Source organism: Balaenoptera ricei, chromosome 3 (genome assembly GCF_028023285.1).
Source record: "Balaenoptera ricei isolate mBalRic1 chromosome 3, mBalRic1.hap2, whole genome shotgun sequence".
Classification (NCBI taxonomy): Eukaryota; Metazoa; Chordata; class Mammalia; order Artiodactyla; family Balaenopteridae; genus Balaenoptera; species Balaenoptera ricei.
In genome coordinates this window covers 177,583,868-177,833,514 of record NC_082641.1, presented here as the reverse complement: position 1 = coordinate 177,833,514, position 249,647 = coordinate 177,583,868, and the positions used below count along the sequence as shown (strand labels likewise).

The 249,647-nt window shown below is 49.2% G+C and overlaps 13 protein-coding genes, 1 non-coding gene and 1 pseudogene across 21 annotated transcripts; 4 read left to right on the top strand and 11 right to left on the bottom strand.

The window, feature by feature from the left end:
- Positions 1 to 10,446: 10,446 nt before the first annotated feature.
- ACER1 (alkaline ceramidase 1) lies at positions 10,447 to 66,302 on the bottom strand. 2 transcript variants are annotated; one of them, XM_059918637.1, is made up of 6 exons: positions 28,799 to 28,891; positions 15,357 to 15,471; positions 15,132 to 15,273; positions 14,142 to 14,279; positions 11,245 to 11,382; positions 10,447 to 10,986 (listed from the first exon to the last, which is right to left on the bottom strand). In XM_059918637.1, exons 1-6 carry the CDS (start codon positions 28,889 to 28,891, stop codon positions 10,818 to 10,820), a joined length of 795 nt encoding a protein of 264 aa, XP_059774620.1. In that variant the 3' UTR covers positions 10,447 to 10,817. The 2 variants fall into 2 exon arrangements, with proteins under 2 accessions (XP_059774620.1, XP_059774621.1); XM_059918638.1 differs by lacking the exons at positions 14,142 to 14,279; positions 28,799 to 28,891 and adding an exon at positions 65,571 to 66,302.
- On the bottom strand, positions 42,683 to 42,755 carry TRNAK-CUU (transfer RNA lysine (anticodon CUU)). The gene has a single exon. It is a non-coding gene; the product is annotated as a tRNA-Lys (tRNA).
- On the top strand, positions 55,641 to 61,149 carry CLPP (caseinolytic mitochondrial matrix peptidase proteolytic subunit). The gene is made up of 6 exons (XM_059918636.1): positions 55,641 to 55,906; positions 55,996 to 56,067; positions 56,628 to 56,724; positions 58,022 to 58,209; positions 59,113 to 59,218; positions 60,802 to 61,149. Exons 1-6 carry the CDS (start codon positions 55,721 to 55,723, stop codon positions 60,975 to 60,977), a joined length of 825 nt encoding a protein of 274 aa, XP_059774619.1. The 5' UTR covers positions 55,641 to 55,720; the 3' UTR covers positions 60,978 to 61,149.
- Positions 66,303 to 66,503: 201 nt separating the features above from the next.
- ALKBH7 (alkB homolog 7) lies at positions 66,504 to 68,483 on the top strand. The gene is made up of 4 exons (XM_059919871.1): positions 66,504 to 66,806; positions 67,687 to 67,860; positions 67,948 to 68,072; positions 68,252 to 68,483. The coding sequence occupies exons 1-4, from the start codon at positions 66,603 to 66,605 to the stop codon at positions 68,412 to 68,414; spliced, it is 666 nt and encodes a 221-aa protein (XP_059775854.1). The 5' UTR covers positions 66,504 to 66,602; the 3' UTR covers positions 68,415 to 68,483.
- Positions 68,484 to 68,624: 141 nt separating this feature from the next.
- Positions 68,625 to 69,428, bottom strand: PSPN (persephin). Its single transcript, XM_059919872.1, has 2 exons — positions 69,125 to 69,428; positions 68,625 to 69,040 (listed from the first exon to the last, which is right to left on the bottom strand). The coding sequence occupies exons 1-2, from the start codon at positions 69,276 to 69,278 to the stop codon at positions 68,733 to 68,735; spliced, it is 462 nt and encodes a 153-aa protein (XP_059775855.1). The 5' UTR covers positions 69,279 to 69,428; the 3' UTR covers positions 68,625 to 68,732.
- Positions 69,429 to 71,899: 2,471 nt separating this feature from the next.
- On the bottom strand, positions 71,900 to 82,560 carry GTF2F1 (general transcription factor IIF subunit 1). Its single transcript, XM_059918635.1, has 13 exons — positions 82,494 to 82,560; positions 82,087 to 82,260; positions 81,955 to 82,001; positions 81,303 to 81,375; positions 79,734 to 79,927; positions 78,712 to 78,882; positions 73,930 to 74,114; positions 73,213 to 73,366; positions 72,942 to 73,123; positions 72,763 to 72,836; positions 72,549 to 72,687; positions 72,248 to 72,365; positions 71,900 to 72,139 (listed from the first exon to the last, which is right to left on the bottom strand). The coding sequence occupies exons 2-13, from the start codon at positions 82,096 to 82,098 to the stop codon at positions 71,935 to 71,937; spliced, it is 1,554 nt and encodes a 517-aa protein (XP_059774618.1). The 5' UTR covers positions 82,099 to 82,260; positions 82,494 to 82,560; the 3' UTR covers positions 71,900 to 71,934.
- Positions 82,561 to 93,415: 10,855 nt separating this feature from the next.
- KHSRP (KH-type splicing regulatory protein) lies at positions 93,416 to 111,889 on the bottom strand. 3 transcript variants are annotated; one of them, XM_059918631.1, is made up of 20 exons: positions 111,512 to 111,889; positions 109,698 to 109,794; positions 109,025 to 109,063; positions 108,639 to 108,678; positions 107,639 to 107,688; positions 107,278 to 107,349; positions 106,439 to 106,496; positions 105,952 to 106,126; positions 105,673 to 105,771; positions 105,240 to 105,338; positions 105,001 to 105,103; positions 104,194 to 104,294; positions 103,954 to 104,098; positions 103,716 to 103,876; positions 103,525 to 103,634; positions 103,007 to 103,095; positions 102,721 to 102,921; positions 102,537 to 102,614; positions 102,295 to 102,455; positions 93,416 to 93,997 (listed from the first exon to the last, which is right to left on the bottom strand). In XM_059918631.1, the coding sequence occupies exons 1-20, from the start codon at positions 111,767 to 111,769 to the stop codon at positions 93,917 to 93,919; spliced, it is 2,217 nt and encodes a 738-aa protein (XP_059774614.1). In that variant the 5' UTR covers positions 111,770 to 111,889; the 3' UTR covers positions 93,416 to 93,916. The 3 variants fall into 3 exon arrangements, with proteins under 3 accessions (XP_059774614.1, XP_059774615.1, XP_059774613.1); XM_059918632.1 differs by lacking the exon at positions 93,416 to 93,997 and adding an exon at positions 100,006 to 101,116 and having other exon boundaries at positions 111,512 to 111,887; XM_059918630.1 differs by lacking the exon at positions 93,416 to 93,997 and having other exon boundaries at positions 100,006 to 102,455; positions 111,512 to 111,886.
- Positions 111,890 to 114,014: 2,125 nt separating this feature from the next.
- Positions 114,015 to 119,605, bottom strand: SLC25A41 (solute carrier family 25 member 41). Its single transcript, XM_059918633.1, is given in 8 exon segments — positions 114,015 to 114,187; positions 114,986 to 115,133; positions 115,346 to 115,513; positions 118,436 to 118,514; positions 118,516 to 118,583; positions 119,033 to 119,205; positions 119,421 to 119,503; positions 119,505 to 119,605. Coding segments are annotated over 8 exon segments (993 nt in total).
- Positions 119,606 to 123,716: 4,111 nt separating this feature from the next.
- On the bottom strand, positions 123,717 to 137,664 carry SLC25A23 (solute carrier family 25 member 23). Of its 4 annotated transcripts, XM_059918627.1 has the most exons (12): positions 137,037 to 137,664; positions 135,827 to 135,953; positions 135,171 to 135,258; positions 134,783 to 134,894; positions 133,252 to 133,410; positions 133,014 to 133,166; positions 132,703 to 132,810; positions 131,472 to 131,639; positions 131,148 to 131,234; positions 126,646 to 126,796; positions 125,463 to 125,643; positions 124,762 to 125,146 (listed from the first exon to the last, which is right to left on the bottom strand). In XM_059918627.1, exons 1-12 carry the CDS (start codon positions 137,190 to 137,192, stop codon positions 125,092 to 125,094), a joined length of 1,545 nt encoding a protein of 514 aa, XP_059774610.1. In that variant the 5' UTR covers positions 137,193 to 137,664; the 3' UTR covers positions 124,762 to 125,091. The 4 variants fall into 4 exon arrangements, with proteins under 4 accessions (XP_059774607.1, XP_059774606.1, XP_059774610.1 ...); XM_059918624.1 differs by lacking the exon at positions 131,148 to 131,234 and having other exon boundaries at positions 123,717 to 124,852; positions 135,827 to 135,881; positions 137,037 to 137,632; XM_059918623.1 differs by lacking the exon at positions 131,148 to 131,234 and having other exon boundaries at positions 123,717 to 124,852; positions 137,037 to 137,631.
- A 345-nt stretch (positions 137,665 to 138,009) lies between these two features.
- Positions 138,010 to 144,690, top strand: CRB3 (crumbs cell polarity complex component 3). Its single transcript, XM_059918628.1, has 8 exons — positions 138,010 to 138,326; positions 138,742 to 138,869; positions 139,083 to 139,190; positions 139,301 to 139,744; positions 139,966 to 140,150; positions 140,910 to 140,983; positions 141,602 to 141,745; positions 142,092 to 144,690. The coding sequence occupies exons 5-8, from the start codon at positions 140,069 to 140,071 to the stop codon at positions 142,161 to 142,163; spliced, it is 372 nt and encodes a 123-aa protein (XP_059774611.1). The 5' UTR covers positions 138,010 to 138,326; positions 138,742 to 138,869; positions 139,083 to 139,190; positions 139,301 to 139,744; positions 139,966 to 140,068; the 3' UTR covers positions 142,164 to 144,690.
- Positions 142,608 to 151,323, bottom strand: DENND1C (DENN domain containing 1C). Its single transcript, XM_059918629.1, has 23 exons — positions 151,234 to 151,323; positions 150,233 to 150,297; positions 150,104 to 150,147; positions 149,913 to 149,962; positions 149,427 to 149,546; positions 149,277 to 149,346; positions 149,010 to 149,090; positions 148,853 to 148,918; positions 148,711 to 148,764; positions 148,488 to 148,598; positions 147,635 to 147,735; positions 147,484 to 147,529; positions 147,258 to 147,359; positions 147,044 to 147,169; positions 146,057 to 146,161; positions 145,212 to 145,302; positions 145,073 to 145,113; positions 144,793 to 144,864; positions 144,132 to 144,176; positions 143,955 to 144,062; positions 143,716 to 143,783; positions 143,370 to 143,577; positions 142,608 to 143,269 (listed from the first exon to the last, which is right to left on the bottom strand). Exons 1-23 carry the CDS (start codon positions 151,248 to 151,250, stop codon positions 142,655 to 142,657), a joined length of 2,406 nt encoding a protein of 801 aa, XP_059774612.1. The 5' UTR covers positions 151,251 to 151,323; the 3' UTR covers positions 142,608 to 142,654.
- A 7,067-nt stretch (positions 151,324 to 158,390) lies between these two features.
- TUBB4A (tubulin beta 4A class IVa) lies at positions 158,391 to 163,406 on the bottom strand. 2 transcript variants are annotated; one of them, XM_059918622.1, is made up of 5 exons: positions 163,286 to 163,406; positions 162,846 to 162,889; positions 162,643 to 162,751; positions 162,424 to 162,534; positions 158,391 to 160,046 (listed from the first exon to the last, which is right to left on the bottom strand). In XM_059918622.1, the coding sequence occupies exons 4-5, from the start codon at positions 162,482 to 162,484 to the stop codon at positions 158,989 to 158,991; spliced, it is 1,119 nt and encodes a 372-aa protein (XP_059774605.1). In that variant the 5' UTR covers positions 162,485 to 162,534; positions 162,643 to 162,751; positions 162,846 to 162,889; positions 163,286 to 163,406; the 3' UTR covers positions 158,391 to 158,988. The 2 variants fall into 2 exon arrangements, with proteins under 2 accessions (XP_059774605.1, XP_059774604.1); XM_059918621.1 differs by lacking the exon at positions 162,846 to 162,889.
- Positions 163,407 to 180,675: 17,269 nt separating this feature from the next.
- Positions 180,676 to 183,754, top strand: TNFSF9 (TNF superfamily member 9). Its single transcript, XM_059919869.1, has 3 exons — positions 180,676 to 180,939; positions 181,551 to 181,584; positions 182,762 to 183,754. The coding sequence occupies exons 1-3, from the start codon at positions 180,676 to 180,678 to the stop codon at positions 183,193 to 183,195; spliced, it is 732 nt and encodes a 243-aa protein (XP_059775852.1). The 3' UTR covers positions 183,196 to 183,754.
- Positions 183,755 to 219,797: 36,043 nt separating this feature from the next.
- Positions 219,798 to 220,016, bottom strand: LOC132364103 (protein kish-A-like; annotated as a pseudogene).
- Positions 220,017 to 232,437: 12,421 nt separating this feature from the next.
- Positions 232,438 to 236,567, bottom strand: CD70 (CD70 molecule). The gene is given in 5 exon segments (XM_059919868.1): positions 232,438 to 232,826; positions 235,050 to 235,083; positions 236,087 to 236,296; positions 236,299 to 236,349; positions 236,352 to 236,567. Coding segments are annotated over 5 exon segments (900 nt in total).
- Positions 236,568 to 249,647: the final 13,080 nt, after the last annotated feature.

Sequence of the window (249,647 nt, the reverse complement as noted above, 5' to 3'; positions counted from 1 at the left end):
GCGCCGCACGTGGAGGGGGGCGGGGGCGGAGGCGGGACGGGAGCGCCGCGCCTGCGCACTGTGGCCCGCAGGGGGCGCTGCCCAGTGACCGGAGCCTCCCGGGGCTGAGCCTCCCCTGGGCCCGAACCTCCCCGGTAGGGAGGAATCCCCAGGGACACTTTTGTTTCCTGGCCACGTGTTGCTGCTGTGTGATGGAATGAGACCTGGGCTCTGGAACTGCAGATTAATTTTCCAATCCTGGATCTGTATCATGGTCAACTCCCTTCTTACCCTGAATCTCAGTTTGCGTCTATAGAATGGGGACCATCACGGTGTGATGCTAGTACGTGGTAATCTAAACGATACAAATCTAAAATCTGCTGCATTGACCTAACAGAGAAGTTCTCATTTTATCCACGAGATTTATCATGCTAATCCCTCCAAAAACCGTTTTTTAATTTACCCATGATAATATACCGCGACTTGTAAACTGTTTATATCGAACGTAAACATATCGCCCCATCTTTTTCAGGATCCTGTAAGCCACTTGTCTCTTGGACCTTAGGACTTTTACCTACGATTTGGGGTCCCTTGTGCAGTTATTTTAAATCCCTTCTTATAAATAGAAATCAGGGTTTTTTGTTTGTTTGGCTTTTTTCCCCCCTCCACTTCTCATTTGTGTCAGGCAAGTAAGTATTCATTAGGTGGTGTGGCCCGTGCTTTGCGCTGAAGAACAGCGCCAGAAAATCAGTTATTTTGGGATAGAAGTAAGTCCAGACAAAAACTCTGAAGCGGGCCAGATCACTGTCATAATACATAGTAACACCGTACTTTTTAATCTAGGGCGGGGCAAGCTGGTTCGTGGGGGGAGAGGGGAGGGTGGAGGTCATGCTGAGAAAATAACAACTTTTTTTTTAGATACTCTTCATAATTATACCCAATCACCATCTATATTTTGTTTATTTATTTGTTTTTGTTTTGTTTTGTTTTGTTTTTCTGTGGCCGCGCCGTGGCATGTGGGATCTTAGTTCTCCTAGCCCGTGCTGCCGGCAGTGGAAGCGTGGAGTCTTAACCACTGCTCTACCAGGGAAGTCCCAGCAGCAACTTTAATGTGAGTACAACTTTAATTTTTTTTTTTTTTTTAATCCTGTAACTCGATGTAAGTGGATCAGTGGTTCTAAGTGGTCCTTGAACCAGGAGGTTCAGCATCTCCGGGAACTTTGTTAGAAATGCAATTTCTGGTTTCTCTTGATTTATGGAATCAGAAACTGGGTGTGTGGCCAGCTGGGGGTGGGGTGGTGCAGCAATTTGTCTCTGAAGGAAGCATGCAGTGAAGAACCTTTAAGCTACAGTTGTTGCAAAGAAAAGCTTCAGGAACTCAGCCTCCTCCCTCTTACTCATCTATCTGGAAATTATCCTTAGATTAGATTCTGAATTGTTGGGGGTTTTCAAAACTACCTCCCTGGAGCTCCGACTAGATCAGGTGTTAACTTTTTGAGCATTAGAAAGGATAATGGGGAAACAACCCAAGTGCCCATCAATGAATGAACAAACAAAATGTGGTCTATCCATACAATGGAATATTATTCAGCCTCAAAAAGTAAGGAGGGGCTTCCCTGCTGGCGCAGTGGTTGAGAATCTGCCTGCCAATGCAGGGGACACGGGTTCGAGCCCTGGTCTGGGAAGATCCCACATGCCGCGGAGCAACTAAGCCCGTGAGCCACAACTACTGAGCCTGCGCGTCTGGAGCCTGTGCTCCGCAACAAGAGAGGCCGCGATGAGGCCCGCGCACCGCGATGAAGAGTGGCCCCTGCTCGCCGCAACTAGAGAAAGCCCTCGCACAGAAACGAAGACCCAACACAGCCATAAATAAATAAATTAATTAATTAATTTTATTTAAAAAAAAAAAGTAAGGAAATTCTGGCATGTGCTACAACATGGATGATCCTTGAGATCATCAGTGAAATAAGCCAGACACAAAAGGACGAATACTGTCTGATTCCACTCACATGAGGCCCCTAGAGGAGTCAAATTCATAGAGACAGAAAGTAGACGGTGGGGGCCAGGGGCTGGGGGAGGGGGATGGGGAGTCAGTGTTTCATGGGGACAGAGTTTCAGTTTGCGAAGATGAGAAAGTTCTGGAGATGATGGTGAGGACGGTTGCCAAACAGTGTGAATGTACTTAATACCACAAAACTGTGCACTTAAAAACGGTTAAAATGGCAAATGTTATGTTGTATATGTTTTTACCACAATAAAAAAAGGACCATTTAACTCTGTGAACATACAAATATACATGAGTCCATAGTGATATTAAAACAACAAAGCACATTTGTCACCTTCGAAGGTGACAATTGTATGAACTCCTCACTTACCAAGCCTTTACAGCATGAAATCAGCTCCAGCTGATGAGGGAAGAAAGCCCTTTTTGCAGAAAAATGCCAACAAATAATGTTAAAGGGATGACAGAAAAATCACTGTTTTGAAACCCCTAATGAACTAATCATCGCAGACGAGTCATCAATGGATGCTAAAACGATTAACTGAAAGGTTCATGGGAGACTGGATAGTATCATGTCCACCAATGATCTCCTCATAGATTGCCTGCTAGATGCAAAGAGGGAAAAAATAACTTTCCAATGGAAGCATCATACCGTTGCCACCTTTGTTCAGTGACTTTTAGCAGCAGGGCAGTGGGACAAGCAGATGACAAGTTCCTACTAGGTGCAATGGGAAATACACAGCACCAAAAAAGTGTTCATGCCCCAAAAGTTTAACTTGAATCACACCTCTAGTTCCAGTTTACCGAAGAAACACAAAGGATAGAGGCACATGGCAGATGACACTATGAGAAGCAATCAGACAAATCCAGAAGGCGGAACTCTCAACAGCCTGGCTTTCTGGAGTCAACAGGATGGGAGGAAAGAAATGAGGACCACCCAGAGTTCAAAGAGATGGTGTCACAACCAAATGCAATGTTGGGTACTTCATTGGATCTTGGCTTTGAACAAACCAGCTGTGTCAACTGGGGACATTTGAACTTGAATTATATTGGATTATGTTTAAACTCGTATTTTGTTAGGTGTGATCATGGAATTATGGTTGTGTAGGAAAATGGCCTTATTTTTTAAAGCTGCATAGGGGTGAAATGCCACCAGGCTAATCGCCTTTAAAATACATTAATTTAAAAACTAGACAATGCAAATATGGCAAATGTTAAGAATTGTTCAATCTAAGTGATGGGCATATGGGATTTCATTAAACTGGTCTCTATACTTTTCTGCATGTGGGACATTTCTATAATAAAAAGTAAAAATGTTAAAAATGCATCCTTTGCCTAAAATTGAACCACTCTTTTCCTTCCTCTGGAGGTAAACAGAAGGCTGCTTCATTTTGTCATTAGTTTGGCCATGTCCTAGCCAACACCTGCTGTACACAAGCTCCAGAGGATGAATTTTAAACTCATTTCATCCTGACAATTGTAAGAGGTAAGTGTCGTTGCCCCCATTTCACAGGTGAGGAAACTGAGGCTCAGAGGAGGTGAGTTACCCAAAGTCCCATGCTGAGTATATGGCAGAGCCAGGGACCCACCGAGAGTCCAGAGCTACATATCTGCCACCCTGTGTCTTAACTTAGTGCCTACTAGCAGCCTCCCCCACAAGAGCATCTGTACACGTTTGCTGAATAAGGATATCAGGGAAGACTTCCTGGTGGTGGTGGGGGGGTGTGGCGGGGAGGAGATTGAAACTGAGACTTGAATTGCATGGAAGGTGAATTCTGATTTCTTCCGGAGGAATGAAGAATGTTTAGATAGTAAGTTAGAAGGTGGCATTGTGCACAATATTGCTCTGGTTGTCATTTGCTATATAACAAATCACCCTAAACTGAGTGACTTAGAACAACACTAATCATTTATTGTTGGGACCCAGTTGTTGGACCTTCAGAGATTCTGGTTTCATTAGTCTGGAGTAAGACAGGGCCCCCTCCCCCTCCCCCCTTTTTTTAAGTTCAGCTGGGGATTCTCATGTGCAGACTGGGTTGAGAATCACCGAGCTGAAGTTAATAACACTTTTTGTTGTTACTGTATCTAGTTTTGTGGTTATTTTTGATCTATGGCAAATGACTTCTGGAAGTGACACAATGTTTCCTATTTACTGCAGTATGAGCAAAGGGAGTAGATTTAAAGTAGAACATAAAGCAAATGGTAGTTTGAGCATTTGGCAGAATGCATGATTGATACACGTTATCCCGATGTTACAAGCATCTGCAATTCAGGCAGGACTTGGCAGAAACGGCTTCTCTGTGCCCCTCATGATGTGAACTTACTGAGGCCGAAGAATCTCTCCCACACAGCTCACTCACCACACCAGCAAGTTGGTGCCAGCTGTTGGTTCTTCTCCATGTGGGCTCCTCCACAGGGTGGCTTGGGCTTCCTCACAGCATGGTGGCTGGCTTCCAAGCGTCAGTGTCCCAAGGAAATCAGGAGATAGCTGCATTGCCTTGGATGAACTAGCTTCAGAAGTCACATGGAGTCACTTCCACCATAGACTAAGCCCACCCACATTCAAGGGCTCCTTCACAGAGGAGCATAAAGGTCACATTGTAAGAAGAACATGTGGAATGGGAGATGTGGTTGCAGCCATTCTGGAAAATATACCATCTTCCACAGTTATTAACTCCAATATCTGAAGTAATTATAGATGATAGTGATAAACTTTATTTAATTTGCCGTTAAATAAAGTAAAGCCCAAAGTCTGTATAAATATCTACAAGGTCATGGATGAGGGGGACAGGGAGGCACAGACCTCCCCTATCTCCCCGTTGCTCACTCTGCTCCCTACCCTGAACACACTGCCTGGTACATAGTAGCTGCTCAAAAAATATGTCTGTTGCATGACATGAAATAATAGCGAATCACATCGTGAGAAGGTTAGTTCCTGATGATTTCTCTTCTCGTCTTTCTAATTCCTTCAAGAAGAAAGTCTTGGCTTGGTGTTCACATCTCTTAAATTCCTCTCTGCCACCCTCTTATCTTCCTAATGACAAGAGAACAGACCAAGAGTTCAGACCCTGGGACAGGTGACTTACCTGGTACAGGGCCCTGCCTGCCTGTTCATTGATGTCTCTCAAGGAGCTTCAAAAAATACCAGTGCCCGAGGCCCAACTTCAGAGATTCTGGTTTCATCAGTCTGGAGTATAGACTTTAAATTGGGGTATAGTTGACTTACAATATTATATTAGTTTCAGATGTACAACATAGTGATTCAATATTTTTATAGATTATACTTCGTATAAGGTTATGACAAAATATTGGCTATATTCTCTGTGCTATACGTTACATCCTTGTAACTTTTTTTTTATACCTAGTAGTTGGTACCTCTTTATCCCCTTCACCTGTTTTGGCCCTCCCACCACCCCTCTTCCCTCTGGTAACCACTAGTTTGTTATCTGTATCTCCACCCTGCCCCTGACATTTCTTTAAAATCAGCTGGGTAAACAACATGGTCCTACTATATGGCACAGGGGACTATATTCAGTATCCTGTTATAAACCATGGTGGAAAAGAACTTCTAAAAGAATGTATATATATGTATAACTGAATCACTTTGCTGTACAGCAGAAATTAACACAACATTGCAAATCAACTATAATTCAATAAAAATTTTTTAAAAATCAGCTGGGGATTCTCATGTGCAGACTGGGTTAAGAATCACTGAGCTGCAGTTAATGGGACTTCCCTGGTGGTGCAGTGGTTAAGAATCCACCTGCCAATGCAGGGGACACAGGTTTGATCCCTGGTCCAGGAAGATCCCACATGCCGTGGAGCAACTAAGCCCATGTACCACAACTACTGAAGCCCACGCACTCTAGGGCCCAAGTGCCACAACTACTGAGCCCACGTGCTGCAACTACTGAAGCCCGCGTGCCTAGAGCCTGTGCTCGGCGACAAGAGAAGCCACCGCAATGAGAAGCCCGGGCACCGCAAGGAAGAGTAGCCCCCGCTGGCCGCAACTAGAGAAAAAGCCCACGCGCAGCAAGGAAGACCCAACGCAGCCAAAAAAAAAAAAAAAAATTACTGAGCTGCAGTTACTGCAGCTTTTTGTTGTTACTGTATCTAGTTTTATGGTTATTTTTGATCTATGACAAATGACTTCTGGAAGTGACCCAATGTTTCCTGTTTAAATACATCAGTGTGAGCAAAGGGAGTAGATCTTAACAAACAAAAAGCAAATAGTAATTTGAGCATTTGGCAGAATGCATGATTGATACATGTTATCCTGATGTTACAAACAGTGAAATCCAGGCACAAGTCCCACAGCTAAAAAGTAACACTTTGGACCTGGGGAGTCTAGCTTCCGGTCTGTAACTGAACTGCTATATTAGGTTTCTATCGCCCTCTAGTGGTCCAGTTTATTTGCACCCAAAGGGAGGACTTGGTATTAATTCCCCTACCTTTCACCTTGTAGATGGTTCAGCCCTCGGAGACTTTTTTTGGAACCCTCTTTCTGACCTTCAGCACGTTTCCTGTACCTTCCCGTTTCCTGCCAGCCACAAATGTACACACAGCCACTCATAGCAGTATCGAATAAGACCAAGCTGGAGCAGAGCCTAGTGGGGTGTTGGAAACCTACCCCAGATTAACTTCAACTCAGAGCAGAGCTTGAATGTCACACTGAGGCACTTGTCTCTTATCCCATAGGCAGTGGGGAGCCATGCATGGTTTTGGAGCAGACCAAAACTATGTGCAACAAGGCATTTCCCCAGAAAAGGGCACTACACTGGACATTTGCGTTCTCCCTCCTAGTATCATTCTCCCTTTTTTATTTTCTGGCAACAGTCCCTGATCTGAGGGCTCCCTCCAGTATGAGCCTGTAAGTCACCTTTGTGTGAATTTTTAAATGGCAGCCCTTCTGGGAGGATGCCAACTCATGACAAGCTTAAGAGAGGACTTCGACCCCCACTTGCTCCCTCGTCCCCCCAATCAGACTCACAGAGTGAGGCTCTCCACCCTCCACAGAGGAAGCACATGCCCAAGTCTGGCCATTCAAGGGGCTGCATCCTTCTCGCTACTGGGATCGGTGGAGGCGGGTGCGAGAGGGCATGACCTAACACCAGCCAAGAGTGACTCTGGGAGCTTTCTTAAATTTTAATTGAGGTAAAATTCACATAACGTAAAACTAACCATGAACCATATTTCAGCGTATGATTCAGGGGCATCTAGAACCTTCCCAGTGTTGTGTAACCATCACTTCTATCTAGTTTTCCAAGACATATTCTTCACCCCAAAAGGAAACCCTATACCCATTAGTAGTCACTCCCCATTCCCTCCTCTCAGCCCCTAGCAACCACTAATCTGCTTTTGCCCTTATGTGGATTTGCCTGTTCTAGACATTTCATATAAGTGAAATCATAGAATATGTGCCTTTACTGTCTGGATTTTCACTGAGTGTAATATTTTCAAGCTTCATACATATTGTATCATGTGTCAGAGCGTCATTCCTTTTTAAGGAGGAATAATATTCCATTGTATGGATGCACCACTTTTGTTTATCCATCGATGGACATTTAGGTTGTTTCCACCTTTTGGTTCTTATCAATAGTGCTGCTATGAACATTTCTGTACGCATATTTGTTTGAATACCTGTTTTCAATTCTTTGGGGTATATGTCTAGGAGTGGAACTGATGGATCACATGGTGATCCTATGTTTAACTTGTTAAGGAACCAGTAAACTCTTTTCCACCACAGCGGTACCATTTTACGTTCCTACCAGCAAATCACAAGGGTTCCAATTTCTCCGTGTTCTCATCAGCACTTATCTACTGCCTTTTAAAAATATTATGGCCAACTTAGTGGGTGTGAAATGATATTTGTGGTTTTGATTTGCATTTCCCTAATGATTAATGATGTTGAGCATCTTTTCATGTGCTCTTGGAGCTTTAGTGTATACTTTTCTACTTGGAAGGCTAGAAGCCTAATGCTGCTGGCAGCCACCTCCTACCCATGAGGCAGACCAGAGGGATGGAGGTAACCTGGCCCTGGTGACATCATTTGAAGCCTAGATCCAGCCATACCTGCATCAGGCTAACTTCAAAGGTATATATGCTGATTATCCTTTTGTCATTCCAACCAGCTAGAGTTGAACATTTTGTCCTTTGCCACCCACAGTCCTCCATGATGGAGACTGGGACTTGCCAAGGTCCCATGGTTAGTTAGAATTACACACTGGATGAGTACCTAGACCTCTTTCCTACCTACCCACTGCCTCCATGCCCCAAGAGGAGGCTGTAAGGAGGGGTCAGCAGGGGCCAGGAGACAGAAGCTGGGGACAAATCATGGCCATGCATTTAGGGATAGAGGCAAGAGGAGTAGGAAGCAGATGCTTTTCTATCTGCCTGCCCCCAGAAGATTCTGAATTGAGATTCTTAACTATCAGAGTGTCAGATGCCCTTTAGAGAATATCATGGAAGCACAGCTGCTCTCCCCACCAGAAACACCAGGACACAACATTTTGCAGACAATTCATAAGTCTGTAGAAATTCCCACCGTCTCCACCCCCTCCTCCCACCACAATCCATCCTGAGGCCATAGGTGAAGAACTTCTGGTTTCTAGAACAAGAAAGTCAGAAAGACCCAGAAGCAGGAGACCTGAGATCCAAATAGAGTCTTTCTTCTGACTCACTGTGGAGCAAGGAATTTGGGGGAAGGACAGTCCTGGTTCAAGTCCAGGCTGTGGGGGCCTGGGCAAGTTGCTTGCCCTCTCTGAGCCACATCTATAAAATGAGACTATTCTTGTCTATCTGGACGGGGGTCGAGGGTTATTAGGTTCAATGCTGTGTGTCATGGACATGTAAATATGAGGGGCCCCTCTCCTTCCAATGTCCCCATCTCTCCAGCAGGCCAGATGGTCTTGCTTCTTCTCCTTTTGGAGCAATGCAATCCAGGGGCTTAGATAACATGCCCAGAAACCCATCTTCTGCAGAGAACGTCAAGTGGTTCATGGATACGAAATCCATCCCAGCCCCCCAGGTTAAGAACCTCTTACTCTGAACTCTCTCTCATTTACTAAGCTCCAACAACAGCTTCTTTTCTGTTGTTCCACTTCATTCCCACCCCAAGAGTTTCACACTTGCCATTTCCTCTGCCCAGAATGGTCTTGCCCAGCTCTTGGAATGGCTGGCTTCCTTGTTATTGAGGGCTCAGCTGGAAAGTGCACTCCCCGCTGATCATCCATTTGAAATGGCTACCCCCCCACCCCATGGTCTTGAGAACATCACCGTGCTTTATCTTTTTTGCAGCACCCATCAGTGCCTTGGTTATGTGTCTTTTTATTTATCTAATGTATGTCTCCTCATTAGGGGAGGGACTTTGCATGTCTTTGTTGTCATATATCCCCAAGGACTAGTGTCAAACATATCGTAGGAACTCAGTATATATTTGTTGAAGAGATGAATGACTGACTGAATGAATGAATGAACAGGTGGGAAAATAGATGAATGGAGGGATGATTGAATGATTTGGATGGATAAATGAATAAGTAGATGTTTAAATATGGATGGATGGATGAATGGATGGATAAATAAACAAATGGTTAGACAGAAGGATAAATGAATATAAATGGATGGCTAAATATAGATGGATGGATGGTTAACAGTTGGATACATGGATGGGTGGAAGGATAATGAGTAATGGATGATGGAAGGATGAATAATAAATATATGGATGGATGGATAAGTGGATGAGTACAGGGACGCATGGATGGTTCAATGAATGGATGATACATTAATGAATAAGCGGTAGATAAAAAAGATAGATAACAGATAAAAGGATGGACAAATGAAGGAATAAATTAGTGGATGAGTAAAAGGATAGCTAGATGGATAGTTCAATGGACAGTTCAAAAGATGGATGGAGGGATGAATGGATGGCTAAATTAAAGAATGAGTAGATGGATGGATGTTTGCAGACTCCATGCTAAGCACTTTATATGTTATCTTGTTTTATCTACACAGAAATCCCAGGAAGGAAGGCATGTTTTACAGACAATGTCCTTGAACTTCAGAGGCAGGAAAAAATCGCTTACCCCGGATAATACGAGTAGGAGATGGTGGAGCAGGATTCAGACTTACATCCGCCTGACTCCAAGCCCTGGGCTCTTAACCACCATGGAAATCACCCTCCCCTTCCCCCCTCACTTTGAGGGCCTGTACCAGCCACTGCAGCTCCCGTACTGAGGCCCGTGCCCCAACAGCACCCAGATCACGCAGTGCCGGCCTCCAGGTTGCTCTGCTGTCAACCCCACAAGTCCCCGGGAGCCCGTGTGAGCCTGTGTGAGGATCTGTGAGGTCTCTGCACGCATGTGTGAGTGTAGAATGAGGCGACTGGAAAACGTGTCCGTTCTCTGGGGATGCCCCCCCCAAGTACCAGTGGACATTGCACAGCCAAAGACAGGTCCAAAGAGTCTCATAGGGACCGCCACTCTTTATAAGGTGCCCGGGGACCAAGCCCCAGCCTGAGGTCATTCCCAGTGGCTGCCACAGAATCACAGCACCAGGTCATCCGGCCTGGCCCTGTGACGACAGTGAACCCGGAAGAGGAAGTGAAAGAGAACGGGGGCAGGTTGTGGAGGGGAGCTCTGCCAGGCAGCTGCCCGGGGTCATCAGACTACAGCACAGAGAGGCTGTGAAGTCCATCCCCTGCCTCGGGATGGGGCCACGGAGGGCCAGGAGGATGGGGAAATGGAGCTGGGGGGTGGAACTGCGGGCGTCTCTCAGTCTCCCCATTCAGGTTTCTGTCTTCAAGACGCAGGTGGCTGGGGGGCCAAGAAGCGGGCGGACCTCAGCAGCTCTTGTTGTCATCACTCATCTCCACGTAGGGCAGCCCCATGGGCCAAGTGTCCCGAGGCCAGTAGCAGACTTTGAGAGTTTTGTCCGGCATCTCATACGTGGCATCCGCCATGGCCATGGTGACAATGCCGTAGGGGAAGGTGATGCTGATGAGTACATGCCTATGTGACAGGGTGATGAGGGGACAAGCTTGACACCCCCATCCGCACCTCTCCCTGCCTCTCATGGATCCTGACCATCCCAAAGGACCTCCTGGACCTGATCTCCTGACTACACCGTCCCCCAACACACACAGACACACATACACACACACATCCCAGTATCTGTGCCTCCCCACTCTGCCCCCGGGCTCCTGTTCCAAGCTCTGGCATCTGAGATTTTCTGCTTCTAGGGCCCAAGACCACAGGGCAAATGCTTACCAGATGCTATGCAGGTAGGAGAAATTAATCCACTGCCAGAAACTGCAAAGCAAGCGGTCACTGATCCAGCTAGTAAATGCAAAAGCCCATAAAACCATGGTGACCTCAATTAGATGCCGAAGCTCCTTATTACTGGTCCTAGGGAGGGAAGGAGGGAGATCAGAGCCTGACTCGGCTAGCAGGGCCCAAAGGAGCTGATGGGAAACTCCTCCATCCAAGGAGATGAGGCTGGGAGGAGGGAAGGATCAAGGAGGCAAGGGGGGAGAGGGCCAGATCTGCGCTAACACTTGCTGAGCACTTACAAGATGCCGGGTCCTCACCACAATGCTATTATTCCCATTTTGTAGATGAGAAAACTGAGGCACGCGAGATTAAGTATGTCCCAGCCCCACCCCAAGGTTACACAGCTAGTAAGCGGGGTCTGATTGAGGTTTATCAGAATGCAGAACCCATAACCAACAAGGCTTTCCGTGTTTGTGTTTTGGGGTGTAAGTGTGTGTGCCCCTGTGGGTCGCTGCATGAGAATTTATGTCTATGTGGCTATGAGAATATGTGTCTGTGTGTGGGAGGTTGTATTCTCTGAGGCCATGTCTCAGGACAACTCAAGATTAGAATCTGTGTTTCCCAAACAGCAGAGCTAACCCACTGTCCCTTAGGAAACAGCTTATCAGGGATCAATGAGGCAGTAACTCCTTTCTGGGTAAAAGCACAAGCCCTGCCCACTAGCCTAAAATGGGACAGTTTGAACACCAAAAAAAAAAAAAAAATCATAAGAATTGGTGAAATCTAAGGAATTCCCCGGCGGCCCAGTGGTTAGGACTCTGCACTTCCACTGCCGGGGGCACAGGTTCGATCCTTGGTCAGGGAACTAAGATCCCGCATGCTGGGTAGTGTGACCAAAAAAAAACAAAAGAAAAAAAAAAATTAAAATCAGTGAACTCTAAATAAAGTCTGTGGTCTAGTTAACAGTATTGTCCCATTGTCAATTTCCTCCTTTCTGAGGCTAGACTGTGGTTACGTACGATGCTGCCGTTGGGGGAGCCGGGGGGGAATCTGGGTAAAGGGTACACAGGACTCTGTACTATTTTTGCAACTTGCTCTGAGCCTGTAATTATTTCAAAATAAAAAGTTAAAAATATAGGATAGTGACTGCAATGGATTGAAACACTTCAGAGATATAAACACCCATGAGTTCATAATAATACTTAAAGAAAAAAACCACTTCATTGGTCCTTACTAGAGATGGCTAAGGCACCAACTCATTGCTCTGGAAATTGATTTTTAAAAGGGAAAGAATCAGTGCCCTATCCTTTCTTTCCTGTTCAAACTGTATTTCAAGGTTGATGAGCAAAAGTCCTTCTATCTGGATGGATGAACTCCAGATAATCAATGCAGAAGGAATAATAGAATCTGAAAATCACCCTTTTGCACCCTCTAATGAGATCACGGATGGAGACGGCATGAAACAGCTGCTGGAATCATTAGGGGAAAGGTCAGTAGAAAACTTTATAATGAAGGGTCTGGATGACAACATCCGAATCTACTGATCAATCTTAATGGCACTAAATGTGGGCCAACCATTCATCATGGGGCCTTAATTGGCTGGAACAAGCAGCACTCAGTGCCACATATGAAATGAAAAAAAAAATTTAAACTTAAATCTAGATCTATTAATTTTCAGAAAATACAAAAATTTAAAAAAGAAAGAAGAAAGAAAGAAAAGAAAGGAAGAAACCACAGGAATCAGTCGGCCAAATCCATAATGCAGGATGTTCTACAGGACAAACGATCAAGTTTCTGTTATCAAATCAGAGGCGTGAAGAAAGGGGGAGGGAGGGAGGGACTGCTATGGAATAAAGAAGGTCTGAGAGACTGTGTTTGCCTTCTGATTTAAACAAGACCAGGTGTACGAAGATATCTTTGGGAAACTGAGGAAAGTTCAGTGCAAAATGGGTATTAGATGCTATTTTAAGGAAGGATCTTCTATTCGTCCCTCTAGATCCTTCCCTACCTTTCTCCACTCTGCCCTGTGCCTCAGGGGGCAGCAGGGGCAGGGGAGCTAAGCTATGTGGACCTCGAAATAAATATTCCAACAGTATCCTCCACCCACCCTTTGGTTCCTTACTGGGGGTCCCCATTGGCCAACCCAACTGGAAACCCAAGGACAAGGGAGCCCCTGGATTTGGTCCACACAACCTCCCTGTGGGATTGGCTCAGGCTGGCTGCAACCAACAACTGGAGGCCACAGCTCTTGCCAAGGAGACCCCCCTCTGCTAGCTCTCTCCTTCCAGATTCTTGCAATCACTCCCTCCCATCAATCCCCATCCCAGGTCTCCCGATGGTCATAGAATCCCACCGTTGTTAACACAGAGCTTCTAAATGATCCCTAGTGATTTTCCTACAGTCTGCCCTCTCCTTTGTAAAGAAACGTTTTATTCAACTCTCCTCAAATGGCCCCATTTGAGAGTCCCCTCTCTAGCCTGCTAAGACATAGTATGGGTTAAAAATAATAATTCTTTATCAGGTGAGTGAAACCCTGAACAATGAATGGGTGACGTTATATGAAATCTGGGGGGGAATATAGAACGCAGGTCGGCAAAATGCTAATGTTTGTTGGGGCTGGTTAGTGGGCACATGGAGGTTTGTGATACAATGCTCTCCACTTGTATGTGTGTTTGGGGGTTTTCAGAATAAAAAGGACAAACTCTGCAGTCAGAGACAGCCTTAGGTTCAAATCCCGGTCCTGCCCCTATTTGGTGAATGATCTTGGGGAAGGGACATCGCCTCTTTAACACGGTGAGGTGTTTTTTTTTTTTTTTTGGTGGGTGGGGGGCGGGGCGCAGTTCTTGGAAGGGAAAGGGGAGCCCTCTCCCCGGGCACCTGCAGCCACCACCCACTTTTTATATTCCTGGGCCACGATGTAGACGATGTGCAGGGCAATGGTGTTGAGGGCGTACACGTTGATTGTGGGCCTCAGGAAGGACAGGAAGGTACTGACCACGGTGGCGATGACGACCAGGCAGATGTACTGGGGCCTGGGGAGAGAAGGGCTCAGCCGTGGGGGGTGGTTGGGGGGTGTTCCTGTGGGGTTTAGGCAGAGCCATAGGGCGCTCTTGTGGCAAAGATGGATGAGAAAAGGGAAGCTCAGAAAATGGTCTTAAGACTCCCAGGTGGGCTCAGTAAAAGGTCTCAGGGGTCCCAGGAGGATCACATGAAATTTCCCAGGGAACCCAGGTGGGCACAGGCAGGGTCCAAAGGGGGTCCCGGGGTAGGGGATGGGTAGGATGACAAGGGGGTCTCAGGGAGGCTCAAGAGGGCTTAGTCAGGTCAGAAGAGGGTTCCAGAGCCCAGGTGAGTTCAGGCGAGGGATTCAGGTGAGCTGGGTGAGATTAAGGAAGGAACTACAGGGGTCCCAGTGGCTATTAGGAGAGCGGTCCTGGAAGGCTCAAGTGGGTCACACAGGGTCAGGAGAGAGATTCAGATGGGTCTTGAAGTCAAGAAAAGGGGCCCTGGAGGATCCAATGAAAGATTCCAGGGAACCCAGGTGACAGGCTCAGGGAAGAGGTCTCTGGGCCCCAGGTAAGCTTAGGCATGGGGTTCTGGGACCCCATAGTGGGTTCACAAAGGGTCTGGAGAAGGTCCCAGCTATCCAGGTGGGATCAGAGGAAGAATTCCAAATAAGCAGTAGGATAAGGGGAGGACTTCCAGGGGTCGCAAGTGCACTCAGAAGAGGGGTCCCTGGAAGTCCAGTTAGATCAGGCAGGGTCAGGAAAAAGTCCTGGGGTGTTGAGGGGAAGGATTCCAAACACCCCAAGAGGGCCTGGGCAGGGGACCCAGAGGATAGGTGGGCTCCACCAAGATCGACAGAGGACCGGCCCTCGCCCCACCTGTTGTCCCCTAGGAAGGCAGGAAAGTAGCAGCGGGGCATCCATATGCTGTAGCCACTGGCCAGCAGCCACAGAATAGCGATCTCATCCAGCATCTGGCCCAGGAAGCTGAGTGTCATGTGAAAGTACACAGAGAACAGACCTGGAGCAAAAGACAAAGGCAGGTGGTCAAGGGAGTTGTCCCTTCCTGCCCCCACTACCCCACTGTCCCAGCCCCCCACCTACCTACGACTGTGAAGAGGAAGAAGATGACATAAATGTAGCGGGAACGTTTCTGGACATATGGGTGCATCAGAAACATCATGAGAGGCCCAAAGATGAAGAAGGTGACATTGCTGAACTGGAGAAGGAAGGGGGAAATATGGGGAGGGGGTTGTCAGACAGAGGAGGAGGAGGAGGGGGGCTGCCCTTAGTCATTACCCAGTCAGTCACCTACCACCTTTCAGGCAGTTAATCAACCCAGGGTCTATCCATCTTTCAGCTGACCTTAACAGCCAACCAGTCATCAGTAGATCCATAACTCCATCCATTATTCTATGGGTTCATTCATTCATTCAATGCATGTGGCAAAGTCTGTCTACTAACTTTCCACATTTTCCTTTCGGCAGTAGTGTTCCCCAAGTTTGAGCTGGGCGTCCAACTACTCAACAAAAAGACTACATATCCCAGCCTTCCTTGCAGCTCACTGTGGCCTTGAGACCTGGTCTAGCCAATGGGATAGGAATGTAAATGAATCTATTGCTTCCAGGTCTGTCCTTAAGAAGCAGCTTAAGGCTTGCACTCTACGTCTTGTGGACTGAAATGCAAACTTGGTGGTCATGAGTTGGCCTTGGCCTTGTAAACAAGGAAAGACAATGCAATACCCTGGTGACTCGCTTCTAAAAAACAGCATGAAGCAGAAGTGATGGGGCATGACTTCTGAGGTTGGGTCAAAAAAAGTACTGTGGCTTCCACCTGATGGTCACTATCTCAGAGCACGAGACATTGGAGTTCTAGCCACCATGCAAGAAGATGGGGTACCCTTAAATCTGCCATGCTGGAGAGACCATGTGGAGAGACCACAGAGAGATCGAGAGAGATGCTGGAGGAGCCCCAGCTGTTCCAGTCCCCAGAAGTTTGACTCTTCCCAGCCCAGCTACCACACACAGAAGTGAATGAACCTTCAGATGATTCCGGTCCCCTTCCCCCCTTCAAGTCACACCAACAGTTGCCAAGTGGAACATACATGAGCTGTCCCTGCCAAACCCTACCCAGATTACTGATTCATGAGCAAAAATAAATAAATAAATAAGTGGTCATTGTTTCAAGCCACTAAACTTTAGGGTGATTTGTTATGCAGCATTAGCTAGCTGAGACAAAGAGGAAATATTACTGTGGGCTGGAGTAGGAGAGAAGAAAGGTGCATGGAGGCCAGCTGGTACAGCTATGCCTTGTCCAGAACCCCATGACTGCACAGCTATGTTGTCTGTGGATTAGTGATTTGCATCCTTATAATTAGACATTCACAATGTTCTGGGGCCCAGGCAAGGTTTATAATTCCCAGAATCTTTTCTCATCCTCAAAACAATCCTGCCAGGTAGGTTGTGCATCACCACACCATAGAAGAAGATACTGATTCTCAGAGTGGTCAAATGGTCCAGCCCAGGTCACCCAGCCAGTAAGTGGAGAATCCAGGATTTGAAGCGAGATCCTACGTGAGTTTCTTGAGAGAAGAATCAGAGTGCTGTTTATCACAGAAGCAGAAATTGCTTCATAGACCTCAATCGATGTTTGATAATAACACATGATTCAAATAATTAACAATGACCACTAAGAATATGGCAGTTATGGCAGACAGTGGGAATTGAGCACTCAACAACCATCCTCCCTTCTTCCTCCTTAACCAAACTGATTTGGTTCATTATTAGGAAGACACATCCTTCTTGGGAGGCAAAGGGGAATAACAATGGGCACAAGCTAATCTGATTCTCTCCTTCTTCTATGTAACAAGGCCACCGAGCTAAAGACTACATTTCCCAGATTCCCTTGCAGTTACACACAGCCGTGTGACTGAGTTCTGGCCAGTAAGACATGGGCACAAGACATAAGTACAGCTTCTAGGTTGTCTTCTTAAAGGGAAGGGGTGTGCCTTCCCCTTAATCCCTTTCTACTGGGATGCAGATGTGGTGGGATAGCTTCTTCAGCCACACAGATGACAGCAATGGCCTAGAGATGGGAAAACAACCATATAGAAGGAGCCTGGACCTCTGGTACCCCAAAGCTCTCACACCAGCCCTGGGGAGCTTATGATTGGATGTTATGTAAGAGAGAAACAAATTTCTATCTTCATTAAACCATTATTATTTTGGGTCTCTGCTACAGCAGCTGGACTTATGTCTTAACTTATAGATACCCCCTTTCTTTCTTGCTAAATAAACCAGAATTTTGTTCAGGCATCAGGAAGGCATGGCTTTTAGGGAGGCAGGATTTAGCCCCAGGGCATAGATCATCCCTGTTGCTAAGGATTGGTTAAGGAATGAATGTGTGATATAATTCTGGCCAATGAAACATGATGGAAGATCTGATGAGGGGCTTCTGGGAAAGTTCTCTTTACTGAAATCAGACTGAGTGAAAAGGCCTTTGGAGATTCTTGTGATGTTTCAGATGCGGCAGCCATTTTGCAACCATGAGGAAACAAGGTTGACAGCAAAAACAAATACTTGAGGACAGTGGTCTCAAACTTTTTGGTTTCAAGAACTTCTTATATTCTTAAATATTATTGAGGACCCTGAAGAGCTTTTGCTTGTGTGAGTTACATCTATCAAGATTTACCTTATTAGAAACTAAAACCCCAAAACTTTCAAGACACGTGACTACACAAGCCCACATTCGTTTGGCCATCAGATAGATGATGTCATCACATGTCATGCAGCCTCTGGAAGATTCCATTGTACCCTCGTGAGAGAATCAGAGTGGGAAAAGGCAAATAATACCTTCATATTATTATGAAAATAATTTTGACCTTGAGGAACCCCTGAAAGGGTCTCAAGGACACCAAGCAGGGTGGTGCTTGGACAATATTTTGAGGACCACTTCTCCAGGGATAGCAGAGAAGAAAGATGGGAAGAACCAAGTAGCTTGATGATGTTGGGCTCTGAGTTAACCTATTCTGGAACCATCTACCTCCAACTTCCATTAAAAAAAAAAAAAAAAGATACTGTCCTTTCTATTTAAGCTGTTTTAGTTGGGTGTTTTATTTGAAACCAAAGCATTCCAATGAACGAGCTTTGGGATCCAAGTGGTATGGGATTGGATACATGTTCCCTTGCTCATTAACTGTGGAGCCTTGAGAAGGTAACTTCAATCCCTTAACCTGCCATCTCTGCATCTCTGACATATGCATAACGCCACCTGCCTCTTCATGCTGTTGACCCAAAGGTCCCCAAACCTCATTGGACTCATAAATACAATGAAGGTCACAAGAACATTTGCACCAGAATTTCAATGGCTCAAAGTCCCCAACTGCTGATGCAGGACTTCGATGCCCCTCAAAATCTCCCCCAGATATGTTGGGGTCACAGTGAGTATCTCACATGGGCTCAGAAACAGGTGTTCTCATGGCCTCAATCCACCTGCCACTTTGAGGTCAACCAGCTTGCTCACTCAATGACACCCTTCCCTCCCCCCCAAAATTTTCCCCTTGTAAAGGTCTCCTAAATTGTCTGCATTCCATCTTAGAAAGTTAAGAAATAGCACCCTCTTAACTAGGATGCTCTGTTATTTTTCAGAACCCCAGTATTAACCATGCTGACTCAAAAATACAGGGCACAGTGGTGGGTGAGGGGAAAATCATTCACCTGATACAAGGTCAGCATCTACTAGCCTAGGTCCTGGGCACCTGTACAGGTTCCCAAGACAGGAGGCCTCCTGATTCCAGGAAAGTCCACAGCTCTCCTGGGGCAATGGTAGAACCAGCTCAAAGGTCACAGTTTGAGAACCCAGCCTTGGCAAACTGGTTTCCCAGCCCATGGTCCCACCTAGGTCCTTGTTTTCCATGCCAAGTTCTCTGGTGTTTGTCAATGGACAGGGTCAAACGCATCTCCAGGAGGGTCACCCAGTTCACAGTGGCTACCCCAGAACACAGAACACCCCCAAACCTGCCCTGTCTGTGTCATGAGACCCTACCCCACTGGAATAGACACCTATCCCAAAGCAGGATATCAGACTTTTCTTTGGGGAATTTGAAACTTGGAGCAGACACAAAGCCTGGGAGTCACCATAATTGTGTTGCACCATTGGCAACTCTCTAAAGAGGCCCTGGGATATTGTCATGATGTTTAAAATATGGCAACCATCTTGCCACCCACGAGAAGACAAGGGTGAGAAAAAAAAAGCAAATACTCGAGGGTAGTATTTGCCCTTCTGCTGAATCCTGCACACCTACCCTGGGTCCCAGCCTTCCCAAAACAACTCACCTTTCCATTTTCTAAGATATCCCACAATCTTTCCAATGCTTTCTTTCTCTCCCTCCCCACCCTCTTTGGTTTCTTTGTTTTGGTTTTTGCTTAAGCTACCTTTCTATTGCCTGAATCCAACAAACCCATCAGCATTGGTAATACTAGCTAGGATTCTTTGGTAGCAAGCAACAGAAAATGATTCTGGTGAACTTGCACTATAAATATAAATGTGTGTGTGTGTGTGTGTGTGTGTGTGGTTACTTATTTAATTAACCAAATCATTCATTCGTTCGTTCGTTCATTCATTCACTCATTCATTTATTACGGGGAGCTCATTAATCAAAGGAATTGCAGAGGACAAGGAAAACCAGAAACCAGAACAGCTTTGACCCTCTAACGGACAATCTCTTCAGGGGGCAATTTTGGGTATGAATGAAAACAGCTGTGTCCAGTCCTTCTGTCCAAGCCCAAGCTTCAAATTCTGGAGAGTGTAGCCTGGACCACATCCCATCCTTGGCCAGAGGAGGGGGACCACCTTGATTGACCATCCCACCGAGACCATAACCAGGTGGTTGATGAAGGGAAAATGGGGCCATGGATACTGAATGGGCAAAGCCCCAAACAAATCTGATGTTCCCTCTGCCTTCAACCAAACGGCAGCCCTTGGGCAAATCAGGCATGCCTGAAGATGCCAAGCCATCCAGCCTCCCAAACTGTTAAGCCTCCACTTAAAACACATCCGTGACTCTCATCTATAAAATCCATATTCTTAAGCTTGGCTTATAAACTCCCTCCATAACTCACCTTTCCCCACCTTCAACTTGATAATCTGGGTGGAAGGAATAACTCAGGTCTGAATGAGCCATACTTACTCTAACCTCCAGGAGTTCACACATACTGTTCCCACTGCCTGGAACACTCTCATTCCCACTTACCCCTCTTCTCCAGGCCAACTACTACGCCTTTAACCTGGGCATCACTTTCTCCCTAAAGCCTTCCTAATCCCCCAAGGCAGGGTCAGGTGGCCTTCCTTTGTGCCCCTGTGCCATCCCACTTTCCTGACACTTGTCTGGCTGTTCTGGAACTGTCTGACTCTCCCTCTAAACCTGGCTTTGAGAATGGGGACTGTGGCTTCCCCCTTCTCCATTATAACCTCAGGAACCAGAATATAGTAGGTGCTCAATAAATCCTGTCGGCTGGATCTCAAAATAATTCAGGTGGATCACCTGTCACACACATGAAAACACTTGGCAGAGGGTCTTGCATCTAGAAAGTTCTGAATAGAAGGCGCTACAACTGTCACTTTCCAACCTCTTGACAGCCTGACTTTACCGATTGTTCTTAATCCTCACACACCCCCTCAAGGTCCGACTTTCTAGTTCTTGTTTGGCAATGGGGAGCTTGAGTCTCAGAGAGGTGGAGTGATTTCTCTGAGGTTGCACAGCTCTGGGGGACTCCGAAGTTTGCTTTGACCCCCTGCTTTGAAAGATTGGAGGACTAGATAGGTGGTGAAGATGAAGATGGTGCTCCCCTGCTTCCTGGCTGTGTGATCTGGTGTCTCTGGGTCCCCCTTTCCTGCACCAGTGAAATAGGAGAGGATCATCAATGCTACCATGAAGGTTGTTGGGGGCGGGGGATGCATGAGGCCAGGCATTGAAAAGCTACTTCTCCAGGGACGTGGTTTTGGCTCAAGAAATAGCAAAGGCTGGTGCTTCTCTTGTTACTGTTGAAGGAGATAATAATAACAGGCTTGTGGTTGGTATCAATGCTCCATGCTAAGTGGCCTGCAGAATGAAGACAGGCGTTCTCAATAACGTCCCTGAGTGTGTAGAATGAGGACAGAGCAACGGGCGACGCCTATGTCTAATGGGCTCCGAGTGGCGCCGGGGTTTCTGATAGAATCAGAGACCACCCTGACACCAGCGTCTCCCTCTCTGCCCTCTGGGGCTGGGCCCCCGCGTTTCCCAACCACCGGCCCCACCCAGACTCAGAGAGGCAGGCAAGGTACCCGCCCAAGATCGTGGCCAGTCCTGAGCTCTGGACACAGGTGAGCTGGATTCCTTGGGTCCCAGCCCCAGCAGGTGCCTTCACTTTCATTCATTCATTCATTCATTCATTCATTTGCTCAGCAATCATTCCTTCAGTACCTACTATGTGCTCAAGGACCTTACCAGTGCCTGAAAACAAAGTCACCGCCTTTACGGTGCATCCAGTCAGAGTTTGGGGGATGCTCTATGCTTCATTTTCCTCCTCTATAAAACGGAGGCCCTATCTCCAAGCGCCACGGTGAGGATTCGAGAACTGAGTGCCACGGGACCAGGGGGGTTGGCAGTTTTGTTCACTGCTGCAAACCCCAGGTGTCTAGGACAGTGCCTGGCACACAGTAGGTGCTCAGTGAATTTTTGTAGCGAATAATGCACACAAAGAATACGTGTCAATAGTGCACATATGTGTCTGGTGCATGTGCTGTGTACCACGGGGTGACTATTATTCTAGAATGCTTTGATGTTTTGATCACCTGTACCCAGCAGGACGTCTGGTAAGTGGATGTGGCTGGATTCCTTAGGACTGGAAGGAGGAAAAGGGGGCGAGATGGAGGGAAGGTGGGGAGAAGGAAGAAGGAAGGAAGGAGGGAGGGAAGGAAGGAAGGAAGGAAGGAAAGGAGGGAGGGAGGGAGGGTGGAAGAAGGAAGGGGATTGACCTGAGTAGACTCCGCACCTCAGCCTTTTTCTCATTTACCCCAAACACCCTGGGCTAAAACCACAGCCCGGGGCTTGCCTGGTGGCGCAGTGGTTGAGAATCTGCCTGCCAATGCAGGGGACACGGGTTCGAGCCCTGGTCTGGGAAGATCCCACATGCCACGGAGCAACTAGGCCTGTGAGCCACAACTACTGAGCCTGCGCGTCTGGAGCCTGTGCTCCGCAACAAGAGAAGCCGCGATAGTGAGAGGCCTGCGCACCGCGATGAAGAGTGGCCCCCGCTTGCCGCAGCTAGAGAAAGCCCTCGCACAGAAACGAAGACCCAACACAGCCAAAAATAAATAGTAAAATAAATAAATTTAAAAAACAAAACAAAACAAAAAAAAACCCCACAGCTCGCACCACCCACTCCACACACAGCTTCTCTCCTGAGGCACCGCTTCACTTAAGGATTCCACTGATTTCATTGTTTACTGCTTTATCATCTCTGCCCTCCCCACCGTACTGTGACTTCCATAAGGACAGGAAACACCTGTTTTATCCCCAGCTGTGTCCCCGACGCCTATCACGCTGGGCACCCAGTAGGCTGGCATGCACTCAAGAAAAATCTGTTGACTCAGTCAAATCAAGAAACGTGGCCGGGGGAGGGAGGGATAAATTACGGTTTGAGATGAACAGATGCACACTACTGAATATAAAATAGATAAACAACAGGGTCCTACTGTACAGCACAGGGAATTATACTCAATATCCTATAATAAACCATAATGGAAAAGAACATGAAAAAGGGAATTCCCTGGTGGTCCAGTGGTTAGGACTCCACACTCTCACTGCCGGGGCCCCGGGTTCAATCCATGGTCGGGGAACTAAGATCCCGCAAGCTGCATGGAGCAGCCAAAAAAAAAAAAAAAAGAAAAGAAAAAGAGTATATATTCTTTTTATATATATGTATATATCGAAGTATATATATATCTGAATCACTTTGCTGTACACCAGAAACGAACACAACATTGTAAATCAACTACAGCAAAAAAAAAAAAAAAAAAAAAAAAAAACAACCCATGGCCAAAGGCCAAACCTCCCCTTTTTCTTTCTCCCCAGTGCCAAAGCTCAAACTCCCACCACCCACCCCTGGCCCTGTCACCTGCCGAGGATCCCCGTATTCATCCGTTCCACTCATGCACGTGAGTGTCAGTGCTGGGCTGGGGGCGTGGAGCACCAGCCACAGGGCCTCTCCACATGGGACTTACTTGCATGAATTAAGATGCACACGACATTGTTAATCACTCAGTAACTGAGTGGCCTCACAGCACTGTGGATAAGTGAGAGACTCTGAGACTAGGTGGCCGGGGTTTAACTCTGGCACTCCCAGCATTCACAAGCTTGCAATTCACATGCTGTGCAACCCTGGGAAGGAAATGTACCCTCTCTGAGCCTTTATTTCCCCCATCTGTAAAATGCGGAGAGTAAGAATTTTATGAGGATTACAGTAAGTGCTATTTGTTAAACAAAATTAATGTCAAATAAAATGAATGTATTAAAACTTTCTCATTTCTCTGTGCTATATTTACTTCTGACAACAACAATAATAATAGCTTCAACTTATTCAATGCTTAGGATGTGCCAGGAGCTGTGAGTTTTTTTAAATACCTCTATTTTTTAAATTACAATATAACTCACAGACTATCAAATTCATTCTTTTCAAGTGTACATAATCTATTCAAATGTTGTGCAACCATCATTGCTAATTCCAGAACATTTTCATCACCCCAAAAGGAAACCCTGTACCCATTAGCAATCACTCTCCCTTCCCTTCCCCCAGAGCTTGGAAACCACGAATCCACTCTCGCTCTCTGTGGATTTGCCTGTTCTGGATGTTTCATATCAACAGAATCGCATGCTGTGTGGTCTTTTGGGTCTGGTTTCTCTCACTGAGCATCATGTTTTCAAAGTTCATCCATGTTGTAGCGTGTGTCAGTGCTTCACTCCTTTTTAAGGCTGAATCATATTCCATTGTGTGGATGGAGGACACTGTGTTTATCCATTCATCCACTGATGGACATTAGGGATGTCCAGTAGCTGTATCATCCTCTCCATGGTCCTATGAGTCAAAAATTACTAGCACCTCACAGAAATCCCCTTTTTGCATAGGTACTCAGTAAATATTTGCTGGATAAAAGGAATGAATGGGGACTTCCCTGGTGGTGCAGTGGTTAAGAATCTGCCTGCCAATGCAGGGGACACGGGTTCGAGCCCTAGTCTGGGAAGATCCCACATGCCGCGGAGCGACTAAGCCCGTGCGTCACAACTACTGAGCCTGCGCTCTAGAGCCCGCGAGCCACAACTACTGAAGCCCGCGCGCCGAGAGCCCGTGCTCCGCAACAAGAGAAGCCACTGCAATGAGAAGCCCGTGCACTGCAACGAAGAGTAGCCCCCGCTCACCACAACTAGAGAAAGCCTGCACGCAGCAACGAAGACACAACACAGCCAAAAATAAATAAAATAAAGAAATAAATTTTTTAAAAAAAGGAATGAATGAATGAGTTTTTCTTCCCTAGCGTGTACCACCCCCTGGCATCCTATACTCTTGACTCCTGTTTATTGCCTCTCTCCTCCATCCCCCAGGACACCAGCCCCACGAGAGCAGGCATTTTTGTCTGCTTTGATCACCACTGCGTCCCCAGAGCTGAAACGGTGACTGGCTGCACCAATTCCCAGTGAATGAAGAGTGAAATAAAGGGGTCATTTCAATCTGACCCCTGCGTCAGCCCCGGGAGGCCAGCAGGTTGCGGATCAGCGATGCCTGTTTTTCCGAAGGAGAAGAGAGGTCCAGAGGGACCTATCGAGTCTGGGTCTGGGATGTATCATGAGCATGATCACCAGTTTCATGCGTGCAATTATTCAATTAATTGCATCTCTCCTCCCTGAGGGCGGGAACCATGCCCTCCTCGGTTCTGCGGGACCTGGCATACGAGAGGTGCCCTGTAATTAATTGCTGTTGCTGTGAGTTTTGAGGAGGAGAAAGGCAGAAGAGGGAGGTGTGGTTTAGAGCTCGTGGGACCTGCTGGTCACAGCCAGGCGCTCAGAGAGGGGCGGGCCTCCCGCCTGGGTCACACAGCATCCAGGGAAGAGAGAGACTGGAGTTACTAGCACACTGCAGAGGCCAACAGTGCCAAGGCTGTCGGAAAAGAAGGTGGGGACGCTGTCGGAGGTGTGCACTGCAGCCTACAGCCCCCCACACACCCTCCCCGCTCTTATCTCCCTGTCTCTTTGATACCCACCCACCCCCAGACTCCCCCTACTCATCCCCACCTCTGTGCCTTTCCTATGCAGTTCCCCACGCCAGGCACACCATCCCTTTGTTCTGAATCTGAGCATCTGAGAGGGAGTTTTCTAGAGAGGATGAGATGCGGAGCTTCTGAAGCTTTGGCAGGATCCCAGGGAAGAAATTCAGCAGCACAGCTGCCTCTGGGAGCCGGAGTCGGGGTGGGGGCGGGGGGGCCTTGAAACATCTCCCCACACCACTTGAAACTCTCCTAAGTTGTCAGCAGCCCAGAAGGAGGCCACACCTGGAGGCCACCAGGCCAAAGCAAACAGGTGCCAACTAGAGCGGCCCACCCCTTGACTTCTGCCCCTGCCCCACCTGCCCCAGCCCCTCCCACACCCCCGACCTCTGCTCCTGTTGGATCGCCCTTCCTGGCTCTGAAAGGCGGCCAGGTGTTCCAGCCGCCCCAGATCATCAACTCCCCCACGCTCCGAAGTCAGCCATGGCTCCCGCGTGCCCTCACGATGCAGCACGCACTCTTTTGCCCTGCTTTCCTGATTTAGCCCCTGGAAACCTTATCAGCCCTTTTTCTCTCCTCCGTTCCCTCCCCCTCAGGCAGGCAGCCTGGGCGCTGGCTTGAAGCTACCAGTTCTTTTCTCTCACCTCAAGACCTTTGCATATGCTGTTGCCTTTGCCCCATACACCTTCGAGAACATTTACTCATTCCTTAAGCATCAAGGTTCCCTCCCCATTCAACAAACAGAGGCCTGACGCTCCACCCCGTGGTGCCTCACCATCCCGCATCTGCCCCCTGTTTTTCTCCCTTTGCCACGAGCTGACTATGGGGGTGTCCGTTTCTAATTCTGAACCACCAGCCCAGCAACCTGGGGGCACTGAGCCTCTCTGGGACCCCGGCATCACCCAACACAGGTTGGTTTACAGCACTTTTGTTGAATGAATGAGTCCGTCAGTGAATACAGGAGAAATTTCAAACCCTCCAACTCAGCACTGAAAACTTCATCTTTATCTCTCCCCATATTTTAGCCACAGAGACATACTTTCCCAGACTGGTGGTCCCTCTTTTACTTCCAGGACTTGGCACATCCTTTTCTTCTCTTTTGCTCTCTTTCCCAGACTCCTGCCCTACTTGGCGAGGTCCTAGTCATCCTTCAAAAGCCAACGCCTGGGGGCTTCCCTGGTGGCGCAGTGGCTGAGAATCTGCCTGCCAATGCAGGAGACACGGGTTCGAGCCCTGGTCTGGGAGGATCCCATGTGCCGCGGAGCAACTAGGCCCGTGAGCCACAACTACTGAGCCTGCGCTCTGGAGCCCGTGAGCCACAACTACTGAAGCCCATGCACCACAACTACTGAAGCCCGCGAGCCTAGAGCCCATGCTCTGCAACAAGAGAAGCCACTGCAGTGAGAAGCCCAAGCACCGCAATGAAGAGGAGCCCCTGTTCGCTGCAACTAGGGAAAGCCTGCGCATAGCAACAAAGACCCAATGCAGCCAGAAATAAATAAATAAAATAAATTTAAAAAATTAAAACTAAAAAATTAAAAGCTGCCTAGTAGTTTGACATCTGTTCAAGCCCTACAAAGATTAGTGAAAATGTTATGGCTTTTGTGTGGTCCATGTGCTAAGGATGATGTTTCCAATTTTAAAAGGGAATTCCCTGGCGGTCCAGCGGTTAGGACTCGGCGCTTTCACTGCCAGGGCCCGGGTTCGATCCCTGGTGGGGAAACTAAGATCCCACAATCCCCAAGGCACAGGGAAAAAAAAAAAAAAAAAAGGCTGAAGGAGGATGTCGTGGAGGGGAATTTTGCATGAGGGCGCATGCATGCGGAAGCAGCCCACATCTGAGCCAGCCCTCTCTCCGTGCCTTCTGTGGGGTGGGCTGGACAGGGAACTTTCTGGACTGCAGGGACTGCTAGGGAACGCAGAGAGGAGGAGTCCAGAACCCCACACCCTGTCCTCAGCCTCCAGGCACCAGCACATTCAGCCCTCTCCCATTTTATAGGGAAGGCCACCGAGGACCAGAAAGGGTCGGTATCTCTGGCTCAGGAGAAGCAAAAGCTGGGGCGACCTCAGGGACTCCTTGAATCTCAAACTCTTGCCTCCCAGCTCTGGGAAGTGGTGAGGTCAAAGGTAACAGAGTCAGAGCAACCTGGGCAACCTGGCACTGAGCTCCCCTCCCCCCAAAAAACACCTCTCCCGGATATGCCAAGTTCAAATCCCACCTCTAAGTACCACGGTTACCCTGGGCATATCCTTCAATCTCCCTGAATGCCTGTCTCTTAATCTGGAAAATGGGATTAACTAACTCTATATACTATACATGCTGCCTAATTCCCAATGTCATGGAGAAGATTAAATGAGGTTTTTTCAGGCAAAATGTTTTGGGCAATGCCTGGCACACAGTAAGTGCTCAATAAAGGCCATTATTTGCGTGAATTCATGCTCACCATTTATTGAGCACGTACTATGTGCAGGGCACAGAGCAAAGGACATTGCCTCATTATTCACCAATCCGGGAGCTCCAGGAAGGCAAGCCCACTGCCTTATTCACCACAGTGTCCCCAGCACCCCGCACAGGATAACTGTACGTGTCTTCGGTCGCTTGCATCTTTCAAGCTTCATTTAAATGCCATTGCCGTTGAGGCATCCAAGAGTTTTGAGCCCTTCCAATGTGGTCCTGGTAGCAGGGGCTGGGTGAAGGATGACCAGCCATCCTATTTTGCCTGGAACTGAAGGGTCTCCTGGGACACAGGACTTATGGTGCTAAAACCAGGACAGTCCCAGCATACTGGGATGAGTTGGTCACCCTGGGCTGGGGATACAGCTGAGAACAAGGCAGACACAGCCATCTCCTCCAGGAAGCCCTCCCTGATCCACTCCTCCACCAATGGCTCAGGAGCTACCTCTAGGCTTCCAAGAAGCTGCCTGTGCGCCTCCCATTACAGCACCATCATCCTGGGTTGTGAACACCTGGAGTCGCACCTGTATCCTCTGCTCTGGGAGGGCAGAGGCAGCTCTTTTCCAGGTTACTGCTGCGTTTCCAAAACCTACCACAGAGCCTCACGCCTAATAAAGACAGTCTAATGAATGAAAGCCAGAAGGCAGCAGGCCTTGCCTAACAGATGAGCAAACTGAGGCTCAGAGAGGCGGGCTGCTCGAGCAGGATTTCCCAGCGGGGAGGTGGAGGAGCTGGGGTTTGAACCCCTGTTTGCTGAGACTCTGTCCCATCAGTCCTCCCGCCCGGCCCTCACCGTGTTGTAGAACTCGGCCACCAGCTCCAAGTGCTGGAAGTTGCTCTCACACCAGTCCACCTCCGAGCTCTGGTAGGCGAAGATTCTGGGCATCCTGACGCAGTGCCTGCCATCCCCTGGCTGTGTCTGGCAGAGAGATGCACGAGAGCCTAGAGAGGGCCGGGCCCAGCCAAGGCGGGGGAGAGACGGTGGGGTGCCCCGCAGCAGGCAGAGAGGAAAAACCTGCTGGACGGCTCCCTGGTGGCACCAGGACAGCCTGCCCGCTGTGGTGGCAGCCGGCCGGGCATAAGCAGAGGGGGTGGCACTGTCCAGGCGGGGCAGGGGTGAGTGGGGAGGGGGCCTCCTTTCCCTGCTCCCCCTAGGAGTGGGAGTTAGGGGGACTGTTTTTTGGAACAGTAATTTAAAATAATGGTGATGGGGACCTCCCTGGTGGTCCAGTGGTTAAGACTCTGCTCTCCCAATGCAGGGGGCCCGGGTTCCATCCCTGGTCAGGGAACTAGATCCCGCATGCTACAACTAAGACCCAGAGCAGCCAAATAAATAAATAAATATTAAAAAAAAAATAAAGTGATGATGATGATGATCCCACTGGGATGAGTACTTTGCCATTCCCACTTTGCAGATGGGCAAACTGAGGCAGAGAGCAAAGTCATTTGCACAGAGCATGCAAGGTGATGACACCAAGATGTGAAAACAGGCAGGCTCCAGACTCTGAGCTTCTTTTTTTTTTTTTAATTTATTTTTTCTTTTCTTTTTCTTTTTTTTGGCCGCCCTGTGTGGCTTGCAGGATCTTATTTCCCTGACCAGGGATTGAACCTGGGCCACCGCAGTGAAAGCGCCAAGTCCTAACCACTGGACTGCCAGGGAATTCCCCAGACTCCAAGCTTCTAACCATTAGGTTTTACTATCTTGACATCGCCAAAGCTCCATGCTGCTGCTTCCCAGATTAGGGCCAACAGCTGCACACCTGCCCCAACGGACTCCGGTCAGCTCCCTTGGAATCCTTGGTGATAGACCCTCCTCTGGGGGCCTCAGTCTTCCTGTCTGTGCTATGGAAGGCTAGGCTGGATTGAAGCCATTTCTCTTGGGTAGACAAGACCTCATACACCTAGAGTGTCCCAGCTTCCACCAAAGCATCCCTGAGGGGAGGAATCTGTGGAGTTCTAGGCCTGGGGTCCCCAGTCCTGGCTTCCCAGGGCTGTGGAAAGCTCTGGTTTGAGAGTCAGACAGGCCTGAGTTTGAATTCTGAGTTCCTCCTGTTCCTAAGCTGTGTGGCCTTGGGCAAGTGAATGCACCTCTCTGAGCCTCTGCTTTCTTACCTGTAAGATGGGAATAATAATAGTACCTCCCTCTTAGGGCTACTGTGAAGATTTAATGAGCTGATACAGCATTTCCCTAGGAAGAAAATTTTTGGTGATGATGGCCCTGCATTTAGAATCACTGAACTGTGTGTGTGGCGAGAAATCTACTTACTTCCTTTTCAGTTCTCAATAGTTCCAGGAGAGGGGCTCAGTTGGTGCTAATACATGTTTATGCCTCAACATTTAATCCCTTTGTTTGTTAAAAAGCCCTTCAGCAGGCAACAGTATCCACCTAGACTGTCTTGATATTATTTACATGGTATTTGTTTATTTCATTTTTTAAAATAAATTTATTTATTTATTTTTGGCTGTGTTGGGTCTTCGTTGCTGCACGCGGGCTTTAAGAATTAAAAATGGTTAAGGTGGGGCTTCCCTGGTGGCGCAGTGGTTGAGGGTCTGCCTGCTAATGCAGGGGACGCAGGTTCGAGACCTGGTCTGGGAGGATCCCACATGCCGCGGAGCAGCTGGGCCCGTGAGCCACAACTACTGAGCCTGCGCGTCTGGAGCCTGTGCTCCGCAACGAGAGGCCGCGATAGTGAGAGGCCCGCACACCGCGATGAAGAGTGGCCCCCGCTTGCCCCAACTAGAGAAAGCCCTCGCACAGAAACGAAGACCCGACACAGCCAAAAATAAATTAATTAATTAAAAAAAAAAAGGTTAAGATGGTACATTTCATGTTATGTATATTTTACCACATTTTTTAAAAGTAATTGATTTAGGTTTTTAAAGGGGGTGCTATTTGACAAAATATCTTAAGTAAATAAGAGTTTCGGTCGGGGGTGGATATAGGAAAACCCCGAGGGTCGTCTGTAAATTCGAAACTTGGGAACTATTGAGGTTGTGTAGCCTGAGGCCTCAGCCCAGAGCTGGCACTGAATAAAAAGAGGCTATTAAACCATCATCATCGCCATCATCATCTACAACAGCGGTCCCCAACCTTTTTGGCACCAGGAACCAGTTTCGTGGACCAGTTCCTAACAGGCCGTGGACCACGGCCTGGGGGTTGGGGATCCCTGATCTACAAGGTGTAAAATGCTTCCATGTTCACACTCTTCCAAGTACGCAGAGAGCCGCCTTCGAGATCCTCTGGAGGGATGAGAAAGACGTCACGTTTAGAGGTGACAGAAGTTTCCAGAGCCTTAATTAAAAGCTCGACCTGGCTCTCTACACCCCTAGATCAGCAAAAAACCCACCTGTAGCCATAGCCCTGGCCCCAAATTCCTTCCCCAGGTGGACCAGGAGAGCAAACACACACCACTGGGACTTCCCTGGTGGTCCAGTGGCTAAGACTCCGGGCTCCCAATGCAGGGGGCCCGGGTTCGATCCCTGGTCAGGGAACTAGATCTCACACGCCGCAAGGCAGCTAAAGATCCCATGTGCTGCAACTAAGACCCGGAACGGCCAAATAAAAAAATAAATATTAAAACACACACCCACACCGCCACCGCTGCCACCCCAGCCTCTCCCGGCCCAGCTGGAAGCAAAGGCCTCCTGTGTCCCTCCCTAGTCAAATGTGGGCGAGGACACAGCCATCAGGATCTGGCTCTCCTGGATCTTGCTTAAGGGTTTAGCAGCCGGAAGCAAGGGGTAACAGGTGCCCACGCCCAGCCCAGCCTGGAGTTTGGGGAATCACCCTGTACTGCCCACGCGCACAGGGGCAACAGGATGGTGAGACAGATGTGTGGGTGCTGACGGGGTGGTACTCGCCCTCTATCAGCGAGCAGGTATGAAGGGCCAGAGCTTGGGTGGAGGGGTGACGCGTCTCCATGGCCGCTGCAATAAATTAGCACAAACAGTGGCTTGAGACAACACGCATGTACTATCGTACGGTTCTGGAGATCAGGAGTTTGGAAGGCGTCCTATGGGGCAAAAACCCAGGTGTGGGCAGGGCTGGCTCCTTCTGGAGGCTCCAGGGAAGAATCCACATCCTGGCTTTCTCTAGCTTCTAGGGGCTGCCTGCATTCCTTGGCTCATGGCCCCTTCCTCCATCTTCAAAGTGCATCATCCGGGACTTCCCTGGTGGCGCAGTGGTTAAGAACCCACCTGCCAATGCAGGGGACGCGGGTTCGAGCCCTGGTCGGGAAGATGCCACATGCCCCGGAGTAACTAAGCCCGTGCACCACAACTACTGAGCCTGCGCTCTAGAGCCCGCGAGCCACAACTACTGAGCCCGTGTGCCACAACTACTGAAGCCTGTGCGCCTAGAGCCCGTGCTCCGCAACAAGAGAAGCTACCGCAATGAGAAGCCCAAGTGCAGCAACGAAGACCCATCGCAGACCAAAAAAAAAAAAGAAAAGAAAACCAAACTGCATCATCCGTCCTTTTGATGCCATCATCTTACCCCTTTTCTCTGATCTGGACCTTCTTATAAAGACCCTTGTGATGAGGACTTCCCTGGTGGTCCAGTGGCTAAGACTCCGTGCTCCCAATGCAGGGGGGCTGGCTTCGATCCCTGGTTAGGGAACTAGATCCTGCATGCCGCAATTAAGACCTGGTGCAGCCAGATAAATAAATAAATACATATTAAAATTTTAAAAAAGACCCTTGTGATGACACTGGGTCCATGAGGACAATGCGAGACAATCTCCTCCTCTCAAGATCCTCAATTCAATGACACCTTTGCCGTGGAAGGTGACATATTCCCAGGTTTTGGTAACGAGGATGTGGACATTTGGAGGGAACCAATCATCTACTCACGGAAGAGGGTTAGCGGGCTGGGGGCTGGGGCTGAACTAAATTGAGGTTGAGATAGACACGAGGATGGAACTGGGGATAAGAATGGATACAGGGTTGGGAACTGGCCTGGAGATCAGGCTGGGTTGGAGGGTGGAGGCTGAGTTGGGATTGGAGATGAGACTAAAGGCAGCATTGGAAATGGAAGGCATTGGGGATGGAAGTGGGGACGGGGACGGGGACATCGTTGGGGGTGAGTTGGAGAACAACGTTGGGATGCGTTTGGGGATGAGGATGGACTTGACAGCACGGTGGGGGATGGGAATGGGGACCTCACCTCATCGGAGGTGAAGCAGTGGATGGGACTTTGTCCATGATGGACATGGGCATCTCACCCCAGATCAGCTCCCATGGGGCTTGAAAGGGTGGGACGTAGATGCCAGTGGGGCGGTGAGGAGGCTGACAAAGAGCTGACAAGAGAAAAATGAAATTCACTGATAATCTTACAGTCCAGAGATAACTGCTGTTAATATTGGGTTAGGGTTAGGGTTTTCGGCTTAAACAATCATTCGTATTATTATTATTTTTTATTTACAAAGATTTGGGTGCCGTTGTATGTCGTTCCTAATTTTTTCACTTAAAATGCCATTAACAGGGCTTCCCTGGTGGCACAGTGGTTGAGAGTCTGCCTGCCAATGAGGGGACACGGGTTCGAGCCCTGGTCTGGGAAGATCCCACATGCCGCGGAGCAACTAGGCCCGTGAGCCACAACTGCTGAGCCTGCGCATCTGGAGCCTGTGCTCCGCAACAAGAGAGGCCATGATAGTGAGAGGCCCGCGCACCGCGATGAAGAGTGGCCCCCGCTTGCCGCAACTAGAGAAAGCCCTCGCACAGAAACGAAGACCCAACACAGCCAAAAATAAATTAATTAATTAATTTAAAAAAAAAAAAGAAAACTTAAAAAAAAAAATGCCATTAACAGCCTACCATATTTTGAAGCCTTCTTCACTGTAATTCTAAGTTTTATTCCTACTTTTAACCATGGGAAAATACACAGAACATAACACTTGCCATCTTAACCGTTTATAAGTGTACAGTTCAGTGGCATTAAGTACATTCACGTTGTTGGACAACCATCCCCACCATCCACCTCCAGGACTCTCCATCTTGTAAAAATGAACCTCTGTCCCCCTCCCCCAGCCCCCGGCCCCCACCATCTACTTCCTGTGTGCATGAATTGGACTCCTCTAGGACCTCCTATAAGTGGAATCATTTAGTACTTGTCTTTTTTTGGTGTCTGGCTTATTTCACTGAGCATCATGTCGTCATTAGAATTCATGTTAGCTGTTCCTCTTTACTTTCCAAGATGTGGCTACTAGAAAATTTTAAGTTGCACATGTAGGTCACATAAGATTTCCACCAGCCAGTGCTGGGCTAATGTTTATTAGCAGTTCTAATCACTGTGCTAAGCATTATCTCATTTCATTGTCTCAGATACCCCAGGAGCTCCAGGGTGTGGAACTAAACCTGGGTCTCCAAAGTAACTGTTCTGGGACTTCCCTGGTGGCACAGTGGTTAAGACTCCGAGCTCCCAACGCAGGGGGCCCAGGTTCGATACCTGGCCAGGGAACTAGATTCCACATGCATGCCACAACTAAGAGTTCACATGCCACAACTAAGGAGCCCGAGAGCCACAACTAAGACCCAGCACAACCAAATTAAAGAAAAAACACAAAAAAGTAACTGTTCTTAGGGAATTCCCTGGTGGTCCAGTGGTTAGGACTTGGTGTTTCCACTGCCAGGATCCAGGTTTGATCCCTGGTCAGGGAACTAAGATCCAGCAAGCTTCATGGTGTGGTGAAAAAACAAAACAAAGTAACTGTTCTTAATCACCAAGGTCCCTGCCCCTCAAATGGGTGATGTGCCTTCCCACTTCACAGAGGAGAGAACGGAGGCTCTCAAAGGTTGAAGTGACCTGCCCCAGAGTCACACACAAGAAGGAGACAATGTTCCCCAAAGTGTGGGACATGCACCCCTTTATGGCCTTAAAGAACATTGGATCCCATTATGAGAAAGTTAGTATTTTATTTTTGGCCTCACCATGTGGCATGCGGTATCTTAGTTCCCTGACAAGGGATCAAACCCGTGCCCCCTGAAATGGAAGCGTGCAGTCTTAACCACTGGACCACCAGGGAAGTCCCAAGACAGTATCTTTTGATGTCTCTTTCTGGCTGATTCAGCCAATGAGAAAATCTCAGTTGGATGCTAGTGTATCTTTAGAGCCTCTCTAACAATTCTTGGTCTCCCCTTCTGGGCTAGAAATTTAATATCACCTTTTGGCTTCTCCGTATTGATTTTTTAAAACAGCGTGATTGACAGCCACTATGGAGAACAGTATGGAGGCTCCTTAAAAACTTAAAATAGAACTACCATATGATCCTGCAATCCACTCCTGGGCATATATCTGGAGGGAACTCCAATTCCAAAAGATGCATGCACCCCAATGTTCATTGCAGCACTGTTTACAATAGCCAGGATATGGAATCAACCTAAATGTCCATCAACAGAGGAATGGACAAAGAAGATGTGGTATATAGATATACAATGGAATATTACTCAGCCATAAAAAAGAATGAGGGACTTCCCTGGTGGTCCAGTGGTAAAGAATCTACCTTCCAATGCAGGGGACGTGGATTCAATCCCTGGTCGGGGAACTAAGATCCCACTTGCCACGGGGCAACTAAGCCCACGTGCCACAACTACTGAGCTTGTGCGTCTCAACTAGAGAGCCCTAGTGCTGCAAACTATAGAGCCCATGCACTCTGGAGCCCATGCACCACGACTAGAGAAGAGAAAACCTGCACGCCACAACTAGAGAGAAGCCCGAATGCCACAACAAAGAGCCCATGTGCCACAACGAAAAGATCCCGTGTGCCTCAATGAAGATCCCGTGTGCTTGCAACTAAGACCAGACACAACCAAAATAAATAAATAAATAAATAAAGTATTTTTCAAAAGTATGAAATAATGCCATTTACAGCAACAGGGATGGACCTAGAGATTATCACAAGTGAAGTAAGCCAGACAAAGACAAATACTATATGATATTGCTTATATGTGGAATCTAGAAAACATACTTATGGTTACCAAAGGGGAAAGGGGAGAGGGATAAACTAGGAGTTTAGGATTAACAGATACACACTACTGTATATAAAAGTTAAACAACAAGACCTACTGTATAGCACAGGGAACTATACTCAATATTTCGTAATAACCTATAAGGGAAAAGAATATACATATATATACATATATCTGAATCACTGTGCTGTACATCTGAAACTAACACATTTTATTTTATTTTATTTTATTTGTTATTTTTTATTTTTAAAAATAAATTATTTATTTATTTATTTTTGGCTGCATTGGGTCTTCGTTGCTGCGCGTGGGCTTTCCCTAGTTGCAGTGAGTGGGGGCTACTCTTCGTTGCAGTGCATGGGCTTCTCATTGTGCTGGCTTCTCTTGTTGCAGAGCACAGGCTCTAGGCACTCGGGCTTTCAGTAGTTGTGGCACACGGGCTCAGTAGTTGTGGCTCGCGGGCTCTAGAGTGCAGGCTCAGTAGTTGTGGCGCACTGGCTTAGTTGCTCCGGGGCACCTGGGATCTTCCCGGACCAGGGCTCGAACCTGTGTCCCCTGCATTGGCAGGCAGATTCTTAATCACTGTGCCACCAGGGAAGTCCCAAGCATTTATTTTTGTTTTGTTTTGTTTTGGGGTTCTTCATTTAATAATTAGGTTTTTAAAAAATATATATATGGCACATACAAAGCTTGACCAAGAGCTCACAATCATGAAAATTGAAATCAGTGCAATTTAAATTTCTAAGACATATTTTAACAGTAGAGTTTTTTAAAAAAGAAAAGCAACTTACTATCAAAAATTTAAAAATACAAGAAAATATGAGGACCCTAACTACCCAGATATATCCTCAGTATTATTAGCATTTTGGCCTTTAACTTCCCTTTCTTGAGATGTGTGTGTGTGTGTGTGTGTGTGTGTGTGTGCATATACACTAGTATAAGCTTTTAGAGTTGCTTTCTACTTGCTTACTTTTCTAGCTTTCCATTTAGGGGAGCAATGTAAAATTGCCTCCTGAAATAAATGTATGTAATTACGTTTTTGAAAAGTGAGTTCATTTAAAGATGATGTTTAAATAAATCGTGGTTACAGGTGCAGAGGGGCAAAAATTTAAAGTCTGAAAATGCCCAAGGCCCTGAAGGACATGACTGGGCAATTGGTGAACTTTGAATACGGACGTTTATTAGATAACACTATTATGTCTGTGGAAATTTTCTGAATTTGGTAAATGAATCGTGGTTACGTAAGAGAGTGGTCTAGTTCTTAGGAGATACATGCTTAAATATTTAGGGGTGAAGGGACACGATGCTCACAAGCTGCTTTGAAATAGTTCTTCAAAAACGGGGGGGGGGGGGGGTTGGGCTTCCCTGGTGGCGCGGTGGTTGAGAATCTGCCTGCCAATGCAGGGGACACGGGTTCGAGCCCTGGTCTGGGAAGATCCCACATGCCGCGGAGCAACTGGGCCCGTGAGCCACGATTACTGAGCCTGCGCGTCTGCAGCCTGTGCTCCGCAACAAGAGAGGCCGCCACAGTGAGAGGCCCGCGCACCGCGATGAAGAGTGGCCCCCGCTTGCCACAACAAGAGAAAGCCCTCGCACAGAAACGAAGACCCAACACAGCCAAAAATAAAAATAAATTAAAAACAAAATAGAGAGGGGGGAGGGGAAAATGGCAAAATGTTAGTGATTGGTAAATTTGGGTGAAAGGTACTCCGCAGTTCATTGAACTCTTCTTGCAACTTTTCTGTTGCAACAGAAATGTTTCAAGATAAAAAGTTTTTCTTTTTAAGTTGGCAAATTAAGGGAATTCCCTGGTGGTTCAGTGGTTAGGACTCCATGGTCTCACTGCCGAGGGCCTGGGTTCAATCCCTGGTCGGGGAACTAAGATCCTGCAAACTGTGCGGCGTGGCCAGAAAAGAAAAAAAAATTAAAAATAAAGTTGGCAAATTAAAAGCATTGGTGAGAATGAGAAGCAAGGAAACGCTCATCCCTCACTGAGAGAAATGTGAGGTGGGCAACCATTTCGGAAAACAATTTAACATGATCTAATATATTACTGGGCAGGGTCAGTCAATTGCTGGAATAAGAAAATACAGCAGATCTCGGTATCTTAAGAGTGAAAGCTTATTTCTTACATAAACTAAGTCCACTGAGTGTGTGCTTCTACCCTGGAAGGCAGTCTGTCAAGTGGTCCAGGCTCCTTCCGTCTGTGATGCCTCCATTCCCAACATGTGGCTTCCACCCGCCCGGCATGAAGCTTTCAGAGCAGCCCTAGCAGGAAAGGACAGCATAAGGAAGACACACTGCATCCTTAACCATCTCAGTCCCAGAACACACGTCACTTTGGCGTACTTTCTATTGGTCAAAACAAGTCATATGACCTCAACTAGCTGCAAGGGAAGCTGGGAAATGTAGTCTCTGGCACAGCAGCTGCTCCCCAGGAACAACCTTGCCCGGTGGAAAGGGAGCTTGAATCTTTGTGACACGTCCAGTAAAGCTGAAAATGAATGGATCCTACGATTGGGAACTCCCTTCCCAGATTTACGTCCCCCTGAGAAACTCTGACACGTGGATCCAGATTTCATGTACAAGATTATTCAGAGCAGCCCTGCTAGCCATAGCAAAACCCTGGAATATTCCTGAACTGCAGACTAGATGAATAAATGGTGGGGTAGTCATTCAATGGATGACACATAAAGTCATGAACAGCAGGGACATGCATTAATGAGAATGACTCCCAACAAGATCGTGCTGGGCCAAAACAAAAACAAAAGAAAGAAATTAAACCATGTCATAAAACAGTATATCTGTTTATAGAATGATTTAAAAAAAAAAAGTAAGGCTACATTCAACAAATAGTATTTAGGGCAGGGCTGCTACCCAGCAGGCACACCCTTGTATGAATGTGCCAGTTGATAAAATATGGCAAAACTGGTTGGTAGGTAGCCGCTGCTCCCAGCCTCCCTCACTCCAGCACGTTCCTGAGCACCCTGGCTTTGCCCCTGTGACCCTACGGACTTCTTCACGACCCAGCAGCCAAAGGGTTAAGATCTGGCCAATATTTTTACTATTGCCTTAGGTTTAGGGGGACATGCATATGTGATAAAATGCTTTAAAAAAAGAAAAAAAAAAAAGCAAAGGAATGGTGAACACCAAATCCAGAGAAGTGGTCACCTCAGAGGGGGGAAGGGGGGGTTGCACCTTGTAAGAGTCGCACTGGGTTTTCATTGGGGTCAGTGTGTGTTGTGAACCGTTTCTGCTTCACCCACACCCTGAAGTGGCCTCAAAGTTTCAAAAACTCCATCACAATAGCTTTCTAACGTGGCTTAACTCCATTATTCGTTTGGAAAAGGGTTGCCAGATAAAATGCGGGATGCCCAATTAAATTTGAATTTCAGATAAACAGTGAATAATTTTTAGCATGAGTGTGTCCTCTATATCGCATGGGATGGACTTACACTAAAACATGATTCCTTGTGTATCTGAAATTCACATCGAAATGGGCATTCTGCATTTTTCTTTGCTCAATTTGACAACTAACTTGGAAGTATCTCCTTAACCAAACCTCTGTCCTGTTCCTCCCTCAAATGAGAAAGTTCTGTGAAATGTATCTTTCAGTGCCTTCTCTTCCAAAATCCATTAACCCCCAATGGTTATTCTGAGATTAACCTTTTTCGCACACCTTCTGTTATTCATCTGCAGGGGAATGGTGACAAAACTGGGAGACATATTGCCAACTGGGATTTCTGCCAGATTTTAAGGTTCAAAAGATTCAGACTTGTAAATCTAGCCCCAAAGGCCAACGTTTCTCTTCAACATCAAAGCTGAGATCACTGTGGTCCACAGGGAGAGACTCTGCCTGTCCTTTCCCAGCCCCCTCTCAAAGGCTGGGTTACGGGTTAAATTGTGCCCCTCCCCCCAGAATGTAAGTTGGTTCAGCCACTATGGAGAACAGTATGGAGGTTCCTCAGAAAACTAAAAATAGAGCTACCGTATGATCCAGCGATCCCACTCCCAGGCATATATCCAGACAAAACTCTAATTCAAAAAGATACATGCACCCCAGTGTTCACGGCAGCACTATTCACAATAGCCAAGATGTGGAAGCAACCTAAGTGCCCATCGACAGAGGAGTGGATAGAGAAGATGTGAGATATATATATATATATCTCACAGAAATTATCACATGTCTATAAGCTAATGGCAATAATGGAGGAGAGAGGGGACATCTGCTGTTATGAGAGAAAGCAGAGACTTGTTAAGAGCGATGGCCTTGAGTGGAATGGAATCCAGGGCGTAGGTGGAAAGTTGACCTTGGCCGGGAGCACGGACAGTTCCGTCACAATAACAAAGAAGAAGGTAATGCTGACAGCCCGGATGAAGGGACGTGGGTAGGTGTTCTGGGATGCCGTGGAAGTTCTCTTCTGTGGCTTTGTTTTCGCAGAAGGTAGGAGGTGAGGTCCAGAGCTGAGAGTCAGGAGGAAGGGGGAGGCTTGAGGGGAGATGGAAGGGTAGGACATTAGCCTATGAGAGAGTTGGTGAGTGAAGGGACTGGGGGATGTGGTAGTGCTGAGCAGCGGATTAGAGGTCTAGAGTCTCAAGGGAGACCAGTCGGCACGGCTGTGTGCGAGACTGCCCAGGTACAGGTGAGGAGTGGATGGAGGGTTGGCTTTAACTAAGTCCGGTCGGATCAATGGGATGAAGGAAGAGATAGAGGAGGGGGTTGAGGGTATATGTCAAGGAGGGATTGTAATGACAGACCATGGCTCTAAAGTGGGTGAGGGCACAGGAGAATGGGGCAATGATCCATGGATGACAGGTTCTAGCAGAGCTAAAGGATTGCTTGAACAGGAACACCAAAAGGAGTGAGATGGAAAGAAAAGAAGTGTGGGTCAATGAGTGGAGTGTTTGAGAATACGGAAAGGGATGCAATTTCTGTACACGTCAAGGTCTAAAATAAGACCATGAGAGCTGGAGGCTGAGGTAGAGGGGAGGACGAGGTCACTGGGAGAGAAGAGTTAAAGGATTTGAAAGTCACACACCCGGAAGGATCATCAAGCTCCGTGGTTCTCCATCAAGGGCGAGTCTGCCCCCCGGGGGACACTTGATCACATCTAGAGACATTTTTGGTTGTCACACTTAGGGGTGGTGGGTTTTCTACTGGCATTGGGTGGGTAGGGGTCAGGGACGTTGTTCAAAATCCCACGATGCACAGGGCAGACCCCACAAGCAAGAATGACGTGGCTCCAAATGTCAACAGTGCCAAAGTTGGGAAACCCTGGCCCACGTGGATCCTGAAGTCACTAAGAATTATGCCCAGAGGAGTTTTCAAGAAAAGAACCAGGGGCTTCCCTGGTGGCACAGTGGTTGAGAATCTGCCTGCCAATGCAGGGGACATGGGTTCGAGCCCTGGTCTGGGAAGATCCCACATGCCGCGGAGCAACTGGGCCCGTGAGCCACAACTACTGAGCCTGCGCGTCTGGAGCCTGTGCTCCGCAGCGAGAGAGGCCGCGATAGTGAGAGGCCCGCGCACCGCAATGAAGAATGGCCCCCGCTCGCCACAACTAGAGAAAGCCCTCGCACAGAAACGAAGACCCAACACAGCCATAAATAAATAAATAAATAAATAAATTTTTTAAAAAAGAAAAGAACCAGAAGGGAAAATAGTAAAGGAGGGGGTGACCTGAGGGTTGATGGACAAAGCAGCAAGGACAGGTAGTAGAGAGAATTGTTTGATGGCCTGAGATTCGAAGCTGCAGAGTTTGAGGGGAGAGTTAGGAGCAATGATGGGGCAAAGACACCCACTTCATCACAAGAGGCACAAAAGTGCAAAGAGTTGGAGAAAAAATAGCCACGACTTAAGAGCTTCCGGTCCTTGGGAAAGAGCCAGGCATCTGTTAGGGCGAGCAGGTAAAGAGAATGATCTCTGAAGACATTGAGAATACAGGGAATTTTGCTTATGAAGGACCATGACTTCTGGCACAACTGAAGCATCTCAAGATTTGAGAAGGACCATTTAAGAAATGAAAAGGCATGCCATTAACTGGAAGAAGGTATTTGGAATACATATATCTGACAAAGGGCTTATTGCCAGAACACATAAAGAACCCTTACAACTCAATAAGAAGAAGACAAGGGAATTCCCTGGCGGTCCAGTGGTTAGGACTCCATGCTTCCACCGCAGGGGGCATGGGTTTGATCCCTGGTCAGGGAACTAAGATCCCACAAGCCACCTGGAGCGGCCAAAAAAAAAAAAGACAAACAAAATGGCAAAGGGTTTGGAACAGATACTTTGCAAAAGAAGACATAGAGATGGCCACAAGGCACATGAAAAGATGCTCAAAAGCATTAGTCATTGGGAAAATGAACAGGAAAACCACCATGAGATATCACTATACCACCTGCTCGAAGAACTAAGATTTTAAAACAGTAACTCGTCCATACAAAACGATATTGAGGACGTGGAGCAACTGGAATTCTCAGACGTTGCTGTTAGGCATGTAAAATGGTGCAGCTGCTTTGGAAAATGATGTGGCAGTTTCTTCCCAAGTTAAATACACACTTCCCATATGATCTAGCCATTCCACGTTTGGTATTTACCCATGAGAAGCAAAAATGTATGCTCATACAAAATCTTTTTTTTTTTTTTTTCCTTTGGTAAAGTTCAGTTCTCTTTTCTTTTTCTTTTTTGGCCACGCCATGGCTTGTGGGATCTTAGTTCCCCGACCAGGGATTGAACCTGGGCCCTTGGCAGTAAGAGTGCAGAGTCCTAACCACTGGACTGCCAGGGAGTTCCCTCTTTTCTTTTTTTTCCCCACACAGTCTTATACACCAATGTTCAGAGCAGCTTTATTTGTAATAGCCCCAAACTGGAAACAACCCAGATGTCCAGAACAGATCAACTCTGGTACATCCATACAATGGAATATTATTCAGCCATGAAGAGGAATGAATGAATCAATGAATATACACAAAGGCACGAGTGAATCTCAGAAACATCATGCTGAATGAAAGAAGCCAGCCACAAAAGACTACATACTATATGGTTCCATTTATATGAAATTCTAGTGAAGAGAAATCTAATCTAGAGTGACAGAAAAATGGATCAATGGTTGTTTGGGGATGAGGATGGGATGGGGGTTGACTGCAAGGGGACCCAGGGGATTCTTTTGGGGGTGATGGAGATATTCTCTGTATTGATTGGGGTAATGGTGACACCATGGATTTGTCAAAACCCATCAAACTGTACACTTAAAATGGATACATTTTATTAAATGGACATTATACTTCAATAGAGTTGACTTTAAACCAACTTGGACAGGGAAGGGAGAATGTAAAAAATAGGAATGTACAGAGTTGTGGTCTTTGGGTGATGGAGTTGTGGCCTCATTGAGAAACTGGCAGAAATGGGTCAGGGGTCTGATGGGCTTAGTTGATGGTTCTGGCATTTTGAGGCAGTCAGCTGTGAATATCTAGGGCAGCTTACCAGGAGCATATGGAGAAGTGGGGCTCCTCTCCCCCCACTTAAAAACAGTGTTTTGCTTTCACTGTACTTTTTAATTCAATTTCTGGTATGTCATTCCATTTTTCCATGTATGGCAGTCATTTAAATTTTCTATTTTAAAATAAATGTATGTAAATGTTTTAAATGAGGGGATTTAGAATAAAATTATTCATGATTGTATAGCTAGCACACATTTGAATGACTTAAGTTTAGAAACCCTCATGGTTTCCCACCATTTTTTATTGTGTTCCTGTCATGAATACCGAATTTTAAAGGCTTGGTCTACCAGATGGACTGCATTTTTTGAGCGTGTGTGTGTGTGTGTGTGTGTGTGTGTGTGTGTGTGTGTGTAGGGGGTAAAGTAACAGAGAGAGACTTTTATGATGTACCTAATCACTTGACCAGAAGAGGATTCTCCCTATTTGTCGGGTGAGGAGAATGCAGTTATGAAACGTTCAGATCCTCACCCAAGGCCCCAGGAAATAAGTAGTGGGGTAGAGATTGAACCCAGGACTCTCTCCCCTTACTCCACCACCCCTTAACTATTTTTTATTAATTAATTAATTAACTAATTTTATTTTTGGCTGCTCTGGGTCTTCGTTGCTGCGCATGGGCTTTCTCTAGTTGCGGTGAGCGGGGGCTATTCTTCCTTGCGGTGCGCAGGCTTCTCATTGCAGTGGCTTCTCTTGTTGCGGAGCACGGGCTCTAGGCGTGCGGGCTTCAGTAGTTGTGGCTCACGGGCTCTGGAGCACAGGCTCAGTAGTTGTGGTGCACGGGCTTAGTTGCTCCGCAGCATGTGGGATCTTCCCAGACCAGGGCTCGAACCCGAGTCCCCTGCATTGGCAGGAGGATTCTTAACCACTGCGCCACCAGGGAAGTCCTTCACCTCAATTTTTAAAAAAGCACCACATGCTCATGATATGACCCACAAATGAATAAAAAGAAGAAAATAAAAATTACCTGAACCCCTCCACTCACAGACTCTTAGCATCTAGTCTAGGGGTGTGTGGTCCCACCCACATACATTTGCAACAATGAGACTGTGGTGTCAGCATTGTCTTATTACCTGCTTGTTTTCCCCCTTACAAATTACATCAAGGGAATCAAATGGTGCTATCTTGGGATGTCCAGGATGTATTGATTGAGAAGGGACACGGAGGAACTTTCTAGATCTTGGACGGGGTGATGGTTACTCGGGTGTACACCCATCTAAAACACAAATTCACTGGGCTGTACAGTTAAGATGTTTGCACTTTACTGAGTGTATGTTTCACTCCAATAATTTTAAAAAATACACCATGGGACTCTTTCCATGTCAATAAAAATGAATGCACAACATCATTTTCATTGCTGACACCCCATTTAAATGCCCCTCCCCCTCACAATGGCTTCCCAAAGCAGCTGATGCTTCTAAAACTGATGGCTGGGAATTCCCTGGTGGTCCAGTGGTTAGGACTCTTCGCTCTCACTGCCGAGGGCCCAGGTTCGATCCCTGGTCGGGGAACTAAGATCCCGAAAGCCAGCCAAAAAAAAAAAAAAAAAGGAACTGATGGCTGATCTCAACAGCTTGTGCGCCTGCCAGATTCGTTCTTCCGCTTGATCCATTCTCTTCCTTGGACCTGTGACTGCCCCCACCCCCAGCCCTGGCTCCGTCTTCTCACTCCAACCTGTTCCTGGGGCAGGGTGGAGGAGGGGAGATCTCACCTGCTCCCATGCTGCCTGAGTGCCAGAATTACAGAACCATCGGCTTCCTGGAAATCTCCGCTTGGATATCCACAGGCTGCCCTAACTCACCAGATCCTAACCCAGTGTTTCTCAACCGGGGATATTGGGCAATGTCTAGAGACCTTTACGGTCGACGTGATTGGGGGGATGTTACTGACACCTAGTGGAAGGAGGCCAGGTGCATGGGATGACCGGCCCCGACAGCAAAGAACTATTCAACCCCAAATGTCAGTGGTGCCAAGGTTGACAGACCCTGACCTAAACTAACTCACCATCTTCCCCCAAACCTACATCCCCGTCTCAGTAAAATGCACCTCCGTGCGCCCAATGGCCCCAGCCAGAAAGATCTGAACCTTCCCTCCCCTCCCCCACCATATTCAATCCACTCCTGAATTAATACAGCTTCCACTGTGCTCTTTTGGATCGATTGCTCTAGGGGGAAGCTGGCCACCATGTTGTGAGGACACTCAGTTAACCAAGAGGTCTACATGGGGAAGAACTGAAGCCTCCTGACAGTAGCTACCCATCCAACTTGTCTGGCATCCAACTTGCTAGCCATGTGAGTGAGCCATCTTGGAAGTAAATCCTTCAACTGGTTGACACTTTATTTATTTATTTATTTGTGGTCGTGCCTCGAGGCTTGCGGGATCTTAGTTCCCTGACCAGGGATTGAACCTGGACCACCGCGGTGATAGTGTCAAGTCTTAACCACTGGACCGCCAGGGAATTCACAAGTTGAGCCTTTAGATCTGACTACAGCCCTGGCTGATAGTTTGACCCCAACTTTAGGAAAGACCCCAAGTCAGAACACCTAGCTAAGCTGCCTGTAGGTTCCTGACCGACAGAAATTATGTGAGATAATGTTTATTTTTAATGATAATGTTTAATGTATCGTTATTATTTTAAGCCACTAAATTATGGGGTAATATGTTACACAGCAATAGATAACTGCTAAAGGAGAAGTATGACTTTTGGAGAATAATTGATCCCACGATCTGCAAGCCCTGTCTGTTCTTCCTAAACATTTCACAAATCCATCGCCCCTCCCGTATAGATTGTACCTCCACCATATTTCTCTTTTGAATGGCTACACCTGCCCTGTCACTGATCTCCCTTTGTAGAAGATGTCTGTCATGTCTTTTTATTTTTTGTGGGTTTTTTTTTTTCTTTTTTGGCTTTCCAACATCCAATTATTTCTTTTGGGAGGGGGGACTTCATTCCTTGTAGCAGTGTCCACCAAGGTGGCTGTGACCTCCTAGCCAAATTGCCCCTGATGCTCAGCCTCTGGAAACTTCTGCCTATTTTTTTCCAAGGTGGAGATTCCAGACTGACACAGATGCTGGGAAACCTCTGGTGTCTACAAGATTCCCCCCCCCTTTTTTTTTTTTTTGTCAGACACTTTGCACATATGATATCTTTTAATTAAAAAAACCAACCCAAGCAGAGAAGGTAAGAGAAAGCGGGGCTCAAAAGTGAGGGGTGTAAGCTAGATAAGTACATGAACACCCACAGAGGCCTTTGTAGCAACTAGGTCATAATAATAACAACAGCTAGCCCTTAACAATTTAAAAGGGTTTTCACCTATAATTCTCACAGCAACTCTGGGAAGGGCATGATTATCCCAGTTTTGCTGTGAGAACTCTCCAAATACAGGTCCATTTCCACAAAGTCAGCCATGCTTCTCCGGTCCTGCTTTAAGTATCTCCTATTTTCCCACCTCTTTAAATTTACACGGCTCCAAGTGTTACTGCCTTGATATCTGTGTAGTTTAGGACAGAAAAAAAAGATGTCTCTGCTTCAGAGCATTAACTTGCAGTGTTTTAGTAGATACGTCTTTGGTAGGATTGAAAGGGCCCTTGCAAAGATTTCCCCCTTTCCCTTGTAATCGACGTTAGATTATGAGGGTGTTTCTCATCATCATTTGCTATCCTGCGTATTGTATTACCCGGTGATGCCGTCTGTACTCCTCACGTCCACTTCCTTAGCGGTTAGCTCCCCTTTGTCAGCTGCCTTCTTTCTGGGGCATATTTGCCTCTTCTCTGAACAAGATTCCCTTTTTGCTTAAGACAGTTTCTGTTGCTTTCAACCAACAACCCTGGCTGGTACATCTGCCTCCGCCATTGCCTCACATAACCCACTGGCCATTCCTTCACTGACTTAATAAATGTTTACTGAGTGCCTACTATGTGCCGAACACTGTTCTAGAAGCTGAAGTATAGCTGTGAAAAAAAGTAGAGAAAAACCCTTGTGAAATGGAGCAGGACCTTCCCCCCACCCCATGTCCTCCGCCTGCCTTTTGTCTGTGGAAAAACTTTAGCCAAAGAATAAGCCTAATCAGAGAAGTGAGAAAAATGCAGAAGCAAAGGAAAACAGTCCAACAAGACCAAATAATAATAGTTTAGTCGTTAAAGTCAAATAATAGTTTAGTCCTTCCTAAAGGAGGAACCTTTAGTTCCTTCTCAAGGGCTATAGATAATATTCTGAGCCATGTCCTTTGAGCGAGCTGTTTTGCAGATACTGAAACCACCAGGTGAAAGAAGTGAACTACCTGACGACCAGATTGTGGCCATGACATAAGCTGCCACGATTCTGAGAACTGGCCTCAAGGAAATGGGAACAAACCCACCGTGGAACTGAAGACGAACTGGACGTAAAACAATCAAGATGACACTGTTCAGACCACTGCAGGACCAATTTCAAGATGACTGTCAGAGCTGCCTGTGCTGTTTCTGCATGTAGCTTTCTCCTTCTGCCTATATCCTCCCCCCCCCGAAACTCCCCTTAAAAAGCTCTTGCCCACTGATTGTCAGTGGGGAGTTGGCCTTTGGACACGAGTCTGCCCTCTCCCCCGGGATGCCAGCCTCCAAAACTTTCCTTTCCACCAACCTTGGCTTTCGAGTGCTGAGCAGCCGGACCCCACTTTCGGTCACACTTGCTCTGGTGAGCTTATGTTTTTATCAGGAGAGACAGACAGTAAACAAAATAAGCAGTCAATGTATCAAATGGGAGTGCTTCTCAAAGTTCAGTGTGCCTGTGGATGGACTGGGGATCTTGTTCAAACGCAAGCTCTGAGTCAGTAGGTCTGGGTGGAACCTAACAGTCTGTTATTAACAAGAGCCCAGGTGATACTGATGCTGCTGGTCGGTGAAGCACACTTGGAGTAGGGAAGGATGAGGCTCACAAGTTCTGTAAAGAAAAGTAAAGCAGGGGAAGGGGGTGCAGTGTGCTGGGAGATGATGGTGGGGCTTGTGGTCACAAGTCAGGGTGTCAGAAGGGGACAGTGAGTGTGGGCTCATTGGAGGTGAGGGGGGTGCCATGGGGATGTCTGAGGGAAGGGCATTCCAGCCAGCAGGAACAGCCAGTGCAAAGGTCCTGAGGCTGATGTGTGCCTGACTGGTTAGAGGACTAGCAAGGAGGCCAGTGTGGCCACGGTGGAGTGAGCGAGGGGGACAGAGGGAGGAGGGAAGTCATGGGGCAGGAGGGGGCATCTATGACTGTGTAGAGAGTTGCAGACTATTCTTCGGACTAGGAGTTGAGCCATAGGAGGGTTCTAAGAATGACATGAGCTCAGTTAAGTTTTAAAAGGATTCCTCTGGTCCCTGTGGGGAGAACAGGTTGCAAGGGAACAGGAATGGAAGCTGAGAAAAATGGGAGGAGTAGGTGACTGCAATTGTCCAGGTAGGAGATGATGGTAGCTTGGATCAGGGAAGCAGCATGGACTGGTGAGAGGGGGCTGGGTTCTGGGTAAACTTGGGAAGTTGAACCAACTGGATTAGCCAACAGATTTGGGGAGAGAAATCAAGGATGACTCTGGGTTTTTTAGTATGAGTGTAAGGCTGAAGGAGCAATGCACAGGGGCGGGGAGTAAGATTAGTAACCCATCTCAAACATTTTGAGGGGCCTTATTAGACCTCCCTGGTAGATGCAAGGAGGAAGGTCTGGGAGAGAGAGTTATCTGGGCAGGACAGAGAAACACAGGATGCATCTGGTACACAGGTATTTAAAGCCAGGAGACTAGATGAGATTACAGAGCAGATTGGATGGAGATAAAGAAGACCAAGCCCAGGGGCTCTCTTCAAAAGACAAATCTGATAAGGGAAAAGAATCTGAAAAAGAATATATATATATATACACACACAGACACACATATATACATAGAAAATATGTATAACTGAATCACTGTGTTGTACACCTGAAACTAACACAACATTGTAAATCAACTATACTTCAATTATTTTAAATCTCAAAAAAAAAAAAAAGACAAATCTAGGAGTTCCCGGGCGGGCCAGTGGTTATGATTCAGTGCTTTCACTGTCGGGGCCCGGGTTCAGTCCCTGGTCGAGGAACTAAGATCCCGCAAGCCACGCAACATGGCCAAAGAAATAAGACAAATCTGATGATTGGTAAGATTAAAAAAAAATCACCACAAGAAGATACCCACCAACAAAGGACTGATTCAATAAATTAAAGGTCTTCTTCATACAGATGGCCAACAAACACATGAAAATCTGCTCAACATCACTAATTATTAGAGAAATGCTAATCAAAACTGCAATGAGGTATCACCTCACACTGATCAGAATGGCCATCATCAAAAAATTTACAAACAATAAATGCTGGAGAGGGTGTGGAGAAAAGGGAACCCTCATACACTGTTGGTAGGAATGTAAATTGATACAGCCACTATGGGGAACAGTGTGGAGGTTCCTTAAAAAACTAAAAATAGAACTACCATATGACCCAGCAATCCCACTACTGGGCATATACCCTGAGAAAACCATAATTCAAAAAGACACCCCCCCCCAATGTTCACAGCAGCACTATTTACAATAGCCAGGACATGGAAGCAACCTAAATGCCCATCAGCAGAGGAATGGATAAAGAAGATGTGTTACACATATACAATGGAATATTACTCAGCCATAAAAAGGAACGAAATTGAGCCATTTGTAGAGACGTGGATGGACCTAGAGACTGCCATACAGAGTGAAGGCAGACAGAGAAAAACAAATACCGTATATTAACGCATATATGTGGAATCTAGACAAATGGTATAGATGATCTTATTTGCAAAGCAGAAATAGAGACACAGACATAGAGGACAAATGTATGGATACCAAGGGTGGAAGGGGGAGGGTGGGAGGAACTGGGAGATTGGAATTGACACATATACACTGTTGATGCTATGTAAAAAATAGTTAACTAATGAGAACATACTGGATAGCCCAGGGATCTCTACTCAGGCTCTGTGGTGACCTAACTGGGAAGGAAATCCAAAAAAGAGGGGAGATATATATATATATATATATATATATATATATATATATATATATATATATATATATATATATATGTATAGCTAATTCATTTTACTGTGCAGTAGAAACTAACACAACATTGTAAAGCAACTATACTCCAATAAAAATTAATTTTTAAAAATAAATAAATTAATTAATTAAGGGTCTTCTATGGAATGGAATGCTATGCAACCCCCAAAAAGTGGAGGGGTGACGGACAGCCTTCCTTCAAGATTGGCTGGCATGCATCCTTGCCTGTTCTTTCCTCCCTTGCTCCATCCAGCTTCTCGGAATGGGAATTCAGTGCCAGCTGAAGCTGTGCTTTGGATCTTGAACACAGGAGGGCCCCAGCCCAGGGATGGCTGAGGTGTGAGCTGGAAGGAGGAGGTCTCTGGAGACTTCCTGGTCCGCAACCCCGCTACCCACCCTGCAGGCCAACCTCCAGACTGTCAGGGAGACTGGATGGTCGTCTGGGTACAGAATGGCTGTAAGTGTGTGGTTGTCTAGCCTCACGATCACGCGGCTGGCTGGAAGCTGTGGCTCCCTGCTGCCGCTCAGCATCAAGAGACAGTATCGGGGGAATGCCCTGGTGGTCCAGTGGTTAGTTCTCGGCGCTTTCACTGTGGTGGCCCAGGTTCAATCCCTGGTCGGGGAACTAAGATCCCACAAGCCGTGTGGGGCACAGCCAAAAAAAAAAAAAAAAAAAGAGAGAGAGAGAGATAGTATCGGACCTACTTCTAGCCTGGGAAAAGATCAAAATTCAAAATTCGAAGTGCTGAATGCATGTCACTTTGGTACCATTGTAAAGTCAAAAACTTGTAAGTTGAACTATCGTAAATCAGGGACCATCTGTATTCAATAAATTACTTGAGATATTCGACACTTTATTATGAAATAGTCTGTGTTAGATGATTTTGCCCAACTACAGGCTAATACAGGTGCTCTGAGCACATTTAAGGTAGGCTGGGCTAAGCTACGATGTTTGTAATGCATTGGGCAGGGGGGTGGGCTGCGAGGCTTGTGGGATCTCAGTTCCCCGACCAAGGATGGAACCCGGGCCCCGGCAGTGAAAGCGCCGAGTCCTAACCACTGGACTGCCAGGGAGTTCCCCATAATGCACTTTCGACTTACCATGTTTTCAACCTACAATGGGTTTATCAGATGTAACGCCATCATTAGTCAAGGAAGATCTGTTCTGCCGTAAACAGCCCTGTGGCTAAATCTTACCTTTGATCATTTCTTAAAAATGAGTCATTAGAAGTAGATTATGAGAATTTGAAATTTGGTGTCAACTTTGTTTCCAGAGAAGTTGTAGCAATGTCTCAGTGAGCCTTTGAATGGGAGAATCCATTTACCCACAGCCTCTTCAGCCCTCAGGGTTTCTGTTTCTTTTTTAAATTCTCAATTCCTATCAATTCAACAGGCCTGTTTTGCGTTCACCCCAGAAAAGGTAGCAGTGATCGGAGTTTCTGATCACGGAGTGATAACCAAATCCGGATTGGCTGATTTGCAGCCAAGAGTCAGAATCAATCTTTCCTTCCCCCGCCCCCATTCATTCATTCACTGGGAATATTCAGAGCAAACAAAGTTTGGAGAAATAAGGCACTCATTAAATATTTGGGTGCCTACGCGACAGTGAGAGGCCCGCGCACCGCGATGAAGAGTGGCCCCCGCTCGCCGCAACTAGAGAAAGCCCTCGCACAGAAACGAAGACCCAACACGGCCAAAAATAAATAAATAAATTAATTAATTAATTAAAAAAAATTTTTTGGGTGCCTATAATGTGCCAGGTACTGTTCAAAAGTTGCTTTTTCTTCATTTCAGGTCACCACCTACTTTAATTAATTAATTATTTGGTTGTGCCGGGTCTTAGTTGTGGTAGGCGGGCTCCTTAGTTGTGGCATGTGAACTCTTAGTTGCGGCACGCATGTGGGACTTAGTTCCCTGACCAGGGATCAAACACGGGCCCCCTGCATTGGGAGCACGGAGTCTTATCCACTGTGCCACCAGGGAAGTCCCCACCCACTTTAATTTAAATCAGTGATTTTCAACTGGAAGCAATTTTGTCCCGGGGGCGGGGTGGGGGGGCAGTGACTTGGCAATGTCGGAGACGGTTTCGGTTGTTATGATGGGGACGGTGTCACTGGCATCTAATGGGTGGAGGCCAGGGACGCTGCCCCACATCCTACAGTGCCCAGGACGGCCCCCCTCCAACAAAGAACCATGCAACCCAGAATGTCAATAGTCTCGAGGTTGAGAAACCCCAGTTTAAAAGAAATGGAATAGTAGAGGATAAAATAGAATACATCAGAAGGCGTTGCCCAAAGTACGGATAAGTATCATCTCATAAGGCTTCTCCAAGGAGGTGGCGTTTGAGTGGAGACTCTTGGGAACGAGCAAGATCCAGGCAGAGGACACGAGCAGAGGTCAGGTGGCTGGACGGCAGAAAGCTGGCCAGCGTGGTCCCTGGAGCCAAGCGGGGAAGGGAGGGTGGAAGGAAAGGCGGGTAGAACTCAGCAGGGGTGATGGGGAGCCAAGGGGAGGGTTTTAGGTAAGGGAGGGATATGGTTTAATTAGCTTTTTTTTTTTTTTTTTTTTAAAAAAAATTATTTTATTTTATTATTTTATGGCTGTGTTGGGTCTTCGTTTCTGTGCGAGGGCCTTCTCTAGTTGTGGCAAGCGGGGGCCACTCTTCATCGCGGTGCGCGGGCCTCTCACTATCGCGGCCTCTCTTGTTGCAGAGCACAGGCTCCAGATGCGCAGGCTCAGTAATTGTGGCTCACGGGCCTAGTTGCTCCGCGGCATGTGGGATCTTCCCAGACCAGGGCTCGAACCCGTGTGCCCTGCATTAGCAGGCAGACTCTCAACCACTGTGCCACCAGGGAAGCCCTTAATTAGCTTCTGGGGAGTTCCCTGGTGGTCTAATGGTTAGGACTCGGCGCTTTCACTGCTGAGGGCGTGGGTTCAATCCCTGGTCAGGGAACTGAGATCCTGCAAGCTGTGTGGCGAGGATCACTCAGGCTGCTGAATGAAACGACAGCAAGGCCGGGGCAGGGGTGAAGCTGCGGCACTTACGAAGGCCTTATTGAGGGTAGTTACGAGGACAGGGATAACGGATACGAAACGTGTAATAGTTGAACTGTGCCTAGATAGAGCAGGTGAAACCACGGCAGTGAGGGTGGAGGTGTGGAGCAGTGTCAGGGCAGGGTGACTGTTGGGGCTGCAGCAACTGACGGCACAGCCCTTCTCCCCGGAGGCACGGCGGGAGCTCGGGCCTCAGGGGAACTGGCTGGGCAGGGCCCCCACCTGACTCAACAGCAGAAACTGGGACGGCCCATGCTGCCCACCCAACTCTTCAGTCACTGCTGAGGAAACACCACTCCCAGCACCAGGGGTGCCTCCAAGGCCTCCTTCAAACTTTTCCACTTCCATATCCTTCCCTCTATCCTGCCCCTGATTCCATAAGGCGGGGAGTGTCTTTGTCCTGCTCTATCCCCCCATCAGGATGGGATCCGCTGTGGGCACGGAGGGCACAAAACTACCCTTATTTAGTGCACCCAGCATCAAGTTTGGAGTCCAGCAATCAGGAATGGTCTGCCTGTGAACTCCTACATATGCATTAAAACCCACCTCAAATGGACCTTCATTTGGGAGGACTTCTTGGATGCCCATGGTTGCTGATCTAACACAGTAATACACATCAGTAGCTAATACAAATCGAGCACTTGCTGCATTCCAGGTCCCATTCTGAGGACCTTACGCTCAACGACCCTAGGATGTAGGTTATTATCATTATGTCTACTTCATAGAGGGGAAACTAAGGCTCAGGGACACACAACTAGTAAGTAGTGGAGCCAAGATTTAAACTCAGGGCATGTCAGTATGCTGCCTCAGCAGCAGGTATCCTTAAATCCTTCCTTGTGAGATTGGTTTGACCATCACCATCTTCCAAATGAGAAACTTCAGGCTCAGAGGGGTTAAGCAATGCACCTAAGATCACACAGCAAGTCAGTGGTTGAGCCAGGCTTGCCATGTGGGGCAGCTGCCTCCAAAGCCCTAAGCTTTTTTTTTAAGTTTTGAAATATTTAATTTACCCCCAAAAGTTACCTTAAGTGGAATAACTTTTTATTTTTTTAATTTATTTTTTATTGAAGTATAGTTGAATTCAAAGCCCTCAGCTCCTAACCTTCCTCCTTTATCACTGCTTCATCTCTGGGTTCAAAGTGTAGTTTATGAGCACCTACTGTGTGCCAGGCAAGGTTCTAGGCTCTGGGGACAAAATAAGGGACAATTCTGAGGCAACTTTTGAACTGAAAGATGAAAAAGAATCCACCTTGAGAAGATGTGGAGCCAAAGAGAGGTCCCAAACGTTACCAGGAGCCTTCTTTCTCCCCCACACCTTTGTCCATTGTCTTCTCTCTGCCAGGAATGCCTTTCCCTACCTAACGAACTCCTATACATCCTTCAAAGCCCAGCTCCAATGCCTGCTCCTCCTAGGAAGCCTTCCCAGACCGACCTTCCAGGCCAATTTCGCAACTCCCTCCCTTGGGCTTCCGCATCCTGGGGTCCCTCCCTCTATCCCACGCATAACCAGAGACGGATGGGAAGGTCTCAGGAGTCAGCCCCACCAGGCTAGAAGATCATTGCTGAGGCCCAGGCCCAGTGAGCGCACACAGTTGATTTTTTTTTTTTTTTTGGCTGCATTGGGTCTTTGTTGCAGCGTGCGGGCTTTCTCTAGTTGAGGCGAGCAGGGGCTACTCTTCGTTGCGGTGCACGGGCTTCTCACTGCAGTGGCTTCTCTTACTGTGGTTCACGGGCTCTAGAGCGCTGGCTCAGTAGGTGTGGCGCACTGGATTAGTTGCTCCGCGTCATGTGGGGGTCTTCCCGGACCAGGGCTCGAACCCGTGTCCCCTGCACTGTCAGGCGGATTCTTAACCACTGCGCCACCAGGGAAGTCCCGGAATTGATTTTTGAAATAAGCAAGGAAGAGCAGAAAACTATGACGATTCTTTGGGAAAGAGGCTCAAACTGGCGGTTTTAAAGTAGCTCCCGACTCCGCTCCAGCGCCCCTTCTCTGGCCACACCCTTTCAGGTTCCGCCCCGCCCTCGCCCCACCCTTAAACGTGCCCCCACGCTTCCCGGAAGTGGGCGGCCTCCTGAGCAAGCGCCGTGGGCGCGGAGCACGCCGAGAGTTGTAGTTCCGGCGTCTTGCAGAGGAACTTGCGCTGCGATGTGGCCCCAAATATTGGTGGGGGCGGTCCGGGTTGCAGCAGGTCTGTGCCCCGTGCTGGGGTCTCGCCTCGCCGCCCGCTTTCCCCCGCAGCGGACACCCGAGAACAGCCTGGCCCTGCAGCGGAGCCTGCACGCGACGGCGGCCCGGGCTCTCCCGCTCGTTCCCATCGTGGTGGAGCAGACGGTACAGTGGCCAGGCGGGGACACGGCCCGGGGGTGGGAGGGCTGGGGCACGGAGGGCCCCTGACCCTCACCCCCATCTTTCTCCTCCAGGGTCGCGGCGAGCGCGCCTATGACATCTACTCTCGGCTGCTGCGGGAGCGCATCGTGTGCGTCATGGGCCCGGTGAGTGCCCCGCGCGCGGATCCTCCCCTGCGCCTGCCCAGACCCCCTGCTCCCCACCCCCTCACACGTCCTTGATCCCCGGACTTCCCCCCCTTGACGTTCCTCCCTAGGCTCCGCCTTTGTCCCAACCTGACACTCCCCCCCGTTCCTGGGCACATAAACTCTCTGATCCTCCTTCCTGGCCCTTAGTACCCCTTCTACGCCTTCCTTAAATCCTCTGCTTCTCCCTTTCTAATCTCTGACTCGCTCCCTCACCAATGACACCTCCTCCCCAATCCTGGGCTCCAGTCACTCTCCCCAGTCTCCTTACCCCTTCCCTTCCTGGGCCCAGTGTGTACTGACCCCACCCTTCCTGTAAGCCAAACCACCTGGGTCCGGATCCCCCCGCCCCCGCACCACATCACCTCCTGGGTCCTGAACTCTTCCTGATCCATCTTCCTTGGGCTCTGACCCCCATTCTGGTGCCCTGACTCATCCTCAGCCGACCCATAACTGCCTCCCTTAAGCCTTCACCCTTATCTGGGGACACCCCTCCCCGCCCCTGCCCGCCCCACTTGCAGATCGACGACAGTGTCGCCAGTCTGGTCATCGCGCAGCTGCTGTTCCTACAGTCGGAGAGCAACAAGAAGCCCATCCACATGTATATCAACAGCCCCGGTGAGCAGGGCCTTCCCCCGGTGCCAGGGCCCTCCTGGGGACTGAGACCCCAATCAGGGATGTTCTCTCTCTGGAGCAAGAAAGGGTGCAGAGCTTCCTTCAGAATCCCCCCAAAATGCCTTGAAACCTCCAAAAGCTGCCTCTTCCCGTGCTTTTAAACAGGCACCTGAAACTGCCTGTTTGATCTCACAAGTAACGTGGTTTTTTTGTTTTGTTTTGTTTTTAATAAATTTATTTATTTATTTTTGGCTGCGTTGGGTTTTCGTTGCTGCGCGCGGACGTTCTCTAGCTGCGGCGAGCCGGGGCTACTCTTCGTTGCGGTGCGCGGGCTTCTCATTGCAGTAGCTTCTCTCTGTTGTGAAGCATGGGCTCTAGGCGCGCGGGCTTCACTAGTTGTGGCACACAGGCTCAGTAGTTGTGGCTCGCGGGCTCTAGAGCGCAGGCTCATGGCCCATGGGCTTAGTTGCTCCGTGGCATGTGGGATCTTCCCGGACCAGGGCTCGAACCCGTGTCCCCTGCATTGGCAGGCAGATTCTTAACCACTGCGCCACCAGGGAAGTCCACAAATAACGTTTTTACCGACCTGACTTGGTTGTCGAGATTTTTAAATTGGTAGCTTCCACCCTGCCCCCACAAGAAAAGGGAGAATAGCCAATCTTTTTGTTTTGTTTTGTTTTGTTTTGTTTGGCCGTGCCCTGCAACTTGTGGGATCTTAGTTCCCTGACCAGGGTTCAGACCCAGGCCCATGGCAGTGAAAGTGCCGAATCCTAACCACTGGACCTCCAGGGAATTCCCTGAATAGCCAATCCTGATTGATCGTTTATTGTGCCAGACACTTTTCTAAGCACTTTATAGGCATTTAACTCATTTTATCTTTACGTGATCGGTACTATTTAATTATTTCCAATCTACAAGGAGGCACTGTAGCTCCGAAAGGCTGAGTAACTTGCCCAAGGTCACACATGAGAAACTGCCCAACTACCCAGGCAGGCTGGCTCCAGAGCCTTCGCTCTTAGCCACTACGCTCCCAATTTCTAGTTTCTCTTGAAAATTTGGCAGATCTGGCCCCCGCCCTGGGCCCACACGCACATGTGGCAACTGTCAGCTCACTCTGGAGCAAGTCCTCATTTTTTGCTCCCACCTGGCCTGTGTCACCTGCTTCTGTCACCTTCCAATCCCTGGTAGTACTTGTGTTTGGGACCCTAGCTTTAAAGGGCCTCACCAGCCCTCCCCAGGGCCAGAGGCTGCCCTAGGGAAAGGAGGGAACAGCCCCTCACTTGCCCCCCTCCACCCACAGGTGGCGTGGTGACCTCGGGCCTGGCCATCTACGACACGATGCAGTACATCCTGAACCCTATCTGCACGTGGTGCGTGGGCCAGGCAGCCAGCATGGGCTCCCTGCTTCTGGCCGCTGGCACCCCGGGCATGCGCCACTCGCTCCCCAACTCCCGCATCATGATCCATCAGCCCTCCGGGGGCGCCCGGGTGAGTGCTGGGCCCCGTGAGCTGCTTTGGGCATGGGGGTGGGGGTCTAGACAGAAGGACCAGCCGGACAGACGGAAGTCACGTGGGGGTGTGAATGTTTTAAAATGTAGGTTTTGGGGACTTCCCTGGCAGTCCAGTGGTTAGGACTCCACGCTTTCACTGCCGAGGGCGCGGGTTCAATCCCTGGTCGGGGAACTAAGATGCCGCAAGCCACGTGGCTTGGCCAACAACAACAAAAAAAGTAGGTTTTATTAATATGCAGGTATAGTGAGGCCAAAAGGTCAGGAGAGGGCTGCCATTGAAAAGACAGTTTGTTACAGATCCCAAGAGGAGGGAGCGTGCCAGGCCACGGGGACCAGGCAGAGAGAGAGGCACCAGGGTTGGTCAGGAGGAGAATGCAGGCAACAGCCTTCATTGTGGTTTCTGCGGGCAGGAATGAGCAAGGCTTAAGACTGGCTAGTGTGAATAGTTGCAGTGGGCTCTGGGGTGTAGGGACTGTCCCTAGTTGTCTGGTACCCTGGGGCGATGGGGCAGGGGGATGGTGACCCAGGGTGTGAGAATAGAGGAGGTGTTGGGGATGTGGGCTTGGATTGGCTGCTTTGCACGTGAAAAGTGTACTCTGGGCAGCGGTTCAAAATCTAGGAATTAGCTGCCCTGGGAGGGGCCGTTCCTCCTGGTCAGGGAGGCCCCAGCTGCAGAAAATAAGAACATAGAGTTAATACCGGAAGCCTTCCTGGAGGCGGTGAGGATGAAGCAGGCTGTGGAGGGACTCACAAAGCCCTGTCCCACCTGCTTGAAAACTGGCAGCCAACGCCCAGGGCAGGCTCCCGAGTCCCATCTCCAGTCTCCCCGTGAGTGGCAGATGCTGATCCCAACCTTCTCCCTCTTGGGACATCCCCCCAGGGCCAAGCCACAGACATCGCCATCCAGGCGGAGGAAATCATTAAACTCAAGAAGCAGCTCTACAGCATCTACGCCAAGCACACCAAACAGAGCCTGCAGGTGATCGGTGAGCACCCTCCTGCCCCACACAGGCCCCCAGCTGCTCCCTTTTACTGTAACCAACACATATGTGCGGGTCAGGCCTCTGGACCTCTGTGCTGCTGACACCAGGGCTGGATCATTCTGTGATGGAGGCCTTCCTGGGCACTGTAGGAGGTGTGGCACATCCCCGGGCGCTGCCCACTAGATGCCAGCAGCATCTCCAGTTGTGACGGCCAAAACTGTCTCCAGACATCGCCCAGCATCCCTTGGGGATCAGAACCCACCCCCGTTGAGAACCCCTGTTCTGAGCACTTTAAAAAGACCCATTTACAGGAGCCTCCCAAAAACTTCATTGAACTACGTCCAGGGGGATTCCCTGGCTTTCCAGCAGTTGGGACTCCGTGCTTTCATGGCCGAGGGCTCGGGTTCAATCCCTGGTCGGGAAACTTAAGATTCCGCAAGCCATGCGGCGTGGCCAAAACAAAAAAAAAGAAATAGGTCCAAAGGTTTTGAACAGGGTCACCCACAAAGAATATTCCAAATGGTCAAGAAACAGAAGTCAAGAGGCTCATGACTTCTAGTGATGATGTTTAATAATGACGTCATCAGGAAAGGCAAATCAAGGCCGCGATGAGATACCATTTCAATCCACTGGAACGGCTCAGATAGAAAATACTGACACCCCCAAGTGCTGAGGGGAGCGTGGAGCCAGTGGAACGTTTATCCACCGCAGGCGGCAGTGAAAACCGTACGGCCACTTCCGAAAGCTGTCAGGCACTGAGGCTGAACACACAGAAGGATGCGTGGTTCTTCTGCTTGGCGTATAACCGAGGGAATTGAGTGCTTCTGTCCAAAGGTGTAGTCAGGATTGCAGTCCCATTCCTACACCCCCAAACCGGAAAATACCGAAATGCCTGACAGCAGGGGAATGAGTGGTCAGTGGTGGTGTTTATTCACGACGTGGGATGCTGTACGGCCATGAGGACTGGTCCACAGCCTGGATGAATCTCAGAAACACAGTGCTGAGTGGAAAAAGGAGTAAATGCTCCTTGGTTATGTGTTTATTTATTTACTTTTAAAATTAATTAAGTTTTTTGGCCGCGGCACGCGGGGATCTTAGTTCCCCGACCAGGGATCGAACCCGCACCCCCTGCAGTAGAAGCACAGAGTCTTAACCACTGGACCGCCAGGGAAGTCCCTGTGATTATGTGTTTAAAGGGCAAAAACTGGCATAACGGATCTATGCCATTAGGCCACTGTTAGGGTAGTGGGTGGGGAGAGTTAGTGACTAGACATGGCCCCGACGGGGTTTCGGGGGGCTCTGATCTAGGTGCTGGCCACATGGGTGGGTTCAGTCTGAAATCACCACACTGTCCACTTCCACGATCCACACCCTTTCCTGGATGTGCATTTACACATCAGTAAGTTAAAAAAACACACACACACACACACAAAAACTGAAACAGGTATTTTACCGATGGGGAAACTGAGGCACAGAGACAGGGAGGCCAAGGTCACACAGGGAGGACTTGGGCGGATCGGGGACCCGAACGTGGCCCCGGGTCTCCACTCTTAACCACCCTCGTCCCACCTCCGCTTCCCCCGCAGAGTCAGCCATGGAGAGGGACCGCTACATGAGCCCCATGGAGGCCCAGGAGTTTGGCATCTTGGACAAGGTTCTGGTCCACCCTCCCCAGGACGGTGAGGACGAGCCTGAGCTGGTGCAGAAGGAGCCGGTGGCGGCGGTGGCAGCAGTGGCAGAACCTGCCCCAGCGAATGCCTGAGAGCTGCCCCTCACCCTCGCCCTCCGGAGGAAAGTGGAGGCGCCAGGCCTGCCCACCCCTCGACACTGAGCCTAGAGGGGACCCTTGAGGAACTCTGGATTTGGGGGTGCCCCTCCGGGTGGGTATCCCAGCTGAGACACTGTGATTTTAAATTAAATCTTTGTAGACTTTGCTCCCAGCTGTGGTGCCTTCCCTCCATCCTCCACCACGGCACACGTGTGCCTTCACCCTGACCTTCAGCTTCCTAACTTCAGCAAAGCTACTGAGCCTACATTCCAGGCACTGCTCCAGAGGCCGCAACTTACTGTGAAGAAAACACAGAAATCCCTGTCTGGAAGAAACTTACATTCCTGTGGGAGTAGACAGTTTTTTTAAAAATCAGGGCAAGAGGTATGCAATGTGCGGGGTGGGGGTGGGGGGTGTGGGGGTGTGTGTGTGTGACAGTTTTAGATGGCGTGGCCTGCAAAGGCCTTGCTGAGAGGGTGACATTTGAGCAAAGACCTGAAGGAGGTGAGGGTGGGGGGAGAAAGCTTGCTATCTTGGGAGACAGCAGTCTAGGCAGAGGGCATGGCAAGTGCAAAGGCCCTGTGGCAGGACTGTGGCTGGCACATGGGCAGAAGCACGAGAAGGCTGGGGTGGCTGGAGAGAGTGAGGGGGAGAGAGGAGAAGATGAGAGCAGGAAGGGGAGGAATACAGGTCATAAAAGGCCTGGTAGGTCTGAGCAAGGAGGGAGATGCCCCACAGAGGGTTTCAAGAAGAAGAACAAAAAGGAACCACAGAGTGGTGGGTGGAGACCGGCAAGCACAGAAACCAGGAGACCAGTGAGGAAACTTGTAATCACCCAGAGGAAGGCTGACAGCTCTGGACACGTGGTGAGAGAGGTCAGATTCTAGCCAGGTTTTAAAGGCAGGGCTGGGACTTCCCTGGTGGCGCAGCAGTTTAGAATCCTTCTGCCAATGCGGGGGACACAGGTTCCATCCCTGGTCTGGGAAGATCGCACATGCTGAGGAGCAAATAAGCCTGTGTGCCACAACTACTGAGCCCACGCGCCTAGAGCCTGTGCTCTCTAACGAGAGAAGCCACCGCAATGCGAAGCCCGCACACAGCAACGAAGACCCAACGCAGTCAAAAATAATAATAATAATAATAAATTTTTTAAATAAATAAATAAAAAATAAAGGCATGGCTGTCAGCTGGGATGTGAAATTTGAGAGAGAAAGTCATCTCCCAAAACTCCAAGGCGTTGGCCCAAAGCAGCTAGAAAGACGGAAGGAAAGATAAGATGTTCCTGGGAAAGTTAGGGAGGAGCAGGATTGGGGGCCAGGATCAGGAGCTGATTTTGGATGTTTGATGTCCAAGTGCCCCAGACATCCCAGGGGATGGGTAAGTCTGGGGTCAGGGTTGGAAATAAAAATGTAGGAGACTTCAGCATGTCTATGAGTTAGTGGTCAGGCAGAGAACTGACTGGCATTTGGACCTCGGAAATCACGAGTGGCCTTAGATAAATAACACTTCCGGTGCTTTGGGGGCCAAAAACCAGATTGGAGTGGACCCAGAGAGAAGGGGCCGGAAAATACTGGAGCTAAACAAGTCTTTTAAGGAATTTGCTGTCAAGGAGAGCAGAGAACCTGGGGCTGTCGCTGGAGGGTGTGTTGAGGTCAATTTCTTTTTGTTTTTTTAATTCAGAGGGCTTTTAAAAAAAAAATTATTTTATTTATTTATTTTTGGCTGCGTTGGGTCTTGGTTGCTACACGTGGGCTTTTCTCTAGTTGTGGTGAGCGGGGGCTGCTCTGCGTTGTGGTGCGCGGGCTTCTCACTGCAGTGGCTTCTCTTGTTGCGGAGCACGGGCTCTAGGCGTGCGGGATTCAGTAGTTGTGGCACACGGGCTCAGTAGTTGTGGCTCACAGGCTTAGTTGCTCCGCAACATGTGGGATCTTCCTGGACCAGGGCTCGAACCCGTGTCCCCTGCATTGGCAGGCAGATTCTTAACCACTGCGCCACCAGGGAAGCCCCAGAGGACTTTTTAATTTGGCTTCATTCATCAGTTACATTTAGCTGAACTTTTCACTGTGCACAACTTAAAATGTATACAAAAGTAGAGACACTAGGATAATGAGGTCTCACGTACCCATCACACCAACTCAAGAATTTCCAATTCACGGCCAATTGTGATTCGTCCCTCCCCACCACCCCCCACGGCACTGTATTACTTTGAAGAAAATCCCAGCTTTTCATTTCATCTGTAAATATTTCGGTATGTATTTCTAAAAGGATAAGGAATCTTTATGTCTCAAAAAACTAAAAATAGAACTACCACATGACCCAGCAATTCCACTCCTGGGTATATATCCGAAAAAAACAAAAACACTAATTAGAAAAGGTACACGCACCCCAATGTTCATAGCGTTATTTACAATAGCCAAGATATGGAAGCAACCACAGTGTCCATCAACAGAGGAATGGATAAAGAAGATGTGGTGTATATATATACAGTGGAATACTACTCGGCCATGAAAAAGAATGAGGTTTTGCCATTTGCAGCACCATGGATGAACTTGGAGGGTATTAAGCTAAGTGAATTAAGTCAGACAGAAAGACAAATTCTGTATGGTATCACTAATACGTGGAATCTAAAGAAGTACAACAAACTAGTCCGTTGTGGAAGACAATTTTTCCAAGGACATTGGGGGTGGGGGGGATGGTTCAGGCGGTAACGCGAGCGATGGGGAGCAATGGAGAGCAGCAGATGAAGCTTTGCTTGCTCGCCTGCCACTCACCTCCTGCTGTGCAGCCTGATTCCTAAAAGGCCAGTCCGCGGCCCAGGGGTTGAGGACCCCTGATACAGAGAACAAGCTAGTGGTTACCAGTGGGAAGAGGGAAAGGGAGAGGGGCAATATAGGCGTAGGGGATTTAAAAAAAGGTTATTATGGGATTATATGAAATTGTGTGTGTGAAACTTCTGAAAATTATAAAGCACTACAGAATTTAAAGAATCTTTCATTCAAAAAAAAAAGTTAATGAAAAATAAATGGGGGGGGGGACTTCCCTGGTGGCACAGTAGTTAAGAATCTGCCTGCCAATGCAGGGAACACGGGTTCAAGCCCTGGTCCGGGAAGATCCCACATGCGGCAGAGCAACGAAGCCTGTGCGCCACAACTACTGAGCCTGCGAGCCACAACTACTGAAGCCTGCGCCCCTAGAGCCTGTGCTCTGCAACGAGAAGCCACCGCAATGAGAAGCCTGCGCACCACACGAAGAGTAGCCCCTGCTTGCCACAGCTAGAGAAAGCCCACACGCAGCAACGAAGACGTAAAGCAGCCAAAAACAAATTAGAAAACTTTTAAAAATTAAAATAAAAATAAATACGAGGGGCTTCCCTGGTGGCTCAGTGGTTAAGAATCTGCCTGCCAATGCCGGGGACACGGGTTTCCGAGCCCTGGTCTGGGAAGATCCCACATGCCGTGGAGCAACTGAGCCCATGCGCCACAACTACTGAGCCTGCGCTCTAGAGCCCGTGAGCCACAACTACTGAGCCCACATGCCACAACTACTGAAGCCCAAGTGCCTAGAGCCCGTGCTCCGCAACAAGAGAAGCCACCACAATGAGAAGCCTGTGCACGGCAATGAAGGGTAGCTCCCGCTCGCCAAAACTGGAGAAAGCCAGCCCCAGCAACGAAGACCCAATGCAGGGGACACGGGTTCGAGCCCTGGTACGGGAAGATCCCATGTGCCGCGGAGCAACTAAGACCGTGTGCCACAACTACTGAGCCTGCGCTCGAGAGCCCGCGAGCCACAACTACTGAGCCCGTGTGCCACAACTACTGAAGCCCGCGTGCCTAGAGCCCATGCTCCGCAACAAGAGAAGCCATTGCAATGAGAAGCCAGCGCACCGCAACCAAGAGTAACCCCTGCTCGCTGAAACTAGAGAAAGCCCGCGTGCAGCAACGAAGACCCAACGCAGACAAAAATAAATAAATAAATAAATAAATTTATAAATACATAAATAAATAAATAAATAGGGGGACTTCCCTGGTGGCGCAGTGGTTAAGAAAATGCCTGCCAATGCCGGGGACACGGGTTTCTGAGCCCTGGTCTGGGAAGATCCCAGATGCCGCGGAGCAACTGAGCCCATGCGCCACAACTACTGAGCCTGCGCTCTAGAGCCCGTGAGCCACAACTAGTGAGCCCACATACCACAACTACTGAAGCCCAAGTGCCTAGAGCCCGTGCTCCGCAGCAAGAGAAGCCACCACAATGAGAAGCCTGTGCACGGCAATGAAGGGTAGCTCCCGCTCGCCAAAACTGAAGAAAGCCGGCCCCAGCAACGAAGACCCAACGCAGCTAAAAATAAATAAATAAATAAATAAGTAAATAGGGACTGCCCTGGTGGTCCCGTGGTTAAGAATCCACGCTTCCACTGCAGGGGGTACAGGTTCAATCCCTGGTCAGGGAACTAAGATCCTACATGCCAAGCAGTGCCGCAAAAAAAAAAACCCGTAAAAATTAAACAAATAAATAGACAAAAGGATAAAGAATCTTTAAAAAGACAACCACAATATAATTTTCAAACTTTAAAAAAATAACAACACTTACCATGGTCGAATATTCAACCCATGTCAAAATTTCCCCGGTTGTAGCTATTTCCTTTTTTTTTAGTTTGTTCCAATCAGGATCCCAATAAGGTGCAGGCATTGCCGCTGGTTGATAAATCTCTAAGTGTCTTATTTCTGCAGGTTTCCCCTTAATCTCTCAATCTCTCCCTCTTTTTCTTCTCTTTCCTTGAAATTCACTTGTTGGAGAAACATGGTTGTTTGTCTTGTGGACTTTCCCTCTGTCTGAATTTTGATGATGCGATTCTGTCCTTGGTATTTCCGGTAACCTGGTGTATGAATCTAGACAAGTCTGATCGGATTCAGGTTCCGCTTTTTGGCAAATGACCTCTCAGTTGAGGGTGCCTTCTAGCAGGAGGCACATTAAATCCGGTTGTCCCTCTCATGACGTTAGTAGGGAATGAGAGTCCTTGTCTAGAACCACCAATATTCCAATAAGGGCTGCAAAATGGTGACATGACAATTCTACCATTAAAGGAAGAGGATTTTTTTGTTTATGTCCTGTTTTTAAGCTGGGAGCCAGCCTGTTTGTATGGGGGTGGGAATGACCCAGTAAAGAGAGGGGGAATGGGAGGAGCCTCGCTTTGACCTTTGACTGAATCCCCTAACTCCACAAACCTGGCCCCAGCCCATAATCACAGCCTTGACGTCACTCCCCTGACCCCTAGATCTCGGCCTAGCTGTACTCTGCCCTTAACCTCTAGCCTTGGCCCAATCCTTCTGACCCCTGACCTCTGACCCACCCGCCCCGCCCTCTGGAAGACGGACTTTAGGCACAGCCAGTAGTCTGAGTCACTGCGGTCGATGGCGCCCAATAGCGCGGGAGAGGAGGCGGGTTCTGGGGAGAGCCAATAGCTCGAGAGGGCGAGCCGAGTAACAACCAGTAACCTTGAGCGAGAGGCGGGACTCTGAGAAACGTCAATCGCTGGAGGGACTCGGCGTAACCACAGCCAATGGCTCTGGGGCGGGGGCGTGCTCCTGACCCCGGCTGCTTCCACGACCCGGCTCCGGGGCTATGGCCGGGAGTGGGCGGCTGGCGCTGTGGACCGTTCCCGGGCAGAGCTGGGTGCGGGGCTCGGGGCCGGCCGTGCTAAGCCGCCTACGGGACGCGGCCGTGGTACGGCCCGGCTTCCTGAGCGCGGCCGAGGAGGAGACACTGAGCGGCGAGCTGGAACCCGAGCTGCGCCGCCGTCGATACGAATACGATCACTGGGACGCGGTGAGGCTGCTGGCGCTGGGGGCGGAGCCACAGAGGGGCGGGGTCTGGGACGTTAGGGGCGGGACGGGGATTGGAGCCCTGGGGTGGGCGGGGCTACATCTGGGGGCGGGACGTGAGAATGGGGGCAGTGTCTTGAAGCTGAGGGACCTTGAGGGCAGGGAGAGCGCTTTGGACATGAGGGCAGGGTCGTAACCGGAGGCAGAACCTGGAACTGAGGGGTGTTTGGGGAACAGGACCAAAGTTAGGGGCGGAAACGGTGTGGAGGGAGTGAGGGAGGGTCACGGGTTGGGGGTGGACCTGGTGTTGGGTGGGATCACGTTGTGAATATTGAAGCCGGGCCAGCATTAGGGACGGCATCTGGGACTGAATTGCAGCCTGAGGGTGGGTAGAAAGGACTGAGGCCAGAGGTTCGATCCCTGGTCCGGGAAGATCCCACACGCCACGGAGCAACTAAGCCCGTGTGCCACAACTCCTGAGCCCAGACGCCACAGCTACTGAAGCCCGTGCTCCGCAATGAGAAGCCACCGCAATGAGAAGCCCGCACACCGCAACGAAGAGTAGGCCCCGCTCGCCGCAACTAGAGAAAGCCCGCGCGCAGCAACGGAGACCCAACACAGCCAAAAATAAATAAAATTTTTTAAAAAAGGACTAAGGCCAGACCCAGATGGGTCAGGGGTTGGGGTTTGAGACCCAGCATCATGGGGTAGATAGGACCAAGGTTGTGAGTTGAGGGTGAGGTCAAGGGTCATGCTGGAAAAACCAGGCCTTTGCTTTGCACTTCCACCACCCTCTCCCCCAACCCACCCCAGCCCTACAATGTGCTTCAGTTTCCCTTTTCCCCCCTGGGAGCTTCCAGGCTTGACTTGAGCTCTCTGGGCAGGCCATCCACGGCTTCCGAGAGACAGAGAAGTCGCACTGGTCAGAGGCAAGCCGGTCCATCCTGCAGCGTGTGCAGGCAGCCGCCTTTGGCCCCGGCCAGACCCTGCTCTCCTCGGTGCACGTGCTGGACCTGGAACCTCGGGGCTACATCAAGCCACACGTGGACAGCATCAAGGTGGGCAGAGGCCAGTGCCTTGGAGTTCCCGGCTGGGGGTGAGCCGGCCAGGCCAAAGCCCACCTGCCAGTGTGTCCTCTCTTCCAGTTCTGTGGCTCCACGATCGCTGGCCTGTCCCTGCTGTCTCCCAGCGTCATGCGGCTGGTGCACACCCAGGAGCCAGGGGAGTGGCTGGAACTCTTGCTGGAGCCGAGCTCCCTCTACATCCTTAGGTACTGGCAGCCAGGGAGCCCCCACCCCACCAGTAACTCCTGAGATGCCCACCCAGCACTTTGAGCACCTTCTCTCATTCAGCCCTGACGGCAGACTCTACCCCCCCACTGCAGGCGCTCTGCCTGGAACAGGGGCTGCCCTCACCCCACCCGGCCACAGCCTCTATTTTCTCTTGCAGGGGTTCGGCCCGTTATGACTTCTCCCACGAGATCCTTCGGGATGAAGAGTCCTTTTTTGGGGAGCGTCGGGTTCCCCGGGGCCGACGCATCTCCGTGATCTGCCGCTCCCTCCCTGAGGGGATAGGGCCTGGGGAGCCCGGGCCGGTGCCCCCACCCTGCTGACCCCGGGGCCCTCCCCCTCAGCTGCTCAAGACACCGTGTTTGTGAATAAAGTTGTTGGAGAGTGGACAAGCTGGCCTTCCTGGCACCGGCTGTTTTCGGGGGCTGGAATGTGCAGGGGAAGCCCGGGACCCCACCTGCCCACCCATCGGGAGCACCCCCGGCAGGACACACACTCACGAAGCTGGAGGAGCAGTTTCCTTTATTGCGCCCCTTGCTGGCGGCCCAAACCACCTCCCCTTCTCTTCGCCTCAGCATCCAAGCCTCCAATAAATAAGTCAGCTGAGCTCCTCCAGCGGCTGCAGGGCCCCAGGCCGGGCATTAGCCGCCGCAGCCACAGGCTGCCGCCGAGAGCTGGGGCAGCCGCTGCCAGCGGTGGCGGTCGTCGAGGAAGGCCACATCGGCGTAGCGGGTGGGGCGGCAGCAGGGCCCACCGTGGGCTCGGCCCTGGCCCCGCAGCCGGGCCAGCGTCAGGCCGTGCTGGGTGCGGGCGCCGCGGGGACAGCTGCCGGCACAGTAGCGGAAGATGACCGTCTCCTCCGACGTGTAGCCCAAGCCCAGCTCGGCCACGGGCAAGGGTAGGCTCCACAGCTGGCACGGGCCGGCCAGGGCTCGGCGCGGGCGGGCGCCTGCGGGGACAAGGGGCAGCTGAGAGCGGGCAGGGTCTGGGCGGGCAGGAGTCGGGGAGCGCACGGGGTTCTGGGGGTCCTTACCCAGCTGTGGCCTCCGGGTCCCTCTGTCCACCACTGGCTCAGACAAGAGCTCCTCCTCCGCCACCGAAGCCCCCCAGGCCCCAGGGCCCCCGCGGAGGTCCAAGTGCAGGATCAGGAGCAGCAGAGAGCCTAGCAGGACTCGTCCTGTGGCCATGGTGACGGGCAGGTCCTGAGGGTGGAGATGCCCTGCGCCCTCAATTTATCCCCCCGCCTGAGCTGGGGAGATAACCTCTTCACTGCCGGCCGCTGCCCTGTCACAAAGGCCTCTGCGTCCCACACCTGGCGCCCAGGCAGTCCCGCTCCTCCTGCCCCACACCCCACATCCTTCTAAGAGTTAAGGGCGCACAACCCCGCACACCCCATCCAGACATTCCACAGACCTATTTCCGACACCCCCTCCGCCCCCTGATTTACGAGTGTCGTGGCGGCAGCCAGGGCCGAGCCCAGGGCGGGCAACCAGGGTCCCCACCCGACCTGCCGTCTGGAGGGAGAGGTGGGGGGCCCCGTGGGTCCCCCACTGGGGGCTCTCCCCACTTGGGCACGGTGCTGGGGCTCAGTAGCCCCTGTGTCGTGCACCAGGTAGAGCGGATGTGGGTAGGGGGAAGAGATGGGTTGGCAGGTGGGTGAGCTGACGGGGAATCCATCATGGCTCCTGCCTGGAGGATTAAGACATCATGCCCCTGTCTCCGGGCCTGGCCGAGCCAGCATCAAAACAGGAAAGGGGAGAGGCCCGGGGACAGCCAAGAGCTGGGACACCAGGGGCAGGAAGCTCACCCCGCAGGGACTCCTGTCTCTAGAAGGCCAACCTGAGCCCCCTGGGACCTCAGTCCTGCCCTAGGGTCAGAGGGCATCAGAGCAGGAGGGGCGGTTAAGCCCCACCCTGGTCCCGGTGACCTCCCTGCCCTTCCCATCACCCCAGGGAAGTAAGCCCCCATCCCCAGCCGTGAAAGGGGGCTAAACCAGAGTCCCTCCCACATGGGGAGGACAAACAGAAGACGCATTTAGTGTGTAACGTGGTGCCTGGCACCGTGCAGTTGCGAGAGCTTCTGAGGCAAGGGAAATACAAACAGCTTGCGGAGGTTTGACGAGGTGCTCAATCTCACGCAGGTGAGACTGGGTTAAAACTCAGATGAGACTGTGCACCCAAGATTGGCAGACATCAAAGTCTGCTTACACTCGGCTGGGTGTGTGTGTCTGTGACACGGGCACACCTGTTGGTAGCACTGTAAATCGGTAGCAGCTGAGCATTTTCTACAGAAACCACAAATCACATCCCTCTGATCCAGGACACCTGCTCAGGAACTCATCCTCCTCAGGTGAGCCAAGATGCAAGCTCAGGGGTATTTGCTGCCTTTTGTATCAGCAAGAGACTGGAGAGGACAACTCCACCCACAGGAGACCGCCTCAAAGATTTTGGTGTGGTTGTTCTTCTTGCACTGTTTACTGAGACTACTTTCAGATGGCGGGGCGGCGGGGGGGGGGGAATGTCACTTATCCAAAGTCACCCAGAATTAAGAAACACCGGTGGGATTTGGACCCAAGTCAAGCGGAATGCAAGACCCCTGCTCTGAACCACCGGGGCACATGGCCAGGCCTGGTGGGGAGGCCTTAGACCTCGGTCCACGTGGCAGGCAGAGCAGGGGTGAAATTGCCAGGGCAAGGGGCCATCGCTTCTCTCCCAAAAGGCCTGGCGGAAGGATGGGGAGGGAGGGTGGAATGACCTGGGACATTCCTAGGAATTAACCTGGCGTCTCAGGCATTCCCGCTCGGCAGCCAAAGGCCTGTGGAACTGGGTGGGAAAGTTTTCCACCCGCAGTCTCCAGCTTGGGCAAGACGGAAGGCCGGCATCCTGCCCCCAGCTGGATCACTCCAACGGGGGTTCAAAAGTACTCCTGCTGCCAAATTCCGTTTCCAGCAACGTGACTGTCCACGAACTCAAAAAGCCCTCCTGCTACAGCACTCCTAGCAATGCTAGATAAAATAAGTGCCTAACCAACTTGTAAGAATCTAAGGGAAGCCCCAGAAACATCACTGGGAAGTTGAAAAATAGGGGGCCAGGTGCCAAGATCAGCAAGAAGGGGGTTTGGGATTTTGTGGCCATGTAGGGACAGAGCCGCAAGCTGAGAACCACACCTAAAACGGGCTCAGGACGGACGGCTGGGGCACCTGCTGGGAGCATATGCCAAAACCATCTGGAAGGACTTGCCTGCAAAGCAGACCATGCAGGAGTCTCACAGATAGAGCCCCGAGCTGGCCATGAGTCCGCCATCCCAGATCCCAAAACTCGAGAACAGATCATGAAAAGGAGTCAGGATACAACAGGATGCCCGTGAGCTTCAACTCCTAGATGAGTGTGATGGAGGCTGTAAGTCAAGGATGCTTAAAACTAAAAATGCGAAAGAAGGGATCAAAAACAGAAGGGGCCAGACACTCAAAACAGACCTGCTGATCTGAAAAAGAAACAAAGATAACTTGGAGAATTGGAAAACAGACAGTGAAACTGAGTACTGAATGGGTTTTAGGTGGTGGGTAAGCCACAGCTAAAGAGAGAACTGGTCAAATGGAAGACCTGAAAGAAATCACCCAGCAGAAGCTCAGTGGAGGAGGTTGAGGGGTAAGGAGAGGATTAAGTCCTAGAGGTTTCAGAAGCAGGGGACTGGAGACTGAGAGAAGTAAACTGTGGAGAAAACACTGGGGTCCTCAGACTCAGAGGGTGGGGTGGCAGACGGGCAGTGGGACAGGAAGTGGTGAGTGTGGGAATCAAGAGCCCGAGGATTCTAGAAAACAGAGCACGTTTATTGGGGGGAGCCTCACTCCTTGAGGGAGAAGTGCATCTTGTCATTGATCATCTTGTGCTCGGGGTTCAGGCGCTTGAGGATCTGGGCCAGCACGTTCACCGTCTGCTCGCTGCTCAGCCCTGTCTTCTTGGTCTGGAACTTTTTCAGCAGGTCCTTGGTGGTCATGGGCTTCCGTGTCAGGTAGCGGCGCACGGCATCCTCGGTCACCTGCACGTCGCTGGAGGTGGGCAGGTGGGTGTCAGCAGGCGGCCCTCCGTCCCCAAGGCCCCCTCCGGGGCCCCCCCCCCAAGCCCCCTCCCTGCTCCTGCCATCCTCGCCAACTTACCCGCTGCTGGGGGTAGACTTCCCGGACTGGGGCTGAGGGGTGGACTTCCCTGACAGGCTCTGGGGCCCGGTGTCCAGCCGCAGCCGCTTGGCTGCCGGCGTCTCGCTGGTCCGCTTCCCTGTGGGAGCAGAGGCGGGGCTGAACCTTGCGGCAGGGAGGCTGGACCCCTGGGGGGACCCCGGGCCAGCGGTGCCAGGATTACATGTGGAAGGGGCTCAGGGGCAGGCAGACAGGATGCTAAAAGGGAGGGCAAGGACGGGGTCAAGAGGTGAGGCGGGCAGGGTGGGATGGGGCGACTCACCCTGCTCCAGCTTGTTGGCGGCTGCCCGCAGGGTGGAGGACGTGCTGCCCGTCTCTGTGCTGGGTGTGCCCGGCCGGCTGTTGCCCCGGGAGCTGCCGCCCGACTGCTTCCGCTCCCTCTTGGGGGGCGTCTTCTTCTTCTGCGGAGACCGGGGTTGGGGATGTGAGTCTGGAGAGGGCCACCCCGTCCCCCGCCGCCCCGGGCTGGGCCTTACCGCCATGAAGAGCGCCGAGGAGGCCTCGCTGTCGATGTCGCTCTCCTCCGAGCTGTCCGACTCCTCGCTGCTGTCTGTGTGGGGCCAGCGGAGGGGCGTCAGGAGCGGAGGCCCCGCCCTCCCGCTCAGCCCCATCCCAGATCAGGGGCCTGGGGCGCGGTCGGGGGCGGCGAACCCACCTTTCTTGCGCTTCTTCTCCTGCGGCGTGGGCGCCTTCTTCTCCTCCTCCTCCTCCTTGTCCTCCTCGGGCGGCTTCTCCTCCTCGCTCTCCTCGCTGCTCTCGCTCTGCTCGTCCACGCCCTTGGGGCCCTCCTCCTGCTGGGTGACCTTGGGCTTGCCCTCCAGCTCCTCCTGGGAGCTGCTGTAAGACAGAGAGCGAGCAGGCAGAGGGTGAGGGAGCGCGTCTGCGGGCCGGCCCAGGGTCTCGCGCCCGCCTCCCGCCTGCCTCACCTGGAGCCGTCGGACATGTAGTCCACCTCCTGGCCCTCAAAGTCCCCGTCGTCACTGTCCTCAAAGGCCTCGTCATCTGACCCCTTCTTCTTCTTCTTCTTCCTGCCCCCCTTGCTGGGCGGCGCTTTCTTCTTGGCTTTGAGGGCTCGGCCGCCTGGGGAAGGGGAGACAAGGGGAGGGGCCCGGATGGGCACGCTTCACGCTTTGCGTATTCGATGACACCTGATGTCTCTGGGGCCTTTGCCCCCCGGGGAGAGACACCAGGACCGGCCCCAATTCCTCCAAGAGGCAAAGAGCTGGCCCAGGGGGGCACCTCTCACCCACAGGCCAACCCGACTCCACACCCCCACCGCCCCCTTCTCTCTCACACGCAGGGCCGCCATCCCTGCCCTGTATCACCTGGGCAGCCAGAGACCATGCCTTGGCCCAGAGCCCACTGGCATGACTCAAACTGGCCAGTCCTAAGCCGTTTCCTTGGAAACCCCAGTTGAGGCCGTGGCCGAGGCCTTCCTGTGGCTCCCTGCTGCCTCCTACCAACCCTGGCACTTCCCCAAGCGGCCGAGCTCCCGGGCCCAGGGGGCCATGAGTAACCAAGTTTTCCTTTCAGGGGCATTAACCTCTCTGAGTCATCACACAGCCACCTTGATAAATTATGACAGGGCACTAATCAGGCAGCTGTGCCGATCACCCCAGCCATGGGGGCTCCGCCAGCCTCACCCTCCTCGCCACTGGCCTCGCTGTCATCAGAGGACATCTCCAGGTCATCCTCCAGGTCGTGGATGCGCAGCTCACTGGCCTTCTTGCGCCCACGCTTCTCCTTCTCCTCGTCCTCCTCGTCCTGGTCCTGGTCCTTGAGCCGCCGCTGCTGCATGATGCTGAAGTGGTTCAGCACTTTGTTTCTCCTGTGGGCGGGGGGCACAGCAGGGGCTGACAGGGGGCCTGGCTCCAAAGCCCGCCTCCAGGAGCTGGGCCTTGTGCCGGGTGCCACCCTGCACTTCCACCGGGCGTGCCCCAGAGGGGAGCCACAGACACATGTAGGTGATGAGAGGGACGATCTGACCCCACACATGGGGACGCACATGTATGACAGCAACAGCCTGAGATCACACAGGGAGGGCTGGCCCTCCTTCAGTTCCCGCTCTGCCCGGAGTCCCTCAGGAGAAGGCCTCACGCGATGCTGATGCCCCAGCACCTTGCTTGGGCTCAGGGCCTCTCTCGGGCAACAGAATCAGGCCACATGATATAGTCACGTCCGTCGCTTTTGTTGTAGTTCGTGGGTGCCTTCTTTTTAATGACAGGGGGTACTGGTGTTTCCATTTACAGTGGTGATGAAAGTTTTTAAAAATGTGATTGCATTTAAAGACAGTCTTAGGGGACTTCCCTGGTGGTGCAGTGGTTAAGAATCTGCCTGCCAATGCTGGGGACATGGGTTCGAGCCCTGGTCCGGGAAGATCCCACATGCCATGGAGCAACTAAGCCCATGCGCCACAACTACTGAGCCTGTGCTCTAGAGCCCACAAGCCACAACTACTGAGCCCGTGTGCCATAACTACTGAAGCCGTGTGCCTAGAGCCCGTGCTCTGCAACAGAAGAAGCCACTGCAGTGGGAAGCCCATGCACCACAACAAAGAGCAGCCCCCGCTTGCCACAACTAGAGAAAGCCTGTGTGCAGCAACGAAGACCCAACGCAGCCAAAAATAAATACATAAATTTATAAAAAATTTAAAAAATAATAAAAATAAAGAGAGTCTTAGGATTGTATCTAACAACAGGAGCAGAATTCATGGGTAGTATATAAAAAAGAATGAGGGCTTCCCTGGTGGCGCAGTGGTTGAGAATCTGCCTGCTAATGCAGGGGACACAGGTTCGAGCCCTGGTCTGGGAAGATCCCACATGCCGTGGAGCAACTAGGCCCGTGAGCCACAACTACTGAGCCTGCGCATCTGGAGCCTGTGCTCCGCAACAAGAGAAGCCACAATAGTGAGAGGCCCGTGCACCGCGATGAAGAGTGGCCCCCACTTGCCGCAACTAGAGAAAGCCCTTGCACAGAAACGAAGACCCAACACAGTCAAAAATAAATAAATAAATAATAAAAAATAAATTAAAAAAAAAGAATGAAGCTGTATTCAACATGGTACTGGAAGTCCTAGCCACAGCCATCAGATAAGAAAAAATAAATAAATACAAGGAATCCAAATTGGAATGGAAGAAGTAAAACTGTCTGCAGATGACATGATACTATATACAGAAAATCCTAAACACACCACCAAAAAAACAATTAGAACTAATAAATGATACTGCAGGATATAAAACTAATATATACAAATCTGTTGTGTTTCTACACACTAACAACAAACTATCAAAAAGAGAAATTAAGAAAACAATCCCATTTACAATCACAGCCAAAAGAATAAAAGTAAATAAGTACTAAATAAGTACTAGGTATAAATCTAACCAAGGAGGTGAAAGACCTGTACTCAGAAAACTATAAGAAAGAAATTGAAGATGACACGAACAAATGGAAAGATACACCGTGCTCATGGATTGGGAGAATGAATACTGTTAAAGCAACCATACTACCCAAGGCAATCTAGAGAGTCAATGCAATCTCTATCAAAACACCAATGGCATTTTTCACAGAACCAAAAAAATAATTCTGAAATTTCTATGAAAACACGAAAGACCCCAAGTAGCCAAAACAACTTTGAGAAAGAACAACAAAGCTGGAGGTATCATGCTCCCTGCTTTCAAACTCTACTACAAACCTACAGTCACCGAAACAGTATGGTACTGGCACAAAAACACATAGACCAATGGAACAGAATAGACAGTTTAGAAATGAACGCACATTATGTAGTCAATAAATCTATGACAAAGGAGGTTAAGAATATACAATGAAGAGAAGACAGTCTCTTCAATAAACGATGTTGAGAAAATGGGACTATTCTCTCACACCACACACAAAAATAAACTCAAAATGGATTAAAGACTTAAATGTAAGACCTGAAAGCATAAAAATTCTAGAAGAAAACATAAGCAGTATACTCTTTGAAATTGGTCTTAGCAATATTTTTTTGGATATGTCTCCCCAGACAAGGGAAACAAGAGCAAAAATAAACAAATAGGGGAACACCAAACTAAAAAGCTTTTGCACAGTGAAGGAAACCATCAACAAACCAAAAAGGTTGCCTACTGAATGGGAGAAGGTATTTGCAAATGATATATCTGATAAGGGGTTAATATCCAAAATACAAAGAACTCATATAACTCAACATCAAAAAAACAAACAACCTGATTAAAAAATGGGCAGAAGACCTAAATAGACATTTTTCCAAAAAAGACATACAGATGCCAACAAACACATGAAGAGATGCTCAACATCGCAAATGATCAGGGAAATGCAAATCAAAACCGTAATGAGATATCACCTCACACCAGTCAGAATGGTTATTATCAAAAGACAACAAATAACAAGGGTTGGTGAGGGTGTGGAGAAAAGGGAACCCTCGTGCACTGTTGGTGGGAATGTAAATTGGTGCAGCCACTGTGGAAAACAGTATGGAAATTAAATTAAAACTACCGTACAATCCAAAATTCCACTTCTGGGTGTCTTTCCGAAGAAAAGAAAAACACTAACTCAAAAAGATATATGCACCCCTATGTTCATTACAGCACTATTTACAATAGCCAAGATATGGAAAATAAATACTGTACTTATATGTGGAATTAAAAAAAAACAGAACAAACATAACAAAACAGAAACAGAGTCATAGATACAGGGAACAAACAGGTGGTTGCCAGAGGGAAGAGGAGTGAGGGGATGAGTGAAATAGGTGAGGGAGATTAAGAGGTACAAACTTTCAGTTGCAAAATAAATGTCACGGGGATAAAATGTACAGGATAGGAATAGAGTCAACAATGACACAGTATCTTTATATGGTGATGATGCAACTCGACTCATCGTGGTGATCATTTTGAAATGTACAGAAATATCGAATCACTAGGTTGTACACTAGGAACTAACATAGTGATGTAGGTCAATGATACTTCAACAAACAAACTCACAGAAAAAGGAATCAGATTTGTGGTTACCAGAAGTGGCAAGAGGGGGAATTGGATGAAGGTGGTTAAAAGGTACAAACTTCCAGTTATAAGATAAATAAGTACTAGCGATGTATAGTGTACGACATGATTATGATTAATTACCACTGCTGTATGTTATATATGAAAGTTATTGAGAGTAAACCCTAAGGGATCTCATCACAAGGAAAAAATATTTTTTTCTTTCTCTTTTATTTTATACCTATATGAGATGATGGGTGTTCACTAAAAGTTATTGTGGTAAACATTTCATGGTGTATGTAAGTCAGATCATTATGCTGTACACCTGAAACTTAGTGCTGAATGTCAATTACACCTCCATTAAACTGGAAGAAAAAAAAAAAACAGGAATGAAGCTCCATTACACAAGAATGTAAATGTACTTAACATCACTGAATGGTACACTTAAAAATGGTTAAGATGATAAATTTTACATATTTTTTACTACAATTAAAATTTTTAAAAAATGAAGCACTGATACACACTACAATGTGGATGAACCTTGAGGACATGATGCTCAGTGATATAAGCCAGACATAAAAGGACAAACGCTGTCTGATTCCACTCCCTAGAGGACTCAAATCCACAGAGACAGGAAGTAGATGGTGGGGGCCAGGGGCTGGGGGAGGGGATGGGGAGTCAGTGGTTCATGGGGACAGAGTTTCAGTTTGGGGAGATGAGAAAGTTCTGGAGGTGGAGGGGGCGGATGGCTGTGCAACAATGTGAACGTACTTAATGCCACTGAGCTGTGCATTTAAAAATGGTAAATGGGGCTTCCCTGGTGGCGCAGTGGTTGAGAATCTGCCTGGGAATGCAGGGGACATGGGTTCGAACCCTGGTCTGGGAAGATCCCACATGCCGCGGAGCAACTAGGCCCGTGAGCCACAACTACTGAGCCTGCGCGTCTGGAGCCTGTGCTCCGCAACAAGAGAGGCCAAGATACTGAGAGAGCCTGCACACCGCGATGAGGAGTGGCCCCCACTTGCTGCAACTAGAGAAAGTCCTCGCACAGAAAACAAAGACCCAACACAGCCAAAAATAAATTAATTAATAAATTAATTAAAAAATAAAAAAATAAAAATGGTAAATGTTATTTTATGTGTATTTTACCAGCAGTTGATCCAGCTGTGAGACCTGCCTGGGGGAAGCCATGTAGGCCAGAGAGACCCCACCCTGCTCACCAATTCCTGCTCCAGGGCTCAGCTCAGCCACTCCCCCATCCCTGGCTCTTGCACCGCCCTGCGCATCCCTGATGGTCCCAGGTCCATCTCCCCACTGGACTGGGAGCTCCCTGAGGGGCTGGTGAGATCTGGCTTGGTCACCCCTGAGTCCCCAGCTCCCAATCCAGAACAAAGTTCGGGGGATGCACCTCATTTCCAATCGCGCCCCCTCACTCACCTCTCCCACTCCTCCTCGGCCTCCTCGGCCGTGAGCGTGCGGTGTTTGGCCAGCGGCGTGAAGTTGTACCAGTTGTGCACGGGGAAGGCCTCAAAAGCCCCATCAGGGCACTGGGTAAAGATGTAGTAGGATGTGTTCTCTGTCACACCTCCCTTCTTTATGCCCTTGAACCTGCATGGAGTTCAAGGTTACGGTCGGCCAGAGGAAGAGGAACCAGCCCCACCCTCATACACCCCCACCCCACCCCCCTGGCAACCCCAGGCCTGCCCCCTCTCCAGAGCCACCTGGCTCCTCCCAGCAGAATCTGAGGCTGGAAGGCCTTGGGCTGGCCCTTCGACTGTCTGAGCCTGGATTTCCACATCTGGAAAGCACGGCTCCCCACCTTGCAGAGCGGGCTTAGGGTTCCTTTGCATTATACATGTCATGGTCCTTTCTGGAAGGACCCTGTTAGATTGGCCATGAAGAGCACAGGGCCCTACAGTCAGACCCCTCCGGATTTGCCTCCAGAATCTTCCTGGGGGCTGAACCACTGCCAGCCCCCTCCTGGCCTCTGGCGTCACCCGCAGGTGGAGGCAGTCTTACAGCGTGCCCCTTCCCTGCCTACAGCCTTCAGGCTCCCCTGGGCCCCAGCCCACCCACAGTCCAGCTGCAGCCTGCACCCACCGCCCTATCCATCTGCCCACTCTGTCACTGGCATGCGCTGTGACAGTCCCTAGGGCTCGGCACTTCGTGCCTTTGTGCTCGCTGTTCTGCCAGAGTGCCCTTCATCCCCCTAACCTCTGTCCTCCCCACCCCCCGAACCCCAGGTGGCCCCTCGTTGGGTGCCGCAGGACCAGAGCCCGGGCTTCCGGCATCCCGGCCCTCAGAGCTCCTGCCTGGGCATCCCCTCGGCTCATCTACCCAAGTAAAACCCTTCGCGGGAGGCTGAGCTGTCACTCCTGGGCTGTTGCCCCCACTGTACAGCAGGCACATGAAAGTCCAGCCGAGGGCACCCGCGGAGTGCGGTCGGGAGCGGCACTTACTTCCGGCCTGATTTGCCATTGACGCGGAGCAGCCAAGGCTGGTCCTCGGGCCGGAACTCCTTGAGGACGATGCCGTACTTCTTCCTCCGCGCCTCCTCCCGGAGCCTGCGGTTGAACTCGCTGCCGGCCCCCGACTCGGGCATCTCCTCCTCTTGGTAAATCTTCTTGTTGCTCAGGTCGCGTTCCAGCCGGGCCTGGGAGGGCAGGAAGCAACACCTCTCATCCGGGGGCCTGATCCCACCACCAACACCCTTTCCTCCCCCGAAGCTGAGCGGTGGGCACTCAAAGCCACCTGCTTGGCGAAAAGGCGCTCGGTGAATGTGGGTGAAGGGATCTGGGCAAGCCCTGTACTATGTCAATTTTTGCAGCTTTGTGAAAGTTTGAAATTATTTCCCAATGAAAAGTTAGAAAGAAAGAAGGAAGGAAGAAAGAAAGAAAAAAGATTGGGACTGACATATATACACTAATAGGTATAAAACAGATAACTAATAAGAACCTGCTGTATAAAAAATAAATAAGTAAATAAAATTCAAAAATTAAAAAAATAAAAAATAAAAAGAAAGCGAAAAGAAAAGAAAAAGGAAAAGAAAAAGAAACCCCAGAATCCAACCACTTCTCATAACCTGTTTGCTCCAAACCCCATCATGGCTCACCTGGACCAGAGCCTTCACCTCTGCCCTGTCCTCTCTTCACCTGCCCTCGACCCCACAGTGGCAAAATCACTTTACAATTCTCTGTTTCTAACCCTTTAATGGCTTCTGCTATGGATGGATGTTTGTGTCTCCCCAAAATGCCTTTGCTTTTTTTTGCTGCGCATCTTGTGGGATCTTAGTTCCCCGACCAGGGATTGAACCCCGGCCCTCGGCAGTGAAAGCGTGGAGTCCTAACCACTGGACCACCAGGGAATTCCCCCAAAATGCATTTGTTGAAACCTAATCTCCAGTGTGATGGTATCTGGGGTGGGGCCTTTGGCAGATGATTAGGTTATGAGGGTGGAGCCTTATGAGTGGGGTGTGCGCCCTTATAAAGGATTCCAGAGAGCTCCGTCCCCCTTCTGCCAGGTGAGGACACAGTGAAAATGTACCAGCTATGAAACAGGAAGCACACCCTCACCAGACACCAAATCTTCTTGGCACCTTGATCTTGGACTTCCAACCTCCAGAACTGTGATAAATAAGTGTTTTGTTTACAAACCACCCAGTCTCTGGTATGCTGCTATAGCAGCCTCTATGAACTAAGACAGCTTCCGAAGACCTTTCGAAAGCCTCCGGCAATGGGGGGCTCTGAGATCATCTGTAGGAGGCAGCCCCCTCCCTTGTCCAGATAAATCTCAGTCCAAATTGCCCATCAGTGGGCACAACTTCTCCTTTCAGGAGAAAGCCTCCTGCAGGGCCAGACATATCTCACCCCCAGGGATGTCCAGCAGCTCAGCCTGGGCCTTAGTCATCACTTATCTCCACTCGGGGACAGCTGAGGATACTAAGCCTTAGTTACTATCACAACTAAGCAACTATTACAACCACCAAGGCCAGGATCGGGTTCTCTCACGCCCTCAGAACCCGGACTAACCTGATTCCAAGTAGCGAGGTTGACTTTATCGGCCGCATTGAAAGCCATGATATTATATTTTTTGGTGGTATTTCTGGAATGGACAAGAAGAGGTAGTGCTCAATCATTTATTCATTCAGTAAACCCTCCCTGGCTCAGCCCTTTGTGCCCGCGGTCATGCAGGGGACCCATAAAAGAACCCAGGGGGACCCATAAAAGAACCCAGAGGTTCCCAATCTGTCAGGGAAGTAGGATCCATACTCCCAACCCCATTCAGAAAAAAGGGACAAAGATTTTTGGGAACCCAAGATGTGGGGATAATTGGGAGCTCAGCCCTGGGCGGGAGGTGGGGGGGGGCGGGGGGGCAGGCAGGGAATGCCTCCTGAAGGAGGAAAATCCCGGAACTGAATTTTGCAGGATCAACAAGAATCCACCCAGCAGAGTCACAGTTGGCATTCCTGCCAGAGGGAATGCTAGGCAGGGGGCTGCGTCTTACTGTATATTAATGTACTCATTCATTCATTCAATCCATTCAAAAAAGTGATGCCCCAGAGGCCTCAGCTCAACCCCAGCCCTGGAAGGAGAATCAGGAGGTGCCAGGCACGTCTGGAGGCTTGTGAAGATTTTAATCCCTTTTTGAGAGAAGAGGGGGAGGTGAGGGTCAGGGACTTACTTGGGAACTCGGACGACATACTCAGTGACATTCTGGCTGCTGGGGCCCTGAGGGGAGAGAAAGCAGGACGGTGAGTGAGGGGCTACAGAGCCCACCACCTGGACCCCTCGAACCGCCTCGCCGCACACTTACGAGGGCCGCCATGGGCGATGGGCGATAGTCGGGCTCCGGGCCGAACCTCGTCCTTTTCGCCTCCGCCGGGGTCCGCGTCCCTCGGTCCCGCGGAAGCCACTCTCAAGGTGTCGGGCCTCTGGCTCCGATCGAAGACCCAAAGCCCGGGGTACAGCAGATACTCGGAAAATCAACCTGGAGGCGGCGCTGGGTCACCGATCAGCCTCGTAGGCCTCTCGTGCCACACCTGCGCCTGCGCGGCCGCCTATACCGGAAGCGAAACTCTCCAGCAGGCCGCGTCGCGGAAGCCGACTCCGGGCTAAAGACAACTCTTTCTACACCTGGCGCGCTGGCTGACCGCAATATATAGCGCCGATAACCCCATCACGCCGCGTGGGAACGCCCCTCCCACGTGACGTCCCACTTACGACCGCGGGCATCTTGGGAGAGGAGGGAGAAACTCGTCCAGCTCTTGGGCTCTTGGACGCCTTGCGCATGCGCTACTCCGCTCCGGAAGTGAGTCAGAGGTGGCCGCGTTACCACAGCAACCGAGGCCTTCTCCTTCGCACCCAACTGCTGCGGCACTACCTGAGCCTCTTTGGGGTTCATTTCTTACCCCTAACCCCGGGGGTAACCCTATCGTCTCGCCAAATAATCGGGCCAGGGGCCCTTGGGACGTTGAACCGAGCCAGGAGGGGTCAGGGCCTAGGTGGGGATGGGGCACGATCACCCCATGGGCTGCTGGCAGGATGGGTCTGTGCAAGTCCAAGCTGCCCCAGATGGGCAGGCCCCTGAGGCCCCAGGAGAAGGGTAATATCGTGGGGGTGGCTGGCTTACTGGGGGGAAGGGAAGGAGACTGTGTAGGGCAGGAGAGTACAGGTACCCCAACCCCCCAAGTCCACCCCCCCACGCCCCTCCTCGCCAACCGTGGTAGTGACACAACTGCGCATGCTCAGTGTCAGTCATTCAACGATCCACTTTAGCGCTTGCTGTGCAGGGTTGTGGGCAGTCCATGGTGAATGTGGCAAACCAGCTCCCTGTCCTCTTGGAGATTACAGTGTGGTGGAGACAGTCTCCAAAAATGGTATCTACAACCCAGGAGGAACAGGGCTGCCACAGGGAAACAGCAGGTGGCTCTGAGGGCTCAGGGAAGAGGGAAGGTTTAAACTAGGAGTTGGCTAAGAAAAAGGGGAGGGAAGCAAGACACCAAAACTGCACCCTAAACTACAGCACTCAATAGATGTGTCTGATAGTTACGGACATTCATCTATTCCTCATCCACTACGATGTGTCAGAAACCATGCCAACTACTAGAAATATAGGGGCGAGAAAGACAGATAGACACTGTTCTCATGGAGTACAGAGTCTGGCTGGGGAGACAAACAAGAACAAGTAAACAGGCAGGGTCATTACTGATCGTGGCCATTGCTGGAGGGAATGGGATTCTGAGACTGGGAATGATGGAGTGGGAGGCTCTTTGGGCAGAGCTTAGAGAAGATCTGATGGGTGAGCTGTGTCCTGAAGGGAACTAGGGTAGGGAATTCCAGGGGCAGGGAGCGGTGTGGGGGGTGGGGAACGACAGCAGGGGGGTGATGAGTTCAAGGGACAGAATGGAGGCCACTGGGCTGGAATGCAGTAAAAGAAGGGGAGGGTGGTATGGGGTGAGATGGGAGGGATGGACAAGTCCCTGTCCCTCTCTGAGCCTCAGTTTCCTCAACTGTAAAATGGGATGATGGGGCCGTTGTGACGTTTCAAGGACATGCTGCGTGCAAAGGGCCTGGCCTGCTTGGGTTCACATCCTCATCCACACAACCCGCAGCAGCACTAATGTGTGCCGTGCCTGGATATGCCACTGGGCGTGGACCCGCACCCCCAGATGCCACCCTAGGGCAGAAGTAGTTCTGCCAGCAGACCTGTGTCCGGTGTCACCAAGTACACGCACTAAGCTGTGGACACAGTCACCTTGGTGCCTGCTCGCTGGCCCCTACAGGCACCAACCCCTCTCCCTCCTTCTTGCCTGGGCACTGCAGACATCCTCAAGTCCCCCCGATCATCTTCGTGATGGGCGGCCCAGGCTGTGGCAAAGAGACACAGTGCAAGAACATGGCGACCAAGTACGGCTTCTGCCACGTGGGGCTGGGCCAGCTGCTGTGGCAGGAGGCCCAACAAGGCACCCGGCGGGGCCAGAAAATCCATGACATCATGCTGCAGGGGCTCCTGGTGCCCACAGTGAGAGGTCCCAGGCGCAGGGGCAGAGGGATGAAGAGCATACATCGGGAGGAGCTTCCCGGGAAGGCCCTGTGGGAGCCAAGGGGCCTCAAAGTCTGGGGCCACTGGCTGCTGCTTTGCTGCCCTGAGCCTCTGTGTCCTCAACTGTAAAATGGGAGAGCAGCTGGACCCCCGGCAGAAGGCTGGGGTGCGGGTCAGGTGACGTCATTCCTATAAAGCACTTGGCAGAGTTCCTGGCCCTTAAGAAATGCTCAGTAAACTTAGCTAGTATTTATTCCCTTTGTGACCCCGGGGCTGTATGTCAGTGGCCCCTTCTGCCCCCGATTCCTCACTGTAAGATGGAAGTCACCCCAGTTGCTCCGGATAGTGATGAGCAAACGAGCCCAGCAAGCCTGGCACGTGGCAGACACCCGCCCAGAGGACCGTGGCCGAGCCCCGTTCTCAGAAGTGCTTCCAGGACTCCCCTGGTGGCGCAGTGGTTAAGAATCCGCCTGCCAATGCAGGGGACACGGGTTCGAGCCCTGGTCCGGGAAGATCCCACATGCTGCAGAGCAACTAAGCCCGTGTGCCACAACTACTGAGCCTGTGCTCAAGGGCCCATGAGCCACAGCTACTGAAGCCCGTGCACCTAGGGCCCGTGCTCTGCAACAAGAGAAGCCACCGCAATGAGAAGCCCACGCACCGCAATGAAGACCCAGCACAGCCAAAAATAAATAAATAAATAAATAAAATTTAAAAAAAAAAAAAAAAGTGCTTCCAGAGACACCAGCAGTGGGTGTTCCCCCGAATACACCAGAACTTGCCAAGGTGACCTCGCAGGTGAGGGGCCCCTGGGCACCGAATGCAGCCTCCTCTTCCCTCCCCAGGGTGTCATCCTTGATATGATCAGCGACCACATGCTGTCCTGGCCGGACAGCCGGGGCTTCCTCATTGACGGCTTCCCCCGGGAGCTGAGGCAAGCCAAGGAGTTTGAGCACATTGTGAGTGACCCCAACGCCTGCGAGGGTGCGAAGCCGGGTCCCCTCCCCACCTTGGATGGAGATCTGAAGGGGCAAGACCCTGGGGGAGAGGAGTTGTTGACAGGGAAATGGAGTTTTGCGTTATCTAGGGGACAGTGAGGAGATTGTTGGAAGCATCTAGAACCCGGGTGAAGGGCTGGTGAGCTCTCCGAGGGTGGGGACAAAGTCATTTTGTTTGGTTTGGGTTTGGTTTTTTTGGCTGCACCGCGCAGCATGCGGGATCTTAGTTCCCCAACCAGGGATCGAACCTGTGCCCCCTGCAGTGGAAGGGCAGAGTCCTAACCACTGGACGGCCAGGGAAGTCGTGGACAAAGTCATTTTAACATCTCCCCGCACAGTCCCTGGCACCCAGTAAACAAACTATTTGCCCACTGAGTGGCGGGTAGATTTAGCATCATTTCTGGGCTATAAAGATGAAATGTAACTCTCCGCTCATCTATTTATTTAACCTCCTGTGCCCGAAATAGTTCTTGAGGACAAGCTAAGTCCTCTGGACTTCACCAGACACATGGGGTCCCTGGTCTTAGGATGCAGCAGACAGGGACCAGCAACACGTTCCGTGCAAAACAAAACACATTTCTGGTAGCGGTAAGTGCAGCGAAGAACAGAACACAGAATGGCATCTGGAGAGGTGCGAGTGGGCTACTGCAGTTTGGGGGGTCCAGAGGGGGACCCCTGTGCAGAGCTCAGCGGTGAAGGAGGAGCCAGCCAGACGCGCAACGCCGACATCATGAAAAGTCATCCATCCGGACACCTGAGTAGGAAGAGAGAAACTGCGGCAGGCTGGGGGCCTCCGGGCTTTCCTGGGACTTGCTGGACGCCAGTAGAAACACATGCAGGCACAGGGAGGGAATCAGACAAAGGTCGTGGCGTAAGGGGGTGCCGACAGGGGCTGGGAGGGGCCCTCGGTGGGGCCCCGTCCTCTGTGCGCACCTCCACTAAAGCAATTCTGTCCGGCTCCCTGGGATGAAGGTAAAGGGCAAATATTGGGCTCCCTCTCCTGGTCTGGGAGCCCGGAGGGCAAAGGCCAGGATAATGAATGGCCCAGCGCCAGCCCAGCGCCTGGCCTAAAGTAGGCACCCGGTCACCCATGCCAGCTGGATGGGCTCCACAAGTGGCCGCAAAGCATCAGGGCAGAGGCTACAAACTCCCGGCCCTCGGGCCCCATGGGATCCACCGATATGTTCAGTTTGGACTCTTCAGCGTTTGACACTTTTTTTGTTTTAAATTAGTGGCCAACCTTCAAAAATCCAGAGATGCCACATCAAAACTCCCAGCTTCTGTTGAAAAACATCTGACTTGGCAACACAGGGGCCTGCACATCCCCATGGCAACAGCAGTGTGAACTCCTCCAGAGCTTTTTACCAGCCCAGAGCTGATCTCGACCCTCTGCACAGATGAGCCCTGATCTTCTGGAACGTTCCAGGCGCCCGCACAGTCAGCACCCTGCTTTTTTTCACTGAGGGATCGGGGAGCTTGCCCGGGTCACACCATTTAGGTGGCCAAGGCAGGACAGAGGCCACGATTTTCACCACGTGGATGGGATGTGCCCTCTGTGCCCCCCGCCATCCCCCCTACACCCACCCGCTCCCTCTCCTTCACAGAGGCCCATTTAGGACCCTGCTTGCATGGTAGCTTCACACTAAGAGGAACAGGAGACATGCTTTTCTTTGGTACCTGTGTGGCTCTCAGAAGTGAGAAAATGAAGATAAATGGGGCTCTGGCTTAAAAGAGTGTTTTTTGTTTTTTTTGGCCACGCTGTGCAGCTTATGGGATCTTAGTTCCCCAACCAGGGATCGAACCTGGGCCCTCAGCAGTAAAAGCGCAGTCTTAACCACTGGACCTCCAGGGAAGTCCCACATGATCATGGTTTGGCCGCACTTATCGGTGCCGAAACGTCGTCAAGATTGCCGATTATGTGTTCTGAAGCCCATCCCGAATCCCATTATGAGCGTTTCCTCACCCAACAGCATCTCAGATGATTAATGTGAATCCCTTGAGACTATCTGATGCCCCCATCCACATCTGCATTTCCCCCACAGCTGAAAAATGTCTCTTTGATTCCCAGCTGGTCAGATTTATGAGTAAAACGAGGTCCTCACCAGGCGTCTCCTAATCCAAGGCGGACAGTCCTCCCTCCCTGCTTCCCTCCTGCCCTTGACTCGTTGAAGACTCTGGGTCATTTGTCTTGTACAAAATCTCATCCTTGGGATTGTTCCATGTGCATTATTTGTCTCCTTCCATTCCTCATTGGCTCTGTACACTGAAAGTTAACTACAGGAGTTCTTACAATAGATTCAGGTTCCATCCGTTTTGTGCTTTTTAAAAAAATTTTTTATTTATTTTTTATACAGCAGGTTCTTATTAGTTATCTATTTTATACATATTAGTGTATATATGTCAATCCCATGTGCTTTTCTTTTTAATCCATGAATATTCTAGTATATATTTCCTAAAAGATAAAGACTTTTGTAAAATTGTATCATGCTTCTGTTATTACACCTTAATATCCTTTGTGTCATAAAATAACCAATCATTATGCAAATTCCCGTGAACACCTCAAAATCTTTTTCTTTTCACATCTTGTTTTATTCGGGATTTAAGTAAGGTTGGCCCACTGCGATTGGTCGCCTTGTCTCTGTCCTTTTCATCTACAGGTAGACCTCAGTTTGATGCACTTTGCTTTATTACATTTTTCACAGATCGAAGGTCTGTGGCAACCCTGCGTTGGGCAAGTCTATTGGCACCATTTTCACAACAACTTTTGCTCACCTCGTATCTCTGTGTCACGTTTTGGTAATTCTCACAATATTTCAAGCTTTTTCATTATGATTATATTTGTTATGATGAGCTGTGGTCAGTGATCTTTGATATTACTATTGTAATTGCTTTGGGGAGCCGTGAACTGCACCCATATAAGACGGCAAACTTAATCAATGAACGTTGTGTGTGTTCTGACTCCTCCACCGACCGGCCGTCCCCCCATCTCTCTCCCTCTCCTCTGGCCTCCCTATTCCCTGAGACACAACAGTATTGAAATCAGATCGGTTAGTAACCTTACAATGGCCTCCAAGTGTTCAAGTGAAGGGAAGAGTTGTATGTCCTTTACTTTAAATCAAAAGCTAGAAATGATGAAGCGTAGTGAGGAAGGCACGTCAAAGGCTGAGATAAGCTGAAAGCTGGGCCTCTCGTGCCAGTTAGCCAAGTTGTGAATGCAAAGGACAAGTCCTTGAAGGAGATTAAGAATGCTACTCCAGTGAATACGTGAATGATACGAAGGTGAAACAGCCTCATTGCTAATATGGAGGAAGTTTTCGTGGTCTGGATAGAAGATCAAACCAGCCAGAACATTCCGTCAAGTCAAAGCCTCATCCAGCGCAAGGCCCTAACCCTCTTCAATTCTTTGAAGGCTGAGAGAGGTGAGGAAGCTGTAGAAGAAAAGTGTGAGGCCAGCCGAGGTGGGTTCATGAGGATGAAGGAAAGAAGCCATCTCTATAACAGGAAGGTACAAGGCGAAGCAGCAAGTGCTGATGTAGAAGCTGCATCAAGTTCTCCAGAAGATCTAGTTAAGATCATTCAGGAAGGTGGCTACACTAAACAGATTGTCAATGTAGATGAAACAGCCTTCTATTTTTTTTTTTGCCATGCTGCGTGGCATGCGGAATCTTAGTTCCCTGACCGGGGATGGAACCCGTGCCCACTGCAGTGGAAGCACGGAGTCCTAACCACTGTACTGCCAGGGAATTCCCATCAGCCTTCTATGACTGGAAGAAGTTGACATCTAGGACTTTCATAGCCAGAGAGAAGAAGTCAATGCCTGGCTTCCAAGCTTCAAAGGTCAGGCTGGCTCTCTTGTTAGGGGCTAATGCAGCTGGTGACTTTCAGTTGAAGCCAATGCTCATTTACCATTCCCCAAATCCTAGGGCCCTTCGGAATTATGCTCAATCTACTCTACCCGTGCTCTGTAAATGGAACAACAAAGCCAGATGACAGCACATCTGTTGACAACACGGTTTACTGAGTATTTTAAGCCCACTGTTGAGACCTACTGCTCGGAAAAAAAGGTTCCTTTCAAAATATTACTGCTCATTGACAATACACCTCGTCACCCAAGAGCTCTGATGGCGATGGACAAGGAGATTCCTGTTGTTTCCATGCCTGCTAACACAACATCCATTTTGCAGCCCATGGATCAAGGCATCATTTCAACTTTCAAGTCTCATTCTTTAAGAAATACATTTTGTAAGGCTATAGCTGCCATAGATAGTGATTCCTCTGATGGATCTGGGCAAAGTCAATTGGAAACCTTCTGGAAAGGATTCACCATTCTAGATGCCATTAAGAACATTCATGAGGACTTCCCTGGTGGTCCAGTGGTTAAGACTCTGCACTTCCACTGCAGGGGGCATGGGTTCGATCCCCGGTTGGGGAAGTTCCACATACCTCAAGACACAGCCAAAAAAAAAAAAAGAAAAGAAAAGAAAATTCATGATTTGTGGGACGAGGTCAAATATCAACACTAACAGGAATTTGGGAGAAGTTGATTCCAACCCTCATGGATGACTTTGAGGGGTTCAAAACTTCAGTGGAGGAAGTCACTGCAGATGCTGTGGAAATAGCAAGAGAACTAGAATTGGAAGTGGAGCCTGAAGATGGGACAACTGCTGAAATCTCAGGATAAAACTTTCACAGATGGGGAGTTGCTTCTCATGGATGAGCAAAGAGAGTGGTTTCTGGAGATGGAAGCTACCCCTGGTGTAGACACTGTGATGATGACTGTTGAAATGACAACAAAGGATTTAGGATATGACAGAAACTTAGTTGATAAAGCAGCGGCAGGGTTTGAGAGGACTAACTTCAGTTTTGAAAGAAGTTCTGCTGCGGGTAAAATGCTGTCAAATAGCACAGCACGCTACAGAGAAATCGTTCATAAAAGGAAGAGTCAATTGATGCAGCAAAGTTCACTGTTGTCTTATTTTAAGAAATCGCGGCAGCCACCCCAGCCTTCAGCAACCGTCACCCTGATCACTCAGCAGCCATAGAGGCCAGACCCTCCACCAGCAAAAAGATTACAGCTCGCTGAAGGCGCAGATGATGATTAGCATTTTTTAGCAAGAATGTATTTTTAAATGAAGGTATGTACACGTTTAAAAGACATAATGCTATGGCACACCTAACAGACTACAGCGTAGCGTAAACGTGCTTTATACTCCTTCCATCTCTCTTTTTATTTTTTGAAACTTATTTTCAAAAATATTTATTTAGGGCTTCCCTGGTGGCGCAGTGGTTGGGAATCTGCCTGCCAATGCAGAGGACACAGGTTCGAGCCCTGGTCTGGGAAGATCCCACATGCCGCGGAGCAACTAGGCCCGTGAGCCACAACTACTGAGCCTGCGCGTCTGGAGCCTGTGCTCCGCAACAAGAGAGGCCGCGATAGTGAGAGGCCCGCGCACCGCGATGAAGAGTGGCCCCCGCTTGCCGCAATTAGAGAAAGCCCTGGCACAGAAACAAAGACCCAACACAGCCATAAATAAATAAATAAATAAATAATTATTTATTAATAGACTACAGTGTAGAGTAAACGTGCTTTATGCTCCTTCCATCTCTGTCTCTTTTCATTTATTTTTAAAACCTATTTTCAAAAATAAATTTTGTTTGTTTGGCTGTGCCAGGTCTTAGCTGCAGCATGCAGGATCTTTTTCTTTAGTTGTGGCATGCGTGCAGGATCTAGTTCCCTGACCAGGGATGGAACCCGGGTCCCCTGCAATGGGAGCGTGGAGTCTTAACTGCTGGACCACCAGGGAAGTCCCCTGTCTGTTTTTATTTATTGAAGAAACCTAGTCTTCGGTTCTCTTTATTTCGCACAGCAAGGATTTTGCTGATTGCAGAGTGTTTTGTTTTTTGTTTTTTTATCATGCTCCCCTCTCCTCTATGTGTCCTGTGAATTGGTAGTGTGTCTAGAGTCTGGCTCGGGACTTAGATTCCATTTTTTCAAGTGCACTTCATAGGTGGTGATGGGAACTCCTATCGGATAGCACACAATGTTTAGTTGTCTCTTTGCCATAGTTGTTGTTGTTGTTTTTTTCCCATGTGTTTCAATGTGTTATTTAAGAGGACCCAGGTCTTTGAATGTTCACCAGGGCCCAGGCAGTGAACTTGGGAAAGTGGGGAAAACAGAATTCGTGTTGTGCTTGTACTTTTTCTGTCCAATTTGGTGTGAATTTGGTGTAGAGCACTGTGGTTCAATACCTTTTCTGTACTGCGTCATTCAGGAGGCTCCTTCATGCCCGGTTGCCCTGCTCTTAGTAAGTGATCTGTTATGGGCTGAACTGTGTCCCCCCCCAAATCCATATGTTGAGGCCCTAACTCCCAGGACCTCAGAATGTGACTGGATTTGGAGATGGGTCTTTAAAGAGGTGATTACATTAAAAGGTCCTCAAGATCAGTCCTAACCCAATACGACTGGTGTCCTTATAAGAAGAGGAGATTCGGACACAGACAAAGGAGTGACTGTGTGAGGACACAGGGAGAAAACGGCCATCTGCAAGACAAGGAGAGGCCGCCGGAGGAATCCACCCTGCCAGCACCTCCATCTCAGATGTCCAGCCTCCAAGACTGTGAGGACATGGAATTTCTGTGGTTGGAGTCACCTGGTCTCTGGTACTTGGTGTGGCAGCCCTCGCAAACTGATACAGGGTCAGCTAGGGGCTGCGGTAAAATGCCCCGTCGGCCTCTTATCTTACAGTTTCATTCGTTGTTGGCATCAATTACTTCATATTCTGAGTATTCTGAATCAATTCCAAAGCTGTACGTTTCTCTTTTAGTCATTTTTCCCCCACATCAATTAGCTGGAATTCTTCCCTAAAGAAGAAATGTCCTTCCTCAACCAGGGCTGTTTGGTTATCCTGAAATATAGTTCCTACCAGACAGGTGGGATACATGCTTATCTTCTCCCCTACCAGGGCCCATTTTCAGACTGAGGTTGGGTGTACTACTCGCCTCCGATGGTGACCGTGAGGTTCGTTATTTGGTCTTCCTTCGTTTTGTTCTCTCTCTCTCATCCTTACCAACTCAAGCATCTTTGTGTATTTAAAGTGCTTCAATTAGTCTTTTTAAAAAAAATTTTATTGAAGTATAGCTGATTTACAATGTTGTGTTAGTTTCAGGTGTACAGCAAAGTGATTCAGTTATACCCATACATATATTCTTTTTTTTTCAGATTTTTTTCTCATATAGGTTGTTACAGAATATTGAGTAGAGCTCCCTGTGCTACACAGTAGGTCCTTGTTGGTTATCCATCTTATATATAGTAGTGTGTGTATGTTCATCCCAAGCTCCTGATTTATCCCTCCCTGCCACGTTTCCCCTTTGGTAACCATAAGTTTGTTTTCGATATCTGTAAGTCTGTTTCTGTTTTGTAAGTAAGTTCATTTCTGTCATTTTAAAAAAATTAGATTCCACATATGAGTGGTATCATATGATATTTGTCTTTCTCTGTCTGACTTACTTCACTTAGTATGACAATCTCTAGGTCCATCCATGTTGCTGCAAATGGCATTATTTTGTTCTTTTTTATGGCTGAGTAATAGTCTATTGTATATATATGTACCACATTTTATTCCTCTGTTGATGGACACTTAGGTTGCTTCCATGTCTTGGTTGCTATGTAATAGTCCTGCTATGAACATTGGGGTGCATGTATCTTTTCAAATTAAGGTTTTCTCCAGATATATGCCCAGGAGTGGGATTGCTAGATCATATGGTAACTCTATTTTTAGTTTTTTAAGGAACCTCCATACTGTTTTCCATACCGGCTACACCAATTTACATTCCCACCAATGGTGTAGGAGGGTTCATTTTTCTCCATACCTTCTCTAGTATTTATTGTTTGTAGTCTTTTTGATGATGGCCATAATCAGTCTTCCTTTTTTGTAATCGATTTTCTTTCTTCCTTCCTTCCTTCCTTCCTTCCTCTCTCTCTCTCTCTCCCTCCCTCCCTCCCTCCCTCCTTCCCTCCCTCTCTCTCTCTCCCTCCCTCCCTCCCTCTCTCTCTCTCTCTCTCTTCTTTCTTTCTTTCTTTCTGGCTGTGTTGGGTCTTCGTTGCTGCACCAGGGCTTTCTCTAGTTGCGGTGAGCGGGGGATACTCTTCGTTGCAGTACATGGGCTTCTCATTTCGGTGGCTTCTCTTGTTGTGGAGCATGGGCTCTAGACACGTGGGCTTCAGTAGTTGTGGCACGCGGGCTCAATAGTTGTGGCTCACGGGCTCTAGAGCGCAGGCTCAGTAGTTGTGGTGCATGGGTTTAGTTGCTCCGCGGCATGTGGGATCTTCCCGGACCAGGGCTCAAACCCGTGTCCTCTGCATTGGCAGGCAGATTCTTAACCACTGTGCCACCCGGGAAGCCCCAGTCTTCTTTTTTGCTGTTGCTCAAGCTGTCCCATCTTTGGCCAAAAGCAGCCCTCTCACATTGCATAGCGTTCTCTGGACACAGCTCCATTTCACACTCATCCTCTTGCTTTCTTTCTGCACAAGACTTCACACCCGCCCCCCCTTCACATTTCCGGTCCAGCTCTGGAATTGGCCATTTCTCCATGAAGGCCCTTTTTCAGTGGTGTCCCATCTGGGTGCCAGGGGTACTCATTGCTACCGGCTGGTCATCGTTTCCAGGCCTTTCCAGTGGACAGAGCTAGGAAACACAGACATTTGAAAGGAAAAAGAAATCACAAGTTCTACTGTTATTTCCAGCTCACACTTAATGTCACAGTGTTTTACTTCTCTTTTCTCTTTTCCCTAAAAAATCTGGTTCCTAAAACCACTGACACTGTCATTTGCATTATTCCATTAGATGCAAAATAGTTTCCAAATAACATACCGATTTTAACTACTGAGCATAAAACTACCAAAGGAAGTTTAAGATTTGTTTGCAGCTCTGGTTTTCCTTTACAATAGGTCTCACTGTGGACATACCACAAAAACACTGGGTCCCCTGAGATAATTATTTTCTGTGTGTAGTTGCGGCGTGACATTGACATATGGGTTCGTTCATTTCACCTTGGCTTTCGATGTTTAGGGATTTTTTTTTAATTAATTAATTTATTTTGGCTATGTTGGGTCTTCGTTGCTGCACGTGGCCTTTCTCTAGTAGTGGCGAGCGGGGGGCTACTCTTCGTTGTGGTGCATGTGCTTCTCATTGCGGTGGCTTCTCTTGTTGCAGAGCACGGGCTCTACGTGTGTGGGCTTCAGGAGTTGTAGCACGCAGGCTCAGTAGTTGTGGCGCGCAGGTTTAGTTGCTCTGCGACATGTGGGATCTTCCTGGAGCAGGGATCGAACCCATGTACCCTGCATTGGCAGGTGAATTCTTAAACAATGCGCCACCAGGGAAGTCCCAGGGATTGCTTTTTTAAATTAAAAATTTGAATTTGCACCACATGTAATGATTCCAAAGTCAAAGTCACATAAAAAGGTAGATCCACCCCCACCCCAAACTGTGCCCTCCTTTCCCTGTAGTCAACCGTTTTCATTGATTTTTGGATTGTCCTTCTTTTTGCAAATATAAACCATGTGTGCGCTTGTGTGTGTCCCTCTGCACACAGAAAGTAGCATTCCACATGTAGCAGGCTTCCTTTTTTTAACATTCAGATATACCCTGAAGATGTCATATCAGTGTCAAGAAGTCCTCCTCTTCCTTGCCCCATTTTACAACCAGAATTCCGCTGTGTGGCAGCACCACTGTTTATTCCTCTGACAGCCCACAGACAGCAGGCCGCTCGCGATCTTTTCCCACTACCAACGATGCCCCACTCAATCACCTTCGTGTGGCGTTTCGTATTTTTGCTAGCATCTTTAGGATGGGTTCTCAGGAGTGGAATTGCGGGGTTAAAGAGAAATGTGTCGATGATTTTGATTGATGGCATCACTCTCCTTTTTGTTCCGCATTGCCACCAGCCATTTGTCAACCTGATTAGGTGTGAAATGGTATTTTGGTGGTTTTAAATGGGCATTTCTCTTATGGTGAATGAGGCTGGGCATCTTTTCCAAAGTTCTAGGGCCATTTTCACTTCTTCTTCGGTGCACTCTTTACATCTTTTGCTCACTTTTTTTTCCCCCCCAGTGGATTGTTGGTCTTTTTCTTCTTGATTTTTAGGAACTCTTTGTATATTAGCTGTTTGTGATATGGTTTGCAAATTTTCCCCCCAGTCCAGTTTGTCAATTATTTTTTGACTTTTGATTTATTGCACTTTTTTTTTTTGCCACGTGGCACAGCTTGTGAGATCTTAGTTCTCTGACCAGGGATTTAACCCAGGGCTATGGCAGTGAAAGCTCTGAGTCCTAACAACTGGACTGCCAGGGAACTCCCTATTGTGCCTCTTTGACATGCAGAAGTTATTTTAAAAACTTTCGTCAAACTCATCAATATTTTCTGTTATTTCTCCTGAATTTTGAGATGTTGTTTTTCCTCAATCCCAGGTTATAAGGTAATTAATTCATCCATGGTTTCTTTAGTACTTGTATAGTTTTATTTCTTACATTTATGTCTCTGATCCATTTGGAACATATCCTAGTTGGGGAAATTTGGTAAGGATTCCAAATGGTGAATCCAGTTGTCCCCACACCATTTATTTAAAAGTCTGTCCTTTCTCCATTGACTTGAGGTGGCACCCCAGCCATATGCCAACTTTCCATATTCACCCGAGTCTATTTCTGGACTTGCTATTCTGTTCCAGGGGTCTGTCTGTCCACCTGTGCACTGGTTTAAGGATGGCGGCTTTACCATGTTTTGATATCTGGTAGGTTGGATGCCCCCTTCCCCACCTCCACCGCCCATTGCTTTTCTTTGCCTTGTTTTTCCTGGATAGTCCTGCTTATTTTTGTAGACGAATGTTAGAATCAACCCATCTCCACTTAAAAAATATCATCACATTTGGATCACATTAAGATTATAAACTCATTTAGAAACAGCCTGACTGCTTTGTAACGTTGAGTCTTCCTACCCAAGAACATGTATCTCTTCCTTTTGTTCCAGTCTCCTTTCGAGTCACTTAGGAATATTTTACCTAAGTTTTCCTTAAAGATCTTCCTTTAAAGACAGTGCACAGTTTTGGGAAAAGTTTTGCCTGACTGTTTTATATATATATTTTTTGTTGTTGCTTGTAATGTTGTTGTAAACAGGGCCTTCTTTCTTATTTCTAGCTGGTGATTTTCATATACATGTAAGCTTCTGTATGTTAATACTACATCCGGTTACTTTATCAAATTCTCTCAAGTCTGTACTAGTTTGTTGATTTTCATGAGTTTTCCAGAAATAGAATCACACCATCTGCAAACAGACATGATTTTATCTCCTCCTTTCCAATTTGGGTTTCTCCCATTGTTTTATCTCATTGCTTTAGCTAATCCTCTCATATCTTACTAAGTTGTAACGTCCAGTGGGCAATTTTTTAAAAATTAATTAATTAATTAATTTTTGGCTGCATTGGGTCTTCATTGCTGCGTGCAGGCTTTCTCTAGTTGCGGCGAGCAGGGGCTACTCTTCATTGTGGTGCACGGACTTCTTTTTGCGGTGGCTTCTCTTGTTGCAAAGCAGGGCTCTAGTTACGTGGGCTTCAGTAGTTGTGGCTCACGGGCTCTAGAGCACAGGTTCAGTAGTTGTGGTGCACGGGCTTAGTTGCTCTACAGCATGTGGGATCTTCCCAGACCAGGGCTCAAACCCATATCCCCTGCATTGGCAGGTGGATTCTTAACCACTGTGCCACCAGGGAAATAAGAGTGGGCAATTTTATCTTATTCCCAACTTCAGCGGGAGAGCAAGTTTCCATTAAATGAGATGCTGGCTGAGAATATATTTACCAATTTCGAGTTTTTTTTTTTTTTTTTTAAATCAGGAATGCGTAAACTTTGTCTTTTAAATTGTTCTTTCTGTGTTTCTGAGAATTCTCACATGACTTTTTCTTTACTTAAGATATTAACACAACTGTATCGAACCATCCTTGCTTTCCTGGAGTGAATCCCACTTGGTTGTGTTTTTGTTGTTGTTTTAAAGTGCTGACAGATTCTATTTTGCAAGGAAATTCTGGAGGAAGTAGGAGGAGGTGGGGCTCACGGTGGGCCGCCTCGGAGACCCAGGGAGGTCTCCCTGCAGTGGGAGGCAGTGCAGTGGTGAGCTGGCAACTCTTGTACTTTCCCCAGTGAAAATGTCTAGGCAAGAGGAAGGCAAGGAGAAACTGCTTAAATCCATCTTAAAAGGGATATTTCAATCTAAATACCCATCGAGGAACCAGTTAAGTAAATCATAACACATCCACACAACAGCATACTATATAGTGATTAAAAAGGACTGGGAACTTCCTCGTGTGCCAATGTGCAACCATCTCCAGCTTACTAAGTGAATAAAATCAAGGGAAAATCAATGTCTTTACCATCTGTATGAAAAAGGAGGAAAAAGAACATCAGAACCAGATCTGCCTGGCACGTGCCTAAAATAGTTCTGGAAGGAGACGCAAGAAATAGAGAACTTGGTTGCCTCCAGGGAGGGTGAAACTGGGTGCCTGGGGACAGCAAGGAGACTCTTCGCCCTTTCCCAGTGGTGGTGTTTGGTTTATGAGCTCCACCAATGTCCTACCTGTCAAAAAATAAACACATAAAACAAAAACTTGGAACTCCAAAAGTAAAACAGACCCAGGGACCTGGTTATTCTTTACTGGGCCGCACCACCCTAGATTCCTGATCTCTGGGGCGGGGGCACAGGGGGCCAGCGCGCCCAGCCTCTTCCTCACCCAGCCCCCTTCACGTGTGCCTAGGTGGGCCGGGCCCCCAACCTCGTCATTGTGTTTGACTGCTCTGTGGAGGCAATGGTCCAGAGAGAGCTTGAGGCGCCGGGGCCAGGTGGAGTGCCGGGCCGATGACTGCAAGTCCGCCATCCGCCAGTGCCTGGAGGTGCGCTACACCCTGTGTCAGCCCATCCTGGCCTTCTACCAGCAGCAGAACCTGCTCCGAAACCTAAGTACTCCCTGCTTACTGCTCACTCCCCTGGCCCCCCAGGGGAGCAAGTCCAGCTGAAACAGCACAGGGGTTATACTGCAGCCCTGGCTCCCAGAACTCTGGGCCTCAGTTTCCCCAGCATGTACACTGGGGAGTTCCATTTCTTCCATTAGGCAGAATGGGTGCAGGCTGTGGCCTCCCAGGTATGACACCGAAGGTCTGAACGGAATGACTGGCTCCAAAACTGCAAAATTAAATACATTTCAGAACATATCTCCAAAAAAAAAAAAAAAAACATGTTACGATTAGGACAACTGGTCAACCACAGCTCAACTCAAAGCCAGCCACGTGTTCTCAAGGTAGAAAGCAGGGCGATCTTAAAGTGACCCATGCAACTCCTGTACTTTCACTGCTGTGAAGACAGAGAACTCTGGTGTTGTTCCTGTTCCCCTCCCGCAACCAAAGGTAAGGAGAGCAAGAGTGAGAGAAGCTAGCCTCAACCACCAAGGATGGGATGGGAAGGGGGCGAGCTAGCCTGGCACAACCCTGGCCCTATGGCCTGTTCCCAGGGACAGCGTCCCCGCACAGTTTGTGCCCAGCTGTCAGTACCGCGCGGCCTTGCAGGGCAGCCCTCCGGCCCCATTTCCGTCTCCCCTCGTCCACACGGCCCTGGGGCTGCACCTCTCGATTCTTTACCAGCAACTAAAAGGGGCCTGCGAACCTGTCACCCCCTCCGTCAGGGGGTGGAGGGCAGTGACCCTGCGATACTCAGAACTGAACCCCCCTTTGCTCCCCTTCTCTAGATCTTGGCAGAAGCAGCTCCAGAAAACATTTTTGCCAAGTGCTGCTCTGTCATCCAAAGTCTGCAGTGAGTCAGGACAGGGCCGGGGGCTCCGCTCTCCCCTTGCCCCAGAGCTCAGAGCAGGTGCACTGGCCTGAGGTGAGACGCCTGGTGAGGGGAGCCTGGGGTTCCAATCTAAGCTGACTCCCCACGTGACCCCAGATCGACAGCCTCTCCCTTTCCTGGGCCCGCTGCCCCACAAGTGGGCTGACTGGGGGCCACCAAGGGGCACTCCCACTGGGGCAGGTCCCTAATAAACCTGGAAGGTCATGGGGGCCGTGAACAGCCCCACCTAGAGGTGGCAGCTGTTGCCTGTAGGCCCAGACATCCAGATTCTGAGTGGGACTCCTGAGTTTTTCAGCACTGGTATTTCAACCCTAAATCCCAGAGGAACACCCCAGGCAAACAGCATGCCTCCACACGATCACCCCTGGGCCCGACAGCTCAAGTGGCCTCTCAGACCACCGTCCCATCTCCTGCCCTCGTCCTTAGACTGCCGCAAACCACTGGAATGGACACCCTTCCTTTCAACAGGCCAGGTTTCCACCTCAGGGCTCGCTAGCAAAACAGGCCACAGCTAGGCATGCCATCAGGGCCATGCCGAGTCCCGCAAGGCACGGCCGGCCATGGGTTTGCTGTGGTGGCAGGCTGTAGCCATGGGAACACCTGTCCCTGGGGACCCTCCTGGGGGCCTTGCTCCCCACGTTCCCAGAGGCAGGAACGCTGGAGGAGGACTGCACTGCTGGGGCTCTGCCTGCTTCTCCCTTCCTACAAGACCAGGCGGCCAGTCTTTGGGGGGCCCACACCCCACTCTCACGGGCCAAGCTCCTCTTCAGCTTGTTTCCTCTGCAAACACAACTGCGGCCAGCACGCCGTTTTAGACAAAAAGCACTTTATTTAACCAAAAAAGGGGTGGGGGGCAGAGTTAGGAAAGCACAATGCGCCTGCAGAAAACTATCTTTTCTTATAATTCCGGTTTAAAAAAAAAAAAAAAAACCAACACAACACAAAGCTTGTAATTTCCAATCACCATTATCAGGCTTTTACAACATCTATAAAGAACAAACATCTGCTTCAAAACTCTACGGGGAGAGAAAGAGAGAGACGGCACCCGGCAGACACGGGGAGGTTTTGTTATCATTTATTTGTGAAGTTAAAAACGAGCGATAAAAAGTAAAAACTGCCATACAATTTTTTTTTTGTTTTGTTCTCAACTGTTTTCCGTTTCAACGTCCTCTTGAACCGATGAAACACGACAGAGCAGTCCTGGGGGCGGGGGGCGGGAGGGGTGGGCGGCAGGGGAGCTGAGCTGGGGCGGGGGGGGGGGGGGCGAGAGGAGGAGCAGAGAGGCTGAGCGAGGGGCTGCCTGACGTGGGGGGGGGGGGGTGGCGGGCTTTCCTGCAATACCAATACCTGGTCCAAGGAATGTTCCAACTCTAACTAAAAAAAAACAAATAGCAAGAGTGACCTTTTTTCCTTTTTAAAAGTTTATTTTAAAAACATGAAGAGGGCCAAAGGTGGTAGTGAGGAGTCAATGAATTGCTTTCTCCTGAAAGAGGCAGGGTCAGGAACGCTGGGGTGGGGCGGGGGGGGGATGATAGAGATTTTTTAATATATATATATATAATTTCATAGGGTTTGTTTTGCTTTTTAATTTTTAATCTTTTTTTTTTTGCAGAGATTTAGTTCTCGCTATCTTCTATGGCTGGCTCAACATGAAAGATCCGAATTTTGAAAGAAAAAAAGCATGTGAGACACACAGAATGAGCAAGAGAGCGAGAGAGCGAGAGCCCGGCACCGCCTGTGCTGCGACCTCCAAGCCACTCACAGCGAGGGCTCCCCAGGCACCCCCCACTTGGCAGCCATCGCTCTCTCGACAAACAAACGGAAGAAAAACAAACAAAAAGCCCCCAAACAGAAAATGGAAAAAAAATAATAAAAGATTTTCACAGATGAAGAAGTTCACATTCATTCGATTCATTGAGCCTGCGGAGAGGGAAGAGATAGGAATTGGTCACTACGGGAGGGGAGGCGGGAGACTGGGGGACTGGGGCGAGGAGGGGGCCAGGAAGCCCCTCTCCCGAGCCTGTGGCGAGCGCAGGCCGAAGGATGTGTCTGTAGCTGTCTAGTCAGTGCTCCGGGGCTCGGCTGAAGTCAGACTGGCTCCCTGATGGAGGAGAGAGTGACACAAAGGAAGGAGAAGAAGCAGGGAGAGAGGGAGGGAGGGAGGGAGTGGGGGGGGGAGGGAGGGAGAGAGAGAGAGAGAGAGAGAGAGAGAGAGAGAGAGAGAGAGAGAGAGAGCGCGCGCGAGAGCGGGCGAGAAGCGCTCAGGGCTGGGAGCAGGGGAGGGGAGGGGAGGGAGGAGGGGGCCCTGTCTTTAGGAAGGAGGGCGGGCGGCCCCGGCGCATCACAACATGACAGTCAGAGATCACGGTGTCCCCACAACACCCCTGTGAGGTAGGTTGGAAGGTGGCAGCGATCGTCATGCCCACTTCACAGACAAGACCAGGACACAAGGCGGGCGCGGGAGCAGAGAGGCCGAGGCCTGGGCGGAGCGGGAGGGTCCAGGCCCTTCGGCACCTCCCCACCGCCCACGGGAGGAGCCACGGGAGGAGCCACGGCCGGGCCACGGCCGAGCCGCACGGGGCCGCTTGCAGCACACACAGTCACTTGGACACGCGGGGAGAGATCGTGGTTTCAAAAATAAAAGAATCAAAAGAACAAAAACCATGAAAGTAATGCAGAGAGGGGAAAAAATATCCGTTTTCTTCCCAAGTGGCCAGATTTTGAGTGAGTTAGCAGCCAGGATGGCGACCAGCATCTGAGCGGACGGCCTGCCCCCCACCCCCAGGACTACCCACCAGTTCAACAGTTCCTCCTTTTATTTGTTTCGCGCGCTCTCCCCCAGCATCATTGACAGCGTTACACAGGAACAAGCGGGCCGGCGGAGGGAGGCCTCTTCGTTTAACCTCTGGACCCAGCACACACTTCCCCCGGCGCGTGGGGACTCCCGGAGACCTCTGGCCACGTGGCCCCCGCTGCAGGCATCAAGGACACACCCCGCAGGGGAAGGGATTTCCGGCGCTACCCACTAAGGCAGGATGGACGGTAGCCGGGGGTTGGAAGGAGAAAGGAGGAGGAGGAGGGTGGCAATTCCCACTTGCCTGCTGCTGTCCCTGCTGTGTGGGTGGAGGCTGGGGGCCGCCAGGACCTGGAGTCTGTCCGTAGTAAGCGGCTTGCTGTCTGTAATATTCGGCCCAGGCGGCACTGTAGTCCGGCTGGGAGCCTGGGGGCGCTCCCGGACCCCCTCCCGTGGCCACTTGAGCTGTGGGGGAGCAGAGGGCGGGTGAGCGTGGCCGGCACGAGGGCGAGCCCGGTCCTGCCCCCCGCGGCCCCGCCGGCTCACCCTGCTTCTTGTAGTACTCCTCCCAGGCCTTCGTGTAGTCCTGCTGCGGGGGCGCGCCGGGCTGCTGGGGCTGCTGGCCTGTGGACACAGGCTGCGAGGTCAGAGCCCAGGCGGGGGACACGGCCACCCACCCGCCCACTGCTCGCTGGCGGACCCGAGCCCCCGCCGTGGGCCAGGCACTCACCGATCTTCTTGTAATACTCCTCCCAGGCCTTAGTGTAGTCCGACTGGCCGGCAGGTGGAGGCTGAGGGGGCTCGCCCTGGGTGGGCGGGGCCGCGGGGGCCGGCGCTGGGCCTGGCACGGGGCCTGGGGGCTGCTGGTAGTAGTGTGAGTAGTAGGCGGCCCAGGCGGCGTTGGGGTCTGCGGCGGCAGCCGCGGCTTTATCTGTGGGAGGAGGACGTGTGGGCTGAGCGGTGGCCCGGAAAGCCGGCCCCCTCTCCGCCTGCCCTGATCAGGTCCTTACACTTACTCGGGTCGTGAGGAGCAGGCGGCTGCCACTGAGGGTAGGTATTGCCCCAGCCCTGGGGTGGGTACTGGTGAGGAGGGGGGCCTCCAGCACTGCAGGACGAGAACGGGGAACACGTGAGCCAGGCTGCTCCTGGGTCCCCACAGAGGATGGCCGCAGCTCGGACGGGGACCCAGAGCACCCCTTGAGTGGCGCTGCGGGTTCCTGGCCCAGGGAAGGGCATGAGATGACCGATGCAAACGCCAAAGGCTATGTTGACTCAAGGAAGTGCAAGTCCCCGAGCGCACCATGCACGGATCTACGCGTGGGTGGAGACCAAGGGCAACACCTGTGGCATCTTTTAAGAATGTGTCTGTAAAACAGGGGGCTGGCCGGGATCACGTCTGAGGCCAAACGCTCAGCACTTCCACGAGGCGGGGCTGGCCATCTCAGTGGAGGGGACGGACACAGGGTCCGCCAGTCTCCCTGCCAGCACAGCCCCACCCCACCCCAAACCCCAGGGAGCCGGCAGGGATACTCACTGAGGGGGAGCCCCGGGTGGCCCCTGATTGAAGGGCCCGGGGTTGAAGGGTCCCATGGGGCCGGCAGGGCCTGGGCCCCCAGGGCCTGGTCCCACTGGGCAGAGGGGACCCTGGAGGAAAGAGAATCGGACAAGTCAGTGGAGTGGGAGAAGGAGCCAGGCCCAGGCTCCCAGAGCCCCTCCCCAGCCCACCTCGATCTTCTCCTCGATGAGCTGCTTGGCGTGGTCGATCTGCTGGGGCGAGCCCCGGATGATGAACAATTTGAAGTTGGGGTCCCCGTTGGGTGGCAGCTGCCGGGAGATCTCTACAAAGGCGCCCGTCTGCTGGTTTATGGCTTTCACGTTCTCGCCACCTGCGGAAGCCACAGGCTGTGAAGGGAGGGTGGGAGGAGAGCGGGGAAGGGATGGGGCCCGTGGAAGGGCTACTCACCTCGGCCGATGACCAGCCCGCACTTGTGAGTGGGAATGGAGAAGGTCATCTCCCCACCGGGAGGGCCCCAGTTGCCTTGGCCTCTTCCTCGACCTCGGCCCCCTGGGGGCATGCCAGGACCCCCTGGAGGGCCCGGGGGACCACTCTGCAGGGCAGGGAGGAGACAGAGAGTTAACACAGGAACCCAGCCTGGCCCCTCTGTCCCCACCAGCCCTTCTCAGCACAGCCGACGCCACCCACCCTGAGGCTCTGGAGGAGATCATTGATGATCCTCGCGGCGTGCTCACACCGGTCTGGGGGTCCCATTATGTGAGCTATCTTCTCGGGACCCGTCCCATCATCTGAGGCAGCACCCAGAGAACAAAAACGCAATTACAAGAGAAGCACAACTCCAAACCCCCATTAACACCGCCTCTTCAGGGTAGAAGCTGGACCAGGCTAGGTGTCTGAAATATCTCAGCCTCAAAGTGCTGCTCGCCGCCCTCCACGTATTCAGGGGCCGAGAAAGGCCGGCGGGCCCACGGTGCCAGAGAAGGAAACCAACCAGCTAAGGCAGGGTGGCGGATGAGGCTTCTTTCTGAATCAGGTATCCCCCAAAACTAACGGATGCACTTGACAGAACTAAGAACTGACAACAAAACTCTCAAAAGCACAGAGGAGTCCCTCCTCCCCACAGACCCTCTCACTGTGGTTGGCAGGAGCCCAGAGCTGGGGCCGTGTAAGCTAATGCAGCCCAGGGGCCCTGGCGGCGTGGTCAGGAGAGCCCTTGGGCGGGGAGAGGGAAAAAGAGGATCTGACAGGAGAGAAAAACACACTCTCCCCTTGGACTTGGAAAGCTGCCTGTCACCCACTTTCTCACGTGGCTGTCCCACCGGGGGGGAGGTGATGAGGTATGTCCTGCTGGTCTAGGAGTAATGAGGCACCGCAGGGGCTCAACAGGCTAACCCTGGTGCCAAGCTGCCCGCAGGGGACCCCAAGAGTGCTCCTCAGCGGACAGACCTGGTCAACACGTCCACGTGCCCAGCGGACCCCCGGCTGGCCCCTGACCTTGCTTAAACTGTATCCGAACACCCGCGTCATTCTGGATCTTCTTAATCATCTCTCCGCTCCGGCCGATGACCACCCCCACAGAATGCCTAGGCACTGGCACCTGAGGGCGGGCGGGACGCAGGAGAGTCAGCTGGGCTCTGTCCCCAGCCTGCGGCCCTCTACTGCCCGCTGGCCAACCTCCCCGCCCCCCCCAGCCTATCCTGGCACTCCATCCACCTGGGGAAGCCTGCACTCACATCAATGCCCCCGCCGATCCGGGATCCATACTCATTCCGGTCCCCAAAGCCACCCTGGTCACGCTCCCGAAGGATGTCCATCACCATCTCGCAGGCTTGCTACAAACACACGAAGCACAGTGCTCATATAAGCACCGCCGCCCCACCGCGTGCCCAGGGGTCACGGGCCTAAGCTAAGGACCAACGCACGTGTGCCGAGCTCTTTATCCGCCGCCCTAAGAGGCAGACGTGGTGAGCACCCCCATTTTCTGGAGTTTAGGCCACCTGCTCACGTACAAACGGCCGGGAGGCAGAGTTCAGCAGAGAACAAGTCCTGGGCTGACTTCAAAGCCAGCGCTCTTGAAAACCTCTCCACTTGCATATGAATCTCCAGCTCATCTGCCTGCCCTCTCTCTGCCCCAGAACCCCTCGCTAGCCCCCGGGGTGCGGTCACCTGTACTTTGTAAGGGTCTCCAATGATCCGGAGTGGTTTGTCCACGTTCGTGTTCTGGGATCCATCTTGGATTAAAATCATCTTCACTCCAGCCCGTTCCTTTACAGCCAAGGTTGAGAGTCAGTGCTGAGCTCTCAAAGGACTTTCTGGGGCATGTGGGGGGCCGGGTGTGATCAAAAAGGATGAAGGACCCTGGCAAAGCGGCTGGGGGCAGCGGTGTGCAGACGCACAGCCCCAGGGAGGAAACTTTCTTGGGAGGGGAGGGGTCCACTCCCTTACCTGCAGCTGCTTAATCGTCTCTCCACCTTTGCCGATGACCAGGCCGGCCTTCCCTGCGGGGATCATGATCTCCTGCACCGTGCCGTTCTGGCCCCCGTTGGCGTTGTCGTGGAACTGTCCAGGGGGGCCCCCACGACCCCGAGAGACGATATCATCCAGCATCATCTTTGCTTTCCTGGGAAGGGGAAAAATGGGTGTCATCACCTGAGAGAGGACTGGCCTGGCAGCTCCACCCAGGTCCCAGGGAAGGCGATTCCAACCCACATGGCCTGACAGATGACAAATGGTCCTGTCCTTGGGGCTGGGGCTATTCAGGCCCAGGTTCCCCAGATCTCAGGATTCAGGGGAATCATAGAGTCAGGACAGCCCCCCTGGAGAGGGCAAGGCTTGAGAGACATGGTGTAGGAGTCACCCTCAACTTCAAAGGGATCCAGAGGGCTTCTGCCCACTCTCTTCGTCACAGTGACAGGCCCAGCCAGGGACTTACTGCACAGACTCCGGGGCTCCTGTCAAGGACACGCTGCGCTCGGGTAGGCCACCGCTGTCTGGAGAGAAGAGAAGATAGGGTCAATGCATTCTTGGGTCTGCAGCCACCAGGAGGACTTTCCATGTAGATGAGGAGACCTCCAGAACAATCAGTGGCTACTTCTGCCACCGTGTGGCGGCCTGACAGATCAATTTACCTCTCCAACACTTGGGAGGCTGCTCTACACAAGGCCAAGGTCAGGAAGCTTACAATCCAGTAAGGGAGGCAAAACTTTTAGGAAAAAAGATGAGATGGAAAGCAAGGCAGATTCCAGAAAGTCCCAAACCTGGGCCCCGTCCATCACCACTGATGACGAGCAGCTTCCAGTCAATGAAGGGCACAGGTTAGGCAGGGCGAGCCCTCAGAAAGCCCTGCAAAGCAGGCACTTGCCGAGGAGCAGGCAGAACTGGACTTGAACCCAGGCCTGACCTCAGCTCTTCTTCCTAATGAGCTCCCCTGCCTCACACATTCCCGCCTGTTTTCCACCAGGTGTTTACCTCAGGTGGCAACATGGTCAGAGCAGGGTCTGGGGTGCAGCTCCCTGTACTGGATTCCAGCCCTCCCCGCTCACCAGAAAACTGAAGAAAATAAAGAGTTGTAGCTACACCTCGAGGCGCCGTGCTAGAGCCTAGCACATAAAACGTGCTCAATGAACACCAGTCCGTTTCACCTCTATCCAATCACGGCAATCAGAGGATTATGATAGAGAGCCCAAGAGCACCCCCACACACACCCCGCCCAGCCCCGCTCAGCTCAGCCCAGCCCAGCGCCTGTCCTGGCCCAGATCTGGCTTCCCATACCTGGAGAGATCTGCACTTTGCAGCCCGAATCTTGCTGGATTTTGTTAATCTGTTCACCTCCTCTGCCAATGACTAGGTGGAAAAAAAGAACAAAAGCAGAGATTGAGGCGGGGAGCCGGGCGCTGAGAAGACTGTGTGGAGGGGGTCCCGGTCCCGCTGATGTTCGGGGGGTGGGGGTGGGGGGGCGGAGCAGCCAAGTTGAGAGCTCCGCTGTTCCCCCGGCCAGAGAGGATGGGAACAGAGAGAGCATGAAATGGGCTCTTTCAAACCAGAGGTTCCTGGGCTGCCGGGGGCTCCTGGGAGACTGTCCCAGAGACGGGGGGGTAACGGGCATCCCTGATCACGGCTGACCCACACTCACTTAGTCCCACCATGCCGTCTGGGACTCTGTACTCTTCTGTCATTGAAGTCCTGCAAAGAGAGACGACGAGAGTCAGCCTCAAGTAGGAGCGAAGTAGGGGGGATGGAAGAGCCAGAGGGCCTCCTGGAGAAAGATCCCCAAAGCCACAGGCCCTGCCTTCTATGACATAGGGACCAAGCCCCCGCCTTCTATGACATAGGGACCAAGCCCCCACAGGCCCAAGCAGAGCCTGACAACAGCTCGGGGGCTCCCTCGGCCCACAGCAGATCAACCAACCTCTCGGGGCCTCAGTTTCCCTTTCTGGGCCACGAGAGGCTTGGTCTGGGGTGGCGTGAACCCCTGGACCAGTGCTGAGAGAACTTGGGACACTTTCACAGAAATCTGATGGTGTCATCTGATGTCTATAGATCTTAATTAAAAAAAAAAAAAAAAACTGGCTTTGTATCTTTTTCATTTCATTTTCCTAGTAAGTTGTTTTTACTGCATTTCACAAAACTTTAGCCAACTGAGAAAAAAAAAAAAAAAAAGAACAGGGTCCTTCACAAAGGATTCTACGTCAGATTCACTGAGGTCATTCTGGGGCAAAAAGGTAAGAAAGACCCTCCCCCCACCCCGACCCCCTGGCTCCTCCAGCTCTCAGGGAACAAGAATCTACGGAAGACAGATGAGAAGGCTAAGGTCAGTCCCCAGCTTTTCCTAGGAGGAGGGATAGCTGTGCTTCTGACTGTCCCCACTCCAAACAAAGGAAGCAAGAGGGTGCAGAGCTCCCCCTTCCTCATTACAGCTAACAGCCACAGCCCTGTGCTCTCTACAGCCCCACAGACAGTAAGTACAAGGGACAAATGAAGCTCCTTCTGCTTTTCATTCCTTTCCCTGGTCAAGCAGCAAGGGAGACAAAGCCCTAAACGATGTGGCCTCAGACAGAGCTCTCCCTCAAGTCAGTACAAAAGGCCAGAGATAGCGAGAAAAGAAATGACATGTTCTCCAAATCACAACTTACCTGGGGGGAGGATGGATGGGTCCAAGCTGAGAACTGATGGCTGCAGAGAGAAAATCCAAAGGAAAGATTGGCCTGGTTCCTCTTTGGGACCCCAAACACTGCCGGCCCCAGGCATTCCTGCCTGCACGAGGGGCAACTAGCACTTATCACAGTGCTTCCGAGCCTTCCCGAGTGAACGCAATGGAGCCCGCCTCACAACCACACACACTCTGAGGTTTCTGCCTCAATTCCCAGGCTCTGGGTTCTCTAAAGCTCATGGACCCCAGAGGAACACCAAGAGCCTCCATGCAGGAGGTGCTGTCTGCTCAGTACTTCCAGCTCCCCACTGCTAGAAACCTCCTAAGATCCTGAAGCTGCCCTCTGCCTGTGTCACCCAGTGGACTTACAGTCTCCCTGGGAAGCCAGTTTCTTGCTCTCCGGTTGGTCTGTGAAAAGAAGAGGATGTCAGATGCAGCACCCACCCACCCACCCACAGCTGCCTCAAATCTGATGCTGGTGCCGCATGTCCTGGCAGACAATCGTCCTGTCCCCCAGCCCCCGCGTCAGAGCCAGGGCAGGGGAGTAGCAGAGATCAACCCCTGAGGGGGGCCAGACTTCATCAATCCCCCCCTACTGGCACTCAGGTATAAGAAGCCCTTTGTAACAGGGGGAAAATTACGGTGGCACCCGAGTCCTTCCGGCTTAGGACCAAACCTGCCTTGGGGAAGTCAGGCTGATCACTGAGTTGATACTCTGGGCTGCTCTGGATCACACTGCATGCCCCCAGGCCAGCCACACTGCACTGATGTGGGGCCTCGAGAGAACTGCCAACACTTCCCTAGCTTGGCAGGAGGGGAGGAACAGTCTTGAGAACTTACAACTTGGACCTGGTCACAATCAATCTGCCCTCCACTCAGCCACCTGATACCTCAGGATGGCAGCCCGAACAAAAAGAGACAACAAAGCTGGGATCGCTGAGGTTTTAAAAGACCAAAATGGCAGCGGGCTCCCCCCACTTTGAACCACATTCAAACAAAGGCACCTCACTCTCTCCCCCCTGCCCCTCCAGCAGGTAGTTACCTCCATCTTCTAACTGCCTCTTTTGGCCTCCAAAACCAAAATCAGGAGTGCTGTTATTTACTGTTGTAGCGGCATCACCTCCAATTTTGGCTGCGATCTAGAAATAAAGTTGTAAGCAGAGAAAAATTACCACCCAAAATCTCCCTCCATGGTGCTCAGATCGACTTCTCTGGTTCATTAAACCCAACAGGTCTTGCTGTCTGGCTTGGGAGTGGCTTCCCCCAGATTTGGGGAAGAGCCTGGGGGTTAAGACCTTCTAGAAAAAGTTTTTACCCAAGGCCTCAGAGTTCAAGAGTTATTCAGGAATTTCAAAACTCCCTTTTCTCTATGAGACTTGTGCCTAATTTGTTTGTGGCCAGAGTGTAATCCACACTGACTTGTTCTAGGGGCGAAAGGAACAGAAGTTCAGGTGCCAGGGAAGGTCCTCAGGGCCCCTCCTCCAGGGAGAACTTTCAGACACTCCCTTGCCCAAGCTCCTGGTCCTCTGGGATGCTGAAGAGCACAACTTTCCTTTATCTCCCTCACTCTCAAAATCTTTGCATTTGTTCAACAAATCTTAGAAAAGTTTTTGCTTCAAGGCATCTGAAACCCTCATTTTAACCAAAACAGAAGACCTTTCTCAGAACACATGTTACATTTTAGACACACGAACAGCAACGTCAAATAAACTCCAACCCAACAAATTTAAGACCAGACTCTGCTGGTGGAATCATTACAAGTTTTCCAAAGAAACACAAACCATGAGCTGAGGATCTATCTTTTCACCTGTAAAACTTTTTCTTTTTTCTTTTTAAAAACACTTTGAGCCAAAACTCTTGGGATGCCTAGATGGGGCCTTATCCCACCCCAACTGACAGCACCAACTCTCCTTGTTAGAGTTGCTTCTCACTCAAGACAGTTTGGGGGCAACCAGATCAAGTGCAGCTTAGAACCCTGTCCCACCCCAGGGGTGAAAGTCACAGACCACGCTGGGAGGGGAAGAGGGCATTCCCCTAACGGGACCTCCCACTGTGTCCTGGAGGTTTTGGGACAATCCTGAGTGAGAAAGCACTCAATGGCCTGAGCCGGGTCAGCTTCCTTTTGAAAGGGCAACAAAGTTCTCTCTTTCTATGGGCCTCCTCCCCTCAGGCCGTGGGGAGGCCGAGAATGGAGCCGGGGATGTCACACACCAGCATGTGACACCTCCACGTAGTCATCATGCCCCAAAACACAGTGGTGGGACCCTTCCCTTCTCTCCCCAAAAGAGACAGACCACGCTTTCAAGTCACCAGAAGCATCAAAAAGAGCCAGTCCCTAGGCCCACCCTCCCCATTTCAACTAAGTGCTTGGCCACCGCCTGGCAGCCAAAGGGTCCCCTTTCCACTTTACAAGCTCAAGAGGACTTTTCTTCCCGCCCCGAAGTCCCTCCTTCCTGGGGAGCAGGCAGAAATGGGACCGGGTTGGGGGCAAACTGCTCTTTGCCCTGATGGGGAGGTGGGGGCACAGCAAGACTTCCCTGGGAAGGCGGACCCCCTGCTTCCAGGAGTGGAGGATGTCCTAACGGGGGAGGGAAGTCCCCAAAGTGAGTCCCCGAGCTCCAAGTACCCTGCACACGCAGCGGCCGCTCTTGGGTGAACCCCGGACGACCCTTCCCCCTGCAGGGGGTCACCCCCGGGGGGGCCCCCCACTCCAGGTGTCTGGGGAGGCCCAGGCCCCCGCCCCCCGCCTCACGTGACCCCGCGGCGGCCCCGCCCCCCCCGCGACCCCGCGCGCGCACGTGACCCCGCCCCCTCCCCCGCCCGCGCGCGCGCCCCTCAGGCCCGCGGCCTCCTCACCTGGCGGGCCCGCTGCACTGCGTCTGCGAAGGCGTCCTTGCGGATTCCCGGACCACCCCCGCCGGGCGGCTGCGAGGGGCCCCCGGCTGACCCTCCGCCCGGGCCGCCGCCGCCTGGACCGCCGCCGCCCCGGTCCCCCGCGCCCGGCGGGCCCGGCGGCGGGCCTCCCCCGGCACCCCCGGCTCCTCCGGATCCCCCGCCCCCGCCGGCGGGTGGCGGCGGCCCGGGCGGGGGTCCTCCCGTGCTGTAGTCCGACATGGCGCGGCGGGGCCGGGCCTGGCGCGGAGGCTGAAGCTGAGGAGGCGGCGGCGGCAGCAGCGGCTCAACGCGGGAACAAGGCCTCGCTCCACACGGCCGCGGAGCACTCTGGGAACCCAGCGGCTGGAAAGACGACGAGGGGGGAGAGGGACGCCCCCTCCCGACGCCGGCTTGACGGACGGCGCCTCCGGGCCAATGGAAGGCGGCTGCTGCTCCCGGGACACCAATCACGGGCTCTGGAGGCGAGCGGCCAATCGGAGTGCCGGGAGGGGCAGTGGGCGGGAGGCGCCGGGAGATCGACAGCTTTCGGAGGCAGTGGGCCGCGGGCTGCCGGCGCTGGGAGGGCAAATCGAGGAGATCCGAGAAGACCCGAGGCCCAATGAAGCGGGAGTTCCAGAATCGGTGGGCGGCTTCAGAACCGGATTGATGGCTCCGAAGAGTCAAGTGGACAGGAAGGAGGGATCTGGCGAAAGGCTTCTTTGAACGGCTGGGCGGGCGTCCGGCGAGATAGTCGTCTACGCAAGCCAATGAGTACACATGGAAGGAGGTTTTTTTTTTATAGAGATTGGCAATCAACGTATCCAGTCTCTGACGAGATCTGTGTGATGCGCTTGCGTTTGGACTGAATTACTTTCGGTCTTAACCAGAATCCTTTTCTAGTCGTGTCTTCTAAGCCAATGGTTGAGTGGCGGGGGCGGGTGTAAGGTGACTGACACCTCTCCGGACAAATGGCAATGAAGGAAATAAAGGTGCTTCGTTTTGGTGGGAGCCAGTGGAAGCGCAGCTGCATTGGGGCGGAGCCGGCCCCGGACGGCGGGAGGGGATTAGCCGTAGCCGGAGTGAATGGCAGCCGACGTGGGCATTGGCGACCGGCTGCCGGAATTCAGGCCTGACGTCTGGGTTAGCGCCCCAGGAACCTGGCTGGGTAGGCCATGCACGTGGCCTGCTTGAGGCCTTGGAGACGGGTGCTTCCGGGGGTGGGGTGGCCCCAAAGCAAGAGGAAACCGAGGGATCCTCTGTACCCCCTCTCCTCTCTCCATCCACCCAGGGATCTAGAGCCCCCACTTCTCTTCCAGCACTCACGGAACCAGCTCTCTTCCCGAACTCAAGGGTCTAGGGCCTTTGGTTTCCTCCCAGGACCGAGGGAATCCCAGACTCTTAATTCCACACCCCACACCCGCTTCACATAAGGTCTTTGGATTCCAGCTCCAAGCTCTGATCCTAGGCCCTCAATTTCTCTCCTAGACCTAGGCATCTTCCAGGCTTCCAATTCCCATTCAGGACTGAGGGGCCCAAGGTACCCATCCCCGCTCCAGGACCCAGGGATCCAGATACCCAGCTCCTTCTTAGACTCAGGGTATTCCAGGTTCCCAGCTTACCCACTGGACCCAGGTATACCGGGTCCCCAGCTCTCATCCTAGACCCAGGATTCCAGGTCCCTAGCTCACTTCCTGGAACCAAGGATTCCAGGTCCCTAGCTTTCTTGCTGGACCCAGGGAGTCCTAGTTCTGTCCTAGACCCAGAGATTCCAGATAACCAGCTCCTCTCTTGGACCCAGGTATAACAGATCCCCAGTTGCCCTCCTGGACCCAGGTATCCCAGACACGTCCAGCAGAAACCATCGCTTTATTCCTGGTTGTCTCCACATTCACCCTTTTGCTCTGGAACAAGGACAAGTCACAGCGAGTCAGACTGGAGTCCAAAGTAGTCCCAGGCTGCACCCTGGGGAGGAGGCTCCAGGAATCTTCTTTTTTTTTTTTTTAAAGTTACTTATTTAATTTATTGGCTGCGTTGGGTCTTCGTTGCTGCACAAAGGCTTTCTCTAGTTGTGGCGAGCGGGGCCTGCTCTTCGTTGCGGTGCACGGGCTTCTCATTGCGGTGGGTTCTCTTGTTGCAGAGCATGGGCTCTAGGCACATGGGCTTCAGTAGTTGTGGCACACGGGCTCAGTAGTTGTGGCTCGCGGGTTCTAGAGCACAGGCTCAGTAGTTGTGGCACATGGGCTTAATTGCTCCGTGGCATGTGGGATCTTCCTGGACCAGGGATTGAACCCATGTCCCCTGCACTGGCAGGTGGATTCTTAAACTCTGATCCACCAGGGAAGTCACTCCAGGAATCTTCTGACCCAGGCCCCCAGCCTGCTTCTGACAAAAACCACCCTGGGTCCCAAGCCTGGAGGGTTCTTTGGGGCCAGGGGACACTGGATCCTCCTGTCCATTTCTGCCCAGGGTATGCCTAGTTCACTGCTTATACGCCCAGGGTCTTCTTCATGGCTTCGTACACCATGTAGCTGATGCCACCTGCTGGCAACACCTTCAGTAACGTGGAGGTCATGCCTCGGTACAGCCCCGGGCAGCGCTGCTGGGCCAGGATCTGCCGGAAGACTCCACGCATGGTGAGGTTTGAACCCTCCACGGTGTCTGCGGGGACAGAGGCAAGCTCAGAGCCTGGGCCAGAGATGACTGGGCATCCTGGAGCGGGGCATGGGCTGGAAAGTTGTGGGGGGCAGTGAAGCCAGGAGCAAGGGGTCTGGGTGTCATTTGGAAAGAAGTTTGGAAGACTTTTAGAGGAAATTGGTCAGTTTGGGGAGAGTGAGGGGCAGGAATTTTCAGGATTTGTTGTAGGGAACATCTTAGAAAACATTCCAACTTCTAAGATCTAGAGATTTGGGGATTGTGCTAAGGGGTAGTTTGGGGACATTTTCAAGATCAGGGTGGTGGGCTAAGGACCTGTTTGGATGTTTGAGGATTTGTTTAGGGGTTTGAGAGCCCCTTTGGGGGATGGTCACATTTGGGGAGTTCCCAGGATAGTGCAGCAGGTGGTTTTGAGTTTGGGGATGTCTCAGAGTCAGATTTGGCAAATTTAGAAACGGTTTGACTTCTGGAGTCAATTGAGGGCTGGGTCCGATGTGGAGAAGTTGGGAGGTCATTTGGGGACTATATGTCTTGAGGTCAGTATGGGGGCCTGAGTCACATTCAAGGAGGTTTGTGGGAGTCATTTGGGAGCTGGATGTTCGTTTTAGTGATGTGCAGGGTTAATTGAAGGGCTGGGATCAGGTTTGGGGGTGAGTGTAAGTTTTGGTGGGTTCAGGGGTCAGCAGAGGTGGCCAGGATCAGATATGGAGCGTTTAGGAGTCAGTTTGGGGGGGATGAGAAAGTTCAGAGAGCAGAGGCAAGGTGGGGAGGGGCATGCGAGGTCGCCTCTAGGGCCAGGCTGACCTTGGGCTTGCATCCTGGTGCGCACCGAAGTCAGTGGGTAACTGGCCCTCTGGCCACAGGTTGTGGACACTGTCACGGACGACAGACTGACCAGGCCACTGGGGTCATCCATGTCCCTGCCTGACTTCAGCCAGAGACACCTGAGCATCTACAAGAGAAAAAGGACAGGAGAGGGACTTCCCTGGTGGGCCAGTGGTTAGGACCCCATACTTCCACTGCAGGGGGCACGGGTTCGATCTCTGGTTGGGGAACTAAGGTCCCACATGCCACGTGGCCAAAAAAAAAAGAAAGGCCAGGAGGAAGCTCTCTACAGGCCTGGGTTCACACCGCCCCTGACACCCCCCTCTGTGGGACCCACACCTCGTAGACAGCCAGGTCGGTGCAGGCGTAGGGAATGAGGCCAAGCATGTTGGGCAGGTAGCCGCGGTAAAGGACGCGGGTGCCCTTCTGCTCCACGATATGCCTGGCGCGGTCCAGCAGCCCCTTGTACTGGCCAGTCCGGCACAGAGTCAGCCATGTCTTCAGCACCTGGGGAGGATGAGGAGTGAGGTGGCTTGTTTGATCTAATCCTCTCAGTGACCCCCAACCATGGCCACTGTCCCCATCTACACAGGAGGAAACTGCTCAGGAACGCACACAGCTGAGTTTCAAACTCAGATGCCTCGGCCTGTATGTGCTCTCAGCCCAAGAGGGTGAGGGAGGGACTTCCCTGGTGGTCCAGTGGTTAAGCTTCCGCACTTCCACTGCAGGGGACGCGGGTTCGATCCCTGGTCGGGGAACTAAGATCCTGCAGGCCGCGTGGCGTGGCCAAAAAATTAAAAAAAAAAAAAAAAAAAAAGGGTGAGGGAAGAGATGTGAGCCAGGTGGGGTCTGCTGCAGCTCTGCCCTAACGCCAGCCAAATGTAGTGCCGTGCAAGTGTGGACCCCAGGTAGCCAGATCTGCCAATTTTCTGAAAGAAGCCAGTTACTGGAATTTTTATGAAATGCCCCAATATCAAAATATTGGCAGCTCTACAATTGTGCAAAAGACAGCACACCGAGTGTGGTAGGCAAAATTCTAAGGTGGTCCCCAAGATTTCCATCCCCCTGATAGCATGATCTATTTAATGGCCTTCCTCCTGCCCTTGAGCTACTGAAGCCCGCATGCCTAGAGACCTGTGAATGTGATGGGCTGTCACTCCCCTCTGTCAGGTTACACGATATGACAAAGGTGAAGGGATTTTGCAGATGTAATAAAGCCCCTAACCAGTTAAGTTAATCAAGAGAAATCGTCCTGGGTGGGCCTGACCCAATCAGGAGAGCCCTTTAAAAGAGAGTCTATTGCCAGAGACAGAAGGCGTCAGAGAGATTGGAAGCATCAGAAACACTCTCGAGTTGTTTCTTTTCTTTTGTTTTTTTTTATGCCGTGCCTCGGCTTGCAGGATCTTAGTTCCAGGGATCGAACCCGGCCCTTGGCAGTGAAAGTGCAGAGTTCTAACCACTGGACCATCAGGGAATTCCCTCGGGTTGGTCTCAAACAAGCAAACTCTTATGGAGAGGATCACATGGCAGGAAACAGTGGGTGGCCTCCAGGAGCTGAGGACCTCGGTCCTACAATCATAAGAAAATGAATCCTGCCACCAACCAGGGAGTTTCGCAGAGGACTGCAAGCCTCAGATGGGTTCATTGGTAGCCCAACTGACACCTTGATTTCCACCTGATCAAACCCTGAGCAGAGGACCCGACTAGCCAGTGCCCAGACGTGACCCACAGAAACAATGAGATAATAAATCTGTATCATTTTAAGCTACTGAGTGCAGTAATTTGTTATGCAACAATCAAAAACAAAAACACTTCACTGATGCAAACTATTGTATACAGAATGGATAAACAGTAAGGTCCTGCTGTATATAGCACTGGGAACTATGTTCAATGTCCTGTGATAAGCCATAATGGAAAAGAATATATATATAAAAAAGAATGGGGACTTCCCTGGTGGCGCAGTGGTTAAGAATCCGCCTGCCAATGCAGGGGACACGGGTTCGATCCCTGGTCCAGGAAGATCCCACATGCTGCGGAGCAACTAAGCCCGTGCACCACAACTACTGAGCCCGCAAACCACAACTACTGAAGCCCACATGCCTAGAGCCCATGCTCCGTAACAAGAGAAGCCACCGCAATGAGAAGCCCATGCACCGCAACGAAGAGTAGCCCCCTCTCGCCTTTCGCCACAACTAGAGAAAGCCCATGCTCAGCAATGAAGACCCAAAGCAGCCAAAAAAAAAAAAAACAAGAAACAACCAGACAAGGGCAAGAATTATGTGGAGAAAACTTTAAAAGACCATTAAAGGGCAAAAAAGGAGACTCGAACAAATGGAAATGTTCTCGGATATGCAGAACCGATATCATATGGATGGCAATAATCTCTAAACTCAACTATGAATTGAACATCATCCCAGTAAAAAACAAATACCAGTAGGTGATTTTGTGTTCTGAACGAGGTGCATTGCTTCTGAAGTTTGAATGGAGAAGATCAACAGAGAATAGCTTGGAAAACTGATAAAGAAGAGAAGGGATGGAAAATAATAAGACATAATATCAAGCCTCAAAAATTAAATACGGGGCTGGGACTTCCCTGGTGGTCCAGTGGTTAAGACTCCACGCTTCCAGTGCAGTGGTTGCGGGTTCAATCCCTGGTCGGGGAACTAAGATCCCACATGCCACGTGGTGCGGCCAAAAAAAGAAAAAATGGTGGGGCAAAACTACATAGACAGTAACATGATCAGTGGTCCGCAAGGATTGGGGGAAGGAGGGAGGGGTTAATAGGTGTAGTACAGAGACTTTTTACGGCAGTGAATTTATTTTGTATGATGCTATTATAGTGGCTACTTGTCGTCAAAACCCATAGCAAGTACAACACAAAGGGCGAACCCTGATGTCAACTCTGGGCTTTGGTTAATAATAATGTATCAATATTGGCTCATCAATTGTAACCAAAGTACCACCGAAATGCAAGATGTTAATGATAGCGGAAACTTTGTACATGTGCGAGAGGTATATGGAAACACTCTGTACTTTCTGCTCAATTTTTCTGTAAACCTAAAACTGTGCTACAAAATAAAGTCTATTCATTAAAAAAAAATTAAAAGATAGTAGTGCATGAAGAGACCCCAGAGCGACAAGAAGAGAAAGGTCAGAAATAAACCCAAATATATACAAATATAGGTAATTTACCCAATTTAGTAAATTACACTGGTGGCGTCTTGGGTCATTGCTGGGGGAAAGGAGAGGACCCATTCAGTAAATAGTGTTGAGGTCACCAGGTAGCCATCCGGATTACAACTTTGATACATATCTTACATGAAGAGGGAGAGGAGGAAGAGGTGGAGGAGGAGGGGGAGGGGAAGGAGGAAGCAGTAGCAGCTGCCACCGAATCATGTTTCATCTTCTATGGGGCAGATATTCTCTTACCTCCATGGGGTTGATGAGCGTCTGGGAAGTGGCCACAGCCAGGGAGCTGGCAAGGAGTCGTTCCTGAAAGGGTGGGGACTCCCCACTCCTGGACCATGCTCCGTATACCTCCCAGCAAATTCATGAAATTTGTCTTGGAGGAGTAGACCTGGGGATACGGAGGCCCCTGGCCCTCTGAGGAGCCCTCCACCCCATCTCCATCCCCATCCCAGCCTGGAGCTCAACCTCTCCTGTCTCCAGCTGCCCAACTCCAAACCTACCCCCTCCCATCCCCATTCCTTCTTCAATGCCTTCCTTCACTAGTCATAGAATTCTCTAAAACGACCCAGACCCAAACCCGACACCTACTCACATTCCCATCTCAACCCTCATCTTCTCCTCCTCTCCAGTCCTATTTTGTCTTCAAAGACCCCGTACCCGGTTCTCTGATCCCCACCCCATCCTTGTCCCTGGTACCATCCTCTCAACTCCAACCCCTGTCCCCACCCCACCCTCGTACCTGTTTCTGGTTACACCCTCACCCCCATCCTGAACTCTATCAGCTCCACTTCCGCCCATCCCCATCCCAACAGCTCCAATGCCATGTTCCCCATGCACCCGCATGTATACCTTGGCACAGTCCAGAGGGGCCGTGCCCGTGTGAGACACCGCCCCAGCCATGGCTCCCGAGAGGAGAAACTTCCACAAGGCTCCCTCATTATCTACCTCCAGGACAGCCATGGGGACCATCAGCTGCTCTCCAGTGTGCAGCACCTGCAGGACAGACCCGGCTCCCGCCCCCACTCAGCCAGGCTGGAGCTCCGTCCCCAGACACATCTCCAGGACCCCCTCCCAGTCCAAGGCCTACCCGGTCCCCACTGCTTCAAGGTGGCATTCCATCCAGGTCTGCTGGGAGAGGAGCGGGCTGTGCAGGGGGGGTGGGCGGCGTGGCCTTCTCCCCCTGCAGTCCTGGCTGGAGGTGCTGGGAGGCCCATGGTGCCCGAACTCAGCTGCTGTGTTGGGAGATGCTCCAGTTTGCTTTCAGGCACATGCCCAAACATGTACCCATATACATGTGTACAGCCAGGTCCAAGGAGGGGGGTGGGTTTTGGTGAGTAAGGACTTGACCCTCTTAAACAGGGTCTGGACCCTCGAGCAAGGCTTCTGACCTTCCTCAGGTTGGGCTCCCATGGCAGCTGGAGGGTCAGGACACTTAGGTTCAAATCCTTGGTGAGTAGTTTGCCCATCCAGCAACCATGTGGGAGGGGCATCTTGTAAATTTGGGTCCCAGGGGATGGTGAGGTCACAGAGGCCCTTGTGAGCTCACTGATTATGAGACAGAGTGAGTGTCTCCCCGCCCACCAAAGGTCCACATCCCAATCCCTCTAAACATGTGAACGTGTTACGTTACACGGCAAGGGGTAGGGGGTGGATTAAATTTGCAGATAGAATTCAGGTTCCTAACCAGCTGATGGGGAGATGGAAACATTGTTCTGGATTAACCACAGGGTCTCAATGTAATCTCATGAGTCCTTCAACAGGGAAGAGGGAGGCAGAACCATCCGTGTTAGAGGGACTGGTTGTGAGAAAGATTCCACTGGCCACTGCTGGCTTTGAGGATGGAGGAGGGGGCCACGAGCCATGGAATGCAGGTGGCCTTTAGAAGCTGGAAAAGGCCAGTTATCAGATTCTCCCCTGGAGCTTCCAGAAGGAGCCAGCCCTGCTGACAGCTAGATTTTAGCCCAGTGAGATCTGTGTCAGGCTTCTGGCCTCCACGATAATATTTTAAGCCACTAAGTTTGTGGTCCTTTGTTACAGCAGCCATAGGAAACTAACACACTATGTTTCGTTGTCATGGCAAGAGGAGATGGAAGTGGGGGAGAATGGGAAGGCTCTGGAGCTCTGGGAGAGAGAGACACAGTTAGTCCCCGAAGTAAGACAGGCATAGGTTTGGAGTCAGATGGACCTGAGTTTGAATCCCATCTCAGACACTTCTTGCTGTGTGACCTTGGGGTACCTGCTTTACTTCTCTGAGCTTCAGTTTCCCCAGCTGGAAATTGGAAGTAATGAGTAACTCTACCAAATAGCGTTGTCATAGGATCCAATGAGAGTCTTTGTTGGGAGCATCTCCATCCTCAAAGTTGTTTGATCAAAACCCTCGATGTCATCCTTGATTCCTCCCTTTCTCTCTTACACACAGTCTGTCACTAAATCCTGTGGGCTTAACCTTCAAAGTATATCCAGAATTTGGCTGCTTCTTACCATGTACGTGGCCACCACCTTGGTCCAGCCCCATCGTCGCTCACATGGACCAGTGCAGTGGCCATCACCCCAGTTCCCCCAGCTCCTGCCCTCGCCCTTCACAGTCTGTCCTCCCCTCAGCAGCCATCAGAGGGCGTCTGTGAGCACCTGAGTCAGGTCCCGCCCTCCTCTGCCCACAGCCCTGTAGGCTCCTTCTCCCGTGGGTAAAAGCCCCAGTTCTCCCCTTGGCCCACAAGGCCCTGCAGGACCTGCCCTGTTCTCTCTCTGCCCTCCCCTCCTCCCTCTCTCCCCATCACTCACGCTGGCCTCATGGGTCTCCTTGTTGTTCCTCCAACACACCCAGGCATGGTACTACCCCAGGACCTTTACACTGGCTGTTTACTCTGTCTTGCATGCTGTTTCCCTAGACATATCCATGGCTCCTTTTTTTTTTTTTGGCCATGCTGCGTGGATTGTGGGATCTTAGTTCCCCAACAAGGGATGGAACCCGGGCCACAACAGTGAAAGCACTGAGTCCTAACCACTGGACCACCAGGGAATTCCCAAATCTTTTTTTTTTAAACCATCTTTAAATCTTTATTCAAGCATCACCTTCTCCCTGACGCCTTCTCTGACCACCCTACTTAAAATTTAAACTCAGCCCTGCAGTATTTCTCATCCCCCTTCCCTCCTTTGTTTTTCTCTGTAATACTTTTCCTATCTACACTGCTACATATTCACTCACTTGTGTTACTTCTTGTTCATCTCTCCCCACTGGAATATAGGGTCTATGAGAGCAGAGATCTTTGTCTGTTTCATTCACTTCTGTATCCTATGTCCAGAACTGGATCTGGCATAAAGTAAGTGTTCAACACATATATACACTAAGGGGGGCTTAGCACAGAGTGAGGGTACATAGTACTTGCTTAATAAATGTAAGTTCTTTTCCCTTTAAAGATGTCAGGGGACATCTTTAAAGTGTGGGTGGGGAAACTGAGGCTTAGAAAGGGGAAAGCAGCCTGTCTGATGTCACACTGCATGTCAGCAGAGCCTCCTAAATCCCAAACACAGTGTAACGGTTTAAAAGAATGTGGACAATGTATAACAGCAACTAACATAATGTTTAGGTCAATTACACTGCAAAAACAAACAAATGCATAGAAAAAGAGATCAGATTCCTGGTTACCAGAGGCAGGGAGTGGGAAGAGTGGGAATTGGATGAACGTGGTCAAAAGGTACAAACTTCCAGTTATAAGATAAATAAGTATGAAGGATGTAATGTACACATGATAAATATAGTTAACACAGCTGTATGCTATATATGAAAGAGAGTAAATCCTGAGTTCTCAAGAAAAATTTTTTTCTATTTCTTTAACTTTTAATGAGATAATTTTTAATATGAGATAATGGATATTCACTAAACTTATTGTAATAATCACTTCATTATGCATGTAAATCAAATCATTACGTTGTACACCTTAGACTTTTACAGTGCTGTATGTCAATTATATCTCAACAAAACTGGAAGAAAAAAAAAAGAATGTGGACAAGAAAATGAATGTTAACAGGCACAATTAAATAAAATGAAGTGGTAATACTCAATGCTGACATGACTGCATTAAAACTGGTAATGCTAATTCCTTGCTGGTAGCTGTGTATATTGCATACAATTTTTCCAGTGACATGATCCTGAGATAGTCATATCCTTTGACCCAGACATCCCACTTCTGGGCATTGATCATGAATTCAAAGGAAGTAAAAATACAAAATAGTTAGCAAGGCTTGATCCCTTATCTGGGCGTGTGAAAAATCATATCTATATATGTGTATATGTATCAGTTAGCTACTGCTGCGTAACAAATCACCTCCCCTCCCCAAACATAGCAGCTTAAAACATGAACAAGATGGTAGCTTCAATGTCTTTTATAACCTAATTTTGGAGGTAATATACCATCACTTCTGCTGTATTCCCTTGGTCATACAGACCTGCCTTGGTACAATGACAGAGGAGATTACACAAGAATGTGAACACCAAGAGTCAAAGATCAGAGGGGGACATCTTAGAGAATGACTCTCACAGTCCACATAGGAAAAAGTTTGATCACGTGAAGACAGGCAGAAATTGGAGTGATGGGTCTAACATCCAAGAACACCAAGGGGTGTGGGCAGCCACCAGAAGCTAGGAACAGGCACGGACAGATCCTTGCCTGGAGTCTTCAGAGGGAAAATGGCCCTGCCAACACCTTGGATTTTGACTTCAACCCCCCATAACTGTTAGAGAATAAATTTCTGTTGTCTTTTATTTATGATAGCCAAAAGGTGGAAACAACCCCAGTGTCCATCAACGGATGAATGGATAAACAAAATACGGTCCCTACATAAAATAGAGTATTTATTCAGCCTTAAAAATGAAGGCGATTCTGACACCTGCTACGACATGGAGGAAACTTGGGGACATGATGCTCAGTGAAATAAGCCAGACACAAAAGGGCAAATACTGCATGATTCCAGTTCTAAGAGGTCCCTTGAGGAGTCACATCCATAGCAACAGCAGGTAGATGGTGGGGGCCAGGGGCTGGGGGAGGGGATGGGTAGTCAGTGTTTAATGGGGCAGAGTTTCAGTTTGGGGAGATGAGGAAGTCCTGGAGGTGGATGGTGGGGATGGTTGCACGACAATGTGAATGGACTTAATGCCACAAAACTGTACACTTAAGATTGGTTAAAATGGTAAATCTTATGTAACGTGTATTTTACCACAATAGAAAAATATTTTTTAAAATTTTGTTTTAAGCCCCTTGTTTGTGGTAACTTTTTAAGCAGCCCAAGGAAAAGGACACACTTGTGTAATTACAAAAAATACAGGAAAAATTAGGAGTGCTCCTGAATGTGGACCTTCCCCCACACCCACTTTACAGATGTGGAAACTGAGGCTCACGGAGTCATTTCCTGGTCTCCCGCAACAATGTAGAATGGAAGTTGGCCCATGTCCTTTCCCTGTGGATGGTATGAGGTGGTCTCACATCCACCCACCCCCTTTCAGTAAAAACCACAATGAAAGAGCTTAGAAAATGTATTCCTTTGTTCTTTTCCTTTGAAATAACACACACAGGCAGGGAGGTGGGGAGTGGTGTAGGTGGGGGAGGTGGAAGCATTGGGGGGGGGTCGTCCCGTCCCCCCCAAATCCAAGTTCTTCTTTTACAGTCCTTTAATGGGGTTCCCCCAAGGACTTGGAAGGAATGGAGGGGTCCCCCAATAAGCCTAAGCTCAGAATCCAAATATAAAGTGCGGAATATACAGGGTGGGGGTACTGGGAATTAGGGCGGATGGGATGTCTGCTCCTCTCCGGTAGAAAAACAGACCTGGAATGAATTTGGGGGACTGGGGAGTTTGGGGTTTGTTTTGCATCCTTGGTTGCTTGGGTTTAGGGAAGCTGCTCCTGGCTTCCAACTCTGAAGTCTGGGGAGGGGCTGGCAGTGCTGGGGGATGTGTGCGGTCCCCTTAATGTGTCCCCAGCCTTGTATTGCCTCCTTGCCAGCCCCTAAGAAAGAGCGACTGGATCCTGCAGAGGGACCCAGGCTCTGGGGGTTGTTATCAGCCTAGACAGTGGGAAGGGGGTGTGAGACATGGCCCTGCTGGGGGAGTATTTGAGAGAGAAGTTTCCCTGCAGTCCAGGCTTTGCTGGGGAGGTAGGGGGTCCAGTGTCTGTGCAGGGCCTGGGAGAGGCAACTCCTCCCCTTGCGGCCGGCATGAGACGTGTCAGGACAGTGGACAAGTCCCGTGGGTTTTCAAGCTGGGAGGCCAGGACCTGGGTTTCCTGGAGGCTCCGTAGACTATGGGGTTTGTGCCATGGGGGGAGGTCTCCGGGCTCTGGTGTGTGTCTGGGACGGGGGCACGTGGGATCCAGGATACCGATTGGCCTATTGGGAGCTAGACTGGGGGGTCTGAGCGTTCAAGATCCAGTGCTTGGGAGGACTCGGGTCAAAAACCAGGGGTTAAGGGGTTGGCATCCAGTGCCTGGAAGTGGTAGGGTCTGCCTCTTATGGATGAAGTTTTAGTACCCAGTGCCTGCGGTGAAGGGATCTGGGGTCCAACAGCTGCAGTCGCCAGCACCCGCTCTTCTGCCACTGGGCTCTCGCGACTGTGGTTTGAGGAGTGAGGATCTGGTGGGTCGGGGCTTGGAAATCTGGGATCCGGTGGCTGAGGGTATAATGGTTGAAGTGTGGGGATCCGGGAGTCGAAGCAGAGGGATCCAGGACCCAGTGTCGAGGTAAAGGGATTCAGGAATCCAGTGGCTGGAGGGAGGGGTCGGGGCCCCGGGACCTAGGCATTGCACTGTCAGGGTCCGGTCCGCTGAGGTTTCTTGATATCCAGAATCCAGTGGCCGAGCTTGGAGATCCAGGACTTGAAGCATGGGGATCTAGGATCTGCCAGTGGATCTAGGATCCAGTACTGCCTGAGGACACTGGATCTGGTGCCTGAGGCAGCTGGGGTCTGGGGGTTTAGATACAGGGTATGTGCTGCGGGGTATCAGGATCCATTAGCTGGGTTGCGGGGGATCCAGTGGTTACGACATGGAGGTCCAGGACTCAGTACGTGTTGGGGGAGAGGGAAACGTGGGAACCAGTGGCTGGGGTGTGGGGATGCAGGACCCAGTGGATGAAGTGTGGGGATCCTGTGGTTTGAATGCGTGGGGGGGGGGGGACCTGGGATCCACTGGCTGGGCCCTCAGTCTCCAGTGGCCGAGGTGTGTGGGATGTCATGATGGAGGTGAGGGATCTGGGGGAGGGGTGGGCACTGGGTCCCTCACCTGGACGTGACCCCCAGGGCCTGCTTCATGTTCTCGTAGACCACGTAGGAGATGCTCACAGCTGGGATAACCTTCATGAAGTTGGGGGCAATGCCCCGGTAGAGGCCCCGCACGCCCTCCTGGGACAGGATGTGACGGAGCAGACCCAGCATAGACAGCTGAGGGGCTCCCTCGATGGAGGCTGGTAGGGGGTGGGGAGGCCAGGTAAGGCCAAAGGTCCCCCTCTCACTTCCCCCTCCCCCCCACTCCCCCCCAGGGCTGGGCCAGGTGGCCACTGCAGCAGGAGGGAGGAGGGTTAGACTAACAGTGGGACCTACCACTCAGAGTTGGGACTTCTACTGGCCTTGGAATTGGCTGCTCATCTCTTCACCCCAATCTGGAGGCCCCAAGTTTGGGGATGACTAGAAACAGAGCAGCTATGTGCGGAGGGGGAGGTGGGAGAGGGCACAGAAATTTCCTCTTCCTGGAACTCAATTCCTTCTCCCTTTTCCCAGCTAACTCTTACTCAACCTTCCAACCTCCATTCCAAATCAGCTCTTCAGGGGAGCCCTCCTTGGCACCCCTGTCTAAGTCCAGCTTTTCCTTCTCCCCTTTATTCAACCCTAAATCCACACTTCATTGTGGAATGATTTATTCACCATCTTCCTTCCTCTCCAACTTGGGAGCTCTTTGAGGGTGGAGGACCACATCTGTCTTATGCACGGATGATCCCCGGCAAAAATCACAAAACACAAATGCTAAAATCCCCGAGGAAATTCTCAAAAAAGATTCAGGGATAGTAGCGGGAAAAGAAAAGGAAAAAGAACCTCAAAAGAGCAATACAGAGAAATACAGTAAAACAATTGTAGCCTGGCCCTGCTCCTCCTTGACCTCACTATATCCCAGCCTTGCAAATTAGAACTCAAGTTACCAGCCCGGAAGGCTGCCTCCCGGCTGAGATGGCTAGGATGATCTTCCGGCACTGGCTGTATCTGTTCTCCTACTTAGGGTAAAGGGCTCCCATCCCAATGTCACAAAAGGGTAAACTGAGGCCCAGAGAAAAGTAGGGACTTTAGTCAAGGCCATCAAAATCCAGGAGGATCCCAGCCCAGGACTCTGCCTTCTCACGGGGAGGAGCTGGGGATGGGAAGGTGGACCCAAGTCGTGAGACCTTCCCTACCTCCTCCTCCCACCCGGGCCTCACCTTGGGCCTGCATGCGGGTCCGGACCAGGGCCAGGGGGTAACTGGCTATCTGGCCACACGTGCTGGAAATGGTGCCGCAGGCCAGGAGCACGAGGATGCCCGGGTCGGCCGAGTCGTGGCTATACTGCTGGAGCCACCGGTTCTTCAGGGTCTGGCAGGGGTGGAAAAGGGAGGAGGGTGGGTTGGAGGTGGGTGACACCAGGACCCTGGCTTCAGAGGTCCTGCTGGCTGGCTTCTGTATCCCGTGATGGCTGGTGTTAGCCAAGCATTTTACCTGCATGCTCTCACTCAAACCTCACCTAGACCCTCTCTGGTATGTGGAATAACAGCCCCCCTACTGTTCCTGCCTTAATCCCTGGAATCTGTGACTATGGTACCTTCCGTGGCAAAAGGGACTTTGCAGATGGGATTAAGTTAAGGATCTGGAGATGCGAGATTATCCCAGGATATCCAGGGGGGTCCAATGTCATCACAAGTCTCCTTGTAAGAGTCAGAGAAGGAGATGTGATGACAGAAACAGAGATCAGAGAGAGACAGAGAGAGAGATCTCGGGGCAGGGGGGAGATGTTACGCTGTTGGCCTTGAAGATGGAGAAGGGGCCATTAGCCAAGGAACGTGGGCACCACTAGAAACTGGAAAATGTAAGGAAACAGATTCTCCCATAGAGCCTCCAAAAGGAAAGCAGCCTGCTGACACCTTGATTTTAGCCCAGTAAGACGCATTGTGGACTTCTGACCTTCATAACTGTGAGATAATAAGTTTGTGATGTTTTAAACCACAGTTTGTGGTCATTTGTTACAGCAGCCATTGGAAACTCATACAGTCTCCAAGGTGGCCACCCCGCCCTTATCCCTCACCACTTCAGCTCAACCCTGCCGACTCCAATGGCCAAGCATCCATGGCTCAGCCTGAGGATTTTATCTGGTCCCAGGCAAGGCTGCTCTGAGTACACAGGAACAGGTGGGCAGTGCTGGGAAATCAGCACCCCCAGAAGCAACCTTCAAATGATGACTGACTTGGTGTATCAATACCCCAGCTCCCTTGCCTCTCTGATGGGGGCATGTTCTACACTTTCTCCCGGAGGTGTCCACCAGGATTGAGCTCCACCTGTCTGCTGTGGTATCTTGCTTGATAATGCACCGTTACGGGTTTAAATGCATCCCCCACCAAAAAAAAAAAAAAAAAAAAAAATGTGTTGGGGTCTTAACCTTAGAATATGACCTTATTTGGAAATAGGGTCTTTGCAGACATAATGAGTTAAGATGAGGTCATACTGGAGTAGGGTGGGCCCTTAACCCAATATGATTGGTGTCCGTAGAAGAAGAGAAGAAGAAAAAGGACCCATAGGGGAGAAGACAGTCATGGCAACAGAGGCAGAGACTGGAGTGATGCGTCCACAAGCCAAGGAACGCCAAGGACTGCTGGCAAAGGCCAGAAGCTGGGAAGAGGACTTGATTTTGGACTTCTAGCCTCCAGAACTGTGACAATAAATTTCTGCTGTTTTAAGTCACCCAGCTTATGGCACTTTGTGAGGGCAGCCCTAGGAAACTAATACTAAAGCATGATACTTTTCGGTTGCCTTCCCTTCCCTGACTTACTACTTCCCCCCAAAACCACTTGCCCCCCATCCCTGCTTCTGGAAGACCTCCAACTAAGACAAGTACCATTACGATCCCCATTTTATTGATGAGAAACTGAGGCTCAACAGAAGTTACTTGCCCAAAGCCACAAGATAAAGGTGACAATCAACATTCAGAGCGACCCCCAAGTCCAGAGCTGTGCCCTTGGCTAATCCCTTCTGAAGCCTTCTGTGAGGCCTCTGTAAATCCAGGATCTTCTTTTTGGCCTTGGGACTGGAATTGCTCATAGGTTTCATTTCCTAAGTCAATTCCAGTGCATTGTTAATGGCTGCCTGGAACTGTGTTGAGAGGGACTCAGTGCTGTGATGGATTGGTGATGTCTGGCCTGGGCATGGAAGGGGCAAATAAGAATCGTTTACCATTACTGCCTTTGCAATTTTAATAGCCGCCTTTTGGGGCTGGAGCTGCATTTGCCAAATAGGTGTTTTTAAGAGCAGTTCTGTTAAAAAGAGGTTCTGATGACTGGAAAAGTATGGCTAACACTGGGCTTAAAAAAAAAAAAAAGGTAAATCACTTTTCTGCAGGACTTCTCAGAGCCTTTAAGGGACTAATTTAGATCTTGAAATGCCAAGAGGGCACAGGGCTTTTCAAACTTCTTCAAACACAGACCTCCAAACTCCCTTTTGTGGTGAAGAATGAATGAAATAAGGTTGCAGAATAAGGTCTTATTTCTGCTCGTGACTCTGAATGCCTTACTATCACATTTAGGAGAAACCCAAACTCATGATCAATTGAGTCCTTGCTGACTCTTCAGCTCCCTCCAGCCACTCAAGACTTCCACTCCTCAACAACAAAACAATCTCATCAAAAAATGGGCAGAAGACCTAAATAGACATTTCTCTAAAGAAGACATTTAAGATGGTCCACAGGCATGTAAAAAGATGCTCAGTGTCGCTAATTATTAGAGAAATGTAAATCAAAACTGCAATGAGGTATCACCTCACACTGGTCAGAATGGCCATCATTAAAAAGTCTACAAATAATAAATGCTGGAGAGGGTGTGGAGAAAAGGGAACCCCCCTACACTGTTGAAGGGAATGTAAATTGGTGCAGCCACTATGGAAAACAGTATGGAGGTTCCTTAAAAAACTAAAAATAGAGTTGTCATATGATCCAGCAATCCCATTCCTGGGCATATATCTGGATAAAACTATAATTCGAAAAGATACATGCACCCTTATGTTCATAGCAGCACTATTTACAATAGCCAAGACATGGCAACAACCTAAATGTCCATTGCCAGATGAATGGATAAAGAAGATGTGGTACATATATACAACGGAATATTACTCAGCCATAAAAAAGCGTGAAACATTGCCACTTGCAGCAACATGGATGCAACCAGAATTATCATACTAAGTGAAGTAAGTCAGAGAAAGACAAATACCATAAGATAGCACTTATATGTGGAATCTAAAAGGTGGTACAAATGAACTTATCTACAAAACAGAAACAGACTCACAGACATAGAGAACAGACTTATGGTTACCAAAGGGGAAAGGTCGGGGTGGGGAGGGATAAATTGGGAGTTTGGGATCAGCTGATATACACCACTATATATAAAATAGATAAACAAGGTCCTACTCTATAGCACAGGAACTATACTCAATGTCTTGTAATTAACCATAATGAAAAAAAAAAAAAAAGACTTCCACTCCTCCAATAGGCCATATTCATTCCTGCTTCTGGACCTTGGCATTGGCTGTGCCCTTGTTCACACACCCTCCTGATATATATTCAACTCATCACTCCAACATCACCTCTCAGAGACATTCCTAGACACGCCCCCCGCCTGCCCATGGCTACTTTCGATTGCACGTCCTGTTTATTATCTTCTGAGAACATTTCAGGACCTGAAATTACTTATTTGCTGGTTGACTGACTTCTTTGTTCATTGGAGGGGTGTCCCGGGAGGACAAGAATTATGTTGTACTCCCTGAATGCAGCAGCCAGCACAGTACCCAGAACACACGGATGCTTAGGACATAGTTGCTAAGTGAACGGGTGAATGAGTGAATGAATGAATAAATGAACGAACGAATGAATGAAGCCTTGTCTCACTTGGCTTCGTAGACGCTGGGTGCTGGTAGGGCAGGTATGGATGGCAGGTACCGGGGATCTTAGATCAGGACCAGCTACGTCATTTGCGGGGCCCAGTGCGAAATAAAAACACGGGAGGTTCCTTGTTCAAAGCTTATTAAGAATTTCAAGAGGCTGACAGCAAAGCATTCAACTAAGTGTGGCGCCCTTCTGAGTTGGTGACTCTACAGGTTGCCTGCCCATGAAGCTGGGCTGGATACAAAGATTGGGGGGAGGGGCTTCCCTGGTGGCGCAGTGGTTGAGAATCTGCCTGCCAATGCAGGGGACATGGGTTCGAGCCCTGGTCTAGGAAGATCCCACATGCCGTGGAGCAACTAGGCCCGTGAGCCACAATTGCTGAGCCTGCGTGTCTGGAGCCTGTGCTCCGCAACAAGAGAGGCCACGACAGTGAGAGGCCCGCGCACCGCGATGAAGAGTGGCCCCCGCTTGCCGCAACTAGAGAAAGCCCTCGCACAGAAACGAAGACCCAACACAGCCAAAAATAAATAAATAAATAAAAATTTAAAAAAAAAAAAAAAAGTTGTTTAAAAAAAAAAAAAAAAAGATTGGGGGTATGCCTGGGAACTTCTGAGGCTGTGCTAACTGGGAGAACCTGGTGATCCCACCAGGAGAAGGGAAAAGCAATGGATGAGGTCCCTGGAAGAGAAACAGCAAAAACTCCCAGCTCCTGCTTCTCCTGATAAAGGCCCCGAGATGCTGGTCATGGGGTATGGATTTTATGGCGGCGGCAATTACTGAAACGGCCTTGAAGAAGATATTGGCCTGGAGGTGGAGGTGCGTCTGACCCACGTTTTTGGGGGGATGGGCATCTTTGAAGCTCATCTTCGCCTGTTCCCACGATTCTGTGAGCTAGAGTGGTCCCCGACTTTCACATGTCCTGAGACCCGGGAAGGCCAAAGTACAGATGGAAGGTTCTTGTGGTGGGAAGTGGAAGAGTGGCGGGGCAGGGGGGGGAGGTCCAATGCCTGAAGGAGTTCCCCGGGATCCCAAGGCCCATGGTGCTTTGCTTCTCCACCCCTAGCTAGGTAGGTCGACTGAGCCAGCCCCACAGGAAGGGCAGATCCCAGAGAAGGGAGGACCACAGACCTCGTAGACGGCCAGGTCGATGCCCGCGTAGGGGACGATACCCAGCACGTTGGGCAGGTAGCCGTGGTAGAAGGCTTGGGGCCCTTCTCGCTCCAGGATCCGCCACGCACAGTCAAGCAGCCCCTTATACTGGCCCGTCCGGCGAAGGGTCAGCCGTGTCTTCAGTACCTGGGGAGAAGCCGGTTATCCCTGGAAAAGCTGCCTTCGGAATCACTACATCCAGGAATGAAGACACTTAGAAATTGTACCTCCTAGATGGAGATACCCTGAGAATAACTGAATTAAAAGAACCACTTGTGGGACTTCCCTGGTGGTCCAATAGTTAGGACCCTGCACTTCCCTTGCAGGGGGCACGGGTTCGATCACCAGTCGGGGAATTAAGATCCTGCATGCTGCTTGGTGTGGCCAAAAAAACTGGTTACGCCTATCAGAGTTGCACGTGGCACCCACTGCCGTCTCCCAATATCTTGTTCCCTTCTCCCTTATCAATAGAAACTGCTATTTTCAGCAAGAACACAGCCTCTAGAAATAAAGACTACATTTCTCAGCTTCCCTAGGCGTGTGGCCATGTGACTGAGTCCTAGCTGATGAAACAGAAGGTGAAGAGGTATGCAAGGCTGTCAGAAAGCATCCTTAAAGGCAGGGAGGTGTTCCTTCCTCTGTTCCTCCTTCCTGGCTGGAGGGGGGATGCTGTGACTGGGGCACAAGCAGTCATTTTAGGCCATGAGGTGGGTGTCACATGCTGAGGTGGTAGAACAAGATAGAGGGAAGGAACCTGGGTCTCTAACACTCTGAAGCCACCAGACCATCCCTGAACTGCTCACCTCCGGACTTCATTTATGTGATTTGAGTTTTCCGTCACTCAGAATCCTAAGTGATGCCTGGCACAATCTGAAACTTGAAATGATTTCTCCAAAAATGGTTTCACCTAGAAATGATTCCCTTGGGGACAAGCATCCTGGAAACCAGTCTCCTTAGACGAGTCATATCCATAAATGGCTGGACCCCACAACTGTTATCTAAACACTACTGTCCCCAGAAGTCACATCTCAAACCGTGATACCCAGACCAGCTACACATGAAGGAGCATTGCTCTAATGAGCTACAGTCTGAATCAAGAAGAAGCAAAGCATTATAATCCCAGTGCTTATCCCACCTTGGAGTGAAATGCTTATTGCAGGCCCGCCCCCAGCCCTGCAACGGAGCCTCTGCTAGGGCCCCTCTTTCTCACCTCCATGGGGTAAATGATGGTTTGGGCTGTGGCACCAGCCAGGGAGCCAGCCACAAAGCGCTCCTGCACATGCAGTGTCTCCTGCTGCCCCCAGATGGCCCGCTTGATCTGAGAGGGAGACACAGAGGTGACGGGACCTCAGGGGTGGGGCCTTCAGTGCACTTGGACCTTCCCTCTGCTGTCCTCCTCCTGGGCGCATCCCGAAGGGGAGCAGATGCCCACTCCTGGGGACCTGCAGACATCCCCCACCCCCAGGCCAATCCTGCAAATCCTCATGTCTGTAGCCCACGCCTCCCCATGCCCGTCCCCACCTGCTCATAGGCCATGAACTTGATTGCCGACTCAGGTGCAATCTTGAGCACGTTAATCCCGTTGCCACGCCACAGGGAGCGCACGCCCCCCTCTTGGATCATGCTCCGTAGGCCTCCCAGGATGTTCAGCCGGTTGGTCTTGGAGGCGTGGACCTGGGTGGGAAGACCGGGTGGCTTTGGGGACCCCTCCAGGGGTCCAGGCCTAGGGAAGGGGGTGGGTCTCTCCAGGGCCCCTCACCTGCATGAAGACCTTGAGGCGGTCCAGGGGGGCTGTGCCCGTCCGGGACACGGCACCCGCCATCGCACCCGCCACCAGCTGTTTCCACCACATGCCGGTCAGCTTCTCCTGCTCCGAGAACTCATCCGGGACAGTCAGGCACTCGCCAATGTCCAGGACCTGGGGATGCAGAGGCTGGGGGTGTCATGCCCCAGTGGGGCTGGGTGGATGCAACTCTGCCCTAAACTGGGGCGTCTCCCCCATGACTCCCAGGGTGCCCACCAATGAATCCGACTCCACCAGTGAATCTCACTTGGAGAGCCCAAGAGATCCCTCTTGGACCCCTACCAGATCCAGCCCCGCGGTCTCCACAGAAGATAACAACATCCTTCCTGGGGATCTCCACCAAATCCCATCTTATTCAAGTCTCTACCCCACAGGGGACTTCCCTGGTGGTCCAGTGGTTAAGACTCCACGCTTCCACTGCAGGGGGCATGGGTTCGATCCCCGGTTGGGGAACTAAGATCCCACATGCCGCGTGGTGTGGCCAAAAATAAATAAATAAAAGAGGATATATAAGAATATATATATTATGGGACTTCCCTGGCGGCCCAGTGGTGAGGGCTCTGCGCTTCCACCGCAGGGGGCACAGGTTCGATCCCTGATCAGGGAACTAAGATCCTGCGTGCCGTGCAGCACGGCCAAAAAAACAAAACAAAACAAAACAGCAAAAACACCCAAACAACAACAAGAAAACAAACAAGCCCCTGCCCCGTAAAGATCCCTCCAGAGCCAATCAGATCCCTCCGAAGGATCCCACCCAAGGGTCTCCCACGTAAGAATTCCAGAAGATACCTCCAGGGCCACACAAGATCCTACCAGGGACTTCCTATAATACGGAGCCCAGCAGATCCCTCCTGGGGGGTCTCACCAGATCCCCAGGGGTCTCCCCCGCAGAGATCATCCCCCCTCTAGCACCCTTCACCTGCAGACTTCTTAACCAAGCCCCTCATGGGTCCCCCAGGGTGGGAATCTCTGGATCTCCCAAGAGGATCTCAGCAGATCCCATGGATGGACCCCTCCAGATGCCATCAGATCCTACCAGATGCATCACTCAGGGATTCCCACCCTGGAAATGGCAATCCAGAGCACTTCCTCCCTCCCAACTTCCGGTAGATCCCGTGAGACCCTCTGAAGACAGTGGCTTCCTAACTTGTCTTTTCAGCAGCAGAATCCTTTATTGAGGGGAATAGAAACCAGCAGAAAGAGAGCCATGTGGTTGAGGGTGGGAGACCAGATGCCCCATCTGGTGAGCCCTTTCTTCCCTGAACCCCCAGAGGCCCCACAGTTAAGTCTGAAGGGTCCCCATCAGCTGGCAGAGACTTCCCCAAATGGGTCCCGGGAGCCCCAGATGGAGGAAGAGGAGAGCAGAGCCTCAGTCCTCGGCTGCTTCCAGTGGCTCCTCCTTCTAGAGTCCTGAGCCAGCCCCTCCCCCCATGCCCTGGGGAAGAGGGCCCGACCACCACACTGGGACAGCCGCCCCCCACCTCACCGTGGAATGCTTCCAGAAATACAGCACGTCTTCCACATTCTCCAGCGAATGCAACAGGAAGTGGTCACGCCACTCCTGCCAGTCAATGGTCATGGTGCCATCACGGTCCATGCTGCGGGGGGAGGGGTACAGGTGGGACAGAATCAGTGCCTGGGTCCAGGGGTGAGTTGAGTGAGGTTCTCGTGGATTTGGGGGGTAGACTGAGCTCCTTGGCACTGGGAGCTCCCCATTTTACAGAGGGGGAAACTGAGGTTCAGAGAGGGGAAGCAACTGGGCCAAGATCTCAGCTCCACTGCCTTGGGATTGGGTCTGAGGCTCAGAGGCTCAAGGTGGCTGAGGGGTCTTGGGGACCTGAGTTACCTGGGATTCTGGACACCCCGCTACTCACCTGTGCAGGATTTTCTCTGCCTGCTCCAGCGAGATGGAAATGCCCAGAGCTCGGAAACTCTGCTGGATCTCAGAGACGTCGATATGACCTGGGGAGGGGGCCCGAGGTGGGGAAGTGTGTGTGTAGGGACCCTGTGATGGAGGACCAGGACAGCTTGGAATGGGGATATTGAAGAAGACCAGCGGATCCAGGAACCCAACGTGAGGTTTGTGGCAGGGTTGGGGGGGGTCCTTGACCCACTGGGATCAGAGGGGTAGAACTGGGCCATATTGGGGGGGGGTCTTCTGTTTGATGAATGAAGGATTGAATCCAGGGATAATTATGGGGGTCCCCATGCCACAGGGGGTTGAGAGGCAATATTGGACACCCAGAAAAAGCGATGGGGGTGTCTCTGTCTCATAGGGAATCCAGGAGCCATATGGGGGGATCTTTGTCCCACAGAAAAATAAGACTAATAAATAATAGCATCCCACCCCAGAAGGAAAAGGAGGTGGGATAGGCCGGCTGGGCCTCGAACCACCTAGCTGGGGGTGAGGAGAGCTCCCAAAATAGCGTGTGAGTCATCAGGGAGAAGCGGCCCTCCCTCCTCCTAGCGCTGCCAGCTCTAACCCTGTTGGCATCTCCAGGGCCCCCGCAGCCCCATCCCTTGGCCTCACCATCCTGATTCCGGTCCAGACTGTGGAACAGAAGTAGCAGGCGCTGTTCCCGCTCCTGCAGATAGAGGATAAACTCCTCCAGGTCAAGGCCGCCATCTGAGTCAGCATCACCCTCAGGGGAGATGCCCTGGCAGGGGGGAAGGGCCAGAAGGAGTTCTGGGAAGCTGCTCCCCCAATCTGGAGGAGGCAAGACAAGCTTATGCCCCAGGAACCCAGGTCCCCCCTTCCCCCAGCCCTGCACCTAGAGGACCAGGGCGGGGAAGTCACCCCCTCCCTTGATCATCTCTTTCCTCAACAAGATACCCAAGGCCAAGGTAGGTCTGTGAGGTGGACAGCGGTTGTCCAGTTTTCCTGGTGAGCAAAACGAGGCTCTCCAAGGTCAAGTCACTTGTTCAAGGTTACAGAGCTGGGAAGTGAGTAGGTGGACTTGAGCTCTTGTCTCTGAAAGCCTGTCCTTCCAGCTGTCTCTTATATGAACTTGTCCACGTGGCAGTTTCAAGAGCTCTCCTTGGAGACAGCACTGGGCAATGTGGGGCAATGACACATCCACACTGAACATCTGCAGGGCCTCTGTTTTACCATCTGTAAAGTGGGAGGTTGACTGGAGGTCTCAGGGTGCTATGGAGACAGTCCAGTGGCATCTGGGCCTCCAGGTGTGGGAGGACACATGCACGGGCTTGGGGTCAAGTTCCTGCTTTGATAGGTGCATCCCCAGCTGAGGGTGGCCTCGGATAGGATTGGATCCTTGGCTGGGACAGCCTGGGGCATAGAGCCAAGCCCAGGAAAGGACAGGGAAGGGAATGTAAACACAGAGGCTGGGGAGAGTGTGTCTCCTGGAGGTGGGTGCAGGCCTCGTGTCTCGGGTTGTGCAAAGAGTTCAGAGGAGGGTGTGTCCTGGGCAGTGGGCAGGAAAGCGCACGCGGCCCCCTTCCCAGGCAGACATCCCTCACCCCGAGGGAGGAGGGGGACGGGTTTGGCAGCCGAACCTGCAGGCCTGGGGCCTCGGTGGTCCTGTCTTGAGCGAGCCCGTTAGGCCCGGACACGGGCGGGCAGGGGGAAGGGGACAAGGACGCCCAAGCTAGGAACAGGTCCAGGAGTCCAGCCACAGGCAGTCCCGGGCTGCTCCCGGCACTCCATTCAGCGGCTCGGGTTACCCTGCGCGGGCGGGGCTCCAGCGCCACGAGCCAGGAGGGGGTCCCGGCGAGGGTACCTGTTGGGCTCCGCGGTCCGGGTTGCCCCCGCCCAGCCTGGCCAGTCCCTGGCGCAACTCGTGGACGTCCACGCGACCATCCTTGTTACTGTCCAGCTCCTCGAAGAGGCGACCCCAGCGCTGACGCCGCTCCGCATCGCCCGGGCCCCCCCGCATGGCGCCCGCCCCGGGGGGAGGGGAGGCCCGGCAGCGGCGGCCTCAGCGGGGGCTTGACGGCTCCCCCTCCCCCCAGGGGCTCCGCAGGGCCAGCTCCGCGGCCACTGCCGCCGCAGCCTCCGCGCTGCCTGCCCGGCTCTGGCACTTGTTGGAGGCGGTGACTGCTAGCTGTCGCCGCCCGCGCCAGAACTTGCGTCTCCTCCGCATTGGGGGGAGGGGGACGGGGCGGAGCTGGGGGGGGCGTGTCAGGGATGCTCTGGTATTAGAACAATCTAGGGATCATCACGTTCATTCTGGGAAGAGGGGTTCGAGAGATCAATAATCTCAGGTCTGGTTTCCGAGTTCCGTTTCTGCGTGCCTCAGTTTACCCTCTGCCCAAGGGGACGAGGTAGGGAGATGTCAGAGATTGGGTTACGTAATCCCTTTCCACTTGACCTCCCTCCTCTACTAACCTTCCTCAGAAACTAAAGTTCTCGGTTTCCCTAGACGTACTCAGAACCAACTCTGTGCCATCTAGCCCTGCAACAGCCCGCCCGCTCATTTCACATTGCCTAAGCGGCCACAGAAGCAGAAAATCAAGTCGCCTTGCTCTCCCTCCGTGTTTTCTTCCCGCCCGCGCGCCTCCTTTCTCTGTCCCACTCAAACTGGGAAACAGAAGATCAACGCGCGGCGCGGCTGCAAAGTCGGTTTCCTATTGGTCAGAGCCGCAGGAGCTGTGCCCTGCGGTCCCGCCTTGCTCACCACCTAGGCGGGGCCTCCCCACTGACCCCACGCTGCCTTGGGCCCTGCGGCCCCCGGCTCGCCTCGCAGTCTTAAAGGGACCTCTGCCGGATCCAGACGCCGAGCAGACTGCTTTCTCCAGACCGGCCTAGCGGGGGGATCTCAGAGTTCCAGGCGCGGCTGGGGATAAGGACAGCGTAGCTGGAGGCGGGGCCCCAGCCTGTCGCGCTCGCGGCACCTGCCGAATGCCCCTCCCACTAGTTTCGGGCGCAGTTTCTCGATTCGCCATTAGGGGGAGGGGCGCCCAGATCTTTTGACAGCGAAAAATCATAACAGCTAACGTTGATTCATTGCTTTGCACAAGCCTTGGCCTTTTACTCACCCCTCGCGTCGTCCTCGCTAAAACCCTATAAGGTAAGTGGGACTGGCTTTCCCACTTCACAGATGACGAAACAGGAGGTTAAGCCGCTCACCCCAGTGCACATGTCCAGGAAGGGGCAAAGCAGAGATTTAACTAGACCTGGGATTCTTACCCAACATCGCTCTATGCCCTAGAAGGGATGAATTTTCCTTTAACCATTACTCTTCTCTCTAGAGTCCCCAGGAGGGGGTCGTCTTATTATCATCGTCCTTTATCCAAAGGACGATCGTGAGGGCACACATGGTTCCCACTCAGCTTCTGCCCAGACAGGTGTGCTCAAACGAGCCTCTTGTAGAGGGTCCCTTCACAGACGTTTTCATTCACAGGTCGCCCTTGCAGGTGCCGTACAGATATTTTCCCACGGAGATGCCCCAAACAAATGTTTTCTCACAGATGCATCCTTGACAGGTGGACCTCAATACACATGAGCCCCTCCCCCCGATGTGCTTCAGTGTGAGTGTGCCCCCATGCAGGCGTGCTCAGGTCTTCCTCTCGTGTGAGCTCAATTCTATGCAGCTGTTTCCTTCACCTCACAGGTATGTTTCTCAACAGGTGTTCCTCCACCCAGGAATGCGTTATAGAGCCTCCCCCGCCATACGTGTGTTTCATTTAATCATTCACCCATACGGGGCTCTTTCCATATAACTGGGTCCCCTACAGGTGTACTTAAATGCAGGTATGTCTCGTACAGGTATTTCCAATACCTTTACACACAGGAATTCCTTCTGCAAGTCTTGTTCATTTCATAGGTGGGCCATGCAGATGCATTCCCCAAACAGATGTACCCCGCGCCAGAGTGCCTCAGCCAGGTGTTTGTAACCATGCAGGTGTGTTCTATACAGCTGTTTTCCACACAGGTAGGCTTCCATTCAGCTATACTCCAAAGAGATGTGATTCAAAGCAGATGTCTCCCATGGGTGTTCTTACACATCCGTGCAGATTTCTTTACACGTTTGTTCCCATGCAGGTGTGTCCCACACCAGTGTTTTTTCATTAGAGGCTCCCCATCCCGGTCTGCCCCAGACAGGAGTGCCTCACACATCGGTGACTCCATGCCCCGTGTGTCTCCACACCTGGACGATTCTACAGATGTAACTGCAGTGCAGGTGAGAGGCTCCTTTTACACCTGCGCGCTTCCGCTCCTTTTCACTCCTCCCGATTATGGGATTGGGTTCCCGTTACAGGTGCGTCCGCGGCGCGGACCCGCCCCCGCTTGGCCCCGCCCTTTCACCTAGGCTCAGGTGCACAAGCCGGAAGTGCGCTCACCTCCAAGGTGAGTGACTAAACTTTCCGGGTCACGTGAGCCGGCGGAGCTGGAAGAGTCCGACCGAGCCACTGACCGACGGATCGAGGGTTCGAGCGAGGAACCGGGATCGGGACCCTGAGCGGGGGTCGAAGACGCCCGGGCCAGGTAGGGAGGCAGGTCGCGCGGCTGGGCCTGCCACCCCTCCCCCCTTCCCTTCCCCTTTCCCCAGCCCAGGAACGCGCCGCCCCGAGTTAATCTTTAATCTCTGACCTCTGGCGGCGGGGGGCGGGGCGGGACTCCTGGGTGGCCGGCGCGGGTCGCCCCTCCCAGGGGCCTGCGCTCGGGTCCGGCCCCCTCCCCCACGCTCCGGCCTTTCTCCTTTCCAGCCCCCAGGTGTGGGGTCGAAGGTACCCCCCCAGCCCGAGATGCGGTAGGAGCGGCGCGCGCGACAAGCCCCGTCCCCGGTGCCACCAGCCCGTCACCCGGCCCATGGCGAGCCCCGGCCTGGGGCTGCTCTTGGCGCTCGGCCTGCCGCTGCTGCTGACCCGCTGGGGCCGGGTCTGGGGGCAAAGTAGGTATCGGTCGGGGGCACTGGGGGTCCGGGCTTAGAAGCGCTGGGTGCCTGGGACGCTGAGAGGGCAAGAACCCAGGAGCGGGCATGCGATGCCTTGGGAGCAGGAGTCTACAGAGTCTGGGGTAGGGCTGGGGGCGTAGAATTCCTGTGTCCTTCCTTGGACGGTTGGAGTTGGTCTGGGAGAATTCCTGAGTTGGGCGGAATTGTGAGCTGCTGGGAGAAGAGGCCTGCGGGCCGGAGTCTCAGTAGGGTTGAGCAGTTTGGGGGAAATGGAAGCCAGGAGGAGGCCTGCCTGGGGCTCCAAGCCCAGGTGGAGCCGGCTGACCAAAGGTGGGGACGCAGCCTTTCAGCCCCTCTATTCCAGTTTCGGGAGCCTGGGGGGAGGTGTGAGTCAGACACTCCAGGGAAATGCAGGATCCGCCCAGATCCTTAAGGGCAGAGGGAGGGCTGGAGAGGTGAGGCTGGGGTTGGGGGGGAGGGTTGAGCTTCCCCACACCATGCATTATAATAGCCCCCAACTCTGCGCCAACTGCAGACCACTGTTGGCTGATTACTCAGCGCTGGGCTCCCCTGGGTAAGGGGTGCCCTGTGGAGCAAAATCAGCGGGGCCAGCCCCTGTGTGGAGGCCACTCACAGAATGAAAGACTCAAAAGGGCAGAGTTCTAACGAGGGGAAATGACCAAGAAAGATGCAGATGCTTCCAGATGGGAAGGAATAGATGGGGATTCATTTATCTTCTCTACCACTGCCCTGCAGCACCGGACCCCACTGTAAGTGGGAACAGCACCATTACACCCTCTGGCCCCAGCCCTGGCTCCAATGGGGCCCTGGTGAGTTGGGGTATATGTGGGAGAAGAGCGGCAGGGATTTTATTCGGGAGTCCCCCGTGTAGCAGGTGGGAGGACCTAGATTCCCAGAGGCAGCAGGCTGGACAGTGGGGGAGGCACTGGAGAACCCTAAGTGGGAGAGACCACAATGTCAACATGGCAAATGGGGACACCGAGAACCCCAGGAAGGGGATGGGCAAGAACACCATGCCTGGCGGGACTTCCCTGGCGGTCCAGCGGTTAAGACTCCGCGCTTCCAATGTAGGGGGCACAGGTTGGATCCCTGGTTGGGGAACTAAGACCCCCCCCCCAAAAAAAAATACCATGCTTGGCAAGTGTAGGGGGTCCAGGAGCCCCCTATGCCTCTCAGGCAGGGGGAGGAGGTATCTAGGAGCCTAGATGCAGCAGGCGCTTGGGAGAAGGACCCCAGACATGGCAGGTGGGGGAGCCTGGGAACCCCAGATGTGATATGATGGGGATCAGGAACCCTGAGTGGAGGAAGCCAGTCACCAAAAGTGGCGGGTGCGGGGGGAGGGGATTAGCATCCCCAGATAATTCTCAGGCGGGGTTGGACGGGATGCCCAAGTTCAGGTGGGTCACACCTGTCCCCCCCACCAACAGTCGCAGGAGGCCACCATTGCCATCATCGTGGTCTTCTCCCTCCTGGCCGCCCTGCTCCTGGCTGTGGGCCTGGTACTTCTGGTGCAGAAGCTTCGGGAGAAGCGGCAGACGGAGGGCACCTACCGGCCCAGCAGTGAGGAGCAGGTGGGTGCCCGAGCTCCACCGCCTCCCAACCTCAAGCTGCCGCCTGAGGAGCGGCTCATCTGAATGCTGGGGCTGGCCACAGCTGCCTCCACTGCCCAGGACTGCCCGGCGCTCAGTTGCACACGGCAGCTGCCACCGAGACACCAGCCTCTGATGGCCCCGGAGAACTTGGGGGGGGCCCACGGGGCACCTGCCGGGCGGGCTCTGCGAAGCATGCTGCCTCTGCTTGACTCTGCCTGCAGTTGGGGTGCCGGGGCTGGGGACCTGCCTCCCCGCTTGCTGCACCATCAGCCATCTGTCTGCCTGCCACACAGGCCCGACACCGCCCCCTCTCCTTTCCTTTCAGTTCTCCCATGCAGCCGAGGCCCAGGCGCCCCAGGACTCCAAGGAGACGGTGCGGGGCTGCCTGCCCATCTAGGTTCCCTTCCTCTACCCATCACCCTTCCTGGCTGTGTGACCTTCGGGGAAGGCAGAGCCCTCTCTGGGCAATCAAACACACCCAGCGCTTAAGAATAGAGGGGAAGAAGGTGCTTCGAAGACTCTGCCCTTGAGGGCGAGGGAGACAGGCTGCTTACTTTATATGTATCTATACAATGGGTAGTGTGATGTAATAAAACCTTTCTGTGAGCTGGTGGGGGCAGGAGTTAGCCTAGATGGAGGAGACACACAGGCTGTTGAGAGATGAATTGTAAGGTCTCGAGGGTCCTAGGGGCTGGGAGAGCTTCCTGGAAGGGAAAGGCTTTTAGCTGCACCTAAGAGCCAGCCGGAGGCTGCCTTGGGAGGGAAGGTGGGGAGTGGGGTGGGTTTCTGAGCAGAAACAGGGCTCCCAGGTAAACCCACCAGGAAAAACAAGCTTTGGGCTCTTGCAGCTTTATTGAGGGGCCAGAGTCTCCTCCAGACCCCTGATTCTTAACCTTCAAAACACTTTTTAAGCTCAGCAACCCTGGGCTGGCTCCTGGCCTGGAGCTCCTCGCAGTTACTAGCAGGAGGCTCAGGGGGCCTGGGGGCTCCCGGCTCCTCGTGGGGCTGGAGGTGCGTGCGCTCTGGGAGCAGGACCTCCGAAGGCTGGGCTCTGGGGCTCTCTGGGGAACCGGGATCCGAGAAAGAATCAAGGACTTGGGATGCCCAGGTAATATCCGAGTTGGGCTTTGTGGGAGTCAGAAGTTGGGGGCTTTCTCGAGGGCTGGGTGCTGTGGAGAGCTGGGAGCAGGGGCTCTCCTGGGCTGTGGGATCCTCGGTTGCCTCGTGGGGAGAGGAGAGGCGTAGAGGCTGGGGCTCTGTGAGAGAGGAGCTGGGGTCCCCTTTGCTGCTTGGGTCTGCAGAAGCTGTCGAAGACTGGGACGGGGAAATGATTTCTGGGCTGGCCTCTGAGGGCAGCTGGGAAGTGGGGTGCTTCGAGGAGCTCGTGGCATCTGAAGGCTGTGGGGTGTGCAGAGGCGGCAGGCCGACAGAAAGGGACAGGGGCTGGGGCCCTGGTGGTTTCTCGTCATCTGCTTGCCATCTTGATCTTCCTGGTATGTCGGGCTGGGTGGGGATGGGGAGATGGGCACGTTGCTGGCCTTTAAATGAAGGAGGGGCTGGCAGGTTGGATGAGCAAATGGGGAAGGGCTGGGGGGACTCTCACCAGGCTGAGGCAGCTGTCCAGGTCCCCTCTGTGGCAGCAGTCCAAACTCTGGCTTGGCCGCAGGCTGCTGTTCCGGGTGTCTCTCATGCTCAGACTATCCAGAATCTCGCTCAGCAAATCCAGTTCTTCTCCGGACCCAAGGAAGCTGCCATCCAGAGCTTCCTCTGCCAATGGTTCCTGGGCATCCTCAGGGCTCAGAGAGGGTGTCCTGGGTGAGGATGGGCAGCCTCAGATATCTGCCCCAGACCGGCTGCTCTGAAGGGTCTGGAGTTTTGGGGCCCACTTCCCCATGAGTCCCGGCCCCCCACTTCCAACATTGCTCCCTCCCTCTGCCTTGGAGTCTTACCCCTCCCCCAGGGACTCAGAAGGTCTCTCTTCCCGCCGGAGTCTCCTGCTGGGCCGAAGGGGCCGGTTCTGCAAAGGACAGATTTGGGGGCTGGGGCCTCAGGAGCTACAGAATCAGGGGGTTCTGTGAAGGGGGTAGTGGGCACCCCATTTTTGAGGTAGTCGAGATGTCTGGCTGGAGACAGGATGGGAGAAGGACTTGGTGATAATTCCAGGTATGTGCAGGGGCGGGGCTCTTACCTGTCCGAAGTGTTGGGTGATAGGCAAGCGCTGCTGCAGGCAATCTGAGCGGCTGGTGAGGGAAGGGGCCCTCAGGGAGCCCCCCCTCTGCAGGCCAGAGTCCCCATCCTAGGAAGAGGGTGGGTGAGCCAGGAGCCCCTCCCCCCACTGCCCCACGGCGTTGGCTACTGGCTTTACCTTGTACATCAGAAGGCTCTGCACACCCTTCAAGCCACTCTTCGCCTACGGAGGAGCCAAAAGAGACAGAATCCAGAGCGATTTGACCCTGGACATTTGAGAACTCGGCCCTCCATCCCCGAGGACAGTTTTGTCTTCCCATCTGCTCATGTATGTCTCAAAATATATTCAAGTTCCCCCGGTACCACCTAAGAAGTCAATACAAACTTGCCCCTTTGACTAACACAGAAGGAATATTACTGGAGGAGATAACCCCCAAATGAAACAGGAAATGGCAACACTAGAACATCGTAAAAATGAGTCAGTGTTCAAAAGCCGAGCAAAGAATAAAATCCAGCAGACAATTGCGAGCTGTGGAAGTTAGTCCCAGGAAAATTTTGGGCTTGGGAGAAAAACAAACCACAAGGGCAGAAGCTGGGATTGTGGTGTCTCAGAAGGACAAAAGATGTTTGCCAAAGAACCTTGGTTGTCATTTTTAAATAGGAAAGACCTGATGCGACAAAAATGAATGAACACAGTCAATGGAAAATAAAACTAGGAAACATTGTAAATGGTTTAACTGCTGGTTTAGTTCTGATAAATTGTTTGCGTTCTAAACGTGGGGTTAAACCATCCTCTGCCTTTGTCACCCTGGTAAGTGGCCTGTCCAGCCCAGCCTCACCGAGCGGTACATGTTTCTGACGGCTGGTTGGGTCTTGGCCTTGACGGAATGCAGGAGGGCACCACCACCTTTCTGGGGAGAGAAAGCCAAGGAAGAGAGGCTTGGGCACGTGGGGTTATCCCAGACCCCACCTGCCCACCCGGGCTGTGTGTTACTGGAGAATCCCCTCTCCCTCTCTGAGTCTTGATTTCTTCACCTATATCTATAAATGAGCATAGTGGGGACGGTTGTAGGTTTGATTTAATCCCACAATAAACACTAAAGTGTTCGGTGTTACTACCTTTAGGTTGTCTGCCCAGAGCTGGTAGGAGCGAAGGGTCCCTGGAGAGAGGAGAGAGCATTGCCAAGGTGGGTAGGCTCAGACTGGGCCACAGGTCCGGGGCGGTGGGGGGGGCTCCGGGGCCAGGTGCAGAGCTCACCTGAGGAGGCCCCGCTACAGGTGATCTCCTGCTCAAAGAGGTCTGAGAAGCCTTCTCCCGTGTTCAGCTTCTCCAGTCGGCCTTCGATGAACTGGGGGTGGGGCAGAGGGTCAGAGAATCAGGTTGCCCCAAACATCTGAATGCGAGGACTGGGGATCCACTCGCCCTCAAGATGCAGAAGCCATCCCTGGCCCCTCCAGAAACCCAACCTTAGGTCCCAGGAGTCTGGAGCCCACCTCAGGAAGCCAGAGGTCCACCCTCTCCCCGCCCGTCCTCACCCCAAGTCAGGATCTGTCTTCAGGGACCAGACCCCGCTCCTCACAGGGTCGGAGGAATAGGACTCTGCCACTCCAGACAGGCCCCCCTCCTCTCAGTGACCTTGGAAGAGGTCGACCCCACCTCCAGGGACCCTGGAAGCCAGCCTGCACTGAAGGACCCTGAAGTTCATCCCACTTTCTTCCAAGAACCCAGGAGTCCGGTTCCACCTCCCCGGTACGTCCCTAGAATCCAAGAGTCCAGCCTCCTCTCCCTCCACCCTCGACCCAGGAGGTTCCCGCCTTAGGGACTCAATAATTTCGTTCCATCCCAACCTCCTCAGGGACCTAGAGGTACTAGAGGTGGGAACTCAGGTCAGGAGCTCCCATTTTTAGGGACCCAAGAGTTCAGTCCTGTCTCTCCCACCCCGGAGACCCTGGAGTGGGGGATCCGGCTGGGCCAACTCTCACCCCGCCCATGGGCCCAGGCGTCCGCCCCTCCAGCCCTGGCTTCGGCCTCCGGGATCCAGGCGTCTGCGCCCCTAGCCTCGCCCCTCCGGCCCCAGCCCCGCCCTCCGGACTCTGGCGCACCTGTTTGAACAGCTGCAGGTGCACAGCCCGCCGGTGGAAGGCCTGCAGCGGCGCCCCGGGTTTCTGGGCCAGGAAGGCTTCTTCACTGAAGGTTACAGGCTGGCCCTGGAAGAAGGACTCGGATTCTAAGCTCCCCGCGGCTCTCCAGGATCCCTTATTCTGCTTCCCATATTCTACCTTACATCTGTGTAGCCAACATTGATGGAGCGCCTCTGTGTGCCTGATGTCGTGCAGGGCCTCGTGGGCTGCAGGGAGGACTTGGGCTTTTACCCCGAGGGAGGTGGGAGCCCTGGGAAAGCGGTGGGCGGAGGCGGACGGGACCTGACTCAGATGCTCCCAGGTGACCTCTGGCGGCTGCAGGGAGGTCAGACTACGGAGCGCGGAGGGTGGGAGCCCGCGAGAGCGGACTCATGGTGACGGGTGGGCGCGCAGATCTGGGCAAACAACGATGGGGACCAGGCCGGGGTGGAGACAGAGGAGGGGGAGAAGTGGACAGCTTCTGGCTGTGTTCAGGGCAGAGTCGAAAGCAACGTCAGATTCTCAAATAATAGAACTCCCCGACCACGTTTTTATAGAATAGTTGTGAAAAACTGGGGAGGAGGGGATGTCAGGGTTGAAAGTCAGCAGATCAGAGTCCTGGCTTCAACACTCACCCACTGTGGGGCTTCTCCAAGCCTTGGTTTCCTCATATGTAGAATGGGACCATAAGAGTATCCGTCTCATAATACTGTTGTGAGCATTAAGTGAAATAATAATTGCAGAGGCAAAACCTATCATTTAACCATTGCGATGTGCCAGGCACTAAACGAGCATTTTGCTTATGTCCATTCAGACTCACACGACCCTTTTGGGTGGGTACTGTTGGGATCCCATTTTACAGATGAGCAAACGGAGGCACAGAGTAAGCAGTCCATAAACGCTAGGTATTATTATTCTGAATCCTTCAGGGACCCACGGAGTCTCTCCCTCTGCGTCCCCGAATCTCACCGGGCTGCAGACTAGCGCATCGCGGTACCCCCCGAAGAGCAGGGCCTGGGCTTTGAGGAAGAGACGGGACACCCCTTCCCCGGGGGCCAGTGCGACCTTCCTTAACCGTAGCCTCAGCAGAGACACCTGGAGGACAAGGGGGCAGCGCTGAGCAGGCGGGTGCGGAGCCTCGTCTCCCGGATGCGGCAGGAGGGTGGAAGGGGATGTCACTGACCACATCTGGGGGCAGTGCCTGCACGTCGTCGAAGGGCGTCTCCAACGTATTGGAGTCCACGTTCATCATCACGACGTCCTCCAGCGCTTTCTCCCGCACTCTCTGCGTTAGGGAGTTGGAGGGGCGATGGCCGCTCAGAGCCCGAGGATCCCCGACAGGGGAGGATACCTGGGAATGCAGGGGGGCACTCCACCCACCCCTGCCATCCAGGTCCGTTCCCACTTACCTCGGCGAGACTGGCGTGCACTCCGATGAGGTAGGGCATGGGCGCGCTGCGGAAGGCCGAGGGGGCCGGTCATGCAGGCGCCGCCCCCCGGGTCCCCAGGACCCTAGGCCTCTTCCCCAAGCCCTGCTCCTCTCCAGCCCCTGCCCCTCACCAGCAGTAGTCCAGCAGATGCGGCGGCAGCGTGGGAATCAGCACGTGCTCCCAGTGCATGGGGTACAGGAGAGCGCAGGACGCGTGGACGCACGACGTCAGCTGGGGACGAGTGGGGGACCGTGGAGTCAGGGCCTGGACCCCCAGCTTCAAGGACCCTCTCTGGACGGTGGCTCTCCCGGCTTCATATCCCGTGTCCCCAGTCTCCTGTCTCCCTCCACCTCCCTTCCCCACCCGCTACTGGCTAAGAGGTGAAAACTCAAACCCCTTTCTTGTGAAGGCCAAGAATTCCGCAAATTACGGCGCTTGGAACTGGTGGTGCCAGGACTCAGCACGTGCTAGTCCCTCGCTCTAGGGGTTGAAGCTAATATTCAACCCTCCGGAATCTCTCTCCTTAGGGGTAGGACAAGCGACTCAGCCCACTGACCCCGCCCCTAGAGAGGCGGAGCTAGAGTTCAGTTCCCCCCCCCCAAGTCCCGCCCCTAGGGGTAGAGGCTGAATGCTAGCTCCACCCCTACCCCGTCCTTCCCCCCTAGGGGCGGAGCTAGAATTTAGCCCTCTCTGATCTCACCCTCCAGAGGGGCGGAGCCAGTCTTGTTCTGGCCCATAGTGGGTGGAGCCTGGACTCAGAGCTCCTGAAGCGGGGGGAGGGGGTACAGCGCAGCCCCCTCTGATTTCCCCCATAAAGGTGGAGCCAGGATTCAACTCAACCCTGACCTTCAAAGGGGCTGAGCCAGGACTTTGCCCTCGGGTCCCGCTCAGTGGGGTTAGAGCTAGGAATCCGCCCCGATTGTCCCGCCCCCAGGGACCAAGCTAGGCCTCGGCCCCTCCCCGGCCCGGCGGTCCCGCCTCACGGTGCTCAGCTTTCTGGAGGAGAGCAGGACCCTTCGCTCTGCCAGGAGCGCAGCGAATAGCGCCACGATGTTGTCGTCGGTCACCGCCACCACCAGCTCCGTTAGGTTCCTCTGAAGAACAGAGAGGAACGCTGGACGCGAGGGACCACAGGATCTGAGAGCCCTCTCCGGGTTTCCGGACCTCTTCCCCCCTCCCAGAGTCCCCTCTCAGGTCTCCACTCACGTTCTCAGGAATGGATGGCAGGCGGCCGGAGTCGGGGGCCACGAAGCAGGAAAGCTGGCGGGGGATTAATAGGGGGACTGCTCAGTCAAGGGGTTAGCCTCACGTGGGTGCCCAACCTTCCAGGGTCTCCAGCTCTGCTCACCGGCATGCTCTTCCCGGGGCCAGGGCGGGGGATGCCTTGCGCACTGGAGATCATCACTCCGCTGCCCTGGGGGAGATGCGGTGCGTGGTCCTCAGGGCCGGGGTGCAGCCTCTCCAGCCACCTGAGGTCCGACGCCCAGCGGGGAGGGGATACTCACCAGCTCCAGCCCCACTGAGTCCTGGGTCCCGGGAAGGGGCTGCTGCAGCAGATGTAGAAGAAGTTCATCGACCTCTGAGACCTGGGTAGGGGTGGGATGCCTGAGCCAGAATGCGGGTTGGGGACTCTTGAGGGTCTTGACTCAGGCTGGGTGGTCTGGGAGGAGCCAAAGGGGCCCGGTCAGGTCTGGGAGTTCAGAGCCAGGCTGGGGCCTTGGTGGGGGTGGGACTAGGACTCCTGCAGGAATGACAGGGAGAGCTGGTCTCACTTGATCCTGTGCCAGGAGGTCCCCCACTGTGTTCAGCAGTTTGTAGAACACTTCAAACCAAGGCAGGTGGCTGCGGAGAGCGGACACAGTTTTCATGCAGTGCCTGTGGGCAGAGGCCGTTCCCCCCGCCCAGACCCCCATATCCCACACCTGAGGATGCAGAGACAGCTGTGGGCACCAGCCCGGAGGCGGCAGAAACCAAATCTGCGGGTGCCGGTCAGGTCCGTGAGGGCAAAGGTGAAATGCTGTACGGCGGTGCTGGGGGGCTCCCTGGGGGCAGGAAAAGCTCTCAGAGAGACCTGGACATCCCACCCCCGTGAACCCCCCTCCCCTTCATGCCCCTGACAACGCTGCTAGTACTGCGTCCACCAGTCTGGGGCCCTGGGTGTATAGGTCCCTAGCTGTCAGCGTCTCTGGTTCTCTGAGGCCCTGGGTCCCTGAGACCCTGGGTAAGTGAGTCCCTTTGTGCATAGGTCACTATTCGTCAGGGTCCCCGGGTTTCTGAGTCCCTGGGTCTCTGAATCTCAGGGGCCCTGGGTATATGGTCTCTGTTGTCTGAGTCTCTGGGCGTTTGAATCCTGGGGGTCCATGAGAGGTCTGGGTCCCTGGGTCCTTCGTGTCTGCTTCCTTCCATACCTTTCCACATCAAAAGGGAAGCAGAATTTAGGCACGATCTGCGTAGCCTCCTGGGGGTGGAGAGAAGCACACACTGCTTGGCCACTCAGGTTGGGCCCCACCCCTAAGCTCCCAGTGGTCTGAGACATAGGGTTCCCTCCCCCAGGGGGACAGGCCCTGGCCCCTGGGGAGCAAGGAGCCAGCCTGCATACCTGGTCCCTGAAGTCTGGGGGGAACTGCCGCAGGATGGGGGGATCTGCACAGAGAGCGGGCTCCTAAGTTCAGGGTCCCGGGCCCACCCTCCATCTCAACCCCCATCCCCAATGATGCCCCTGACTCACCCTCTTGCAGGGAGGGAGGGTAGGCTGCTTCGAAGAACCAATCAAACAGGGCAGGGAGACCCCTTCTGCAGGGCAGGAAAGGGTTCAGTGTGTCCAGGGCTTTGCTTCTGTGTGTGTGTCTGCACCTGTGTGTGATTGTGTGTGTGTGTGTATGTGTGTGTGTGTCTGCAATTCTATTCTGCGTCTGCCTGAATGGATGAGACCGCCCAGGGCATGTGTCAGGTAGGACTGTGCATATGTGTGGTTGAGCCAGTGTGAGGGTGAATAACGTCCCCGTTTTCTTGGGTGGCCCTGAGGGTCCCTGGATATATGTGTGAGGCCCTGCCCTAGTGTCTCTGTGTATGTGACTTCATGGGGCCCTGGGGCTTCATGGGGCCCTCAGATTTTTTATCAGAGGAAAGAGGGCAGCGTGCCCTGGTCCTTCTGGGAGCCCTGCAATCTCTGCCTTCCTCCCCTGGCCCCCAACCCTCTATCCACCTTGCAGAGGATGTCGGGACTTGGGCTCAGGGAGAGAGACAGAGGAAGAGAACGGGGAGTGAGTGCAGACACATTGTCGCTGAAGTTGGGACCTCCCTCACACTGAACTTCAACTTCACGCTGACACAAGTCCCACACAATCAATCAGTCCTGCACATGGACACACAGAGCCCGCCCCTCCCCCCCGCTGACCCCGGAAGCCAGGCTCCCCATCACTGAGATACATCAAAAGGCACAGGCTCAGAGTTACAAACTTAGTCATACAGAGCCGGCGCAGAGCAGGGGAGACAGAGAGAGAGAAGGAGAGAGAGAGACAGATATTGGAAGGTCCCAGAGTGGCCCGAGTGTGCCTGAGAGCGGAGTCCATACTGTAGGCCAGCTGAGTGTCCTGCCCTAATTCCAGCCACCTGCCCCTGTGGCTCACGGTCCCTCCCGGGCCTGCCCCAGCCTCGTTCTCCTTGGCCCCGCCCCAGGCCCTGTCTGGGAATCTTGGTCCAGAAGATGGGAGAGGGGGCAGCTCTTACTCAGCTGTGGATCCCATGGTCCCTGCAGGGCTGGCCCGGCGGGGCCCTTTCCTCAGGGGTGCTGGGGGGGCCTGTGCTTTCTCAGGGCTGGGCCCTGAGCCGGCTCAGCTTCCTGTGTGGCTGAGAGAGGAAGTTTAACGGGTGACGTCCCCAGAGGAAGGCCCCTGCCCCCACCCACTGTGAGAGACCCAGGCGTCCTGCCTTCTAGACTTCTACAGGATGGGTGGGCAAGAGGTGTGCAAGCTCAGAGGCCAGACCCCCAGCCCCATCCTGCCAGGAGGGTTGCATCTGGTTTCTGCCATCACACCCAAGCCTTCCCTTCTCCGTGGCAGCCAAGGACTCACAGTTTGCCTAAAATGCTTCCTCTTCCCTCAACTCTTTTTCCTTTGATCTCTCTGCGCTGGCTATTCCCCGCAGGACCACCAGAGGGAGCCAGGCTGGAGAGTGGACACGGAGGCACGAGGAAGGTAGACAGACAGCAGACAGAACACAGGCACAGACAGACAGCACACACATGGCCAGGGAGTGACCAACACAAACAGGCCAGAACAGTCACAGACAGCAGACAGACACAGAGAGATACCAAGTTATACAGGCAGCACAAAGTCACAGACACAAACCAACAGGTACAGCGGGACAGCACACACATAAATAAGTCCTTGTCCATCCAGATGATAGGTGCAGGGAGATAACACACAGGCACAGCCAGCAAACAGTTCCAGACAGAGGCAGCAGATACACTTGCAGGGACCACGGCTGTCAATGCAAACGGAATAACAGAGAAGCAGACCCAGACAACAGACAGAAACGCATAGAGCACAGACGTAGAGCAGTAACAAAGGGACAGACGCAGTCGGGGCCCAGCCACAAGTCAGATTCATAGCCAGACATAGTCACAACACAGAGAGAGATACACAGTCAGACAAACCCAAGCAATGTTGCAGACTCAGAAACAGACAGACACCCAGGCAGACAGATGTCATGTTGAAAAACAAAGATACATAGACACACTCACAGGCACAAAGGCAGGACTCAACACAGGTACTCATGGTCATGTACATACACGGAAAATCCCACAGACAGACTCAGAGAGTCAAAATGCAGAGGAGTCTGCAAGACTCCTTGGTCTCCTGCAAGATACTGAGAATATCTGTGCGGATATAGACGTGCATCTGCATGAGTCCACATGTGGCCTGCCATGTCCTGGTGTATCTGGGGGTGAATGCGGTGTCTGTGTGCCTAGGAATTTGTGTCTAGTCCATCAGGCTGAGTGGGGATGTGGATGACTGGGGATTCTCATTCTGTGCATGTCCACATGACTGTGGGTGCAAGGGTATTTTCATGCTGAGGAGGAGGAGGTGAGCAGATGCACCAGCATGTGAACACACACACACACACACACACCTCCAAACCCTCCAGCCAAGACATAGGTGGATGAGGCTGAACACAGCTCAGTGCCACCTTTCTCTCCAAGGGGAGCTGGATCTCAGCCAGGGCTGGGGATCAGGGGTGCAGAGTACCCAGGGCATACTTCTCCCCTTCTCACACTCTCGGGCCTTGCTATAGAATGAATGTTTGTGTTCCTCCCCCACCCCCGAATTTACATGCTAAGTCTTTTTTAAATTAAAAAAATTTTTTTGCCTGCACTGCGGAGCTTGCAGGATCTTAGCTCCCCAACCAGTGATTGAACCCGGGACTACGGCAGTCAAAGTGCAGAGTCCTAACCACCGGACCACCAGGGAACTCCTGGTGCTAAATCTTAACCCCCAACGTCATGGTATTAGGAGGTGGGGGTCTTTGGAACATCATTACATCATGAGGGTGAAGGCCGTGAATGGGATTAGTGTCCTCATAAAGGAGACGTCAGAGAGATTCCCTCATCTTTCCACCATGTGAGGACACAGCAAGAAGACAGCCATCTATGAACCAGGAAGCAGGCTCTCACCAGGTACCAAATCTTCCGGTGCCTTGATCTTGAAATTCCAGCTTCCAGAACTGTGAGAAATAAATGTCTGTTGTTTATAAGCCACTCAGTCTATGGTATTCTGTTAGCAGCCTGAACGCACTAAGACAGGCATAGCATTTGCGGAGATATCCCCAAGCCTTCTTCATTTCTGAAATTTACTCCAATTCAATCCAATGGCAAACCCATGGGATGAGGATAAAGGAAGAGTTCACATCCCTGAGTGAAAAGTGGGACCCCCTCTGCATCTTTTTTTTTCTTTTTGGCTGTGCTGTGCAGCATGCGGGATCTTAGTTCCCCAACCAGGGATTGAACCTGTGCCCCCTGCAGTGGAAGTGTGGAGTCTTAACCACTGGACCACCAGGGAAGTCCCCCTGTTTCTGCATCTGTAACAAGTAAGTATGGTGCCTACCTCAGAGATGCTGTGAAGGTTCAATGAGAGAATTCACATGAAATATTTAGTATGTGGTCAAGCCTGAACCGAGCTTTTGATACGTTCTCTCTATGATTATGGGAGATGGGTCAGTGAAGTGGTTAGAGAATGATTTTGGAGTCAGAGAGACTTGGGTTCAAGACCTGACTTAGTTCTTTAATGTCTGTGTGACCTTAGGCAAGTCATTTGACCTCTCTGTATTAGTTATCTATTGCTGTGTGACCTATCACCCTAAAGTTAGTGGCTTAAAAGAACACACATTTATTATCTGACAGTTTCTCTGGGGGCTGGGATTCTGGACACAGCTTAGTCGGGTCCTGTGCTGCAGGGTCTCTCAGCTGTAATAAGGTGTCCATTGGGCTGTGGTCTCATCTGACGGCTCAACTGAAAAAGGATCTACTTCCAAGCTCACAATGTGGCCGTTGGCAGGATTCATTTTATTGTGGACAGAGGACCTCAGCTCCTTGCTTGCTGTTGGTCAGAGGCTACCCTCACTTTTTGCCATGTGGACCTTACCATACCAACCTGCTTCTTGCTTCCCCCTAGCAAGCAAGCTGAGAAGTCAATAGAGAGTTCACCAAGACAGAAGTCACAGGTTTTTGTAACCCAGGCTTGGACGTAGCATCCCATCGCCTTTGCCATATTGGTGCCATATTACATCTGTTGGTCAGAAGCAATCTTCAGGTCCAGCCCACGCTCAAGGGGAGGGAATCACACAAGCACATGAATGGGGAAGACGGGCATCATTGAGGGCCGTCTTAGAAACCATCTTCCAACTCCCTGTGTCTTTGTTTTCTTGCTTTAGTTAAAAAATTTTTTTTTATTTTTAAAATTTTTTGGCCACACCACGTGGCTTGTGGGATCTTAGTTCCCCAACCAAGGATCGAACCGGGCCCTCAGCAGTGAAAACTAGGAGTCCTAATCACTGGACCGCCAGGGAATTCCCATGTTTTCTCACTTTAAGAGGAGGAAAACAGGGACTTCCCTGGCGGTCCAGTGGTTGGGACTCCATGCTTTCACTGCCAAGGGCCTGGGTTTGATCCCTGGTCAGGGAGCTAAGATCCCGCAAGCCTCGCCACACAGACGATAAATAAATAAATAAATAAATAAATAAACTTCATACATCTTTATCAAAAAAAAAAAAGGAGGAAAACAATACACCTCACAACGCGTGGATTCACTTGCTCGTTCATTCAGCAAAGAATTACTGAGTATCTGTGTGGTGTAAACTGTTCTATGCACGTGGTGAGCAAGATAGACAAGTTTCCTTTAAGCTTACATTCTGGTGGGTAGCGCAGGGGACAGATAAAAGAAACAAGTCTACAAATAGACAAGATAATTTGAGTTACTGGTAGGTGCTCTCAGGGAAATGGAACAAGATAAAAGAGGCAGAGTGACTGGGTACAATTTAGAGTTGCCAGGGAAGGCTGCTCTGAGGCGGTGTCCTTTGAACTGAAACCTGTGGACGAGAAGGGGCCGGTCATGTGCACCTCAGGGGAAAGAAGGAGCAGGAACGGCATGTGCAAAGGCCCTGAGGTTGGATTGAACTTGATATGATCAAGCGCATAAAGGCCACTGTAGTTTCAGCTTAGGGAGGGAGGGGGAGGGGGATGAGGTTGCCATCATCAGTCATCAGCGAGTGGAGACCAAGGTGAGAAGTTTGGGTTTCAGTCTGAGTAGCATGGGAGCTGCGGGAGGGAGGGTTGTGATTTGCATACAAAGGTTCCTCTCTGGCTGCTGTAGAAGGAGGACGCTGCACACTGCAGAGGGCAGGGGTGGCAGCAGGGAGCCCAGGGAAATGATGAGGGGGAATTGCCTGGGTGAGCAACAACGGTGGCATAGACCAGAGTATAGACGGCTGGAGAGGAGGGGGTCAAATTCAGGATAGATTTTTTTTTAAGATTTATTTTATTATTTATTTATTTATTTATTTATTTTTGGCTGCATAGGGTCTTAGTTGCGGGCACGCAGGATCTTTCGTTGCGGTGCGCAGGCTCTTCCTTGTGGCACACGGGCTTCTCTCTAGTTGTGGCACGCAGGCTCCAGGGCACGTGGGCTCTGCAGTTTGCGGCACGCAGGGTCTCTAGTTGAGGCGCGCGAGCTCAATTGTGGCGTGCGGGCTTAGTTGCCCTGTGGTATGTGGGATCTTAGTTCCCTAACGAGAGATTGAACCCGCGTCCCCTGCATTGGAAGGCAGATTCTTTACCACTGGACCATCAGGGAAGTCCCCAGGATACATTTTGGAGACAGAGACAACTCGACTTGAGACAGGCTGGGACCTGGGACCCTTTGCTGCAGTGCTTGCCCCTGGATACACCTCTCCTTGAGCAACAAAATACAAGGAAACTATATGGGACTAAAAATAACTGAGTGCATGTGCAGTTGGGGCAAATTCTGGACCGAAAAGATACAAAGAGACCAAGAAAACCCAACTGCCACTTTTGAAAAGCCTGGAGCAAAAACAGGGTGTTGGGAGCAAAAGCAGGGTACTGGGCATGCCCCCTGCACTCAACACCACCAGAGGGGTGGGCAAGCCACTTAAGCCATCCTTCTGTCCCGACCCCCTGGACACACCTCGCTACCCTCACCCCATATAAAGAACCAGCTCGCCCCCCCGCACCCCTGCTCAGCAAGTGAGCAAGCAAAGGAAACTGATGTTTGTTCTCGCTCCCTCCTGCTGCAGCAGGGACCCCAATAAAGCCTAGCCTGAATTTCTCGTCTGGGTTCTAGTCAATTTCTATTGATTGGGGAAGGCCAAGAACCCTGGTGGGTATCAGATTCAGCAAAAGATAAGAAGAATGTGTTGGGTCTAGAAAACAATGAGTCAAGGCTGACTTCCAGAGGCAGGATTTGAACACACAGGTGGTGCCATTTCTTGGCGAAGGGGATTTAGTTGGGCAGAATAGGGAGTTCTTCCGGGGCCACATTAGGTTTGGGATAATAAAGACAGCCAAGCTCACTGCCTAGTTCGTCGTCTTTCTGCTCCACCGCCCGGTGCTGGGCTGGGCCTGCTGAGATGACGGTGGCGGCAGGCTGGATTTCGCAGGTTGCCTTTCCCATGCTTCTCCTTCCTCCTGGCTGCAGTGGGACCCAGGGAGGAGGCCGGGGCCCCATCCGGGGCTGGTGGTCCAGCGAAGAGCTTGGTGGAAAAAGTTAATTGGCTCTCAGCATCCCTCCTTCCCTCTCTCTCTCTCTCCCCCTCTCTCGCTCCTTGTTGGCCTCTGTACCAGAAGCTGGGGGAGGGGGGAACTACATTTCCCAGACTTCTTTGCAGCTCTGGTTCTGGATGCAGATTAGGTTCGACCAATGAGAAACGCTCATGAGAGATTTGGAAGGTAGAAGTGATGCAGAACTGTGTGTGTGTGTTTAATTATTTAAAATTATTTAAAATTCATTTTAATTAATTTTTGTTCAGCACTCTAGGGGACCTATCTCTGTGGCTTTGTGGGTGTTGGGCAGTGTTTCTGAACTCAACAGTTCCGGTGGCAGCCTCCTGGTTCTCCACTGTGCAGAGAAGCAGCTCCCAGGGTGGTGTTCCAGTTTATTCCAGGGCTACTCAAAAGGTGGTCTCATAGGCAGCATTATCAGCATCACCTGGGAGCTTGTTAAAAATGCAAAGTCTCCCCCCCCACACCCCAAAATTGAATCAGAAACTATACGGTGGAACTCAGGAAGCTGTGTTCTTGCAAATCTGTCCTGGTGACTCTTTTGCACATTAAAGTTTAAGCACTGGCCTATATATAGCCCCCTCTCTCAGCCCCTCCAATGATGTTGTAAGCTCCTAAATCCTTGTATCCAACCCCTTTCTGCCTGATACAGACTATGGAGAGGTACTGACACCCCCTTCTACCTGCCCCTGCTGAGCCCCGAGGCATCAACTTGGCAGTCATGTTGAGTGAGCCACCTTGAAAGGAGATCCCTCAGCCTCCAGCAGGATTCTCTAGCTGATGCCACAGGGAGCACCGATGAGCTGCCTTGCCAAGCCCTGCCCAAATTGTAGAGTTGGGAGCAAAATAAATAACTGCTGTTGTTTTAAGCCCCTACATTTTTTGGGGGGTGGGTAGTTTGTTACTCAGCAAGAGCTAACTCATATACTTTGTCTCTCTAAAAGCTCAGATCTTTTTTCTTTTGGCCATGCCGTGCAGATTGTGGGATCTTAGTTCCCCGACCAGGGATCAAACCTGCGCCCTCTACAGTGAAAGCGAGGAGTCCTAACCATTGGACCGCCAGAGAATTCCCTAAAAGTTCAGCTCTTACAGGGTTGGTGTGAGGGTTATGAGTTAAGGCATGTGCCAGGCCATCAAAGTGCTTCACACATGTCAGTGACTCTGGCAGGACTGCCCCTCGGGCACTACCCCCGGCTGCCATCTCCCCAGCTTCCTTCCCTAGAGACTCCCCCCTCCAGCTTTCCATTCTCGCAAGATGCCCCACAGAGAGTGGCAGCATCTCCATCACTAAGAACCCACCCAGTGCCAGGTACTGTGCCCTTGAGTCCTTACAAACATCCTTGAGGTGGGGCATGGGGGGAAAACATATGAGCCCATTTTACAGGTGAGCCAATCGAGGCTCAGAGTGGGCCAGCATCTTGCTCAACACCAGAGGGTGAGTTAGTGGCGTAGCCTGGTCTGTCTGACTCTGAAATTCCTGCCCTCTCCCCACCCCCCGATTAGAAGTTCCTTCAGCACCCACCTCCATCCCATAGGGAGGAGCCTCACGTGACCTTCCCACAGGACGATGAAAAGCACACTCGGCAGAAACACGGCAGGACAACAATTAATTTATTGAGGGTGAGGCAGCGGGGAGGGTCGGGGAGCAGCCTCTCTTGCCCACATGCTCCAGGGCTTCTTTCTCCCCCAGCAGCACCCCTGGAAAACCAAGGTCTGCGGGAGCTGACGGGAGTGAATTCAGGAAGGAAATGGGGGGTCACGGAAGCCAGAAAGGTGGTCAGTTCGGAGGGTGGGTGGGACTTGTGGGGTCAAAGGTGAAGCAAGTTCAGAGATGAAGGGAGAGACTCAGAGGGAGGGGTTGACGTAAACCAGGGCTTATAGGTCTGGGGGGTGCAATGGGGCTCGTGGGGAGGTCAAGGGTGGAGAGGTCAGGGGTGAAGGAGGGATCATGGAGTTAAAGGTGGGGCTTGTAGGGTCAGAAGTGAAGCAGGGCTCATGGGGATGTCCAAGGTGGGAGAGTTCAAGAGGGGTCAGAGATAAAGTGGGGCTCAAGGGTCAAAGGTTGGCGGGGGAAGAGGTGCAAGGTTGTAGGGTCAGAGGGGAGTCAGGCTGGGAGGTGAAGCAGGGGGTTCTTGGTGGGGTCAAAGGTCAGCATCCTAGCAGGGCGCTGATGTGAAGGGATGGAGGCGGCCCTAGGCCACCTCCTCCTCGGCCTCCTCCTCAAACTCCCCCTCCTCGGCCGTGGCGTCCTGGTACTGCTGGTACTCGGACACCAGGTCGTTCATGTTGCTCTCGGCCTCGGTGAACTCCATCTCATCCATGCCCTCGCCCGTGTACCAGTGCAGGAAGGCCTTGCGCCGGAACATGGCCGTGAACTGCTCCGAGATGCGCTTGAACAGCTCCTGGATGGCCGTGCTGTTGCCGATGAAGGTGGCGGCCATCTTCAGGCCGCGGGGCGGGATGTCGCACACGGCCGTCTTCACGTTGTTGGGGATCCACTCCACGAAGTAGCTGCTGTTTTTGCTCTGAACGCTCAGCATCTGCTCGTCCACCTCCTTCATAGACATGCGGCCCCGGAACACGGCGGCCACGGTCAGGTAGCGGCCGTGGCGGGGGTCACAGGCCGCCATCATGTTCTTGGCGTCGAACATCTGCTGGGTGAGCTCGGGCACCGTCAGCGCCCGGTACTGCTGGCTGCCCCGGCTGGTCAGCGGCGCGAAGCCGGGCATGAAGAAGTGCAGGCGCGGGAAGGGCACCATGTTCACGGCCAGCTTGCGCAGGTCGGCGTTGAGCTGGCCCGGGAAGCGCAGGCACGTGGTGACCCCGCTCATGGTGGCCGACACCAGGTGGTTGAGGTCCCCGTAGGTGGGCGTGGTCAGTTTCAGGGTGCGGAAGCAGATGTCGTACAGCGCCTCGTTGTCGATGCAGTAGGTCTCGTCTGTGTTCTCCACCAGCTGGTGCACGGACAGCGTGGCGTTGTAGGGCTCCACCACCGTGTCCGACACCTTGGGTGACGGCACCACGCTGAAGGTGTTCATGATGCGGTCCGGGAACTCCTCGCGGATCTTGCTGATGAGGAGGGTCCCCATCCCGGACCCCGTGCCCCCGCCCAGCGAGTGGGTCAGCTGGAAGCCTTGCAGGCAGTCACAGCTCTCCGCCTCCTTCCGGACCACGTCCAGGACCGCGTCCACCAGCTCGGCACCCTCTGTGTAGTGGCCCTTGGCCCAGTTGTTGCCGGCTCCAGACTGGCCTGAAGAGGGAAGGGGAGGGGACACCCAGGCTGATATGGGGAAAGCCCACCCTCCACCCCACTCCCAGCCATCCTAGTAGTTGAATAATAATAATAACAAAATCATTATTATTATTATTATTGTTATTATGATGATGATGAATTGTTCTCTCGGGTTCCATCCTTGCTTCCCTTCACCCAGCAGCCAGAAGGATTCTGATAAAACCTAAATCATGTTCTGCTTTAGCTCAAAATCACCCCAGTTCTTCCATCTTTCAGTAAAAGCCTAAGTCCTCCCTTCGGCCCACAAGGCCCTGAACAACCTGCTCCATCCCCTCCCTGCCCTCCCCTCCTCCCTCTCTCCCCCTCGCTCACTCTGCCCCAAGCACACAGGCCTCCTTGCTGTCCCTGCCACACACCCGGCACAGTCCTGCCTCAGGGCCTTTGCATATGCCGTTCCCTCTGCCTGGAATGCTGTTCCCTCAGATACTTACATGGTTCCCTCTTTCCCCTTCTTTAGGACTTTGTTACCCTCCGCAGAAGTGATAAACCTGTTTTTTTAAATTAATCATGTTTATTGTCTGTAATTTCACAGGGGAATGCAAGCTCCAGAGGACAAGGATTAGGATTAGAATATTGGCTGGTATTTTTGTGAACAGGTAACATTTCTTCTTGCCCCCTCCTCTGCTTCCATCCTGGTCTGGCCCCCTCATTGCCCATCTGGATCAGTACAGTCGCTTCTGCCTTGGTCCTCCCACAGCCTCCCCCCTTTCTGTTCTCCTTGCAGCAGCCAGAGGGCACCGGTGAGCACCTGAGTCAGGTCCTGTCCCTTCTCCGTCCACAGCCCTCCGGGACTCCCACCTCCCCGGGATAAAAGCCCAAATCTTCCCTACAGCCTACAAGGCCCTGCACAACCTGCCACCATCCCCTCCCTGCCCTCCACTCCTCCCTCTCTCCCCTTCCCTCACTCTGCTCCAGACACATGGGCCTCCTCACTGTTCCTCCAACACACCAGGCCTGGTCCTGCCCCAGGGCCTTTGCATGTGCTGTGCCCTCTGCCTGGAATGCTCTACCCCCAGGTACTCCCCTGACTGACTCTTCAGGTCTCTGGTCAATGTCACCTCCTCTGAGAGAATAGGATTTGAACTAGGTGGTCTGGCTCCTGAGTCCACACTTTTCTACCACCTCCCCTGCCTCACCTACTAGAGGCCACAGAATCTTTTGGCCCGACTGGAGCCGCCCATAATCATCCTAGAATCCCTCACATCTTTTGGTCCACCTCATTTAGTCTTTCCGCAGCCACTTCCTGAGGACCTATTGTGTGCCATAACCACACATGATCATCATTATCTTCCTGAATCTTTGCACAGACCAGAGAGAGGAAGTCACTCATTCAAGGTCACATAGCTTGTCCCGTCAATCCCTAGACTCCAGACTAAACTACTGTGTACTAGGAGGAGAGGCGCTGGGGGAGGGGGAGCCTGGGGCCTGAGGTCAGGTGGGGATGTGCATTTAGCTTGACCTAGAGGTACCAGGAAATGTTTCCTACACGGTTGTTCAGAGTGTGCAGGCCCCTTCAATCTGAGTGCTGTAAATGTGCCCACTGTCTTCACACATGCTGTTCCCTCTGTCTTACACACCTTTCCTCGCTTCATTGCCCTTTGGTCAACCCTAGTCCTATTCACCTTTTAGGCTGCAGACATTAATAGTGATAATGATAATAAAAATGACAACAAAACATCAAATGCTTAGTTATCTTTTTCTCTGTGCTAGGCATTGCTCTAAGTTCTTTATACGTGTTAGTGGCTTTAAGTCTCACAATCCTGAAAAGTAAGTTTTTGTATAATCCCTGTTTTAAAGATGAGGAGACGGGCACAGAGAGATTGAAGGGGCTGTCCAAAATCACCAAGATGACTCAATCAGTGCCTGAGTTTGACTTATTTCTCTTCTCTTCCCATTTATTTATCTTCCCAGCTCCCTCCACCAGGATGTCAGCTCGGGGGTGGGGGCAGAGAGCTTTATTTGTTTTATTCTTGGCTATATTCCCAGGGGGTACAGTAGGGCCTGGTATGCAGTAGGTGCTAATAAGTATTTGTCGACTGCATGAAGTGGCAGAACTGGGATTTGAACACCGCAGTCTGGCTCAGGTCCATACTGTTAAATTAAAATGCCACCTTCTCCGGGAAGCCTTCCCTACCCTGCACCTCCCCTGGTTGTATCAGATGCCTCCCCTGGATTCCCACAGTGGCCTGTGTATCCGCTTTCCCCGCTGGGCTCTGGGTTCCTGAGTTTAGACGCTAGGTGAAGAATTTTAAAAAGAATTTTCACCAAGCATGTGGAAATGAAAGAATCTGGGGAGGGGGGGCTTCCCTGCCTGTGTCTCATGACGGTGACTCACCAAACACAAAGTTGTCAGGACGAAAGATCTGGCCGAAGGGGCCTGAGCGGACAGAGTCCATGGTGCCCGGCTCGAGGTCCACCAGCACAGCTCTGGGGACGTAATTTCCTCCTGCAGAGAAGCAGATGGAGAGCAGCTTGGTCAGCGCCAGGAGCCAGCATCCTGTCCCCTCCCAGGCCCTCCCCACCCCCACTCTGGCAGGTGTCCCCTGCCCCTTACCTGTGGCCTCATTGTAGTACACGTTGATTCTCTCCAGCTGCAGGTCACTATCCCCATGGTATGTGCCAGTGGGATCGATGCCGTGCTCATCACTGATCACCTCCCAAAACTGGGGGGGGAGGGCGGTGGTAAGGACCAAGAAGGTGGAGCCGGTGGCCAGGTCTGCCCCACCTCCATCTTCTGGGCTCAGGACCCCCACTCACCTCCCTAGCTGCCACCTGTCCCCCAGGCAAGGTGAGTGTGGAACCTAGAGGCAGAGTGGGCGGGCGAGGATGAGGCAGCAAGAAGGGAGCGGTGGGGGCGGGGTGGAGCAGACGCACCACCGCAGCCCAGCGGGCTGGGGTCAGCGCTCCCTGGCTGCTGCCGTGGGTAGGGGCGGGGTCTCTTTGTGCTTGTGGAGGGGACAGTGGGCCAGCTGTGAGGCCAGCTGTGGCAAGCGGACAGAAGCCTGGGCCCCACCCCCATGGGCCTCTTTGTTCCCAGCTTGGCCCTGCCCCCCGCGCCCTCCCCCACCGCCCCTGGGGTGCTGGCCTCCTGGGGGGCCCCGTCCCCCAAAAGGCCCATGGTGGAGGAGCTCTGCGGAGCTCGGTGGACCGCACTCCGCATCTCTCGACCGCGTCCCCGGGCCCGGTCCCTCGCGTACCTTGGCTCCGATCTGGTTGCCGCACTGGCCGGCCTGCAGGTGCACGATCTCCCGCATGGCGGCGGCGCTGATGGTGGACGCGGCGGCGCTGGTGCTGTTGCTGCGATCTGCGGCGGCGGCGAAGCACGGTCCCTGCGCTCCTGGGGCGCCTCTATATGAGCGGGCGGGGCTCGCGTCACTGCAGGTCACCGGCCCGCTCCGCCCCCCGGTCCCGCCCCGGGACGGAGGGTGCGGGGATGGAGGGATACCCCTCCCCTGCCGCCTGGAGACCTCTGGGGGCAGGGGCTGGGGCGAGCCGGGGCTCCGTGCGCCCCCCACCCCGGGCCGTGGAGGGTGAGGCCTCTCAGGCACCAACAGTACCACCTTCCTCCATCCCACCCCTCCCGCCCCCAGCCAGGCCTGGCGACCCGGGTTTTGCAGGGATTGGGCGGGGGGAGGGAGAGCGCCCGGTAAACAAGCAGCCGGGAGATTCTGCCTCTCCCCGCTCTCGCCCCGAACGACCCTGCCTCAGTTTCTCCGTCCCAAGCCTCCCTCCCCATTCCGTTTAGTTCTCGTTCGCCAGAACCCTCGCATTAACCGGGAGGGCTCCTAGTGGGGCCGAGCTGGCCGCTCCGGAGTAGCCGACAGTTTTGGGAGGAGGGGGCGGTCGGTTTCTGCAGGACTTGTCTTGAAGCTGCGTAGTAAGTAGAACCACGATTTCCCTTCCGTGTTTGACTGCGGATGCTTTTGGAAGCTGATGGAGGTTTGGGGGGGACCGTGCGCTCCCCCTGGACACCTCGGTTGGGCTTTGGGTCTGTCGCAGGTGGGGTCACCCTCAGCCTTGCCTGGGGTCGCACATCAAAGATTAAGACTTATAGCTGGATTACATACTGCGGGGATAGAGGGCTCCCGGCGGGCTGCCTTGCTCCCCCCAGATCGGCACCTCTCTGCTCCATTGTTATAATTTATTCCAATCCATCGCCCTGCCTTTGCATTTATTAGTATATGACCTTGCACAGGCCACTTGGCTTCCCTCTGGCTGAATTTCCTGCAAGATGGGGCTGGCGGGAATGCCTGCCTTCTAGGCGGTTGGGAGGGTCCAAAGATGGCCCAGTTAACAAGATGGCCCCGGTTTCCCCTCGCAGAGTGAACGATAAATTGTAGCTATTAGTATTACAATTATTATTGTAATGCTGGGCAAGACTTCCTGTGCTGCCCCACAAGCGAAGGCCAGACTTCTTGGGGCCACTTTCTGCTGGCAGCCTCCAGCTCTGCCATCCCTGGAAGCCTCTCCCTCCTCCTCCATGGCTTCTGGCTACTGCGGGGTGGGGGTGGGATTAGCCAGGTCGGCTGAAGGGCTGGGACCTCACGCTCTCACCCGTGGCTTCCAATTTTGTGGTTCTCAACAGGGAGCGATTCTGCCCCGCAGGGACACTTGGCAATGTCTGGAGATGTTTCTGGTTGTTATGCCTGGATGGGGGTGTGTGTGTGTGTGTTACTGGCATGTAGTGAGTGGATGTTGCTAAACATTCTAGGATGCACAGGACAGTCTCCCCCTCCCCCCAAAGAATGATCTGGTCCAAATGTCAATAGTGCTCAAGGTTGAGAAACCCAGTTAATTATTTGAGAAAAACAAACAAACAAACAAAAAACAACTGAGTTAGATCTTTAGGCTCACACTAGACACCAGAATAAACTCCTGCTGGATCAGACAGTACAAACGAAGGTGACCCCCCTCCCCCTCCCCCCAGCATCTGTGAATTACTTCCTCTCTCTGTTTGTGATTTAAACGTGTACAGCGTCCTGGGACTTCAGTAGGTCAGATGATTATGGAGCAGAGTCTCCTGGGGGGGTCAGCAGAATCCCCTAAGCCAGAAATTCTCAGCTGGGGGTGATTCTCCCCCCCGCCCCCCCCCCCCCCAAGACACAGGGGAAACTTGACAATGTCTGGAGTCATTTTTGATCTTTACAACTGGGGGCTGTTATTGGCATCCAGTGGGTGGAGCCTAGAGAGGCTGCTCAGTGTCCTACACTGCACACGGACGGCCTTGGCAGCAAAGGATAATCTGGCCCCAAATGCCAATGGCAATAGCCAAGGTCGAGAAACCTGATTGAAACTTCTGAGGTTATCAAATGTTGTTACAGTTGATCCCTGAGACCCGGTTCCCGGATTGAAATAGGAAGTCCATCAACCCATGTTAATATCTGTCAAAAATTCATAAACCCTGTGTTGGCATTTTATTATTTAATATATCAAGAATCATCAAAACATAAAAGTGGAAGTGGCCCTGCTGGGAGGGGCTGATTTGGGGTTCAGCCCCAGAAAAATGGGGCTTCTTGTGTCACCCCACCAGGGCAGGGCTGATTTGGGGTCAGGGCTGAGCTCCAGGGAGGTGGGGCTTCCTGGATTAGCCCACCTTGGAAGGGATAGCCCCCTGGAGAGCACAGACTCTGGTGAGCAATGGGTGCCCTCTATCTTCCTCTGCATCGGGGCATCCCTTGGGTTCCCTGAGGGCCCTCAGGGGAGGAATACAGAGGGGAAATGAGGAGGAAAGTGGCGAGCAGGGGATGGGTGGTCTTCTAGCACCTGGAGCTTCTGGGACCTGGCATTGCCCAAGATGTAGAAAGCCTGCAGGGATGAAGTGGGGGAGGGTTTGGGGTGGGCTGACGTCACCTACACCCCAAGGCCGCTCCCTCTTCAGTCTGGCCTCTCCTGGGCTCCCTTCCTGGAAGATGAGGAGTGCCAGGTGTACCCAATGGCTCTCAGGCAAGCAGAGCCTCCCTGGTACCCAGGTGTCCCATGGCATCACTTACCACCCAGAAAGCCATCAAAGCTCCCTGCAAGAATCCGAAGATGGCATCATAGGGGTGGTGCCAATGGTCCAAGACCCGGATGTAGCCAGTGAACAGAGCCAGGGACAACAAAAGGAGCTGGATGGTGGGCCGTAAGAGCCAGATTTTCTGTCCCCAGGACCTGGCCTGTACATAGAGCTGGAAGGCGGATGGGCAGCGCCTTGAAACCCTGGGAGCAGGTATCCGGAGGGAATCCACCCCGCGGCTGCGTTTTTGTGCCCACCGGGCTGTCCAAGCCTGCCAGTTTTATATGGAAATGGATTTCAGCCTCTAAAGAGGGTAGGGGCTGTGGCCCCCGAAACCATCATTGTAAGAGAACTTCATGCTATTAATATTGGGAGAATTGTTAGATGGTGAATGATTTCCCAAGAGTCAGGTGAGACCCTCCAGATAGGCTCATACTGTGACCTGGCACTGCCACTTTCTGCCAGTGTCAGATCTCTAATCGAAGCAGGTTGGCCTCATCAGGGGGCCCTCAAAAAGCAGAGTTTGGGCTCTTGATTTTGAAATGGAAAACAGAAAAAAAAAAAATCCCCTCTTTAAACATCAGGTGAAATTGATGAGCAGGAAGAACGGGACAGTGGCTTTTGTGTGCTTTAGGGAGAAATCAGATATGGGCACGTGAGGTGGGGGAATTCCCCGAGACCCAGAACATTCTGTTCACAAAATTGACCATTCGGTCCATAAAATCAGGGGAAGGCCTGGCTCCTAGCTGTGTGTGATCGGTCTGTGCACCTCCTGGCATTGTTGGCATGCACCCAGCCCCCAAACCACCCCCACTCCCCCGGGACGGAGGGAGTCTGTTTCGCCTGTTATTAATGATAATAGTGACCTTTAGGGCAGATCCTGTTCTAAATACTTTGAGCGTATCAGCTCATTTATGTGTTAGCTCATGAAACCACAACCGTAGGAGGCAAGTGCTATTTCCACACTCATTTTACAGATGAGGAAATGGAGGCCCAAGGACATTGAGTGTCTCACCCAATGTCACACACAGTTGAGGCTGGGAATAGAGCATGTACATTCCAGCTCCAAAGCCCTGCTATCACTACAGGAAGCTGTAGTTACTTTGTTACTTTGTCTTTAAAAAAAAGGGGGGCCGGCTGGCAGTCGAATGGGCTGCCTTTCAGGGAGAAAACGTTGCTGGTGTGAAGGCAGCCATGTAGCACCACGTGCACTGTAGCCTGGGCTTCTGTGTCGTTGTGTCTGCCCACCACGGTGCCCGGGTGCTCTGGGCTGGCTCCGATGTGTGCGATCCGCTTCTGCCAGCCGAGTCTATGCCCGTGGGTCATCGGCTCCTTCCCAGGGGTTCCCCCACCCCCCGCCCTACTCCTCCTGCCACTTTATTACCCAAACCTTAGAGCTACACCTCAGTTGGGTCTGATTTCCCTTCCCCCTGCCCTTGGCGGAGCCCAGCCCTGGGCATGGACCCAGCCTGGCATGGGCCCTCTCCAGCTGCAGGGAGGGGGAGACAGAGGGTTCTGGAAGTTGCTGTTCTGGGACAGGGATGCTGAATGGGTCTTAAGAGAAGATGGGCCCTCCCCGTTCTTGCCCTCCTGACTCTGGGGGAACACACAAGCTCTATGGAAGCTGTGCCTGGCACTGCTGGCACCAAGCATGGGGTGGGGGCGGGCGGGGGGACAATGGAGTATTTTCTGGCCTTGCCGGGTGTGCAGCCCACCTCCGGCCAACACTCACCACCAAATACACCATGGAGTACATCCCGATGGAGGCGTCCACAGAATAGAAGGATTTCCTGGGGGACGGGCAGGGGCAGGGTGGACATCAGCTGGGGCTGGGGTGGGGTGGGGATGCTTCCTGGGTTCCCCTCCCTGACCGCCCACTTGTCTGGCATCAAGGACGTCTTCGGGGTGCCCTGTGCAGGTGTAGTTGGTGACGTAGCCGCTCTCGCGGTCGAAGGAGGCTGGGTCAGGCAGGCACGCGGCCAGGAAGTGGGGCCGCAGGTGACCTGTGGTCATCTTGGCAATGCTGGTCGGGGAGCAGCAGGCCAGGACGCCAAAAATGAAGGTGCCCAGCTGCTTGTAGATCATGGCCGTGTAAGTGCCGCTCATGAAGGCTGGCGAGCTCAGCTGCAGGCGCTTGACATGAATCAACTCTCCCAGGCTGATCTGTGGGGCCGTGTCAGAGGGGTGAGGGGTCACTGCTGAGGGCGGAGGGCGCAACAAGAGTGGAAAATCCCCAATCCTTTGTCTCAGACAGGTTCATATGGAAGGGAGGCTGTTCTTTTCCAGTAAACCAGGCAAAAGGGTGGGGCTTCTCATTCCATCCCACACACACACACACAAATGGGTGACTTCTCCCACCCTTGTGCCTAAAATGGGCAAGACTTCCTAAGCCAAGGGATAAGGCTTCCCATATCATCAAGGAAAGGGGGGGGGCCCACAACTGAAAGGGGCGGGACTTCCTGTTATACCAGGAAAAGAGGCGGGGCATCTCCCTAGTTTATGTCAGACATAGGTAGGATTTCCTGTCCCATATCTGAAAGGGGCAGGACTTCCTGTTATACCAGCAAAAGAGGTGGGTCATCTCCCTAGTTTCTGTCAGACATAGGCAGGATTTCCTGTCTCATATATGAAAGGGGTGGGGCTTCCTGTTATACCAGGAAAAAAGGATAGACTTCCTCCCAAATGCCTGAAAATGATGGAACTTCCCTTGTCACTGGGAGAAAGAGGCAGGATGTTCTATGTTTGAAAGGGGGAGATTTCCCAGATCCCCAGAAAAGGGGCAGGACTGCTTCCTGCCTTCTGCATATAAGGGATGGGGCTTCCCTGGCCACTGGGGGGCAGGGGCTGAGCTTCTTGTTCCATACCTAAGGCAGAGAGGTGGGTGTTTCCTCTATATTATGTCAAAAGTGGGGGGCTAACCTATTCCTCAAGGAAAGGAGTTTTATGCCGTTGAGCAGTGAGATTTCGCATTTCAGTAGGAAAAGAGGTGGTACTTCCTCCTGCCTTAGATCTATAATGGGTGGGGGTTTCCACTTTGCCAGAAAAACAGGTGAACTTGCCCATGGTGTGTCACCACAGCCTGAGGTGAAAGTGGCCACCCTCTTACCGTGAAGATGGAGATGAAGAAGCCCATCTTTATGAGTGCCGAGTCTTCGATGATGTAATGGGCCACTCGGGGTTATTGGATGGTGGTGTCATTGCAGAAGAAGCCCTGGATGTGGGGTACCAGCAAACCGGTCTCACTCAGCACGATGGGGAGACTGACTGCAGGGGGTGGAGACGACCCCACTCATGGATGGGTCAACTGAGGTTTACCCTCCTTAGGCCTTCCGGCCAGTCTGTCCTCCTGGCATCTCCACAGCCTGGACATGGGGACATGGGCAGAGAGGACAGTATGGCCAGGAGGCCAGAGGAGGCCAGAGCCCCAGGGACCCATTCACAGGTAGGGTCCTGTGAATGAGGTGGGTGAGGGGTTAGGATAAGGAGGGGATAAGCGTGGAAGGGCTCGCTCTTTCTGTGTGTGTGTCCTGATGTATGTGTGTATGATTATGGCTCTGCATGTCTTTGTGTGTGAATGTGTGTGTGTGTGTGCTGATGGGTATCTATGTCTATGACATGCGTATGTGGTGTGAATAGGTGTTTGTGGTATACATGGGTACATATCTGAGTGTGTGTGCTCCTCTCTGCGATGTGTGTGTGTGTGTGTGTGTGTGTGTGTGTGTGAGAGAGAGAGAGAGAGCGATTATGCATTGTGTCCATGGATGTGTGGGTTGTGTTGGTGTGTGTGTGTGCGCTTGTATCTGGGATCTGTGTATGTGTTCATGTCTCTATCCATGGCTCTGTGGCTGATTGAGCTGGGAGGGGAGATACTGGTGGCAAAGTTGTGTGTGAGCAGTGTCCAGGGCCCCTCACCTGACACCACCATCCTGAAGTCAGACAGACCAAGGGGCCTGTCTCCAGCAGGTGCCAGGCTCTGTGTCTGGCCCACTCATCCTCAAAGCCTACACCCAGGCCTCCCTCCCCTGTCTTGACCCTGTCATTCTGTCACCCACTGAAGTTTAGTAGAGCCAGGCAGCTGGAACCCAGCCTCCCACAGTCCCCAGCTCCCTTACTGGGCAGGGAGGGCAAAGCTAGTATCCCAGCCTGGCCTCCCCTCCCCAGTGAGGAGGTTTTGGTCACTAGCTCTGCCCACCGGGGAATGGGGGAGGGGCCCTGGTATATGCCAGCCACACATCGAGACCCCAAGCAAGCTCAGTCCACGCAGATTCCCAAACAAGCAGGGTCTGACATGCACAATTATACAATACAACCACACAGTCTGACCCAGACACCCAGATTCAGATGTACACACACAGACATATAATGCAGCAATATACCCACAATACACATAGGCCCATATAGACCCACACACACACCTGGCTACACAAATACCATTGGATCCGCCCCCAGCCCAGATGCATAGTCACGGGCTCCCATAGATCAAGTGCATGCATAGGAGTCACCCACAATGAACACACACCCCCGAAAAACCAATACAACACACAACACAGCAACACAACATGCAACCCAGAGACCCGAAGGGACACACACATACACACGCACACACACGTGTGCATGAGCATACACACACAGAATCATACTCACATGGATATAAGTTCAACACAGACCAGCCCCAGACATACGGATAGACCCAGGGGCTTGCACACAACATACACACAGTCAAACATACACAGAGATACACAATACAAACATACCTCCCCCACTACAGACACATAGACCCAGATCCACAACTCAAAGAGACATGCAGCAAATAAAATCATATGAAAGACTGAAAAAAAAAAAAAAAAAGATGCACAGCCAGATGCTCCCCCAGCACCCAGACCCAGGAAGACACGTAAACACACAAAGTCACACTTGCGGAGAATCCCTATCTTCCCCATTCACACGGACACACATTGACCCAGACATCCCAGAAATATGTTGATGAACACACCGATGTGAAGACACACAGCCCAAGTACACACACCAGGGCAGGCAGCCGGCCCCCAACCTAGCGACCCTCAGATAAAGACAGGAAGACAGACCCCTCCACGGCCCCTTGGGTGTCCGCATGGTGGTGGTGCGGGGCGCTCAAGGACGCTGGGGAGGGGGTTCACCTAGCAGCAGACAAAACAAGTCCAAAGCCACCAACAGCTTGGCGGTCCAGCAGTGTGGCAGCAGATGGGACGGGGGTGTTCTCCGCGGGCCCCCCCGGCCACAGGCACTGGTACCGGACCACCAGCTCGGGCAAGGCCAAGACAGTATGCGGTAAGCTTATCGACTGTGGGGGGCGAAGGGGTGGGCACGCCCACCCAGACTGGGATTAGAGCTCGAGAGTCGGGCCGGACACAGCGGGGAGAGGCTGGCCTGAATGGTGAAGACCAAGGTGGGCAGGGGCGGGGTCCCATTGTAGGGCAGTAATTAGATGGCCAAGGGGGCGTGGCCTTCCCGAGGACGGCCCCGGAGCCGGGGAAACTGATGCCTTTCTGACTCCGTTAGCTGGGAGCCCCCATCCCATACAGGGACTTGACTGATTTGGGGTAAGATCTTTTTTTTTTTTTTTTTTTTTTTTTTTAACATCAAGGTTTTTATTGCACCTTTCGAGGGGTGGTATTAGTAAAGGAAAGCATTTTCTGTCAGCGGTATAGATTTGGGGCAATATTAATATTGGTTCAAATTAAAGTCAATACCCTTTTCATTAGAGTTGCCTTAGCAATAAAAGTCATCATTAAATATTTCTCAAAGTCAAGGAAACAGAATGAGCCTACAGATATTGTAATAAGAACTTCTTAAACCAAGGTGTGCCATTTCATCCAAAACATTTGATTTTTACTTTGATGATGGCTTGGCAAAATAAATAAATGCTTTTTGTATTGCTGAATTAAAATCAGACTGCTTCACAAAATATTGTTTCTTTTTTATATGAAATTTGCTGTGTCTTAATTTGTGAGTGACTTGACTACCTTAATTAAATCCTAAGAAAATCTACAGGGTGTTTCTTAAAGAACAAAGTAAATACAAAACATAGTTTTTCTTGCAGATAAACATGCAGAATGAAAACTGCAGGGGGAGTAACTTGAGGAGGATAAGACCCAGCTCTCCAATTAATTTGATCTTTTGGCATTCTGTCCTCTTGTCAATAGAACATGTCCCTTGCTTAACGCTAAGAACTAGTACATTTCTTCTTCTTATGGTTCTACCTGAGAAGGGGGTGTTTGTGTACCCTCTTTTTTTTTTTTAACATCTTTATTGGAGTATAATTGCTTTACAATGGTGTGTTAGTTTCTGCTTTATAACAAAGTGAATCAGTTATACATATACATATGTTCCCAAATCTCTTCCCTCTTGCGTCTCCCTCCCTCCCACCCTCCCTATCCCACCCCTCTAGGTGGTCACAAAGCACCGAGCTGATCTCCCTGTGCTATGCGACTGCTTCCCACTAGCTATTTTACATTTAGTAGTGTATCTATGTCCATGCCACTCTCTCACCCTGTCACATCTTACCCTTCCCCCTCCCCATATCCCCAAGTCCATTCTCTAGTAGGTCTGTGTCTTTATTCCCGTCCTGCCACTAGGTTCTTCATGACCTTTTTTTTTCCTCTTAGATTCCATATATACGTGTTAGCATACTGTATTTGTTTTTCTCTTTCTGACTTACTTCACTCTGTATGACAGACTCTAACTCCATCCACCTCACTACAAATACCTCCATTTTGTTCCTTTTTATGGCTGAGTAATACTCCATTGTATATATGTGCCACATCTTCTTTATCCATTCATCCGATGATGGACACTTAGGTTGCTTCCATGTCCTGGCTATTGTAAATAGAGCTGCAATGAACATTTTGGTACATGACTCTTTTTGAATTATGGTTTTCTCAGGGTATATGCCCAGTAGTGGGATTGCTGGGTCATATGGTAGTTCTATTTTTAGGTTTTTAAGGAACCTCCATACTGTTCTCCATAGTGGCTGTATCAATTTACATTCCCACCAACAGTGCAAGAGTGTTCCCTTTTCTCCACACCCTCTCCAGCATTTATTGTTTGTAGATTTTTTGATGATGGCCATTCTGACCGGTGTGAGATGATATCTCATTGTAGTTTTGATTTGCATTTCTCTAATGATTAATGATGTTGAGCATTCTTTCATGTGTCTGTTGGCAATCTGTATATCTTCTTTGGAGAAATGTCTGTTTAGGTCTTCTGCCCATTTTTGGATTGGGCTGTTTGTTTTTTTGTTATTGAGCTGCATGAGCTGCTTGTAAATCTTGGAGATTAATCCTTTGTCAGTTGCTTCATTTGCAAATATTTTCTCCCATTCTGAGGGTTGTCTTTTGGTCTTGTTTATGGTTTCCTTTGCTGTGCAAAAGCTTTTAAGTTTCATTAGGTCCCATTTGTTTATTTGTGTTTTTATTTCCATTTCTCTAGGAGTTGGGTCAAAAAGGATCTTGCTGTGATTTATGTCATAGAGTGTTCTGCCTATGTTTTCCTCTAAGAGTTCTATGGTCTCTGGCCTTACATTTAGGTCTTTAATCCATTTTGAGTTTATTTTTGTGTATGGTGTTAGGGAGTGTTCTAATTTCATACTTTTATATGTAGCTGTCCAGTTTTCCCAGCACCACTTATTGAAGAGGCTGTCTTTTCTCCACTGTATATGCTTGCCTCCTTTATCAAAGATAAGGCGACCATATGTGCGTGGGTTTATCTCTGGGCTTTCTATCCTGTTCCATTGATCTATGTTTCTGTTTTTGTGCCAGTACCAAACTGTCTTGATTACTGTAGCTTTGTAATATAGTCTGAAGTGGGGTAAGGTCTTGAAAGCGTGGGTGAGGTTTGGAAGAAGGTAGAGAGAGGAACAAAATGGGCGGGGCCTAAATGCTCAGACAAAATGCTCAGAGACCCGCAGGCTGTGGTGTCCCCAGGGAAGTTCAGACTAGGGATGGGGATGGTTCGAAGGTCTGGACTGGGAAGGGGGCAGGGAGTTATGGAAAAGTGTAACCCAGGGCAGGGCCGAGGATTTCAGATAGGAGACGATAGAAGGGCAGAGCCGGGGGAGAGGATGGTGCAGGACTCAGAAAAGTAGAAAAGTGGGTGGGGTAGGAAAGTGGGCAAGGCCTGGAACGTTGCTGTCTGAGAAGTGGGCGGAGCCTAGGGAGAATGATGGGAAAGTGGGCGAGACTGGGGGTGGGCAAGGCTTGAGATAATGATGGCTAAGAAGTGGGCGGGGCCTGGGAGAATGACATGGAAGTGGGAGGGGCTGATGAGAGGGCAAGGCTTGGGAGATTGGGATCAACTCTGGGAGGGGCAAGCCCACCTTTTTCAGCGTTCCTCGGGTCAAAGTCATATCGGAGTTGACGAGAGTCCTCCTGGGCCAGCGGTCTCCGTGCTGGGCATTGCAGACCTTGGGCGATTCCCTGGTCATTTTCGGGCTGAGAGCCAGGCTGGGTAGGCGGGTCCCTTCCATCTCTATCAACGGTTGCCCTGTCTTGCCCCGCCCCACCGGGAGTCCTCGCCGTTCCTCATTGGTCGGGCGCGGACCAATGGGAATTCGCCGCCGGGCTTATCGCGTCTTCCACGGTCCCCGGAGCAGCACCCTCCCCGCGGGGACCCGGGATCGCACCGAGTGGGGACGGGTGAGGGTCTTCCATCCCACTCCTGCTTCCCACGCTCTGTTCCCGTGTCCAAGGCCGTCTGATCCCGCTCCGGCCGCCCGTGTCCCCGCTCCCCCGTTGCCACGCACCTTCCTCCGGGCTTTGCAGTCGATGACGAAGCACCTTTCCTTCCTTTGTGGGCCTAGACGCCCCCCTCCCACCGACCCATTCAGTGCAGCCCTGGACTGAGGCGCCCGGTCCACCAGGGGTCGCCCGCAGCCTACACTGGGTGTCGCTTCCAAGGAAAGGGACCCAGAGGTTCCTTAAGGGAGGGAGGGATAGGCCCCCAGAAGGAGGGCCTGGGTCCCCTCTGTGGGGGGTGGATCTTGGGTGGCTCGAAGGGTGGGACCTGGATCTTCACTGGGGGCGGGGCCTGGGTTTCTTGTACTTTGTGTCTCTGCCAGTCTCTCCAGGTCAGCCTGTGTCAGTGTGTGACTTGAGTGCCTTTGGTGGTCTCTGGGCATCTGATATTGTCTGTCTCTGAATGCATACCCCAGAGCCTTTGAGACTCTTTCAGGCTATGTGTTAGTGGGTATGTGTGATCGTGGGCACGGATGTGTCCTTTTGTGTGCTTGTGGCTAGCTTGGGCAGCTGATCTTGTGTATCTATGATTGCACCTCTGGGCATGTCTTAGCATGTGCCTGTGTGGTGTATCTCCACCACTGTTTTGGTATGTGTGTGATTGTAGGTCTGCGATTGTGTGTCCTTCTATTCTTGGTGTATATGCTCTGAATATGTATCTGTTGTGTCTCTGTGTGTGTCTGTGGCCAGCTTTGGTGGCTACTCTTGCGTATCTATGATTATGTGTCTCAGTGTGTGGGTGTGTGTGTGTGTGTATGTCTGTGTGGTGTATTTGTGTGTCTGTCGCGGTTTGTGTGATTTTGTACCGCCTGAATGGGGGTGTCTTTTGTACACCGGTGTCTGTCTGGTGTCTGCCCCTCTGGGCCAGTTGGAGAGTCCCTTCCAGGTGGTAGCCCTGCTGGGGCTTCCTTCCTGGGGCAGGCTGGCTAGTTTCCCAGCAGAATGAGCTGGTTTTTCACAGACGGGGCCCCTCTGAGGGGTACCCAGGGCCCGCCCTGGTTTGCCTGGGTCTTCCCCATCCCTGTGTCCTTCCACTGCCATTAGCAGGGAAACACCATTTCCTGCCTTTGATGTCACTGATGTTAAATTTTCCCTTCCTCCAAACAGCTAAGGCCACCGGTTTCTTTCTTTCTCTGCTTATTTTTTTCGCTTTAAAAATTTTTTGTGTATGTGGCCACTGGTTTTTTTCTTTGTGTGCTCACACCGGACCACCATTCTGTATGTAACACACACACAAAAACCAAAAGAAAGCAAACATGGAAAATGCAAGTGGGCGGAAGCTTATACAGTGAAAGGTCCATGATCTCTTTTTCAGATCATTCTCCTAAGTCCCCCTAGCTTTTTAATATACCTTCCAGATATGTGCTATGCAAATATATCTTTGCTCTGAAACCAAATCCGCATTCTTTGTTTTCTTAGCCCTTAGAGATCTCTAATGAGCCCCAAAGAGATGACTCAACCTCCTCCACAGCTTGATTACTGAACTGATTCTATGAGTGATAATCTGACCATTTCTCTTTCAATGACTCTTTCAGCTATTTCCGTTCAGAATATTTCCTGCCTGTTTTTGGCTCAGATGTCCGCACTTATTTCTGGACCCTGGTGCTTCATCCACAAGATCAAACCCCTGCCTACAGTCACACAGAGGCACCAGACGGTCAGCCCCACTGGCAGCAATGATGACTAGTCCTGGAGAGCACCTACTGTATGCCAGGTGCTGTTCTGGCTCCCGATTCTGGACAGTAATCCTAGGAGGTGGTCCCTGTGTTAGCTATACTTGTCAGATGGGAACCTCAAGGCAGAGAGGTGAAGGCATTTGCTCAAGATCATACAACTAGCAAGAGGTAGAGCTGGGATTTGAAGTTAAGTGGTTTGGATCTTGTGCTATTGTTGTTCCTCAACCAGAAGCACACTGGTGCACGCATGGGACACCCCCCCCCCCCAATCCCCTTTCCTGATCCCTGAACACACATCACACTGGAAACACACAATTCCAGAGTAGCTGGATAGGCACCCCAACTCCACAAAGCCTAATTATGCCATCATGCCTTGTCGTGTTTACACAATATCACAGGTGCACTCCTGTGCCAGGTCTGTGTTTCCCTGGCCTATCCAGGGCTGAGGAGACTTGGACCCAGCTTTTCCAGAGACCTGACTAACTTGGAGAACACAGTTCCCCTCTCTGCATCAATTTCCTCCTTCAGCACATGTGGATACCCCCTCGGCTCGAGACCAACCTCACTCAACCCTTCCCTTCTCTTTTTTCTTCTCTTCTTGGTTCACAGCCCCCCATGGGGTCCTGTACCCTCTCACTGTGCACTTACCCAGCAATCACTAAGGGTCTCTTTCAGGCTTTGCCTTTCCCCTGGGGGACGTGGAAGATCCACGCCAGTGGAAATTTGACCCTGGGGGAGGCCACATACGGGATGGGGGGCAGTCGGGGGCCCAGAGAGAAGGAGGTGAGTTTGCTAGGAAAAATCAAGGCATACTTCCTGGAGGAGGTGCCTGTTCGCTGGGCCTCCAAGGGGGAAGAGGGTGCTCCCCCCTCCAACTGCTTCCTGCCCAATCCCTCCCTTGAGCCCTATGATGGCGACAGTGAGAATTCAGGCCTTTCCCCTAGAGGTGAGGAAAACCAGGGCCCACGCTCACCTCAGGGAGACAGCTGAGCACAGAGGTGCAACTGTACTAACCCGTGGGGTGCTAGGCGGCTGATGCTGAGAGCTCCATAGTGGGCGGGGCTGCCTATCTCAGATGTACCGACCACAACAATACGTCATGGCGCTCCCTGGCTGCGGCCGGAGCCTTCCCCTGCCAGACATTGTTTCACCGCTCTGGAGGGGGTGTACAGAACTCCGCTAAGCCCCTCGGCATCGAGAGAGTTCAGAACAGTCACTGTCAGTCCTTGGCTCGATGACCTCAACTTTTGGAGTCTTAGTTTTTTTACATCCATATATTGGAATTGTAGAAAAGAGTCAGTGACCCAGCTCACCTGGAATGAGCATTTGCCATGTGCCTGGCACTGCTCACAGCAAGCTCTCAGCTATGCTTTGAGACCTACTCTTATTCCCATTTAGCAGATGTGAAAAGTGAGGCTCAGAGAGGTGAAGCAGCTTGCCCAAAATCACACAGCAAGAAATTTGAGGGCTAAAATTCAAGACTCTAGACAGGGGCAGCAAATTTTCCTCTGAAAGGGACCAGAGAGAGTAAATATTTGGGGCTTTGTGGGCCAGACAATCTCTGTTGTAACTACTCCACTCTGCCATAATATTGCAAAAATCGCCACAGACAATATGGAAACAAATGAGGGTGGCTGTGTGTCAATACAATTTTATTTGTGGACACTGAAATTTGAATTTCACATGATTTGCACGTCAGGAAAGAGTCTTCTTTTGACTTTTCCCAGCTGATTCAAAATGAAAATAATCAAACAAAACATTCGATGTCAGACTGCAGTTTGTTCACCTCTAGAGTGCATGCTGGTAACTGTTATGCTATACTGCATTCATTTATTCATTAAATCAATCAGTCAATACAATCGAGGCCTGCAATTTTCTAGGTTGGAAACAAGGCAGGTAAAGATGCTCCTCTTTGGGAGATAACAGTTTCATGGGGGAAACAGCCATGAGTGAGAAAACAAATGAACAAGAATATCTCACGTGGTGGAAACTGCTAGTAAGGTAATGTCATGGGGTGATGTAACCAGGGCCCGAGAGAGAGACACTTTTCATTTGGGTTGTCCGAGATGTTGACTGGGAGTCCTCTGAATTCCTCTTTTTGTCAGCTCAGACAACCCTTGTCTGTGACATTGCTGTGGGGTAGGGCTTAATAATAAGCAGATTGGCCTGTGGCCTGTGAGCTTCTTGACAGAGCAATGGTATCTGGGGAGGGCTTTTTGGCCTCAGTATCTTTATATCTATCTTCCTGGTTGGTCAGATTCCTCAGAGAAAGGATCCCATCTTTCAGATCCTTGCTGCTGAGTGGGGGGCGAGGGTCAAGGTGGGAAAGTTTCAAATCCTGCATTCAAGTTCACACATTTGTTTAACACATGCTTTTGGCGTGATTCTTCTACCATCAGCTGCGTTCCTCCCACCAGAAACGCTGCCATTTCCGCTGTCTGGAGGAAAAAAAAAAAACCCAAAAAACCCAAAACGGCTGCGTTTCCACCCTGATGGGGAGCAGAGCTGATATCTCTTTTGGGAATTTACTTTAGACCAACGCTTCTATTTTAGCTGCCACCCATCACACTCTCTTTTGGAGTTGGGGGGCGGTCACCAATAACTGAGGCTTGAGACACGGTGGTGATTGTGGAATTTGGCTAAGAAATTATATTTGGCATTCCACCCACATGGCTTACAATTTTTGGTGTAGCTTTTAAAACAATCGCTTATACTATCACTGCAGTGGGGTTTTGGGAGAGAGTGAAAGTAGGGGCTGGAGCTTAATTCATCCTCTTTACTCAGAAGGACAGCTGGCCGCAGATCTGGGGAAAGAACATTCCAGGCAGGGGGACAGCAGGTGCGAAGGAACAACCTTGGTACCATGCAGTGGATTCTCCAACTTGGGCAAGTGTCAGAATCTTCTGGAAGGCTCCTTCAGACACTGATTGCAGGGCTTCCACTCCCAGAATGTCTATAGGTCTCGGGTGAGGTGCTAGAATTTGCAGAGCTAGCAAGTTCCCAGGTGATGCTGGTCTGGGCATTGTGCTTTATAAACCGCTGGTAAAACGGAAGCGTTCAGCACCTGTGAGTCAACACGAGCCAGTTATTATCACAGTGGGCTCCTCTTAATTCCCCAGAGAGGCCTAATACAAGATTGAATACAGGGCCGGCATCCGATCCTTGTTCAGTTGAACCAACTCCCCTCCCCCCATTTCCTGGACGGCTGATGGATGGCTGAGATCAATTGCCCGGTCCACCCTTCCATTTTCTATAGGGAAAGTGAATCCTGGAGAGGGTTCGGGAGTTGGCTGGCTGGTCTGGGCAGAGCAGGGCTTCTGTGGGAGCCCAGGGCTTTTCTAGGGCTGGCCATCTCTCAATCCAGGGTTGCTTCCTCTTTTGGGGCCGAGTTTTGACCGCTTCTCTTCTCCTCCTCCCGCCCCCGCCGACACCACCACCGGAGAGCGAACGGGAAATTTGAGTTTCCTCCGCCTCACTCAAGGCTGTCCCTTTCCTACAAGGGGAATTTCTCCACCTGGACTCTCCAGCCTTCTGCTTGTGGGGTCCAGGGGGCCCCTGACGGGAAGCGTCTAGGTGGGTGGGCGGGGGCAGGCCAGGGAAGGTCCAGGGGTCCTGGGGAAAGAGAGGGAGGGGAGGGGAGGGCTGAGCAGGGCACTTAGGGTTCCACTGGGAGGACTTATGCTCCACAGGAGAAGGGACTGAGGCCTGGCTCTCTTCTGACCCCTCTGAAGAAGTGCCGGGTTTAGGAGAGCCCTGGGGGGGCCCCAGTACTGGGGGGCTAGGGAGTGATAAGAAATTGGGGAAAGAGGCAGAGAAGCAGAGAGGCGCAGAGATAGATAACCAGGGAGACACAAGACGATCGGTGGGGCAGAGCTTGGAGAGAGAGAGCGAGACAGAGCGAGAGAGAGAGAGAGAGAGAGAGAGAGAGAGAGATAAAAGGAGATGGAGAGAGGGAGAGATCCGGGGAAGAGAAAGTTAGGGAAAGTTCGGACAGAAGGTGGAGGAGGCGGGGCGGGGCGGGCGGGAACCAACCTACCGGGCGGATCTCTGGGATCCCCACGGGCCACTCCCCGGAAAGCGGGGCTTCCGGATTGGGTATAAAGTGCGGTGCAGCGGCCTCGGGCCGCAGCCGCCCGCAGCCGGCCATGCACCCCAGCACCCACGCCGCCCCGGACCCCGAGGCTCAGCGGCCGCTCGCGCCCTCGGGCCGCTCCTGCCACCCACTGCCCTGGGCCCTGAGCGCCGCGCTGCTGCTGCTCGCCGCCGCCTGCGCCGCCTGCCTGGTGCGCGCCTGGGCCGCGCCCGGGGCCCCTGCATCGCCGGTCCCCGGCTCCGCGCCCAGCCCGAGACTCCCGGAGGGCCTGGGGTTGACGCCCGACGGCCGCACCCGCCTCCCCGACTCTCCGCAGGTGAGATGCGGCCCGATCTGGACCCCGGGAGAGACCCCTACCCAGTTCCGGGACCCCTTCTCCATCCGCTCTCCCCCCGCCTCACCACGAGGTCCTTAATGCATCCCAGGCCGAGGGTGGAGGGACCCCCATCGTCCCTCTTGGACCTCCGAGGGCACCCCTTCTTTATGCAGGACTTCGGGGGGCACCCTTCTCATCTCGCACCCCCGTGAGACCCCACCTCATCCCGGGACCCCAGAGGGGAGCACTTTCTCCATCGTGGACCCCGAGGGACACTTTATCTCGAACCACTGAGGGAGCTCCCCTTTTCTTTCGTAACTCGCGGAGAACCTAGGTTTTCTCCCGGACCCTTGGGGTACTCCCCTTTCTCTCTCAAGACTCCCCAGTGCCAAGCCCCCCGGAGGGACTCTCTCCTCTTTTCCCTCCTGAGTCCTCGGGGTTCTGTCCTTGCACACAGCAGGGCTGGGGCAGCGCGCGCGCTCGTTTGCAGCGGGAAGGGAAGGGAGCGTAGGCTCAAGACTTGCGCAGATCCCGGGGACCCCACTTTCCAGAGGGCTGCGGGTGCGGGAGGGGGGACCTCCACCCACTTTCCGCTTGTCCTCTCTCGGCAGGGCGTGTTCGCACAGCTGGTGGTGGCCGACGGTGGTGAGTGATTCCCCCAGACAGGGGGGAGGGTGCACTAAGCCGGAGAGCCCCAGGAGAGGGAGGCTTCCTCTGTGACCCAATCTGACCCTCTTCCCCTCCCTTCTTTGAAAAGTGTCCCCTCCCTTTTTAGGACCTTGTCAGCCCCTCTCGGGGTCTCCTCCTCCTCTGACCCCCATCTGTGCCCACCTCAGACCCCGCCCTCTCAGAGCTGGGGCTGGATGCCGCAAATCTCAGACTGGTAGAGTCTCTCCCACTGGGCTGTGGGAGAGACGGACCCCTCCTCCCCAGCCCTGTCTCCCTTCCTCCCTTTTGGAAACCCTCTTTCCCGTTCACTTCCGCTCCCTCTTCCCGAGACCCTCCTCCCCCCTCTTCTGGAGACTCTCCTCTCTACCTCCTTCTTCTGCCCCTCCCCCTTCCAGACTCCCCTCCTCGTCCTCCCTCCGGAGACCCTCCCTCGCTCCCCTCCCCTTTCTGGGGACTCTTCTTCCCACCCCCTTGCCCTCCCCCTTCCGGACTCTCCTGCCACCTCCTTCCCTTCTCTCTTAAGGAGACCTTCTCCCCATCCTGTCCTCTCCTTGGAGTCCCCTCCTCCTTCACCCTCCACCCCCTCCTCCCTCCCTTTATCTTTCCTCTAGGACTTTTCCTCCTTCCCCCACAACCTCCCCCTCCCTTCCCCCCCCCCCCCGCCGCTCTTCCCCTTCTCCATCCCCCCTCCTCTTCACCTCCCCCCACTCTGAGTCCCTTCCTTCATTCTATCCTAACTGTGCCCCCCATCCCCCTCTCCTCCCTCTCCAAACTCCATCCCCCCATCCCCTTTCCCCCTCCATCATCCTTTTTGGCATTACATTTCCTCCTCCTCCTGGTTCCTGGAAGTCTGTCCCCCTCCACCGCCACCTCCTGTGAGTCTCCTCCACTTCCTCAATCTCCCTCTTCCAGAGAGTCTTCCCCCTCCCTCGGAATCCTTTCCTTCCTTCTAGCCCCCCTTCCCCTCCCCCAGCCCCCCCTCCCTCTGAGACCCTCTTCCCTCTCCGAGTCCCCTTATCTTTCTCATACCCCCCTCCCCACTTTTCCCTCTTGTCTTCTCTCCCTCAGCGCCCCTCCTCCCCTCCCCAGGGCTGCGACCTCAACCCTCAGCGATGCTCCCATGCTAAGGGTACCCTGCCTCTTTCTCCCACAGTACAGCTGACCGAAGGGCCCCTGCACTGGTGCAGCGAGCGGGGAATGACAGGTGTGACCCTGGCGCCCGGTGTGAGCTACGACAAGCACACACACGAGGTGGTGGTGGCCCAGGCCGGAGTCTACTATGTTTTCTTGCACTTGGCGCTGAAGCGTGTGATGGCCAGCAATGGCAACAGCTCCGTCTCCGTGGCCCTGCGCCTGCGGCCTCTCCAAGCTGGGGCCGCTGCCCTGGCCCTGACCTTGGACCTGCCACCCTTGGGGAACTCAGCGGCTGGTTTCCGGAGCGGCCTGCTGCACCTGGATGCCGGACAGCGCCTGAGCGTCGACCTGCGCCTCTCGGTCCGGGAGCCTCGCGCCTGGCAGCTCTCGGCAGACGCCACGGTCTGGGGCCTCTTCCACGTGGCCACCCAAGGCCCCCCGGACTCCCCTTGATACAGCTGACGTGACCCCCAGGCCTAGGTGCCACCCTCTGGACCAAGACTGAATCTTGCCTTCCTTTCTTGGGGCCCCTGGTGATGGGGTCTAGCTACTCTACCTCACTGGTCTGGGCCGGGGTCCTTGCTGCTGACCCCCTCTTCCAGGACTCTCCGGGTCCCTCTGTCACTTGGTATTTATTCTGAGCCTGAGCTCAGACAGTGTACGTTATATTAATCCGTTCAACTTATATTTATTGAGCTTCTGCTCCGTGCCAGGCACTGTGCAGGGCTAGAGAAACATCAACAAATAAAAAAGACACCCCCCCATCCTTATTTATGTTAATATGTGAGAAATAGAGACTCATTCCCAGTACCCTCCCCCCACCCCATGGTACTCATGGGGCTAGCTGTGGTAGTCCAAGTAACAATGCTGTGTGAGCTTTACTCATTCATGCAAATTTTATCAGGCACTGTTTTAGGTGTTGGGGACACAGCCATGAACAGGACAAGACAAAACCCCCAGCTTTTGCCAAGCTGACGGTCTAATACGCTGGCTTGACACTGTGACTGTGTGTGACCCCGTGTAACTGGGGCATATGGGAAGGTGTGAGGTGGTACATGTTGTTAGATAATAAAATATTTATATATGTTATGACTTCTATATATTGAGCATTTACTATATGCCAGACAATGTGAGTTATCTTGAGATTTACATAACTCCCCTGTGCCTTAGGGATTTTATTATTCCCATGTCACTATTATCTGTGCTCTTGAGATATTTTACCTATACTGTATCTGGTGGTGGAAATACTGGATAATGCCATTTTGCAGGACATTGCTTGCTAACTCTGTGTTCTGTGTCACCACACTAGTAACTTAACACATTATTGACCTGGGGATTTTTGCAGAAATTAACACCTGTGGCATTAATACATCCCCGGTCAATAATGGGTTAAAATCGGCCATGGTGAGAGCATTTACACTACGGGAAGTGATAAATGTTACAAGTCAGGGCTTGATTTATTGTTTGTTGATTGTCTATACTTAAAGTGCTGGTGAAAAGGATGTTCAACATGTAGATTACACTTAAGTGGTTCTTTTCTTTTTTTAAATTATTTTATTTTATTTATTTATTTGTTTTTAAATTTATCTTTGGCTGTGTTGGGTCTTTGTTGCTGCGCGCGGGCTTTCTCTAGTTGCGGTGAGCGGGGGTTGCTCTTCATTACACTGCGCGGCCTTCTCATTGCGGTGGCTTCTCTTGTTGTGGAGCGCGGGCTCTAGGCACACAGGCTTCAGTAGTTGTGGCACACTGGCTCAGTAGTTGTGGCTCACGGGCTCTAGAGCGCAGGCTCAGTAGTTGTGGCGCACGGGCTTAGTTGTTCAGCGACATGTGGGATCTTCCTGGACCAGGGCTCGAACCTGTGTCCCCCTGCAATGGCAGGCGGATTCTTAACCACTGCGCCACCAGGGAAGTCCCTACACTTAAGTGGTTCTTATCTGTAACTGTTACATTGTGAATAGCACCCGAAAAAATCCAGGAAGTCTTTCTCTAGTGTTTTCAAACCGCTATCTGATTTAGCAAAGAAGTTGCTCACATCATCATAAAGCAAGTGAAGGGTGAACACGCATCTTTATTGTTTTGTTCCATCTCAGTCTCTAAAGGAAAATATCATCCTCCATTCACTTGTTTCTCACTTGCAAGCATAGATTGGCTCTGGGTACAAGAGTGGAAAAAATCAAGGAAGGCATTCTGTGAGAATCAGTTTTGGCTGTATGGAATTTGCAGTGCAGAGTCTCTTGTATTTTATTGTTGGAGGTTGTGTGCTACACATTTGTGGCAGTAAAATTGATAATAAACACAGATATTCATTTCACTCCTTGAGAGCTGGTTGTTAAACATTTACCAGCATACCATGGTCCTGGCCAGTTCTCCCAAATCCCCTAATTTCCCCACCATGCAGATCTTCTGCCCACTGGCCCATATAAACCAGCTGGACCTTGGCTTCTGGAGCTGGTGTGGACAGGGAGGTCTCCACAAAGCAGGTGACCTTGATGGGGACTTAGGAGGGATGGGGGTGAGGCAGAAGTGGGAGAGCTTTGCCTGTGCTGGCCAGACAGGAGGGTGTGAGATGGGCAATGAAGATGGGGATGTGGAGGTGAATGTCATTTGCCCGACCCATCTCTACCTCTTCTCAAAGAGTTCCATTCCCCACATCCCTTCTGAGAGAGCAGAACTGACATTGAGCTGACATCCATGAATGTGGCCATACTGGTCATTAAATTATTCAACTAGCCTCTATGCTAATTGGCAAATGGCTGTTACTCCCCGCCCCTTTTGCTGCATGCTTCCTCTGGACCCCTAGGATGGCCCTGGTGATCTAGCATCCAAAGTGTTAACTCTGGGTGCACCCTTGGGATTGGTGGGGGAAGGGTGTGGTCCAGGGGCCAGCTTCAAATCTGACTGGTCAACGTCTGGCTACACTGGTTGTTTCCAATTTTGATGATCATCCCTGGCACCAAGTGGTGCCACTTCTCTGGCACAGCTGATTGGGTCATGGTGGATACATGACTCAAGCTGGGCCAATCATATCTCCTCGGTAGGAATGTGGGCGGGCCTGGCATTCCTGAACTTATTAGTCAGGAATTGGAAGGTGTATGGGAGGGAGAAGCATGGAAGGGCCCATGGGCAGAGAGAGATGGGAGGAGGAAGATGGGTGGGGATGCATGGATGAGACCACAGAGCCCTAGAGAGACGGAGGAACCACCTAGACTTCCCATTTGCCTCTTCCTGTTACATGGGATACCCTATGCATTAGTTTCCTAGCGCTGCCTTCACAAAGTGTCACAAACTGTAGGACTTAAAACAACACACTTTTATTGCCTCCCAGTTCTGGAGGCCAGAAGTCCAAAATCAAGGTCTCAGTAGGGCCATGCTCCCTCCAAATGCCCTAGGGAAGAATCCTTCCTCGGCTCTTCCAGCTTCTGGGGGTTGCCAACCATCCTTGGGGTTCCTTGCCTTACAGCTGGGCTACTCCCAGGAAGGACATGAATTTTGTGGGAGACACTATTTAATCCAGTACATCTGGCATCTACCCTTGCGGGGGCATGAGAAACTTGAGTGTCCTCCCAGGAATTTCCTTCTGCGGTGGGTTCTGTTCTGTGCTGCTATTAGGGGAACCACTGACTGAAACCGCCTACCCTAGCCAGGAACCCTAGTCACCACTTGCATGAGTTATCTTACAACAGGAGGTCCTGGTAAGGAATGTGGAACTAACAAGCTACCACCAACCAGAATTCAAGAAAGGTCAAAAGGAGAGAGGAGACGCCAGTCCAGATGTCCTACCAACCTCCCAGAATCCTTCTCGCTGGAATCCATCTTGGCTGAGTGATGCGTGCGCCTCTAGGGAGGACCCTGAGTCAGAATGATTGGCCAGAGACAACCCGGAAACTAATCCCATTATCGTAAAACCCGAGACTGCGAGCCACGCGGCAGAGCAGTCCTCTGGGTTCCCTTACCCTGCTGCTCTCCACCCGGGCGCCCCTTCCCAATAAAGTCTCTTGCTCTGTCAGCACGTGTGTCTCCTCGGACAATTCATTTCTGAGCGTTAGGCGAGAGCCCACTCTCGGGCCCTGGAAAGGGTCCCCGTTCCTGCAACACTGCCAAATGAACTGTGAGACATCCTGGTCCCCAAGGATGCAGTCTCTCAAGGCTGTCACTGTCTTTCCTAGTGGCTTTGGGATCCCAGAGACTGTCATACTTCCTGTGTTAAGTTGGGGATGGGTCTGAGACCCCTAAACAGAAACCCTTAGCCCCTCCCACCACAGCAGCCCAGCAGGATGCATCTCCAGAAATGGAGGCAAAGTGGAGAAGCCCAAAGACTTGCACGAGCTTCGCATGTGAGTGGATGCATGTTGGGAGCAGTATGGCGAGGCAGGAGCGGGGATGGGTCTGCAGAGCATGCTTTCTTTAAGAAAAAAAAACGTGTTAAGGACACAACATGCGATCTACCCTCCTAACAAGATTTTAGGTGCACAATACAGTAACATATACGCACAATATTATACAGCAAATCTCCAAAACATATTCATCTTGTGTAACTGAAACTTTATACCGATTGAACAACAACACCCTATTTCCCCCTCTTGCTAGCCTCTGGCAACCATCATTCCACTTTCTGTTTCTATGAATTGACTTTTTTTAGATACCTCATAGAAGTGGAATCACTCAGCACGTGTCCCTCTGGGTCTGGATTATTTCACTGAGCATAACGTACTTCATGTTCATCCATGCTGTTGCATAAGGCAGAGTTTCCTTCTTTTTTAAGGCTGAGTCATACTCCATTGTATGGATGGACCACATCTTCTTTATCCATCTGTCCATGGACATTTAGGTTGTTTCAATATCTTGGCTATTGTCATAATGCTACAGTGAACATGAGAGTACAAATTATTTCTTTGGGATTCTGATTTCAATTATTATTTTTTAAGAATATCAATTTATTTTACTTATTTATCTTGATTTTGGCTGTGCTGGGTCTTAGTGGTGGCACATGGGATCTTCGTTGTGGCATGTTTAGTTGTGGCACGTGGGATCTCTTAGTTGCAGCATGCAGAATCTTAGTTGCGGCATGCATGAGGGATCTAGTTCCCCAACCAGGGATCAAACCTGGACCCCCTACATTGGAAGCATGGAGTCTTACCCACTGGATCACTAGGGAAGTCCCCTGATTTCAATTCTTTTGGATAGGTACCCAGAAGTGGGATTGCTGGATCATACTGAACATCTATTTTAGTGTCACACAGAGCTGAGTTCAAGCTCTGATTCAGGCAATGCTAGCTAAGCTGTGCATCCTTGGGCAAGTGTCATCACCTCTCTGGGCTCAGTGTCTTCAGTTGTAAAACTGGAAAAAGTTTTGTATCTCATGGGCTCCTAGGAGTATTAAGTCAGCTCATGGGTTTAATAGCACAGTGCCTGGCATTTGACTCAATATGTAGAAGCTGTTTTTATTATTACAACAGTTGGGTCATGGAGAGATGACACCTAAGGTTCCAAGTGCATCTGGTGAAGTGAGTTCCAGGTAGGGAGAGCAGCATGTATAAAGGGCCAGAAGTAGGAGAGTGGATATAGTAGTGTGAGATGGGGTTGAGGGGGTCGGACCATGCAAGCTTGTGGATGACAGCCCAAAGCTTTATCCTGAGGGCAAGGGAGAATTATGAAGACAGAGGTCAGATTAGCTCATTAGATTCTGGAACTGAGCAGGACCATGTGGGGCTCCTGGGCACAAAAGCCTTTCTGTGTCCCCCGTTTCTTTTTTTTAAAAATAGTTATTTATTTGGCTGCACCGGATCTTAGTTGCGGCATGCAGGATCTTTTAGTTGCGGCACGCGGGATCTTTAGTTGCAGCATGTGAACTCTTAGTTGCAGCATGTGGGGTCTAGTTCCCTAACCAGGGAGCGAACCCAGGCCCCCTGCATTGGGAGTGTGGAGTCTTAGCCACTGGACCACCAGGGAAGTCCCTGTCCCCCATTTCTTGATTACAGGAAATAGGCTTCATTTAGCCTCTGTGACGTTCCCTGGGTTCCAACGGGCAGGTTCAAACAGTTGCTAATTAGGGAAGGGAGGGGTTGCAGAGACAAGGGAGGAACAGTCAAGAAAGAATACTGCAGCCTTGGGACAGGGTCCTGGTTCCCCCTCAAAGGATATACATAACAATCTCTTTGAGCTGTTTTGCAGATACTGAAACCTCCACCAGGTGAAAGAAGCTAACTGCATGCTGCCCACAAGCACGCAGACCCCGGAAATTGGAACCAGAAGGTTGATGATGCTGATTCCCACTTACCGTCAACCACCAACCACTCAGAAGAATGTCCACGAGCTGATCACGCCCTCATTGAGCCATTACTGTACAACTCCTCACTCTCCCCTCCAGGTCGGGACACACAGTTTTGAGGGCATTAGCCTACTGTGGCCCCTTTGCCTGGTAAAGCAATAAATCGATTCTTTTCTGCTTCACCCAAAACTCTGTCTCCGAGATTGAATTTGGTGTCAGGGTGCAGAGGCTTGCATTTGGCATTAATCCATCTGGCAGGGATGCAGAGTTTGGAATGGGGGGTAAAGAGGGGAGAGAAGGAGGCTCATTCAATCACCCAAATGAGAGGTAATGGGAGGCTTGGCATAAAGTGCTGGCTTTGAAGATGGAGAGGCAATGAATGCACCTCTCAGATGATAAGAGGAATAGGAGTTGGTGAGACTTTGAACATGAGTGAGATGGAGGAAATGGAGCAACCAAGACTTCTGGCTCAAAACTGGATAGATGGTGGAGGCATTTATGGATCTGGGGACGCTGGGTGATCATAGGTCACTTGGAGATGTGGAATTTCCGTGTGCCTTTGAAGTGACCAAGTAGGGATGCCGAGTCAATCCTGTGGCTATGCTAGCTCTTTGGCTGAGAAGGAAATGCAAAAGTTGGTGTATTTACATACTGGGCGTTTGAGGCAAGGATGAGATCTCTTAGAAAAACAGAAGTAGCAGAAAAGAAGTTCTAAGATCAAGGGCTGAGGAATCCCAGTAGATAGTGTTTCAGTGGGAAGCCGGGTTGTACAGAAGCCTGAAAAGGAGCAGCCAGAGAGCAAAGAGGGAAATCAAGATTCCAAGGAATCTGTTTCTAGAAGGAAGTAGTGGTCCATGGTGTTCGATACTGCTGAGAGCATCAGATGAGATGAGAACTGAAAATATCTACCGGATTTTTAATCATCAGAATCACGGGTGGCTATATTCAGGGGTGTGGATGGACCAAGTTGCATCAGAGTGGCTTGAGAAATTAATAAAAGTGAAGAATTTGAGACTGCCTCTATAGATATTTTCTTGAAAAGAGTATTTGGAAATAATTTCAAATTTAAAGAAAAGTTACACAAATTACAAAAGTACAAAGAATCCGTGTATATCCTTTACCCAGATTCACTAACAAAATTCACTAATTTTGCCCCATTTGATTTATCATTTGCTCTCTCTCCTCTCTTCCCCCTGCTGTGTTGTGAATATAAGTTGGAAGTATTCTTTTAAGGTGAGTCAGATGAGATAAGGATTATTAGGGAACAGAACCAGAGGAAACCACATCCCCAGAGGTTAGGGCAGTTCTAGGAAATTCCCAAAGGTAGTGTGCGTGGATTCAAGAAATGGCAGGAAGTTTTGGGGCATTTATCAAGGTGATTACATAGAATGAAACATGGGAGCTAGCTGCATTAGCTTTACCTGTTCTTCTGGCTCGAGTACTAAGCAGATCCAATGATATAATTTGCCCTTTGGCTAAATCAGTGGATAAACTATGTCCAAGTTACCAGCACTACTTTTCTGAGTCAAGTTATAGCAAATAGAACAGGCAGGGAACTGGAATTTTCAAACAAAAGGTGAGCAGACAACTATTAAGAATCACCAGGCATGTGACCAAAATCAACACCATGAAAGAGACATTTCAAACTCCGCAAAAGCAGAAAAAAATCAACACCTGAAAAAAAAAAGAGCTAATAGAACAATCAAAAGACTCCAGGACAAGTTTAAATTATTTCCCTAGAAAGGGTTTATTTTATTTCAGATTAAATGATATTTAAATACTCCAATAATAAAATCTGTAAGGATACTCCTTCAAATTTGAGTCAATTCCAGAGAGATATGAAAGTTTAAAGATTAAATACCATTGCTTATCATTGTTGCTTTTGTTGTGGTCATCCATGTACAATGCTTGGTGTCAGTCGATTTATCTCTTGTAAAAATAAAATACAGTGTGTGTGTGAAAAAAAAAAAAAATAAATACCATTGCTTATTAAAGTTCAAAGATATTAAAGTGCAAAGGAATTGACTTACCGTTGTGAGATTAGAGAATACCTTTTCATTCACTCATTTATTTGTTCAACAAATATTTACTGAAGGTTTTTAATGTACCAGCGATTTTTCTAGGTGTTGGGGACAGAGGGGAAAGAAGAGAGACTTGGGTTCTGCTCTCAGGCAGCTTATATTCTAGGTCAGGAGTCAGCAAAAACCATTAACTGTTTCTGTAAGCGAAGTTTTATTGGAACATGGCCATGATCATTTTTTATGTATTGTTTATAATTGTTTTCATGCTTCAAAGGCAGAGCTGAGTAGCTGTGACAGAGACTGTATGACCTGTGAAGACTAAAATATTTAGTAGCTGGACCTTTACAGAAAATGTTGCTGATCTCTGTTCTAGATAACCCACAATACAATAATTTTATACTGTTATGAATACTGTATTAATCAGCGTACTCCAGAGAAACAGAACCAATAGGATATGTATATATGTACAGAGAGATTTAGTGTAAGGAACTGGCTCACACTATTGTGGGATCTTGCGAGTCTGAAATCTACAGGGCAAGCCAGCAGGCTGGAGACCCAGGGAAGAATTGATTTAGTCTCAGATCCAAAGGCAGTCTGGAGGCAGAATTACTTCTTCCTCTGGGGGACCTCAGTCTTTTTCTCTTAAGGCCTCCACTGATTGAACAAGGCTCACCCACATTATGGAGGGCAATTTGCTTTATTCAAAGTCTAATGATTTAAATATTAATTGCATATAAAAAAACACCTTCGCAGCAACATTTAGATTGATGTTTGGTCAAATATCTGAGTTCTGTGACCTAGCTAAGTTGACACAAAATTAGCCATCACAAATGTTATGAAAGAAATATACAGGGGGATGTCTTAGAGAATATAGGAGGTCTACTTTCAAATGATGGCCAGGGCTATTTTTTTTATCTTTATTTATTTTATAATATTTATTTATTTATTTGGCTGTGCCGGGTCTTAGTTGAGGCACACGGGATCTTTGACCTTCACTGTGGCATGCAGGTTCTTTAGTTGCTGCATGTGGAATCTTTAGTTGTGGCATGCAGGATCTTTAGTTGGGGCATGTGAACTCTTAGTTGCCACATGTGGGATCTAGTTCCCTGACCAGGGATCGAACTTGGGACCCCTGCATTGGGAGCACAGAGTCTTAGCCACTGGACCACCAGGGAAGTCCTAGCCAGCGCTATTTACTATTATAAATTTATTTATTTTATTTATTTTTATTTTTGGCTGCACTGGGTCTCTGTTGCTGTGCGCGGGCTTTCTCTAGTTGCGGCGAGCGGGGGCTACTCTTTGTTGCAGTGTAGGGGCTTCTCATTGTGGTGGCTTCTCTTGTTGTGGAGCACAGGCTCTAGGCTCGTGGGCTCAGTAGTTGTGGCTCGCAGGCTGTAGAGTGCAGGCTCAGTAGTTGTAGTGCACAGGCTTATTTGCTCCGCGGCATGTGGGATCCTCCCAGACCAGGGCTCGAACCCATGTCATCTGTATTGGCAGGTGGATTCTTAACCACTGCGCCAGCAGAGAAGCCTGGGCTATTTACTTTTAGAAGGCAACAGATAAGCTGGGATTCAAGAGATGACAAATATCCAGCTATGGGGATATCTGGGGGAAAAACATTCCAGGTAGAGGGGACAGTAAGTGCAAATGTCCTGAGGTAGGAACAAGCCAGATGAATTTGAGGTCCAGAAAGAGCAGTGTGGTGGACAGCGGCAGGGAATGATATTGGCGATATTATGAGGGCATCATGTGTAGATTTAAGGGTTTGGACATTTTTCTACCTTCAGTATAAAGCCAGTGGAGGGTTTTAAGCTAGGATCGTGGTGGGAAAATTGGAAACAGGAACATGATTGAGAGGTCGGTGGAGGACCCTAGGCGAAAGATCTTGTTTGCTTGGGTGGTGGTTGTGGAACTAGATAGAAGTAGGGAAATGTGGCTTTACTAACTGAGATTTGGTGCATGTTCAATGACCTTAAGCAGCTTTCCTGTACCCCAAGAGAGAAACACCAGCTCCTCACTGCAGTCCATAAGATCCTGCACAATTTCCCCCATCACCTCCGTGACTTCATCTTCTCCCACTCACCCCCTCACGCTGTTTCAGGCATAGTTGGCTTCCTAGCTGTTCCTATATGTGCCAGATAGAGTCCTGTCTCAGGGCCTTTGCTCTGGCTGTTCCTTCTGCCGGGAAATCTCCTCTCCCAGATCTCTCCATGTAGGTTCCTTTGCATCATTCAGTGCTCAGCTCCAAAGCCATCTCCTTACCTGATACCCCATTTAAAAAAGCTCCCTCCATCAATTCACTGTTTATTACTGACCCTCTTTTTTTAAAAAAAATATTTATCTATCTATTTATTTATTTATTTGGCTGCACTGGGCCTTTACTGCAGCGTGCGGGCATCTCTCTAGTTGTGGGGTGCAGGCTCTAGAGTGTGTGGGCTTAGTTTCCCTGTGCCATGTGGGACCTTAGTTCCCCCACCAGGGATCAAACCCATGTACCCTGCATTGGAAGGAGGATTCTTAATCAGTGGACCACCAGGGAAGACCCAATTGACCCTCTTTTATTTTCTTTGTAGTGTGTACCAGTTATCCAAGGATGCATAACAAATCCCCCCAAACTTAGTGGCGCAAAACAGCAACGATTTTCTTATGGTCATGAATTCAGTGGATCAGGGATCAGGGCAGGGTACAGTGGGAATGATTTATTTTCTTCTCCACAATGCCTAGGGTCCAGCTGGGAAGATTCAAGTAGTTGGAGGTGGAGGTGACTTCAGTAACTGGGAGCTGGAATCATCTGGAAGCTTGCTCAGTCACAGGTGTTTCACCTGAGATGGATGGCATTAAAGCTCAGCTAGGCTGGGACGATCAAATGATGTACCTACCCTCGTCTTCTCTATGTTGCTTGGGCTTCTCACTGCATGGCAGGTTCACATGGCAGCTGGATTCCAAGAGGCAGGAAGTAGAGGCTTCCAGGACGGTTCAACACTATATCCAAGAGTCACTTTGTCACCTGCCATTGGGCTAACATTTCTGAGGGCCCACCTCCAAAGAGGTAGAGAAATTGACTTTGGAGGGGCAAGTTCCACTTGCAGAAAGGCCCATTGGTATGGGAGATGTTATGGCAGTCATCTTTGGAACATACCATCTGCCATGCTACCTTGAAGGCTTGTTAGGAAGATTTAATGATATGGTGCCTCTTAAGTACTTAGAGAAGACTTCTTGTTCCAGGAAAGAGTATGTAGTATGAGGTTCCAATATGCAGGATGAGGTTCAGACCAGAAAGACCCACTTTTGACTTGCTAGATTCTAAGCTCCATGAAGGCAAGAGTTTCTGTTCATTGAAGTTCACTGATAAATCCCAGGCATCAAGAACAGTGCCTGTGGCATGTAGGTGCTCAATAAATATGGGTGAGTGAGGAGAAAGCACACAGACTTGGGCATTTCAGGGAACCACCCTAGGGAAAGCAAATTAGAGACTTTCAGCACCCAGGCTAGATTTGCAGGATTGAGAGAAGGTATACAATCTTAAAAATTCCCCATAAGAGGGAGCAAGATGTGTGGAGTGGGTGCATCTACGGAAAAGGTCTGAGAGAGCCCCAGAATCCCTAACTGGACTGACTGGTGAAGGTATTTCTCTCCCAAAGCCAGTCAGTAAAGACTGGAGGAAGTGACTACTTCTTCAAATGTGAAGACAGCAATGCAAGACTTCAAGGAACATGAAAATTCAAGGCAACTAGATATCACAAAAGGGATACAATAATTTTTCAGTAACTGACCCAAAGGAGATCTACAAATTGCCTAACAAATAATTTAAAGAAATGTTTTTAGGAAGCTCAGTGAGGGTCAAGAGCACACAGATAGACAACTCAATGAAATCAGAAAAACAATATGTGAACAAAAGGAGAAGTTCAACAGAGGTAGAAATCATAAAAAAAAAAAAAAAAGAAAGAAACAGAAATTCTGGGGTTGCAGAGTACAATGAATGAAATTTTTAAAAATGCAGTAGAGACCATCAACATCAGACTTGATCAAGCAGAAGAAAGATTCTGTGAACTAGAAGACAGGCCGTGTGAAGTTATCCAGTCAGAGGAGAAAAAAGAAAAAAATAATAAAAAAGAGTGAAGAAACCCTACCTGAAGTACAGGATACCATCAAGCAAAACAGTTTATGCATTCTGGCAGTCCCTGAAGGAGGAGAGAGGAAAAATAGGACAGAAAGATTATTTAAAGAAATAATGGCTGAAAACTTCCCAAATCTGGAGATGGATATAGACATCCAGGTACATGAAGCTCAAGGATTCTCAAACAGATTTGACCCAAAGAGGTTTTCATGAGACATATTATAATCAAACTCTCAAAAATCAAAGACAAAGAGAGAATTTTGAAAGCAGCAAGAGAGAAGAAACTCATCACATACAAAGGACACCCCATAAGGCTATCAGCAGATTTTTCAGTAGAAACCTTGCAGTCCAGGAGACAATGGGATGATATAGTCAACGTGCTGAAAGAAAAGACCTGCCAAACAAGAATACTTCACCTGGCAAAGCTGCCTTTCAGTAATGAGAGATAAAGACTTTCCCAGACAAGCAAAAGCTGAGGGAGTTCATCACCACTATACCTGCCTTACCAGAAATACTAAAAGGAGTTTTTCAAGCTGAAGTGAAAGGGTACTAATTAGTAACATGAAAACTTGTAAGTATTAAACTCACTGGCAAAGCAGACAGTCAAATTATCCTCGGACACACCTTGCTCACAAAAACACAAAATAAATCGAGATAAAGCACAAATGCTCACAGACACAGTTCAAAGCTATGGTGGCTTGATGCTGAGCTTCTCAGTGTAGTTCCTGGAGAAGGAGCTTGGTGGTGATATTCTCACAGCTCAGGGTGTACACTGTCTCTATAACTGCTCTCTGCAAAATAAATGCTGAGTACTATTTTCACTTTTTTTTTTTTGTACAAGTAAAAATCCTCTTTGAATTTCTTTCAGTTAGTGAAAGCAGGTCTAATGTAGGTTTTTCATAAAGGTGAAGTGGCATAAAGTGAATTTTCAAAAAACAAGGGATACCTGTGTTCTGAATTTGACTGCCTACTTTACAGTTTACTTACTAGATTACCAGATGAGTATAAGATGATACAACTCAGGAACAACCAGATGGAAGAGATGCACAGGGCAAGGTATGAAGGGGGGCAGAGCTAAGCTGTCTCCAGGCATGCCACCCTCCCAGCACCTCCACGTGTTCACCAATCTGCAAGTTCTCCAAATCCCTTCCATCAGAGTTTTTTATTTTTTATTTAAAAAATATAAATAAATAAATAAATTTATTTTTGGCTGCATTGGGGCTTTCTCTAGTTGTGGCAAGTGGGGGCTACTCTTTGTTGCAGTGCACGGGCTTCTCATTGTGGTGGCTTCTCTTGTTGTGGAGCACGGGCTCTAGGCACATGGGCTTCAGTAGTTGTGGCACGTGGGCTCAGTAGTTGTGGCTCACGGGCTCTAGAGCGCAGGCTCAGTAGTTGTGGTGCATGGGCTTAGTTGCTCCGCGGTATGTGGGATCTTCCTGGACCAGGGCTCGAACCCATGTCCCCTGCATTGGCAGGCGGATTCTTAACCACTGCGCCACCAGGGAAGCCCCCATCAGAGTTTTTTAAATGGAGGCTTCATTATATAGGCATGATTGATTAAGTCATTGGCCAATAGTGATTAACTCAATCTCCAGCTCCTCTCCCCTCCCCAGAGGTTGGAAGAGGGGTGAGGCTGAAATGTCCAAGCCTCTAATCAGGTGGTTGGGTCCCCTGGCAACCAGTACCCCATCCTTAGGGGCTTTCCAAAAGTCACCTCATTACTATAAATTCAGGTGTGGTTGAGTTTAAAAAGGGACTTATTCTGAATAACAAAAGATGCTTCTCTCAACCCAATCACTCAAGAAATCATAAGGATTTTAGGAGCTCTGTGCCAGGGACTGGGGACCAAGACCAAATATATATTTCTTTATATTGTTGCAGGAAGGGGCACCCCTTCCAGGGCCTGAGAGTGGCTCTTGTCTAACACTCAGAAATGAATTGTCTGAGGAGATACACGTGCTGACAAAGCAAGAGACTTGATTGGGAAAGGGCAGCCGGGCGGAGAGCAGCAGGGTAAGAGAACCCAGGAGAACTGCTCTGCCCCATGGCTCGCAGTCTCTGGTTTTATAGTAATTGGGTTAGTTTCCAGGTTGTCTCTGGCCAATCATTCTGACCCAGGGTCCTTCCTGGTGACGCTCAGCCAAGATGGATTCCAGCGAGGATTCTGGGAGGTTGGTAGGGCATATGGACTAGTGTCTCCTCTCTCCTTTTGACCTTTCTTGAATTCTTCCGGTTGGTGGTAGCTTGTTAGTTCCACGTCCTTACCAGGACCTCCTGTTGTAAAATAACTCATGCAAATGGCTACCATCTTGCCTCACCAGGGCAGGCAGTTTCGGTCAGTGTTTCCCCTAACAACTCCCCCCTGAGAGACTTTATACTGAAGACACGTCTTGGGAATTGGGACGGAAGTCTTTCTTCTGTAACTACTTCCTGCTGAGTGTGGGTGTAGTCCTGACTAGTAGAGTAGAAGTCTCTCTCCACCTGATCTAAATCGAGGTATTCTGTGCCTGAAGCCGGCATTCACCCCCATAGTAACAACAATTTGGCCTGAAACTGTTGGACCCTGTCGGAGATGAAACAAACAGGGGACAAACAGGGGGCCTAAGAGGATGGTCATCACCGGGCCCAGAAAAGGAAGGCAAAATTTGTGGTGAGAGCTGCAGGATGTGTGACTTTCTTCTGATTGGTTGGTGGTGAGGTGACAGGGTGGTGCTCCAGGAATCTTTCACTCAGCCTGAAGTTACCATCCTCCACCTGGGTGGGGGGTCCCAGTTCTGCAGAAGAACTCAAAGGTACTGTTATGCTTACTCTTGCCCCAAGGCTGCGCTACCATTTGACTGTTCCTCCCCTGTTTTTGCATCCCTTGCCTTCTCTGATTAGCAACTGTTTGAATCTGCCCTTTGGAACTCAGGGAAGGGCAAGGAGGCTGAATGAAGTCTGTATCCTACAAACAAGAAACAGGGGACAAAGAAAGGATTTATATTCTGGAGCCTCACAGAGTCCTGCTCAGTTTTAATTCAGGAAACTGGGTGACGATGGCTCTGGCAACTTCCTGCTAAAATGGGGCATAGTCCTGCCTCAATTTGGAGAATAGACACTGAATTGGACATATTTCTGCCTAGATCTGAGTTTAGTATGATTAAAATCTCAATCCCTTGGTCCGCCATTTTGGTGTAAGAATAAGCCTGAAACCCAGTCTGGACCTTGCACCTTGGGGAGACTTGTACCCAGGTAGCCAGTTGTTTACTTTAAGTAGATTTTAACTCCCAGTGTGGTATTAACATATACATAACAGGAGCTACTGACCACTATATGTCTCCTCCTTCTGTTAGTATCTGATCTAAAGCAATTTCATTTTCTAAAAATTTAATAGTTACAAGAGGATACCCTGAAACCATAAAGTTGCAGCCACCAGCTGCCAGCAGACATTGTTCTGAGAATGGCTGGTGGCATCTCAAGTCTGACACAGCTCAGAAAACTCAAATTCTTAGCAATACAAGACTTGTCGGAAATCATGTCCATAATGCCACCTAGTATTAACCTTGGAGGTCTGAACCACAGCTACTCCATTTGTCTTTCAGTTACATTTCTCTCCTTAATGGCCAAAGCAGATGTCACTGCTAATGATTTTAGTGCTTCTCTAGATATGAGAAGATGCAAGAATTTGGGCTCATAAAATCTTCTGAAAGTATCTAACTATCTGAAGGCCTGTTCTGCCAGTATTCTCCCCAGAGCACAGAGTGCCTCATTCCTGATCTCCATCCAGAACTCCTTTCAGGGGGTGTTGAAGGTCAGTGGCCGCTGACCTAATCCTTGCAGAGGCAGATGGCAAGTGCCTTGGCAGGGGCCCTTCAGGGTCATAAAGTCGACCATGATTTGGGGTTATTTCATGACCATTTCATCCCACGGTGCTAGGAATTCTCATTTCCAGGTCTGGTGAAGATTTCGCTGATCGGCCACTCAGTGTGCTATTACAGGACTAGGCATTACAAGTAGTAAAAAGTCTCTGGACCACGTGTCTTACTATTCTCTTATGGTCCAGGAAGATATTCCCTCTTGCTTCTTCCCATATCTAGAGTTGCACTATTACCATCATTGATCTTATATGGAACTATATATCATCACTTTATCAGAGACTCAGTTACACATTTGGTAATGCAAGAAACAACAATTTTGTAAAACAGACAATATAAAAAATAATACAACTAGCAGTATTAGTAAAGTCATAAGTAAGAATTTAAGTCAAGAACTTCCATCAGGTGCAGCCCAGTATATCCCAGGTCATCTGACTTCATCTGTTCTGTACCACTCCTGATCTTTTAGGGAAATTATACATTGGCACTGTACATAAGGCACACAGCCCAGTTTCCTAGTGTTACTAGACTGATTATCCTTACTATGATTAAATTGTTCCTAACATAGAGGAGCTAGACTGATTATCCTTAGTATGATTTAATTGTTCCCAACATAAAGGAGCCTTTAAACTTAAATTACCATAGCCTGGTGTTAACTACATAAATCCATCCCATAATTGTGGGAGGTTTTATTCCTTGGCTGAAATTGTGCTTGTTGCTCTGATTGGACTTGAGTAATAGAGGAAAATTCATATTTATGGCCAGGGTCAGAGCAGGCATTAGTAATTGGCCAGGTGAGGGGATCCCAACTAATATCAATAGTGTCCTGAACATGATTATAATTTTTCTTTTAAAATAAATTTCCTAAGGGCCAACCAAAGAGAGCCTTGGAGTGGAGAAATCCATTCAGGTAAACCAGAAGTACTAGACACAGGTAATTGGCCACAGACCCAACAATTGGATTGATTTTTCTTTTCTTTTTTGCTGTGGGTTTTTCATATATGGCCTTTATTATGTTGAGGTAGGTTCACTCTATGTCCACTTTCTGGAGAGTTTTTATCATAAATGGGTGTTGAATTTTGTCAAAAGCTTTTTCTGCATCTATTGAGATGATCATATGGTTTTTATTCATCAATTTGATAATATGGTGTATCACATTGATTGATTTGCATATATTGAAGAATCCTTGCATCCCTGGGATAAATCCTACTTGATCATGGTGTATGATCCTTTAAATGTGTTGTTGGATTCTGTTAGCTAGTATTTTGTTGAGGATTTTTGCATCTATATTCATCAGTGATATTGGTCTGTAATTTTCTTTTTTTGTAGTATCTTTGTCTGGTTTTGGTATCAGGGTGACGGTGGCCTCATAGAATGAGTTTGGGAGTGTTCCTTCCTCTGCAAGTTTTTGGAAGAGTTTCAGAAGGATGGGTGTTAGCTCGTCTCTAAATGTTTGATAGAATTCACCTGTGAAGCCATCTGGTCCTGGACTTTTGTTTGTTGAAAGATTTTTAATCACAGTTTCAATTTCATTCCTTGTGATTGGTCTGTTCATATTTTCTATTTCTTCCTGGTTCAGTCTTCGAAGGTTATACCTTTCTAAGAATTTGTCCATTTTTTCCAGGTTGTCCATTTTATTGGCACAGAGTTTCTTGTAGTAGTCTCTTAGGATGCTTTGTATTTCTGCAGTGTCTGTTGTAACTTCTCCTTTTTCATTTCTAATTTTATTGATTTGAGTCCTCTCCCTCTTTTTCTTGATGAGTCTGGCTAATGGTTTATCAATTTTGTTTATCTTCTCAAAGAACCAGCTTTTAGTTTTATTGATCTTTGCTATTGTTTTCTTTGTTTCTGTTTCATTTATTTCTGCTCTGATCTTTATGATTTCTTTCCTTCTGCTAACTTTGGGTTTTGTTTGTTCTTCTTTCTCTAGTTCCTTTAGGTGTAAGGTTAGATTGTTTATTTGAGATTTTTCTTGTTTCTTGAGGTAGGCTTGTATAGCTGTAAACTTCCCTCTTAGAACTGCTTATGCTGCATCCCATAGGTTTTGGATCATCGTGTTTTCATTGTCATTTGTCTCTAGGTATTTTTTGATTTCCTCTTTGATTTCTTCAGTGATCTCTTGGTTATTTAGTAACGTATCGTTTAGCCTCCATGTGTTTGTATTCTTTACGTTTTTTTCCCTGTAATTCATTTCTAATCTCATAACGTTGTGGTCAGAAAAGATGCTTGATATGATTTCAATTTTCTTAAATTTACTGAGGCTTGATTTGTGACCCAAGATGTGATCTATCCTGGAGAATGTTCCATGAGCACTTGAGAAGAAAGTGTAACTCTGCTGATTTTGGATGGAATGTCCTATAAATATCAATTAAATCTATCTGGTCTATTGTGTCATTTAAAGCTTCTGTTTCCTTATTTATTTTCATTTTGGATGATCTGTCCATTGCTGTAAGTGAGGTGTTAAAGTCCCCCACTATTATTGTGTTACTGTCGATTTCCTCTTTTATAGCTGTTAGTAGTTGCTTTATGTTTTGAGGTGCTCCTATGTTGGGTGCATATATATTTATAATTGTTATATCTTCTTGGATTGATCCCTTGATCATTATGTAGTGTCCTCCCTTGTCTCTTGTAACATTCTTTATTTTAAAGGCTATTTTATCTGATATGAGTATTGCTACTCCAGCTTTCCTTTGATTTCCATTTGCATGGAATATCTTTTTCCATCCCCTCACTTTCAGTCTGTATGTGTCCCTAGGTCTGAAGTGGGTCTCTTGTTGACAGCATATATATGGGTCTTGTTTTTGTATCCATTCAGCAAGCCTGTGTCTTTTGGTTGGAGCATTTAATCCATTCACGTTTAAGGTAATTATCGATATGTATGTCCCTATGACCATTTTCTTAATTGTTTTGGGTTTGTTTTTGTAGGTCCTTTTCTTCTCTTGTGTTTCCCACTTAGAGAAGTTCCTTTAGCATTTGTTGTAGAGCTGGTTTGGTGGTGCTGAATTCTCTTAGCTTTTGCTTGCCTGTAAAGCTTTTGATTTCTCCATCGAATCTGAATGAGATCCTTGCTGGGTAGAGTAATCTTGGTTGTAGGTTCTTCCCTTTCATCACTTTAAGTATATCATGCCACTCCCTTCTGGCTTGTAGAGTTTCTGCTGAGAAATCAGCTGTTAACCTTACAGGAGTACCCTTGTATGTTATTTGTCGTTTTTCCCCTCGCTGCTTTCAATAATTTTTCTTTGTCTTTAATTTTTGCCACTTTGATTACTATGTGTCTCGGCGTCTTTCTCCTAGGGTTTATCCTGTATGGGACTCGCTGCGCTTCCTGGACTTGGGTGGCTATTTCCTTTCCCATGTTAGGGAAGTTTTCAACTATAATCTCTTCAAATATTTTCTCGGGTCCTTTCTCTCTCTCTTCTCCTTCTGGGACCCCTATAATGCGAATGTTGTTGCGTTTAATGTTGTCCCAGAGGTCTCTTAGGCTGTCTTCATTTCTTTTCATTCTTTTTTCTTTATTCTGTTCCACAGCAGTGAATTCCACCATTCTGTCTTCCAGGTCACTTATCCGTTCTTCTGCCTCAGTTATTCTGCTATTGATTCCTTCTAGTGTAGTTTTCATTTCAGTTATTGTATTGTTCATCTCTGTTTGTTTGTTCTTTAATTCTTCTAGGTCTTTGTTAAACATTTCTTGCATCTTCTCGATCTTTGCCTCCATTCTTTTTCCGAGGTCCTGGATCATCTTCACTCTCATTATTCTGAATTCTTTTTCTGGAAGGTTGCCTATCTCCACTTCATTTAGTTGTTTTTCTGGGGTTTTATCTTGTTCCTTCATTTGGTACATAGCCCTCTGCCTTTTCATCTTGTCTATCTTTCTGTGAATGTGGTTTTTGTTCCACAGGCTGCAGGATTGTAGTTCTTCTTGCTTCTGCTGTCTGCCCTCTGGTGGATGAGGCTATCTAGTGGATTGATTTTTAAAATTAGCATAGGATTGAGCCCATGATAGAAAAACATTTGACTCATATGCAAAGGTCCAAGAAGTTAAGAAAACATTATCAATGATCATATGAGTCAGGTCCAGCATCTTAGGTAAACTGTCTACTTCTGATGTTGTCTTCTTCTCGTCTTGGTGTGAGTGTAGTTTCTCCTCTGTTTGAGCATTGTTTTAAGGTGATTTTGAGGTCAGCCATCCTCTCTATAGGCCAGGCCAGTGCAGAGGCCCTTTGTGAGTGGAAATTAATCTAAGAGTCAATTCCCTTCAGTTTCACTGTGCATAACCTAGTTAAGAGTACCTGATAAGGGTCCCTCCATCCAGGTTGGAGATAGTCTTTTAAATTATGTCTTTTCCAGTATACATAATCCCTGTTTGCATGTCGTGAGGCATCTGATCTTCATCCAAAGACAGATTACTGAGATAAGCTTCAGAAACAAACTTAGAGTGTCCTTTTAACAATTCAACTAAACTTTACATTAATATAACGTGTCAGCAAGGAACTATTTGGGAGGTGAGTCTTAGTAAATACAGACTTCCATTAACAAAACTGGAATTTAATGTTCACTGAAACAGAATCTTTTTCTCTCTAAAATTACCCTGATTTTTACCAAATATAACCAGATCAAGACTAGTCTGTTTGCAAAATAAATCTGGTCTCAATAAGCTTGGCCTGATGATTTATATAACTGTAATTGCTCATACAGGCTTTTTTGTTTGCTGAAATTTTTATAAGGCGTCTCAGACTGAACTTTCAAAAGACCTCTCAGGGCTAGGAAAGTCACCCGAAGGGCTTATCACAGATTTTGCCTAACAGATTTAGGTGAATTCCTCCCTTTTCAAGGTCCCCAAAATACCTTGAGATTTCTGTATCTGTTAGTGAGGTAGCCTTCCTAATTTATCTGATAAAGTTGCTGGGAGCTTAAGAGCTTCCAGTCTCTGGAGGGAGCAGATAGAGAGAAAAGATAAATGTTTCAATTCTGCTTACAAAGATATAATTAACCAAATTACTGTAAGTCATAATTAGTTAGAGGGGAATGTTTTCCTTACACCTGGAAAACACGGATTTAAACCAGTAAAATTTCAGATAGAAACCATAAAAATTATAACCATATTCATCAGTTCACTCAGTCCCATGTAATTAATCCTTTTTGATAACTTTTCATGAAGCCATCAGGTTTCTCTTTAAGATTCTTTAATTTCTTACCCAATTCAGCATTATGGTCTGAAAGTCAGAAAGTTGTATTTATCCAAAAGTCCTTTCTATAAATCTTGAAGAGGAAGCATTTTTGCAAAGGCAGCAGAATAAAACCATAACTGTCTATAATGACAAGAGACTTAAGAAGGCATGTTTAAAATCTGACAGCAATGCAATTGACAAAGAAACTTCGTTACTGCTGTGACATACAACACTTTCAGATAATAACTAGAATTATGACTAATAACATTTTACCAGAACATGTCAGATTTTTAGGAATTCCGTATAATTTCTAGAATATCTCTATTAGTTAACATTTACCATACAATATAACCTAAGAAGATTTATTACTCATTTGACAATACTTGCCATGTAATTTAACATACCAGTTGAACCTAATTAGTTTAATTATTTCCGTTTGGGATGTTTCAGGGGCCCTTTGAAGCATCCCAAAGTTAGGTAGAGGTCAAAGAAACTTCATTACAATTTGATATGGGAAGTTTTGTCAAAAAAATAACAAAAGGGTTTAAAACAGTCAGATAGGATCATAGGTCACTGTGAAACAATAGCTATTCACTTAGCCAAAGTGACAGTAAAAGTTTTCAAAGGCAAATATAGAACAGATCACTTAAAAGGTAAAGAAACTTAAAATCTGTTATCAGAGGCAGCTCAACATTTTAAGAAAACTTGTCTTCTTAACAAAGATTAAAGCCAAATTCAAGTTTTGCACCAGCTTGCTTTTAAAATTCATTTACTCGATTAAATTTATTCTAAACTTAGTCAATCCTAACCATGCACAAAACTCTTTTCTCGGGGTCCACTTTCCACAAACCTTTCATCACTTATTTTAGCACAACTCTAATTTCAAGTTGTCGAATATCTGGAGAGATTATTCTTAAGTAGACATTCCTAAAATATAAATATACCTAAAAAGTTCACCCAAAGCTCTTATCTCAATTGCATTTTCTTTCCTTAAAAGTTTCTTCACATCAAGTTACTTTCCTTGCTGACAAATTTGTAACAGATGTAACAAGATTTTATTTAGCTTATGTTAAACTGAGGCACAATGAAAGTATTATACTTAATGTTGATGACTCTAAAGACATGTCTGTATTAATTAGATCAACAAACAAGCATTAATACCAGGTCTTAATTTAATACTGAATATTTTCCAGTTCACGTGAACCTGAAATTCATTTAGCTTAATTTCTCTTGTATTTAGAATTGTTAGATTTGTAAGTGCTTACTTTTCTTTAAGCCAATTAAATAGAGCTCATTTACAGATTAACCGCAGCAATATTCTCCAAAGACAAAGACACATACTGAGACATACATATACCCAGACAGACACAACGAGAGATCTAGCTTCATTTTCTAAACTTAGTCATGAATCAGATATCACAATATAAAACTCACTAATTTAGAAATAACAGTTGGAGTAAGTAAGAATTTAAAAGGCTTCTTCCCGTTTTTTCCCTCAGTTTCAGGAATTAGAGATGGTCTAGATAAGATAAGTGTTCCTGAGAGCCCTGGTCTCAAGGCACAGGGAGAGAAAAGCAAGTTCTCCTAGAAGGACTTGTTCCCTCAGGGTCAGAATTCTGAAAAGACAATTTATCAAGCTTGCCTTTTCTAACTGTATATGAAAAAAAAGAACCAGTTTTGGAATTTTCAAGAGTTTTTCCTAAAACAATTTTCACTAGAGTCTAAAGGATATGGTGGCTATACAATGTTATAATAAAATATTATCTCTTTCTTAGTTATGGGCTCATAGTTAGAACCTTTCCAGTCAGACAGAATTTGCTCAAGAGGGGTCCACAGAACCAGAGTTTTTCATTTCACAAGGCAGAATGGCCATCACAAATCACAACACAGAACACAAAGAATAAAACACACAGGCATGGCCGTCCTAATCAGACACTCGCTTAAATACAAGATTGCAATCTCTCAAAAAAACCTCCTACAGAGATACAACCAAGTACTAACAAACAGAGTAAATGGAGCTATCTTGGGTCTTCAAAGATTTCTAAGGGAGGAAAGGATGCCAAGTTGAAAGAGGAGGGGAAGGATGGGGGATGTAAGGGGTGGCCTTACGAATGTCTCCTGCCACCGGCAGATGCCCAGGCGTTACGGGACTTTTCCCTGGGCTTCTAGGAAAGGAGGATAGGAACTCAGCCCTACCAGAAACCAGAAACCAGAAACTAGAAACTAGATACTAGATACAGTACCAGACACCAGACCAGAATTTGAGTTCTCTGCCCACGAGGTGACCAGGCTCTGACTCTCAGATCAGGCTGAGGCCCTCCAAGCAGGCTCCAGCATCCAGGACCAGGACAGAAGAAACAAAGGGTAGGATAGGAGGGGTTGAAAAGAAGAAAGGGAGAGGGAAAGGGAAAGAGAGTCAATAAAGTCTCTTGTTCCTTACTTGGTTGGGGCACTCTGGCCAGTCGTCCACATCAGGAGGAGACCAGGGGGACAAAGGGTCCCGGTTGGGGCCACTGGGTCTGGTCCGTTGGCGGGCGAGCTGGTCCCCAAGTACTCTGAGTGGTCAGGATGTTAGTCGTAGTGAAGAAGGGGCCCCACCAGAGTCGCCATTTGTTGCAAGAAGGGGACACCTTCCAGGGCCCGAGAGCGGGCTCTTGTCTAACGCTGGGAAATGAATTGTCCAAGGACACACACGTGCTGACAAAGCAAGAGACCTTACTGGGATAGGTGCACCCCGGGGGGGAGAGCAGCAGGGTAAGGGAACCCAGGAGAACTGCTCTGCCACATGGCTTGCAGTCTCGGGTTTTATGGTGATGGGGTTAGTTTCCAGGTTGTCTCTGGCCAATCACTCTGACTCAGGGTCTTTCCTGGTGGTGCGTGCATTGCTCAGCCAAGATGGATTCCAGCGAGGATTCTGGGAGTTTTGTGGGACATATGGACTGGTGTCTGTGTCCTCTCTCCTTTTGACCTTTCTTGAATTCTTCCAGTTGGTGGTAGCTTGTTAGTTCCACGTTCCTTACCAGGACCTCCTGTTGTAAGATAACTCAAGCAAGTGGCTACTATCTTGGCTGGCCAGGGTGGGTGGTTTTGGTCATTGTTTCCCCTAACACTATCACAATATCACACTTCCCATTTAGCCTCAGCTCCAATGCCATCATGATGGGGGTTAAGCCTTCAATATATGAATGGGGCATGGGGAGGGAGGACACACATTCAGTTCATAACAAGGGTTTTTTCCTTTTTACCTGTTGGTTCTTTTTTTCCTGTTGGTTCTTGTTTTCCCTTTGGTTCTTTTAACAGGCAGTTCTAGTGTTCCACAAGCCCAGCTGCCTATGATTTCTGGCATTTATTTATTATTTCTCTCTCTGTGAATTCCCCATTCTGTTTCTCATGCCTGAACATAGCTTTGGGGGCCACTTGACTTCCAATTTGTTAGCAGAAAAATGTTTTAACTGCTACTCGAGAGAATTGGCTAGTGCACGTGAGATAAATTCTCTTAATTACAAAACGCAAATCACAGGGTCTTAAAAATTGAGATATGATTTACATAATTACAAGTAAAGCTCAAAGAGCATTGACAAATGCCTTTACCTGTGTAACCCACATTCTTTTTGTTATCGAATTGGTCACCCGGACCAGTGCCAGGTCCTAGCCTAAACTCTTTTTCGGTCCTTGCATGGGCTTTTCCAGTTGTCATGGCAATTGTCAACTGTCATGGTGCTGGTGGGTGTGTCATTTGCATGTAATGTATCACAATGAGCGTATATGAGGCTCAAGGTCTACTAGAAGTCAAATCTTCTGACATCTTGGACCTAGCTGGTTCTAACCAGTGCTTGTTTCTCTTTTGCAGCTGCCTCTTGAAACTTAGACAAGAGCAATTGGTTTCCGTTGGAGGAAGGGGCAGGGGTGTAATTCTGGGACAACAGCCTTGGTAACACTTTCCCCATTTAGATCATTTCCATCAGTCCAGAAATTCCCTTATGTGCCCCTCCCAAGTCAATATCTCCAGTTATAATCAATATTCTGATACCTATTACAATCCATAAACATTGTCTATGTTTTTTTTTTTAATGGGATCTTAGTTCCCCAACCAGGAATTGAACCCGGGCCTCCTGCAGTGGAAGCGTGGAGTCCTAACCACTGGACCGCCAGGGAAGTCCAGACATTGTCTATTCTTGAACTTCTGATAATGTGGAGGTATATAGTATGTATTCTTTGTTTTTTTGGTCTGGCATCTGTCACTGAAAATAATGTTTCTGAGGTTCATCCAAGTTCTGCGTAGCTGTAGTTCATTCTTCTTTTTTTAATTGTCAAATACCATTTCATTATATGAATGGAGCACAGTCTGTTTATGCACTCCCCAGTTGATGGACATTTGCGTTGTTTCCCATTTTTGCATATTATAAGTAAAGCTGCTACAAAAATTGTTGAGCAAGTGTCTGCGAACACATGTTCATTTCTTGCAGGGGAATACCTAGAAGTGGAATTATCGGTTATAGGGTTAAGGCAAATTAATTTTATGAGGCAAAAATAGAAACAAAAACTTGAAAACGCATACATACATTTGCACGTCAGTTAAAAAAATGTTGGCACCCATATGTTACTATTTTTATGCAACCACGTGATGATTTGTGACATTCCTTCTCATTTAATAAAAAAAGTTTTATTCTGGTAAAATACGCATAATATTTATTATCTTAACCATTTTAAAGTGTACAGTTCAGTGGTGTTAAGTTCATTCATCTTGTTGTACAACCATTACCATCACCCATCTCCAGAACTCTTTTCATCTCCTATCCTTCTTGTTTTGCATTCACATTTTCTCTTTCCCTGGGTAGCTTGAACTTTCTGAGGGTGACTTAGAAACCGTGAAAATCTAAAAATTCTTTGCAACGACAGTTTTCCTTTTTCAGTATTTTCCTGCAACTCTCTTTTTTCCTTTTGAGTGGTTCCCCATAACTCTCTTTCTCATAATATATTCTGTCCATTTGTTTCTTTTTCTCTTATTACCTCCTGCCTCATCCCCTGATTCAGATCTTCTGCTAAAAATTGAACACATGTTATAACTCTTCCAGGCTTAAGAGACACAACCATGAGGGAGTTTCTATGCCTGGTTAACTACAAGAATAATCTGGAGAGCTTTAAATGACACAGAGACTTGGGGGTCACCTGAGACCTGACCTATTGATTTGGAATTTCTGGGTGTGAGACTCAGGAATATGTATTTTGAGAATTTGATGAATGTGGTAGGCAGAATTTTAAGACCACCCCTGATGACCTTGGACTTTGTATAATTCCGTCTCCTGTGAATATGTTGGGCTATCACTCTCCCATGATTATATTATGTGGTAAAAGGGGTTTTGCAATTTTGCTCAGTTGACTTTGAGTGAATCAAAAGAGAGATTGTCCAAGGGGGCCTGAACTAATCACACAAGTTCTCCCTTCCTTCCTTCCTTCCTCCCTTCCTTCCTTTTAAAGCTTCAAAAATTTTTTTATTGTGAAAAGTACAATAAGCCATTTACAAGCCCCAAAGCACCAGAATTAAGGAGAACACATAATTTTTTAAAAATTTATTTTATTTAATTATTTTTGGCTGCATTGGGTCTTCGTTGCTGCATGCAGGCTTTCTCTAGTTGCGGCGAGCAGGGGCTTCTCTTGTTGCGGAACACGGGCTCTAGGCATGCGGGCTTCAGTAGTTTAGTTGTGGCATGCGGGCTCAGTAGTCGTGGCACACGGGCTTTGTTGCTCCACAGCACGTGGGATCTTCCTGGACCAGGGCTTGAACCCGTGTCCCCTGCATTGGCAGGCAGATGCTTAACTATTGCACTACCAGGGAAGTCTCAGGAGAACATATAATTTTTATACACACATTTTTCATACAAAAGGTTGATCTTTAGAGGAATTTAAAATAAATAACCTGAAAATCAGTGTCACTGATTGCAAAATAGGTATCTTGCTCTTTGACTGTCTAAAGGTGACCAGCCTCCTATGTAGCTAAAAGATGAGCCCTTTGACATCTGTTCCGAGCCTGGATGGCGAGTCTCTGGTGGAGATTTCTCACTCTCTACATAAGATACCGTTCCATGGTGTCCCAACGTGTTTTTCTTTGGTTTAGTGAAATCTGTGTCGAGGACTCCATTTCAGAAATGTCGTTTAATTGTGAGGTTCTAGGCAAACAGCTTGAGGTGACCTGTTCATTTTGACACCTGGACACTACTTTACTATATGGATGTTAAGCATGTGCTAAATCATCATGTATCTCCTTCTCTAGGAACCACCTTCTAGATGCATCTTTATTTTTAAAAAATTTTTATTTATTTATTTATTTGGCTGCATTGGGTCCCAGTTGTGGTCTGCGGGCTTCTGTAGTTGTGGCGTGCAGGCTTAGTTGCCCCGCGGCATGTGGGATCTTAGTTCCCTGACCAGGGATTGAACCCGTGTCCCCTGCACTGCAAGGTGGATTCTTAACCACTGGACCACCAGGGAAGTCCCTAGGCACCTAGGGACTTTAAATCTAGATCTAGAAGTCAGAGATGGAGAAAGTTGGAAGCCAGAGAGATTCAGCACTTGAGAAGGAGTCAACCTGTCCTGGTTGGCTTTGAAGATGAAGGGGGTCATGTGGAAAAAAACCTGAGAACATCTTCAAGCTGAGAGCGACACCTGGCCAACCATGAGGCTATTGTGGGCTGGGCATTGATTCCCCTTAGCTCCCTTTCTGCCAGGTCACCTTATGTTAAGAAAATTTTATCTAAAACTTGGGAAAAAAGCAGGTACATGGCTGTAATGTCCTCTCAGTATCATTGCTTCACGTGTGTGTCAGTGGGGTTCCCTAGGAAGTGGAGGTTGAGACTGAGTCAGGATCATTATTGAGAGAGAATGACTCACAAATGTACATGAGAAGGAAGCAGGATTGGGCAGAAAGAACCTCAGACTGCAATCCGGAACTGACCAAGTTTCAGCCAAGCCAATGTAGAACTTGGAAGTGAAGATGCTTACTAAGGAGTCCCACATTGGTCAGAAGACCTAGTGCCCTTGCTGTATCATCATGGCTGGGCTGCCGAGGAAGAATGACATCTGGGGCAGATCCTGAAGGTGTTGACAGCTGGAAGCTCTCGGGGAACTGCATTTCTTGCAGCTGAATGGCAGATTCTTTAGAGAGATCTCAGAGGTATATCTCGACAGGCTTATTCAAAATCTATGTCATCATCTAGAAAAATGCATCTTTAAAATCATGGATTGAGCTTTAATTTACGTAGAGTAAAATTCATGCTTTTTAGGTGTACTTTTTTTTTAAACAGACTTTTTTGACTAAATATTTTTTTAAATTAATTTTTATTGGAGTATAGTTGATTTATTATGTGGTGTTAGTTTCTACTGTACAGCAAGGGGAGTCAGTTATACATATACATATGTATATATACATATACATACATTCACTCTTTTTTAGATTCTTCTCCCATCTAGGTCATTACAGAGTACAGAGTAGACTTCCCTGTGCTGTACAGTAAGTTCTTATTAGTTATCTATTTTATTATATATAGTAGTGTGTATATGTCAATCCCAATCTCCCAGTTTATCCCTCCCCCCATCCCCCTTGGTAACCATAAGTTTGTTTTCTACATCTGTGACTCTATTTCTGTTTTGTAAATAGATTCATTTGTACCATTTTTTTTAGATTCCACATATAAGCGATATCATATGATATTTGTCTTTCTCTGTCTTACTTCACTCAGTCTGACAATGTCTAGGTCCATCCATGTTGCTGCAAATGGCATTAGTTTATTCCTTTTTATGGCTGAGTAATATTATATCTATATATCTATATATCTATATCTATATCTATCTATCTATATATATATATCACATCTTCTTTATCCATTCATCTGTTGATGGACATTTAAGTTGTTTCCATGACCTGGCTATTGTAAATAGTGCTGCAATGAACATTGGGGTGCATGTGTCTTTTTGAATTATGGTTTTCTCCAGATATATGCCTAGGAGTGGGATTGCTGGATCATATGGTAGCTCTAGTTTTAGTTTTTTTTTTTTTAAACTTTTTTCTTTTCTTTTTTTTTTTTTTTTTAAAGGAATTCCTTTATTTTTTTTTATTTTTTATTTTTTTTTAAGATTTATTTATTGATTTATTGATTGATTGATTGCTATGTTGGGTCTTCGTTTCTGTGCTAGGGCCCTCTCTAGTTGCGGCGAGCGGGGGCCACTCTTCATCGCGGTGCGCGGGCCTCTCACTATCGCGGCCCCCCCCCGTTGCGGAGCACAGGCTCCAGACGCGCAGGCTCAGCAGTTGTGGCCCACGGGCCCAATCGCTCCGCGGCATGTGGGATCCTCCCAGACCAGGGCTCGAACCCGTGTCCCCTGCATTAGCAGGCAGACTCTCAACCACTGCGCCACCAGGGAAGCCCAGGAATTCCTTTATTTTTATGGCTGTGTTGGGTCTTCGTTTCTGTGCGAGGGCTTTCTCTAGTTGTGGCAAGCGGGGCCACTCTTCATCGCAGTGCGCGGGCCTCTCACTATCGCAGCCTCTCTTTTGCGGAGCACAGGCTCCAGACGCGCAGGCTCAGTAGCTGTGGCGCACGGGCTTAGTTGCTCCGCGGCATGTGGGATCTTCCCAGGCCAGGGCTCGAACCCGTGTCCCCTGAATTGGCAGGCAGATTCTCAACCACTGCGCCACCAGGGAAGCCCTAGTTTTAGTTTTTTAAGGAACCTCCATACCATTCTCCATAGTGGCTGTACCAATTTATATCCCCACCTAAAAAAATAGACTTTATTTTTTTGGGAGCAATTTTAGGTTCACAGCAAAACTGAGCAGAAAGCAGAGAGTTTCCATATACTCCTGGCCCTCACACATGCACAGTCACCTCCACTAATGACATTCCTCACAGCTGGACTCCAGTGTTGTACAAATGGTATATAATAACGCATACACACCATTACAATATCATGCAGAATAGTTTCATTTCCCTACAAATCCTCTGTGCTTTGCCTATGCATTCTTTCCTCTCCGGCGGTATTTGTAATATGAAAATACATAGTTGTGTAACTACTACCATGATCAATGTAGGCAGACCCTTGGTCCTAGAGCCTAGTTATACCTTCAATTCTAGTCTTTACTAGCTAAATTCCTGGACCCTTTGGCTTCTGCATATTTTTCAAGGCCTTTTGTTCTGCTTTGCTCAACATGGTGGTTCTTTTCTTAGATTAAGGGAAGGGAAGGGATATAGAAACAGAGGAGAAGCAGTCAAGAAACAATAGTGCAGGGTCCTGGTTCTTCCTGAAGGGATACACATAACAGTACCTTTGAGTTCTTCTGCAGGAACTAAGGTCCCCACCCAGTTGGAGGATGGTAACATCAGGCTGAGGGCAAGATTCCTGGAGCACCGCCCTGTTACCTCACCTCCAACCAATCAGAAGAAAGTCTGCATGTGGTGGAAGATATAGAAGACTCTGACCCTCCTCCCCGAATGATTAACTGCGATTCACTTCCCCTTTATCCCTCACGGTTCAGCAGAATCTTCGGAGTTGCTCTTGGACACGAGTCCACCTTTTCCCTAGGCTGCCGGTCTCCTGAATAAAGCAACGTTTCCTTTCCCACCAACACCTGTCTCTCAAGTATTGGCTTTTGAGTGGTGGGAAGCTGAACCTGAGTTAGGTAATATCAAGACCTGGGATATTTCCACTACCCCACAAAATTCTTTCATGTCTCTGTCTTAAGGCCCCACCCCCCTGCCCTTGCCCCAGCTACTGTCAGCCACTAATCTGATTTCTGTCCCTTTAGCTTTGTCTTTTTCATAATGTCATATCAATAGTAAAAGCACCTGTGTTTGAATTACCTACTTTCTACTTTATTAGAATCCAGACATTGTAAAATTCCATGTGAACTTATAGATTCTTTCTAGGAAAAAAGACAAAGGTTACAGGGTGGCCTTCTTTTGACCTTCTAGGACATTATTAACTGTTTTTTTGTTTCTTTTGTTTTTTTGCAGGGGGGGGGGAGAGTTACAGTTTGATTAAGACATAGTTCCTATGCTCATCCACTTCAAGTGTACAACTCAGCGTCTTTCAATATATCTACAGAGTCGTGCAACCATCACCACAATCAAATTTTCAACTTATCCATCACCTCTCTGTAGAAAACCCTGTGACCTTTAGCTGTCACCTCCCCATTCTCTCTCCTCCCACCTACTGGTAACCACAAATCTACTTTTTGTCCATATAGATTTACCTATGCTGGACATTTCATATAAATGGACTCATACAATATGTGGTCTTTTGTGTCTGGCTTCTCTCACTGAGCATCATGTTTTCAAGGTTCATCCACATTGTAGCGTGTGTCAGTACTTCACTCCTTTTTATGCCTGAATAATATCCCCTTGTATGGATGTAGCACATATTGTTTCTCCTTTCATCAATTAATGGACATTTGGGTTATTTCCACTTTTTGGCTGTTATGAATAATACTGCTACAGATATTCATGTATAAGCATTCATCACTTTTGTACCTATTAGAGAATTCATTTTAGGATTTCTTTGACTGACTGTATAAAGTATGTCCTTGAATTTGAACCTGCCTTACCATTTCACCTGTTCCTTCATGAATGAATGAATGGAACAAAATCTTCAATATGTGTTTATTTTATGTTAGTATGACCATCCTGGTTTTCACTTTTTGAAAATCATACTTGAACTCTCCACTGAAGGCCACACGTCGTCTCCTGTAGCCCTTTGCTACGACTAGAGCAAAACTGGGTTCTAGTAATTTCTTCTTCCCCTAGCCCTATGGACTCATACCATTCCTGGTGGGTTCCCTTAAAACTGTCCACACTGTTGAACAGGGTCTCTTTTCTGAACACCATGAATGTGATATTTGTTTTCTGGCTGATCTGACTGATGCTGATACTGCAGGGAACATTATGGGATATGGTTCACACTGTATCCTCAGAAGATACATAGTAGTGCATAGCAGGTTTTCATTAAATATTCGTAGAATGAATAAATCAAAGGGCACAATAAAACACACAACTTGAAGGTTCTTGAAGGCTCCTTAACTATTCACTGCTATGAGTTGGCAGTATTGAATTTTATCTGAAGGTTAGAAAACCTTACCCTTTGTGTTATGGAAAACTACTAACTGCAAGGACCACCCTTTCTCACATGACTTAGATAAGACCCACAGATGTCCCCTTTGTTTATCTGTAACAAGGCCAGACATGGACCCTTCAAGTTCCCATTCTTTGCCTCATAAGTGATTAGCTGAACTGCATGTCCCCACTGATCAATTGGAAAAAGCTGCTCTTAAACCAAATTTTGGTTAAGCTCCTTTCCTTCCTGCAGGTCCCTGAACTTTGGCCACAATCTCACCTGAGCCAGCAGACAGCATCTCCTGAGAACAGGAAGACCTCTGATCGGCCATCTTATTACACCATCTTTTCATCCCTCTTCCCTAATTCTAGAAAGCTCAGTTCCTTCTAGTATTCCTATAAAAGAAAATCTTTTGGAAAAACTCTTGAGATGCTTGAAGACTTTATGGTCAGGGTGTTCTTCACTGCAGTAGGTCCCCCTGCCCTATTTCAATATCTTCCCCTTTTCCCTTGAAGAATCCTTCTGAATAACGTCTCTCCTTACTAAGTCTGGATTTGTTTTTTATTTGACAGAGTAATGGTCTGTGTGCTTAGCCAGACATATATGGTGTAGGGGAGGAAAAATTCTCTACCTTCTTTGGGGTATTATTTCTAGCAGTTTTAATTACATATATTAATTAAAAATCTTAACTCTTAGAAACCTTAATTTCTAGTGAAAACTAGGAAGAAAGCAATTATGAACTGTCTGTTATATACCAACCATTCTGTAGATTAACAAATTTATGAATGTACTATTTCATATTTCTAGAAGCATATGCTTCCTCAGAGTACAGTTTTTCAATGTGGCACAAGACGTGTTTCCTAAAAGACCTCCAAAATCTTTAGTTCAAACGGGAAGCCCAAAGCAGGTAAACTTAAATTTAGCAATTAATTTTTAGTACATTACCATATTTGTTTTTTAAAACTTTTATTTATCTTTATTTAATTTAATTTTAGTTTTTGGCTGCACCACATGGCTTGTGGGATCTTAGTTCCCCAACCAGGGATTGAACCCAGGCCCTTGGCAGTGGAAGTGAGGAGTCCTAACCACTGGATCGCCAGGGAATTCCCACATTATCTCATTTGGAAATGATCTGGATAGTCAATGAATAACCATCATTTAACTTAACTTAGTAGAACTTTAAAGTTACCAAAAAGAATTTGGAAACTATTTTAAATTAGACCTATTTTATAAAACATCATTCTTGTTGAAAAATTTATTTATAAATTTCATGTCACATTTATTCAGTTTGCTCATTCTTAACAGCTATGTTTACATTACTCAGGAAAATTTCATAAAACATTAGACAAAGTTAGCCATCATTCTATTTTTCTTGCTGACAAATTTAGTAATATATATATATATATATATATATATATATATTAGGCAAACATCCAATACGATAGTGCTGGGAATCTCCTAGAGCCTTCTAAAAGTCTGTTTGCACATGAGGAGAGAATGTGCAAGTTTTCTGTCTGTTTTCAGCATGTATTTGAGCCTGACAGTCCACATGGCATTTCAATCTAAAGAAAGCACGGGCATGTCTGAACTTGCCTACTTTCGGGGGCCCAACCTCTCTGGGTCTATTTGCATAACGACAATGAACAGTCCTTACAATACAGAGTTCATTGTAAGGGAGGAAAGAGCGATGCGACTGTAATATCATCCTGTGATAAGGGGAGAGAAGAGGAGAGTCTGCCCCAGATATGCCAGCATGGATTTTTGCTTTCCCTGGGTCTTGTGTGACCCCCATGGGAACCGACGGAATATGAGGAAGAATTCATAGATCAGTTTTTCGAAGACCAAACAACCCTGCTAACCTCTCTTAGAATGCCACGTTGCGGGAAATCCCAACTTCCAGTAGTTTTAAGTCTCACAGATTTTAACTCCTCCAGGGCTGTGCCTCTGGACATTTATGGGTTCACCAAGAAAGTGACCCTGTTCATAGGTGCATCCCATACAAGTTCACAGAGATGTAGAGCGTGGAGACTCTCTGGGGTCTTGCATCATACTGAGGGATGTGGTTACCCCAACTGGGGAAATTTGAGCTATTTTTCTTCAAATGATTTCATTTGGTTGCTAGGGCTGGAGAGGTTTACAGGAAATGCAGTTTATATACCTATGCCAGCATGGTCTTTGAGTCATGTATATGGTGAATTTTAAAGACATATATGTTTTCTTCCTCAGCTTAACAAACTTTCAGGCTTTTGTCATCATCAAAAGAACATGCAGAGAATGTTAAAATCATGAAACACAGAGTCAGATAATTTGGGTTCAAATCCTGACACTGTCAGTTACTAGCTGGTGACTGTGGACAAGTCTTTAAAACTCTCTGAACCTGTTTCCTTGTCTGTAAGATGGGAAAATAAAGGCATCAGAATAACTAAGTTGTTGTAAGCAGTGGGGTATGTGCCAGGGAGCCAGACTGCCTGAGTTTGAATCCCAGCTCTGCCTCTTCCTAGCTGTGTGATTTCTGGCAAGTTACTTAACTTCTCTGTGCCACAGTTTGTTATCTGCAAAATGGCAGTGACAATACAAGTACATACATCACTGGATTGTTGTAAGTGTTAAAGACGGTAATGTATGTAAAATGTTAAACACTAGCATAATGCTGTATAAGTTTTGCTGTTATTATCATAAGGCATGTAACATTTTTCCACAGTGGTACTTCAGTAAATGTTTGAGCCAGGCTAAGGTGTGGGCTGAAAGGGCAAGGGCTGAGAGAGAAAAGGGAACTGGGACAGGAGGGTAATGACATCATTTCAGGAGGAAGTGGGCCAGAGGAGTCATTCACAGGACAACTTTCAGAAGTTATGGAGTTTCATGAGAATTTCAGGCTGGGGACCATTTCCCTCAAGGTCCTAAGTTCTAAATCTCTCTGAAGAGAGCTATTCAGCCCATTGCTTCTTTTTTTTTTCTTAAAAAAAAAGAAGGTTTATTCTTTTTATCTTTATGGGGAATTAATAGCTGACAACAACATCTAATCAGTACTATCTCTAATGGTTAATTTTTAAAATATATTTATTTAATTGGCTGCACCAGGTCTTAGTTGTGGTATGCAGGATCTTCGTTACCCTGTGTGGGATCTTTAGTTGCAGCATGTGGGCTCTAGTTCCCTGACCAGGGATTGAACCTGGGCCTCCTGCAGTGGGAGTGCGGAGTCTTTGCCACTGGACCAGCAAGGAAGTCTCTATCAAGGGCACATTTTAGTTAAGAAGTTCTCCTTAGCTTTGTAATTTTAACTGGATTTTGGTTGAACCTTAAGAAACGTTAACCATACATGTGTCATAACTGTTCTGCTACAAAATTTATGTCACATTTCCCACGTTCCTCTTGCCTTGATGAAAATTACTGAAGGTCTTCCTTTATCATCAAAGCTCAAAGGGATGTATGCCATGGCATATGGTAAGTACATCTGAAAACTGTTTATCATCACTTACTAAGACACAGTATTCCAGTTCAAGTTGATAGACAAAACATAAACTAGATTTAAAGTGCTGTATTAAAAAACAAAAACACCCTTTTCGTGTTGGGGTAATTAACACGTAGAGACCTAAGCATGTAGCCTTATTCAGAGAATGACAGCTGCTCAAATTTATGCTTAAGGCATTTTTATCCATACCTAACCAGAGGTTTCAGAGACGATAACACCAGTCAGCTATTCCGAATTCTTTCATGTTAAATAGGAACATCTTCTCAATAGTACCCTCAAAGTCACATCTCATTTATCTTCCTTCTTAAGAACTGCATAGGCTTATTTTAAATAGTTTAAACACCTGTAATAAACGACAGTCGGCTAAAAGTAGAGGTACTCTGGTTAATGCTCAAAATGATGTGGCCAGAGGAAAAGCCAGCATTATTAAATATGAACGCAAGCCTTACCAACACAAATTGAACCTTTTTTTTCCAATAAAAAAGCTAGTCCAAAAAAGGCCTCATTCTATAAAGATTTCTTGTTTCCAAATCACAGTGAAAGGAACTTGAGTAATTTACCAATTGTGTTTTCTACCATGTGTCTCAAAGATACCTCACTAAAAACTGGTACCTGATACAACAGAATGACATATGCAGAATGTAATATTGTAGTGACAGGACTGAGGTTGATTGTTACAGACATATTTCCACTCTGATTATTAAATGGTTACATCCTAATTATTTATATAGTTGTCGTTGGTTTTTTGTTTTTTGTTTTTTTTTCCTGGCCGCGCCGCTCGGCATGCGGAATCTTAGTTCCCTGACCAGGGATAGAACCCGTACCCCCTGCGGTGGGAGCACGGAGTCTTAACCACTGGACCTCCAGGGAAGTCCCCCTAATTATTTATATAGAACATTGGTCCAATAACAAAAACAGAGAACAGCAGCTACAACTTTATCTCATTCAATGTTCAGAGATAAAAGGGTTAACCGTTCTTTCCATTATTTTCTGCAGATAACTCCTCTTTTTTTTCTTATTTAAATCTGATGGCAACTGAATTCTGACATTCTTCCAAGCTACTGTATGAAGAGGATGCTGAAGGCCATCACGATACAGCATACTGCAACATAAGGCTTCTTCTGTTCACCAATTCTGGCACACTTCCAAAATATACCCAACAACCCAGTTTTACTTCTGTCCAGGAGACTGGGTGCCAAGGATCAGATATAAGCACAGGTACATATAAGCAGCAAGATTACAGTCAACAGACTCTGAAAATTGAAGATGGCAGACATAGTGAGGCCGGCGAAGTCTCACCCACATCCTTCCACTGCTTTTTTTTTAAAAAAAAATTATTCACTTATTTATTTATGGCTGTGTTGGGTCTTCGTTTCTGTGCGAGGGCTTTCTCTAGTTGCGGCAAGCAGGGGCCACTCTTCATCGCGGTGCGCGGGCCTCTCACTGTCGCGGCCTCTCTTGTTGCGGAGCACAGGCTCCAGACGCGCAGGCTCAGTAGTTGTGGCTCACGGGCCCAGTTGCTCCGCGGTATGTGGGATCTTCCCAGACCAGGGCTCGAACCCGTGTGCCCTGCATTGGCAGGCAGATTCTCAACCACTGCGCCACCAGGGAAGCCCCGGGAAGCCCCTTTCCATTGCTTCTTAGTGCTCTATTTCTCTTGCATGGGCTTTTTCGACTTAAAGGAAGACACACCACATAAGAGTTGTGAGTTAAAGTTTTTTTCGGGGTCTTACTGAGGACTATAGCCCAGGAGACAGCTACTCAGTTAGCTCTGAGGAAAATGCTCTGAGGAGGCAGTGGGGAATGCCAGTTTATACGTGATTTTTGGCTAGGGAATACATTCGGTCAAGCATACATCTTGGTAAAAGATTACTGCTAGTCACAAAGAACAAATATCTCAAGTTAATGCATTTAGTGCTTTTCTGTGTATGGGAAGATGCAAGAATCTGGAATCATTTAACTTCTTCCTGAGATATCTATCTAAATATCTAAGGCCTGCTTGTCCAAAGCATGGAGTGCCTCATACAGTTCTCCATCCTGAGTTCCTCTCAGGGTGTACACTTGCTCAGCAACTGCCGTAGGTTACGACTTCATCCTTGTAGAAATGGGTGGCGAGCAAACTCTTTGTTCTTTATTTACATACTTCTCTGCTTTAATCTCTTTTCCTTCTTTCTTTCCTTGCTTCCTTCCCTCTTTTTTAAATTAATAATTTATTTATTTATTTATGTTTCCATTACACTTGAATTAAGAGCAATTTATTAACTCCATAGACATTTCTCATAATCCAGAAGTTCTCTTTGTAATTTCTAGATGATTTTATTTTCACTGAAAGCATATATTTGGAATACCTCATTACAGGATGGGGTTGATGGATAAAGAACAATTTTTTAGACCATGCTCTAACATTAACTTTATTACAGCCAACTATACTTTGTGTGTAAATCACTGGAATTTGTGGTGATTCCTCTCCCCCTGTCCAGGTCCAGAGTCATTGACTACTAAAGCTGGAGGTCATCCGGTCCAGTCCTTTTATTTAGTAAAAACTGAGACCAGAGATAAAGGGATTTTCACTGGAGTAAAAATTGCTTCAGGGACTTCCCTGGTGGTGCAGTGGTTAAGAATCCGCCTGCCAGTGCAGGGGACACAGGTTCGAGCCCTGGTCCAGGAAGATCCCACATGCCGCGGAGCAACTAAGCCCGCAAGCCACAACTATTGAAGCCCGTGTGCCTAGAGCCTGTGCTCTGCAGCAAGAGAAGCCACCGCAATGAGAAGCCCGCACACTGCAACGAAGACCCAATGCAGCCAAAAATAAGTAAATTTATAAAAAAAAAATTGCTTCGATATTTCCCAACAGGGAACATTATAAAATGAAACCGTAATAGGAGAGGCTAGCAAACAGCAAAAGAGTCCAATTTTTGTTGTATCTTCCTCCCTAATTTCTCTGCCTCCTTTCAACTCCCTTGCTGTGGTGAAATTCTCAAAAGATGAGGAAAAAGAGGAAAGAAAGGGCGAAATAAAAACTGGGTTTTTGATTCCTGAAAAATTGAAACTTGTATATGGTAGATAATTTTCAGAACCCACACTTCTGAAAGTGTGCCTTCCTGTGCCTTCACACTTCTGAAAGTGTGCCAACCCCATCCTGTAATGAGGTATTCCAAATATATGCTTTCATGCCTATAGCATATGGCAGCACCCTTTATGCTTGTTTTTATTTATTTATCTTTATTTTTTCATGCTCTGTGAATTTTATTCTTTTTTATTTTTTGAAAATTTTATTGGAGTATAGTTGATTTACAATGTTCTGTCCCCTCTTTTACTTTTGTGACAGCTTTATTGAGGTATAACTCATATACCATACCAAAAAATCCATCCATTTAAAGTGTATAATTCACTGTCTTTTGGTACATTCACAGAATTGTGCATCTATTACCATAATGAATTTTAGAACACATTCATCATCCCCCACTCCCAAAACCCTGTACCCATCAGCAGTTAGTCCCCGGTACCCCCTCCCTCAGCCCTAGACAACCACTGTGCTGGTTACTTTTATGTGTTAACTTGATGGCCCACAGAGTGCCTGGATATTTGGCCAAACATTATTGTAGGTATGTCTGCGAGGGTGTTTCTGGATGATGTTGACATCTGAATCAGTGAACTGAGTAAAGCAGATTGCCCTCCCTAATGTGGGTGGGCCTCATCTAATCAGTCGAAGGCCTGAAGAGAGAAAAATAAAAGCTAATTAAGAGGAAACTCCTCCTGCCTGACTGCCTTTGAGTTGGGATATTGGTTTTTTTCTTGCATTTATTTTATTTTTTAAAATTTATTTATTCTATTTTTAGCTGCATTGGGTCTTCATTGCTGCACGTGGGCCTTCTCTAGTTGCTGCAGGTGGGGGCTACTCTTTGTTGTGGTGCGTGGGCTTCTCATTGTGGTGGCTTCTCTTGCTGTGGAGCACGGGCTCTAGGCATGCAGGCTTCAGTAGTTGTGGCACATGGGCTCAGTAGTTGTGGCTCACAGGCTCTAGAGCGCAGGCTCAGTAGTTGTGGCACACGGGCTTAGTTGCTCCACGGCATGTGGGATCTTCCTGGACCAGGGCTTTAACCCATGTTCCCTGCATTGGCAGGCGGATTCTTAACCACTGTGCCACCAGGGAAGCCCTCTTGCATTTGTTTTTATTTTTATTTCCTTCCTTTATACTCAGACTGAAACATTGGTTATTTCTGTCTTCATACTCAAACTGAAATATCAACTCCCTCCATTGGCTGGAGCCTGGGGACCCTTGGACTGAACTACACTATCATCTCTCCTGGGTCTCCAGCTGGCCAACTGCAGGTTTGGGGACTTGTTCAGCTCCATAATCGTGTAAGCCAGTTCCTTATAATAAATCTCTCTCTCTCTATTTTTGTGCATCCTATTGATTCTGTTTGGAGAACTCTGACTAATACACCACTAATCCACTTTCTGTCTCTATGGATTTGTCTGTTGGGGACATTTCACAAGAATGGAATCATGTATCTGATTTTATATCTGACTTCTTTCTCTTAGCATTGTATTTTCAAGATTCATTAATGTGGTAACATGTGTCAGTACTTCATCCCTTTAACTGCCAGATGATCTTCCATCATATTGATGTATCACATTTTGTTTATCATTCATTGACAGACATTTGGGTCATTTCAATTTGGGGCTATTGTTAATAATGTTGGGGTGGAAATTTGTGTCCAAGTGTTTGTATGGACATAAGTTTTCATTTCTCTTGGGTACATACCTGGGAGTGGAATTGCTGCATCACGTGGTAACTCTACGTTTAACTTCTGAGGCACTGCAGGACCATTTTCCACAGATGCTACACCATTTTAGAATCCCACCAGAAATGTGTGAGGGTTCCATACAGGGAACTCCAGAGAAACAGAACCAGTTCTGTTCTGCTCCAGAGAAACAGAACCAGTAAGAGATGCGTATTTATAGAGACTTAACGAAGAATTTGCTCATGTGAATTTGCCCCATGACCTGCCATCTGCAAGCTGGAGTTCTAGGAAAGCTGTTGGTGTAATTCCAGTCCAAGTCCAAAGGCCTGAGAACTAGCCCACATTGGGGAGGGCAGTGCTCTCCACTCTGTCTGCCGATTCAAATGATAGTTTCTTCCAGAAACACCCAGCAATATTGCCTAACTAGACATCTGGACATCCCATCAAAATGTTGACACATCCAGTCAAGTTGACACATAATATTAACCACCACTGTTCCAATTTGTCTCCATCCTTGACAGCATTTTTTATTGTCTGTCTTTTCCGAATATAGCCATCCTAGGGGGAGTGCAATGGTATCTCATGATGGTCTTGATTTGCATTTCCTTGATGACTAATGATGTTGAGCCTTACTTCCTTCTTTCCTTTCACAAGTACTTCTCCTTTCTTCTCTGTCATTATTACACTCATTCCCATGCGATACTGTAGACACTCTAATGCCCGAAGAAAACAAGGCCAGCCTGGTCTTGATAGAGAGTTAGCAAATATTTCTGTGTATAGCTGTTTAATTGTAAACAGCACTATGAAGGAAAGTACCAGTAATAATATAGGCACAAGAGGAGAGAATTTGATCTAGTCCTGGGGTTAGGGAGAATGATGTAGAAGATTCCTTGTAAAACTATAAATCCAATCGGGGCCCTCCTCACTCTAGCACCTTCAATGGCTCCCTCTTGCCTAGGCAAGAAACACTCAGTTCTTAGCCTAGCATTTTAGCTCTGCATAACCTGGTTGTAGCCTCATTTTCTACTTTATTATTATTATTATTTTTTGGCTGCGTGGCATGTAGGGTCTTAGTTCCCTGACCAGAGATCAAACCTGTGCCCCCTGCAGTGGAAGCGTGGAGTCTTAACCACTGGACCGCCAGGGAAGTCCTCATTTTCTACTTTACAACACACCCACGAGCATTCCCCCACTTCTGCCATAGTGGGGCTCATGGTCCTGACAGTGGTCCTTGGCTTTCAAGTGGGGTGGCACAATTCATTTCTGGAAGTGGATGATGGTCCTTTTGTTAAAAAAAAAAAATCTCTTGATGTGTTCTGGTATATAACTTCGGTAGGATTGTTGAGACATGTGAAGTTCCTTGCGCATCAGTAAAAGCAGATCTCAGGTGCTCTGTGAGAGAAGGGAGTCAGATCTATGAAGAGAGAGGTGAGAGGGGGAGAGATGCAGGGGTTAGTGAGAAAACGGAACCCCAGCCACTGAGGCAAAGAGGAGGGCCCGTATGAGTTCCCTGTGGCTGCTGTGAAAAATGACCACCAACTTTGTGCCTTAACACCACAGAAGTTCATATGCTTAGAGTTCTGAAGGTCAGAGTCTGAAAGGGGTCTCGATGGGCTAAAATCAAGGTGTCGGTGGCACTGTGCTCCTTCCGGAGAGTCCAGGGTGAGAATCCATTTCCTTGCTTTTTCCAGCTTCAAGGAGCCACTGCATTCCTTGGTTCATGGTCCCTTCCTCCATCTTCAAAGCCAGCAACGCAGCATCTCACATCTCTCTCCGACTACGGCCTCTGCTTCTATCCTCGCATCTCTTTCTCTGACCCTCCTGCCTCCCTCTTATAAGAACTTGTGGTGACATTGGGCACACCTGGATAATCCAGGCTCACTTCCTGGTCTCAAGGCTTAATAGTATCTGCAAAGTCCCTTTTACTATATAAGGTAAAATATTCACAGGTTCCGGGGATAACCTCTGGGTTACCCCCAGCTCAAATGCCACCTTCTTTTTTTCTCTTCTTGTTTATGTGTCTTTCAAAGAACTCAGAGTAGAGTGGGGGAAACAGCTGCCTAAAAAAAAATCTGTTGATGTGGAATCTAGAAAAATGGTACAAATTAACTTATTTGCAAAGCAGAAATAGAGACACAGTTGTAGAGAACAAACCTATGGATACCGAAGGGGGAAGGGGGGTGTGAGAGGAATATACACTATTGATACTATGTATAAAACAGATAACTAATGAGAACCTACTGTATAGCACAGGGAACTCTACTCAATGCTCTGTGATGACCTAAATGGGAAGGAAATCTAAAAAAGAGGGGATATATGTATACATATAGCTGATGCACATTGCTGTACAGCAGAAACTAACACAACATTGTAAAGCAACTCTACTCCAATGAAAACTGAAGAAAAAAATCTATTGAAATACCACGTGGTAACTGGTTTATTCTGGAAGCAGAGAGAGTCAGCCTGAGTGTTCAGGAAACATCATGAAGATGCAGGATGTGTAGGATGGTCTTGTGGGGGATGCCTTTGATATCTGTCAGACCTGGGTTTCAATCCCAGCTCCACCAGAGTTACGTGGTCTTAGGGAAATTGTATAACCTCTTTGAATCTCAGTGAAGTATGCTAAACCATACAGACTTGTCAGCATGTGACCAATTTGCCATTTCATATAGTTTGACCTAAAATTGTTCCCTTGCCCGGACTGCAATATTCAATTTGCCATCTTGTGTATCTTATCCTGGTGTTTGGCGATTTTCAATTTGCAACACTGCAGTTTTCAACTTGCCGTTTCACAGACCTCAACCTACAACCCACCTAATAGATTTGCTGTCACGTTTGCATAAAACAAGGTTTGTAGAGTGGTCAGCTGCTATGGGTTTAACTGTCTCCCCCCCCAAATTCACATGTTGACGTTCTAACCCCCAGGACCTCAGAATGTGATGGTATTTGGAAATAGTTTGTTGCAGATGTAATTAGTTAAGATGAGGTCATACTGGACTAAGGGATCCCTAATCCGATATGACTGCTTCCATATAAAAAAGGGGAAATTTGGACACAGATACAGAGGAGACTGCTATGTGAAGATGAAAGCAGATATCAGGGTGATGCTTCAAGAAGTCCAGGGAACCAAAGATTGCCAGCAAACCACCAGAAACTGGCAGAGGACCATAGAACGGAGTCTCTCTCACAGCCCTCAAAAGGAACCAGTCTTACTGATACTCTGATCTTGGACCTCTGGCCTCCAGGATGGTGAGACAATAAAATTCTGTTTTTTAAGTCATCTAGTTTGTTGTTCTTTGTTATGAGCGCCCTAGCTAACTCATAGACCAGCACGTGGAAAGCTCTCTATACAAAGTAGCCATTCTTTCAGTTATTAGGAGATGGCACCACTGAGATTTTTTTTTTTTAATTGTAGTGAAACCCACACAATACAAAATTTACCATTTTAACCATTTTAAGTGTACAGTTCAGAGGTGTTAAGTACATTCACATTGTTGTGCAATCATCCCCGTCATCCATCTCCAGAACTTTCTTATCTTCCCGAACAGAAACTCTGTTTCCATTAAACACTAACTCCCTACCCCCTCCCCCAGCCCCTGGCTCCCACCATCCTACTTTCTGTCCCTATGGATTTGACTCCCCTAGGGACCTCTTATGAGTGGAATGACACAGTATTTTGTGATTGGCTTATTTCACTCAGCATAATGTCCTCAAGGTCCATCCATGTAGCATGTGTCAAATTTCTTTCCTTTTTCAACTTGAATAATATTCTATTGTATGTATATATCACATTTTGTTTATCCATTCACCAATTGGTGGACACTCTGGCTGCTTCCACCTCTAGGCTATTGTGAATAAATAGTGCTGCTATGAACGTGGTTGTAGAAACATCTCTTCCAGTTCCTGCTTTCAATTTGTTCAGGTCGATACCCAGAAGTGGGATAGCTGTATCTTACTCTTAATTTTTTTGAGGAGTCTCCGTACTTTTTTCCATAGTGGCTGTATCAATTCATATTTCCACCAACGGTGCACAATGATTCCCTTTGCACCACATTCTTGCCAATATTTGTTATCTCTTGTCTTTTTGATGATAGCCATTCTAACAGGTGTGAGGGGATATCTCCTTGTGGTTATTTTTTCTTCTTCCAGTTTTCTTGAGATATAATTGACATACAGCACTGTAAAAACTTAAGGTGTACAGCATAATGACTTGACTTACATACACCATGAAATGATTATTACAATAAATTTAGCAGACATTCATCATTTCATATAGGTACAAATTTAAAAAAATAGAAAAAAATTTTTTGGTATGAGAACTCAGAATTTACTTTCTTAACAACTATCATATAGAACATACAGCAGTGTTAACTATATTTATCATGTTGTACATTACATCCTTAGTATTTATTTATCTCATAACTGGAAGTTTGTACCTTATGACTCCCTTCATCCAGTTCCTGCTCTCCCCTCCCCCCCACAATCTCTGGTAGCCACAAATCTGATCTCTTTTTCTATAAATTTGTTTGTTTTTGAAGTATAGTTGACCTACAACACTGTCTTAGTTCCTGGTGCACAACATAGTGATTCAATATTTCTATATATTTCAAAGTGATCACCACTATAAGTCTAGTTATGATATGTCACCATACAAAAATATTACATAGTTATGACTATATTCTCCACACTGTATTTCATAACCATGACTCACTTATTTTGCAACTGGAAATTTTTACCTCTTAATCTCCCTCACCAAATTTCTTTCCTTCCTCCACCTTGCTCCCCTCTGGCAACCACCTGTTTGCTCTCTGTACCTATAACTCTGTTTATGTTCTGTTCTCTTTGTTTATTTGTTTTGTTTTTTAGGTTCCACATGTAAGTGAAATCACACAGTATATGCCTTTCTCTGTGTGACTTATTTCACTTAGCGTAATACCCTCTAGGTCTATCCATGTTATCTCAAATGGCAAGGTTCGATTCTTTTTTTTATGGCTGAGTAATATTCTGTCTATCTATCTGTCTATCTATCTATCTATCTATCTACCTATCATCTATCTATCACATCTTTATCCAGTTATCTATTTATGGGCACTTAGGTTGTTTCTATATCTTGGCTATTGTTTTTTGTTTTGTTTTTTTGTTATATCTTGGCTATTGTAAATAATGCTGCAATGAACATATGGGTGCATATATCTTTTCTAATTAGTGTTTTTAAATCTCTGGATAAATACCCAGGAGAGGAATTGCTGGATCATATGGTAGTTCTATTTTTAATTTTTTGAGGAATCTCCATACTGTTTTCCATAGCAGCTGCACCAATTTACATTCCCACCAACAGTGCACTAGGGTTTCAATTTACATTCCCACCAACAGTGCACGAGGGTTTCATTTCTCCACATCATCACCAACACTTGTTATTTGTTGTCTTTTTGATAGTAGCCATCTGACAGGTGTGATCATTGTGGTTTTGATTTACATTTCCCTGATGATTAGTGATGTGGAGCACCTTTTCATGTACCTGTTGGCCATTTGTATGTCTTCTTTGGAAAAATGTCTATTCAGTCTCTCTGCCCATTTTAAAAATTGGATTCTTTTTTTCTTTTTCTTTCTTTTTTTTTTTTTCCACTGTTGAGTTGTATGAGTTCTTTATACATTTTCTGTATCAATCCATTGCCAGATATATGGTTTGCAAATATTTTCTCCCATTCCCTAGGATGCCTTTTCATTTTGCTGATGGTTTCTTTTGCTGTGCAGAAGCTTTTTAGTTTGATATAGTCCCACTTATTTATTTTTGCTTTTGTTGCCTTTGCTTTTGATGTCAAATCCAAAAAATCATTGCCAAGACCAATGTTAAGGAATTTACCACTATGTTCAGGTCTTTAATCCATTTTGAGTTTATTTTTGTGTATGGTGTAAGATAGGGAACCAGTTTCATTCTTCCACATGTGACTGTCCAGTTTTCCCAGCACTATTTATTGAACAGGCTATCCTTTCCCCATTGTATATTCTTAGCTACTTTTTCATAAATTAATTGATCATATATGCATATATTTATTTCTGGTCTCTCTATGTGCCTGTTTTTATGCCAATACTATGCTGTTTTGACTACTATAACTTTGTAATATAGTTTGAAATCAGGAACTATGGTGCCTGCAGCTTTGTTTTCTTTCCTAAGATTGCTTTGGCTAATTGGGGTCTTTTGTGGCTCCATACAATTTTGGGATTACTTTTCTACTTCTGTGAAAAGCACCATTGAAATTTTGATAGGGATTGCATTGAACCTATAGATTGCTTTGAGTAATATAGACATTTTGACAATGTTAATTCTTCCAATCCACGACCATGATATATATCTTTCCATCTGTTTGTGTCCTCTTCAATTTCATCAATGTCTTGTAGTTTTCAGTGCACTGATCTTTCACCTCCTAGATTAAATTTTTAAATTATAAATGGGATTGTTTCCTTAATTTCTCTTTCTGATAGTTCACTGTTAATGCATAGAAATGGAACTGATTTTTGTATATTGATTTTGTATCTGGCAATTTTACTGAATTTATTAATTCTAACAGTATTTTTGTGTGGGATATTTAGGGTTTTCTATACATAAAATCACATCATCTACAAATAGAGACAGTTTTTCTTCTTTCTTCCTGATTTGGATGTCTTTATTTCTTTTTCTGCCTAATTGCTCTGGCTAGGACCTCCAGTACTATGTTGAATAAAAATGGTGAGAGTGGGCATCCTTGACTTGTTCCTGATCTTACAAGAAAAGCTTTCAGCTTTTCACCATTGAATGTGATGTTAGCTGTGGTCTTGTCATATATGGCCTTTTTTATTGAGGTACCTTCTCTCTATACCCAGCTTGTTGAGAGTTTTATCATGAATGAATGTTGAATTTTGTGAAATGATTTTCCTGCATCTATTGAGATGATCATATGGTTTTTATCCTTCATTTTCTTAATGTGGTGTAGTACACTGATTATTTGCATATGTTGAACCATTCTTGCATCCCTGGAATAAATCCCACTTGATCATGGTGTATGATCCTTTAAATGTATTGTTGAATTTGGTTTGCTAATATTTTGTTCCTTCTTAACCCAAAGGAAAACCAAGATGGCAGTTTTAATAATTCAAGATGATTAAATCTTGAATAATCAAAGTCAGGATAAGGTCCTAGGATCAGACATTCATTGGTTAGGTAGTCGCCATGGTGATGGGAGGAGAGTAGGGAAATGATTGATACCTTTTACCCCATTAAGTTGCATAAGCTGATGACAATTTCCAAAGAACTTCCAGCTACAAGGTCTCTGCCTCCTACTGGGGAAGAGAAGTTACTCTAAGATCTCCGAGGATTTGGTGATCAGGAAAGGGGTGGGTGTGAGGTTGGTTTCTGGTGACTATAGCAGAGGGAATAAAGGAGTGATTGTTTTGAAGGAGAGAAGAAGGGAGAAAACAAATAAATGTGGGAAGGAAGAGGTTGGGAGAAGTTTGGCAATATCTGAGAAACCAGAGCTCTGTAAGTCCAGGTGGTTTTTTAAAAATTAAATTAATTAAGTAAATTATTTTGCAGGGAGATGTTGGGGAGGGGGGACTGTGAAAATGCCAGGATAGAGCTGAGGTCTCAGCCTGTGCGTTTCAAGCCAGGTAAAGTGAGAACAATTTTGAGCAGTGTGGAATTTTGGAGAGTGTTGGATCAGGAAATCCACAAGCCATTAAAGGAGAAACAGATATTTAGATCCAAGGATGTAAAAATAAAAAGAATGCACAGCAAAAAAAAACAAAAAAAAACAAAAAAAAAAAACATAGGTAACGTCAAAAGTTAAAAGACAAACTGAGAAGATATTTGCAACTCATATTACAGATAAAGGGCTAAAATCCTTAACATATAAAAACTTTGTACAAAACAGAAAGCAAAAGGTTGATGACTCAATTAAGAAAAACTGGGCAAGGAGTGGACACATTGCAAAACCATTTGGTGTTTTCTCAAAAAAAAAAAAATATATATATATATTTCATATTATTCCATATTCTTTTCCATTATGCTTTATTACCAGATATTGAATATAGTTATGTGAATGCATTAATGCCACTTTAACAGGGTTAATTTTATTTTATGTGAATTTCACCTCAATTAAAAAAAAAAGAGTGTCCACACATGATTTTACAGAAAAGAAAATACAAATGATTCAAATGACACTGAAGTATGGGGGCGGGGAATAGGCTCCCCTTTTATTAGAAATAAGACAAATGAAAAGCTTCTTTTCACATCCCATGGAGAAGCCATGCTCACATGGTGCAGATTAAAAATCTAAATTGGTTCAACACCTGTGGGGGCCAATTTGTTAATGAATATCAAAATTACAAACACACCCTCTTGGACCCAGCCATTCCACTTCTAGGAATTTATCCTACAGATATAGGTGTGAAATGACCTAGGTATTGTAGAAGAAAAAGAAAGGTATCAGACGTGGAAAGGAAGAAATAAAATTTTTTATTTTTAGAAGAGTTTTTAAAAAATACTTTAACCAAAAACTGTTGGATCTAATAAACAGATTCTGTAAAGTAAAACAAAGAAACAAACAAAAAAATAGCACAACCTCCCCCAAATCAATATAGAAACATCAATTATGTTTCTGTGCATTAACAATGCAATCTCACGGTGGTCCAGTGGTTAAGACTCTGTCCTTCAGATGCCTTTCAGGTAGGTGTGGGTTCATTCCCTGCCTGGGGAACTAAGATCCCACATGCCACATGGTGTGGCCAAAAAAAAAAAAAAAAAAGAAAAAATAATAAAAAAGTTTAAAAAAAGCCAATGCATTCTCAGGAAGAGAAATACAACCTTTGGATACAATACAATGTATCCAAAATAATAAAAATACTTACGAATAAATTGACGATAAAACAAAGAAAAAAATCCCTCCCAACAAATCTGGGCCAGGAAGTGCAATGGTCAAGGGCACACCCACTGAATCCCAAAAAAAGTCTCATCAGCGTTTCTGGAGGGCAGCAGAGGCTGAGTAAGGTTGGTGCAGAGAATGTCCCCGTGGGCTAAGAACGTTAGGCGCTGGGAGGCGACGGAGCAGCCGTGGTGAAAGTTGAGGCGTAGCAGGCTGATGCTGTGGGCCGTGGGGAAGCAGATGGCCACAGTCAGGGTGGCGCTATGGGGCCTGGCGGTCCATGTGGAGAAGGAGCAGTTGGCTAAGGTCACCTGGATGTGCAGCCTATAAATGCCATCACGTTGGATACGCAGCTGCCCGTTGTCCAGCTCTGGCCCATGCACGAAGGAGCGGCCCAGGGCTGGGCTTCCCTGCCAGCGCAGCCTGGGGTCCTGCCGTGATCCTGAGAGGGCTGTGGGAGAAGGGATGGAAGGATGGAGGTTTAGGGAAACTGCGTGCTACAGAGGGAATGCCCCAAACTCCCATGTTGAAACCTAACCCCCAAGGGGATGGCATTAGAAGGTGGGACACTGGGAAGTGATTAGATCATGAAGGTGGAGTCCTTATAAAAGAGACCTCATATCCACTGATGGATGAATGGATAAAGAAGATGTGATATCTATCTATCTATCTATCTATCTATCTACACATACACACACATATATGTATACATATATGTATGGATGGATTGTGTGTGTATATATATACACACACCATACACATATATATATCAAATGGATAAAGATGTGATATTATATATATTATTATATATAATATATGTGGTATTATACACATATGTGTATATATATATAATTCAACCATCAAAAAAGAAGGAAATTCTGCCACTTGTGACAACATGGGTGGACCTAGGGGTAAGTCAGACAGAGAAAGACAAATACTGTATGACTTCCCTTATACGTGCAATCTAAAACAAAACAAAACCCAAACTCATAGATACAAGAACAGACTGGTGGTTGCCAGAGGTGGGAGCTGGGGTGGGCAAAATAGGTGAAGGTGGTCAAAAGGTAAAACTTATAAAATAAGTTATAAACTAAGTCCTGGCAGCGTAATGTGCAGTATGGTGACTAGAGTTAATGATACTGTGTTGTATATTTGAAAGTTGCTAAGAGAGAAGATTTTACAAGTTCCCATGGCAAGAAAAAAAAATTTAACTATGTTAGCTAGGCACTGTGGTGATCGTTTTGTAATATATACAAACAGAGAACCGTGTTGTACACCGGAAACTAATACAATGTTATATGTCAACTATATCTCAATTTAAAAAGAGAAAGAGGGACTTCCCTGGCGGGTCCAGTGGTTAAGACTCCGCGCTTCCAATGCAGGGGTACGTGCTCCATCCCTGGTTGGGGAACTAAGATCCCGCATGCCCCTCGGGGCGGGGTGGGGTGATGTGGGGTGGCCAAAGAATAGAAATTTAAAAAGAAAGGGGGTGGGGAGAGAAAAAGAAGAGCCCGGAGAGCTCTCTCCCTCCCTTTCCGCCACATGAAGACCCAGCAAAAAGATGAGAAGATGGCTGGCTGGGGACTTCCCTGGTGGTCCAGTGGTTAAGACTCCATGTTCCCAATACATGGGGCGTGGGTTCCATCCCTAAGTCGGGGGAGCTAAAATCCCACATGCCTCGCGGCTAAAGAACAGAAGCAAGATTGTAAAAAATTCAATAAAGACATTAAAAACGGTCCACATCAAAAAAAACAAAAAACAAAAAACAAAAAAAAACCAACAACCAAAAAACAAAAAAAAAGAAGATGGCTGGCTGTTTATGAACCAGGAAGCGAGCTCTCACCAGACACCAGATCTGCCGGTGCCTTGAGCTTGGACTTCACAGCCCCCAGGACCATGAGAAAGAAATGTTTTGTTTATAAGCCACCTGGTCTGTTATTCTGTCACAGCAGCCCGGACAGAAAGCACCAGAAAGCAACAGAGAAAAAAGACGAATAGCGTTTCCCTCCGTTACAAAATGGAATGAACACACACCCAACCCTCTGGGGATGAGAGGGGGAGAGGCCCAAAGAGGAAGAGGGTTAGAGAGAGGCTGGGAGAGGACTGCCAAATGGCACCCTCGCTCACGTTCCTTCATGTCCTTGCTCTAAAGCCCCCTTCTCAAGGACGCCTTCCCCATGGCCGCATCTTCAAGGGCAAACCCAACGCTGGCCTGCCCGATCCCCCTCCCTTACTTGATATTCCTCCCAGAAGTACCAGATGCGTGTTTTACTCTCCTGGCATGCTGCATATTTTCCTTGTTTATTTATTTATTTTCTGATCCCCGTGGTAGAAAGGAAGCACCGACAGGGCAGGGATTTCTGTCGGTTCTGTGGGCTCTCGGGGCACCCAGAACAGCGCTTGCCTCACAGTAGCCACTTAATTAGTGTTTGCGGCCTCAATGAGGGCAGGTTAGTGATGGCTATTAGCTTGGTTTAGTTGGTTTGGGATCTCCCGAGGGAGAAAACAAAAGGCTGAGCAAGGAAGCAGGCACTCAACAGAACGCCGCCATATCTCCCTCTCTTTCTTTCTTTTTCTCATCCGTTCTCAATTTCTCTTTCTCTCTCTCCCTCCCCCACCCTCCTTCTTTCCTCTTTCTCCAACACACATATGCATCTGGTTTTACCTGTGTGATTCAGCTGCAGCTCCGCTAAGTCCCACTGGAAGAAAAGAAAAGAGGGCTGAACACCTAAGCACCAGAGGTCTTGAATGCTCCCGAGGGAAGAAGCTCTCTTTTCTCGACCCATCCTTCTATCCACCCATCATCCCACCGGACTGAGTTGGGAGCTTTGTGAAGGACTCTTAAAGAGGAAGTAGGTTTGAACTAGCCGTGAGCATGAAGAGAAGACCTTCTGAAGAACTTCTTAGTTTCCAGGATATAACACAGGGCGCCTCGGCACACCTGCCTCTCTCCCCTGCAAAGCTCTCCCACCCCCGTAATGCAGCCCCCAAAGCCGGACCCCGTGGTAGGTGTCCGGGGTCCCTCCTGTCCTTGGAGGCCCCGGAACTGCCCCTTCCCAGCTTCGAGAAGCCCCCAGCAGCCTCTGAGTCAGCCTGCTGGGGGAACACCAAAGACGAGTCATTTTCCAGGCCCCCATACAGTACGTATCTTTCTCAGATACGTCCTCCACCCCGGGATCTCCACCCGGGATTTACCTCCTGGCGTCGGCAGAACTGACTATCCTAAGCCGGAGACCCCCGGGGGCAGCCTTGCCCCCGCCTCCCCTCCCTGCTCTGGTCTCTCTCGCTCTGTTCTTTTCCACCAGATCTTTCTTCCTGGCAGATTTGTTGTTGTTTCTATTGTTTGGCCGCGCCGTGCGCTATGCGGGCTATTAATTCCCCAGACCAGGGATGGAACCCCCCCACCCCCCTGCATTGGAAGCGAGGGGTGTTAACCACTGGACGGCCAGGGAAGTCCCCCTGGCAGATTTTTATTCATCTCATTCTGATCTTTTTTTTTTTTCTTTTTTGGTCGCGAGTCTCTTAGTCTGCGCTCTAGCTCACCATCCCTCTGCCCCGAGCTGATTCTTTCCACAGTTGCTCACCTGCCCTCGGCGCTGCACCCCCTCCCCAGGGCCCTGCCCCAGCTGGAGGTCCCCATGCTCCTGAGCTTGCAGAAGGCAGATGTACGTCTGTCTCTCTCTTCCTCCCTTCTGGACTTACCTCAGTTGAATCCAGCTGCTGCTTTCGGGTGAGGTGAACACTGCAGACGAGGCAGCCTATCACCATGCCAAGGAGAAGCAGCAACAAAGCCACCCACCAGATGGACACCCAGGGCCGGTGAGGCACCTGGCAGCCCGAGGCCTCCTCTGCCATCATGATCCTCTGCAAGCACTTCATCAGCTGTGTGACAGGGTGGAGGGTATGTAGACGGCAGGCAGGAAGAGGGAAGGAACCTCAGCTCGCACACAGCTATGGGGCCCTCTCTGCCTGCCTGAACCTGCCAGGGACCAACCGTGCCCCACCCTGGGGATGTCCGGCAAAGGGAGGGACCAGACTCAGTTCTTCAGTGCAGGGAATTCCCCTCCAACTTCTGCCGGTCCCCAGTCTGCAGAATAGGTGGGCCAGGGTGCCCCTCAATTTTTCTATTTGACTTCCCACACTCACCTTCCTGGTACTCATTCAACAAACCTTCTCTGAACATCCACTATGGACCAGATGCTCTGCTGGGCCTCAGGGCTATAGCCACAGCACCCAGGGATGGAGGAGGGGTCCCCAAATATCTATGTGTTCCTCTCCATCTTCCCAGCCTCCCTGACGCCCCCGTGGTGGGACCACCCCTGATGCGGTCACATGACTGACCTGCCTAATAGGGAGAGAGTGGAAGCTGACCAAGGGTCACGTCCATAGCCTGATGTTGTAAACATGCCACACTGCCTTTCAATTCTGTTTCCCTGTGGTCTTGGAGGACACCCATTCTTGATGACTGTAGTGGCTTGACTATGTCACCCCCAAATGCATGTCCACCCAGAACTTCAGCATGTGACCTCATCTGGCAACAGGGTCTTTGCAGAAGTAAGGATGAGGGTGGAACCTACATCCCATGATGTCTTCATAGGAAAAGGAGAGGACACACAGAGACACAGAGGAAAGTTGGAGGTAGACATTGGAGTGATGCAAAACACACCAAAGAACCCCAAGGGCTGCCGGCAAACCCCAGAAGCCAGAAAGAGGGAAAGAAGGAATCTCCCCTAAAGCCTTTGAAAGGAGCGCAGCCCTTCGGACACCTTGATTTCAGATCTCTGGCCTCCAGAACGGTGAAAGAGTAAATTTCTGTTGTTTCAAGCCACTAGTGGGTGGTGCTCTGTTATGGCAGCCTCAGGAAACGAGTAACAACGGCGTAGCTACAAGATGAAGAGACGCTACCTGGGCTTTGTAGGGTTGGGACAATACTTTGTTAGGATCAGTGAATCAAACCACTCACTAGTAGCACAGAAGCTGTCACAGACTGTATATGCCAAGTGCATGTGGCTGTGGTCTAAGAAACTTTACTTGTAGACACTGAGACTTGAAAATTTCATTCCAGAGTGAGGAGTTACAGTGGCCTGGCCTGGGGTGGGAATGGGGTGGGGGAGAGAAGAAGGAGGTGAATAGGGACTAGATATCAGAGATGGAGCCAGCAGCGTTTGCTGATGTGGGAGGGCAGGTAGAAGAAAGAGGGGAGACAAAAGTGTCCAGAATTCCTGGGATCCAGGTGATCGTATACTCCCTGAGACCCCCCAACTACAAAAGGAATTTCCTTTATGAAAACCCTAGGATTCCAGGCCTGGGGATTTAGCCAGCAGCACCCTCAAAGAGACATTAAGCTCTCCTGGGCCTGGGGGCGCGATCCTCGGAACTGTCCCCGACCTACTTTCATACCGTATGAAACCCCCGCTGGGTTCTAAAGTCTAGCTCTGCTGGCTAACTCCATCTGCAAGACCTTCCAACCCCTGTCTTGTCATGGTCCCCACTCCGGACCTTTGATGGTTCTTTGCAGCCCACCTGGTGTCCTTTCCCTACCTCCATCTAGCTGAAAGCCATTCATAGTCACAAATAATTGCTACCGAGCATGGTTAAGTATGTAGAATCTGGAGTTTCTCAACACACTTGGATTCCAATCTCTGGAATGTCACATTTTAGCCTTTGGGAAACTCACACCCCCATGAGCTTAAGTTCAATGTTTCCATCTATAAAATGGGCTGTGAAATACAACAAACTAGTGAATATAACAAAAGAAGCAGAGTCACAGATAGAACAAACTGGTGGTTACCAGTGTGTGTGTGGACAATATAGGAGTGAGGGAGTGAGAGATTCAAACTACTGGCTGTAAGACAGATTCAAGGATGTACCGTACAACACGGGGAATGTAGCTGATATTTTGTAATAACTTCAAATGGAAAGCAACCTTTAAAGATTGTATGAAAATAAAAAATTTAAATAATAATAAAATGGGCTGTGATGAGATTTTAAGGAGAGACAGATGCAAGGCCCTTAGCACAGCGCAGGCACACAGCAAGTGGTCAGTAAAGGCTACCTTTTAATGTTGCTATTTCCCCCCAGGAAATGCTCATTAGAACAACGGGAATGGGTACAAGCAGACAACTCACAAACAAGTTCAGGTGGCTGATCAACACAGAAAGATGACGCCAGCCCTCTGGGCAATAAAATGCAAATTCCCTCAAGTTCACAAGGGAGGTTAAAAGATGGCTAAACCCAAAGTAAATTCCAGCTGGATCACATATTTAAGTGAAAAAAAAAAAGAAAAGAAAACAAAAAAAACACAAAAAAGAAACCATGAAAGTGAAACGGAGCAGGGCCGTGTGATCCTTCCTCCCGACGTCCTCCGCCTGCTTTTTGTCTGTAGAAAAATTTCAGCCAAAGAATAAGTTTAATCAGAGAAGGGAGAATGCAGAAACAAAGGAAAACAGCCCAACAAGACTAAATAATAATAGTTTAGTCATTAAGCAAAGTCAAGGACCTTTAGTTCCTTCTCGAGGGCTCTAGATAATATTCTGAGCCCTATCCTGTGAGCTGTCTTGTAGATACTGAAACCTCCACCAGGTGGAAGAAGGTAACTACACGATGACCAGACTGTAGCCATGACATAAGTTGCCACAATTCCGAGAACTGGCCCTAAGGAAATGGGAACAAACCGACCCTGGAACTGAAGACTTGAACTGTACTTGAAACAATCAAGATGACACTGGTCAGATCACCGCTGACCAATTTCAAAATGATTATTTCTGTATGTAGTCCCCTCCCCCTATGTATAAAAGCTCTTGCCCACTGATTATGGGGGGCGGGGAGTCGGCCTTTGGACAGGAGTCCATCCTCTGCCCCCGGCCATCCCCCACCCCCGTTGCCGGCATCTGAAATAAAGCAAACTTTCCTTTCCAACGACCTTGCCTCTTTATTGGCTTTTGAACGGTGACTAGCCAGACCCCACTTTCAGTTATGAAAGTACTGAAAGTATGATACATTCATAAAAATTCACCTGGGTGCAGTGCAGACTTTTTAAGTATGTTAGAAAAAAACGAAGAAGGCATAAAAGAGAATGTTGTTATGTTTCGCGTATAAGTTAATAATGTCTGCATTAAAAATACCTTCCAAGTTAAAGGCACACACACACACACACACACACACACACACACAGACACACACACACAAGCAGCAAGACAGAAAAAAAAAAAGGTTTGCAAGGCCCAAAATAGACAAAACTGCTCTCCTAAGATATAAATAACTCAAAAGTTAAGTCATTAAGAAGTGACTAATACTTTCTAGAAAATGAAATGAATATGAAGTCAGGTTCTAAAAAGAAATATGATCGAACGTGAAACGCGATATCATCTCTGTTCTGAATAAGATAACTAAAAATTGAAAGCACACGGAATACACCTTTTCTTTTGCACCTATCGTAATTTGGTAAATGATCAGAGTGTTGGTTGAATCTGAAGATTCATGGTGTTGCAAGCATGTAGGTGAAAAGCATCCCTAATACCCGGATGCTGGGATTTGAAATGGATCCAGCCTTTTGAAAGGACAGTTTGGCAAATCCATCAAGATCCCAAAATGCACCTCCCCTAATGTCCATCAGTTTCACTTCAAGGATTTCATTTCGTAAGCACACTCGCACGCACGTGTCACAAACAGAGATGTACACACACAAAATTCAATGTGGCACCTGTCGTGGTAACAAAGAAACAGAAAGCAATCCAAAGAGTCATTCATATCGAGGGCTTATTCCCATGTTAAGAACTCGGCAGGTATCACCTTTTGGAACCTTCACCCGAGCCCTGGGAACTGGGTGATGCTCTGATTCCCATTTTCCACCGAAAGCAGGCTCAGAGACATATCAGCTTAATCCACACAGCAAAGAACTTGAAGGCAGGAAGTGCCTGGGTTTCATTGCACATTTGCATCACTTGCCTGGGCTTTCCCACTGCTCTGGATTACTGGGCTGGGGACACTGCGGGGGCTCCATCGATCGATTGCTCTCTAGATGATGCAGTTCTGCTTGGGGTGGTTTGGGGGTGTTTAAGGAAGTATTGAAAGCAGAGCTTCCTCTACCTGCAAGCAAGATGAGGCTGCAGGGAGGGGATGTGATGGCCTCCCTTCCCCTTGCAAGGTAATTTTCCCCCTTCCTCAGGGCTTCTGAGAAGCCAGGGGAGGCCGGGCACAGTGCAGGGGGTGGGTGGAAGGGAGCAGCCCCGGGGGCGGAAATCTGGGTGCAGGAAGTAAGATCGCCCCTGGGAACCAGGGGCGGCTTGAAGATGCCAACTCAGGTGTCCTCTTTGTCCAACTCGGCCGCCCCTCTGCTGTCCCTTTGCTGTGAATGTCCCCAAGTTGCCCTAGGGCTGTGTCACTTGGTGTTGTCCTTGCCAGGGTCCTAGCAGGAAGGAAGGAGACCAAAGCCTCTCAGTGTACAGCTCCCCTTTAACTACATAATCTTCCCACTTCTGAGATTTCACCTGGGAATGGGGACATCAGGACACCTCTGTCTTAGCCACCTGTTTCCCCTACTCTATCCCTGTTCCCTTCTCCATCCTATGAACTGATCTTGGGTGAGCTCCACCTGCAGCGGCTTGAAGCAGGATTTTGGTTCTCGGCCAGAGATTGAAGTCAGGCTGCGGCAGTGAGAGCACTGAATCCTAGCCACCAGACCACCAGGGACCAGTGGCCAGAGACAAGGTCCTGGCCCATCAGCTGTGTGGAAAGGAATTGCCACAAAGAGACGGAAAGTAGTGAAACAAGTAAAGTGTTTATTAGGAGGAAAAAAAAGAGTACGTGTGGATAGACACACAGGCGGGTTCAGAGAGAGAGTCGTACCCTCGTGGTAGTTTGAATCACTTTTATGGGGCATTTCTTCTGGGTTTCCTTTGGCCAATCTCCCCCGCCTCCCCACACTGCGCAGCTTGTGGGATTTTAGTTCCCCAGCCAGGGATCAAACCCGAGGACCCTGCAATGGAAGCTTGGAGTCCACCGGACCACCAGGGAAGTCCCTGGCCAATCATTTTGATTTGCCTGGTTCTGAGTCCGTATTTGGTTTATCTCAGGGTCCTCCCATGTGTGCGCGTGCATCTCTCAGCCAAGACGGATGCTAGCGAAGAGGCCTATGGGTAGGTTGGCATCACTCACTATGAGGTGACGCCCCTTCCTTTTGACCTTCGAGGAGCCTTTCTGTGCGTGTGTAGTCGGGAAGATCTCCTTGACTTCAAGAATGAGGAATATGTGGTCTTTTCTCTGGGCAGGGCTCAGCCTCCTCACTTGCTCTTGCTGTTATGGAGTTTCTGTCCCCAGGGAACGAACTCGAGCTGCTCACCCTGGGGCCCATCTATCTCCTGCCTCAAATCCCCCCCTGAGAGACGTGAACCCCAAGAAATCTTTATTGGGAGGATGAAGGGTGAAGGTCTATCTTCTGTAGCTTCTTCAGGCTGGCAAGGGGCTAGTAGACCCTACCTAGTTGGGGTCACGGAGCTCTCACTCTGTCTCGTTAAGGGATCCAGGGTGACTTCTGCTGTTATTCTGGCAGGATCTGTTCCGAGCAGTGGCTGGAATCTCTGCATCACCTTCATCTTGTCTGGGAAACCGTTGTGTCTTTAGAAAGAACAAACTAGACAAGCAGATTAACAAGGCAGGGGCCAAAGATCAGTAAAAGAATTACTGTAACCAGGGGCCCAAGCAGGAGTAATAATCAGGTTATATTTGGTAGCAATTTAAATCCTGGTCCAGATGAGTGTCAGCATTTGGGTTACCCTGTCCAAAGGAATTGAGCCATTTGGCATGGTCATATACATTTTTGGTGTCCTCTTCTATTAGCCCAGTATGATTGATGTAGGTGTAACAGACCCAGTTAGAAGTAGTTGGAAGAGTGACAACCTGACATTAATAGCCAACATCAATCTCATTCCTTTTCAGGAGAATAAGCCTGAAACCCAGTCTGGACCTGGCACTTCGGGTAGACTTCTAGCCAGGTAGCCAGTTGTCTAGTTTTATCTAAGTAGGTTTTAACTTTTGATGTGGTATTAACACATAGATAACAGGTGCTATTGGTCACTACACATGTGTTTTCTTGTTAACATACGATCTAAAGCAATTTCATTGTTTAAAAATATAATAGTTACGAGAGGAGACCTTTAAAAAGTAAGGTTGTGACCACCAGCTGCCTGCAGACATTGTTTTGAGAGTAGCTGGTGGCATCTCAAGTCTGACACAGCTCAGAAAACTCAAGTTCTTAGCAATACAGGGACTTGTCTGAAATCACATCCATAGTGTCACCTAGTTATTTCCTTGGATGTCTGAACCACAGCTCTACCATTTTGACTTTTGAATTGTCATTTTCTCCTTAATAGCCAAAGCAGATGTAATCGTTAATGATGTCAGTATTTCTCTAGGTATGAGAAGATGCAAGAATTTGGGCTCATAAAATCTTCTCCTGAAAATATCTAACTATCTGAAGGCCTGTTCTGCCAGCTTTTCCCAGAGCACAGAGTGCCTCATTCCCGATCTCCACCCAGAACTCCTTTCAGGGGGTGTTGAAGGTCAGCAGCTGCAGTGGCCATGATTTAATCTTTGTAGAGGTAGACGGCAAGTGCCAGTTTCCCATTGGCAGAGCCCCTTCAGGGTCATAAATTTGACCACGGTTTGGGGGGCATTTCATGACCGTTTTGTCCCACAGTGCTAGGAACGTTCACTCCCAGGTCTGGCGAAGATTTCACTGATAGGAGACTCAGTGTGCTATTACAGGACTAGGTCTTATGAGTGGCAGAAAGTCTCTGGACCATGTGTCTTACTAGTCTCTCATGGTCCAGGAAAATATTCCCTCTTGCTTCTTCCCATATCTAGAGTTACACTATTACCATCATTGATCCTATATGGAACTAGATATCATCATTTTATCAGAGGCTCAGTCACATATTTGGTAATGTAAGAAACAACAATTTTGTAAAACAGGCAAAATACAAATAACATAGCTAACAGTATTAGTAAAGTCATAAGTCAGAATTAAGCCAAGAACTTCCATCAGGTGCAGCCCAGTATACCCCAGGTCGTCTGACTTCATCTGTTCTGTACCAATCCTGATCTTTCAGGGAAATTATACATTGGCACTGTCCATAAGGCACCCAGCCCAGTTTCCTAGTGTTACTAAACTGATTATCCTTAGTATGATTTAATTGTTCCCAACATAGAGGAGCCTTTAAACTTAAATTACCATAGTCTCTGTTAACTACATAAATCCATCCCATAATTGTGGGAGGTCTTATTCCTTGGTCGAAATTTTGCTTGTTGCTCTGATTGAACTTGAGTAATAGAGGAAAATTCATACTTACAGCCAGGGTCAGAGCAGGCATTAGTAATTGGCCAGGTGAGGAGATTCCAACTAATATCAATAGTGGCCTGAACATGATTATAATTTTTCTTTTAAAATAAATTTCCTAAGGGCCAACCAATGAGAGCTTTGGAGTGGAGAAATCCACTCAGGTAAACTACAAGTACTAGACACAGGTAGTTGGCCACAGACCCAGCAATTGGATTGATTTTTAAAATTAGCATAGGATTGAGCCCATGATAGAAAAACATTTGACTCATATGCAAAGGTCCAAGAGGTCAGGAAAACACTGTAAATGATAATACGAATCAAGTCCAATATCTTGGGGAAGCTGTCTACTTCTGATGTTGTCTTCTTCTCATCCTGGTGTGAGTGTAGTTTCTCCTCTGTTTGAGCATTGTTTTAAGGTGATTTTGAGGTCAGCAGTCCTCCCAGAGGCCAGTCCAGTGCAGGGGCCCTTTGTAAGTGGGAATTAATCCAAGAGTCAGTTCCCTTCAGTTTCAGTGTGCATGAGCTAGTTAAGAGTACCTGATAAGGGTCTTTCCGTCTAAGTTGGAGATAGTCCTTTAAATTATGTCCTTTTCCAGTATGCTTAATCCCCTGATTGCAGGTCATGGGGCATCTGACCTTCATCCAAAGGTAGATTACTGACATAAACTTCAGAAACAAACTTCGAGTGTCCTTTAATAATTCAATTAGTCTTTACATTAAAATAATGTAACAGCAAAGAATTGTCAAGGAAGTGAGTCTTAGTAAATACAGACCTCCATTAGCAGAACTGGCATTTAATATTCACTGAAATAATCTTTTTCTCTCTAAAATTACCCTCATTTCTACCAAATATAGCCAAATTAGGATTAATTTGTTTGCAAAATGTCTGGTCCAATAAACTTGGCCTGATGATTTATATAACTAAAATTGATCATATAGGCTTTTTGCTTGCTGAAAATTTTATAAGGAGTCTCAGATTGAACTTTTTTTTAATTTTTGAATTTTATTTATTTTTTTATACAGCAGGTTCTTATTAGTCATCAATTTTATACACATCAGTGTATACATGTCAATCCCAATAGCTCAATTCAGCACACCACCATCCCCACCCCCCCGCCACTTTCCCCCCTTGGTGTCCATATGTTTGTTCTCTACATCTGTGTCTCAACTTCTGCCCTACAAACCGGTTCATCTGTACCATTTTTCTAGGTTCCACATACATGCGTTAATATACGATATTTGTTTTTCTCTTTCTGACTTACTTCACTCTGTATGACAGTCTCTAGGTCCATCCACGTCTCTACAAATGACCCAATTTTGTTCCTTTTTATGGCTGAGTAATATTCCATTGTATATATGTACCACAACTTCTTTATCCACTCATCTGTCGATAGGCATTTAGGTTGCTTCCATGACCTGGCTATTGTAAATAGTGCTGCAATGAACATTGGGGTGCATGTGTCTTTTTGAATTATGGTTTTCTCTGGGTATATGCCCAGTAGTGGGATTGCTGGATCATATGGTAGTTCTAGTTTTAGTTTTTTAAGGAACCTCCATACTGTTCTCCATAGTGGCTGTATCAATTTACATTCCCACCAACAGTGCAAGGGGGTTCCCTTTTCTCCAGCATTTGTTGTTTGTAGATTTTCTGATGATGCCCATTCTAACTGGTATGAGGTGATACCTCATTGTAGTTTTGATTTGCATTTCTCTAATAATTAGTGATGTTGAGCAGCTTTTCATGTGCTTCTTGGCCATCTGTATGTCTTCTTTGGAGAAATGTCTATTTAGGTCTTCTGCCCATTTTTGGATTGGGTTGTTTGTTTCTTTTATATTGAGCTGCATGAGCTGTTTATGTATTTTAGAGATTAATCCTTTGTCCATTGATTCGTTGGCAAATATTTTCTCCCATTCTGAGGGTTGTCTTTTCGTTTTGTGTATGGTTTCCTTTGTTGTGCAAAAGCTTTGAAGTTTCATTAGGTCCCATTTGTTTATTTTTGTTTTTATTTCCATTACTCTAGGAGGTGGATCAAAAAAGATCTTGCTGTGATTTATGTCAAAGAGTGTTCTTCCTATGTTTTCCTCTAAGAGTTTTATCGTGTCTGGTCTTACATTTAGGCCTCTAATCCATTTTTAGTTTATTTTTGTGTATGTTGTTAGGGAGTGTTCTAAATTCATTCTTTTACATGTAGCTGTCCAGTTTTCCCAGCACCACTTATTGAGGAGACTGTCTTTTCTCCATTGTATATCCTTGCCTCCTTTGTCATAGATTAGTTGACCATAGGTGTGTGGGTTTATCTCTGAGCTTTCTATCTTGTTCCATTGATCTATGTTTCTGTTTTTGTGCCAGTACCATATTGTCTTGATTACTGTAGCTTTGTAGTATAGTCTGAAGTCAGGGAATCTGATTCCTCCAGCTCCGTTTTTTTCCCTCAAGACTGCTTTGGCTATTCGGGGTCCTTTGTGTCTCCATACAAATTTTATAATTTTTTGTTCTAGTTCCGTAAAAAATGCCATTGGTAATTTGATAGGGATTGCATTGAATCTGTAGATTGCTTTGGGTAGTATAGTCATTTTCACAATATTGATTCTTCCAATCCAAGAACATGGTATATCTCTCCATCTGTTGGTATCATCTTTAATTTCTTTCATCAGTGTCTTACAGTTTTCTGCATACAGGTCTTTTGTCTCCCTAGGTAGGTTTATTCCTAGGTATTTTATTCTTTTTGTTGCAATGGTAAATGGGAGTGTTTCCTTAATTTCTCTTTCAGACTTTTCATCATTAGTGTATATGAATGCAAGAGATTTCTGTGCATTAATTTTGTATCCTGCAACTTTACCAAATTCATTGATTAGCTCTAGTAGTTTTCTGGTGGCATTTTTAGGATTCTCTATGTATAGTGTCATGTCATCTGCAAACAGTAACAGTTTTACTTCTTCTTTTCCAATTTGTATTCCTTTTATTTCTTTTTCTTCTCTGATTGCTGTGGCTAGGACTTCCAAAACTATGTTGAATAATGGTGAGAGTGGACATTCTTGTTTTGTTCCTGATCTTAGAAGAAATGCTTTCACTTTTTCACCATTGAGAATGATGTTTGCTGTGGGTTTGTCCTATATGGCCTTTAGTATGTTGAAGTACGTTCCCTCTATGCCCACTTTCTGGAGAGTTTTTATCATAAATGGGTGTTGAATTTTGTCAAAAGCTTTTTCTGCACCTATTGAGATGATCATATGGTTTTTATTCTTCAATTTGTTAATATGGTGTATCACATTGATTGATTTGCATATATTGAAGAATCCTTGCATCCCTGGGATAAATCCCACTTGATCATGGTGTATGATCCTTTTAATGTGTTGTTGGATTCTGTTTGCTAGTATTTTGTTGAGGATGTTTGCGTCTATATTCATCAGTGATATTGGTCTGTAATTTTCTTTTTTTGTAGTATCTTTGTCTGGTTTTGGTATCAGGGTGATAGTGACCTCATAGAATGAGTTTGGGAGTGTTCCTTCCTCTGCAATTTTTTGGAAGAGTTTGAGAAGGGTGGGTGTTGGCTCTTCTCTAAACGTTTGACAGAGTTCACCTGTGAAGCCATCTGGTCCTGGGCTTTTATTTGTTGGAAGATTTTTAATCACAGTTTCAATTTCATTCCTTGTGATTGGTCTGTTCATATTTTCTATTTCTTCCTGGTTCAGTCTTGGAAGGTTATACCTTTCTAAGAATTTGTCCATTTCTTCCAGGTTGTCCATTTTATTGGCACAGAGTTTCTTGTAGTAGTCTCTTAGGATGCTTTGTATTTCTGCAGTGTCTGTTGTAACTTCTCCTTTTTCATTTCTAATTTTATTGATTTGAGTCCTCTCCCTCTTTTTCTTGATGAGTCTGGCTAATGGTTTATCAATTTTGTTTATCTTCTCAAAGAACCAGCTTTTAGTTTTATTGATCTTTGCTATTGTTTTCTTTGTTTCTGTTTCATTTATTTCTGCTCTGATCTTTATGATTTCTTTCCTTCTGCTAACTTTGGGTTTTGTTTGTTCTTCTTTCTCTAGTTCCTTTAGGTGTAAGGTTAGATTGTTTATTTGAGATTTTTCTTGTTTCTTGAGGTAGGCTTGTACAGCTATAAACTTCCCTCTTAGAACTGCTTATGCTGCATCCCATAGGTTTTGGATCATCGTGTTTTCATTGTCATTTGTCTCTAGGTATTTTTTGATTTCCTCTTTGATTTCTTCAGTGATCTCTTGGTTATTTAGAAACGTATCGTTTAGCCTCCATGTGTTTGTGTTTTTTACATTTTTTTCCCTGTAATTCATTTCTAATCTCATAGCATTGTGGTCAGAAAAGATGCTTGATATGATTTCAATTTTCTTAAATTTACTGAGGCTTGATTTGGACCCAGGATGTGATCTATACTGGAGAATGTTCCGTGTGCACTTGAGAAGAAAGTGTAATCTGCTGTTTTTGGTTGAAATGTCCTATAAATATCAATTAAATCTATCTGGTCTATTGTGTCATTTAAAGCTTCTGTTTCCTTATTTATTTTCACTTTGGATGACCTGTCCATTGGTGTAAGTGAGGTGTTAAAGTCCCCCACTGTTATTGTGTTACTGTCGAGTTCCTCTTTTATAGCTGTTAGCAGTTGCCTTATGTCTTGAGGTGCTCCTATGTTGGGTGCATATATATTTATATTTGTTATATCTTTTTCTTGGATTGAACCCTTGATCATTATGTAGTGTCCTTCCTTGTCTCTTGTAACATTCTTTATTTTAAAGGCTATTTTATCTGATATGAGTATTGCTACTCCAGCTTTTGATTTCCATTTGCATGGAATATCTTTTTCCATCCCCTCACTTTCAGTCTGTATGTGTCCCTAGGTCTAAAGTGGGCCTCTTGTAGACAGCATATATATGGGTCTTGTTTTTGTATCCATTCAGCCAGTCTATGTCTTTTGGTTGGGGCATTTAATCCATTCACGTTTAAGGTAATTATCGATATGTATGTTCCTATGACCATTTTCTTAATTGTTTTGGGTTTGTTTTTGTAGGTCCTTTTCTTCTCTTGTGTTTCCCACTTAGAGAAGTTCCTTTAGCATTTGTTGTAGAGCTGGTTTGGTGGTGCTGAATTCTCTTAGCTTTTGCTTGTCTGTAAAGCTTTTGATTTCTCCATCAAATCTAAATGAGATCCTTGCCGGGTAGAGTAATCTTGGTTGTAGGTTCTTCCCTTTCATCACTTTAAGTATATCATGCCACTCCCTTCTGGCTTGCAGAGTTTCTGCTGAGAAATCAGCTGTTAACCTTATGGGAGTTCCCTTGTATGTTATTTGGCATTTTTCCCCTTGCTGCTTTCAATAATTTTTCTTTGTCTTAATTTTTGCCACTTTGATTACTATGTGTCTCGGCATGTTTCTCCTTGGGATTTTCCTGTCTGGGACTCTCTGCGCTTCCTGGACTTGGGTGGCTATTTCCTTTCCCACGTTAGGGAAGTTTTCAACTATAATCTCTTCAAATATTTTCTCGGGTCCTTTCTCTCTCTCTTCTCCTTCTGGGACCCCTATAATGCGAATGTTGTTGCGTTTAATGTTGTCCCAGAGGTCTCTTAGGCTGTCTTCATTTCTTTTCATTCTTTTTTCTTTAGTCTGTTCCGCAGCAGTGAATTCCACCATTCTGTCTTCCAGGTCACTTATCCGTTCTTCTGCCTCAGTTATTCTGCTATTGATTCCTTCTAGTGTAGTTTTCATTTCAGTTATTGTATTGTTCATCTGTTTGTTTGTTCTTCTAGGTCTTTGTTAAACATTTCTTGCATCTTCTCGATCTTTGCCTCCATTCTTTTTCCGAGGTCCTGGATCATCTTCACTCTCATTATTCTGAATTCTTTTTCTGGAAGGTTGCCTATCTCCACTTCATTTAGTTGTTTTTCTGGGGTTTTATCTTGTT

Bases quoted from the DNA above. Each gene is read 5' to 3' on its own strand.
- ACER1 (XM_059918637.1), bottom strand. From the start codon at position 28,891: ATGCCCAGAATCTTCGCCTACCAGAGCTCGGAGGTGGACTGGTGTGAG. The intron at 15,274-15,356 runs GTAGGTGGGGGG...CTTTTGCTCCAG, and splicing joins CTTCCTCTTCACAGTCGTAG to GTCTGTTCTCTGTGTACTTT. The intron at 11,383-14,141 runs GTGGGTGGTGGC...TTCCCTCCCTAG, and splicing joins GTGGCCCAGGAATATAAAAA to GACCAGTAATAAGGAGCTTC.
- CLPP (XM_059918636.1), top strand. From the start codon at position 55,721: ATGTGGCCCCAAATATTGGTGGGGGCGGTCCGGGTTGCAGCAGGTCTG. The intron at 55,907-55,995 runs GTACAGTGGCCA...TTTCTCCTCCAG, and splicing joins CCATCGTGGTGGAGCAGACG to GGTCGCGGCGAGCGCGCCTA. The intron at 56,725-58,021 runs GTGAGCAGGGCC...CTCCACCCACAG, and splicing joins CATGTATATCAACAGCCCCG to GTGGCGTGGTGACCTCGGGC.
- ALKBH7 (XM_059919871.1), top strand. From the start codon at position 66,603: ATGGCCGGGAGTGGGCGGCTGGCGCTGTGGACCGTTCCCGGGCAGAGC. The intron at 67,861-67,947 runs GTGGGCAGAGGC...CCTCTCTTCCAG, and splicing joins CACACGTGGACAGCATCAAG to TTCTGTGGCTCCACGATCGC. The intron at 68,073-68,251 runs GTACTGGCAGCC...TTTCTCTTGCAG, and splicing joins AGCTCCCTCTACATCCTTAG to GGGTTCGGCCCGTTATGACT.
- PSPN (XM_059919872.1), bottom strand. From the start codon at position 69,278: ATGGCCACAGGACGAGTCCTGCTAGGCTCTCTGCTGCTCCTGATCCTG. The intron at 69,041-69,124 runs GTAAGGACCCCC...TTGTCCCCGCAG, and splicing joins GACCCGGAGGCCACAGCTGG to GCGCCCGCCCGCGCCGAGCC.
- GTF2F1 (XM_059918635.1), bottom strand. The intron at 79,928-81,302 runs GTTAGTCCGGGT...CTGCCCTCCCAG, and splicing joins ACCTCGCTACTTGGAATCAG to GCCCGGCTGGAACGCGACCT. The intron at 72,140-72,247 runs GTAAGTTGGCGA...GCCCACCTCCAG, and splicing joins AAGTCTACCCCCAGCAGCGG to CGACGTGCAGGTGACCGAGG.
- KHSRP (XM_059918630.1), bottom strand. From the start codon at position 111,769: ATGTCGGACTACAGCACGGGAGGACCCCCGCCCGGGCCGCCGCCACCC. The intron at 103,635-103,715 runs GTGGGCTGGGGA...TCTTTCCTCCAG, and splicing joins TCATCGAGGAGAAGATCGAG to GGTCCCCTCTGCCCAGTGGG. The intron at 103,096-103,524 runs GTGAGTATCCCT...CTCGTCCTGCAG, and splicing joins CCACCCGGGGCTCCCCCTCA to TGCTGGAGGCCCCCCTCCTC.
- SLC25A23 (XM_059918623.1), bottom strand. From the start codon at position 137,192: ATGCGGGGGGGCCCGGGCGATGCGGAGCGGCGTCAGCGCTGGGGTCGC. The intron at 135,259-135,826 runs GTGAGGCCAAGG...CCCCCTCCCCAG, and splicing joins TCTGGACCGGAATCAGGATG to GTCATATCGACGTCTCTGAG. The intron at 126,797-131,471 runs GTCTGTGGTCCT...CACCCCTGCCAG, and splicing joins TCGACCTGGCCGTCTACGAG to ACCCTGAAGAACCGGTGGCT.
- CRB3 (XM_059918628.1), top strand. From the start codon at position 140,069: ATGGCGAGCCCCGGCCTGGGGCTGCTCTTGGCGCTCGGCCTGCCGCTG. The intron at 140,984-141,601 runs GTGAGTTGGGGT...CCCCACCAACAG, and splicing joins CTGGCTCCAATGGGGCCCTG to TCGCAGGAGGCCACCATTGC. The intron at 141,746-142,091 runs GTGGGTGCCCGA...CTTTCCTTTCAG, and splicing joins GGCCCAGCAGTGAGGAGCAG to TTCTCCCATGCAGCCGAGGC.
- DENND1C (XM_059918629.1), bottom strand. The intron at 144,865-145,072 runs GTAGTAACACCG...TTCTCTCCCCAG, and splicing joins TCTGGGCAGACAACCTAAAG to AAAGGTGGTGGTGCCCTCCT. The intron at 144,177-144,792 runs GTGAGGCTGGGC...GCTCCTCCGTAG, and splicing joins TCAGAAACATGTACCGCTCG to GCGAAGAGTGGCTTGAAGGG.
- TUBB4A (XM_059918621.1), bottom strand. From the start codon at position 163,342: ATGCGGGAGATCGTGCACCTGCAGGCCGGCCAGTGCGGCAACCAGATC. The intron at 162,752-163,285 runs GTACGCGAGGGA...CTCCCCCCCCAG, and splicing joins GCAACCAGATCGGAGCCAAG to TTTTGGGAGGTGATCAGTGA. The intron at 162,535-162,642 runs GTAAGGGGCAGG...GCTTCTCTGCAG, and splicing joins GTACTACAATGAGGCCACAG to GAGGAAATTACGTCCCCAGA.
- TNFSF9 (XM_059919869.1), top strand. From the start codon at position 180,676: ATGCACCCCAGCACCCACGCCGCCCCGGACCCCGAGGCTCAGCGGCCG. The intron at 180,940-181,550 runs GTGAGATGCGGC...CTCTCTCGGCAG, and splicing joins GCCTCCCCGACTCTCCGCAG to GGCGTGTTCGCACAGCTGGT. The intron at 181,585-182,761 runs GTGAGTGATTCC...TTTCTCCCACAG, and splicing joins GCTGGTGGTGGCCGACGGTG to TACAGCTGACCGAAGGGCCC.